Source organism: Tinamus guttatus, unplaced genomic scaffold, assembly GCF_059628265.1.
Source record: "Tinamus guttatus ecotype Peru unplaced genomic scaffold, ASM5962826v1 Tinamus_guttatus_pri_ptg000177l, whole genome shotgun sequence".
NCBI classification, from domain to species: domain Eukaryota; kingdom Metazoa; phylum Chordata; class Aves; order Tinamiformes; family Tinamidae; genus Tinamus; species Tinamus guttatus.
In genome coordinates this window covers 479,740-757,825 of record NW_028288711.1, presented here as the reverse complement: position 1 = coordinate 757,825, position 278,086 = coordinate 479,740, and the positions used below count along the sequence as shown (strand labels likewise).

General features: G+C 54.1%; 8 protein-coding genes across 10 annotated transcripts; 3 read left to right on the top strand and 5 right to left on the bottom strand.

Annotated features, from left to right (window-relative positions):
• Nucleotides 1–2,170: 2,170 nt before the first annotated feature.
• TMEM268 (transmembrane protein 268) lies at nt 2,171–10,010 on the bottom strand. The gene is made up of 8 exons (XM_010215425.2): nt 9,681–10,010; nt 8,524–8,633; nt 7,870–7,977; nt 7,052–7,201; nt 6,421–6,531; nt 4,665–4,745; nt 3,746–3,931; nt 2,171–2,416 (listed from the first exon to the last, which is right to left on the bottom strand). Exons 1-8 carry the CDS (start codon nt 9,784–9,786, stop codon nt 2,237–2,239), a joined length of 1,032 nt encoding a protein of 343 aa, XP_010213727.2. The 5' UTR covers nt 9,787–10,010; the 3' UTR covers nt 2,171–2,236.
• A 10,670-nt stretch (nt 10,011–20,680) lies between these two features.
• On the bottom strand, nt 20,681–23,986 carry ATP6V1G1 (ATPase H+ transporting V1 subunit G1). The gene is made up of 3 exons (XM_088523292.1): nt 23,890–23,986; nt 22,507–22,607; nt 20,681–21,454 (listed from the first exon to the last, which is right to left on the bottom strand). Exons 1-3 carry the CDS (start codon nt 23,969–23,971, stop codon nt 21,281–21,283), a joined length of 357 nt encoding a protein of 118 aa, XP_088379418.1. The 5' UTR covers nt 23,972–23,986; the 3' UTR covers nt 20,681–21,280.
• A 23,533-nt stretch (nt 23,987–47,519) lies between these two features.
• Nucleotides 47,520–92,585, top strand: WHRN (whirlin). Of its 2 annotated transcripts, XM_088523290.1 has the most exons (13): nt 47,520–48,095; nt 62,603–62,818; nt 70,828–70,953; nt 79,168–79,370; nt 79,813–79,849; nt 82,218–82,430; nt 82,820–83,032; nt 85,171–85,203; nt 88,824–88,895; nt 89,275–89,872; nt 91,420–91,598; nt 92,008–92,130; nt 92,389–92,585. In XM_088523290.1, the coding sequence occupies exons 1-13, from the start codon at nt 47,520–47,522 to the stop codon at nt 92,569–92,571; spliced, it is 2,772 nt and encodes a 923-aa protein (XP_088379416.1). In that variant the 3' UTR covers nt 92,572–92,585. The 2 variants fall into 2 exon arrangements, with proteins under 2 accessions (XP_088379416.1, XP_088379417.1); XM_088523291.1 differs by lacking the exon at nt 85,171–85,203.
• Nucleotides 92,586–98,033: 5,448 nt separating this feature from the next.
• AKNA (AT-hook transcription factor) lies at nt 98,034–111,232 on the top strand. The gene is given in 20 exon segments (XM_088523294.1): nt 98,034–98,358; nt 98,745–99,724; nt 99,803–99,877; nt 101,103–101,259; nt 101,452–101,627; nt 101,797–101,856; nt 102,752–102,870; nt 103,486–103,684; nt 103,846–104,000; nt 104,300–104,473; nt 105,170–105,398; nt 105,627–105,733; nt 105,967–106,226; nt 106,585–106,735; nt 107,837–107,996; nt 108,487–108,508; nt 108,827–108,925; nt 109,937–110,062; nt 110,384–110,546; nt 110,766–111,232. Coding segments are annotated over 20 exon segments (4,023 nt in total). The 3' UTR covers nt 111,052–111,232.
• Nucleotides 111,233–114,352: 3,120 nt separating this feature from the next.
• On the bottom strand, nt 114,353–137,046 carry LOC104568539 (syntaxin-binding protein 1). Of its 2 annotated transcripts, XM_088523288.1 has the most exons (20): nt 136,988–137,046; nt 126,913–126,962; nt 126,629–126,710; nt 125,118–125,194; nt 124,692–124,770; nt 124,092–124,195; nt 122,996–123,144; nt 122,403–122,487; nt 121,926–122,056; nt 120,648–120,755; nt 120,221–120,281; nt 119,495–119,560; nt 119,147–119,227; nt 118,876–119,014; nt 118,120–118,229; nt 117,764–117,865; nt 116,543–116,628; nt 116,208–116,362; nt 115,293–115,416; nt 114,562–114,636 (listed from the first exon to the last, which is right to left on the bottom strand). In XM_088523288.1, the coding sequence occupies exons 1-19, from the start codon at nt 137,022–137,024 to the stop codon at nt 115,307–115,309; spliced, it is 1,812 nt and encodes a 603-aa protein (XP_088379414.1). In that variant the 5' UTR covers nt 137,025–137,046; the 3' UTR covers nt 114,562–114,636; nt 115,293–115,306. The 2 variants fall into 2 exon arrangements, with proteins under 2 accessions (XP_088379415.1, XP_088379414.1); XM_088523289.1 differs by lacking the exon at nt 115,293–115,416 and having other exon boundaries at nt 114,353–114,636.
• Nucleotides 137,047–145,441: 8,395 nt separating this feature from the next.
• NIBAN2 (niban apoptosis regulator 2) lies at nt 145,442–180,051 on the top strand. Its single transcript, XM_088523287.1, has 14 exons — nt 145,442–145,519; nt 163,571–163,701; nt 169,714–169,842; nt 170,217–170,322; nt 171,776–171,943; nt 174,475–174,590; nt 174,707–174,811; nt 176,265–176,427; nt 176,938–177,125; nt 177,528–177,683; nt 178,034–178,150; nt 178,607–178,714; nt 179,087–179,198; nt 179,372–180,051. The coding sequence occupies exons 1-14, from the start codon at nt 145,465–145,467 to the stop codon at nt 180,049–180,051; spliced, it is 2,334 nt and encodes a 777-aa protein (XP_088379413.1). The 5' UTR covers nt 145,442–145,464.
• A 3,159-nt stretch (nt 180,052–183,210) lies between these two features.
• SLC31A2 (solute carrier family 31 member 2) lies at nt 183,211–185,059 on the bottom strand. The gene is made up of 3 exons (XM_010215460.2): nt 184,993–185,059; nt 184,047–184,227; nt 183,211–183,427 (listed from the first exon to the last, which is right to left on the bottom strand). The coding sequence occupies exons 1-3, from the start codon at nt 185,057–185,059 to the stop codon at nt 183,259–183,261; spliced, it is 417 nt and encodes a 138-aa protein (XP_010213762.1). The 3' UTR covers nt 183,211–183,258.
• Nucleotides 185,060–194,295: 9,236 nt separating this feature from the next.
• On the bottom strand, nt 194,296–276,180 carry LOC104568718 (uncharacterized). Its single transcript, XM_088523293.1, has 70 exons — nt 276,090–276,180; nt 259,186–259,248; nt 255,835–255,982; nt 254,739–254,897; nt 253,834–254,029; nt 252,595–252,750; nt 250,633–250,674; nt 238,312–238,570; nt 237,746–238,227; nt 232,821–232,865; nt 232,357–232,476; nt 227,324–227,362; nt 227,145–227,198; nt 226,180–226,233; nt 224,833–224,940; nt 223,705–223,758; nt 223,025–223,078; nt 222,838–222,882; nt 222,581–222,634; nt 222,003–222,047; nt 221,816–221,869; nt 221,675–221,719; nt 219,036–219,089; nt 218,466–218,510; nt 217,479–217,532; nt 216,791–216,835; nt 216,594–216,647; nt 216,255–216,362; nt 214,974–215,027; nt 214,617–214,670; nt 214,215–214,259; nt 213,113–213,166; nt 212,653–212,697; nt 211,896–211,949; nt 211,292–211,345; nt 210,908–210,961; nt 210,274–210,327; nt 209,754–209,807; nt 209,433–209,477; nt 209,093–209,137; nt 208,576–208,683; nt 207,928–207,981; nt 207,403–207,456; nt 207,023–207,076; nt 206,447–206,554; nt 205,932–205,985; nt 205,518–205,625; nt 204,705–204,758; nt 204,534–204,587; nt 204,025–204,078; nt 203,298–203,351; nt 202,487–202,594; nt 201,810–201,863; nt 201,593–201,646; nt 201,448–201,501; nt 200,442–200,495; nt 200,261–200,314; nt 199,458–199,511; nt 198,454–198,507; nt 197,206–197,259; nt 197,073–197,126; nt 196,747–196,800; nt 196,529–196,546; nt 196,314–196,367; nt 196,152–196,214; nt 195,919–196,084; nt 195,570–195,676; nt 195,272–195,352; nt 194,839–195,027; nt 194,296–194,445 (listed from the first exon to the last, which is right to left on the bottom strand). The coding sequence occupies exons 1-70, from the start codon at nt 276,178–276,180 to the stop codon at nt 194,296–194,298; spliced, it is 5,571 nt and encodes a 1,856-aa protein (XP_088379419.1).
• Nucleotides 276,181–278,086: the final 1,906 nt, after the last annotated feature.

Below are 278,086 nucleotides of genomic sequence, written 5' to 3'. Positions count from 1 at the left end.
CATCCCCACAGAGCCACATCACCCCAGGGGGACATTTGTCATTCAGTGTCAGCACGCACCCGACTAGGCACCAAAATGAATCAGCACAGCCGGCAGCACTCGCTGCCAAACCTTGCAGCCCCTTTGCTGCCGCGGCAGTGGCCTATTTAAAACACACGGATCGCTCTGACTTTGCAGGTTGCTCCCGCAGCAGCCCTGAGAGCAGCCGCTCCGCCCGGCTGCTGCGATGTGGCAGGGCTGGCGCACCAAGGACTTGTCTGCACTCGCTCCTGGAGAGCTCCCCACGGGAGCCTGGTGCCTCGCATTTACCTACAATTGCTTATAGTTCCTACGAGGGGGTTTTCCTAGTGCCTTGCCAGTCCACATCTTAGCTTTTTCTCTTCAGCAGCAATCGTTTACCTTAGCTAATACTGAATCCTCTTCTGTCTCCAATGCTTGTGCAATTGCAGATGTAAACACAGTGGCATCAGAAGGCTCCCAAGCAAGAGGCACCATTGCCAGGAATGACGACTCCATTCAAGACCAGCCCTGCAGGTCCTGAGGATAAAAGCCCTCGTGGTCATTCCCAGATGCCCACAACACTCCTCCCTCTGGGCCTCCCTGGGAAGGTCTGTTTGCTGGGAATCCTGCACCCCAGGAATTAGAAATATGTTTCACCAGCAAATACCTCCTGTAGCTGCTCTAAACACATGCACAAAATAATAGAGAACACCCTTATCCTCAACACCCAGATTTCCCAGCCAAGGTTGCAGACAGAAAAATAATTGCTAATGTTTTTTAGACCCCCTAGCACTGCTGGGTCATGGGGTGTCAGGGGAAAGGTATAATCCGCAGTAGCCTAGTATCAAATATTTTTTTTTAATGGGGGCAAATTCTGCTCCCAGCAGTATCAGTATACATGAGACTACTCCCAAGGAGGTAGAAACAGGCTTCGGAACAAGCAGTCTTGGAGTTTTGGATTTCCTTCTAGCTCTGGGGAAGCCCACGACAATCTGTGCATGGCCTCTGTGTCCAGCGCCCCAGAGAGGCTGCCCTGACCGCAGCCAGAGCTGAGGTAGGATGTGCAGGGAGCTCCAGGGACCACGGCACTGCCCCACTCCTCTGGCAACCCCCCCTACTCCGTCAGAGAGAGCAATGACAGCAGAATTACAAACTCTGCAAGTGTGGGACGGAACCTGCCTGAAATCATCCTGTGACTCCCCAGAATGGGCCAGCAATAAAGATGTAAATCTGAATGGAGAGGCGTGCAGGAAATGTGATGGCTTTTCTCCAGAAAAAGACTCCGAGGTGGAGATTTAGATGGGCAGAAGAATGGCAAAGGTTGCCAGGGGAGGCTGCATGGCTCTGCATGAGAATGGTTATCCTTTCGTGGGCATCATCTTAGTCCACAACCACCTGTAGCTTTATGGCGCTTTATTGCGCATTCCTGCATCAAACCAAGCAAATGCTGAGGTCTCCTGCTCCCTGCTGGCTCCTTTTCCATCTTGTAAACTAACACAGTGTGGGGAAAGAAGAAAAAAGAAAAAAAAAAGAAATAAATCTGAACCAAAATGGAACAAAAGAGGAATCTAAAAAGAGCCCTGATCCAGGCCTCCCCAAACCACCCACAATGTCTGATATAAGCCCCACTCCCACGGGTCATTAAGATGTTCAACACCCTTGTCAGGCAGCAGAGTTAGCACACAAAGTAGGTGGTGCAGAACCCCTACCCAAGCTGGTTCTTAAGTTGCAAATTCAGTTAAGTCCACTGCTGAGACAGGGACCGCATCTGTCAAAGGACAAAGCTCACTGTTGCTAAAGGTACAAATTCAGAGCAAACATCACAATTAAAAGACCATTAAGCACACATTTTCCCTTCTCCCTTGTACCAAAAACACATAGTTCATTTCAAGGGCATGGGACTGGCAGCTGAAGGCATTCTTCGCTCTCCTGTGTGGCACAGGTAAAAACAGTGGCAAACTACCAAGCCAGAGCTCCAAGCTAGCTCTAGATTGTTTGTGACACCTGAAGTGGTTTCTTTAGAGCTAGGGATTTAACCTGTGACCAAGACAGAAGGTTTCAGAGCTAAGCAGCTTTCTAATGAGTAACGTGCATGTTTTATTAGAGTCATATTGCCACTCATCCATCCACGCAAGTCCAAAGCATCAGCTGTAGCACTCTCCTTCTCTGCCCCATGGCTTCTTCACACCAGTGAATAGGGATAGTTTTCGTTTCAGCTCTCTCCATGCCGCTCCTGTCACCGTGCTGTGAACCAGTGATGTCCAGCAACGAGAACACTTGTCTCTATGAACTGGCACAGGCAGGGCACCTTCCCGTGCTCCACATGCCCCATGACCGTGGTGTGAGGGAGCTGGCCACTCACCAGGAGGCGGACGTAGCAGCTGCTGAAGATCACCAGCAGCTGCTGGGCCATCACCTGAAACGAGCACGGGAGGAAGGTCAGCGCAGAGCGCCCACCTGGGTGCTCACACCCAAGTGCAGCAGCCTCTCCTGCTGCCGCTGCTGAGCACAACCCAGTGACATTGTGTTAAACACCGTGCACCCACTCGTTCAAACACCATCCTCAACCACTGCTGACCCAAAGCAGCTTCAAATGGACAGTGCAAAGTTACTACCCACATCTGTCCTACAGCAAAGAGAGAAGAGCAGAAAAACAGAAAGCATCCAAAAATCCCCAGGAAAACAACAGAAAAGGCCCTACAAAGTTAGGCATCTTTGGGACTCTGACATTTGTATCGAGACTTCTCTGCTCCTTAAGTAATGCAGAAAAGGGTCTATTTATATTTCCTATCCCATCTGTTCTACTGACATAACTGACCATTCTTGCTTTTGGCAATCAGGCTGTCCTCAACTTCAGACATCCCAAGGTTACTACAGGTCTGAAAGGAACAGGACAGAAGCTACAGAACCTCTCCAAATCTGCTCATGGTCAGCAGCTTCTGCACGTTGTCACCATGGGGAGCGACATGAAATGAGGGGGTGTCCAGCAGAGAAAGGAGCCTCGGGACCGGCTCTGCAGAGACGGCCTGGACTGAGCTCGCTGGCTGAGCCAGGCTGCCTTGGGGATCTGCTCTGCCACTGGCTCTTGCTCCTTTCCTTGTCGCCTGCATGCAATCTACTTAACAGCAGTGAGCAGCAAACTGTAAAATCAATCAAAATAATCCCCTTGGGAGCTTCTTGCTGAGCAAGAACGAGGACACATTTTTCACTCAAAGCAATGCAAGTCTTTGAGAACACAATTCACAAAGGACACAAGCTCAGCACTGCAAAGTCTCATCTGTATCCCTGAAGCAAGGGAACAGTTTCCTAGACAGTCTCTAAAGAGGTCCCACAGACACAGGACAGTCAGGAGAGAGCTCCTCAAATTAACCTGAAGGAAATGGCATAAGAGATGGCAGCAGCTAATTCCAGGCCAGGCAGTACCTGCCTCTACTTGGGATGCACAGACATGAATCCTCTCCTAGTCCTGGCTACCTGCACCATGCCAAAAAGAATCAGGTCTTTCCAGTGAGATCAGCAATGGAAGGTCTAATTGTGAATCACTCAAGGCCATCAGCATTAAGCTACTCAGCAGCTTCAGGGCTTGGAGAGGCTGTGTGTGGGCCTTGAGCTTTCCAGGTTTTTCTAACTGTGAAAATGGAGATATTCCTCATGGCTGGCAGATGTTGGGCAGAGTTTTGGAGATGAGAGGCCTCGGGAGGCAATTAGGCACCTCTGTGCATCAGGGGAGGGGATTCCTCATTACCTCTGGGGGGCCCTCTGGAATGAGGCAGAGCAGCTCATTGCATGTCACAGGCTCTTTCGTTAAATTCACTTCAGTGGATAACAGTGGGGTTTCTTCAGATGAGACCTGCTCCACTTTTCCAGGATCAGGCTGCACTGCTGTCTCCATAACAACACAGATCTGGTCCAGGCTGTGCCGCAGGTCCGACTGAAAAAAAGGAGAATTTGGGGGTCTATATCAGTTTTTTATCAATCAGTGTGAAAAGTTTTTTACTGTCCATCCTGTGCTCTGTATTGGTTCATCCAGGGAGAGGAACAGTCCTGAGATTTTCAGAGGCTCTCATCATGCAAGTCTAATCAGCAAGGGCAATTCAGTGCAATATATATTTACACGCTGAGGTAGAAGAAAACAGCTTTTGAAGGCCAAGAAGACAAAATTCATACACAGTTAACAAAGTTATTTACTTATTCCTCAAGCAATCCATTTACTTCAAGATGACAGCTGAAGGTGTCAGCTATTTCAAATTGAGAGACATGCTTTCAAAATTTGCCCTTGATTCTTGATGATTTTCCTTTATTAAAGCTGCATGGTTAATTATCCAGACCTACACATACCAGAGGATCTCAATAAATTGTTACAGACCTTAGCACTCGAAAACACAGTTCTTTTTCCAGCTCCCAGTTTACAGCAGGGAGATTATCCGTGGGAAACTCAGTGTTTATTTTTTTGTTAAATCCATCCACTCCATCGGCTGGTTTCTGGCTCTGCACTCACGAACGCCAGGAAGGTGCCCAGACTCAGAGCATAGCACCAGTCCTCAAGCCCATGACTTGTTCCCCTCCTCCCCAAAATGCAGCTGCCATGGCCAGGAGGAGGGTCGGGGCTGTCCCCACAAAACATCCATCCCGCTGCCTGCTCCCTGCCCACCTCCATCGCTCACCTCTTGCATCCTGCGCAGCTCCGCGAGACGGGCTGATAAGGCCTGGAGGCAGCGCTCTGGACTGAAGTGCACAAACCACAGCTGGGACACACAGGGTTAAGGTTGAACACTCTGCCCTGCAGGTCCTCTGCCTTGGAGACCCCGTGTGTGGGTCTTGCAGACTGCAAGGGTGCACTCAAAATGCATTCAGGAGCTCAACAACGTGTCAAGAGGGCCTGAGCAAAGGCAAAACCTCAAGCACTGAGTGATGAAGAGAAAGGTGGCAGTGAAGGGGGACATTTCCCACAATAGGGGAGGAAGGCACGTTGTGGTAACAGGCCACCCCTGTCCTCTTCACATCTCCTGCACCCCAGGAGCTGAGGTAACCCAGGACCAGTATTTGGAGCTACAGTTGCTCAGTGACTTTACAGTTAAAGAAGTTGAATGCTCACGCTGACTTAACTCTGCTAAATCCCTCCCTGATTTTATTCTTTGTTTCTAGGGACTGAGTACATTCATTTTTACAAGACTGAGGGTTCTTCAGTTAATAATAATGTCCTTGGAGATGGAGGCACTGTTAGCTAAGAGCTTACCAGAGTACCATGCTGGGGATGTGGGTCCTACCCAATTTGGAGACAGGGGCCCCTCAGAACAGAATCAAACGTCTTTGTCCTTGCATATGTACTCAAGTTGGCATAGTCAAGGCTATTCAAGAAGACATAAAAGTTAGGGGGTTAAAAAGGATCTAACATCAGAGCAAACAGGGAAAGTGTAAAACCTTGGGTCTATTTCTGTTCAAGCAGCTCTGGAACATGTAGGTAGATGTGAAGGCTCATTGTATTAGTGCTCGTTTACTCTGGAGTGTGACTACACTCCAACTACACTCCAACTCCACTACAAACACGTAATTCAAGTTCCTGAGTGTTTCCTCTTCATTATAATATAAATACTCCCTGTACCGTACTCCCTGCACATTCCTTCAAACCTGTGCGTTGGCCCATGGTTCGCTCTCCATTTATATTTTCACACTATTGCGTATATTTGGGAGTGTGTGAAGTTTGCCAGTCACTCTGAGACACCATCTCTATCACCTTCCTATAACACTTGTGTGCTACCTTAAAACAATCTTTTCCCTAAATCCTTGTCTAATTTTGAAAAGATACCTCTAGAAGGCAGCAAATGAGACTCCTCTCTACCTGGCTTCAACATGCATTTCATAAAGCTTTCAAGATCAAACTTACTTAGCAGAAAGAGACTTGAGCTACAATTCACTTATCTTCATGAAATCAGATTCTTTAATGTACCTGAAGGAGGGAGCCCAGGGCTCTAAATCATTCCTGAAAATAGAGACACTTGTATGCTGTTGAGTTAGCTTTTCTTTGCAAGACAGAATACAACCTCCTAAGGTTTTTACTATGCTTGTTTTGTCAGTGACACATTACTGTCACTCAACACAATTATTATTACAAATGTAAATATTATATGCTTCCAGACAGTATCACAAGCCCAAAGGGCTATTTCAATAGAATTAGAATTTCAGACTCATTATCGCCAGAGGTGTTTGGGCAATCTCAGTCCTCAAGTATAGGAGGGGAATGTCCTTTATGCAACTCGGTAGTGAGAGGAGAGAAAAAAAATTAAATAATAATAATTTTTAAAAAGCTAGAAATTCCACAGAAATCTCACCTTCTGGAAATCTTCATTGATCATAATAGCAATAACCCCACATTGTTAGCTACCTGGGAGAGATACAAAGGGTTCCCCACAGAAAGGATACTTGTAGGACATTGTGCAGCCCATCCAGGACATCTGTAATCCCTAGAATCAAATTGTGTTTGATAAAGATTTCATTGACAGCTGCCAGCCTCACATCTGTATTCACATTTATCTGTTAAAAAACACAGGAAAAAATAATATGCCAATCTACAGCTATGATTTGATAGATGTGGTGGTATCATGGCCCATGACTCCAGAGCACTATGCCGACACAAGGAAATGATGACACTAAATTGCAATTTCTGACAACACACAGTCCCAACTGCAAGGACCACCCCCAATACAAGACAGGAGTTCAACCTTGCTCCTACTGGCAACCCCACGTGGCTTCCCACCAGTGACAGGAAGTGTGAACTACACTCAGCAAGGTTGCGTTTTCCAGTGCCAGCAGATGCTTTGAGTCAGCCTGGGTGGCTCCGACACCTCCTTTTTAGCCATTACGACACCTAACTTGGTTGTATAACATTCCCTGTCTGAACCCGATTTCTGAGCCTGTTCTAAAAATATTCCTTCTTCCCCTATTAATTATGTTCTTTACATGCAACTAGGAAGTTATCTACATCCCAGCACTTTTCTGAGAGGGAAGTCTACTCCAAGTACTCCAAGCTGGCACCAAAGCAATCTGCTCTTACCTTCCTTTGGCGTCGCCCAATGATCAGTATCACAACTGCAGTGACTGCTACAGCAGCTACGGTCACCAGCACACTGGCAGCCCAGTAGCGCCCAAAGGAGCATAGCTGTACTGTGGAGTAAATATTTGTCCAGAGAGACATGTAGAAAATCTGTAAAGACCCAAAGAGAGTGATGTCCCTCACAAAACTAAGGAAACACAGACAAATCAAGGAAAGAAGAAAACTACTGCTCCTTTCTCTATACCTAACCATACATGAATTAAAACAGCAAAGATTTTCAGAGGATGAGAAAGGACAGAAGTTCTTTCTGATGACAAATAGGGGAGAAAAAGGTCTAGAAGAACTGAGTGAGCCCCAGTTTATTTTAAAGAATTTCCAGTAATCAAAGACAGAGTGAATTATTAATGATAATTCATATTTACAAAGGATTTCAACCGAATTCTTTTTGGATAAGAACTCACTGAGGTGTACTGATAGTATTTCTAATACTCCTTGCATTTAGAAAGTTCCTATGTCAAAGCATGCAAGGCAGTGTGGACACTATTCAACTACAATAAATGCTCAGATGATGCACACTGAGCTGAAGGGCTATGTTAGGGCCCAACAAAGCTGACCTTTGCATAAAGACAAGCAAAACTGAGTTCACTTCCCACCCTCATCTCCCACCCCAAAAATTCCTGACATCATTTAGAGGGGCTTTTCTCACCATCTATTAAAAAAAAAAAAAAAAAAAAAAAAGCAAGACTAGACTCCTAATTCAGCAATGATATTGACAGATGCATTGGTATTTCAGGAACAGGGCGCTCCACCATCCTTACCATGGCAATGGCCATTCGGAATGCCCTAGAGTTGTAGAACATGTACCGCCTCACTTCGGGCTTCAGGACAGCATCCTGGAGCAAACTTCTCCACTGATCCACTGCAACCTGCTCAGGAAAGAAACATCAAACCAGGGCTACTCTCTGCTTTTGGGCTCTCAGCCCAGGTGGTACAGGCCTGGGCAGTGCAAGTCAGAGGACATTCTGGAGTGCCTTTCCACAGAGCACCCTGGCTCAGGCTGCAGCCTCATCTACACAGCTGTCACAGATCAAAAACATGTGCATTTGCCTCTTCTGCAGTAATGTGCCCCTGGAAAGCACTGGAAGAGTTGCACAGGAAAACCTCCTCTTTATGACACAGAAGAAGATAGGACAAACTGTTCCAGCATTGTCCCTTCACATCAGAGTTACTTTCAAGTAATTCACCTGAACCTATGCAGATGGTTACAGTAGCTCTTGCTTGCTATGGAGCACGTGGAAAATCTGAATCCATGGAAAATGAGGTCATGTCCTCAGAGATGTGACTGGCAACAGCAGGGGCCTACTGTGTTTTGGAGATCTCTGCTACCCAGGTGCAAATGCAAATCATGACAACACAGCTAGCATTCACCCCGCATGCCGGGGCTGGAAAGCAATTATCCACAAGGAGCTTACCTGCACCCCAAGGGACTTTAGTTTCTCTGTACAGAGCTCCATGTCAAAGGAGGTGGCCGAGCAGTTATTGTCCATGCTGAGTACCATGAGGACCTGACCATTGCGAGCATCTGCAAGAGTCCAAAGAGTCATGAGCACCATCACTGGTGCTCACCTCAGCAACTTAAGAGCAAATAACAAAGGGAAGGTTGAGGAGCACAGACCATTCTAAAAAGTTTTTAATGGATCCAGAATTCCTCCTCAGACATCTCTATAAACATCATTAGGTCCTGCTATCTCAGGAAGAAAAGAGCCTGCGAGAGTGGAGGAAACCCAACATACGTTCAAGGAGTGAGCAGTCAGTGATACCACGGTTCTCTGACCTTCCGCAGGACAACGTATCGTCTCACCGAACCCTAATGAAAGGGCAACAACCTGAAGCTACTCAGTGTTGCTGTGGACAGCTACAAAAGGCTATCTGCCTCTTAGAGAGGTTCCTTATCTACCTAACTCCAACTTGAAGAAAAATCTTGGCCATTCAAATGAAGGCATTTTACCATGGTCGCATTTTCTAGCAGGCAGGGAGACTCTAGAGCATGAGCATTGAGTCCAAGTTCCCACTTCAGCAATGCTCCTGGAAAGTGTGGCTCTGACCAATGCTTGCAGCTTCCCAGTTCCAAGATGGGAAATGCAGAAATATCATTTAGAGACCCAATTTGTGGTCAGGAGCCCAGAAAGTGCGATGACAGCCTCTCCTAAGTGTGAGAAGCAGGCTCCTTGGAGCAGCAGACAACTGCGATCTTCAAGCATCCCATCTGGCATTTATCTTGAGTTTACATGAGGTGAGCTATGTCTAAAGGAAGAGATGAAGCCTAAAGAAATGGCCAGTTCAGACAAAATTCAGTTTCACTGAAACATTTCAGCCCGTTCTCCCTCAGCTCTGCAGGTGATCCTGCATTCCAGGGTCCTCAATTTCAACAGGTGGATGCCCATCCATTCCTAAATATCAGGCTCTTCAAAACAGTCCAAATCCACCTATCCTCTCCCCTGAAAACAGAGATATCCACAATAGCTAGTTACTTTTTCAAAGGAGGTGCCGAGGGGTTAACGAGCATTCTTTTAGGGGCACTACACTCCGTGCTGCTTTTCTCTTCATCATCAAAGAGTTTTTTGCTTACCTGTTGCCCACTGAAGGGATCCTTCATTTAAATCACTCTTACTAAAGAAGACAGAGGAAAGGGAGCTGTTTTTCTTGATTCCATCAGTTTGGCTTTTATGAGCCATGCGAAAGGGTGCCTCTCCTTAATGGATCCTGCTCTGTATCATCAGAAATTCAGCACTTCATATATCTCCCTTTTCTGTCACTTTAAGAGATACCTATTCACACACAAGATAACAGGCAAGTGGCTTGCTCTCCTCCTTGGGGACAGGATTGTGAAAGCTTCATTCACACGCCCACTGATGGCTTCCTTGAGATTTTACTTTCCATGAGCATGGGAGTTATCTTCTAGACCTGAAAAGAGAAAGAGAAATTGCAGTGCGGCACAGGCTAATTGGCACATTCTGCTCTTTGGACCCTGCTCTCTGTGGCTGTTATCACCAGTTAAATGTTACTTGGACACAAGTACAGCATGCACAAGCTCTTTTGCTGAAAACATTTTTCCCCTCCCTCTCTAAATAGATTTAAAAGTTCATCATTAAGTATTCATATTTTGTAAGCAATTAGCCCAGGAATTGGCCTGATTTCTCCTTGTGAAGTCAACAGGCTTTCTGTCATTCCCTTCAGTGGGAGAAGAAAGCAGGGCCGCTGTAAATACCCCTCCCTTGCAATGATATATCTGGATCACTGAAAACAGTGGAGAATTCCCTACTATGCAGAGCAAATGGAAATGGCACAGATGAGGAAGGAAGAAAAATGCATCCACTTAAGGCAGAAACAGGCAAAACAGGAACTTTTAGCCAGGACATGAGAAATTTTTGAGGAACAACTTTCTTTTCCTACTCACCTCTGCCTCTCCCTTCTCAGGTGGGGATGCCGCCGGAAGCAGAGGTGGCACAACCCCATGGGAGAGGCAGCATCCGTGAGCTCTCCAGGTAAATGCTGCTGACGTAGGTCTCTAACCCTGATCAGCTGCCCACACCTCTGGTGTTTATTCAAGCCAAATGCTTGGCAGCTTGGAAGTTTCCTTACTAATTATTTCGTATTCATGGGGTCCAGCTGCATCCCTGTTGGCTCTCCAAAACCATCCTCTACTTTTTAACCTCAGTTCTGTCTTTCTTTTCTATCAGGAGCCTGTTGCTCACTTTGGGACTCATCAGCTCTGCCTCCTGGGAGGATTGCCTTATTTTTGCCTAATTGTTGTTGCTGCAATTGCCACCTTGCATAAAGGCACGGCACTCATCAGTTGAAGGACCATCAAGCAGGAAATTGAGGCAAGCGAAACTACATGGAAGTGTCTTATGATCACAAAAAGAACCTGAAAAGGTCTGGAAACTCATGGTTACAGGATTCAGGCTGTGACATACTTTAAATTGTGGGTGAGTATTGGGTTTGTGCCTGTGTGTGGGATCGGCACAGCTCCTGCTTTCAGTTCAGACTGTTTCCTTAGAAAGACATACTTACAGTCTTATTATAGGTTGGAATTAATCTGATACAGACAGTTCCTGCACAATAACCCCATGCGTGGGCAGCTACACAGACCCAGCATAGCAAACCGGCTGTGCAAGCCTCCTGGCACCACAGGTGAGGCTTTTCTTTAAAATACATCCTGTTCTCCAGCTCATTTTCCTTGTAGATCATGGGTATGCAGGTGTAACAAGGCAGGCCTGCCAGGAGATAGTGAATTTTTTCACTCCTTTCCCCCTTTTCTTCAAACCCTTCAGTGTTCAGTTTCATGTTAAACAGGGGTGGAGGGGGAACAGCTCACAGGCTCCAGTTCCTTTTGTTGCAGAATGACTGTTTCCACAGACCACTGTCCCTGCAGTCCTTCCCTGCTCTGCCTTGGGCTGACATGAGGGGTATCCTCTATCTCCGGTCTTCCACGGGGCTCTGTGATTTTCTATCCCTCTTCTCATTTTTTATGCAATGCCAATGTCTCTCTGGTGACTGCTCCCTTTGCCTTCTTCAGGTTGTGGAGCTTCTTCAAGACAGCTCCTCAGCTAAACCCCAGAACAACATTCAGCAAGTTCGTTTCTAGAGCGGCTGTCAGAGACTTACCTGGTCCAGATTGTCTCCTGGGCAGTTTGGCCAGCTCATTCTTCCTCCTCCTTCCTCACTGTCCTGTATCTGCTAACATTTGGCGCTGCTCTCCTGCTGCCCCACTACAGAAGGGGAAGGTCTCTTGCTCCAGCAGCTCCAACCTGTGTGAAGTAGCTTGTGTTAGAATACGCTGCTCTCATCCCCTACATTTCCCAGGGCCAAATGACTAATGAGGCACAGCTCACTGAAGGCAAGGAGCCGGCACTCCGACACTACCTCTTGCTTTCATTACCCCAAGCTGCAAGCAGCAACTTGCAAAATTTCCCTTATGCATGTGACTTTGTCCCTGGGCTCATTTCAGAACTGTGCCTTTAACCCTCTAGAGTTTCTCAGAAGTGCTTCCTCATCTGGCACAATAACAGGGAGGAGATCCAGCTGCAAGGTTTAAACACATTTTCTAGGGGGTCCAGAGTTGGAGTCAGACTCTGAAGGTCTTGAAGAGGTAGCACGAGCTGAAGAGCAGCAGTCAGCCGGCCATCCTCCTCCTCAAGCAGCAGAGCAGGATTCACTATATGCAAATCCCAATGTTGCATCAGATCAATTGCCATGAATATATAAGTCAAAGCCAAGCATCAGCCATGGTGCTATAGGAATTAGAGGATATAAACAAAGAACTCAAGGCTGAGAATGAGTCATGTTAAATTTAGTAAATGGTTGTAGAAGTGCACAGCCAGAGATAAGACCTGGGAGGAACCATAGTCCTCCTTCAAAAGAGGAGGCTGTGCTGATGCAAAGGGTAGGTGCAAATTTCCTATCTGCTGTATCCCAAAAAGAAGAGGTGGAACCGCCTAGTCAGATGGGCTGCTCCAGAACTGTCACTCTTGCAATTTCCTTGCTGGGGGAAGAGAGATTCAGATTTCTTTTGGAAATGGGATAACTTGGATAGGGATAATTTGGATGGGATAACACAGAAATAACATAGGAGAAAACACTCATTTTAAGCCATGTGGAGTCATGGTTTCAGGAGCACCAAAAGCTGGAGGATCAAGTGAATCAAATACATCAATAAAGAGTCAAAAGCAGCTTCATTGCACTCCCTGTGTAGACTTCCTGGAGAAAATGCTCTTCTCTCCAAGGCCTGATTTTCTGCAATTCTGTTTGCCCAAAACAGGGCTGAGTAATGTGTTAACTAAATCACATGGCTGCATGGGGAACAGAACTGACTCAAAACCACTTACCCACATAGGATCTTGTTACACTCGAAACTGGCAACTCACACAGTAATATCATAGAAGCATTGAGAGAAATCAGATAATCTGCTTGCTGTTGTCAGTGGCTCATGGCCCAGCCCACTTTCCCACCTAAAAAGGAGCATGCAAAGCTCTAGGTTCCTTTGCAAATGCTCCCCATCAAAAGATTTGGCTTCTTTCCTCTTCTTATGGCCAGCTCAAGGATCCTGATAAAGAACACAGCGACTGAAGTGCTTACAAAGAGCACCCTCAGCTCACTGCAAGAAAACAGCCCAAGGCAAAACTCCGTGTGGCTAATAATCTTGAAAGGGATTCTCTTAACTGCCTGTAATGTATATAACATAGCATATGCATATAACCTAACTATTTCTTAACAAGAAGTACATGTATGGACTGATCTTGGCATCAGCTTCTCATCCCATTAACATGGGCAGAAAAATCCTGCTATTCTGGGATGATCAGCTGGGAAAAAAAAAAGGCAATTTAAATGTTAAAAGGTTCCAAAACATGAAACAAGTCTTACAACATTAAATCTTTAGTATCCTGATGGAGACCATTTGAAGAACAGCAACATAAAGCAGAAAACCTGCAAAATACTCCAGAAGAAGAAAACAACAAGATTCGGAAAATAGCATCCAGCCTGCCCCATTCAGATCCCTATGTTGGTGCTAAGTAGATCTGGCAAGAGACTCTCTTCTACAAAATACATACCTCAGCAGCCTGCAGAAGGAGGTGCAGCACTTTTAAGTTAGCTCCCTTACTGGGCTGATGAGAAAACAATCTAGGTAAACAGGTTTTTCTCTGAAAATTTTCAAGGCACCTATTTCATGCCTATCTAAGAAGCTTAGGATAAAGCTCCACTGAAGCTTAAGCCAATCAATATTGAAAACAAAGATTTGCAGTTGTTTTTCTGAGTTAGTTTTCCACCAAACCAACTCCCTGAGCTTCTAACCTCAGGATCGCACAAGTGCCGATACTAGCCCAAAGGAGATGGCGGATCTGCAAGTAGAGTTGTGGGGAGCCAAGCTCTCATAGACCCAGTTCTTTCTGACTTCAGCTTTCACCAAATCATATGCTTCGAAATCTTAAGAAGGTATTGATTTTCTGGGCATCTTATTTGGGGCATAACTTTGATCCTTCTGTTAGGCAGGAGAGCTCAAGCAGATATCTTCTCAATCCAGACAGACACTCTGTCATACAAAATTCCATTTTGTAGCTAGTTTATAAAACATTCATCGGTGATTAATATATGATGATAAAAAACTACTTCTTTTTGGATTCCAGATGGAAAACAAACTGCATATTATATCCCAGACTTTGCCTTAATGTCTTTATTGATATAAACCCTGATATCAGGGTTTCTGGAGTGCTAAAATGAGTCTGTAACATTCCTACCTCACCTACTAACAACAGTCCCACAGCAACTTTAGCATTAAGGATCCAGAAAAACAAAATTTAATCCTAGTAAAGCCAACAGGGAGAATTGCAACAAACAGAAAATATGGCATAAATCAGTAAAATAGAATAGAATTTGGAGAGACAATAAAGCAAAGGCTCCAAGGAAATAAGGAACCACAGACTGTAGAACAGAAAGAGGAAGCTGGTAGGAGGATCTCAGCACAGACCCCTATCCCAGAACTGCAACTTTTCACTTCCTACCAGAGGTGACTAGTTCACTTCCCTTCTCAAGCAAGACATAATCTTTGCAAAAGTTTACTGGAAAATCCTCTGTTTCAGGGAGCCCTGTTGAAAGGCTCTGAAATGGAACTCATTTAGAAAAGCAAAATTGAACTGAAGAGCGTATGTCCGGCAAGCAAAGTGCCTCTGAAGTGCATCTTGATTGGGCACTCAGAAATTGAAATCAAAATAAATGAAAATACAGTCTTCTCTGCGTGAGGAAGCATCTGTCTGGATGGATAAAAACAGCTCATAAAACAACCCCCAAATCCCTTGCCAGGCTGCACAAGAATCAAAATGAAGGCAGCTTGGGGTTTCTGCCTTCACTCACTGGTACCTACCAAGAAGTCCTGACTTACATATCCCCATGGCAAAGCTGCTTTCAAAGCCCCTGGCTCTCACTTCACTTGCTCTTTGCCTCTTTTCTGTTTCCAGGTCTTAATTCTCTGATAATTAGGTGATGAACTCCCACTGCAGCCTTGTTCACAGACAGATATCTCACTTCCTACTCCTCAGAGGCAGAAAGGAGACTTTACCGTTCTTTCTCATGTGGCTGAAACTGGTTGTCAAGGCCAAAAGTTATTTAGGGGAACAAAGAACAACTGCCCAAGCTGATTGCCTTGGGAAAAGGCAATGGCAGCTCCACAGCAGCAGTGATGCTGAAACCTCCACAGCCATCTTAGTCTGCAGCCTGTGTGCCCTTCCTGGTAAAAAGCGTGTTTAATCTAAAACTTTTTCATTTCAAATAAAGCTGATTACGTCTTCCAGGCTCAGTGAATCTGGTGATGAATTCAAGTCTGTGCTCTTTAAAACATCCTCCCATTTATTTCAAGACTTTTCCCCACCACTTTCTGTAACGGAGTCTTTAGTCGTCCCCCCGGGCCTTTCAATCACTGCTCTAAGGCACATTTGCTAAACTTCTCAGGGCCCTTCATTGCTCTGTTCTGGACTCTTTCCAATTCACTTACATCTCTTCTACAGCTCAGTGTTCAAAACTGCAAGCTGTATCCAAGCAGAGAAATCACCAACATTTAAGAGCACAGTAACTCTCTTTCTCACTTTCATTTTATATATGACACTTCTATTAAGGGGTTGTAGAATGAAGAGCATTTCTTCAACAGCAAAGCATTTGCTGGCTCAAGTTCTGGTGGAGTTAATAATAATTTCTACTATTTCTGCAGTGCTGCGTAGCTGGTTTCTGACTGCTTTGTTTCGGTGTATTTGATTTCACCTTTCATTGTTCAGCTTTGCAGCTCTCTTTAGGGATTTTCATGCTGCTGATTTCCTATCATTTCTTCCACTTATCAAAGTAATTTTGAATTCTAATCCAGCCTTCTAAAGTGTTTGTCTCCATTCTCAGTTTGGTGCCCTGGATACATATTATACCTGCATTCGCCATTCCACAGTGCTGCATTAATGAATATATTACAGAAAAGTTGATACGAGGGAAAAAAAAAAAAAAAAAACCTACTACCATTTGAAATGTTCCCCAGATTGACAGTGACCACTGATACCTCCTCTCCGACAATGAGAATTTCCAAAAAGGGAACCACATACCTTTGGGGTTCAGGAAGACACATGAGCTCTTCTTCTGCCCTCGAGAACGGAGTCGAAGTCTTTACGGAAGTCGATATGTAAATCAAGGTGCAACTACCTACCTGTTCCCTGCCAAGCAGGTTTCTCCGTGGTTCTGCATGCTGTAATCGTGAGCGGCAGCTAACCAGGCAGATCTCATTTTAGATTTGATGAAACTGCATTTTTTGTAGATAGATGTTCTGTCTTTGTTTTTTTTTTCTCTCTCTCTCTCTCCTTCCAGTGAGCCTTAATTAGAACATAAAGTTGTTGAAAGTCTTGTTTTGCCCTTCCACTTTTCCTGCATGCACACTCTGCTCTGATGAACTCTACCTTACTATTTGGACAAACAACTCAGGAAAGCTGATAGATTGACAGTCATTAAATATAAAAGTTTTATTTCATATCTTTAAATTACATGTTTCAAATGAAAAATGACACTTGCTTAAAGGATAAAGCATGATTCTTCTTATTTCATACTTCTACCTTTTTCCTATGGAGACTTAAACTTGTAGGCTTTTTTTTTTTAATTAGGCTAATGCAAAAAACCCTGCTTGTATCTCAAATTAAAAAAAAAGGGAAGCTTGTTATCAGCCCTGGGTAATGATTCTGCTATTGATCCAGCAGATTCTTTATTAGATTATTCTGAGACAGCTGAATGTAATTTAATACCTATTTATTTTCTATTCTTACGCCAGTCTGAGATACAATCTTTTCTGCATGAAATTAGTCCTTTCTCCTTTCAACCTCAAAGAAAGATTAGACTAACCTCCTTTCTTAGATTATTTCAGGAAGCTGTCTTTCTAAACAGAACATTGATCTTGAGGGTACTGGGTAGTCTTACAAAAAGCTTACAAAAACATAGGCATGCAGGAAATTTCCTTCTTTGTTTCCTCTGTTTGGGGCCCGGAAATGGAGCAAGTGAGGAAGGTGAGAGAAAGGATACATTTAAACTAGAAAAATCACTTTCTCCAAAACAAATATATCAAAACATTCTTTTAAAAACAAAAACAAAGACTTTTTTATTTCACAGGAAGCACCATAAGCCAGATGCTAAAAGTAGTAGATTGCCCTACCTATCCACACTAACTAATTAACCCTTTTCAGATGTGGTACTGCTTTGACATTCGCCTGCTTTTGTGGCACCTTATGGGGTAACCCAGGCTGTGGAGGACTGGGCAGGGTCCTCCCTGTCTTCAGTGCACCAGCCACATCTCATCCTTCCTTTCCATTGCTAGATCCTTTTCTCACATTCTTGGATTTAAGTGTGATAACTCTACATAGAATCAAACTCACTGCATTCTTGCTTCAAAACGACCAAAGAATAGCTGGACACAGAAACTCAGCTCATTTCATTCTCTATCTGGGCACCTACTTCACCATCCCACTTCAGTTGCTGGGTAACAAGGCTCCAATTATCCATCTAAACTGGTCTAAAGGAGAAATATCGATGTTGGAACCGCTCTGGCATAGAGAACGAAAGTTGAGCTCAGCATCCCCACAATTGGTGGTCTCTCCTCTGGACCACCTACAGCAAAGACTCGAGCACAGAATTTCTCTGTGCCAGATAAAAGGTTCTAACCAGAGCCCTCCTTGGTTAAACAGACATCTGCCAGAAGGAGAGACCAACCTTCAGACCTCAAAACACAGCCCGAGCAAGCAGCGAGCTCTGTCAACACAGGCCTGCCTTAAAAAAATCGAGCTCTGGCTTCAAGTAGCACAAATGAGTGTTCTTATTGTACCTCTTACTGCATGTTAAGCCTGTGCAGGTGACGGTCATATTTTGGTTTTAATAAGCCATTTCCTCCATCTGGTGCTCCCTCCATACTGCAGATGACAAGTCTTCCTGATAGTACTACAAAAATAAAAGATATTACATTTGTGTAAATGTATGCATAAATTTGTATGCATAACATTTGGAAAGGAATTCTCTTCTCCCCTCCCCACCCCAAAAAAATTCCAAAAACTGTTGACGAACATGTATATTACTGACATCAAATTGTACTGGGTAAATACTACAATGTACTGGTGCTGTTCCCACGAGAGTGCTTATTTACAAACGGTTTTAACTGAGGGAAATCATAGAATCATAGAATGCTTAGGGTTGGAAGGGACCTCTCGAGATCATCTAGTCCAACCCCCCTGCATACGCAGGGTCACCTAGAGCATGTGGCACAGGACTGCATCCAAGCGGGTTTTGAAGATCTCCAGAGAAGGAGACTCCACAACCTCTCTGGGCAGCCTGTTTCAGTGCTCAGTCACCTTCACTGTTAAGAAATTTTTCCTTAAGTTCCTGTGGAACTTTTGGTGCTTCAGTTTCCAGCCATTTCCTCTAGTTCAGTCAGTGGCCACCACTGAAAAGAGACCAGCACCATCCTCTGCACTCCCTCCCTTGAGGTACTTATAGACACTGATTAGATCCCCTCTCAGCCTTCTCTTCTCCAGGCTAATCAGCGGCATCTGCTACTGATGTGACTTTGCACAAACAAGACAAGACGAGACACGCACCCTGAGCGCTTCTTAGCTGCACACAGCACAAGGACTCTGCGGCTGGACTGCCAGACAGTCAATGTTTCTGCAGGCCACAGCTCACGTAAAAGAATCAGGTATCTGTATGCCTGCAAAGCATATTCTGGCCACCTTTAGGGTACCAGAGCAAGCTTTGCATTGCACACACAGAGCCACATCTGCCAGGGCAGTGCAGCACAGAGACTTCAGAGACAGATTTGTTTTAGAAGCTGGAGTGGGTCATGTTCTGATTTAACAAAGTTGAATTCTAGGTAAATCAGAGGATTTAAGTCGAGACACCTCACATCTAGCTCCACACCTCCGTCAGGAGAATTTTTTTCCCCCTGCAGAGTATTTTTCTGGTGCAGTCTGGCTTAGGTACAGACACAGGAGTAGGCCTCCTTCCCCCAGAGCACCCCAGTGCAAGATTAAAGAACTTTCATTTAAAATGAAACATCTACATGGCAAACAAAGTCAGCCTTGCTTCTGTGCAAAGCCGCACAGTCAGGCAATTCTCAACAGCTATGTTTTTCAAGGAAACATTACAGCAGTAAAAGAGAAAACTGATATTTTTGCAATACATTAAAATTTCCTGCAAGTTCTAAAGGGGAAGTCTTCCTACCACTTTTTAACCAGGGAGGAAAACATCACATGAAAGTGATTTTTTTCATAATCTAGACAGCAAGGATACAAAGTCCTTGTTAAAAAAACGAAATTTATGAACCAGCCTGATTAAGTAGAGAGCACACTATTTTTTTTCTGAACAAAGTAGCAGTCCCTCTTTACAGATAAGCAAACTGGATTAAATTAGTAATTACAGCCTGGAGCTAGGGGGACTTTAATGAACAGTATCACACTGGAACCTGAGCACCTGTTCTCAACAGGGAAGCTTTTCATCTCCAAAGATTAAAACTAGCATGGATGCAACCTTTTGAGGCCATCTAGCAACTTCCCCGTCATCTGACTAGACTGACTAAAACTGCTTTGATCCTATTCTCCTTGTACTGACCTGGCTCTTTCCCAGTGTGACATATTTTATTTTGCAGGGTGTTTTTGTTTCAATTTTACAGCATAGTTAATGGTTTTGATTCCTAAAGAGATCCTTTCAGAACCACAGTGTACCACTATAAAATATTACTAAAGGAGACATGAGAACAGTGTCTACTCTTCCTTTGCCCTGCGTGACTGTGGGCATTATGCCTTTCATCCATTCCGTTTTCTTCCCTCTCAACTGCAATCACACCATACAGGTCTGAGGGATTTTTCAATGCTGCTCTAAGTTAAAGTGGTAACAGGGTTTTCTTTCTGCAGAACAGTATCAATAAGGATTCTTGTTACATTCCCAACTGCATGAATCTTGGATCCAATCAGCTATATGCTGATCAAGAAGGTCTCTCCTCTGGGAGAAGACTTATGCTGAACTCAGCAAAAAAAGTAAAGGCACATTTAGTTGTTTAAGGGTGGGAAGGGGAAAGAAAGAACCTGCTGAAACATGAAGCCTCTTGATGTTCTTCTGTGTATTTTTGATTAAGGAGCTAGACAGCAAGGCAAATACAGTCACACACTTCACATTGTTCTCAGGTAAAGCAGGATGCTACAAGGACATTATGACCTTGGCATTAACAGAGCAGTGGCCAGTACCTAACAAGGGGAAGGATAATTACCATACAGCGCTCGACTATCAAGCTATTCTGCTGTGCTGGCAATGTTATTCCCCCTAATGGTCACAGGAACATTTGTTCCTGAAGGTTTTCGGAATGAACTGGCAGGTAAAGCATCAGACTGGAGCCAAGAGGTGTAATGGGTTTTGAACTCACCTGCTGTGACCTTCAGACACTTACTTTATCTCTTACTCTGTCCTTTATCCATACTTGATATTCATTCTTCAGAGTCCAGACTAACTCAATGCAATGAGTCCTGTTAACACTTGCAGGAACAAGGGAGCAGGTAAAATAAGACTGACTAAAGAGACTTCAGAGTTAAATATGTGTTTTTACTTTCAAGTGTCATAGTGCCAGACTTGTAACTCAAGCTAACAGTAGAATATACAGAGGATATCCAATACAGAGAAATTTAAGCACCTGAAGATTACCAGCCAGTACTGCACAGCCAAAGAATTCTTCTTACTAGGTTTAATCCTATGTAAAGGTTAACAGCACACCAAAAGATACATTTTGGTCTACAAGAATACAGTTACACAGAGCTGACAAATATGGACTGAGGCTCGCCATTCAAACCTGGCAAACCTCCAACTCCTCTTTCCACTTCTCCAAGAAAAACTGCTCACTGAATCTTATCCAGAAAAAAGGAGCACTAACAGGCCACCTCGAATATATTTCACAACTTAGCACATATTTGAGACATGACTATTCTGTGCTTGAATAAGTTCTGAAGCTATGTCAAGAGGCAAACTAACAGAACTCCAACAAGATATTGATGACCTGCAACTCATTGAAATAAATTAACATCGTTACAAGAAGAACAGGTAAGGTATGGCTAAGGGCTGTACATTCCACCTGAAACTCAGATGTTACTGCCAGCGTTTCCAGGATGCTCATCCATTCTTCCACAACTACCCATTGATGCGGTAATTCACATGGATTTCAGGTTTGATTTCACACACGAGAGATAGCAGCTGGGAGAGCACTGCCTCACGGTTCTTCTGGAAGTTCTGCTGGATTACGCTCATCTTCCCCTGGGTCTCCTTCTCAACTTCAGTGGTGCAGCTGCCATGAGATCCAAGGGCCTACAAACAACAGAGGAAATTTTTCACAATTTCAAGTAGCTTGATAATGAAAATACTATGACTGATTCCATACTCAGTCATTCTGCAGAGCCTCTCCCATTTATCAGTTATCAGTTTAGAACATGGGCTTCTCTAAGCAGAGCAAGAATGTCTGAAATCACAGTCCTATTGTCCTTGGAACTACAACTAGAAACCTCTGGGCATTACAGCAATAAATAGCTTAAGAAAAATAACATTCATAATTTAGTTTAAGCACATCATCCAATTGTTTCTGTTCTTTGAGATTCCTTATGAAAATTCCTTACTAAAAATACCTTATTAAAAAAGCTCTGGGACACATCATAAGCACCACAAAGACTCCCACCCACCTGCCCCAAAAGCAAGGGAAGAAAGAGAAACCTTCCATTGCGCGTGGGTAACAACAGAGGCACAGAACATAAGCTAAAAGAGGAACTAGCACTTTGGGTGCCTTCCATGAAGAGTTTCTCTCTCCAGAAAACTGTAAATAAAATAGAACCAACAGGCAAATTGGTAAATTCCCCTTATTAGCCTAGAATTGCCTGAACCAAGCTAGAAAGCGCTGCAGCTCTCCAATGGTAAAGGGCTTCAGTTCTGCACCTTTTGGGAACACCTTCTCTTGCTCAGAAGAAAGACACACACAACACCAAGACACAGCAAGCTAGACTGCTGCTCAGATCAGCAAACCACTTCAGCAAGACAGGGTCACCTGTGAGGCAAGGGGTTTCTACAGTTAGCATGGTGAAAAACAAGCTTGTGACAGAAGGAATGAGCTCAGTCTTATCCAATACTGCTCCAGGCAGAAGGTTTGTTGGGCTGAGACCCTCCCTGGGCACCAGTCAGTACACAAGCCTGTTGGATTAATTCTTTGCCAGTTAATACTTCTGGCTTCCAATATTCAACACACCCCATTCGGAATTTTTTTCCACTGCTCCACATGACATGCTGCCCTTTGAGGAAGGCAGTTAAGGGAAGTAACACCAGCTGCAAGGCTAAGGACCCGGGTAGAGAACAGTGAATTATCGAACACAAACCGCTGCTTCCTTGGCTTTGAACTCCTTCTCCCTCTGCAGCCGGTACTGTTCAATCTCTGCCTGGGCTTCTTCTTTTGCCTGCTTCAGCCTCCGATTCTTTCCTGTTTCAAAAGGACGCAGCAGATTAAATGAAGGGAAGGTATCGAGCACAGGTTTCCCCACACTCCTCCAGCCACATGATGCAAAACCAACCCTGCAGCACTCACAGCAGTTCCATCGCCAGCCTCCCCAGGCACTGAGCTTCCACCAGCGACAAGCACCCAGTTCTCTGGGGGACACTCCTCGACAACCTGCAGGCCTGGTGTCATTCAGGAAGTGTGACACATCCCGCAGCACAAGGTGCAACCCTAGTTTTGCACTAAAAGAACTGCCCAGTGCGTGAAATCCTCCTTGCCTCTAGCATCCTCCCTTTGAAGGTTATCATTAGTGAGCTACAATAAAGCTGTAAGAGGTTAGAAGTGCAAGGCAGCAGAGCTGCATTAAATAACAGCACTCGAGGTTAGGTTTGGTTAGCACCCAATTTGCTTAGGTGGGGATCCTGGAGAAAGATTTGGGCTCCATTTAACTGAAAAAGTTGACTTTAACCCCCAAGAAGTAGCACTTTCTGCTGTATAAGGTATCTGGTCATCTATGTCAAAATATAGAGTCACTGAAGCCACCATTGGCAAGAGCATCCCTTTGGCCTTGCTCTCACTAGCGAGGCAGGCAGGGTTGGCAGGCAGGGTTTTGTCTACAGAATCAACATTTCCTGAGCAAAACGCTTCCTGGATGCTCTCCGCCTGTCCCAGGGCCAGCCTGGGAAGCAAAATCTACTGAAATAATGAGCACAAGATAACAGCTCCCACAGAGAGGGAGAGAGAGCCCCTCTGCACACCTCGAGCACAGACAGCTCTGGTGCCTCTGTCCAGCTCCCGAGCGCTGGTTTAGTGCCAAAACACAGATATCACCCTTGCGAGGCCACGCAGGCCGGGAAGGCCCCGCGCAGCAGCAAGGCCTGACCACAGCTTCCCCAACCCTCTGCTGAGGTCCACTCACTGAGCAGCCAGGAGGGGCTGCTCCACCACCAGCAACGTTGTGAAAGGGAAAAAAAGGGCGTCAAAAGCAACCTTGGAGCCTTTCTGTGCCGGCTAGGCAGGGCTTAGCCACGCTGTATCCGCTGGCCAAGACGGACACCGCCACGCCTGGAGGGAGGCGGGCAGGAGGCCGTGCTGCGTGAGGATCGAGGGCCGCTCCAAGCCCTCAGGGGCCCCGCGTTACCCGGACCCGGGCAGCGCCTCAGGCCGCGGGCCGGGCCGAGACCGGCCCGTACCACCTCCCGCAGCTCCCCCCGCGAAGACAGCGGACACCGCGGGGCGCCGAGGGTGCCCGCCGGCCCCTACTCACTCTTGCGGGCCTCAGCCACCTTCTCGGCGGCGCGCTTCTCGGCCTGCAGCAGCTGCTGGATACCCTGCGACTGGCTCGCCATGGCGGCGCCTCCACGAACCGCTCCGCGCCGGGCCGCGCCGCCACGCGCTGCGTCAGCGCCACGGGGCGGGGCCGCCGCCTGCCCCGCCCCGCGCAGGCGCCCGACGGCCCCAACGGCCCCCAACGGCCCCCAACGGCTCTAACCGTTCCTAACGGCCCCAAACATCCCCCAACGGCTCCCAATGGCTGTAACGGTTCCTAAAGGTCCCCAAGGGCCCTAACAGCCCCCAACAGCCCTAATGGCTCCCAATGGTTCCCAATAGCCCCTGAGGGCTCCCCGTGGCTCCCAACTGTTCTAACGGTTCCCCACAGCCCCCAATGGCTCCCAAAAGCCCTCAATGGCTCTCAACAGCCTCTAATGGCTTAATAGCTCTCAACAGCTCCCAAGGCCCTAACTGCTCCCAACAACCCACAAGGCTCCCAACAGTTGCCAAAGGCCCACAATGGTCCCAGTCCCTCACAGGGCCCTGGTGCCCCACAAGAGTTCCCCGCGGGCACTGACGTATCGGTAAGGTCCTCGGCACTGAGCCCAGCCCAGAGCCATAGGGAGTCCAGGCTGGCAGCATGTGTGAGGAGGCTGCTACCTCAGCTCACACTGAATTATATTTTTTTAAATGTTGCCCTAAATTGTTTGTGTAGATGAATAAACCACGGCGTTTTGTTGGGTTTTGTGTTTTTTTCACTAAGTGAAACCCAAGGGGATAGGGAGGTCAACACAGTAAGATGCTCCCTGCTTTGGTTCACACTTAAGTAAGGATTTCCTATGGGACATGGTGGAAGTGGAGCGGGATCCGTTGTTCTTCATTAAAAAAGATGAAGATGAATCAAAAAAAAAAATCCCAGAATTCCTTCAGTCATTGTCATTGTTGAGGCAACATGGAGGCAGCCTCAGCAGCTGGAAACCGAGTTCCTGTGCTGAGCTCAGATCCACAGAGGTGCACGGAGGTTTGTGACCATCCGGGACGTCTCTTGGGGGTACCTGGGAGGAGGATGCCCTGTGCTCCCAATGCTCCTGCTTCCCTGCAGCCCCTTTTCAGCCCAACCCTGGGCTGCTCGAAGTCCTGAATGCCAGTTCCACCTGACACTTTCGGGGTGTAAATCATCATTTTTGCCACCACAGCCGTGTCAGGGCTGTGACAGTGACTCATATCACTGCAGGGAGGAATTAGTGTCTGCTGCTATGCCTCTTCCGTGCCCAGTGATGGAGGGGACATGAGACAATGAATCAAGTGTGTATTTAGAGAGCTAAACAGGAATTATGAGTATTTGGCAGGGTGACCTTCATCTGGTCCCAGAGATTAACTAAATGGGCTTAGTGGGTCTGCCAGTCCAGCATGATATTCACTTCAATAAAAAAAAAAAGCTATAAAGATGGGGTGAGGAGCTCCAGTCACAAATATGTGTTTCAAACCAAGCCTGGAAACTGGCAATCTGGGTAATCACCGGAAGCCTCTGCAAAGCCTATGAAATCATGAGACTTTCCACTGACCCCTGCAACCTTCCAGTGAAGGAATGTTGCTGTTCCCTTCCAGATATTGTTTGAAGATGTTCATGTGCTGCTAATGGGAGTTGAATCCACAGTTTATTCTCATGTTTTGTAGGCAAAGCAACTCATTTAAATTAGTTTGCATTTGAATCAGATGCGTGTCTCCTAAAATCACGATGGTCAGTGAGTGGGGCATTGTTTTCTTCCTGGATGACTGTGATTTTCAGACTCACTGCTTCTGTCTAGTAGTTATGACACCCTTTTCTGCCAGCACAAATATCCTGCTTATAATTGCACCAAATTTCAGTCAAATTCTCTGAAAGTACAGCAGGGATTAACCAAAAAAATTCAATGTGTTTATGGTGGATTATTTTGTTACTAAGCAAATGGGGAAAAAAAACAGTTTCAATTGAAAACAAAATTTCATTTGGTCACATTTCTTTTTATTTTTACTTTTTTACATTTACTTTTTACATGTCTTTTTACTTTACATTTTAACTCAAATGCTAATGCTTCACCTCATGGTGTGAGTCATGTGAGACCTTTGACTCTAAAAGATGTTTCGTCAGCTTTTCAATTCACTTAAACTTCTGACAAAAAAAACTCTTGATTGAGAAAAATGTGTTTCCAATTCTTAGACTTACATTTGCATATTTGCATGAATAAGGGTTGTCTGCACAGTTTTAATTCTATTTACAATGGATTTGAAATGAATTAGCATCATAAATACTTGTAACTTGGCTATTATTCTCCCCAGATTCATGGTACATGTATTTGTCACTGTATATTACGGAGGAAGAGGCTATCCCAAAACTAATCCTAGCACCCCATTACTTGTCCAGTGCAGATTTCTTAATACCGTAGACTTGACTACTCCAGTAGTGTCGTATACTCCACATTCAACAGAAGACTGAGGAAAAATGTCTTTATAAGATTAAGGCTCGTTCCCATCTCATCCATGGGGAAATAAATTGCTGAAATTTTTCTGACACAGAATTACTTCGTCTTCTGCTGTTCTGCCTCAGCTAGACTGGCTGATAAATCAAAGAGCACAAATTGTGCCCACTGTCAGCCCTCACCAATCTATAGCTTTCCCTACTGTCCTCCAGGGTTTTTGGGTACATAAACCCTCATATAACGTATTTAGTCATGAGAAGTTCAGTATTTCACAAATATTATGTCCATATCTGAGGTCTGTCAGCATCTGAAGCTTCAGGAGGACTTAGAAGAAATGAAGATAATGGATGAAACTGGTGACTCACAGTTCAGTCAGGCTTTTTTTTTTTTTTCAGAAAAGAATGACCGTTCTGCAGAGCGTGAAGAAAACAAAAGCACTTTATTTTTCTTTTGCTATTTCTACAGATGACTTTCACTAGAGAAAAATTAGCAACATTTTCTGTTTTTTAAATTCATTGTCTTTCATTTTCCAAAACAAACAAACAAAAAAACCCTGTACCTTTCTTGATAATATTGAAGACTGACTTTTGTTTTAGAATAGTATCTTTCTTCTTTTGTTCTGCACTGGATCATAACTCCAAGCATGTGTCAAACTGGTTTCTGCATCAAGCAATAACTCACAAGATGTTTCTAGAATCAGGAAAAAAATGCAGATTACCTTGTCTCTTTTTGTTTTAGTTTCTAAGCACATACACACACATAAAAATGTATTTTTAATCTTGTAGTCATTAAAGATTCCAAGACACTTTTCATAAGAAATGAGATTTTAAACATTGTGTCTGGCTTCTTTCCAGATCAGGTAATTACACTCTTCTTCTCTAAATTCTTTTAGTACTTTCAGTTGGATGCATTATTATTCTCCAATCCCTGACTTAAACTGTTGTGTTTTGCAATTGTCTGCTCTTTTAAAAAGCCTCAGTGTTGAAGCCCGTAGTACCTGTGATGATTGTCTTTTAATAGGAAGCAAGATGATTTCTCTCTTCTGAGACTTAATTCATTAACACAAATCACTTTGACGCTTTGTGATGATGTGACTGTTGTGTGTTGCTAAATGATTTTCGGTGCGTAGTTATTAATTATTCATTGCTAGTTTTTGTTTTAAACAGAATTCTTTTTGGCGGGGCAGGGGTAATTTAAATTTATGAACTGAGTGTTAGAAATCCAAGGCAATATGGCAGTAGAGTTTACATGAGAAAAAAATCAACCAAACTTTCAGCTGCACAAACCAGTCCTTCTCGAGGGCTTGACAGATCAAGAATTTGCCCCAAATATCATCCCAAATAATCAAGGGCAACTTAAATTCTGGGAAAAAAAGATTGCTGCTGATGGAATTACACCAGAAGGAGGGAACTAGGTTTACAGTGTAAGAATTGATTTTGTGAACAGAATTTTCAAGAAATCATATTTCTGGTGCCAGCTTGTGTTAGCGTTCATTGAGATGAACATGTCGCCTTATGCTGCCACGAGGGCAGCGGTGAGGGAATGTTGCGGCCTTAGCACTTTTGCAAGAATATGAGGAGCTGAAGCGATGGGAATAAGAAAAGCAACTCTATTTATATATATTTTTTTCTATTATGACAAAATATTTCAGTGGAGGATATTAATCACTTCTGCACCAAGACCAGTCTCAATAGTAATTCCTTGACAGTTCTTGCTGTCCGATTCTAATCAGAGGTTGAGCTAAAAAGTGAAGGGAATCTACTGTTCTCTGCAAGGAATGTGATTGGAAACTTTAATGCATTCCTTGTGGAATGCGTGAGTGCTCCCCGCGTAGGTGCTGCCCCTGCCGTTCGAGCTGCTGGAGCATCTGCCGTGTGCGAAGCCACTTGGCCTCCCGGCATTAGGGAGCATCATGGACTCAGCCACGAAGTCTCAAGCCACTAAACTGTGACAACAGTGGACCTGGGGAGCGAACTGCACTTTACACACACATAACGTCTGTTTGCTCCATATCTAAATGATATGATGACAGCAAGACAAAGTAGATCTTTTCATACACTGAAAAATGATTGTTTTTCCTATGAGCAGCACCAAATCTGTGGCTAATATCAGTTCTGTGGTTTCTGCTGGAACAGGAGCATTACTCCCGTTCCACAGTGGGATCACCAGTTCAGTGATGTTTTCCCTGTTGTAAAACTTCTCCCCTGGTTCCTCGTTTCAGCTTTCTCTGTCGCAAAGCACTGAGTAGCCTTGTTGTGCACCCCCATTCAGGCACTGCTTTCAGGTGGCTGAATTTTGGTGATGGATGAAGTAATTCCTGCATATGTAGGTTGTTTGGTGCTTTGAGAGATGTTTGGAAACATGACAGACTGCAGTGAAAATCTCAGTCATTATCAATATTGCTTGGAAATATATATAAAAAAATGTCTGAGGCCTCAATTTAATTTGGATGCTTACTACAGGCTCTGGAGAACAGGAAAATATACTGTGACAATAATGCAATACATTGCAGTACAGTGACGCCAAGTAGCTTCAAGATGTGGTAAAGAGTCGCTAGATATTTCTAGGCCACGAGGGAACATGTGGGTGCTGGAGGGATCCCTCTCAAACAAACTCTTGTTCATCCAAACAAAGATGAGGCTGGAAATCAGCCAGACAATTTTGTTTGGGTTTCTAGCAAGTACCCTGTTTGCCTTGGGGGCTCTGAGGGCGATACATAACGAGAGGGGCTGACATGCACATCCCTGATGGACTGTCACACCAGCCGGCTGCAGGACTCCCACCTGCAGAATAAACCAGCTTTTCCTCCTAGAACGGCTGCGGAGCGAGGCCGTGCCTCCTGCCCCAGAGGAGGGTGCCTGCACCCTCAGCTGAGCTGGGCTGGAAGCCCAGGCTTGGACAGTGAGAGGAACCGCCACACTAAGGATTTCCAAAGGTAACGCTGTAAGCACCTGTGCACTGACAGAGCTACCAGCTGGAGCTGATTTGTTTACAGCATGAATGGAAAAAAATCTAGTAACCAATCCCTATTTTTAGATTTTGAAACAGCTTTGGGAACCTGAGCTTTAGCACCCCTGTACATATGGTCCTATGCACACAGTGAGGAAGGCCACAAAAGGAAGGTGAAACCAGCACAACCCACCCAGGCCAATGCCTCTGCCAAGCAAGAGCCCCAAGGCTGCTGGTCCATTTTGGCAAGATGGTATTCCCGTGTGTGGCCTTACCTAACAAAGGCACAATTCCCTGCTGGATCAGGCTTATCCAAATTACCTACCTGTTCTCTTCCTGCTTTTCCCTCCCCAGATCAAAACTGTACCCCATCCCATTCATCTGCACTGCGGTTTGCCAGACAGCTCAGCTGTAGAAAAATCAATCTGTTTTCCTGCCTCACCGTCCATCAGCTCTGTGACTCTCCCAGCAGCAAGGCTTCTGCTGCCAAGACATGTTCTTCATCAGCTGGTGACTGCGGAGCAAGCCCAAGGCCATTTGGTTCACAGTATTACGGAGTTGCTCGTGCTGGGGCTGCAATCATCTACCTAATTGTGCATTGGGCTGGGGTAAGCAAGTGCTGTTTGGGCTCCATGGAGTGAAAAGGCAGTTCAGGAGGTTTCAGTACATTAATAGTGTGATTAACCTGAAAAAAACACAGTAACAAACTGATAATCAAGAATAATAAATCATCTTCTTACACACATGCGTGGGCAGGCTTTTTTTTCCTTTTTTTTTGTGCATTGGAAAACTAAGTCAGCCCAAAACACCATAATATCCTTCAGCACACAGCAATTACCTAGGAAAAGGTCAGAAGTACGTGATTAAACTCTGTTTGGGAAACATAGAAAACATGAGATGGGGCCTCCTGGCTTTCTGATCTTTAAGGCACAGATAGGAGCAATCAACAGTTTCATTGTAATTTTCCCTCCAGGTCTAGTCCTCTTGCAGAAGGCATGGGTACCGAAGGTAGCAGAAGAGCCTGGAGCTAGAGCAAAATGTGCTTGTCCGGTGCTTGAAGGACACTAGGAGGAAGGGGCTTACTCCACCTTAGCTATCCGGAACAGGTAAAACGTGCTCGGTCTCCTTACCGACAGGCAGGGAGCACCAGCACATCCCAAGGACCTGAGCTCTCCAGACTTACTCCTGCAGCTTGCTGTGCCCAACCACTTGGGTACAGACTCCAGGCTTCTGCTGAAGGCCCAGCTCGATGCTTGGTGACAGTAACAGCTACCTGTCCACCAGCAGTAACAAGAGCTACTCACAGGAGAGGGCCAGCAAGGCTCACTGTACTGGGATTTTCAAAGGACTTTAGGTCATCAAACACCCAAGTGTCACCAAATGTGTACCTCAGTTGGAGGCTGTGCTCATTTCCTTTGAAGTGAATAACTCCTGCACATGGAATAGTGCAGTGAGTCATCTGCTTGGCTCCTCATCTACAAAGGAAACTTTGAGTGAGCTTTGGGAAGGGCCCAGCTCACAGACTAGGGGGAAGAGTTCCTGTCTACTCTTCTCTTTCTGGAGAGGAGAGGCTCCTTCACTGGTGGCTGTTGCATTGCGGTGCACATTCACATGGCAGCGTCTGCACTGACAAGAAACAAGTACCTGCCACTTGGCTGCTGACAGAGGGCTATTTATAACAGCAGGGAACATTTCAGGATCATGTGCAAATATACACGGGAACAGCAGCAGAGAAATCAGTTTGACTTGCCATAGCACCGGGAGTCACCACGGATGCCACAGCAGCCCCCGGTGTGGCCACGGTTATTTTAGCTTCCAGCATTTCCCGGGTGCTCTGGAGTGTGTTTCAGCTGTAGCGCCCCCGAAAGCCGGGGGATGCCGCAGCTGAGAGCGCCCCGTCCACTGCTCAGAGCCCTGCGCCGTCCGCAGCCCTGGCACGCTCTGGAGCACGAGGACGTAGGCAGCTTCGTAGGCAGCTTCGTAGGCACTGTACCGAGGCTAAGCACTGAGCAGGAGGCTTCATATAGACAGATGGGAGACTGAATGCCAACTGCTGCTGTTAATAAATCACACCCAGAGCAACTTCAGACATCCAGTCCAAGTGCCGGGCCGCAGCCCTTCTCTTAATTTGAGATGATTTTAAGGATAGTGAATAAAATTGGATCCAGGGCAAGAAGAATATAGAGACCTTCAGGGACTGAGGCAGGGTAAGTCTGTACCATGAGATCTGTTAACCTGCCTTAGTGCTCTCATCAAGGAAAGACATGGCACTGCGGGCATCCAGGCTCTGTGAAACCTGCTGCGGCCAGGAACCGATTGGCAACTGCTGTAAGACCTCCCTGCATCCCATTCGTTACGTTAATCCTCCCAGGAAGAAGAGTTTTGTATAGACAAGTCCAGGCCAAGAGTCCAGAAACAAGTGGGCAGGGTCTGTATCTCGAAGGTGGTTGCACACGGCGGTGGTGGGGCCAGGACACAGCCACGCTGGAGATGGCAAGGTGGGAACTTGCCCTCCCACAGCCTCAGCAGCACTTGGTGGTGGAGGCGCACCCACGGGAGCAGACCGGATCGTCCCAGCCTGCGGCACCTTCAGCTGGACGGGTTGCAGTATTTCAATAATTCAGCTCTACAGCCATCCCCAGAGCCACCGAGTCCTTTTCACACTGAGGACCTTGCTGATTGAACGCACAAAATGCCTCCCTTCAGCTTAGGCAGCAGCACTCCTCTTTGCCCAGGCTGCCCGTGGCCGCAGGAGCCCTTCCTGCCAGCCAGCCAGGGCTCCAGACTGCCTCCCTTTGCTGCCAGGAGCTGAGCATGGAGGTGGAAGGGAAGAGCAATTCCTCATTTCACTCTGCCAGTGATGAGACATAGGATCCCAGGAGACACATTGCAAATTCATCTTGCTGATAATAACATGATATATGAACACGGGCAATTACTTAGAGAAGTATGCAATCTGTTAGAGCAACACTGGGCCATTAGCATTACTAGCAGTATTCTTGTACCTATGATGTTGCTTTGTATTCATGCCGGGCCTGATCCAAGCCCCAACAGCATGGATCAAGAAAATCCATTGATTTCAGCGAGCTTTGGATGCCTACCTGAATGCCAGAGGCAGAGCAGTGCTCCTATGAGAACATCTTTGCATACAGGAACCTTTAAAAGCCTCACTTCGATTTTGCCAGTGTAAATAGGCTTTCTCTTCTCCCATGTAAGGTTTTCTGTTGGTTTGATCTTTTCGCTCCTTTTTGTCATGGATATGTCTAGGCTTCGAAGGATGGGAATGTTACAGAGCTCAGAGTCTCACTCTGATGGCAATACTGGAGTGTTATTTGGTTGTATCCACCTGTGTGCTTGAACAGAACCAAGAGCTTTGCATGCTCAGGATTTTAAATGACTTGAAGAGGGTTTACCACCCAGGCAAAGGGATTCAGTGTTGTTAAATGCCTGTGGAAGTCCCCTATGACTATCCTTTAGCAGACAGAGACTGAAATGTTCTAGCATGATATAGGGCCAGACTTTTAAAATCATTTTGGCACTTACAGATGAGAATAAAGGCTTGTTTGGGTTGTCAGAATAAGGTTCCTCACCCTAAATGACACAAAAGGAGAAGGTAACCTAAACTCCTTAGGCCTTGCCTGTTCCCCACAGCTGCTTAGACTTCACACTGAATAAATTAACACCCACCCTTACCAGTATGAGTACAAATACACTAGCATGAAAATGATTTATTCTGCTCTACATTTAATACAGAGAAGGGAATAAATACCAGTAGAGACATCTTCATGCAAGTGAAAGTGGGATGAGCCACAGGATCACACCATGTATCAGCATCACTAAACAAACAGGCGAGTCCTAGGGTGATGGACATAGAGGGAAGCGAACGCCGAGGCGCAGAGCTGGAGCACTGTGCACCACAGCAGCTGCCTGCAAATGAGGCAGCTGTGCCTGTGCATCCAGGAGCTCACATTAGAAAGAAGGAAAAAAGTGCAGCTGATTCACCCCAGGATAAGTCTGCCACTCACCATGTACAGATACATCATTTTTTAGACCTGCGCCGCACCTGCTGACTTACCGCAATGTGCCACGTGGCAAAGCCGCGTGCTGAATGAAACCTTTATACCTGAGCAAAGACAGACCCACACAGTGCTCCTTGCCAAAAATACATAAATAAATCAGCCTTTGCAGTTCTTTAGTGTTTTGTAGCCTGTACTGCCCAGACATGATATTGTTGAGACAACAGCAGCAACAACAGAGCAGAAATCTGAGGGGTAAGAATGCACAGGGTCTTATGTTATCAGGCAAGGATGGGTGTTGGAGTTATCTAAGGCTATTTTAGTGGGAGCTTCTGGTTGAATTATGTACAAAAAAATCACATAGAGGTCAAACATTCATAACACGAATGGAGTTTCCTTCTGGGTTCTTTACACTCTCATTGGATGCCTGAAGTATTAAGCAATGAGGAGTGATCCCTGGCTAGGCCTCTTGGACACTGCTGCGGTTGTAACTGGCAAAAGTTACTTATGGTACTTTTATCTGTTAATTCTCCTGATTTTCCGTGGGTCAGGCTTTTTCATGGAAAGAAACTACTCATTAGCAGCTACTCCTGCTAGAAATGACATCCTCCGAGCTCTTGCCATGTGCAAATTGTGGAAGCAGCTTCCCTTCTGATTCCTGCAGCGCACTAAATGCACAAAGCTGCCATCCTTCGGTCCTTGCAACGCTTCTTCTCAGCTTCTTTGTAGCCAAATCACATTGATTTCAGAAACCAGCTCGTTATGTAGCCTAAAAAAGTCCCTTTGGAAAAATGTGTATTGAAGCCTCTCCAGCTGCAGGAGCACAGCCCCTACTCAGCTACTTGCCATGTTGGTTGTTCTACGCAACATAAAATACAATAGACTGAATTTGCAATAAAAAGGAAACAAAACATAGGAGAAATTTCCCTTCACAGTCTCATTCTGCTGCTAGGTAGGACTCTGGCAGAGTCCAAGCTTCAGGCCTTTCAGACAGCCCAGCCAGGGGGATCGGATCAAAGTTCTGCTGCCTGGAGCTCCGCAGATCCAGCATGGCAGGGAATGGGCAGCCAGGCTGCTTGTTCCTCCCCGCCTACACTCTGCTCACGTCTAGGAAACCAAATCCTACTACTGTTACTAGTCTTGGAAAAACACAATTATGATGGGTAAAACTACCTCTTCAGCTCTAGCCTGAGTGTTTTCTGGTATAGAAGATCTAAACCCTGGGATTTTGTTTGGAGAGGAGTGCTCCAGCAGGGAAGATGCAGAGCGGCAGGCCTGCCTCTAAACTATGTGTCATTAGCCGTAATTCCAGGTGTGGATGCAGCAGTCAAGCCTGGGGTGGTCCTCGTTTCAGCCGGAGGCAGCAGGGTGGGACGCAATGGGGATCACCTTCCAGCTGTGTTTGTTTTCTGTGTAACCGCTTTTCCTTTTTCTTTTGTAAAAGTGTATGTTATCGAATCAAGCATGTTTCATATATACAAAAAGTACACATATATATCTGTATAAATATATACAGAGAAAAACTTGCTGAGGCTTGTGGTGCATTTATGCTTTCAGCCCTGCACATCCCCTTCCTCCACTCCCTCTAGTTTAGGTGGCACATGTAGTTTTGGGCTCACACTCAGTGAGGTGCAGCAGAAACACCCTGTGTGATCAGCTACATATTTTATTACAAAGTGCTCAGACATTTTTCTTTTTTAATCCCTACTTTCTTATGAGTGACAACTAGTATTTAAACAAACACCTGGTATTTTCTAAATCATTTTGTCTTTAATTAAAAGCTAATATTTATAGATGAAGGCAGATCTGCTGTATACACCAGAAGAAGGTAACACTCAGTCTCCCTTTCTGTACTGCTAGCATCTTTTTCTGAGAGTCCTTTTGCAGAAACTAGGATATTATAACCATTAAGTGCTATTGATTGCTCTCTCTAATGGAGGATATGATTTTTTTTTTTATTAAGAACTTGCAGTCCTGGACTATTCAAGCTCATTTCATTTATCAATTAAAACTATGAAGACTATAATCACATGTGAAAAGACAGAGCTGTATGTCCGCTGCCCATTGGAAAGGAGCACCCAGCACTGCGAGTGCCTCAGTGAAATAAAGCAAATGCAGCTCTGCTGTGGAGCGACTTTATCGTCACCACTGTGACTGCAGAGCTGGACTGGAAGATGCCCCGTGTGCTGCTCCAGGGGTTGTACAGAGCCAACTTCTCGTCTCTTCTGGAAGTAGAAAAGAAGACAATGAAAACTTATCCCCTACACAAACACCTTCCCACCAGAAAAGAAGAAAAAAAAGAGAGAAATAAGAAAAAAGAGCAGATTAATATGCATTTTTCTAGTATTAGCACAGACAGAAGGCAGTGTTTTCTAGCCGGTCATTCAGCAACTAGCTTTCAAGGAGAAAGTCTACAGGCAAATGCAAGCAAGCTGTTGGTGGGATGACAAGCACCATCCTAGGATGCCAAGTACCATCTCATACAAAGAGTGAAGGTCCAGTGTTTCTTCTTCAAAATTGAATCTAGCCACAGATCTGACTGCAGGCAAATATATATGGACTTTATGTAAGCAGACTATTTGTTGAGTTTTCAGAAGCTTGCCTTGCTTAAGAAGAAAAATGTGGAGCAACATCTTAAATGCAGATCCAAGCCCTGGGGCTGCTTAGATCAATCAGAGCCTGATGGGATCGCAGTGAGGAAAGGTACCAAGTGGCAGTGCCCATGGCAAGGACATGTCATGCGCACAGTCCTCCCCTTGTGCCAGGCTAATTAAGGAGATATTAGGGAAGACTTGTGCCTCGTGATCCTTAAAGGAAATCTACTTTGCTGCCTTGCACTCAGACACTCCCCTTCTTGCCAGTGACCACTGCCACCTCTACTCCACCTGATCTTCTCTTTTATGTGTTTCTCCTTGTCTCTGATTTCTTCACCTTCACTAAAAATTTCCCACTGCAGCCTCATAAGAAATGCTTTACCAAAGAGCAGCTACATGATTTAATGCCTTTCTGTTCCCTATTAAATCAAGCACCTTACTGAAAGAAGTATTAAGTTACTGTTGCATGTTCCTTGTCAGTTTGTTAGCCATGTTGATTTGTATAACATTTTCCACTTACATCTGGGCTTTAATTCTTTCTCTGTCAAGTTTGTTCTAAAGCACTGCATGATACTGCAATCAAACGGTTTGCTGCTCGCAGCCCACCATACCATGGTGCTGGGGACTTCCTCGTGTCCTGTCCTAACATGCCAAGCTGCAGATGAGCGTTTATTTGCTGTTTGTGATGGCAGCGTGTACTCAATGTACTGCAACTTTGGGCTTCCGAGCAGCGGTTTCAGGAGACGGTTTCAGGTTTCAGGAGGTTACAGAGTCTGGAGTTTGGGAGATGACTGGAGATTGCGGTGCAGGAGACTAGCAAAGTGTGCAACCTGCAGCCAATCCATAGTTTTGAGGATGTGTCTTCAAGTTACAAGACCCACATCAAGGAAATTATTTGGTTCCTGAAAGGCCAAAGGAAGCTCAACGATGTTTGCAGTGATATTATTTGCAAGAGCAGTCCTCTACAACTTCTTCTGTGTTGGAAGGGCATAGTCATCTACATTAGAACAAGCATCTACATTAGCTCTAGCATGAAAACATTTCTTTTTGCATTTCTGTTTCTGGCATTTCTTCTGATATTCCTTGCAAAGCATCCTGTCTTTGGTGAAATAAATGACAGTTCAGAGCTTCAAAGGTTAACAGTGCTAGGAGCCTCCTGGCCTGTCTGTCTGCATTTTTATGTGTATCCCAAATAGATCTAATTTACCACTTAAATGCTCTGCTTTGTACTAAAAAAAAAAAGAAAAAAGTGCGGCTTAGCTCATATGGTAGAAAATACCTCCTAGCGCAGTGCTAAGATGTTGTGGAGCAGACCTCACTCTGCAGTGATGATGCCCTACAGAGTTACGGGGTGCTGCGTTTCGTAGCCTGCTGCACAGTGCTCTCAAAGCTGCAGCCTCATGCAAGGCATTGATCATTCTCAGAGACAAATTAATTTGAATGGTACCTAGTTGTGCCAAAGCTCAGTAAACTTGCTGCCATGGAGATTATTGATTGCAGATAGTGTGGGGAAGTACATAGCCCCTTTCCCTGGGGGAGAAAGGGATTGTCCTGAGCCAACAAGACTACAGAGACCGGAAGAAAAATTAGGAAGGGTGGGAAACCAAGGTGGCATTGAGCTATCTATACTTATGTGTCTCTAATGGAACAGCACAGCAAGTCTTGCAAGCTGCTCATGGAGAACCAACCCACATGAGATACCTCTGAAGCTCCGGGGAGGCATTTCTGAATTAAAGCCCTCCAAGGTAGTGGGCAGCATTGCTATGCCGAAGCAGAACATACAGCAATGGAGCTATAGTCACCCAGCTTCTGGACAGCCTTGTAGGCTCTTTCTCCCTTGGAAAACACTGAGGAGACCAGGTGGTAGAGGACTTCAGACTGCGATAAGTGATAATTGGCACAAAGGGAGTCACCTAGTGAAGAGACTGGAGGTTATAAGTGAGGAGGGCCATAGGCAGTCATTTCTAGTGAAATACAGTTAGAAGTGTGATGGCTTCAACTGCTTTGTAATTTAATGGTAGAAGACCAAGTTTTTAATAAGTTCTAATTTAAGCTTGATATTATCTTAAAGAACTGAGAAAATATAGCTGGTGAGTGTGTAATACTTTGCCCTTACTTTTATTGGGGTCTTTTCTGCAGTGGCCTTGCATGCTCTGTGCTACAGCTCCAGGAAAGATGAGCTCCTGAGCTAATGCAGACACTGAGGAGGTGAGTTGGGTTTGGGCACACACATCTTTGGGAAGCTCTAGAGAGCAGAGCTCGTGTTACTGCTGACCCCTGTCAAGCTGAGGGAAGCTTAAGAGAGGGTGATCTCAGTGCCCCGGGGCCGCAGGAGTCCTTGTGCGGCTGCCCCTGAACTGCATAAGGGAAAGGAAGGTGTTAAGTCCTCATTTTTCTCCCAGCCCATCAGTTGGCAACTCTCCTCCTTTATCATCCTCAGGAGCTTTATTGCCAAGTTTTTTTATGCAAAGTGAAAAAAGGCTCATTAAATGATGTCCAAAGTACTCCTCTGTTGATGTTAAAATGCGACAAGCGTGTAAGTGAGCAGAGCGTTCTGGTTGGGTTAGCACTCCGTGCAGGTACAAAGTGACTCCGCAAGGTACAAAACAGTGAGAAATCAAACCTGAGGAGGAAGGTGAACTGACTGAATTTTCAAAGTATGTCAGTCTCAAAGCCTGGAAGTGAGCCCAGACATCCCTGTTTTAAGTCTAATATCCAACCACCCATGCCAAAGGTCTTCTGTTTTCTTTTACAGAGCTTTGGGGAGGGAGTGAATCCAGAGGAGCTGTTACGTCTCATGTGATTTGCTCCGACTAGCCAGTGCTTCCTTCAGATCAAGGAGGTGCAGGGCTCAGCCTCCTGAGGCCACTAAGGTCACAGGGACACAGCCCTCTGGGTCTGACCCTGGCCCAGCTCCTGAGCTGCAGTAAACCAGGCAGCTCTCTTGCAGCCAAAGGTGCTGTTGGGATTCACCATAGATGAGGGCCTCCCATAGCCTCCTTGCTGCTGGAAATCCCTCTGTCCATCATTTCCAAGAGCAAGCATTTGATTGCAGCTTTTGCTTACTCAATTTACAGAACTTATTTTCATCTGCTTGCTGATGGGCTGCTGTGGAAAGCAAAGCACAGGATGTGTAACTACAGAATTTGTCAGGGAAAAAACGGTTTTAAAAAATCTTTAAAATATCCTTTCTCAGTGCATCTCGTTTCTTCATTCACTGTCTCATGCAGGATACTATTAGCTCAATGGCTTTAGTACTGGCTCTGCTTACAGCACTGCATTAAGTCAAAATTGAGCAACAGCTGCCTGGGATGCCAGCAAAATTCATCCTGGCTTTCTGTTAATGGGGGGCCATGGAACCACACCAGGAACTAGGTAACAACTAGTTAACAGAGGAAAGTTAATCTGCTCTACCAAAGAGAGGAAGACTTAGTCTGGAAGAGAAACTGCTTGTCCTGCAAGTGCCTGCAGTCATTCCTGATATTTCCAGAATATCAAGAATAATGATGGTGTGGGGGCGACTGTCTTCATTCAGGTGAGATACAGCCCAGGTGAGTCTCTATTCAAAATTTCCTATGAATTCTGTTGTCTTAATATAGGTTAGGCTGAATGCAGATATTTTTATTTCAGGCTAAATGAGATAACTTAGTAACTGACATTAAAATATCTCAGGAACAGAACAGAAAGGGCAATGCTTGCTAGGTAGTACACAGTTAAATGAATGAGGTTAGGATAGAAGAGGGTAGGACCCACTTGGTTTCCTTCCTTAGTGCAGTTCTGTTCTTCAAGTCAGACCAAGTCTGCTGGGAAAAAAAGGCTGGATGTTTCAGCCTTTGCAAACAGCTGTTCTAAGGTGGTGTGAGCCAAGTGAACCTGGTGTTCCAGCACCTCGAGAGGGTTTCAAGTGCGGGTTATATAAAGCATTTAATGCTCATAGCAGCACGTTGCCTCCCGAGGTTCCTGTGCTCTGTGCTTTGCTGCTGCTGAGGGGGGCAGGAAGAGCTGCAAAGTCAGCTCCTAGTAAAAATAACGGAGCTGGGGGCTTTTCTCCTTCTAAAAGGACAAGATCAGCTGCCATCTAGTGTAAAGCCCTTAATGTGGATGTAACAACAGGAATCTGGACTAACTCTTTTCCTTTCCCTGCTCTGATAGATGTAACAAAGCAAGGCAGTCTTCCCACCAAAGCTGGCCCTTCTCCCTATTTAGTTTCTGTGAAATAGAAAGGGAAACAACTGGCGCCTGGGAAGAGTGAATGGGCTTGATCCAGCCTCCTTTAAGCTCAGTGGGAGATTGTCCCTCAGCTTGGTAGGTGCAGGAGTACTTAATTCTGGGGCACGGCTGCATTGCAGTGAGGATTGCAAAGCACAAAGACTTATTGAAAAGCCCCTTCCCATCCCTACATCCCTCAAGAAGGGCTTGGCTTCTGAGTGTCCATTGAATATCAGCCAGGATCCTGGCAAATTCTAACTCCTGTAACCTTTTTGTCCCTGAGGAAATCAACAGATGACCAGGCGATGCGGAAAAGTAAGACTTGAGAAGGCTAAAACCCCCTCTAGAGACAAGGAGGGTTGGTATAAATACAGCCTGTGGTGTTTAGCAAAGCAGATGTCCATACATATTTATTATTTTCCCTGCTGCTAATTAACTTAAAGGGAGATTTGGCTTCTTGTGCTTGCAGAAGTAGCCTAAGCTGAGTGTTTTCATCAGAATATGATGCTCATGCATGGAGGTGCAAAGGCAGACCTGCATGCACTGCCCAGCTACCTGCCTCCATGTCCATGTGTTTTGACATTCTCCTCCCTCATGCAAAGATGGCCAGGAAATATTTAACTCCAGTCTGAACTGCAAAATCCTGTTGAGGGTTGATGGAGGAGCTGATGCCTCAAAAGCCGGGATCAGAGGGGCTCCGTGGCCCTTAGGGCTCGGCAAAGGGGAGGGCTGGGGAATCTGCATTGCTGCCCTGTGCACGGAGCCTTTTTGGAGCCACTTTGCCAGGCACAGAGGTTCACGGGACAGACACAATCCTGCCACAGGGGAACAGAGAATAAATATTTAAAAATGTAATTGGAGTCACTGGGGAAGTGTGACAGATTTAAACGATGACATAACGCTTGTCTTGTCTCCACTGCCCGCACTAATGAGTGCGAATTGAGAGCATTAGCGATGCATCCACGGGCATTAGCGTGCGCGAGCCAGGGGATCACAGCCTCGATTAGTCTCATCCTCTCCTGGCATCTGAGCAATCCCCTCTGGGTGCTCAGGAGCGTCGTGGGCCTCGGCACAGAGCCCGGCTGCGGGACACCCGTGTCCCTGGGCTGCCCCTGCGGCTCAGGCAGCCCCTGCCCCCGCGGAGAGGGGATCTTTCAGCTTGGTGACCACAAGAAAAATTGGAGCAGATCACTTTTTTTCTTTCTTTTCCAGAAAATTTCAGGAGTATGACAGCTCTGAGACTTTCTTATTTTAAATTAGACATTTCAAGCTTTAGGCGAACTTTCAGGCTTCAGAACAGCTTTTTTAAAAAAATAAATATATAAGGAGCAATATTTGCCACCCCACAAATCCTTTAAATTCTTTTTTTTTTTTTTCCTCCTTCAGAAAATGTTTCCTTCTGAAAAAACTTCTACCATTCCTGACCCTGTGTCAGAGGGAACCTGGCTTGGGAGGGGAGAGTCAGCAGCTTGTTCTCATTAGCCCTTTTTGTAGCAATGATTTTGTAGGTACTCAGGCAGCTGCACTCCTGGGTTAGAGATCATCCCTCAGGCACCCACTGATATCGTCCCCATAGCATGAAATTAATTTTGAATAAGAAAATTAAATGGCCAATGTGACTAAATGCCTTTGCCCTGCTACATATAATCAATGACAGCAGGCATTCTTTGCTTTATATACTCAAATTGATAGTGATTAGAACCTCATTAACCTCTTCTCTTTTAATTATCTTCTTACAGTGTTGTAGTAAAGCATGGAGCATCCCTGTCTGCCTGCCAGAGGTGGCTTTGTGGGCTGGAGAAGGTGAGAAATGCCGATGTTTTTGGTGAAGATTTGACCCTCCCTGCCATCCTCATCCTTGCAAGCCCTGTTACTCACCTTAGTAAGGATGTACCCAGTACTGACTATTGCTACCAGAGAGGGATGCTCAGAGACCTCTGGGTTCATGTGGCTCAACCTGGCAAACATCTGGGCCCTGGAATGGTGACAATGTCTGGGTGGGAAGCAAAAGCCTCAGCACAGCAAGGACCCCAGTGTGGTGAACAGAAAACTGTTCTGCTCAAGAAAACTTGAGCAGAAAACTGCTTGCTGTGACTAAATAAAAATAATGCCAGAGCATCAGGCAGAAGTTAACTGCTCAGCCTGAGTTTTTTGTCTTGCTCCTCAAATGCCTTCCAGACAGTATCTGCTAAGATGGATGTAATCAAAAAGTGTGTTTCTGAGAGCAGCTGTAAAGAGTAACCTCCCTTTTTCCCAGGTTCATGTGTTCCCTGCAGCTGTGCAACCAGCCCACAGAGCCGAGCTGCCTGTTGGCTGGGCCGGGTCGTGTTCCTGATGCAAACCCACAGGGCCGGTTTGCATTTCCACCATCGCGTGAAGTGCTGTTCTTGCCCATGAGGCTGTGTAGTTTGGTGGCAGTGTTGGCCCATGGTGTGTACATCTTGGCAGTCTAACAGTGACAGACTAAAATTTCTTCAAATTAGGCACAAATTAGATTAGCTCTGTCAATTCTCAGTGTGAGCGAAGCCCCTGATTTCCCACCTGGTGGGAAGCTAAACTGGTGCAAATGAGCAAATGCTCTGCAATGCTCAGGCCAGTCTTGGATTTCTCAGGTATATTTAGAGAGCCCTTTGGAAAGGGACTGTGATTCTCCCGAAGTTTACTCGGTGTTCTCCAGCTGCAGCGGGTGCCATAAGCACTGCGGCTCGTGCTGGATGAGGTTCAAGGAATGTTTGTGGTGTCCTGGATGGTGCTTGCAAGGGGTCTCTGCACTGCTTCGGGTGTCTCAGCTGTCACACCTGTAGAAGTCAAGGTGCTTCAGGTGTGCAGATGCTCAGCAGGAGGTGATCCTTGTCCAAAGTGTGTCAACAGGAGGAGAATTCAGGGATAGAAGCATCAATTTTGTACCTTGGCACCATCTTTGTGCAAGTTAGATCATGGATAATGCATTAAAGCAAAACTGAGGATAAAGATTATGTCCTCTCCCCTCAGTTAAACCACCCTGCAAGCTCATGTGCAAATGTCCCATCTAGTCTTCTCTTGGCTCACCTGTGTGATTATATTTGACTTCCTTGATGATTTAATTGACTAATACAAATTGGTGCAACTTCCATAGAGCCAGTTACTTCTACCACTAAATCTGGCTCTAAGTTTACCTAGGCTGCTACTCTGCTCTGGAGACATCACCTCTAACCTACAGACAGTCCACACTTGTGATCAGACTCTGTGTATCTGTCTACACTGAGAAGTTTAATACTGCTAGCAACAAAGCTACCAAGCTGGTCAAATTGGAAATTATGCAAAAATAAAGACCTGTGCTGCTCAGAAAGTCTCTTCCTTGCCTGCCAGCAGCATCCAGGCCCCATCGTGAATTACAGATGATTTGTGCTGGGCTAGAAGGAAGTCCGGTGGCAGTGGCTTTGCCTCACAAGTATTTGCAGAAGGACTGGAAAGAGCATAAGCACAAGAAAGCACCAGGGAAAAGATTTGCAGGTTGCAGTTGGTGGTGCAGGCTCTGTGGGGAGATTGCTGCAGATTGAAACTTCTTTAGACAAAAAGATCTTCCTCCAAAAACAGGCAGCTTCATCTAAAGAAAATGCTTTCTCAATCTATGATTTTAGTTTAATTTGAGCAGCTTGAATGCTCTGCTTTAATATGAGACTCTCAGAGCAGTTCAATAGCATGGAAACAAAACATTCCTGGTGACGCAGGCAAAATGAATGCCCTTTATTTGCTTACTCTGGAGAATTTTTTATTATAGGCAGCCTAGCTGAGGAGCTGTAATACTGTGCTGTCCATCTTTATAGAAACACTGTATCTGGGGCTTCTGGGCTTGTCTTTGTTCTTCTCTTCCAGACTGGGAAGCAGCCGAATTTCCACCCAACTGAACCTCTGTTTCAGGCTGACTTTGCTTAGTAACAGTATCAACGTTGCCTTGAGCAACATGAGCGTGTGGATTACTAGACATGCAAATGGAGGATTTAAGTACCACCTTAGTTCCTATCTGTTCTGCTGCCCTGAACCTCGCTTTGAAGCATCTACCACTGGCTAGAGGCTGGGACAGGTCAGTTTAAACTTGTTTTCACTGAATTTGGCAGTGCCCATAAATGGGAAACATTCCTGCTGCAAATTGGTTAGATATGTGCTTGTAACTCAGCTTGGAAAATCCCCCTTGAATGATTTCCCCCTCCTCTGACTGCTTTTTTCCTACATTTCACTTTTGCCTGTAACCCCCTGGAGCTGAAGTGATGGAGAACATGTGTCTCCACTGGTCGCATGGCACGGGGCATTGGTAGCAAGTTATGAATGTGCTGGGTTTGGTCCCCCCGCAAGATGAACAGCGAGGTGGTTTTGGGTGCCCACGAAGGCTGTGGGAGTACCCTGAGCTCTTCCCGCAGTGCCGGCTATTTCTGTGGGCTGCTCAACTGCAGTGCTTGGCTGGTGCTCATCCATGCTGAGAAAAGCACGTGCTTGAACTGCACAACCTGCTCCAGCTGCCCAGGGACAGAGGATTGGTCACCAATCTGCTAAATAGAGATTTAACCAGGAGGCAGCCCTGAGTGCCAGCCCTCTCCTAATGCTCTCTTAAGGAGCCTAGCAGCATAGGCAGCTGCTGCCTCCTCCCTGGCCTTTCATCAGGATCCTCCTTCTTGCAGCAAGGAATTTCCAACCAGAACTACCTTTCCTTCTCTTCTTGCTACACCGCCTTTTAATTAGGAGCACAGCTGCTCTGGAAACATGGAGCTCACTTTTCAAAGAGTGCTCTGGAAAGTGATTACAGTGGATTAAAGTGGAAAGGTTAGGCAATTTATTTATCTGGCACTTAGCAAATGCATTGGAATATTTTGTGGTGCAGGGATGGTATAAGAAAATAAAAGCAAAACCAACCCCACCATCTCTTCAGCTCTTGCTGGCCCTGGGGCAGTCTGCTGCCCGAGTTATCTGCTGGAGCTGGAATGCTGTTTGGGAGTTGAGCGATGCAGAAGACACCGAAGACATGGGACTGCCCATCTTGGGCACTTGCTGAAACACCTTCAGCTGGCAGAAAAGTGGCAGAGGTCCCTTCTTGAAAGGCTTTTGATCTGCAGCAGCAAGAAGCTGACCTATGGAGCTGGTGCCTGCGAGCCCTGTCAGTAGCTCTTGTGACCTTTGTGTAGCAGCATTACTTGTGCCGAAAAAGCTTTGAGAGATTGAGATGTGGGAGCCCTCCTGGGCCTAAGAGCTTGGTGGACCCTCTCTCTCCCCCTCCTCTTCCTCCCAAGGCCCTGTTGCAATCTCCCAGCTTGCATGGCTTAAACGCTTAAAGCAGTGGGAAGGATGGAGCCCCTAGAAATTGTCAGCTTCACTTCAGCTCTGAGCCTCTGCTCAAAGGTCTCAGCCCCTTTCTCCTCCAAGAGAAAATGGTCCCTGGTGTAAGATGAGCATCCAGCTGGCAGTGTCTAAATCTGTAGAACATCTGGGGAGTAAAACTGCTCTTTCGGTACCCTTGGTGAGAAGGAGCTAGAACAGGCATGAAATGCAGCCCTGCTATAAAGCGGTGCCTTGGACTCGTCCCACAGCTATGTGTGGTTCTGCTGGGTGTCGCTGCACTGAACTTGTCTCGGGCTCTGGGAACCAACCTGGCAATAGCTTCCCTGAGGAACAGTAAAAATATCAGGGAGCCAATTCCATCACAGGCAGCTTTGAGGTCCATCCGGACAGTGATTAAGGTTTGGGAGCTGGTGAGTGACTAGAGATGAGTGCAGGGAGCCGGAACAGGACTTTGGAGGCGAAGCTGGAGCAGCTCGTCGGTGCTCACAGGCCCACTGGAGGCTGTTTCTGCAAACCAGCTCGGTGCTGGGGTGACCCGATGTCGCTCCCTGTCCATGGGGCATTGCAGTGCTCTGCTGAAATGGGAAGAACTGGGAGGGCTGTTCTTATTAATGAAGTTTGCATCTTCTCCTAGGGTAAAAACATTTGAGTCACTCAGACACTGCAATTTCATACTTTAAACAGAGAAGTCCTTGAGGCAACTTCCTAGGCATTAAAATAATGTTTGAGAGCAATTCAAAGACATGCTCTACCTTGTTTTCAATTCTCTTATTTTGTTTGATTGTGGGTGCATTTTTGTTTTTTCACTCACTTTTCTGTAATATATTGTCCCCTTTTTTTTTTTTTCTCCAGTTATGTTGACGGTTCCATCTGCTTATTTATCACCCACGGTTAGAACTCCAATTTCAATTAGCAATCTGCTTTGTTTGGTTTTGTTTTAAATAAGGCTTTGAAAGCTCCAACAAAGCTTAAATGCATAAAGCTACTTGTAATGCAGCTGTTAAGGCTTTTTCATCATATCCATGAATGAAATGAATTCTACTGCTATCAAGTGCATCTGACAAAATAGGTTTAATCCTCTGCTATTGCAGTGGATAGAACACACTCCAGCAAAGACAGGAAGATTTCAAATGGCTGAGATAGCAGCTTGTCTTTGCTCGGTGCTCCAGAGACATTAAAAGAACTTAAAAACTCAAGTAGTAAAAGCTATTTCATGTAGCAACTGGAAAAGATCTCTAGATTTCTGCACCGGCTTCTAATGTTGAAGCATTTTGGGAGGAGAAGGTGCATGACAAGGGTGTTTGGAGTGAGCCTGCTGCTCAGCAGCACGTTACGGCGGTTGGGGTGGGAGAGCTCAGCTCCGGGTGCATGGTGGGATCCCCCTTGCTGCAGATGGGGTAGCAGTGACTGTCTTGGGGACCTTCTCCTTCTAGCTGTGTTGCAGTGGTTAGGTGGTACCAGCTGAGGGGAGGAGACCCTGGCACCCCAAGAGCTCTCAGCCTGCAGTGGAGCTGAAGGGGAGGAAGGAGAAAAGGTGGTGAGGAGCAGGTTGAGACCATGATGAGCTCTGTGAGTTCTGCCGTGATCCCCCCGCTGGTGCCTTCAACACCTGCATGGAGACAGGCCTGTCTCAGCTTGGACCCTGCTATGGGGCACTCTGCGGGCTGCGTGTGAGTTATTGGTGTCACCACAACTCTGTGACAAGCTACACGTGCCATCCGGGGCAGCGGAAAAACACTGACGCGGGTCAAATAACCATGGAGCGGGGCCAGGCCACGCATCCTCGGGAAGCTCTTCCTGAGCATTAATCGAGCGTTTGCATGCGGCCTCCCCGCGGCTGGGAACGGGGAGCGCCCGCGGCTGCACCGAGCACGGCCCGGGGACGGCCGGGGCCGCCGCGCGCCCCGCTGCTGCGCTGAGCTGCGCGCGGCCTCAGCGCGAGGGGGCGGGGCCCGCCGGGGGCGGGGCCCGGGGGCGGGGCCACAGTGTATAACACGTCTCCTGGCAACGGAGGTCGCGTCACTTCCTGGGGAGCGCGCGGTTGAGGCGCGCGGCGCGTGAGGCGCCGTTCGCGGTCCCGGTGGGAGGATGAGCGCGGAGCTGGACGGCGTCTCGCTGCGCTCCTCGTCCTCGTCGTCGGGCTCACTGGGCTCGGCGGCGGGGCCGGCGGCGCGGCCGCTCTCGGCCAACGTCCGGCGGCTGCACCAGGCGCTCACGGCGCTGCTGAGCGAGGCTGAGCGGGAGCGGTTCCTGCTCTGCCTCAACGCCTACCACGGGCGCCGCAACGTGTGCGACCTGGTGCGCTCCCTGCGCGCGCTGCTCGACGGCCCGCGCCGGCGGCAGCTCCTGCCGCTGCTGCGCCTCGTGCTGCCGCGCTCCGACCAGCTCCTCTTCGACCAGTACACGGCCGAGGGGCCCTACGTGGCGCCGCCGCCTCCCGCCGCCGGCCCGGGCGAGCTGCGCCAGGTGACGCTGCGGCGGAACAAGGCGCACGAGGGCCTGGGCTTCAGCATCCGCGGCGGCGCCGAGCACGGCGTGGGCATCTACGTGTCCCTCGTGGAGCCCGGCTCGCTGGCCGAGCGCGAGGGGCTGCGCGTCGGCGACCACATCCTGGGCGTCAACGGCAAGAGCCTCGACAGGGTGACCCACGCCGAGGCCGTCAAGGTGAGCGGCGCCCGCGGCCCGGCTCCTCTCAGCCCTGGGCTTTGCTCGCTGCCCACCCCGTCCCGGGGCTCCGTCCCCCCCAGCCCGGCCGCTGTTCGCCCTGTCTTGTCCCTTTGCCCCTCTTCTGCTCCGTGAACCACCTCTATTTTGCCCCATTGCCTGGTTCCCCTCGAGGGCAGGGGGCTGCGGGAGCCCTGGTGTCCCGCAGCCCTGTGGGTCCTGGGGGGGCTGCCCTTGCGTCGCGCTGGACCCGTCGGGCCCGAGCCGGCAACTTTCAGTGGCCTTAATAAGGGCTCCCGCTACCAGTGCAGGCACAACGTGGGCTGCATCTGGCATTGAGTGGTAGGTTCGTCCCTTCGGAGCCAAATAATATTTCTTTTCCCCTCCTCACTGCAACTCTGAAATGTGGCAGCGTGTTTATTTTCCACTTGCAACATTTCCATAACACGCGGCTGTACTGCTTGTGGTGTCTTTTCGGTCCAGAAGACTTACAGAAGTTGGAAATCTGTCTGATCCTGGCATGTTTTTTCGAGCACGAGACGCTGTCGCTGTCCCCGGTGCTGTGGAGGTGCAGAGCAGCCGTCCCTGCTAGCTGTGCCAGAGTGGGAGTGGATCCTGGGGCCCTTCGGAGAGGGTCAGAGTGAGGAGAACAGAGACGTGCCCCTGGCTCCCTGTTAGTGTTTGCATGCACTGTGTTTCCAAATGCCTCAGAAATACGCTGCGCTAACTAACAGCAGAGCTGTTAGCCACAAAGGCTTTTGTGTAAGGGGGAAGCTCCAAACGGAGCTGTTTTCCACCCAAAGCTTGCTGATCTGTGCCCGGGCCCCTGCTGGAGCCCCCTGGGCGCTTTCCTGCTGGCTCAGAGAAGCGGCTTCTTGCCGAATTGCCGGGCTCAGCTCAGAGTCGTCTCCTGGCACAGCCAGCCCCGCTGCATCGGCAGCATGTGGAGAGCTGCTCTCTGGGGGTGACAGGGCTCTCGTGCAGGTGTTTGTGCTTGAATTCTGTCATGATAAGCAAAACCCCTTCTGTTTGCAGCCCCCTTCCTGCAAAGCCTTCTCCTAGGAGCACATTAATCTTGGTGGCTTTAAACAGTGCCTTACATGTTCCCCACGCAGTCTTTAAATCTGTTCCTCAGGCAATGGCTTATCCTCCAGGCTGCAAATCAGTCCTGAGTAATTTTGAGACCAAAGGAAGGATTTACAGAATTTAATTTCTGCATTTTTGTTCTTATTGATACAACAAACAAGAGTGCAAGTTTTGGAAGCTGGCTTGTGGTTTTTTTGTGCCCTGAAGGTTCCCAAAAGTGCATTTGTTCTGCTGCCTTGGGATAGGTAGAAACCAGGTGTCAAAAATGGTCCGTTCTGCTCATGACTGCCACTGATTCAAAGTGCTCTGCTGGGTAATTCATGTAATAACTGTTTCGGTTTGTTCTCTAATGCAACATATGTGATGTCTTGTAGACTGTTACTGATGCTGTGTAAAGCTAAGTACTTCCTGCAGAAAAATAATTCCTGTATGGTGCAGTTTGCCAAGAGGTTGTTCTGCAACAAGAGCTGTATTTTGCTGATGTGATCTTGACATGAAAGAGAGGCTTGGACACTTTCTGCTTGTGAGCTGAATTTTAAAAAACAGTTTTGTCTTGTGCCTGGCTGTACTGACATCTTCTAGAACTCTTGTGCTCTCCTGGTTCTAGGAAGAGTTGCATGACCCACTTAGTGGTGGTAGGAAGCACCTAAGCAGATCTCACTGAGGTCTGTAAATCTCTTTAGTACATCACTATTTTTCTTAAACTTGCACCAGAGCTGGGGTCATTCACAGGAATTTATGTGTACACAGTAGTCAGGACCAAATACAGAGTAATCTCTTCTTCTTTTCTTCCTAGGAAGGTTAAGATTATTGCTTGCAAAAGGTGAGCGGAGAGGAGCTTTCTCACTACAAACCAGTGGCTCTATAGCCCAGTTTCCCCAAACATTGGCCCCTTCATCAGCAGGTTTGGTGGCCGCTCCGCCAGCAGCTGCGATGACTCTGGCTCCAGTGTGTGCAATGCCACACAGCTCTGAAAGAACCCAATTTCCAGTCCGTGCTTCCGTCTCAAGTGTCCTGCAGCAAAACACGGTCCCTCTGTGACAGCCTCTCTCTGTGACAGAATACACAGAGTGCGTTGCAGTGAGAGAAGTTGTCAGAGCTTGTTCATCAGGGCATAAAATGACTGCGGAGGTCGGGAAGTCTCCTTTAGTCCTCCCAGGGTTGTCCTGCTCCAAAGCACGTTCCTCTCGAAGTGCGACAAAAGTTATTTATTGAGCTAGAAATCAACTTTGTGTTTGTCTGCCCTGAGATGTTGAGCTAGGAATTAGATGATGAGGCCATTCAAACAGAGCAGTAGATAAACATGTTGTCTTAACCCATTTGTGAAATCTCTTAACTCTGAAGCCAGTTGCTGCATCCCTCTTGCACACAAGAAGAAAGCAACCAAGTTATGTTTTGTATCAGGCTGTGCAGGAGCAGCAGATTTTTTCCAGGAATTAATTGGAAGAGGGAAGTGGGGCTCGGTGGGTAAGAGGCAGTTTCTGTCTCCTATTTCCAAGCATCGTTTTGAGCTTTAATACAGCAAGTGCGGAACTGCGGTGCCCAGTGAAACTGCTGCTGTGCCAGGTGACGAAGGCACAAGTCATGAGTTGCACACTGTTCCTCCTGAAAATGTATTGGTGTCCTGTGACCAGTGCAATGGGACCTGAAGATATTTTAGTGTAAATTAGATAAAAGGTGGAATTCTGAATTAACTGATGAGATTACCTAAGCACTGCAAATCAATTCACTTAATGATCAGCTTCTTAACCTTTATGTGAGCAGTGGAGTTTTATGCCTTGTCTGCTTCATGCTCTCTGTGTTTCATCCAAATCAAAATTAAATGACTCCATTACAATTATAGCTCGATCATTCCAGCATTCAGGAGTGCAATTTAGCAAAAGATCATTGTAATTTAAATTATGGTTTAAGTGAAGAAGCTTGTATTGTCTCTTGTATTTTTAGAACTCACTTTACTTTGATCAGCCTCTCTGCAGGTTTGTTAGTATAGCTGTAGTGTTGAATGTATTGATAAGCTATAATATTTTGTGCAGAGCAGTTAAAATGAAAGTATTTGCTGTTCTGGACTATCAGAACATGACACAGGGATGTGCTTTTCTTCTACTCAGATGCTTGCTTTTAATATCCACAGTCTTTTTCCTCTTTGCCCCCTCCCACTTAATTTTGCTGCTTCCTAGTAGGTTTTTGTGCCCTTTAAATGGTTTGGGGAGAGGAAGGAAAGGGAGAGAAGTGAGAGTGTGATAACTGATGGATCTGTCCTGAGCTATAACAAATGAGGATTTGGCTTAATGAGTGACACTCAGCCTTGGAAGAGCTGGGCTGATGAGTGTTGCCAGACCCTTTGGCCTGCCACATCTTTCTATTCAAGCGATTGAATCCCAAATAAATTCATCAAAATCATCAGAACTGCTGACTTATGTGCATCTGTCGTGGTGCGATTATTCTGTCCATCTTAGTGTGGGTCTGGGGTAACCTCGGCAGAGTCGATGGCCTCGCACCGTATCCATTCTGAAGGAACTGGATTAGTTTTATTTGTGGGTGCTGTTTCTGCCCCCTTTGAGGGGCTTTGAAAGGACGTGGCGGGGTTTTGCTGCTGCCACGATGGGGTCAGGAGGAAGCCAGTGAGAAGGCAGATGGGTTCCTGGGAAGGGAAGGAGGCCGGGGTTCAGCACAACACCGTGAGCCCCGAGCTCCCCGCGGGCTGCGCTCTGCCGCCGGCACCGTCTCTGCTCGCGCCGCTTCTCTGCTGGAGCCAGAGGCTTTTCCTTGCTCCAAACCCGCCTCTCCCACTCTGACAGTGTCAACCAGGCATTAAAATAATAATAATGCAATCTGCTTTTAATTATCTTAATGTTCTGTTCATCTGGGGGCTCCTGAGAGCAAACCAAGCGATCTCTTAAGTGACTGCAATATTTCAGATGAGGCAGAAAGGTTTCAAGCTGCTTGTACTCTGGGCTCTTGTGATATTGCTAAGAGACCACTGCGAAATAACAGAAGAGATGTAAGAGACGTGAGAGCTGCTCCGAACCTTGGCAGCATTTTTAGAACAATTCTACCTTGCAGACAGCTTGCAGGAAAGCAAACCTTGTTTCATTGTTTCTTCTCGTTGCCCAATTAATTGATTATCCTTATCTGAGATTGTGGCTTTGCCATGGTTGGTAAGCACCGTCGCGTGCACGCGCTTCTAACAGTAGAAACAAATGCAGCTTGGTGGGTTTTTTATTATTATTATTTTTCAGTTGTTTTTTTTTTAATCCTCCAAGCCCTGGAGGTTGAGGGCTGTCATGCATACTCATGGTTAGGATGAAGGAGAGCGTAATTGAGATACAGGTCTCCTGCTTCCCAAAAGCTACCAGACTTATGCATTTAAATGCCTGTTTGCTTATCTCTGTATTTTAGAAATGACTGACTGATGTAGAGCTTAGAAATGTCTCCCCCTCCCTGAGCCTGCAGGGTGCCAGTGGGAAGTGCGATGGCTCCAGGATCTCCCTCTGGGGGACTCTCGACACTCTCGCACAGGGAGGCATTGACATTTAAAATTAGCTTTAAATGTAAATGGGGAAGGGCTGTCCGGGGCGGCAGGGCATAGATCTGGCTGGTGACGTTCTTGGTTTCAGGGGCGGATCCGATGTCGCGGTCCCTTTGGGCCAGGCACGAGTGCTGATCCTAACCTGATACTGAAGGTCGGGCTGCTGGGCTGCGAGCGACGGTTGGTGGTCACGGGCAGCTAAGCTGAGCCAGCTGGATTAAAGCCATCCGTAACTTGGGCAGTGGGGTGACCTTGCGCGTGCAGAGAGCAGCTCCCGGGCCCTGGGGAGAGGAGGGTCTCGCTGTTGCGTTGGAGCAGGACCGGGCTGTATTTGCTGCTGATTTCCCATACAGCAGCAGGCAAGTTACCTCATCAACCGTTTCCCTTCGTTATGTCTCCAAATCAGAATCGTCTATAATGAAATCAAATGACATTATACTGATGTGAAAGGTTAAAATAAGGTCTTTAATCTCTCCTTGCCTCGCATTGTAATGCAGGAGTGACAATACTCTTATCATTCTTTCTCTGTCATCTCTGTTGAAACTAAATCCTTCAAAGTGGAGGTGGCTGCTTCCTGTTGGTGTTGATAATGGCTTGTTCATCAGTGCCTGCATCCTTACGGCATCTTTGTGCTCTGGAGTAGAAATACGTTATTCACTGAGCTCCTTCTAAAGAAATATTTCTGCCTCAGTAGAGCAATTGATAAGGGAGCCCAAAGGATAAAAGCCTCCTTCCTCCCGGTGTCTGTCAGAAGGAAACAGAAGTGATAGTGCAACATTGCTGGGGGTTAAAATATCTTCACTCACTGCTTCTGTCAGCAGGGAAGATTATGGATTTTTTTGACACCTTCCCTCAATGCCATGTCTCCTTGCAGAATTGCTGTTTTCCAAATCCTCTCACCTGAACTGACAACACATCTGCTAAAATCATTCAGCTTAGTTTCTTAGAAAATTCCCAGTGCCCTGTGAATTTTCCCTGTTACTGACCATCAAGCACAGGGTAGGCAGAGGTGAGACAGGGGCTTGCAGGGCCCATTGGGTCTCTTTTCCTGCCAGGTCCTTGTGGCTGAGGCTCGGGAACGGTGTGTGTGGAACTCCCAGGACGGGGCTTGTGGGCAGAGAAGGCTGGAAGCGCCTCTGGTCATTGCGGGCACCACATGGGTGTTGCTGGGCGTTTCAAGCACCTTGCTCATTTTTTCCCCACTGATTCTTTCCAAGTTTGTTCTTCATCAAGTACCCGGCCATGGGCAGACAATAAGTACAGTCTGCATGTCCTGGTGGGTCTCATTTCTTGCCTTTTTTCAGTCCTGTGATTGATGTGGAGGGATAAGAGGAAAGAAGGGAAAAAACAATTGTGGTTTTGATCTAGGTTGTTTTTTTTTTTTTTTCTTTCTTTTTTTTTTTTTCCAGAAAGCACAGAACAGATTTCCAGGCTTGCATTAAAATAAAACCATCTGGCATATTTTGCTGTTGTAAAACTTGTGTGAGCGATGTGTTGGGCACGTTGCACCGGAGGTGTTGCAGCCATCGCCTCGAGAGGAGGGGAGCTAAGATTTCCCTTGGCATTCCCAGGTGAAAGGGACATGGGCCTCCCAGTGCCTCAGACCTTAATGTGCACCGTCCCTGTGATTATGCAGCCATTTGCATGTATTTGCATAAGTGCTGCTATTTGAAAGCCAAGCTGTTGTCACCTTTGCCTTGGGAGAGGAGGGCCTGGCTCGCCTTCGCCTCCTGTCGCTCCCTCGTGTCTCTGAGGGCAAGAAGGCCCCGTGCTGCCTGTCTCCCACCCCCGAGCTGCCCCACTGCCCTCGCTCCTGTCCTGCTCTCCATCTGCAGCCTCCGCTCCCCCTGGGAATCTCACTTGCGCTCTTTCACTTTTCACATCTCCTCTCTGTCTTGTACTGTTTTTTTCCATTCCTGCACTCCCTGGCCACGTGTGCTCCCGGATGGATCTGTCGGATCTTCTGTGCGGGAGCTGTTCCCTGGTCTCTGTCCAGGACACAAAGGGGATGCTCTTTGTCCAGGACATCTCCTTTACAGCAACAGTCTCAAGGCTGTAAGGCAAAACGCTGCTTTATGTCCTCCTTGGCAGAGCACCCCCTTGCAGGGGGAATACTGCCCCACCAAGAGCAGGCCCATCGGAGCCGCTAGGACGTGGCCCTGCTGCTCTCGGTGAGGTCTGCGGCCTGTAAGGACTGGATGACGCTCTGAGCTGGCTGGCAGCTCCTGCCAGCAGCGCTGTGGCCTGGCCAGCCTGCAAGGACCCGTCTCCAGAGCCATCCCTGCCCGTGACACGCCTGCCTGTGCTGCCCCACAGAGCTTGCCCGGCTGCGATCCGAGCCCGGAGAGCCCTTCCACCCTGTTCCAGCCTTCCCGCCCGCAGAGGGACCCGTTAGCCAGGGAACCTCAAACTCACTGCTGGGAGAGGTCTGGCTGTTCTGCCCTCACCGCCTGCGGAGCAGCAGCTGCCTCTTCCCTGTTGGCACTGGGGCAGTTTTGCTCATCTTGACTGGGTCCGCAGGGCTAAGATCTAATCTGGATCTGATGGGAATGTTGCAAGGCAGCACAGGGAACAGTGATTAGACAAACTCCTGCAAATTGTTCCCCCCGAGGCTCTGAAACATGCTGTGCAAGCTCCCTCTTCCTCCCTGCTGCGGTATCTGTGCCCTTCTCACCTTCACAGCTTTACCAAGTCTGTGTGTTACTTCTAGGGGCAAAAAAGTACTTATTGGTGCAAAATTGTGTGAGAATTGAATGAATGGTCCCCTGCCCACTGACCTTTGCAGCTCACAAACGAGCGAGCGCCCAGTTGCCTCTTAGGTGAGCAGCCTGCGAAGCCAAGCGCTCTGCAGAGCCTCGTGCCGGCGGAGGGAAGCGGCAGCGAGGGGGGACACGGCTCGTGGTTAATGCCCCGTGTGTCAAGCTGCGAGCTGCCCCGACAGAACGACCGGACTGGACTGCTCACCTCATTAGCAGTGAGGGTGAGTGGGCTGCATCCGCGCAGGATGCAGGTTTTCTTCAGGCAGCCCGAAGAGCGCCGATGATTAATTCTCATTGATTTCTAACAACTGCGTTCCTGCGAGGGAATTTTGGAAGGCCTGGGAGATGGTTTTGGGGCAGCCTTCCACCTTTTGGCTCCTTTGAAAAGCAGAAAGAACGAGGGGGAAGATTATAGAAGAGGAAAACTGCTGCTGGTAATGTGGGACGTGATGGGCAAGAGGAGTTTTGGGAAGGTGGCCTCTGTAGAGGCTGTGCTGTGTACAAGCTCCAAAGCACCCCATTCCCTGATGTGTGGGTGAGTTGTGATTCTGGGGGGTAGCAATTGTTGGGCAAAAGTGTGATTCTCACCCCTCTTTTTTTTTAAAGGTATTTCCTTGTGTGGGCACAGAAGAGGGGGGGGGTGTGTGTGCATGCTTTTTTTTTTTTTTTTTTTTGCCTATTTTGAGCAATTGCTTTGCTCTTGAAGGACTTGATGGATAATTAAATAATGTAGTGTCAGAGGAGCAGTGGCCTTATGCAATCAATCTGCCCTTCTTGCTACCGCTTGCTGCTTCTAATAATACTTCTAGGCAATCAGTGGCTGTTTCCCAGCTAAGTGTTTTGGCAGTGCTCCCCACACTCACTTGAATTTGTTCCCTAAGCTTTTCTTCTACTAGGTGTGCCTGTGTGCTCCGGTGCTGGCGTCAAACCTTTGCTGCCGTGATCTCCACGTGCAAACGTTTTGGATGGGGCAAAGCTGAGTGGATCTGAGTGTGGAGTGGAGCCCAGCAGCACGGAGCAGTGCCTCACAGCTCCTGGGAACGGTCTGAGACGTGGTCTGCATCCGGCTTGTGTGCAGGAGATTAAGGAGGCGGAATTATTTTATTTAATGGTCCTGTGCAAATGACTTAGGTTCAGCCTGTCCATTGAGTAACTAACTTCCTTGGAGAGCTCGCTGCCTGGAGAGGACGCGTTAGGTGTTAAAGCGTTAGCTGGGCTGCCAGGCATGCAGCCAGGCGGCCTGGAGGCTTCTGAGAGAGGAGGCTGTTGTGGGGGAAAGCTGCCTTAAACCTCTTTTCACCACGAGCCGATGCACCCGGCCAAAACCCCTCACTCAGGTGAGTTTTGGGCCCTCTGCAAACATATTCCCAGAGGCAGGAGTGGATGTACAGTAGGGGAAAGCCAAGGAGGTAGGGCTGGAAGTTAGTTCCTGCTGCTGGCTGGAGGCTCAAGAGGAAGAGCTGGCACAGGGATCCTGCCCTGTGCCGTGGAGGGGGTCCCTGCGTGCCGCGATGCCTGCGTGCTGGCAGTGGCCACGTGTTGAGGTGGCCGCTTGTGCGGTTCCTGCTTTGTGCTTAGTTAATGCCTCTGAGGCCCACGTAGCCAGCTGGTCCTTTCTCCTGGGCCCTGGGAAGTTAAACTGAAAATGAAACAGCAAGGAGAGAACCCCATGCAGAGGCTGCGTTTGGGCTCTGTGTGCCACCATGAAGATGGGTGGCCCCAGGCTCCGGGGAGGGCAGGACTCGGCCCTGCATCTACAGGGAACACAGCCGGCTGCCCCCACCGAGGAGGGCACCAAGGCCAGCAGAGCTGTCCCCTGTGAGTGACGGTGTCTCTTGCTGTGTCCTCCAGCGCCCTGGCATTGGCCACCTCCTCTTTGGGGGCTGAGCAGCTTAGGCCTGTGCCCTTAGTTTGCAAGCCCCCTGTATGCCCATAACACAGTGGTCCCCATCCCTAGCACGGGCACATCCCTGCGGGTTCAATGTGGCTCCTGGTGCTGCTGCCTGTCCTGCTCAGCCCCTCAGCCCTTCCTCTTGCCCTGCTTTGATGGCTATGAATGATTTTCATTTCTGCAGCACCTCTGCGCTCCAAGCACTTGCTTTGGTTAGAAGCAAGACTTGAACCTTGAGTTTCATTCTGAGCTTGTTTCCTTCGGGCACTCTAGCACCTTGCAGCCACAGGCTGAAGCAGAGCAGGGCACTTTGCAAGCCTCCAGCTTACTCGTAGAGTTTTCCCAGCTCGGAGGCATCCAGGCCTGCCCTTGCTTCATTTGGAATGGGGGAGAGAGGAGGATGAGGAGAGGGCTGAAGGTCCTGGCCCTGGGTTAGGACTGCAGCAGGCAGCACCTCATTGCCTTAGCAGCCAGTTCTAAAGGTCTGATTCAATCTGTGCAGTGTCCCAGTACTAGCACAACAAAATCGACAAGACCAAGCTGCTTTTAAGACATTTATGGCAAAAGCTTCATGATGGTGGTCTCTTGGATTCCTCACAGGAGCCAGAGCTGGGGCTAGAGCATCCTTCATGCTGAAACCTTCTCCCTTAGCACTTCATAACTGCCAGGGAAACAGCTGGCAGGAGAAAGTCATTATGTCTTGTCTTATGCTGTTAACTTCCCAAAGATGCTGGGTAATCATGCTCAGTGGATGAGAAAATTACTTACAAACTTTTTCTTTGGGGTATCAAATCAGTCTAGGTCTCTTCTGACTCCACAAGCTCTCAAGAAGCCTGATTAGAAATGTGAGCGAGCAGAGCTGCCGGGGTGATGTGGGACAGGGCTGCTGAGTGTGCCCTGCCCTTCGTGTCCCAGGGTGCTGGGGGATTTCCCTCCAAAGCCCTGCAGGGGAGGGATGATTCCCTGCTCCCTGGAACCTGGCCAGCGGTTCCCCACTCTGGACGTGGTGCGGAAGCTTCTCGCGTTCGGCTCGCTGGTCCCTCAGAACTGTGCAGCCCTGAGCCAAGAGAAGGCCCCGTGTAGCTAGCGTGGGTGTATGCGGTCGTTTCCCAGACCTGTGCTAGATGTCATTCCCATGCCTGCTGTGCTTCCCTGGAGGATGTGTTCCAAGGGAAAACATTGCTTCCCGTTCGTCTCCGCTCCCAGCCACGTGAGCTTTTGTTTGGATCCCGAGCGCCTGCCAAAAGAACAAAACCTTCCGGGGAGCTGGAATGTTTGAGCAAAGCAGATTCTGATGGTCATGTCAGAGAAACGGTTTGTGCTGCCTTTTTTGTGGCTTTGCCAAGACTCAGGTGGCCAGTGGGAGAATCCAGGCGGTGCTGAGCCAGCCTGGTGCTCCTCAGCCTCCTGCTGGGCTCCTTCAATCAGGATGCTAGTTCGACTCAAATGTGCTTCTTGGAGGGTTTAAAGTGTGATTTAAAGGTGATTTCTACTTGCAGTAAAAGCAGGATTTGTCCCCTGAGCTGGTAAAACCTGGCCTTAACCTCTGCTCAGCTGTGCCGTTGTGGCAGTTCTGGTGCAGAATGCCACTTGTTGGGTTGTTCTCTAATAATCCACATGTTGCCTAGCGTGTGTCTTGTTGTGTCAAGAGTGAAGATGCATTTCCAGCCAAACCACCATCTTTAAAATAAATAAAAACAAACCTATACAAACAAAAACGCCTTTCCAAATTGAAGCATCTCTGGCTGCTGAGGCCGGTGTAACCGGGTTGCCTTTGCGCAGCCGCATGGCTGGTGCCACCGTGCCTCGGGGTAAGGCAAGTGCTTTGTAGGTGCCACCGTTTTCCCTCACCTGTGATCATCCCACAGCTCTCCAAAAGACACGGCCTGCGTCCTGCGGAGTTTCTCCACGTGAAGGTTTTGGTACGTGGCTCCTGCAGGAGGATCCGCTCTCCCTGACCTTGCTCTCGATGCCTGAGCTCTGCTGGGCGCTCCCACAGGTACCAGTGTTAGATTTGGGAAACAGGGATCTCGGAGCAACTCTGTGCCTTAAAAAAGAGGCTGCTTTGCATTTTCCAGGAAAGAACCTGACAGATGGTCCTTGAGGTTGGGGAGAAGGTTTTATCGAGTGTTAGTGTTGTTAGCTGGCAAATGTTACTTTTCTTGCAATAAAGATCCAGTTCAGGCAACAGGGTGTTTTCAAGACACATGGTGGAGGTAAGAGAGGCTGGTTTATCTCTGCCTCTGGTGATCAGCTTGCTCGCCTAGGGCTGCAGCTTGGGCTGAGCAGCCAGTTGTTTGTGAAAGCTGAGACGGGAGGATTTGGTTAGTGGAAGGCAAAGATCCGGGGGCCTCATGTCTGTGCAGCTCCTTCATCAGTGTTCAGGCAGAAAGCACACTGGGATCCCATTAGAAGGGGCTGTTTAGATGGGGAAAAGGCAACAATGAAATTACAAGACCAAGATCTTTTCCTTCTTTTCTCTTAACGAATTGTAGCTATTGCCGGAGCAGGCACAACCCAAGCACTGAAACAGGGCCGCCTGCCAGCGAGGCTTGTGCTGCCTCCTAGCTCGGGACAGCCCAGCGGGGCCCTTGGGAGGGTGGCCTCTGTGCTGGCAGCTCCCAAATTGCAACTTGCACTGCTGAAAGGCTGCTCGAGCCGATGGGGATGCCGAGCACGGGTGGGACTTTGCCCTGGGAGGTGTCTCCACCGGCTCAGGAGAACTTGGCTCCGTTTCTCTGGGCAGTAGCATGGAAAGTCTGCTCTGACGTCTGCTTTGCTCCACAGCTCCTGTCCGCAGAGACAGCAGCCGTTCCTTCTGGCCCGCGGTCTCGTGGATGGAGCAGCAGAGGTTTCGGGTGCACTGGGCCATCAGGCAGATCCTGCCCGCGCAGCGCAGCCATGGGGAGCTCGAGCAGCCGTCCGTGGTGGTGCTGCCCAGCCCGGGGCTCTGTTCCCGTGGGACCCGTGGCTCTGTCACCTGCCCGAGCCGCAGCAGCGCCTGCGAGGCAGTCAGCTGGGGCAGTGCGGCTGTGTTTTGTCACCCTTCTGTTGATGCTCTGGAGGTCGGGCTCCTGATGGTCTGTTTCCCTTCTTGGCAATGCAGGGGTGATGGAGGAGCTGTGTCCTGAGGGAAGGGGCCACACTGGGCCTACGCTATGCCCTCGTTTAGAGGTTGGGGATGATCCTGGAGAAATGCAGTGCGGAGCAGCAGACCGCTTCACTTAGCGAGTCCCTGCGATGCCTCGGGAAAAGAGGCATAAAAGGCTCCACAAAGCAGTGCCCGGCCAGCGCTCCCGGCGAGGGGAGTGAGGAGGCGCGCGCCCCGCTGCACCGCGTCCGGGAGCGCCCTGCAGGGCCGCCCGGCGGGCACGGCGCCCCACTGCCTCGGGGCCGGCAGCGGCTCTGCCACCTGCCCACTGCTGCCACCCTCATGTGTAACACGTCTCCCTGCTGGCTGCCAGCCCAGCTCCCAGCAGCCCAGTCAGGGGAGATGCAGGGGGGGGGCATAAAAAGTCCTCTGTAAAACTCTGGGTTCTTATCGCTGGAAACTTCCCTTTGCCTCTTGAGAGGCCTCGGGCTGTTCCTGCTGGAGCCCTGTGAGGGCTCGCTCGGCATCGGGTCTCCCCGAGGTGATAAGAGCCCCAATGTCTCTCTGCAGCTCTTCCCCTTCGCTGACCAGGATGCTCCGAGGAGGGAGGACCGGGAGTCCCGACGCCGCTCCCAAGGTCCCGAGGAGACCCTCTAGGTGATGGCGGTGGGCGCGGGGAGCAGCTGGGCAGGGCCCTGTGTGCGCTCTCGTCCCAGCCTCCACTCTCAGGGTTTTCCTTGCTCCTTAAATTACACCAATACTCAGCCACTGGCTTGGAGGCTCCGTAGGAGCATGTGAGGAGTGCCCAGGATGGATTTACACATTTTTCAGGGAATCTGCCCCTTCGTTTGGGGTGGAAAAAGGGTGGGAGAGCAAGCGGCAGAGAGGGTGGCCCCACGCGTCCACAGCTGAGGGAGGGCTGGACGCAGCACCCCCAAGGATGTGGCTCGGAAACCCGGTGGGTTTGGTCAGATCACTGGTTCCCTCCTTACTGGCTTGTGCTCTTGGAGCTGCAGCCCTAGCTAGAGATGTGACAGGGCTGTTTGCCTACCCTGGTGCCTGGAGAAGTAAACAGAGGTGTAAAAGAGCATTTCATAGAGATGGCTCCTGTGTGGATGAATGGAGAAAGGAGTTGTTTCTGCGGCATGTTGTGTACCAGCTCGTAGGGTGTGCTCCGCACTGGCACTATAGGATGGGTGAGAAACCTCGTCCGTACGCTGAGGGGCCTGAGGAGCGAAGGTGGAGAGCAGCCCAGGAGATTAAAAGTCTTTCCCCTTCTCCTGATGCGGCTGTTGGTTTCACAGCCTTCACCTAAGCTCTCCAGGCCAAATGACCTTGGTAGGAAGTGACAAATCTGCAGCCACTGCTCAGTGAGGAGAGGAGACCTTGCAGGAGCAGCTCATCAAAAGGACGTGTATAAAAAATCCAAAACTGTCTCTCTTTGAGGGCACATCCAAGAACTGATGTTCCTGAGGCCTGAAACAGGATCAGCATGTGGAGCTGTCCCCAGGGAGAATACTTTAAAGTTAATTTAATTTTACTATGTGTATGACCTATGTCAGCTTCTCTCAGTGCATGCTAGAGAGGCTGAAGAGTAATTGCCAATGCTTCTCCGTCTCAAGGTCATCTTGGTGCATGCATTTTTAAATATATGCATATTTTTGTTAATTACTGTGCTCGTTAACTGACTCCTTGTGCTGGAGAGGCTGCACGTGCAGTGACATGTCAGTGGGAGCTGTATTTCTGCGAGCGTTGTCACCTGCCTTGCCAATGGCCAGGGCTGAGCCATGGGGAGCCCCGGCATCCATCCCCATCCCTGCTCCATCAGGAGAGGCCGTTCACACTGGAGTGTCCCTTGGCCACCTTGTCACCCGCCTAGTCTGGGTTGCTCTTCTCCTTCCCTGGCTGATGGGGAGAGGGTAGGTTTTGTGTTAGTGCCTGCCACTTCCCCTTGTGCTCTTTCTGTTTAGAAGAGAGAGAAATTTCACATCTTTCCCTCGCTTTGTGTAGCCCGCTTGTTCCGGAGGTGTTTGCTGAGCAGCCCGAGATCTTCTAGCCCCAAGGAAGGACATTGCCCTGGAGTCCTAAGGCAGAACTGGCCTCCGTCCTCCTCCAGCGCTAACTCCCTTCTCTCCTTGCCTTGTCCTGCAGGTGCTGAAAGGCTGCAAGAAGCTGAACCTGTCGGTGCATTCGGTGGGCCGCATCCCTGGGGGATATGTCACCAACCACATCTACACATGGGTGGACCCCCAGGGCCGGAGTGTGTCCCCACCACTGGGCCTGCTGCACCACCAGAACAGCTCCCTCCGCAAGGACAGCGAGAAGAGGAGCCACCTCCAGCTCCTGCAAGAGGGAGATGAGAAAAAGGTGAGTGGAGGGCACAACTGTGGGCCTGCGTTGCCTGGTAGCCAGGTAAGGGCCTGTCCTCTTCGCTCCCCGTACCTCTCCCTCAGGAGGCTGCTCCTCCTTCGTGATACGCTGCGCTCTGGGCAGAGCCCAGCACTGCCCAAGCCGTGAGCAACGTTAGCCTTGCTCTGTGTTAGTGCAGTGATTGCTCAAAACACATGACAGTGGAGAGTCTTCCAGCCTCCTTGATTCATCCTGCTTCGTCCTTATGGCTCTCCAACACCTCAGTTTTCTCCCAGGGTCTCTCTCTCTGGCTCCATCTCCATGGAGGATGCCTGAGATGCAGGATGAGTCAGTTCATTCCTGTTTAGTGTAAGTAGAAGATGAGCGTGCAAGAACCTTAGCAGTGACTCCTAGGGAATGGGAGCCCCCAGGACAGGACAGGAGTCCATCGTCCTCCCTGAGCTGGAGACAAGAGATCATCGAGATGGAGGCATGTCTGGCAGTGAAGGTGCTATTGGAAACACCAGTCAAACTCAAAACAGCTCTTAAGACTTTTAACACTTAATTTGCAGTCCTCTTGCTGTAAATCTACCCTCCTCTGAAACAGGCCATGTTATAAGTGAGTCAGCAGAGGACAGGTTCAAGCTACGTTATCTGGTTCTAGGGATTTAGTGTTTCTTCTCCTTCAGGCTTCTTATCCCCAGGAGAAAAAAAAAAAAAAAAAAAAAGATTTGTTGTAGCTGCTGAGGAACAGGATTGCTGTTCTGCCTTGTGGTGAGACATGGGCAGGAGGGGCAGACACTCCTCTATGTCAGCAGTAACAGATAGGGAGGCTGTTTGTCCTGTGGAAGCGGGGTAGGGTGTTGCCTCACCAGTGTTCAGGGGATATTCAAGTACTGACATATGAGAGCTGGGCATGGGCTTCCCATGGTGCTGAGTTGCCTGGAGCTTTGACACCTTTCTGATCTGTTATCCTCAGATCTCTCTGGCTGCCCCCAGCACTTTGGTTTTGTGCCCAAAATGCCCTTGGGCCACCTGCTAAGGCTGTGGAGGGATCTGTAAGCTGGGTTCTCCTACCTCAGCCAGAGAGGGAAAATCCATTGCAACATAAGGCAGTTTGCTGATGAAATATTCATGTTGGCCACAAGGGAGAAGGGCCTGTTATTTCTACTTTAAGAAGAAGAGAAAAGCAGCTGCCGCTGGCTTGCCTGTGTCCCCTGCCCCCGCTGCTCCGTGTCACCTTGATGCAGCCCCTGCAGAGCTGGCGGGGACTCTCTGAAGCTCCAGGTAGGAGGTGTTTCTCTGCACGTCATTTCCCTTGTTCGTTTTGGGAAATGATTAGCAGCTTCCAGTCATGTGCAGCCCCGTGCTGAGTCCCCTCTGGGTGCTATAGCCAGACATGCCCTTCCCCTCGTTCCCTGGGGAGATGTGATTACAGGTGCTGCGGCCATCCCTGGCTAGCTTGGCTACTGTGTGGGCCAGTCATCATCAGCCAGAGCACCTTCCTCTGTGCTGCTCCTGCTCCCTCAGCTCCCCAGGGCTGTCTCCCAGGGGATATGCAGGAAAATGATTCAAGTAAACTTGGCAAGTAAAGCACAATGTGGACGTGGGCATGCTCGTCCAGAATTTAAGCTACCTCAATTAGTGTAGTTTAATTTGCTTGGGAAGGGAATGAATCCAAGCTGAATGAAGGCTGTTGTAGACTTCAAAGAACATCCGTGCAAGGCTTGGCCGCTGCTGCCCCCCTCACTCCGGAGGTGCCGGAGGCCCCAGCTCCAACCCGCTGCGTGCGGCGCTGATGCTCTGCCTGGCTCTAGGAGCGGCTCGCAGCCCCGCGCGGCGCAGGCTGCCGGCACCGAGGGCCCCGGCTGCCCCTCGCCCTGGCAGTGCCAAGCGCGCAGGAGCTGGCGGCAGAGGGGCTGCCCTCGGGCCAGGCTGGGCTGCTCGGGTCCCCCTGCAGTGATGCCTCCCTTTGCAGAGGCGCTGGGGGCATCTGCCAGCTCTGAGTGCGATGCCTGGACTTTGATGCTGCTGCCAGCTCCAGTCCTGCTGGTTTCAGGAGCAATTCTGCTCAGCTGGGCAGTGAGGGGCTTCACTCCCCACCTGGCACTTCCCAAAGTTCGTTCTTCCATTCCCAGTGCCCCCTTCCCATGGCTGGGCAAAGAAGCAACCCTTGGACTTACAACAGAGGATTATGCTTTGATCCCAGAGCTGAGGGTTAAGGGCCTGTTAATCTGGGAAAAGTCCCTTATGCCTGCAGGAAATGTTTGAAGCGTAAAGAAATGCACGTGCCAAGATCTGCTGTGGAGGGCAGCGTTGGCATCATGTGAGTATTCAACCTTTCCCTGGCACGACTTCTGCGTGGCAAGTGAGCGCCGTCGTTGCCTGCTGTCCCCTCCCGCCCTGTGGCCATGGTGGCTGTGTACCATGCTCTTAATGGAAGCTGTTAGCCGTGTGCCGCTCCATTCCCGGGATGCCCGCGCAGCTCTGCTGGTGGCTCCTGCCTTCCCTCTGCTCTTCCAGACTTACTCTCTCCTACCAGATGAGCTGCGTGTCCCCCACTGCGCTGCAGAGCGGCTCTTGGCACTGCCCAGAGACCCTCTCCTTGCCCTCGGAGAGGGCCCCCGTCCTTGCTAATGTGGACACGCTGCCTCTTCTCCCCAGCCTGCGTGCTCAGAGGCTCCCAAGTGCTTCGAGCGATGGTTCTTAGTGCTGCTGGCACCTAAGCTTGCTCTGCTCTGTGACCCCTCCAAAAGCAGCTCCTCCGCACACGCCAGCCCGCTTGAGCCAGCGGGCAAGCTTTGGCACACGCACTGCAAGCACTTGAGCTGCCGAGTCCCTGTGCACCCAGCAGCAGCAACCTGCTGCAAGCCCCAGCTTTTAGCTGATCAAGGCCACGCAGACACACTTTATCCAAAAGTGCCTTGCTTGGCCATCTGGTCCCGAAAGCAAGCCCCACAGGGATCAACAAACCTATCGGGGAGTTAGGGAGAGCTTGCCATGTCCTAGGGATTTTGTAGGGGTGACTGTGAAATTTTAGTGTGACTGCAAGTGTTGTTTGTCTTGCCACGCGCTTCGGAGGGTGACGTAGCCGAGTCGCTTTGCCCTGGTTTGTTGTGCACATGGAGAGGTGAGAACAGGCCCCAAAACACTGCGAGCATTGCCTTTAGATTTACATGTGTGTGTGTATATATGTATATACACATATATACATCTGTTATACATTTTTTTTCTGTTCACAAATACCATGCAAATAAATGCAACATATCGATGGTTAACTAAGCCCAAGTAACCAGAACTGACAGATGCTGCCTCAGGGAGATGGCTTTGCATTCCAAGAGAAGGGCTGGGGATTAGGCTCTTTCCTCTCTCCTTCCTATTTCTAATCAATCTGAATGTCCTGGAATACAGATGCAAAAAGCTTTCGAACAGACGCTGTGTATGAAAGCACCATTTGCAAAAGCGCCGTGGTGAGAGCTCAGACTTTAGCCCTAGCCAGAAGCAATGTAAACTAGCAGGTTTATCAATGCTTTCTTACAGGTCAGTAAATCTGTGATGCCGCTGTAGTTCAGGTGGTGTTTCCAGCTTTGCAAGGTCAAATGCAAGGTTGCTGGAGGCATCCTACATCATCAGGGAATAGAGAATATCCCCATCTAGCTCCCTTTCCCTGCGGCACAACTGTTCTGCACAGGATGTTCCCTGTGCTGTTGTGCAGCAGTTTAACGAGTTTGCTCACCTGGAGGCAGAAGCGTTCGTTACCAAAACAGCCTGACGTGGAGCCCAGTGCCGCGGGCCTGTCCGAGGAGGGCCCTGCGCGGGGCTGTGCGTGGGTGCCCCGAGGCGTGGGCTGTGTGCAGGCGGCCGCGCAGGCAGCCTCCCTCTGGAAGGGCTCCGGCCTCCTCGTGTGGCTCTGCTCCAGCCTGGACTCCCAGCGCAGAGCCCCAGCCTTGGCCCTGGAGCTGTAGCACATTCCTGTGTGAATGGACACAGGCATTTCTTTGCAGTCCTCTATGGGAGAAGTCCTTCGGGGGTTTTGGGAAGTTGCTTGTGGACTGTCAGTTCTCCACAGGCTTTATCTTCCCTTTTATTTACTTATTTATTTTTTTTCTTGACAAAAACTAGATTGCACCAAGCTTGTGTCAGACTACACAGACAAGCCGACAGTCAAGGCTGAGATTTGGGTCAGCTACTCAGTGTAGATGTTACCTAGTAAGAAGGGCATCTAATGCAAGGGTACAAGAAGATCTGTGAGAATTAAAAGGCACAGAGGGAAGAGGGACCTGCTGGGGCCTGTGCACTCATGGGTGGACAGGGTGTGCTGCAGGTCCTGATGCTCTCCCCAGCCAAATGAGAACCAGGCTTGCTTGAGCTGAGTTTTGCCATGCTGCTCTATCAGCTTCCCCTTGTAGAGCTGTGGGGTTTTGGTGCTTTTATTTGTTTGTTTTGTTGGTTTTTTCCTGTGGGTAATGCTGCATCTTAGGCTCTGTATTACCAGTGTTTAGAGGGAGGTTCTCCATTTCCAGGTTCTGGGGCACATTGAGAGGTGGCCGCATCCACCAGCGCTGTCCCACCAGACTTGCCCTTGGCCACAAGTGCAGCAGGGCCCGGGGGCTGCTGTAGGTGGGCAGAGCTGGCGCCCAGCGCCCCGCAGGCGGCCAGCAATGAGGCCAGTTGTGTGGAACGAGGGGCTTGCACTGGTGCAGACTGCGGGGAAATGTTCTTGGGTCAGGGTGGGCAGAGCAGCAGCAAGTCCCAATCCCCAGCACAACCCTCCCAAGGGCCTCTGCCTTCATTCTGGAAAGATCCGGGCTGTTTGTGGTGCTCCCCTCATGCTTTAGAGCACTTTAATTTCTGTGATCTCTCCAGGCTTAAGTCCTCCCCACTTCCACAAGAGCCAGGGGCATTAGTGCTGTAAATTGTCACTGATGTCCTTCTGGGATCAACAGCTCGTTCTGTTAGAAGCTCTTTGGAAACCAGCAGCCAGCAACAACTCTGAGGTGCTGCTGAGCTGAGAGGAGGATGAAGGGCAGCTGCTAATTCTTTGAGAAGCACCATTTCAGCAGCTGAATAGTTGCTCTGATGTGCTGATTGCCAGGGGGGCTGGTTATTCCTCAAGGCTTTCGTGCCAGAAGAAAGAAAATGCAGGCAAAGAAGAGGAGTTAGTGTAAATGTCTCTCTGCCTCCAGGCAATTCTCTATTCCCAAGCAGATATATTTATTGCAAAAAAAATAAAAGGGAAAAACTTGTTGTCTCTGATAGCAATTGTGTGACTTTGGTGTTTTTCAGAAGCTAATGGTGACTACTTGAGCATGAAGGATAAGAGATGCAGGAGACAAAAGGAAGCATTTCTTTCCTTTAAATTGTACTGGCCTTTGCAGCGTGAAGAGGCACAACCCCCATGGCCCTTGCCGGGTAGCCTGCTCTGACAGTGCCGTGTTGGGGCTGTTCATCATGTGCAGGAATGTGTCGTGGGAGCCCCCGCTCCCTGGGGCCCTGCAAGGTGGTTGACGTTGAGGCAGCTCCGATGGATCCAGCTGCCCTCGAGCTGTGACCGCGGGAGCGGGTTGGCGGTTGGCTGTGAGTCCTGGGGGCTTTTGCTCAAGCCTTTGCGTGATGTCCAGGCAGGAGCCAGCGGGGCTTCCCTGCTGCGCAGGAGGACACGGCTCCTGGGCGCCTCCTTAAGTGACGGGTTTTTGTGTGTTAGCTGTAATGTCATGGAAATAGCTGTTGGCACGGATGAAACATTTCCAGCACTCATACAGCTGTGTGCTGAATCCTTCCGAGGCAGAGCAATTTGGGTCTGAAAGTGCTTTTTCGAACAGTAAAATTGAATCTGTCAACAGGTAATTTTATAAATCCAGAGAAAAGAAATTCTGTGCGAGAATCAACTCAGAGCAAATGCTTTATTGATTATGGCTTTTTTTCCCCTTCATTTATTGCTATTGGAGGAGGCAGATGTTTCAGTGTTAAAGCTGAAATTAAACTTGTGGCCCTGGTCTTCCAAATGCTCCTGTGCCCTAGATGAGGGAGCAGCCTGGGGCTGGGAGAAGGTTATGGGAGAGGGGAGCAGGCGGCGGCTGCACAGCATCTTCGCCACTGCTAACCGGGAGGACGTGGCCCTCGGGGCACTGCCCTGTCTGGCCGTTGCTCCTGGCTGGTGGCTGTTCCTGACACCTTCCCTTGCTCCGTGCCTGTTCGGGTGCTGGATTTGGGAGCTCCCTCTAATGCAAGTCCCTGTGACGTGTCAGGTTCTAGCTCAGATCTTGGGTTGCCAGCAGAACAGGTCGTGAATTGAGGAAGGAGAAAACATATAGTAAAGCTGCCACCAAAATGCCCTCTTTTGGGACAAGGTTCACCCCAAAGCTCCAGTCCTCTGTTTGCAAACCTGCTCTGGTCAGCTGAAGCATTTGGCCTGGGAAAGCAGCTGTGCTTGGAGCTGTGCCTAGTGGGCCCTGGGACAGCACTTCTGCTGTGGGGGACAAAATAAAACCATGGTGATGGGAACCCATAGGAGCAGCAGGCTGGTCCCGTCGCACGTGCCCAGCTCCTGGCCGGTGCCTGCACAGCTTGGCCTGGGCGTCAGGGCCGGGAGCCTCCATCCCGCCCAGGCGCGGGGCCGGGCACTCCGGAGCGGCCTGTGGAGCGACAGGGCTGCGAGCGATGGGGCAGCCCCATGCCGAGGGCGGTCAGGCAGCTGCGACACCGGTACAGAAGAGCAGGTGTTGCTTTGGCACCCGTTTCTCAAAGCACAAAATTTTGCAGTAAACAGTCCCTAGGTAGATTTCCAGTCTGCTGCAGCACCAAATCCCTTGGAGCTGGGCTGGGTTCCCAGCGGGATGCAGTGTTCTCCAAGGCAGCAGGGGACAATTAACCGCTAGTCAAGGTTAGTGGCCTGGAGCTGGGAATGATTTCCCATCCCAGGAAGTGCACAAGCATTTGATTTGATTGGGGTGAAGAATTTAACTCTAAAAGCCATTTAGAAACAGCCTGGTCCTAGTTGTTTCTGTCAGTGGGAAATGCATTCTGATTTGTGAGGTTCTTTCTCATTCATTTTTATTCCTGCTGTCTACTTTCTTCCAAATTACTTAAAACTTGGGAGCAAAATCAAAAAAAAACCCACAGAGCTTTTCATTTAGAAAACGTCATGCAGAGACTGAACAAAGGCCGTTTTAACCTGAGTCCTCCGGGGAGCTCTGTGCCGGCCGGCTCATCCGCTCGGAATTCTCGCCCGAGCTTTGCGAGGCCGCCAGCCCCCGGCGTGGAGGGAGGCCCACGAGGAGCTGGCCAAGAGCTCAGCAAACCCGCAGCCGGCGCGCGGGGAAGCGGCCGGCGCGTTCACCTGCCCAAGGGCTGTGGCAAATCCTGCACATCTGTTGCGGTATGTGCTGGCCCTTGGGGGCAGGCCCGCTGGAAAACTTGTCTTAGCCTTGTTAATTAGAGCTAATGAGGCACGGGGTGCGCAGAGGGTGCCTCTCGGTCACAGGCAGCTCTGAGGAGCACTGGAGTGGCTGAGTGGTGAGTCCTGGTTTGGTGTGAGCTAGTGCCGAGGTGTGGGGAGGACAGGGCATCCTCTGCCCTGGGTGCAGGGGGGTTCCTGAGTCTCTTCCAGCAGCAGCCGGGAGCTGTTTGTGAGAGCAGCAACGTGGTGCTCGGTGGCCCTGGCAAGGGTACGAGGACCGTCCTTCAGTCCTTGTGTGCATGAGATCGTTCCTGGACAAGGACTGAAGCGTGGGCTGGGATCCGGGCATCACCTCCTTATCCTTCTGCCTCTACTGACATCCCTTCCAGCCAGTGCTTTGCTCCTGGATTTGCCGCCAGGGCCTGATGTCATTCTGCCTCCTTTCTCTCCTTTTCCGCGTTCTCCACTCAGTGAGACTGTCTTCCATGTCTTACCAACATGACCAGGTTTTCCACCTTGCTTGGCCCTCTGAATCGTGGCTGTTGTCAGAAGCCTTGAAGATGAGGCTGCTGCCGTGCAGCTCTCAGGTGCCACCTAAATCACTCTTCCTCCTCCTCCTCCTCTGCAGGTGAATCTGGTCCTGAATGAAGGGAAGTCCCTGGGCCTCATGATCAGAGGAGGGGCAGAGTATTCCCTGGGCATCTACATCACTGGCGTGGACAAAGGCTCGGAAGCGGAGAGCACCGGCCTAAAGGTAAGAGTGGCCCCGGAGTGGCCTGGGGTGGCATCGCGCACGGCGGGTGCAGGGCAAGGCCGTGTTGCTACACAGGGGCTGCGGTTCTGCCCCTCGACGCAGGGCTCTCAGCAGAGGGGTAAACGTTCGGTTTCTGAGCAAGCTTTTCAGCTGTTTTGGAGACCAAGCAAGGGAGCAGGGCTGCTGTGTAGGAGGAAGTGCAGCCTTATAAACTGTGGAGTAAGTTGTACCTGCTTTAGCCGCTCCTACACCTCATTTCTCAGCCTTGCAGAGAGCCTGGGATTGTGCTCAGTGTAGATGTGTGAGGCTGCAGCCCAAGCAAGGCAGGTGAAGAGAAAAAGTCACTGTCACCTCCCTGCACTGGCAGGGCAGAGTTTTCTATTAGAGCTCCTGTCCTGGGCCCTCCTGCTGCGTCTCAAATCCGTGACCATTGCGGACAGAGTTGGCAGCAGCCGAGTTTTGCACGGGGAGCTCCTGCCTGCAGGGAGGCATTGGGCGGCCACACGGACTTTCTCCGGCAGTGCAGGCGTTCGAGGAGCTGTCCCTGAACAGGCAGAAGATGCAGGGGCACCCTGCGGGCTAGAGCAGAGCTTGTCCCCCTGCAGCCTCACCTAGTGTGGCTGGGAGCCACAGCAAGCTCCGTGCTCAGGGCTTTCGGGAAGGCTGCTCTGGGGCCCACCGTGGAAGCAGGAATTCCGCTCCGCAGGAATTCCCCTCCTGGTCCTAGGCTGGCTGCGCTTTTGCTGGGCGCCTCTTGTAAAGCGGGACCTGCTTCTCCTTCCCGTGCTGAAGGCCCCATCATGTGGACATGCACACACGTGGCTCTGCGCTCCCCTGCCCCTAGTGCCAGGTCTCAAACAGCATGAAAAGTCCTAGGATCTTGGCCTTGTCAGAAGGAACCTTGGGGGAATTAAGGTTTTGTATGTCCTCAAGCACTCGCTACCAAAAGAAGTTGAAAGGGGAGCCACTGGACTCTGCGGAGTGTCTCGATGCTGCTGGTAGATGAGGCACGTTAGAGATGCAGGGCCAGGCTGTAGTGTTTGACTTCACAGCTCAGAGACTCTCTTTGAAGGTTTCCCTCCTCTCCAAGTGACCCAGCTCCTTGCAAACACCCTGTGCACCTTGTGCTTCTGTGGCAGTGCAGTCCTGCGGGCTCGGAGGAGGTTTCCTCGGCGTTGCCTTCCTCTGCTCCTCATGTCGGTGAAGCCTTGGTGACTGTTACTCTCCTTGGGTTCTCTCGATTCATCGCAGTAGCGCGGGGCTGCTCGTCGCTGAGGGCCGGCGGCTCTGTTGGCCTCGCCATGCTGTGATGTGACACGTCTCTTCCCGGACCAACCCTAGAGCGTTTAGGGCTAAGCCTTTGCCCTGTGGCCACGCAAAATCAGTGTGCTAACCTGTCAGGACTGGTAGGCTGGAGAGGGCTGCTCTCGTGGAGAGCTTGGACTGGGACAGACACAATCCTATTCCCCAAGTTGCTTTGGAACAAATAAATTGTAACATGGGCACTGAGACCCCCAGGACTCCTGTTACAGGCAAAGGAGAAAGAGGGAGGTATTTGTTGGGCGTCTCCTTGGGACACTTGGTCATTAGCAGAAGAGCGTGGTGAGGGGCAGCAAGAACAGCGTCTGGGACACAAGGATCTAAGGACCGAGATGGTAAAAGGCACAGGACAATTTGCTTTTCCTAAAAGAGCAGGAAGGAGGTTGGAGCCGCCCTGGGCGTCATGCTGGTCACTTTGGGTCCTGCAGCAAGCTAGTTGTCCCCAGGGTCTGCTGTCCCAGGCCCAGAGTGCCAGCCCCACCTCATAGACACCTGAGAGGTTAAAGGTAGGAAATGGAAAAGAAGTTGCTTTTTTTCCCTAAAATTATTTCTGCTAGTTTTCTTGTTTAGTTCTTCCATACTGTTTCCAAATGCCCCTCAGCTGCACAGGGAAAGTTGCTGCTTCGCTTGTTTGGGTCCACCTGCAGGTGAGCTGAGCACAGCTCGCGGCTTCCGCGTGCGGGGAGGATCGTAGCAGGCTGCTGAGGAGTGCAGCCTTCTTCTACGGCGTTTCCCTGATTGTTTTTACGAGCAACACACAGCAGTGCCTCCGCACCGCTCGCTTTGCCCGCGCCACCAAGGCGGGAGGAGGATCCCGCGCGCGGCCGCCTGCGGTGTCCTCGTGTGCCGCTCCACTGCGGCGCGGCACCCCGCGGCCTCCCTGCGAGGCTCTGCGCCGCGGGCGAGGTCCCACGCCAGGTCCTCTGCTTAGTGATTCTTTATGTGTCTCCCCTTGCTGTGCTGGTTTCTAGCAACTGATCTGTGTGCGCCAGCAGCCCAGCGCTTCCCTCAGTGTCAGGCACCGTGCAATTTCAGATACACACACACTTCCCTCCTTGATTTGTGTGCACTGCAAGCCATAAATTTAGCACTAGTTTGTGCTTCGGAGGTAAAGAAAGGCCGTTGATGTTCTGCCATTAGACATGGTCTGCTACAGACTGCATCCGCTCGCACCCGGAGCCGCTCCACCTGGCGGCAGAGGTGATGCAGCCACGAACAGGGAAGAAGCGGTGAGTGAGTGCAATTTCCAGGTGATCTGATGCATTCTGAAATGGAAAGATGGAGTTTTTGCTCAGTGTGGGCATCATCCAGCCCTGCTGGAAGTGATGGGCAAGCTCCTGCCGGTTACACTGGCGATTGGTACTACTGTGGGTTGTGCTGCTCCACCTGATTTTTTTTTCTTGCTCACCGGGTACATAAGAAATATTTTGTCAGCAGGTAAGTAACTACAGCCCTTCAAAGCATTATCTCAGGGATAAGGAATAAAACCTCGTTTATGATGAGCTTTTGAATCTGCTTTCTAAGCCCTGGGTTTTGTGCTCTGCTCTAGCACAGGTTCACTGTAACCACAGGTCACTCGCTTTGCCCTGGCTCCAGTTTGGCATCCCGAGAGTTGTAGGTGCCTTTAAACGCCTGTTAGTTTGGTGCCTAAGTGGGACTGGGCTTTTAGGAGATCAATCTCTGACATAAAGCACTGAAGAGATGTGCTATGACAAGGGCACAGCGAAGACAGGAACTGCTAGGAAGCAAAGACCGGGCAACATGTTTTTGCATAAAGCATTATTTGCTTAAAAACAAACAAAAAACCAGATTTGACAGCACTGAATTTGTTATCAGATTTTTTTTTTTGAGTTAATGTTGCCAAACTCTTTGCTCTTGGTAAAGAGGTACCCCAGAAATCCTTCTGGCATCCATGATTCCAAATCAGAAATTTTGAATGCTCTAATGACATTTTTGAAGTTTCCTTAGATGTTTAGAGGACAAATGACCAGTGATGCTGAAAACTAGTCAAATTCGAGAAACGTTCTGTAAGGTCTTATAAGTTAGATTCCTAGATTTGCTTTTTCCTGCTACGGAACCAGAGGCTGCAGCCCCGGGAAGGGGTCCCAGAAGGAGCCCCCCGTTCTGGGTGGTGCCGGCCGATGCAGATCGCGCCAGGTCGGGTGGCTCTGCTCCAGCTGCCGCCTTCCTGGCTGGAAGCAGAGCGCGCCGCAGGTAGCAGCAGGAAACACGCTGCATCACTGCAGCCCTCAATATTTAAATATTCATGTTCTTGGCCTTGGCTGCCTTTACGTTTATTCATTCACAAAGCTTGTGACAACGCGTTCTTTGGGCATATTTTAAAATATGCTGCCTAGGTATAAGTGCTCACGCTGAAGAAGTGCAGGTTAGCAGAGGCCTGAAGAGCGATGTGCGTTAGTCTTGTTTGCTTCCAGCCTGTCCTTTCTGCCTGCTCCGTGACGTACGCGGTGATGCTGCACAGGAGCTGAATCTGTTCTGCTGGAGTTTGTGGCTCTCTGCAGCCTGATTTTTTCCCCTCATTCATTTTCTCCAAGCCTTGTATTGTACCTATTTTTTTTTCAAGCATTTTTTTCCCACTTGACCTTTACATGAGGAACAGCAGGTTTCATGTAGCTTTCTTTAGACAAACAGCTCAATATGAGTTTCCAGCACAAAGATTGGCGTAAAAAGGGTCTAGCACAATCTATATATATCTGCATACCAGGGAAAGAAAAAGAAAGGCTGTAAATAGGAAAAAGTAAATGATTTTATATCATCTGGGGTATTCATGAAGCTGCTTCTGGAATACTGGCTTGTATTTTGGGGTCTACACATTGAAAAAAGATACTGAAAAAGCAACCCAGGAGCCTCGTGGCTGATTCAGAGGTTGAGGAATAAGCGATGTAGTGAGGAATGCAGCAAGACAAGAGGTTGTGGTGGGCAGGTTGAGGCCTTTCCGCCAGAGGCAGCACCGGAGGGGACTAGAGCGGTGCTCGGCACCGTGTCCTCAGTCACCAGGATGGGCCTCTCCCAGCATCTCTGCTCTTCGGGGAGGCACAGGAGTGGTGAAACCACTGGTTACTCCAAGAGTCCATCTGCTTCTGTCGTGTCCTTCTCTTCCCTTGTCCCCCCTTATTTTATATTTTATCATGAGATGCTTGGGGAAAGGCTATGTGTGCAGCAGCACGTGGCACCTCCTGCTCCCTTTCCTTGTTCCCATTATTCCTGATCCTTCTGATAGGGTGTTTCAGCCTTCTCTGACCTGCATCATCTGCCCTGGACTGTTCAATCCATTTTTTCCCATATATCTATATTTTCCACAAATTTTAGTACAACTGTTTCCAAATTGGTTCATATTTTTCTCCACCCATATTTTTAATTTCTTGAGGTGTGTTTTTTTTAATTATTTGTGCTAGATAGCCTCCTCCATTAGTGGTGTCTGTGAGTACAATTTAGCCTCTCTTCAGGCACGTTAGTGTCATTAAAGACTAGTGCTAATGCCAAACTACTTGGCATGCTATTAGCCCTGCTATTCCCAGCTCAATTTGGTGTCTTTTAACTTGAACTCATGTTGAAAATACCTTATCACGTTTTCTGTCCACGTGACTGATACTTTCCGTGAACCAATTCCATTTCTTATGAGGTTTTGGATATCTGGACCCTTGGCTAAAGTCCGGAAAGGTTCAGCCACATCCCCCTTTGCTGGGTTATCCTGCCTGCCTTCAGCAGGAGAAGCAGCCAAGCAAGCCCAGCATCAAGATCTGCTATTCCTCGGTTCTGCTCCTCATCTGCGGTTTGGTGTGTCATGTTCAACCCTCGTTATTTCAGAGTAAATTTTCCCTTGGCAATTAAAATAATTCCATTTTTAGAAGAGTTCAGGCGCTCCAGATGTTCTCTTATTATTTTCTGAGTCCAGTTGAAAATTTGCTTCGGAAATATCCAGGTCAGTAAGGTTTTTTTGCATGTTTTATTATTTCTTTCTTTATTTGGTTGCTAGTTAGAATCTGTGCATATAGCAAACACCTTGCCAGGGTCAACCTTTGTTTTAACAGATGCTGCATTTGTATCTCTGCAGTTTTTTCTTTTTTTAAAAAAAACCTTCCAAGTTGTCCTTGACTTGGGGGGAGAAATAGTTATCTGTGTTTGAGCAAAAATCCTCTCCTGCCCTAATACGATTGTATCATCCAGATAGACTGATTTGTAGGCACTTGAGCTGTTCAGTGATCCCTTTATCTGCCCTTCACCAGCAATTATTCTTGCAAGGTCTTTTTTTTTTTTTTTTTTTTTTTTTTTCCTGCACACTGGTGCATAAATCTAAGCATTTGTGGCAAGTGGTTCTCACCCGTTGTCAATATTGTGGCATCACTAGATGGGGGTTTTCCTGGGGTAGGTGCTGTCGTAACCTTGATGCTTGGGTGTACCAGGCCACCCACCCCGGCTGTACTCACCACCGTGTTGCACTTTGTGCTGCTCCAGCACCTGCAGGGGTGAATTTGCTCGTGAACGTGGGGCTCGTGAAGCTCTTTTCTCCTCTTTGTCACCTCCTGCCCCAGAGTCCTGCTTAGGGGAAGGGCATTCCAGGCTGCTTTTGTCCCATTCTGGAGGAGAGAAACTAAAGAATGGCTCATGAAATCTGTTTAACTGTCTTGAACAGAAATCATAAAGGTTTAATCTTTGATAGGAAAAGCTATTAAAGATTGAGAATTGCAACAAAGCTATCTAATAGAGTTTGAATTTCCGTCGTTTCAGTGCTGCAGTGAACCCAGCACTCCTCATTCTGGCAGCAGAATCGGCTCCGGTGTGCATCGTCTGGTGCATTAACGCAGCCTGAGAGATGATGCTCGTTACAGCGAGCGTGCGTTTCTGCAGGCAGTTTAGTCACCACCATAATTTACCCTCGTTGTTCGTTGGTGCTTAGCAGTTTTCCGACAGTTGGTTAAAGCTGACAGAGCTTGAAGGCAGCCTGAGGTCTCTGCAGTGTCTGATGTGGGGAACGTGGTCGTTGGTATTTGGATTCTATTTTCTGGTTCTTGGAGGCAGGGCTGGCCCAGGGCTGCCGCTCTCAGCCCAGTGGAGCTTCGCATTCCCGGCACATGATTCCAGCAGCTGCTCCCTGCTCCGCAGTCCATAGGGATCAGGGATCTGCCCTGGTCCTCGTTGGAGCTGCGGAGCCTGAGCCAAGGCCCTCGTCCCTCCTGCCCAGGGAAACTCGAGGAGGGGAAGGTGAGTTGAGAGCAGGCGGCTGCTCTTGCAGGACCAGCTGCTTTGAGCCTTCTCCTGGAACCGATGGAGCAAGTCGGTGCAGCCAGACCCCAGCTTGGCCACCCCCAGGACGCTGCAGAGGCTACTGCAACGCGTCTCTCGTCTCTTCCCTTTGCATGGTAGCCTCAGTTCCTTTGTCAGCTCAGGGACACGGGGGCCTCAGCTTCTTCCTTGTCTGGCTCCGGGGCCTCGGGCTCGTCTGTGCTCTGCGCGAGCTCCGTCCGCGTCCGCAGCGGCGCTGCCTCCCGCCTCCCCACGCACCCGCTGCCCTTTCGTGAGCGGGAAGGTTACGCAGGAGCTCTTGACTCCTCATTATTGCCACAGTATTTTTCTGTCTCTCCATGATGTCCATCCCCACACATTTATCTCCTCTCTAATTTTAACAGACATAATCTTTCCAATCTCTCTTTCACAGACACCTTCACATGTCCCTAATCACGGCTGTCCCCCTCCTCAGGAGCTTTCCTTGCTGCCTCTCCTCACTAGCCAGCAGGGCTCACCCTGAGGTCACGCAGTCCCTTGGACTATTGCTGTGCCTTTGCATTGGTGTTGGAATCCCCACTTTCCTATCATGTGTTTTTATTGTGGGCTCTTTTGATCTTTCTGGACTCACAGCTGCACAAGCGGCCCGTCGCCTGCCACTTCACGTGTCTGCTGTGTTCACTGAAGAGGCCTCAGTCACGTCTCATGCCTTGCGAAGGCACTTTGGAATTTCCGCTCTTTGTCAGCTTCCAGATAATCCTCAGGATCCTTCATTCTTTTGTGTCTTTTCCTTCGCTGTCACTTCTCATGGGGATTTTGTGCCATCTCTCTTTCACCTGTGACTTGGGTGGCAGCCGAATGACAGCCCACCAGTGACCAGTCACTGCTCCTCACTGGAGAGCACAAATGTAAGTGTCCACAAAATTATCCCCTGTGCTCTGACTGAGCTGAAAGAATTGGAATTGATTTTAGCTTCAGAAATTGTCTCCCATCTTTCTTGTACCCTTTTCTTCCCCAAGAAGTGGTTGAGTTATTTAAGGAATGTCTCGTTCTGCTTGCACTGCAGCATAAAGAAAATAGGGCTGTGTTTTGACAGGGCTCAAGCGAAGCCTATGGTTAAGCAAAGATACGAAGGAGCAGTATAAAAGAGGTGGTTTATCAGAAATGGAGCAAATTGTGATACTTGAGTGTGGAGGAGCTGCATTTAAAGCCCTAGAAGCAAAGAGGAAGAGGAGCTGGGATGAAGAAAAGCCAGGAGAATGCTGTGCCTTGAATAGGGCCAGGCTACCAGGGAGGCCCCTAGTTACAGTGAAGCCTTGAGCACGAATGAAAACTACCGGGAGCAGCAGGGGAAGGCTAGGGAGGAAAGAGGAGGGGAGGGATGAAATCCCAGCTGCTACAGACCCCAAATTTCACACAGAATTGGAAGCCAGGGTGGGACACTCAGGTTGGCCTCTCCTGCGTCACAGGTTGCTGAGGCTCAGAGCAGCATGGCTTTTGGCCTCCAACAGGAGGGAGCAGCAGGGAGGGCTTGGATCATGCATTCTTTAGGAGTTGTTTCTAACCAAGAACACCCTGAAACTTACAGAAGGGGACAGGCAGCCTGGTCTGGCTTGGGATCCAGCTCTAATGCTTGGTCCGACTCCGCAGGTAGGAGACCAGATCCTGGAGGTGAATGGCCGGAGCTTCCTCAGCATCCCCCACGACGAGGCCGTGAAGCTGCTCAAATCTTCCCGCCACCTCATCATGACGGTGAAGGACATTGGGAGGCTGCCCCATGCCCGCACCACCGTGGATGAGACCCGGTGGATAGCAAGCTCCCAGATCGGAGAGACCCTCGTCAGCTCGGCAGGGTACGTGCTTGGTGCCAGCCCCTTCCAAGTTTGCCAGACAAGACTTCCAACGCGGAACTCTCCGTAGGGTACATACAGTCACCAAGGAAGGGTGTAGACCAGCAGCACATCCTGTGCCACTGAAAGGCTGGCAGCTCGATGCCCTTTGATGTGCATCTGTGAGCTGTCCATGGGAGCGCCCCTAGTGCCCCTTATCTGGTGCTCGGAAGTTGGCATCTGTGACCTGTGATGTTGATCAGGCCCAGAGAATACGTTTCTGCATCGTTCAGAGCCCCTTCCTTGAGCCTTCAGGTCAGGAACTTGTCCCAGGTTTAACTTACAGCAAAGGCACTGAAAGAAGTGAGTGCGCCAGGCCCTGTGCAGGCCCTGGGTGATGGCGGCTCTGGGGTGCCTTGGTGGGCACACGACGCCTGGTGCTAACTGATCTTCTCCCTCCTCACAGGGCAGTGGGCGCTCACGCTGCGGAGGCACCAGCCAGGGTAAGAGATGTTGGACCTTCCAAGCGCCTCTTGAGACGAGTGTCATTGTCCCCTGTTTTCCATGGCTGGGAGGGCTGGCTTTGTGCTCATGGTTATACAAGGGATGCAGGATGTGCTGCCTGCAAAAGAGCTCAGGCAGCTCCACGGGATATCTGGTATCTTTGGAAGGTGACCAGTTTGCACACAGTGGTGAGTGGTAACTGGCTCTGGCCGTTCTCCTGCCCATCTCACTTTGCCAGCTGTGTTTCTGCAGAGGGTGACAGAATGCCACTGCTACTCCCAGACTGCTGCTGAGGCTATTCTGCAGCACACTGGGTGCTTCCCAGCCTGGGAATGATGCCATTGATGATACAGTGTCCCCATGAGCCAGCCCAGCCTGCCCTGGAGAGATGTGCCTCTGCCTGGGGCCCAGCTTGCTTGCCATGAGCCTGGGTGTCTGCTGCAGTCTGAGCCCAGGCCTGTGATGCCGAATGGGGAGGCGAGATCCCTCCAGGGACGGTGTGCGCTGGAGGCAAAGCAGGTGGTGCTGGGAAGAAGACAGAGGTGCTGCTGGAGCAGATCCTATGGGAGGTGAATGCAGGCAGAACTGCAGGACAGAGTCAGATCCCCCTTTTCTCCCCATACTGGCAAGGACAGAGAGGGGGATCCCTTCCGCCCTGCAGAGATGGTCCTGACGCCTTCAGGCTGGCGGCCGTGGCAGGGCCCTGGGAGATGTTGCAGCCCTCAACACCCGCAGCGGAGCAGGAATCTGGAGTGGCACCGATGCGCCTGCAACAGTGCCTGCAGGGAGCAGGAATCCGGAGCGGCGCCATGTTCGGGTGCGGCGCCTGCGGGGAGCAGGGATCTGGAGTGGCACCGCATTCCCAGTGCAGGGCCTGCAGGGAGCAGGGATCCGGAGCAGCGCCCTGTGTCCACGCGGTGCCGGCAGCTCTGCAGCAGCAGGGCCTCTCCGAACGGCTCTCGGCAGAGCGCGTTCCTTCTAGATGAGGCAGGGAGACGCCGCAGGTGGCTCTGCTGATAACGGCGCAAAGCTGATTCCCGGTGCCAGCTCTTCAGTGTCACTGCCTTGTCTGGCTCTGTATCCCCACACTGCCAGAGAGAGGAACCACAAAGGGCTTCTCTGTTAGAAATCATTTGAGATCGCTCTCAAAGGGGGAAAAAAGAAAAACCCTCCTGCCTGCAGTCAGAATTGTGTCTCCCTGGGACTCCTCTGGGTGCTGTTTCTCCACCGGGCTCTCCTTGGAGCTTGCTCTCTCTCTAGTGGCACCACGTTCCCAGGCGGAGGGGTACATGCTGCTAGCGCTTCACCGGCTGCTCCAGGGACAGTGTCCTCACTCGCTGGACAGAGCTGTGCTGCTGTTTGGTGTATTTAGGGGCTGCAGTGCCTGGTGCCTGCCCTTGGCCCTGGAGTTGCTCAGAGCAGCAGTGACGCTGGGGCTGGCTGGCGAGTGCCCGAGGGGACCTGCCTCCAGCCGTGCTGCGTGTCCCTGCCCTGGGGCTGCCTTCCAACACGACCACCGCAGGGGCAGAGCAGGGACAGAGGTGTGGGCAGCCGGGGGTTGTGGACAGAGCACAGAGCAAGGGCTGAGCCCTGCTCCTGCTGCCAGGCTCTCAACACTCACTGAGTTTCAGTGGCATCTGGCTCACAGCCTGTGACTCGCACGTCCCCACGTCCCCACAGTGACATGCCTGAGCTCTGCCTGGCCTTCAGCTGCTGCTGGGCCTGTCCTCTGCTGCGTGCTGCGCTCCCTCCCCTCCTACCCCACCTCCAGGCTTCTTGGGGAAGGGCATCAGAGCAGAGTGCTTCCCAATGGGGCAAGTAAGGCAGAGATCCCAGGATGTGTTGCCTGCAAAAGAGCTCAGGCAGCTCCACAGGATATCTGGCATCTTTGGAAGGTGACCAAGCAAAGTCTAACGAGACAGTTAGCAGCACACGGCGCTGAGAAGCAGCGTTCATTCTGCCGTGCCACAGCTGAGCACAGTGGCCTCGTTCGCCCTGGAGGCCAGGAATACAGAGCCACCATCACAGGGCTGAGCAACTGGTCCTTGCCAACAGGAGCCTGTCTTGAGGCCTGGCAAAATGGCCAAGGTCAGGGCAGAACCGCTCCTCTGTCCAGCCCAGAGCTGCTCTGTTCAGGCTGGTGCTGGGCTGGCTGCTGGCGGAGCAGCCGTGGCGGGAGAGGCTCTGGGATGTGTCTGTCCTGCCCTGGGCAGAGACCCCCTTTCTAGGCTGGCTGCTCGTTCAGTTTGTTCCTCCTGGAGAGGGGGCAGAGCTAGTTGTTCACATGCCGCCCCTCTTCCTGTTGGTGGGTTTCAGCAGCTGCTTTCTTAGCATCCCATGCCAAAGCCTATTTCGTGTCTTCTGCAGCCTGTGTTTTACCGAGGCCTGGCGGGCTCCCAGGTGACGCTGAGCAGCGTGGTGAACCAGAGCCGGGTCATGCTGGAAGAACAAGCGCGGCACCTGCTCAACGAGCAGGAGCGGGCAACCATGGGCTACTACCTTGATGAATATAAGGAAGGCAATATCTCCGTGGACGCTTTGGTCATGGCACTCTTCGAGCTACTCAACACGCATGCAAAGGTGAGGGCCATGCTGAGGTCAGGGATAGCTTCCTCCACCCCATGAAGTGGTCAGAGCTGCTGCCACAGGGTGGTCAGTGCTGCCTGCCAGCCTTTCCTGACAGTTCAGGAGACATGAGCCCCTTTGCAAATGAGCTCTCAAATAAAACCAAAGTTCAAGGTTATCTGCAGAGGATCAAGAGTGAGGATACAAAACCAAAACCTAGAAATAGGGCAGAAGGAGGTTTAGTGTTCAGTGACAAAGGGGCTTCTGGACGAGTTCAGGACCTCCTTATCGCTGCCAGTACATATCGTCACCGCAGCTGCACAGGACAGCAGAGTGGGCATTCACCTGGCTGGGCATGTGGTCGTGCTCCAATCTCTCTTTGGTTGTCCCTGTGCCTGGCCCAGTTCTCGCTGCTCTCGGAGGTGCGGGGCATGATCTCCCCACAAGACCTCGACCGCTTTGACAACCTGGTGCTGAAGCGAGAGATCGAGTCCATGAAGGCCCGGCAGCCCTCAGGGCCCAGCATTGGCACCGACTCCTACTCCATGATGTCCTACAGCGACACGGTCTCCTCCTCCAGCAGCCACTTCACCTCGACAACCGTCAGCTCAGCCAGGGTAAGTCCCTCCTGGCTGCTCCCTTTTCTCTGAACACCTTCTGCTCCTGGCAGCCCTGCAGCAAACTTGCTTCCCTGGAGGTCCCTCAGGGACCCTGCCTTGCTCTGAGAATCATAAAATTGTTAATGTTGGAAGAGACCTCTAGACGTCATCTAGTCCAACCCCCTGCACACGCAGGGTCACCTAGAGCACGTGGCACAGGACTGCGTCCAAGCGGGTCTTGAAGATCTCCAGAGAAGGAGACTCCATGACCTCTCTGGGCAGCCTGTCCCAGCGCTCTGTCACCCTCACTGTTAAGAAAATTTTCCTTAAGTTCCTGTGGAACTTTTGGTGTTTCAGTTTGTGGCCATTACCTTTGCCACTTGTAGGTGACTTGCAGCGGAGACTGGGGTGCCTGCAGCAGAGCCGGACAAGCTGGCAGGAGTCAGACCCGGCTGTGGGACCTGGTGGAGAGCAGAGAGTGCACGTGCAGGGCCCCGGTGTGCCGGCCTGCTGGTGGGATCCCATGTGTCTTCTGTGCCCTGTGTCAGCGCTGTGGGTGCTCCCAGAGGCTCCAAGATCCTTGCAGGCAGGGTGGTTTGTAGGTGCAGCAAGGAGATGCTGGGAGACTTGGCTGGTATCCCGGTGTCCTTCAGACTGAGATGCCACTGTCCTCTGCACGAGGGCTGCGCCTGGTGCCAAGCATCGCTCTGTCCCCCGCGAGGGGAGAGTTCCGCTTCCCTTGTGCGGCCTTGCTGCACGCCGACAGCTCTGTCCGCACAGAACTTGCTAGTCACGGCCTGCTGCTACTGAGCATCCCTGGCTGTCCCTCCGCCAAGGCGCTGCTGCCTGCTGGCCTGTCCCGACGGAGCCCACGCAGCCGCACGCTCCGTGCCGCGTCCCAGCTCCCCGCAGCCCCGGCGCTCGGCCAGCAGCGCTCCCGCCGCTCAGCTCCAGGCATTCACGCGCCGCCTAATTAAGTTATCATAATCACCTCTGAGAGTGCAGGCACACACGCAGCCCCAAAATTAATTTCCTAGCCATAAAATGCCTTTCATCATAAATGCATTAGCAACCCTGGAAATTAAAACCTTCACAAAAAGAGCAGATGACAAGGGGCTTCTGCTAGTTCACCAGCGAGCAAAGCTGCACCATGCTGCACAGGCCCCACTCCGCGGCCGGTGGGGAGGAGGTCGGGGCCTTGCTAGGGCTGTGGCTGCCGCCGTGTTCAGTGCAGCCGCACAGGTGGGCTCAGTGCGTTGCAGAGTGTTAGAGCTGCTCTTTTGTGTCTGCTGGACTCCACAAATCTGTGCAGGAAAGCCGTGTGCTCCATGCAGGGTGAATTACAGGGTGGTCCTTTCTGGATGAGGGTGAGCAGAGTTTCATACCCCTCTAGGAAGGCTTCCTAGGAATCAAGGACCTAACAGAGACCTAACAGAGAGCTCGGCCAGGATTTCTCACCAAGTGTGACACTCGCTTCCCTGGTTATCCCAATGCCAAGTCTTCCCACGTGCTCTGGGTTTGCCGCACTCTCCCTCATGCTCCATGATGCCAGTGTGGCTGACGGGTGAGCAAGGACCCAGCCTCCCCTGGCACGAGGGCCCAGAGATGAGTGAGGGAGCTAGGGAACCCTCCTGGCCACAGAGCAGTGAGCACACACCATCTACCAGGCCTTGTATTTACAAGCTCCCTATAAGAGCGCGTGGCCCTCAGTGGAGAGAGCCTCCTCCTTGGAAGAGTCACTGCTCTATCCTTACCCTGCGAGCGTGGATGTGAGAGCAGAACACCCATCTGCAGCCCTTCCTCGCAGCTGCCAAGTCAAGGGCATGGGCTTTCCTAAATAAGCACCTACCTCAGCAGGAGAGAGCAGGGCAGGACTCCCAGACTGGCTGCTCTGCCCTTTCCTGTCCCAATTCCCCATTGCTATTGCCCTTGCCAGCACCTCTCAAAGGAGAGGGCTACTTGCAGCCTTCCCGTTCAACCTGGGATGCAGCTGGATGTGGGTTCTGCTGGATGGGCTCCAGCGGGGAGGGCTGCATTGTGCTAGGCTTTGCTCTGGGGGGCTCGCTCGTCTCGCTCGGGTGTTCTGCATCCTCCATGATGTTTTATTTTCCCTTTCACGCTTGTTTTAATCTGCTTTTCCCCTCGCGCACCCCCAGGAGCGGCTCCTGTGGCTAATAGACCTGATGGAGGTAGGGGCTATCAGCCAGCCGGGGAGCTCAAGTGCTGTGGTTGCCATAGCAGACGTGCTGAGAGTGTGTGCAGGCGCGTGTTGAGCGGGAGACGAGGACAGGCCCTGCAGAGGCCAGCACGCATCTCGGCCGCGTGATCAGCTGCTCGTTTCCCCCTACTCTCTGCTCCTCTGCAGAGCTGTTTCCGAGCCCCTGCGGGCCTGGACACTGCGGTGGTGACAAGACTCCGGTGCCTTTTCCAACACGTCATTAATCCTGAACCAGAACCGCTGGCACCAGTGTCCTGCCTGCAGTAATGCTGCGTGCGCCGCCGGCAGCTCGGCAGCTCGGTGCTGGAAGGACAAGCAGCCCTGATGCCCGATGGAGCCCAAACGGCCCTGCCCGCCTCACCATCCCCGTGTGCCGGCTCCTCCTGCTCTTGTGCTGCCTCCCTGTCCAGGCAGCCTGGCTAAGTACCATGGTCACATCGTGTCACACATCCTCAGAGAGCGGGGAATGATTTTCCTGCTAAGCCTTGGGTCTGCGGAAATCCGTGTCCCAGTGCAGGAGGGATCGATGTACTTGCACTGTGGGTGTTCCGCCCCTGGATGAATCTGCACGTGTCTAAAAATGAATGTGGGGAGAACCTCAAATGTGGAGGCCCACACTCAAAAATTTCTGTCATAACAGAGCTTTTGGCTGGAAGGAGGCTAAGAGCTGCCTGCTCGTGCCCTGCCACAGAGCTCTGCTGTGCCTAGTGCTTTACCTGGGGTAGATCATGGGTACCTGGGGTTAAATCACCCCAAACTTTGGGACCTGGCTTGCTTTGGCTTTATCACCAGGCACTGATATTAGAGCATACTGCCATCCCCGCTGCTCTCAGTGGCTCCGGGGGTAAACTCAGGCCAAAAATAACTCACGTGAAGCTGAGCAGGACTTGCCAAGCAAAAAGTGATTGCAGCATGGGATGCTTGAAGGTTACCCAGAGATGAAGCGAGGCCTCATCTAATTGTGCCACCCACTGGATGTCAGTCTGCTTGGCTAAGCCTCACCTTCGCCTCTTTTTAATGGAAGATTTGGATCCAAGATGAGTCCTGCAAAGCAGAGGTTTTTTGTTAACTGGAATAATCAGATGCAGCTGGTTTGATCCAAGCAGTTTGAATTTGCTTACAGCCATGACAGTCCTCTAGGGATTTTGCATTTTCTTTGTCCCTGCCTCCTGCCCCAGCTTAGGGAATTGAAATCCCTGTTTATCTTATTTTTCTTCTCTGATGCCTGCCATAAAGATCCATTCTCCCAGGGCCTGATTCCACAGGTGCTGGATTGCTCCCAGCACTCCGAAGCTGCTGCGCTTGCAGGTACAGGAGCAGAGCCAACGTGGTGACCCAGCCACTAACATCTGTGCGTGTTCTGGGGCTCTGTTTGCCAAGAAGCAGGAGTAAGGAAGGAGCAGCAAAGTGGGGCATGAGCCATTGCCCTTTTTGGAAAGGGAACATCAAACACACGAGCCCACAGCATCCTGGCAGCTCGAGAGCGGGTAGGATGAGAGCAGAGAAAAGGAGGACCTCATCCAGCCGCCTCCATCCCAGCAGCAGGACAAGCAGCCCCTGGGAGAAGTCACCACCGATCCCCATGCTGGGAGAGACCTTCGCCTTGTGTTCAAGAGGAGTATTGCTCCGTGGGCAGGGAAGCTGAGGCAGGGAGAGGGCAGGGAGGCGAGAGGGAAGGCTAAGCTTATTCGGAGATGCGGTGGTTATTCAAAACCTGAACTCTGCGGGAGAGAGCGTTTCCAGAGTTTTCAGCTGGAAAATAAGGGCCTCGTTTGGAGCTGCGAGGTCCCCTGCGGCACCCAGGGGCTCGCTGGGATGGGGAAGGGTGCGGGCCTCCCAGCCGGCCCTGCAGGGGATTGCAAGAGCCTTGCCTGGCCTCCAAAACGGGAGAGGAGCAGAGAATCAGTAGGAAGAAGCAGCCACCCGGGTAAACCCTCATTTTTGAGTGGATTCAGTGGGCCATTCGAGGGAGATCCGGCAAGCACAGTCTTAAAATAGCAGATTTTCGAAAGCATATGTGCTTAGTTTAGGAGGTTTTAGATTGCATAGCCAGGTCCCAAAGTAGCAAGGGGAAAGCAAACCTGCAGCTCATGCATGAGCACAAACAGGAGCAGTGTTAGTGTCACTGCGATCGGGAAGAGCAGATCTCGGGAGCGGGACTGGGGCCATCCTGCGGGGCTGCCGGGAAGGGCTCCAGGAGCCTCCCGGCTTCCCGGGAGGATCCCAGCCGTGGGAATGTTAGTCCCGGCTGTAGGCTGGGACTGCAGCACCTTCCTCTGGCTGATGAGAGCAACACGGAAGGGCCCGGTGTCAGGGAGATGGGCTTAGGGCTCGGCGGCAGCGCAGGACCAGGCGGCACTGGCAGGTGTCAGCGGGACATGGGGCAGATCCTCTTCTTCCAATAACAGGGGGATTTGCAGGCAGGCTGCCCCCAGCCTTACGGGCAGAGGCATTTGGCAAAAGCTCAGTGAACGCTGGGGGCAGAGCTGGAGAGGGCAGCTGAGATTCCCCTCTGCAGAGGAAGAAGTGGTCTCCCAAGCTAGTTCTTTCCCTGCCAGAGTCTGCAGAAGCTACTTCATTTTACTTTCTCATTTGCCAGGAGTCCCTCTGAAGCCACAGAGATAAAACCCTTCCCAGCAGTATTTTTGCTGCTTTTCTAATGCATTTAATTGTCTGTTTTGGGACACTGACAACTTACAGGCATGGCAGGAGCCTGCAGCAGATGGGAAAATGTGAATGCACAAGCGTTTCAACTAATTGGTTGTTTACCCTGCAATAAATAACACCCCGTTGAACAGAAACGGTCCCTGCCCGTTCCAGCGCAAATGAAGGAGCCTCCTCGTTCAGTCCCGCTCGGTGCCCGGAGCAGAGCCCGTGGCAGGTCCCCATGTCCTGCAGGCTGGACACGGCTCCTGGCAGAGCTGTGCCCACCTCCGTGCCTGGCAATATTCTGCCTTCGTCTGTCCTTACTTAGCCAGGCTGCCTGTTTGCTCTGTGTGTCCATACGTGTGTTCTGTGCTTCGCGCCGTCCCGAGGGGCAGTCACCCCTGAACGGACAGACTGACTGCCTTAGTCCTTCCCCGTTTCTGGACTGTGGTACCTGCAAGGCTCTGTTGTGATATTCCCTAATGACATTTTGCCTTGATATGAACAGAGGAAGTGGCTTCTCTCTATTTCTATGCAAATATTCTGTTTTTTGGGGCGGAGGAAAGGTTTTGACTTTTCATTACCTTTCCTCCTGGAAAGATCCATCCCTGGGCATTGAACTCACACCCTCAAAATTGCTTCCTCCCTTCCTTATCTTCTAAATTAAATATAAAGAGCTGATATATGGGCCAAGAGAAGCATGTTCCTCTACTGTAGAGGAAATCACTCCTTTAAATGAGGCTCACAGCTTGCTTTAAGCTCTTTTCTTAGCTTTGGAGACTCAGTTTACCTGTGTGGTATGTGAGTCTCCAGGGGAGCGTTGCAGGCAATGCAAACCTTTTTCCTCGTGTGCAAGACCCTGCTTCCCTCTGCATGCTCCCTGTCACTTTGCTACTGCTTCCTGCTGTGTTAACTGGGTTTTCCCTTCCTTTCTTGGCCTCTCAGAACACGTCGGAATTGGAGGGAGGTGGAGACAACCAGCAAAGCAGCATCAACACCCTGCCAGACATCTCTCTGGTAAGAAACGGCACCACGTTGCAGCACCTCGTGCAGGAGCTGGTGCCGATTGATGATGCTGAGTTTTGCCTCAGCTTCTGTAGCTCTTTGTAACGTCAGGCACTGCAGCAAGGTATTACTGAAGCAAATTGATTAGACCAGTTTGAGTTGTCTGAATAAAAGTAACATCTGCACTTACAAGAGCTAAAGCAAAACTTGGGTGATTTGTCCTCTAACCGTCTTCATTTATGAGTCATATTCATAAGCTCAGGGAGACTCTTCTATCAAAATCAGTGAGTTTTCCCGTGGTCACCATGGGAGGGCAGATACCAGGTGACTGTGGGGTTAGGGACTGTGCCTGAGCCTGGTATCCTGAATGTTGCTGGTTTGGGTTTGGCAGGATGATCTCTCGTCCTTCCCAGAAGAACCACCCAACTTCAAGCCTCCACCGCCTCCTTCAGCTGCCCAGAGGCTGGAGCCTGCGGTTGGCCAGCACAGGACCCCTGGCAAGGAGAAGCCGACGCGTCCTTCCTCTGAGTCCTCTCAGTCAGGCCTCTTCTTTGTGGCCCCCCGAAACCCCACGCCCCCTCTGAGCCATCCTGAGAAGGACACAGTCAGCCTGATCTCCTCCACTAACTCATGCCCCGAGGAGTCCGCTCCGAACGCCATCTACGCCACCGTTTCCCCAGCCCTGCGCAGCTCCAGGAGGCACGTGGATGCGCAGCTCTCCTTGGTCAGCCAGCTCCCCATTGGCCCTTTCCCCAGGGTCCAGTCCCCGACAAGGCTGAAGAGCCCGTCCCCGGAAAGCCCTGCAGCCCGGGGGCTGCCGAGCGCCTCCTCGCCGTCCCCTCCGCCTCCCCCGTGCCACCCCGCACCGCTGCCACCGGACAAGGGCAGCCCGCGGGCAGCGGCCAACCAGCACTTCATCATGGTGGAGGTTCATCAACCCAACAGCGAGCCTGATGTCAACGAAGTGAGGCCCTTGCCCCAGGCCAGAGGTGCGTGTCCCAGTGGGAGCAGCTGCTCCGGGATGGAAGATCCCCATTGCCATCAAGCTCTCTGCTTTCCGGGGATGGTGGCTCTTGAGCTGGGTTGGCTGGAGCTCAGAACTCTGCTCTGGCAATTGCAGGAGCAGTCTGGGCTGTGGGCTGGAAGCAGCCCCCGATGGTGCAGGCTGCCCTGCAGAGCGCGGCGGGGCGAGGAGAACGGCCGCGCGCAGCGGCACCGGCCCCGTAAGAAACTCCCGAAGAGAGAACCCGGGCGAGTGGAGAGGGACCTGCCTGGGCACAAGGCTCTGCAGCAGAGCTTTCCCCTGTGCCAGCGAGGGGCCGTGGCACCAACCTGGGCAGTTTAGCTCCAAGCTCCAAGTTAATGGAGTTTGGAGAAGCCAAAGTGTCTGCATCGCTGTGGCCGTGTGCTGCTGCGTGGTTCCTTAATTAGCTGTGGTTCTGTTTTGACTTGCGATTTTGTTTTTCTGAGACATGGTTTTTGGAGACATGAGCAGCAGTGGCAGCACTGATCTTTCCAAGACGGAAGGCCCGGCCAGGGCTTCAGGCCGTGGCAAAACCCAAGCCCAGTGGCTGCTCCACGTCGGCACTCGGCGTGTTCGGCAAAGCCTCCCCAGGTGCTCTCCAGCATGGTTTAATCTGACCTTCACCTAAAGACCAGATTGGGGCAGGTAGTTGATTGCAGCGTGACTCTTGTGGAGGCTTCAGTTAATAAAAGCTGCTTGCAGTGGAATTTTCAAAGCAATTACAGGATTTTCCCATTAATAGCTGCTTTTGGAGAAACCTGGTTGTAGGGCAGGTTCATCCCGGGGATCTGCCAGGGAGCAGGGCAGGGAGCAGCAGGAGGAGCCGGGAGGCCCTGGAGGTGCCCAAGGAGGTCACAGTGATTTGGGCGAAGGCACTAGGGGTCCCGCATGGTCCCCATCCTGCGCTCCCCCCGGTGGCCTCGCCTCGTCGCCGTGCGTGTGGCACTGTCGCCCTCTCGAGGCACTGCAGCCGGTCCCTTAGTTGCTGCTAGGGGCAGAAACGAGCCCGAGCTGGCACTGCGTCCCTAGGGGTGACCGGCCGCAGGGTGACACCAGCTCCTCCAGGTCAGAGATGCGACTTCCGGGGCCTCGGTCCCCTCTGCAAACGCTGCGCTGCTGCCGTGCGTCGGCTCGGAGACCCGTGCCCAGTGCCTCGCTTGGAGCGGGACGGGGCTCTTGACCAGCAGCTCCTCGCTCCGGTCGGTGCCCACCTCCTCCCGGGCGCTACAGGTGAAGCTGGTGCTGTGCGTGGGGTCCTGGGAGGCCACCCTGTCCCTGTCATCCCAGTGCAGTATCTGGGTTGCATCCTGGAGTCTGCGTGTTCCTCGGTGCCCGGTTCTGCTCTGAAGGATGGGGAGATGTGGGCACGCTCGCTTGGCTCCGTCTCTGTGCCCAGATGCCAGAGGAGCCGCCCGGTCCTGGGAGCAAGGACCATGCTCTGTCCCTGCGGTGGCTGGCGCCCCAGGCGCGGGCCGTGTGCCAGCCTCCCTAACGGGCTGTGTCTCTCCACAGCCTCCACGCTGTCGCAGCTCTCAGACAGCGGGCAGACCCTCAGTGAGGACAGTGGTGTGGATATCGGCGAGGCCGAGGCCAGCAGCAAGGACAGGAGCCAGCAGCCACTTCCCGGGAAAGGCCGAAGCCTCAAGGAGGCTGCGAGGAGCGAGGGGGCAGCGGAGGGGGCCTCCAAGCCGGTGAGGCCGGGAGCCCGGAGACCCTGCAGAGGAGCCGTGCACAGACCATGTCCACATGTGCTGGGCGGGGGGTAGCCGCTGCTGCCAGGGGAGTCACCCCAGTATGGGGCTGAGCTGGCAGGAAGGGGGTTGGGGGGCTCATTTGTGCCATCCTGGCTCAAACCGCAGCCTGGCAGCTCCAGCAAACAACCACTGGGGCCATGATGGAGCTTGTGGCTCTGAGGGGACGTGTCCAGGGCACCGCATCCCCTGGCTGAAATCACCGGTCGCCCTTGGAGGAGCAGGCAATACCAGGTGTCAAACTGGAGGGTTTCTGCTCTTGGTGGCCTGGGGGGTCTGGGCAGGCAGCCAGGGAGCTGCTGTGCTGCTCGCAGAGCCCATCCAGCCTTGTAATCCTCTCTTCCCACAGCCCGGGCTCCTGGAGCCCACGTCGTGTCTGATCCGAGTGTCCAAGAGTGCACCGACCTTGGGAATCGCCATCGAGGGCGGAGCGAACACTCGGCAACCGCTGCCCCGCATCGTCACCATCCAGGTAGGGCAGGCTGAGCCTGGGACAACTCGGTGCATGTGGCTTCACTCTCCTCCCTGCCAGCTCTGCACAGAGTGTGGCCCCAGTGTGAGTTTTGGGGTGCCAGGGGCATCGTTTTGCCCCAGGGGTGGTTGCTGATCAGAAGCAGCTCTTGTCCCACCTTGTGGCAGCTCCAGCAGTCAGTTCCTGGGCACTGGCTGCATTTCCACGCAGGGCCGGGGGCTGCCCCGCTGCTCACTCCCCTCTTCCCTCTTCCCATAGCGCGGGGGCTCTGCGCACAACTGCGGGAAGCTCAAGGTGGGACACGTCATCCTGGAGGTGAACGGCACGGGGCTGCGTGGCAAGGAGCACCGGGAGGCGGCGCGCATCATTGCCGAGGCCTTCAAGCTCAAGGAGAAGGACTACATCGATTTCCTGGTCACGGAGTTCAACGTGGCCCTTTAGGAGCCGCGCGAAGCTCGGGAGCAGCGGGGCAGGTGAGAGAAGCCAGGCGGGCACAGAGCAGCGCCAGCACTGGCACCCTGCACACGCCGACCCCTGGGGACCCCTGACATCTCCCGTCACTGTGGGCAGGCTGAGGCCGGGTAGAAATCGGTGCACGTCTCAGCTGAAGGCGTCCAGCCCTGGGGCTGGGGGCTGCCCCTTGGAGCGGTGCCTGCCTTGGCACTGAAGTCCAGGCTGGGGAGCAGAGAGGGGACGGCTGGAGCCCGGGTGCCCCTGTTCCCTTGGTGCCACACGCGGCGCGGGGCGCCCTGCGGCCCTTGGGCTGGCGGAAGAGGAGGCTGGCGGTTCTCGTGGCTGCTCATGGCGGCCTCGGGGACCCCCTGGGGGGCACGGGCCACGGCAAGGACGCAGGGGGCACCCGGAGGCCGTGTATATTGCTGGCAATGTCATTGTATTTATATATACAGAGCTTGTGCTTTTAATTTTTCAATAAATTTAACGGGTTAGAAAAAAAAGGCTGCGTCTGTGGGAGTTGCTTTGGGCCAGGCGGGGCCAGACAGGCGCGTGCTCACAGGGACAGGGACAGCGGGAGGGCATGGGCCACACGCGGGGCTGGCTGCAGGGGAGCCCCAGTGCGACCGGGGGCCGCGGGGCAGGGGGGCAGCCCCCCAGCACCCTGGCACTGGCAGGACGGGTCCAGGTTGGCGCTGGTGGGACGGTCCCGGTGGGAGCGCGGGTGTTTCCCGCCCGTCCCGGCGCTTTCCCGCGTGGGCGGGGACGTCTCCACGGAGCCACTGGAGCCTCCACGAGGGGGCGCCGGCGCTGCTTAAATTATGGTAATGCCCAACCCCTGCGGGCCGCTCTGATTGGTCGGGCCGCCCGCGCTATGCAAATAGAGAAAAAGGGCAGGCTTTATGCTAACGACCTTGTGTTTCCTCCGGGGCCGCGCGCTCCCATTGGCGGAGACGCGCCCGGATGCTAATGAGGGCTCGGGCTCCGCCCCCGCGCTGCCGGAGGGGCGCGCGCTATTGTCCGGCGGGGCCGGGCCCGGGCGGCGCCGGCGGCAGGAGGAGAAGGAAGAGGAGGAAGAGGAGGAAGAGCAGCCACCGCCGGGCCGGGCTGGGCCGGAACAGCCGAGCAGAGCCACCCGCGCATAGCGAAGGTGCGCGCGGCCGCGGGGCGGACGGCGGGGCAGATGTTGAATGCGGGGCGGGAGGAGGGTGTCCATCCAGCTGTGCACCTGAACCAGATGTGCCCCTTCCTCCCCCGGGGGGCCCAAACCCTCCTCCTCGGCGCGCTCCGGGGGAAGCCTGGGTCTCTCGGTCCGTCCTTCCTGTGCCTTATTGCACAGGACAGCTGGGGAGGAGAAAGAGGGCTTGGGGGGGGGCACAGCTGCATGCAGGGCTGGGATGGGGGCACAGCTGGATGCCCGGCTGGGCACCCAGGGCCGGTCCCAACCTGGCGCCAGGGCACTGGCCCCCCGGGCTTGGGGTTCGGGCTGCTCTGAGGCCGGGACAAGCCATGGGGCCGGGGGACAGCGCCCCGCGGAGCATCGTTGCTGAAGGCATCACTTGTGCCGCCGTACGCAGCTGCAGGACACGCGGCTTCCCTGCCAGCCCTAGCAGCCCGGAGAGGCCTTGCAGCCCCCGGAAAATTTGTGGTGAGTTTCTTTCTGGTGTGGCCTCGCTTGTCCCCGGAGGCCAGGGAGGCCGACGGGTTTCTGAGGGTTTCATCAGCCGGGGCTGGGCCCTTTCGGGGGCCGCACGCTGCCCGTGGAGGAAGCTGCAGGGGCCGTGCTTGGGCTCCCCACGCGCTACGCAAAAGGCCCCGCATCGGGCCAGCTCCAACCGCCTCTCACCTCCATGACCCCTCTCCGCTTGGAAGCAGGGGGAGCTGCCCCACACCGCGCATGTGTTTGTGGAGGATGCGAAGGAAAATTTGCCAGGTTTTTCTGTGCTAGGATGAGGTTTTCTTCCCTTACTGTTTTGGTACAAAATGAGGAGAAGCAATAAAATGGCATTTTCACTTCTCTGCTCTCTTTTGCACTCAGAGCTTGACGCTGTGGCTCTAAAAGAGGAAAGTTAAGAAGTGAAGCCACTCCGGGAGCCCCTGCTGCCCGTGGGAGCCCGGCAGGTTGCAGGGGCAGCTCTCAAGGGCTGCTCGGGATTCTGTGTAATGAGATATTTGACTAACGAACGGAAAGATGTAGATGGTGCCGCCTGCTCTGGGCCCGGCTCTAGTGGCTCCTCAGCGCCCTGGGGCTGCGCTCGCTGTCCCCATGGTCAGGCCGCGGGGCCCCGTTGCTGCCAAGGCCCCGTATTCTCCTCTCAGCAGCTGGCAACGGTCCTTGGGGCTGGAGGTGCTGGGTCCCCCTGGGAAATCGGGTGGTTTCTGCAGCTGAGCCGCTAATTTGGAGTGATTTTTGGAGCCATTAATTTCACTCTCCCCTAAGCGGTGCCTTAAGAGCAGGAGCCATCCAAGCTACCGCGAGGCTGGTGCTCATCGTGCCGGGATGTCCGCTGTGTCCTTTGCCCAGACTGTGCCTCGCCCCTCAGGGACGCAGGTCCCCGGGAGCCACCACGTTTGGAGGCTGCCGACGTGGTGGTGTTCGGATGCGATGTCCGCCAGCCCCATTCTGGCAGCGGGATTTGCTGTGGGGTTGGAAACCACCCTGCACATGGATGTGGCCTGGAGCGTCCCCAGGGTGCAGCATCTCTGTCACTGCGCTGGGAATAACCAGGGTCATGCGCCCTGGGCTCAGTCACCAGTGCAATGAGTTTGGCAGGCTTGGCCCATTCCTTCATCCTTCCCGGAGGGCTTTTGCAGATGCTACAGGGAAGGGTTCGGATGTCCCTGATGTTTCAGGGACCAAGAACCCCAGTGACGCTCATGGCTCTCCTGGGCACCCTGCTGCCATGGGGCTTCCGCGAGAAGGAGGATGTTGGGCAGTGAGTGGCGACCGTGGCAGATGCAGCAGGACACACTCAGCCAGTGACCCGGGGCCTTCGCGCGCGCCCACGGGGTAATCGCAGGGCACAGCGGGACAGAGGCTTTGCGGCTTTGGTCAGAGGCTGAGAGATGCTTCCTGGTGGAGGCTTCTTAACTGCTTTCAGCTTTTCGTTGGCTTTTGTTATTGTGAAATGTGAATTTTGACCAAAATATAAAACCCACACGCACCAGCGCACCCTCCCTCCCGGGGCTGCTTTCATTTGCTTTGTGCCTTGGGTTATAGAGCCAAGGCGTTTTTCACGTGGTTTGCTGTGCTAGCACACTTTCATTTTTTAAAGACTTTCATGCCAGTTGGGGTTTATGATCTTTGCCAGGTAGGACTTTTTGGGAAAGCGATAAATTCGTCCAAACCAGCAGGAAATTTCTGCGGGTGCCCAGGCAGCCCCCGGGCCGCGCGCCAGCCGTGCTAAGGTGGTAATAGCCGGAGGGAGCTGCTGCAGCTGTCCTCCGCGTGCCGCTCATTAACGCCGTGCTAATGACCCCGCCACCGCATTTGTCGCGGTGCATCTCCCTGGCGCCGATCCTGCGCTGGCTCTTTCCCCTTTTCACTGGGGAAAAGCCTCGTGGTTCCATTTGACTCCTGCCTGCGGCGGGTGGGAAGCGCTGCCGGCAGCAGAGGGGGGAGGCAGACGCTGTCGCGCTGGCAGCAGCGCTTCCCCCGCGCTGGGGAGCGCGGGAGCCTCTGCTGCCTTCACAGGCTGCCGGCGAGGGGCCCGCGCGGGGCTGCGGCTCGCAGGACGCGCTGCACTGGGGCCCGTCGCGCTGCGCAGGGCGCGAGGGGGTTAAGGAGCGCACGGGGCTCCCCGGGGACGTGCTCGGGCGCTTCCTGCTCCTGTGGAGCCGGGGGCGGCGGGACGGGCGGCCCGCGGGACGCGCTGCAGGCGAGCGCTGGGCGCGGGTGTCCTGGCCTCGGCGCTCGGGGCCCTCGGCCCGCTCCGGGGCTTGTCCCCGTTGTCCCCCACCATGGCCAGGGCAGGGGGACGGTCGCACTGCAAACCCAGCCGGTGCTGAGTGCCAGCAGCACATGGGCCTGCCGGGCCGCCTTGGCCCTGCCCAACTCAGCGGCGGCCGGCCCGGCCCGCAGCGCCCTCGGCCTGGAGGCGGCTCCGCTCCGCTCAGCAAAGCCGCTGGCTGCTATGGAAACCCCAGCGCAACAGGGGAGGCAGCCGGCGCGAGGGGAAGCTCCTGCTTCTGGGTCACGGGTGCCACGAGTCTGCCAGGTCTCTGCCGTAATCCGTCTCAGGCCCCGGCTGAGCCGCCTTGCGTGCACTGTGTCTGTGTGCCGGTGACTCGCCCTCTTTCTCGCTGAGGTTTCCATCCTCCCTTCCCACTTTCCAGGGTGCTCGAAGCTCCGCCAGCACCGTGCTGAGCACCGCTGCTGCAGGGGCCGTCCCTGTGGGGTACAAGGGACCGTTCTGGATCCTCCGGCTGGCAGTCACTGCTCTGCTCACGTCTCCCTGCTGATCCCCCGTGCCGGGTGTACGGGGCACGCGGAGCTGCTGTGCTCTGCCTGGAGCAGCCCTTGGTGCGGGCTGAAGCGTCACGAGTTGCGAGTGCTCAGCTGCCGCGTGGGACACCTGGGCAGGTGAGGGGGTCGGGCGCGCTGCGCGACCCCGGTGTTGGCACCAGGGAGGGCAGAGCGCTTGGGAGAGCCCTGCGAGAGGAGAGCGCCAGACACGGTGGCCCAAAGGCCGCCCTGACGTTTCCCGCGCACGAGGGCCGGCATGAAGAAGCCGGCTGCTCCTGGGAGCCGCGCGGCACAGGGAGACTCCCCCAGCTCCCCACGGGGCGGCCGATCGTCACCCATCTCCTTGTGCCATGCGGGGCGGCCGGGACGTGTTTCCTTGTCCTCTGGCAGGGGGGAGGGTGCTGAGCCAGGGCTTCTCCATCACAGAGACATCCGAGTGGGAGATACCCTGCTCCATGGGAGACATCAGGCTGGGGCAAATGCCCCGATTGGCTCCTTCTGCAGCCAGAGGGGCCGCGGCTTCTGCCTGGGTTTGGGGTTGCGCTGGAGGGCTCCGTGGTCCCAAGGGCAACTCTAGGGGCCACCAGCGCTTTGTGGTGCCACCCTGCACAGGAGTGGCTGTTGGTCTTTGGGGACCCCTGGCTGCTGGTGCCGGCTGACGCAGTTCTTGTCACCCCACGTCCTGGGCTGGTGCCAGGCGGACGGGGAAAGGCCCGGCAGCAGCCGACATCTCCGTGCGGAGGGCAGGGGGAGGGTTGAACAGAGCCTGCTGTGTCCTTGCTGCCTCGCCGAGCATCTTCGCCTGTCTCTTGCCTGCCGCCAGGATGCTACAGCGTTGAGCGCGGTGACGACCTGACCTACATTTCCGCAAGGAAGGTGTCCCGGCCGGGCGCGCACCGCCCTTTCGCTGCAGCCACACCATGGAGCGGCACAAGTGACACGAGGGCTGGGGCCGCCACGTGGGCCACGCACCAGGCAGTGGGACATGGCCAGGTCAGCACCCTGGCTGCACTGGATGGGACGGGACCCGGGCAGCGGCTCCCGGGAGCTGAAGCGCTGGGCGGAAGAGGAGAAGGAGGAGGAGGAGAAAGATTTTGCAGAGCACATAGACGCGGGTGGAGTCATTGGCCTGGAGGAGGGGCTTGTGGCCGTCTCTGGCCGGCCCCGGGAGTCCCGTTTCGTGGAGGCGCTCGGCCGGCAGGTCCTGGATGCCCCCGCTCGTGTCAGGAGGTTCAGCTGTCGGGAGCAGCAGGAGTTTGGTCAGGAGGAACCGGGCGCAGAATGGGAGAACGCCGGGAGTGCCGCACCGGGTGAGTCTCTGCTGCCCTCCCTCACGCCTTGCTCCCGTCTGTGCTGCTGCGCCCACAAGGTGCCACCAGCCCCGTGTCCACCTCGAGAGCCTCAAGGGACCCCAGGGGCTCTCATGTATGGGCTGGGTGATGTGGAACTTGCCACTCTAGCATGGGGCTGCACGTGCTCCCCGGGGACACTTTGGGCTGGCTGTGAGTGTGCTCGAGGTCGCAGCTGAGACTCTGGCAGCTTCTGGGGGGGCTGCTGCAGGGCTGCCCCAGCCATGGCATCCATCCCATGGCAGTTTGGGGCTCCTGGACGTCCCTGTTTCTCGCCCAGCCTGCATGGACGCTCCAGAGCCGGGCGGGGAGGTCGTTCACTTGGTGACCGCAGGTTTGTTTTCCAGGGGACGTTGAGGATCCCGGTGACAGGACACCAGCAGAGCTGGCTTACTGGCAGCCACAGCAGGACGTGACTGAAGAGGAGGAAGAGGAGCAGGGCAGCTCAGGGGACGAGGAGAGGCTGGAGGGGACCTCGGGGGCCGAGAGCGACGGCGAGCTGTACCCAGAGCTCTCCTACGAGGGCCAGTGTGGCTCCGAGCGCAGCAGCAGCCCTGAGGCTCCGCACTACAGCCCGGCCCTGTGCAGCCCCTACGAGAAATCGCAGAGCTTCAGCACGGATGGTGGGGAGACCTCGGATGTCAGCCGCGGCCCATCCCCTCCCAGCCGGCGTGCACCTGGCCGTGCCTGTGAGCGCGGCCGCCGGCTGAGCCCGCGGGCTGCCCCCGGCCACTGCAGCCTCGGCCGGAGCCTCCTGCTCCACCTCTCCGCTGACGACCTCTGCGGCGTCCCCGAGCCCTGCGCCGAGGCCAGCACTGAAGGTGGCAGGGAGCTGCCCACCGGGGCGCTGCGGCCCGCCACGTCGCGGCTCGATGGGGAGGAGCGACGCGGTGGCGGCAGCCGGTCTCTGGCGGCCGGGAAAGCAGCGCTGCCGCCGCAACTGGGCCGGCAGTGCCGGTCGCTGAGTCCCCGGCGCCCCCGCAGCCGAGCGGTGACAACAACCCTGGCGCGGCCCAAGGCTGCCAGCCCTGCAGCAGCCGAGAGCCCCCGCTACGGCCAGGGACTGCTCAACCACCCACTCCCCGACCTCTCCAAGGTGGAGGCGCGGGTGAAGGTTGCGCAGAGCTACCGGCCGCCGCGCGGCCGCGCACTGCCCACCGCGGGTCCCAGTGGCCCCGTGCTGCTCAAGTCGCCGGCGGAGATTGTGCGCGAGGCGCTGCTGAGCGGCGGCGAGGGCTCTCCTCACAGGCGCCCTGCACCCGCTGCCGGCCGCCCCCACACGTTCCGCTGCCCCAGGGAGGCCACCGAGCTGGTGCAGCAGCTGCAGGTGGGCACCCCAGCGGGTGGCGCAGGGACGGTCCGGGCAGTGGTGGTGTCTGATGCCCCCTCTCCTTGCCCCTTGCAGGATGACTACCACAAGCTGCTGACCAAGTACGCCGAGGCCGAGAACACCATTGACCAGCTGCGGCTGGGTGCCAAGGTGGGCGGCGCGGCACTGGAGGCGGGCGGCGGGGCCAGGGCCACGCGAGGGTGCGAGGGCAGGCGTTGGCCCCTCTAAGCTACCCCTGCAGCCTCGGGGCTGCCCTGCGGGCCCGACCTGGCTTCCTCTTTTCAGTGCTGCGGCGGGGAGGTGGTTTGGGAGGCCCTGTGGCTGCCGCCAGCACCTCCTGGGGATGTGGCAGCGAGGTGCCCGGCACGGAAGTGCGACGGTGGCAGCGTGTCCCCAAAATGGCGGGACAGCTGTTTCCCGCAGGACACAAAATGGCGGGCGGGCCTGCCCCGGTAGACGGGACCCCACAGGGCTCCGCGGGGCCTCTGTGCTCCCTTGGGGACCTTGGGGAGGATGTGGAGGTGTTGTCGATGGGGAAACCCCTGTGGACGCTGGGGATCCCCTGCTTCAGGCAGCCTGCAGCAACCCCTGCCCGTACGGGCAGGCTGAGTGAGGACTGGGGCAAGAAATGGCTCTTTCGGCGGCAACATGAGCCTCGTCTTTAGAAGAGGTCTCCAAGGCTGTTGGAAAGCTGGGGAGGCCGGTGGGCTTGCAAGCAAGGAGCAGCTTTGCTCTCCCCGTGGGCAGGAGCAGAGTGTCTGGGGACCCTTTCTGGCACTGTCCTTGTTGCCATCCCTTGTCCATCTGTGACTGTGGGTCCAGCCACCAGCGTGGCACTGAGCGCGCTGGGCTCTCCTGCAAGTGCAAGGACAGCCAGGAAGTGGGTGCTGAGGTGGGTGGCCATGGGCAGATGCTGGCACTGCTGCAATTCACCCTCTACTCGTAGAGGGCTGGAGGGGCAAGCCCGGGCATGGAGCAGGGTCAGGCTGAAGGACTAACCTGAGCATCTGGTTAGGGTGGATCTCCTGGTACTGAAAGAGGAGTTGGCAAAAGAGCTTTTTCCAACAAAAAATAGCTTAACATGAGGGTTTGGCTCTTGGTGCTGGCGGTGGAGGGTGCCTGTGCCTGCCCTTTGCAGCCCTCGTGCCAGCCCTGCAGGTTGCTTAGCTGCTTGTTGGCAAACTCATGAGCATGGCGCTGCAGGTGCCTTCGTGCCCTCAGGCACGTGTGGCAGGAGCTGCACCACAGAGCCGCTGGCCCCATAACTCCTCCTGCAGCGCTGCATGGCAGGAGGGCCGGGGGGACAGTGGACACCTGCTCCACGGTGCAGTTCTTCCCCCTTAGATGCTCCAAGTCCTTTTTCCCCACCTCTCAGGTGAGCTTGTACGCTGACCCGCCAAAGCCCAGCCACAGTGTCCACATGGGGACCCTTGGGACCGGCTCCAAGGTCATGGCCTTCAGCATCCCACAGGCAAGAACAGCGGCCATCAGCACTGCCCCTGCCCCAGCCCTGCAGCCCTTGCTGGATGGAGGTAGGCGGAACTGCTTTTCCCCAATCTGTCTGCTCAGATTTGGGGAATTTCAGCTCACTGCACTCCCCCCATGGCACTGGGGGAGTTTCAGCCAAGACCCTGTACCCAGGGCTGGATCACGTCTTGCTTAAAGGCTGAGAAAGCAGGTACTCCTGGGGGTGACCTACACCTTGTCTTTGCCTTTTGTTGCAGAGCCAGCACAAGGACCAGTCAACCCGGGGACATCACCTCGGCCCTGTTCTCCCCCTGTCCCTGGGATGGGCTGCTCTGCATGCTCAGGAGAGTGTGGGTGTCGGGGGCAGCACCCGTGCCCAGGCACCCAGCTCACACAGACGTTGGCAGGACAGACCCACAAGTTTCAAGCTCAGGCAAGTTGGGTCACAGCAACCACCAGAGAGGGCAATGGGGCTGGATGTAGAGCTTGGGGCTGGATGTTGGGGGTGGCAAAGAGGCCCCGTGCAGGAGGAGAAAATGGATTTCTGCCCCTGTGGTCCCTCCCAGGGCAGGGCTTAGTTCAACTGTTTCTCTCTCAACCAGGTCGAGTCTTTCGAAGCCTGGGTCCAGGCAGGAAAGTCCACGCCGCAGGAGCAGCTCCAGGTATAGAAGCCCTTCCTGGGAGCTCCGTAATGCCCGAGCACCCTGCGGCTCTTGTGCTCTGCTGAGCCTGCTGCGTTTCTTGATCTCCTTCTCTTGGCACCTGGGTTTACCACACACCCTGCCTGTTCCTCGGCAGGGGTGGAGGCGTGGCGGGGACCAGCAATGGAGAGGGGACAGGCTGCACCCCACGGGTGGGTTTGCATGGGATTGCTCCCAGTTCAGCTGCAGGCGAGAGCATCTGGAGCTAAAGTTTTGCTGTGTCTCTGTGGCCGGGCAGCCTGTAGCTCTGTCTGGGACTCCAGGTTTTTCTCTTTTGGGTGTAATGAGCTTTGCTTGTTGCAGGCTGCAGCACTGTAGCCAGCGGCAGCCTTGTGCTGTGCTTGTGTCTGCCCTTGTGAACAATCCTCCCATAGCGGAGCAGTGTCCCTCGCCTGCCCTTTCTCACGGGTGCTGTGTGCCAGGGTGGTGGCCATGACTCGCTGTCCCAGCTCTCGAGGTCTCTGGGGCTGGGGCCTGGCTGGACCCGCGGATGGTGTCGCTGAACAGACAGGCTCGCAGAAGCTGCTGTCAGACCCATGTTCCGGGCAGCCTGTCTGACCACACAGCCACATCCCTGACAATGCAGAGGTGCATTTGAGCATGGGATTAAGCAGCTTAGCTGGAAAATCCCGTCTGGGGACTAATTTGAGACTCCTGGTGTGGAGGGTCCATGCGGCAGCCCGGCTGTGGGCACCCCAGGGGCACAGAGTGGGTAGCTGTGAGTGCGGACGAGGTGACACAGGATCTGTCACCCCAGCACAGAAAGATGGGGTTGGAACCGCAGCCGAGCAGAGGGATGGGTCTGGGCATGTGGTACTGAGATTTCTGTCTTGGATGTGCCGCCCTTCTGCTGCAGAGGTTTAGGAAGCTGAAGGACACACAAGACGCACTGGAGCGAACATATCTGCAAGCCCGGGAGGAGAACCGCAGGCTCCAGCAGCACCCAGGTGCCGCGGGGGAGTTTGATCCAGACCGGTAGGTGTTTTTACCCAGGACGGGAGGGACAAGGGATCAGTTCCCCACTGTGTCACGCTCTTGGCTTCTACCAGCAAATTGCACGGTCCTGTCCTGCCTCATTTCCCTGCATGAGTGAAGGTTGCAGCCTTGCCTGGCTTCACCAGGCAGGGAGCTGGGCCCTGGCCGTGTAGGGTACCCACGCAAGGAGGCTGGATGCCACATCTGCACCCTGGAGCGATGCAAAGGAGGAAAATGCTGCTTGGACAGGGACAGGAGCATGGCAGCCCTGCTGTCTGGATGTGTTCCTGCAGGGAGGTGCACACATGGATGTTTCATTGGGTCGGACTGAGCCAGTGCTGATTAATTCACCCTGGTTCGTGGGATAGAGGTGCTTTGCTGGACGTGTGCTTATTTATTCTACCTATTTGCATTTCATGGGGATGCTAGGGGCTACTGAAGGGTTGTGTGAGGCCCGTGGATCTTGCACAGTTGCTTACTGCTCTCTCCAAACCAGTGAAGTCCAGCAGCTGGTTGCTCCTGGCCCTTCCCAGCTCTCCTGGACCCCAGCCCAGGCTCTGTTTGCTGGCTCCTGGCAGTTACTTCAGCTTGTGCTGGTGGGCGTCTGTCTTTCAGCACAGTGGAAGGGGAGATATTCTGCCTGGGGATGCGCCTGGAGGAGCTGAAGGATCGGCTTGAGCGAGCGGCTTGTAGCCAGCGCTCCCCACGCAGCAGTTCAGAGGCAGGTTCTCCTCCCGGCCGCTCACCAGTGCCGCTGTCCCCGATGCCCTCGCGGCAGGTCCCACTGCCAGCTCTGCGCACCCCCTGCCCCGAGGTAAGCTTGGGGCTGCTAACCCCCATGGCTGCTGCTGGTTTGGAGCGGGAAGGGCCGCCGGGGTTGGTTGGGGTGTCCCAGCTGGGCGGGGGTAGGACCCTGCTGCCAGCAGCAGCCGTGAGGACGCAGCTCCTCCAAGCCCCCTTCCTTGTGCCCTGCAGAGCCCTGCACTGCAGGAGATGCTCCTGCACACCCGGCCAAGCACAGGCGGGAGCTCTGCGAGCGGCGAGAGCGAGGTGGGAGGCGGGCAGCTCCCCCAGCCCCTCTGGCACAAGCGGCTCCAGGTGGAAGAAGACTTTGGTGACCTGCTGGAGCAGTAAGTATCTGTTGCATGGGGGCCAGATGTGTGAGTAGACCTGTGATGGGGAAGGCAACAGGTGTGGGGGAACAACTTAGATTTGGTGATCTGAGCATCCTTCCAGCCTGATAGCATCGTGGCAGGCTCTGTCTTGCAGTCCTGCTCCTCCAGCACAGCGATGTTTGCTGCCTCCCCAAAACTGAACTTCTAAAACCAACCAAGCAGGAGCCAGCACATCCCTTGACAGTGAAATCCTGCATGGGCATCTGCTGTCCCAGATAGTTTAGATCAAGTGAGGCTCTCCCTTTGGCCACCAGGTACAAGCACTTCAAGTCCTTGCCAGAGTTGCTGAGCCTGGAGCGCCTGAGCCTGGGAGGGAGCCAGTCCCCGGAGGAGGTGGATGGACTCGTGGCAGGGGAGCGAGGCCTGGGCAAGGTCTCCTGCAGGACACAGTCACCAGAGGAGAGGAGTGACCTCCCGACCTCTCCCAGGTAAGCATTATCAGAGCCCAGCCCCCCGCTTGGGGGAGGCAGTAGGGTCTGAAAAGGGGTTGGAGCATGAAGGAAACGTACTGCAGGCCCAGCCTCTCGGGAGAAATTACTTTTACTGCTTTTTCATTGTAAATGTGTGTTAAAAAGTACTTTACATCACTTCTCTAGTGCTCTTTTTCAAGAGAGAGATAAAATCACTTGGGAGCAGCTCATCAAATTTTATGTCATTGGCATTGATATGGTTCAGAGTGAACAGCCTCCATTGGACACAAGGCTGCATGCGCCTTCTACACTGGGCAGTATCTGAAAGGTTTTCCTCACTGCTGTCAGAGCCTAGGTTAGAGCTGGGGAGCAGCAGCTGCTCAGGGTTTCCCGTGTGCGGGGCTTTGCAGCGTTCTCAGTGCTTGCTCTGTGCCACCGTGCACACAGGAGGGCGAGTGTCCTCACAGGAGCACGTTGTGCTGGCTGCTGCCAGCACGAACCCAGCTCGTGCCTGCAGCACTTGCAGGAACACCCCAGATTAGGCTCCCCAGTTCTCTCAGAATGCAGAAGATGCTGCATTTTGCAGAGCCCAGCAGTAACAGGGAGTGACTGCCTGTCACTCCCAATGAGAGGCAGTCATGAACAGAGCTCTGTACCGGGGGATGCTTTCCGCAGGGCTGTGAGTGCTCAACACTGTTTCGTCTCCTACCCCAGGCAGCCTCCGGAGAGGAGAGCGGGGCGGCTGCCCCCCGCGGAGCCGGCGTGGGAGAAGGGCTGCCTGCCCTGTGCCGGGGAGCCGCTCAGCACGGCCAGGGCGGCCCACACCGCGGCGGGGCTCCCCGAGCCGCCCAGGCTGCGGGCGTCCCCCTCCCCACGGAGCAGCGGTGCCGGCAGCGCTGCCTCCCAGCACCAGCTCCGGCCGGCGAAGGCCGCACGGGCCCAGGTGAGTTCGCAGGGCCACGCGTTGGCCTGGGGTCCCCTGTCAGCGGGAGGTGACGTGGGGCTGCAGGCTGGCCCTGAGCGCCCAGGGGACAGCGGTGCCCTGGACACCCGCTACGTCCATCCCTGTCCCTGGGCAGGCAGAGAGGCAACCATCGGTCCTGCGGCTTCCTCCGAGGTCTCTCGGGCCTGTGTGTCGCAGCTGCTGAGCCAGCTCCTCCTCTCACTGCAGGAGCAGCGAATGGTGTCACCGGAGACGGACAGTGGCTTTGTGGGCTCGGAGGCCAGCAGGGTGTCCCCGCTGATGCACGCCCTGGAACACCGGCCCCTGCATGCTGGGTATGGCTCCGGGTGCAACGGTATTTGCTCTATGGGAAACAAAAGTCATGGATGTGGGGAAGCAGAGTGGGGCAGTGACTGGGAAGGAAACGCTCGAGAAGGGAGTGGGGCTGGGGAGCCCTGAAACACCCCTGGAGGGTTGCAGGGTGACCCATACAGGGGACGAGCCCAGTGCCGGAGGGGGCTGGCCAGGCATGGACAGGCCCATGGTAGCTGACCCGTTTTGTCCCTAGGACACCTGGCTCACTGGGAAGGTCAGGTCCCATCTCCACGGCCACGACCCTCCATCCTCTGAAGAAGGGAGAGGCAGCTCCGTTCCGCTCGGAAAAGGCACCGATGGGCATCTACACAACCCGTGGGCATGGGGCGCCCCGGGACAGCACACGGGGGCCCGACCTGCTCCCCAGCACCCCCTCCCAGACCAGCTCCCCTCCCCAGTGGGCAGACAGTGTCACCAGCAAGATGGCACCCATGGCACCCGATGCTGATGGCAGTGAGTAGGCAGATTGGGGCCAGCGTTGCGGGGAGTGATGGGTCCCTGGGGTAGTGACTTCCCCCACCACATGCCTGGGTGAAGAATTATTTTCCACCCTAGATAGTTTCATAGCTGCAATGGATGAGATTTATTCAATGATTTATTTTCTGAGTCTCATCTCTAAGGAGGGAAGAGGCTCCAGCTTATGGACTTGCAGCTGTCAGCAAATCTGTCTGTGCTTCTTCAGGGGCTGCTGCTGGAGGTGCTGCCACACAGGGGCTGCCCTCTCGCCTGCTGGCTCTGCTCTCCCAAGCATCTCCTAGGGGAACAAGCGCAGTTCCCACACAGCCGTTCACGGTGAATTTCCTCCTCGCAGCTCACATGGACTCCACGGTGGAAGAGAGGAGCAGTGCGAGCTCATGCAGTCCCCCGCCTGGCAAATCCAGGGCTCCAGCCGGCCCGGCCCGCGCCACGCTGTGCCCTGACCAGGCACACCACGACCTGCTGGGTTCCCGCGTGGAGCGCGAGTGAGTGCCCGTCCCCTGCTCCCAGCGGGACAGGCCTGGCCACTGGCTGGCACAGGGACCCCAGGGGGCGGGAGCCCAGGCGCAGAGCAAGTCCCAGCAGCCCCAGTGCCTTCTCCTGTGATGGCAGCTTCCCCCTCTGGGAAAACTGCTTTAGTGGGGGATCAGCTCATAGCTAGAGGCCAAGGCATGTCGCCTGCTTGAGCTGAGGCCACAAAACTCACGACGTGTGGCAAGTTTTGAGGCAGCTGTGGACAATACAGCAGAAAGGTCCTGGCCTTGTCTGGAAGGGCCATCGTGCCCCTGATCCACCGCATCCCAGGCAACAGGATCATTTCGTTCTTGTCGCTGACTGTGCTCTCCCCGCACGGCGCAGGCTCGCGGGGCACCAGCAGCCCTTCCGCGGGCGGGAGGCCGAGGCTGCACCGTGACTGAGCAAGGCCTTGCCCAACGTTAGCAAATGCTCCGGGCACGTTACCCAGTGGCCCCCTCGGCTGCTGCTGCGAGGGTGGCTGCGGAGCCCAGGTGCGACTGCGCCACTCGACAGCTCCCCCAGCACCCACGCGTCGCTGCCGGCTGTGCTCGGGGCCTGCAACGGAGCAGGGAAGGGAGCCCTCCGCCCTGTGCCCTGGCAGCCCTGGCTACAGGGAGACCCTGAAACTTCTCAAATCCCTGCTGCTCTCAGGTGCTTGGGTAGGAAGTCCATCATGTTCGTCGCTGCTGCCCGGCACTCCTGCAGGGAGACAGAGAGGAGGGTGGCCTGAACACAGGACCCGGCTGTGCGGGCAGCGTCTCCTGGCGCTCTCCACAGCAGGGGGGTGATGCTGAAGTGCACGGCCAGAGGACAGGGCCAACTCGTGGCAGGGATGGGCTGGTGCTCCTCACTGTGCTGGGCAGCTCCCTGTGCTCAGCCGTGTGACGAATGTTGTGGGTTCTCCATAGAAACCACCTGTGTGTGCCAACCAGCCAAGGCTCAGCCCTGACCGGGAGGGGAGGGCTGGCACTTGCCCCCCGCTCTGCTGCACGCTGTGTCGGTCACCCTGGCCCAGGGTGCAAAGCTCCGCACACTGCGAGGCCACCCCTCACATATCTCTCTCCCTGCAGCCGGGCCATCTGCGCGCTGCGGGACGAGGTGTCGCGGCTGCAGCAGAGGCTAGAGGAGAGTTTGCACCGCTCGCGCAGCTACCCTGAAGGCAAAGCCCCTCCGCGGAGGCAGACGGTGCGCAGCGGACTGTCCCCCGAGGAACCAGCACCCTCCGAGTAGGTGGCGGAGCACACCGGGCCCTTCCTCCCAGTAGTGCTGAGTGGGCCAGGCAGCAGGCGCCGCTGGTGGGGACAGCACCGGTTTGCACGGTCAGCCCCGAAGGCGCAAGGAGATTCCCTCTGTGCCCAGCTGGTCCAGTTTCTGTTAGGGCCTGGAAGAGGGTCAGGGCAGGGGGGAGAGCCGGGCTCTGTTGGGATGATCCCAAGGTGTCATGATCACAGGTGTCATGAGGGCAGAATCGGGCCGTGACCGTGTAGCATACAGGGATGCAGCTGCAGAGGGGATGCTGAGCAGCGTCCTGGGTTAACCCGTAGCCACAGACCCCTCCAGCTCATTCTACTCACCTTGCTCTCGCTGTGAGTCCCAGAAAGGTCCCCACACTGGCCCCGCATCTCTGCGGCTCTGCATTGGTGGCCCCCTGCTTCCTGTGTGGTTGCAGTCCCCAACCCCGTGAGCTGTCCCACTGACAGCAACTCTGTGTCATCTGCAGGGAGCCGAGCACCACGACCCCGGTGAGCAAGGCAGCCCGGAGAGGGAGATCCGCGTCACTGCCGCGGGACGGGACGGAGCTGCTCCACCGTAAGTGAGACCGCACCGAGGGCCAGGGTAGCTGGGCTGTCCCCTCGGAGAGGGCAGCGGGACACCCTCCTCCCTGCCTTGCCCCTGCCCCGAATGGGGAACGGGTCCTGCAAGGGCAGTGGGGGGCAAGGTGCCCTGGCGGGTCCCCAAGGAGGGCTGGATGCCCCCACACTGCTCAGCCCAGGGCAGACCCTGCAGCGTGGGCGCAGCGGTGCAGGATGCTCCCCCACTAACCCCATCCTGCTCTGCAGAGTCAAACCACTCGCTGGCCAGGCCCCGGGATGGGCGGCCCACTCGGAAAAGCCCTCAGAGCCCGCGAGCCACAGTGACGATCAGGGGCCAACACACAGGTAGGTGCGAGTCAGGCAGCCCCCAGCGCCTGGTGGTGGTTGCTGCTGGGGGGGCGGTCAGTGCCAGCCACCCCCCAGGCTTCTTCATGGGCTAGCAGGCGAGTCGGGCTGTGCTTTTTGCGGGGCTGCAGTACCCTGCGACGCCGCTCACCTCCCCGCACCGAGAGCAGCGCTGGGCGCCCCATGGTGCCACCAGCCGTGCTGCAAGCAGCCCCACACAGGCAGGACGCCTGCCCCGGGCATCGCTGCCCCGGGTATCGCTGCCGGCACTTGTCAGATGCCAGGCAGGAAAATCGCCTTTTTGTCTGCGATCTCAGAGGGCTTCCCAACTGCCTGTTAGTGGAGCTGTTAATGACTTTAGACATTAATTCATTAAGTAACTACAGACTTACAAGACTCGGGGGAGTGAGATATGAGACCACTGGGCGCTAGCCTTTTTGGGTGGGATGGGGAAGGGCGAAGGCAGGCAGTGGCTGTGATGGGCACAGAGCAGAGCAGGGCTCTCCTCGGGTTTGGGAGAAGAGACGAGGGCTGCCTTGCTTCAGGGAGAGGGCAAGCCCGTGCATGGGCCTCTGTCCTTGCTGGGGAGCCCGCCCTTAGTAACCCAGTGCATTCTTTGTTTCCTGATGCAGCCCTTCACAATGACCTGGGCACAAGCGGGAACGTGTGCCCAACCCTTTCATTCAGCTAAAGATTAACCCCCCGGCTTTGCTGCGCAGCGCCCTGTTTGTGGGCACCCGCTTCACCTCCTGCCTGGGGCCTTGTGCTTGCCGGGCGGTTTCCAGGTAGCAGCAGAGAGGAGAGCTCTGTTGTGTCTGGTTGCTGTGAGTAACTGAACCAAACATGCGCTGGGCACTTTCCGGATCCCTTGGCAGAGCATTTTGCACATGAAAGGGCTTTGTATCCGTTCCCCGCCATGCTGCTGCACGTGCCAGCCTGCTCTTTCCAGATCGCTCTCACATTCTCTGCAGAGGAGGGTTTTTTATGCACTTGCTTTTTCCTCTCTCTTAGTCACCTCCTCGGTGGGAGACGTGATGCAGCAGCCCCAGCAGAGCACTCCCAGGAAGACCCACTGTCCTGTGTGCCACTGCCCCCAGGACACCCCTGCACCCAGTGCCAGCAGCAGAACAGCGCACGGTGGGTGCCCAGAGCCATCCCGTGTTCCCCGGAGAGCCACGGCAATCACGCTGCCCCACTGATTGGGGCTGGCAGTGGGGGACAGGACATGACTTAAGAAGGGTCTTACCCTTCTTGTAAGCGCTGCCATGCTGCTCAGGGTCATAAATGAGAGTCCCTGAGTGCCATGGCCTGTCCTGCAGGGCCCTCGTGTTCCCAGGGGCGGGTGCAGGCAGTGTCCACTGCTCAGATTAACCCCTGTTTTGGCAGCCAGCAGAGCAGCTAAGCAGGTTCCTCTCCTCGTGCAGCCCATGGTGACGTCTCCTGCTTTTCTCTCTGCAGCGGAGCGCAGCTCAGACAGCACGTCGTCCCCAGCCTCCCGCGTCGGTCCCAGAGCTGAGACGCTGGAGCAGCCTGGACTGTGGTACTTGGCAGCCGGCCCCCCTGCAGCTGCTCTCGGCTATCTCGCCCCAGTCCCCGTCGTGCCTTATGCACCCTCCATGCTGTAAGGATGCCCTGCGCTGCCTTGGGGCAGGGGGAGGAACATCCATGAGGGATGGGGCTCCATGAAACCTGCCTGGATGTATGGGTGCAGGAGAAGGTCCCTGCACCATGCACCCACCCAGGATCTCTTCTGGCTCGCAGCTGGGCAGGCACACGTGGAGCCCCAGGCACGAGCAGCCTGTGGTGCAGAGCCATGACCATGTCCTCTCTTTCTTTCCAGCTACTGCTCCCCAGTAGTGTCTACCTCACCGCCTGTCCTGACTGGTCTCCCCCTCCATCCCGCTGCCGGGTCCTGGCTGGCAGAGTGGACACCACGGGCCACGCGCCAGCAAGCTGCCAGCCGCCGTCTCACCCTGGACCTCGACGACCTGGAGGAACTTAACTGGTCCCTGTCCCATGCCGTGGAGGCCGCCAAGAGCGTGAAGTTCACCACAAAACAGATGAGCCGTTCGCTGACCTCCGAACTGAGCAAAGTCCGGGACCTGCGGGGATCCTGCCTCTTCTGACAGGAGCTGGGCATGGCTGGCATGAAGCTAGGAAGCTGGCGGGAGGCCAGGAGAAGGCCTCGGCCGTGATGTGCCAAAGTAGCTTGTCTGTCCCTGCCTTCTCAGCAGGCAGCAGGAAGATCCTGCCCTGCTGGATCCCTACCACACCTGGAGGCACGTTGTCCAAGACTGGAAGCATCTCTGCCAGGTCCTAAACCTGCTCCCAACCTGCATCACAGTTGCCTTAACCCTCCCCTCCACACTGAGCCAGGAACATTCTCTTTTGTCTGTTTTTAGAGAGCAATCCCTATTCCTGGTGCCCGTAACAGTCCCCTTGGGCTCTGTCCCCTCTGTGTGCCTCTCCGTCTGGCCCCACGCTGCCTGGGGCAGGTGCTGCTGGTGAGCCAAGAGCTTCCTCAGGATGCTCTGGTTTGTGTAGGTCCTATTGCATTTACCTCATGTCCACTCCCGGGAGGTGTGTGCAGATATACCTGAGCTTCTGTTTTATTTCCAAAGGCAAATGCAGAAGCAACTGCGTGAGAAACATCTGGATAGTTTAATTTGTTACTGGCTTTTGAGCCTGACACTTACTCCGTGCTGCTGGTGCTGCCTTTGCGCCGGGTGAGACACGGCCCCAGGAGGGCTTTTGCAGTCTCTGAGATGAAGGATGTTTCCCCTCCCCAGCCTCACCCCCGCCTCAGCCCTCCTGCTCCACTGCCATTTACGGCTTCTGCAGTGAATTGAGGCTGTTTCTGCAAGCCCAGTTTGCGGCTGTTTGCGGGTGTTGTGATCCACCGCATGCCCTGGGAAGGGGCCAAGTGCTGCCCTTGTGTTTTAATACCGAGGCCTTGTTTCTGGTGCAAAGAGTTGCCCGTGAAGGGAGCGGGGTGGTTTGGCTGATGCGACTCCAACTGGCATGAACTTGGCCCTGGGAAGCTCATTCATGTGGTCATTTTTTTTTTCTTCTTTTTTTTTTTTCCTCTTTGCCTTCAAGGTAGATAGTAAGGAGCTAAACCACTCTTTTGGGATTGAGTGTCAGGTGTGTGTGTGTGTGTGTGCGTAAATACACATGCTTATATATATGTGTATATTTGTTTTGTTTTGTTTTGTTTTTTACTTTCCAGCATAATCCTAAGGGCATTTGAGCCTCCTGTAATTTATTGCTGCAGTTTTTAACTGGCCCTTAAGCCTGTGTTTACGTGCATGCATTTTACAGTTGTGCCTGGGGGTATTTAAGCCATTACCCGCCCCTTTGTCAAGCTCATCCCGGCACTTGGATCTACTGAAAGGATCTACCGAAAGTGTCCAAACTCATCCGTTGTCAGATGGGATGCAGGACGAGCAGCGGGTCTGCCCTGGAAGGCGCCTTTCTCTGGAAGCCTGAGGGGTTCACGGCAATTTTTAAAGAGCATCTCTGCGTATGTGTGTTTGTGTTTTGCAGATATGTGTCCGAAAAGCAGTGGAAACCACTGATGAGGAATAAAAATAACCTGCTTTTGCGGGGCTCGGGCACATGGTGCAGCCCTGGGGCAGGCGCTTGGCGCAGCCGGCGGTATCCGCATGTCTGAACTGCAACAGCGTGAAATGAAGATGACGGTTTTTTTTTTCCCGCATCTCTTATTTTGTAATGAACAGCAGAGCCGTTGGTGCGGTATTTTGTAATAAGATAATTGCCTATTTTTTAACATAATAAATGTGCTCGATTTGCTCGTTTTTTATTCCTTCTGTTTTAAGGATGTCTCTTGTTATCCACCGGTTGCAGCAGCCTCCCACAGATGCCCAGGAACAGGAATGGGGAGAGGAGCGAAACCAGCTGCAAGTAGCTGCTATGGAGACTCCTTGGTGGCCCTTGTGTCAGTGCCTGGTGACAAAAGATTCCCGCTGTTCCATCCTCCTCCCTGCTTCCCCAGGAGCCCTGAAACAAGCAGCACGGCACGGCCTCCTTTGCTCTATGTATGGAGATCGCATTTATTTAGTCACTCTAGTGCTTTAGTACAGAAGAACAGATATACAGAGATGATACATGTTTGTGCTTCAACACTTTCAAACATTTAGATTCCAGTAATTTCAAGGTAAACAAGTTCCAAGACAGACTAGATTTTTTTTTAATTTTCCTTTTTGATAAATTATTTTTTATATAAATAACTGTAACAGAAAAAAAAAACACATGTCCAACATACAAGATCCTGAAGCATTTGCATTGCTAAACTGAGAAGGAACTCAAAAAAGGGGAAGGAGAAGACCAAGGCGGGACCAACAAATATCAGTGCAATGATACAGCCTTTGCCCTAAAAATATATATTTAACTTTATGGGCAAGGAGCAAACGGGGAGAGGAAGGAAGAGGAGGCGGGGGAGGAATTTAACCACCACTGAGGGAAGATAGATCTGAGGGAGGAGCCACTGCCTTCAGACCGGAGGGGAACAGAAGAGAACGAAGCGAATGACCCCAAAATATTGCAGTGTATCTAGAGGCGGGGAAAGGATGGGGAAATCCTCGAATGTTTAAAAAAAATACCCCAAAATGAAACAAAATGAAAGGAGGTTCGGTTAAATCACTATACACCAAGCTTGTAAGAACGTCACGAGACACATTAATTAATATACACACAGTCCGCTGGGAGAGAGGGGGCCGGGCTGGGGTGAGGGGGGCGTTCGGCCACTTCCACGTTCAGAAACGTTTCACCACAGGACGACGAGAGCGGGGCCGGCGGGGGCTGCGGGACGGGGGCCGCCAGCGCTGCTGCGGGCGGGCGCGTTGCAAGCGGGGGGAGCTCCTTGGACCCCGCGCCAGGAAAAAGAATTGCATCTTGCTCCTGTACATACATATATGCACATATATACACACATATATGCATGTGTATATATGTACACATAGATAGTTCTTGTAAGGGACAGAGCAAACTGAAGAGGAAAGGCGGCCAAGGCAGAGGAGCAGCCAATGGTGCAGGGAACCGGGGCCCTTCTTCAGGTTCGGACCATTCTGGTCCCTTTTTGCCCCGGACAGCGGCAACGTGGGGGCCTCCCGCCAACACATGCAAAGCGAGAGGCCGCTGTCGAGGGCCAGATGTTCGCCCGGCATCTGGCCAGGGGCCGGCGGGAAGAAGAGAGAGCCTCAAGCGAGCAGGCTCCGGCCTGAAACGGAAAACCCAAACGAGGAACAAAAACTTCTGAGAGTTTTTTTTTTCTTGTTGTTTCTTTCTTTTTTTGCCGGCGACATCTCGAGCGATGAGCACGCAGGTTACTCAGTGATGGGATCCTGCTTTCGGGCAGCTATGCATAGAGAGCTGGATTTTTTTCTTTTTCCTCTTTTAGCCACAATGCGGCGTTGCGATTAATGTTGTTTTCTCCGGTGTTGTCCCCTCCCTTGGGTGGAAAGGAGAGATGGGGAGGGCGCGGGGGGGGACACAAGGGTTCCCAACAGGAGACCGGGAGAGGAAGCGGGGCCGGGATGGGCCACAGCACGGAGCTCGGGCGAAGGAGTGGCGCCGGGCCAGGCCGCCAGCATGCACAGGTGCCTCCTCTTAACTGCTGCTCTCCTCCTCTGTCTTGTTGAGCTTCTTCAGCGTGTCCAGCAGCTTCTGTGGCGTGAGGATGTGTGTGGAGCCTGCGGGGGACAGAGGAAGGGGAGGGGGGGACACACAGCGCCAGGGCCGCGCGTCAGCAGCGAGCGCTCGCCTAAGGGCAGAGCTCCCGGGGCCCCACGCAAGGCAACGCGGCAGGATCGGGGACGCTGCCTGCGGGCAGGGGACAGTGCCCGGCCCTTCTCCCGCCTGCGAGCGGCCTTGGTGGCGGCGGGGTGGAAGGAGCCTCTCCTGCAGCCCCCCCGCCCCTGCGCTCAGCAGGAGCTCATCCAACGCGCCCTGGGGTCGCAGGCCTCTGAGCTCAGTGCAACACTCCCACCTTGGCCCCACTCCTCCAGGAGCAGCGGCCGCCCAGCGTCACCCTGGCCATGATGCAGGCAGCCAGCAGCAATACCAGGGGCTTGGACCTGCCCTTCTCCCCCTGCAACACCGCTCCGGGGCCTCCAGCCGACGGGAAGGGCTCCGGCCATGAGAAACACAGAGCAGGAGCGGGTGGAGCTGGCACCAGGTGCGTTTCAGGCTGGGGGCACGGAGGGACTGCAAGCATTTTCCCACCCCGGAGAACGGAGATGCGAACTGAGAGGCAAGAGGGGGACAGCAGTGATCAACGGGAGGAGGAGAAGCAAAGAAAGCCCTTCGGGGAGGAAGAGTTTCTTTTCCTTTAGGAGGCTGCCTTTACTTGGTTGCTTTGGCTCACTCCATTGCTGGAGCCTGCTCCTCAAATGAGACCCTAGTGGAGTCCCTGAAGTCGGGGTGCCTCAGGTCCATGAGAAATTTGGTGGGAGTGAGAATGTGGGTAGCACCTGCAGGAGAACAGAGGCTGCTGACCGCGGGGCGCCGGCCGCAGCGCGCCGGCAATGGCGATGGCGGGCGAGCAGAGGTGGCGGCGCAGCATGCACCCCCACGGTGGCCCCAGCGCCACCGAGGGGACCCGGCACGGTGGGAGCCTCCATGGGGAGGGTTGGAGGAGAGACATGGTGGGGAGGGATCCTGCAAAGGGCTGAGGCACAGCGCCATATTTGGGCACACGCACGCCACGTACGTGAGGCCAGCACACACACGATGCCAGTGCACGGGGCACAGCTCAGCGCCGCACATGCGCTGCAGGGCAGCCTGCACGCGGGATGCACCTCAGTGCCGCGTGCGCGAGGCAGGACTGGCTGCACGTATGATGTGCACCTGAGCGCTGCCAGCCCTGCGGCAGCGTGCGTCCTGGCCTGCAGCACAGGCTCTCCTGGCTGCTGGCCCTGCTCACATGCCGGCCCTTCTCCCTCCCGTTCCTCAAAAACCTCTAAAGAGACTGTGCAACCGCAGGAAATGACTGGATCACTTTGGGAAAGCAAAATCCCTTCCCTCTCGCCCAGCTCGGTCTGAACAGCAGAAGCAAAATCAGCTGGGGAGAGAGGAGCTAGGAGGCACTGGGGACAGGCAGGGAGGCAGCAGGGCACAGGGTGACACCGGGCAGCAGGAGCCGACCTTCCACGGAGGCCCTGCTCATGCAGTCACCCGGGGGCTGCGTTTGGCGGGGCTGCCGCCGGGAGCGGAGCATGGGATGAGGCGGCGAGCGTGGCGGCCCCCCAAGTCCCCCACTCACCTATTAGCACCTCCCACTTGCCGCTGGCTTGTGTCACCTCGTAGGCACAGCGCATCTCGTTCATGCTCACACCGCCCAGGATGAAGATGATGAGGCGGGGGCCACTCCGGTACTCGCCCGGCGCCTTGTTCTTGTGCCAGTGACCATAGCGGGCGCTGGGGAGGGCAGAGAGCAGAGGGGTGAGGAGGAGGCGCCCGACCAGGCTCTAGATGAGCCGTTGGGGCAGAGCGGGACGGGGATGGGAGAGGAGGGCAGGAGGTGAGGCCCATGCTTGCTCAGAGGCTCGTCAGCCCCGCGGAAGCCGGCAGAAGGGAGGCCGAGTGGCGGGCACCCACCTGACGGCAGTGGTGCTGAAGGAGGCGGAGGAGCGGGTGGAGATATAAGGGTAGTGCTTGGTGTCCAGCTTGTCATCGATGGCGTCCTGGCGGGAGAAAAGGCCCAGGCAAGGGCTGAGAGAGGAGCCGGGCACCGTGCACTGTGCCCAGTCCCCAGTCCCGCAGCCTCCGACTGCCTGTCCCACCTCCACAGCACAGCCCCACAGGACGCAGCACCCGCTTCGGAGGGCCTTGCTTTACCGACATTTGCATACACGTGCATGGTCCTAGTTTTTGCAGCACTTTGGCTGAATTCCTGTAATACTGTGCACCTGGGGGAGGAGGGAGGGTGCTGGTTTCCCTGCAGGGCAGAGGCAGCACCAGGGACCTTCACCGTGAGCACCAGCTGGGTCTTGCCCTGCCTCCCCTAAGGAGGGTTTCAGTAGCCTGAGCAGCACTTCAGTGGCCCAAGCAGTGTTGGAGACACACAGCCCAGGCCAAGTGTTTGGTGAATGGGTAAGGAAATTGGTATTTCTTTTTCATGGTGGAGGCTTCAGGCCAACTGCAAGAGGTGTCTGAGACTGGGTTGCCCTAGGCAGTCCCCTCCGATCTTGGTGCACTAGTTTTTAAGAGATGCTTTGGAGTAGCAAAGGTGGTGGGAGCCAGGCCAGCGTTGTGTGTAACTAAGGGAGTTTGGGCTGAGCTTGCAATGGGTGCCTTCAGGCCAGTGCCGAGCTGCAGAACTCCTCTCAAAACATGGCTCTGGGGTGCGTTTGCCCTCAGTACAGGTAGAAAATGCCCATGGCTGCGGCATTGCCTGTGATCCACCTGGCTCCCATGAGGCTGCTCTGCTCTTCAAGGGGTCACCAGAAGAAGAGACGGGTATGGAAGAAGGTGATGGCTGGTGTTGCTTTCTCGGCTCTGCCTGGTACAACCAGAGCACAGCGCTCAGCCGAATGGCACACACCAATATTGGTGCTGCACGTGTCTGCTCGCTCAGGGGTGAGGGGCATGTGGGTGAGCACACAGCCTGGCTGTGCCCCATGCTGGCACTTGAAGCACCTGGTCTAGTGGCCTGTACTGTGGGGATGCTGAGGAGCTACCAGAGAGGAGGCTGGGCGACTTCTGTCCCAAGCTCCCATTCTGGGAGCGATGCCAGGAGCTGGAAGCACCCTGCTCTCTGCAGGTCTCTTGTTGGGAGTGCTGAGGTCCCCACTCTGTTCCCTGTCCTTGCTGACTCACCTCCATGATGTCCTTAATAACAGGGGTCCATCGGGAGAGCTGGTAGGTCTGCTCGCTGATGCGCTCCTTCCGCTCCGGCTTGCTTCGGCGGCGCAGGGTGGACTGGGCACAAACAGCAAGAGACACCCTGAGCTCCTGAGCGCCTTGCAATGGGGCAGGGTCCTTGTGCCTTGAGGACTGGGCCCACACCACAGGGACACAGTCACCTCACAGGAGATGCTCAGGGGAATTTGGCGGTTTTCTGGGGGAGAAGTGGTTCCCGTAGCAAATGTCACACCTTGACTCAGTGCTACAGGGTCCTGGTGGCTCTCCCTAGACCCAAGGAGGACTGTGGGGAAAGGGAGCTGCACACTCACATCTGTGATGATGGGCACCCCAAGGTGGGCCATGTTGGTGATGATCTCACTGTCCTCTGCAGGGATCTGAGCGTGTTGGATCAGCTTGTTCAAGTTCTCCTCTGTGATACCTGGAAATGCAGACACGGAAACGGCTTTGTCTAAATGCATCCGAGCAGGGACACGATCCCTCCATTTGCAGCTCAGGACATTCATCCTGTTGTCGTCCAGGGAATGCTCAGTGGACATTGCGCAATTTTGTGCTGCTTTGATCCTGCCTTACTCTATGTTTTCCACCCCATGAGAGTCTCCCATCCTTTGCAGAATAGGCTTATTAATCTTATCTACAATTTCCCCATTTTCTGCCACCCTTTGACTGTGTGGGGTGCAATGCGACCTCAACCAGGTCTGACCCAGTTCTGCTCTTGTGCTGCAGAGTGAGCAGCGGCTCCATCTCTGTGACCCTCCTGCCCAGGGCAGCATTTGGAGACCTCAGAGCGGACGGGCCGCGCTGCTGGGGATAGGGAGCTGTTAGGAGGCAGCCTGAGCGATCACCTGCGCGTGCTTGGGTGCAAAGGGTGCTCCATTTTTGGTGCTCTTTGCTGGGGCATTTGGGGCCTGGGAAACCACCTCAAGGAGTCTGGCGATAAACTGGGGCTGTGCCTTTCTGTTCGGCTCCTCTTGGGTGGGCACAGCTCTGTGCTGAAGGAGCTGACTGTGTTGCTGCTCTCGCCTCCATCCCTGGCCCCCTCCCCCTCAGCCCGGCGCCCTCCTCACCGTTCTTCAGGAAGATGTAGAGCAAGATGATGCGGATCTTGTCGTAGGTACTGACATTCCCATCCAGCAGGATGGGGACAATGGCCCTCATGGGGTCCTTGATCTTCTCGCCCTCAGCATCAGTGCCCATAGCCAGGTCCTGCAGAGGACGTGCGCGCTGGTCACTGCCCGGCCCTGGGCTCCGTGCCAGCGCGGGGAGGTCGGGCACAAGCAGTTACCCCGTCCTCCCTCCTTGGAGGCGGGGGCACTTGAACTCCAGGGCAGATGGTACCTGTTCAACTCTGCAGAGCTTATCCACCGTGCCTTGGTAGTGCTTCATGCAGTCTTCAGCCAGGTGCAGGTGAGTAGAGTACTGGGGAGACACAAGCAGTGCAGACACCCTAGAGGCACTGGGAGCCACAAGATATCCCCTTACCACCACCTCAGCTATCCATCCCGGCCCAGGCCTGAGTGTTAAGCCCATGCTGGCTGCAGGGATGCCCTCTTGGAGCCCTGGACAGCTCCTGCCCATGGCTGCAGAGCCGCTGGAGAGCCTGGAGAAAGCTGCCTCTGGACATCTCCTTTGTAGGCTGCACAGGCAACCTGCACTCTCCGTGGATCCATTTGCTCATTGTTTTACCTTGCTGAGCTCTTTCTGGTACTGCGGCATCTTCTTCAGCATCTGGGACAGGTCCCTCATGGTGGTCTGCAAGGGGACAATACCCAGTCACTTACCCGCCATGGACTTTGGGCTCTCAGTGGGACCATTATCAGAGAGGGGCAAAGCAGGGGACAACTCTGCCATGGACTTCTGTCAAAATGTGATTCTCTTTCTCTTGGGGGTTTTAGTGATGTCTAAACATCCCCCACAGGACCATTCTGGGGACTTAGTCTGTGCACTTGACTGAGGCCAAGATGATGTTTTCAGTTTCTGGCTGTTTTTACATTCTGATCTTGACACAACTTCCCTGCCTACAACTTGGTCCCTCCAGAAGGGAACTGACCAGAAGGAGAAAGAGCATCACGGAGGCAAGCATGGATGGACCTCCTTTCCTGTGTGCAAACCAATGCCCAGCAACACAGTGCTCCCCCAGAGCAGCACAGCTCAGTCCCCAGACTGCCACCATTCTGCTTGCTACGGTCTCTGCGGTCCCCGTTTCCTCAGCCTTATGCAGCAAAGCAGCATCTGAACCTGCTTGAACACTCCAGGTTGCTCGATGGCTGTGGAGCTGCTCCCACTCCACAGGATGCATCAGGCATCCCCATGAGGCCTCAGCTTGTCCTGACATGTGGCTGAGTCCCTGGAACTGCCTGTACCCTGCTGGGGAGGTCCTGACGACCAGCTCCATGCAAGCAGTGAGGTCACCTTGTCACCCGTGTTCATCCTCTTGCTTGAAGAAAATTCCTTCAGGGATCGGGTCACCTCCCTGGGGAGAAGAGGAGGGCAGAGCGGTCAGCGCGGTGCCCGCTGCTGCATGGCCGACCCTGCTCACACTGCAGGGGTGGATCCGCCTGGCCCAACGGTCCAGATGCTCTGGGCCCGTGGCATCAGGGCACAGCCCAGGGCATTGGCCCTCCCGTGCCCTGCTTTCCCCCGCGGGCTGTGCTCAGCCTTGCCGTGCAGCGAGGGCCGCTCTCCCGGGCGGCAGACACATGCGGAGCCACATGGAGAGCACCCTGCTCTGCCGTGAGCTGTGCCGCGGCATCGGAAACCCTCTCCCGCCCTTTCCATCTGCCTTTTCTCCTCAGCACAGGGTTTGGACAGGCACCAATCTGCCTGCAAGGGCACTTACTGGGACACCTCTGCGATGTGTTTGTGGCGTAAGGTGACCCAGAGGTCATCGTCCTCATCCAGGAGAACCTCCTTCACGCGGGCCTCCCCAATGCCGCTGGTTTCGTACCTGCGGAAGAGAGCAGGAGGCATCAAGGAGCGGAGGAGGGTTTGCAGGACACGCGCTCCCCATTCAGCTCCTCCAGCGTTGTCCCCTAAGCCATGCTAGCAAGAAAAGAGGCAGGGTGACATTATAGGGTCCTTGAGGTCTCTGCCCGGTGTCACCCGGAGGGAGAATTTTCCCAGTCCTGCACTGGATGTGCTGCCTTCTTCAGCAGGGTCTCTGTGTGGTGTTGTCTGCAGGACCTGGGCAGCTTCTGTCCTAGTTAGTGCTGTACAGCCCAACACAGTCCCCACTGGGACATACCTCTGGCAAGGACATCCGAGGTGATCCTCACTCTTTCCTGGCTTCTCCCTTTGCCCTGCCCTCCAAAACTCAGACTGGAATCCCAAAAGGACCCCCCAGAGGAAACCTCCTACTAATCATCATCATCCTCATGTCGCTGAGATCAGAGTGTGCCTGGTGGGTAGAGCCAGGGTCTCACCCAATCCTTCCCAGGTCCAGGCTCCGGGGATAGCCTCTAATTCCTGTCAATCTCCCATCTGATGAACAAGGCATCGTTCCCTTCCAGCAGGCACGCAGGGAGGGGACAGGCCTCTTTCTAAGCACCTGCTCCTCTCCCGGCCTTGTTTGGGTGAATAACAGCACGTGACGGGTCAGAGGGGGTCAGGATCCCCAGCTGCTCCCTTGGGCAGGCGCTGCCGCATGGGCAGCCCTGGCCGCCGGGCTGGGCCGCACTCGTGGACTACGCTCTCCTCAGGGCAGCGGAAGCACGGGCATGCTCCCGCAGGCCAGGCGCCCGAGGACGCGCGGGCACACTGGTTCTTAACTCTACCAGTAAGACAGGTCAAGTTCTTTCAGCTTGGGTTCGTGTCGCACCTTCTTGCACCTGTTTAGACTATAACTGGGAAAGGGCAAAGGCTTAAGGGTTATAAATGCTACTTTGGCACTAAATCCTGCCTTGCTCTCGGCCCATATAACATCTGCCGGATTGTGTGGGTTGTAGGGAGTCCTTGGAGTTGAGGACCTGTGTGGTAGAGCTGAGCCGGATGCTCAGACTTTGTGTCTCAGCTTCTAATGTCTGCTCAAGTGCTTGAGTGCCTGGGGCTCTCCCAGCAACAGCCCATTGCTTGTTGCTCCCCCAGCTCCAGGGCCCGGCGGTGGCACCACCACACTCACTTGTAGACGTCGTTCTCGATGGGCAGCAGGTCGTAGCTCATCGCCTGGAAGGTCAACTCGTGCAGCACTGGGGAAACTGGGTCGAAGCCCCGGTCCAAGATAAGGAGCTGGGAACGAGCTTTGTCCGGACCCTGCAGACCCAGAGGGGAAGCTGTCAGCAGGGGAGCTGGGGGCCCTCCAGCACCCACAGCAGAGTGAAATCAGAGCTGTTTTCTAGCCCCTATCAGGATTATAGCCCTTGGGTGACAGCTACACCTATTCTGCCTCTGCACGCGCACCACGGGGGAACCCGCAGGCACTTCAGCACGTGCCAGGTCAGCGCTTCTTGCTAAGCATCAGGGGAGCTGCCAGACCAGGAGAGGCAGGGCAGGCCCCACTTGCAACGTGGCTGAGAGGCAGGGCTTGAACTGGAGCTTGCGGACAAAACATGGCCAAGCCTGGGAGCCCCGAAGGGCCTGCTGGTGCCATCCCACTCACCTCGCCCATGGTGGGGTCATCAGCCTTGTAGGCATCCAGCTTGTCCTGGATGAGCTGTGCCAGCATGGCGTTGTCTTTGTAGTCTCTGGAGCAGACAATAAGATATTTCAGCTCCCTGCACCTTCCCCTGCCACAGCCCAGGAGCCCCAGGGCAGACACCGAGCACTGGGCAAGGCTGCACAAGGTGGGCAAGGGACTGCTTGTTTGCCCTGGGCGACGGCCTTGGCTTGAGGGAGAAAGGGGACCTGGGAACATCTTGTTACCCCTTTCCAGTTCCTGGGGAACTTGGTGCCCTGCTTTGTTTTGGTCTGCTACCGGCAGGGAGGGTTCCAGATGTCCCCTGACTAGCTTGGATCACGGCATCATCTGAATCAAAGCTGTTTTTAAATCTAGCATGAGTCAATCTGCCCATCCTACCATGTGCCTTCCTCCAAACTGGCACAAGCTACTGCCAGTGCCCTAGCAAGAGGGCAGGGCCTGTGAGAGGGAGGATTTGTTGTGGTCTGGCAAAAGGGGAGCTAAAATAGCTCTAAGGGGGAGATGGAGACGAGGCTCCTGCCTGTGGGAGGTGCGCGGGGCAGCGCTGCGCTCACCCTCTGTACCGCACCGCTGGGTACTCCTTCAGCGTGGCGCACAGCGTGGCGATCTGCTCTGCCAGGCGCTCCAGGATCGGGTTCTTCATCTGGGCCTTGTGTGGGCTGTAAAAGCTTTGGAAGGAGTCGGCAGAATCCAGGGAGTAAACCTGGGAAGGCGCAAATAAAGCGGGAAGGAGGTTAAAGGAGAGGGGCTGCTGAGGACAAGCAGAGGACCAAGGAAAGCGGCTGAGGTTCAGGCAGAGCAGTCCTGTCCACTAGCTCAGCCCTGCGCCAGGCAGCGGTGTGCCAAGGAAAGCGCTGTGTCCCGTGCCCTGGCGCCAGGACCAGACGTGGTGGGGGTGAGGGCAAGGACGTAGTGGGTATCACAGGACATCCTGGGGTGTCTGAAAACAGATCCCAACCCAGATACGTGTCCGCAAACCAGATCCCAACCCAGATACATGTCCCTGCAATTGGTCCCATTGAACCCTGGCTCCAGATGCCTGCTGAGTCCAGCAATGCTCCTGAAGCGGGTAGCTCTGGGTGGCTGCTCTCTGCTCGGGACCCTCTGGTTCTCCCTGCACCGAGGAGCAGGGCTCGTGGCTCCCTGGCCATCCCACCAGCACAGACCAGGTGCCAATTCTGCTGTGCATGGGGCTGCCAAGAGTCGTCTTCCACCCGCATTTCCAGGGAGGCACTAGCTGTGCAAGGACTTAATGGCACCAAACACCAAGTGCCATCTGCTCCTCACCAGTGCCTGTGCACTGCATCCCTCCCTGCTCTGGCCAGCGAGGAAGGCCCTCAGGGCAGCAGATGGCCCGAGGGCCAGCTTGCCAGCACCTTTGGGCGGCCATGCCAGGGAAGGGGGCCCCAGAGCCAGCCAGCACCAGCTGCTAGTGCAGGGTCACCGCTAAATCCGCAGTAGCGGATGAGCCCCAGGAAATAATTGAAGGAGACAGGAAGGAGGAAGCAGAGTGCGAGGTGACATGCAGGACCAGGCCTCTTGCAATGAGTCTCTTTGCAGGTTCTTTGCAGCCTTGATGCACCAGGTAGCACCCCGTGGTGTCCCGTTCCCGGGGCCATGCAGGAGGGACGGGTTCCTGCAGGAACTCACCTGTGACTCAGATGGGAGGAAGGCGATGTTGATCTCGGTCAGGGTTTTGACGACCTTTGCAGCACGGGATTTCACCAGCTCGTTGAAGAGGGCATCCGGGCAGGCTGGAAGGAGAGGATGAGAGTGGCGCTCAGGGCAGCGGGGAACTGCCGGGGGCCTGGGGCTTTGCCAGGTGTCCAGGAGCAAGATGGACAGTGGCAGCAGAAGCCATAGGTGCCACAGAGGATGGGCACCCCAGGGCATCCGTGGGCTGATGAGCTCCCCTTTGGAGCTGCAGCCTCACGTGGCCCCTGGCACTTGGAGCCCTTCATGCCCCAAAGTCTCCGCTTTCTGGCACAAGTTTTAGTGATACAGCCTCTTCTGTCTCCTGGTTTCCATATGGATGTGGCAGCCCCTCCAAGAGGCTGCCACTCCAGGTGTGCACCTGGACATGGCAAAGGAGCTTGAGTGCCTGTTTTGGGCCCTGTCCTGCTGCTGCTCTCCTGCTGGCCCTGCTTGGTCCCCGTCCTTCCCCTTTTCTCTCACTCGGGAAGCGGCAGTGAGGAGACGGAGTGTGTTGGTGCTGAGGCAACAGCAGGCAGTGGCCCCGTGGATACTCACAGTCAGTGAAGAAGACGTGGGCTGCTCGGTACTTGGAGGTGGGGGGGTCCTTGAAGTCGCTGATGAGGGAGTGGATGGACTGCAAGAAAGAAGGACCTGCTGAGTTCGACTTGCTGTGCTAGCGGCGGCCACGCAGCGGACGTGGGAGTCGCTCTCAACTCCAGCCACACCGGGCTGCCTGCCCGCACCCTCCCCGGCCCTGCCGGGGCCTTGGCAGGGTCTCCTGGGCAGGAGCCCAGATGGGTCTGCACAACTCACAGTCTTTCACTAAGAGGGCTTGGGCTGAGGGCACTGCCCTGTTACCCTTGCTATCTGAAGCAGAAATGTTTCCCAGGGCATCATTGCCACTTTCTGGCTTGGCATCACTGTCTCCCCTCTGCCCTGAGCCCAACGCGTGTGCCCAGCACCCTCGTGCGGGATATTCACCTTTTCCGAGGGGGTGATGAGATAGACAGCCTCCAGGCTGGGCAGCGGCTCCCGGCGCTTGTTGATGTCTTCCACGACTAGGGAGGAAAAGCAAGGGCCGTGCCAGGGGCCAGGGCACAGGCAGGGCCCACGGGGCCGCACCACGTTATTGCAGGTCCCACAGTGGGAAGTACCTGCCCTCCCAAGCCCTTGGATCCCAAGACATCCCTGGGCTCCCCTGTGGAACTGAGTGGGAGATCTCCATCCCATGCTGGCACTGCAGGGCCCTCTAGGAGCAGGAACTTCCCGAGTTGGGGCTGTTGGTGGGGTGCCTGGAAGGGCTCCGCTTGGCTAGGGCGGCGGGTTTGTTCACATGCCCCTGTGCTGCAACTGCTTTGACTCCTCTTAAGTCCCCTGCACTGCCGCTCTGCACCCTCCAAGGCCTGGTTTGTACGTGTGGGAAACGGGGAGCCATCCCAGCTAAAACAGTGGGATAAGGCAAACTGAGCCCTGGGCCAGGGCAGGTCTGAGACACGCAGGCTGGGGCTGGGCAGACCCCCCACGGCACCAAACACGCGGATCTGCCGGCTGCGCTTTCCTTCTCCTTCCCAAGTGCTGCAGGGAGCTATTTATAGGGCTGACATAAAACGCCACCTGGTCTGCGCCTTGTGTACCCAGGCTCCGTGCACTGAAACGCTGCCAGGAGACAAGATGTTCGGGCTCCGCTGGCCCAGCAGGCAAGAGGGAAGCCTATAGGGCAGCTCAGTGCAAGACCCTGACAGTTGGCCGACCCTGAGAGAAGGCAGCGTCTTCCCCTCGAAACAGGGAGGATCACAGAATCCCAGAAGAGTTGAGGTTGGAAGGGACCTCCAGAGAACACCTAGTCCAGCCCCCTGCTCCAGCGGGGACACTCAGAGCACGGGGCACAGGGTCGCACCCAGGTGGGTTTGGAAGATCTCCAGAGAAGGAGCCTCCACAGCCTCTCTGGGCAGCCTGTGCCAGGGCTCTGACATCCTCACAGGAAAGAAGTTCTTCCTCACATGGAGATGGAACTGCCTGGGTTTCAGTTTGCACCCATTACCCCTTGTCCTGTCACTGGTCAACACCGAGAAGAGTTTGGCCTCATCTTCTTTACATTCTTTCCTCAGGTACTAGTACATGTTGATCAGATCCTCCCTCAATCTTCTCTTCTCCAGGCTAAACAGGCCCAGCTCACTCAGTCTTTCCTCATGTGACAGATGCTCCTGTCCCTTAACCATCTCCATCGCTCTACACCGGACCCTCTCTAGAAGCTCCACATCCTTCTTGTCATGGGGAGCCCAGAACTGCCCCTAGTACTCCAGGCGCTGGGGTTGGTGCCGTGCTTGTGCCCCGAACCGTGGTAGCTCCCTCAGCGCCCTGGCTATGCTATTGCACAGCTGTGAATGGAGCAGTCTTCACGGTTCCTCTGCTTCAGAGGGATAATTTGTCCCTCGTGCTACCAGGTGTGCATGGGACAACTCAGGGCCAGGCCCGGTGCCGCCGGTACTCACTTGTAATGCCCTCCGTCATGATGTCGGTCATCTTGCAGCAGGAGGACAGCATGCGCATGCTGAGCTGGTCCACCACGAGCACCTGGGGAGAGCAGGTGAGCAGGGAGCTGGGGTGGCGCAGAGCCGCGGGACGGGGCAGCGCACGGGGAAGGGCCCCTCCGCAGTGGCCTTTGGCCACAGGCTCCCAGCTGCGAAGCGGATAGACCCAACCAGCCGGCCCACGTGGCCTCTCCTCCCTCCTGGGCCCTGCTGGGGTCCCACCTGGCTCTGTTGCACCCACTCACCTTCCACTCGCCCTTCTTCTTCACTTTCCGGATCACATCGTGCATAATCTCTGCAAGAGAGGGAAGACGGGGCTGTCATTTTGTGCCAGCTCCCCACATGCTCCCAGGCACTCTGCAGCCCCCAACCCCAGGCTCCCCCGGCTGCGGTGCTGGGAATGGAGCCGGCAAGTTGGCAATGGGACGCCCTCATCACCAGTGCCTTTTCCAGGACACAACACGGGCTGATGGCTAAGGACATTTGGGGACCTGGGGAGGGGCTGTCCTCTGCTGCCACCCATTTTTATCTCATATTCTGTGCTTATGGACTGAGCTGGTGGGAGTTGCACTCCCATCATGTGGGACTGGAGACGGGGAGGAGAGGAAGGGGCCTCGAGCCACCCCGCACCCGGGCACTAATCCGAGGCAGCAGGAAAACAACAGCAGCTTAAGAGCTCCTTTTAGAAACAAGAATCAGGCAGCCTGAGCCTTTTCCTTGTAATCCCGGGCAATCTCATTTCGCCTCCCGGCTCTGCCTGCCTTACACAACCAGAGGGATGGCAGCGCCGGGGACATCTCAGGATTGTGCCACCCCAGGCCATAGACTCCCCTGCTTCTGCCTGGCTTGGGGGACATGGGGCCAGGGGGCCCCAGCAGCTCTTGGGGACCAGAGTGCATGGGGAAGCTGCGCCTTGGTGCATGGAGGGGTGGCCCAGGATGGAGGATGTCACCTTTGAGGGATGGAGGGGACCTGTTTCCCACCTGTAAATTATCTGGCACGGTTTGGGAGCTAAATTTCTCTCTTTTGGGATAAGGTTGGAGGCTGGAGGAAGCCAGAGCTCAGCACATGTGCCATGGCCCGAGGAGAGGTCATCTCTAAGGGCCAGGGCTTCCTTGAAGTGATTTTAAAACTGGGCCTTTTGGGACAGTCACCACTGCTTGGGGTGGCGGGGGCACCCGTTACCACTCTTTATACATCCCCCCTGTGCCCAGTGACACCCCCCTGCTCAGAGGCACCGCTGCCCTACAGGTTCCAGCCAAACAGGCCCTCATTTTGGGGAAGGAAGGTCCCAAAAGAAGCCAGTCTTCGAGGGCAGGTCCGAGGGCTTTTTGCTTCTGCTCGGCCAGCTCCTGTGGGACCACAGGGAGCAGAACAGCAGTGCCTGGGCGCGATGCCCACGTGAATCCAGGTCACCAAAAAGCAGAAAAAAAAAAAGAAAAAAAAAAAAAAAAAGAAAAAAGGGGCAAGCGCCCCGGCTCCTGCGCCTTCGTTCTTGCTCATGCCAGCAGGGAAAGTGTCCAGGACCCTCCTCCTCCCCCGCATGCCGAGGCGCTGCCGCTTGCCCCTTCCCGGGCCTGGAATGCTGCTGTGGGCATATGCCAGGCTCAGGAGAGCCAGCACCAGCCCGGGGCAAGGCTTGCTTGAGAAAGCCACCCTGGAGCAACCAATGCTTCCACACCATGCCAACATCTCTCTCTCTATTTTTTGCATTTCATTACTCATGTTTGGCTCTTTCCCTTGAGCAATGATCCAGGAATAGCACCACTGTTTGCAAAGCCTCATCCCCACGTCCTCCGAGCCCTCGCCATGACACTGAGAGCTTTGCGGGCAACTGACACAACCTCTACCGAGTAGCAGCGCCCAATCCAAGGAGCTGGTGAGCAGGGAGCCTAGCAGGGGGAGACAGCACCAGTACCAGCTAGGGGAGGCAAAGGCCTCCTCCAAGGCCCCAAACAGTCAGACAGATGTCCTGCTGCTGCAAATAAAATAACATTTAGCTCCTGAGCAGGGAGAGGAAGGAAGGAAGGAAGGAAGGAAGGAAGGAGACGAGGGACAACAACCCTGGAGCCAAGGGCCGCACGGAGAGATGCTTTAGGTGCACATATTCCCACTGGCTAAATCCCACATGTCCTTCCTGGACACGGAGCAGGGGTCAGCAGGGACAGTCCCCGCTAGCAGCAGGTCTTCTGGCTACCCGTGCCCACGCAGGAGGGGCCCTCAGTGCCCACGGAGCTGTGCTGTGCTCAGGGCCTGGAGGAAGGCACATTCCCGAAACGAATGGGCCTTGCTTTCACTGTGATCGGGTTGTGAACTCCACCAGACTCCAGGTGTGACCTTCCAATGACTGCAATAGCCAGCTCAGAGCCTAAGCACAGTCGGGAAGGAGGCAGGTCCACAGAGCACCCTAGAAAGAGGCTCCGGGACCTTGCCAAAGCCTGTAAAGGAATCAGAGAGAAGCCCTAGAAAAGCCTGAAGTTCCCGCAACGTTTCTGGAGGAGACCTGTCCATAGCCCACACCTTGCAGGTCTTGTTTCAGTGGTCATTAAACCCCTGGTTAGGGAAGCGTGGTCTGCTAGTGGTCTAGCTTCTTGTCTTGGAGATGAAACTGGTTTCAGGGAAAAAGTACCTAAGCCAGTGCCTTCAACACTCCACTTGTCCGGACCTACCATGCGGCACCTGTTTCCTTCAGGTGGGAATAATCTTCATTATAGTTTCTACCAAGAAAAGACCATTCAGGCAGCTCTGGACTTCCTTCTCTTACGCAAAGGAGTTTCCAGCGCCTGGAGACAATGAAGTACATCTCACCCAGGACCGGGATCTCCAGTGGTCATGAGGAACATGGTCCTGACAGGAACCCAGGGAAGGCTCATACAGTCAACTCATCCAAGAGCAACCACCTCCTGCAACATGCCATCGCTCTCAGTAAGTTTGGTTCTGGATGATGTGTGGCATGAAAATGATCTGTGTGATCATTTCTCACATAGGGCCAGAAGCTGGTGACACAGTGGCCTAGTAGGATGAGAGCCCATAGGTCAGCCCAAGAGGCTTAGCCCACGTTATTTATAACAGGCTGCCTGAGCAGCCTTTCTCCAGGCCAGCCTGGCACAGGGTCCAAGCCTTTGCTTGCTCAACAGGCAAAAGCAACTGGCCCGTTGTCTCTGTCTGCACCTGGAGGAATAGCGACGAACCCTACCATTGTTTGTGCCTGGCATTGACAAAGCTGTGACCAAGAGTAGACTGCCGTGAGATGGAGTCACTCGAGGATGCCCTAGGCTTGCTACCTTGCTTCGGAAAGAGCCCAAAACCTAGTGAGCAGCTTCAAAGGTGGGTGAACAGGCAGTGGAAGCAGTAAAGCTCCATCATTGCTGCTACCTGATCCTAGAGCACCAGGATGGGTGAGGAATGCTGTAGCTGGTAAATATCTTGGTTTTAATGCTGACCAAAGCCTGGCTGGTGCCAGGGATTCACACTTCAGGGCTCAGAGCAGTGATGGCCAAGCAGTTCCCTCAATAAGTAAAGCACACAACCAAACTCCTGCTAGCCAGAAACGGTTAAGACCCACTTGGACCTGCTTTTCTGCCGCATCCCAGGGCCTCGCAGATTGCCAACAAAGAAAAAGCAGCTTTATAGATGCACAAAGACTATACAAATTCCCTGAGGTCCTACAGGAGAGGGATGGCCCCAGCTGTGGGCTCTTCTTGCTGTCTCAAGCAGGGCTTTGGCCATTCAGCCTCCTCATGTGTCCTCCATTTTGGGATCCAGGAAAGCTGAATCACAGAAATTCACAGTAAGGTTAACTCTAGATCCACTTCTTTTAACAAACTGTCACGATGAATCTCCAAGACAAACAAGTTCAGGTTTTGAGTTGGCTTGGCAACTGCTTTTTGCTGGTTCATCAACTAATTGCTCAAGACAGTGTAGATGTTACACGGATGCAACTGAATCTGAATACAGTGGACCACCCATCTCCCTTAGGAATGTCCTCAGTCCAGGTTCTCTGAGTACCAGCGTACCATTCCCCAAACAGGCCCTGGCTAAAACAGGCTCTACAGCCAAGGACTGCTGGGTGGCAGTAACCCCAGTCAGGGCAGAGATCTCACCTCCAGGAGGCAAAGACCAGCTGGTGTCCCCCACTACAGCTAAGAGCCATCTCAACTTTAATGGGACAATTTGAAGCTAGAGACCACTGTGCAACTCTCCAACATCATCCCAGCAGCTAGAGTCCTGAGCACCTATATTTTCAAAATGGATTTTTTCCCGGTGCTCATGTGGAAGACCTCACCCTTTCTGGAGGATTCCTTCACCGTGTCATCATCAGATCTGCCCTCCAACGCACCCTCAGGACCAGCAGGCTGCAGCAAGTCCCTCATGGGCAGGATATCCAAGCCCAGCTGAGGTACATTTTGATATTTCACATCTAAACTGTCAGCATTATGACCATATATGTCCCCCACAGCTCATGGTGAAGCACAACACGCTGAACCAATGCCAAGCAACACTTCATGCTACTCCAGGGTGTGCCCTGTTAGCAAAATAGCTCAGCATCGCATCACCGTGAGGGATCTAGCTTCCAGGATTAGTCACGGTAATTGCAGTAACCTGTGATTAACTGTTTTGCTCCTATTTGCACAGATCTCATAAAGGTTGAACGTATTTACACCTGTGTGCCAAAACTGCAGGAAGCCTTCACAGCACTCGTAATGCCTAGAGGGAGGTGGGACAGAGACCTGAGATCTTGAACGCTTTAAAAACTTAATAACAGAACTAAAAGGAAAGGAGGAAGATGAAATGCATGATCACACTCATGAATCCCTCTTGTTGCTTGCAGTGAAGAAATGGGGTAAAAAAATTGAAAGAAATTCAGTGTGGGCATCATTCTTGCCACCCATTCCTCTGGCTTGCAAAAGCACCTGGCAGGTGAACAGGCCTTTCCTTATGGTTGTAATCAGCTGGGCTGCAGACTGGAGTCACCTCTTTTGGAGGCAATGCCTACAACTAATGCTTGTTATCTTCCACCAGGTATTTCCACCCTCCAACGGAGATGTTGTACGTGGCTGTGCCAGCGGTGCTGTTGGCATAGCCAATGTCAACAGTGCTCTGAGCTCCCTGGAGCACGGGGAGGAACAGGATTGTTTTGCTGCGCTAGGACCATGCAGGCAGAGCCTCGCGTCTCAGAGGGGACGTAACTCCTTCCTGAGGGTGAGGGCTACCCAGGCTCCTCCTCCAGCACGGCCAGGACTTTCTAAGCAGGTTCTCCAACAAAGTGCCAACAAATCAGGCTGGGCGCAGTGAGACTGGGCTGGGCTGGCGCTCTGGGCCTGTCAGTTTACCAGGGACAGGGTGGATGCAGCTGCCGTGCAGCTGACGGGTCGAAATCGGAGCGGTCTTTGCTGCTGTCTTGGTAGCACAGCTGGTGGCCCCAGGGAGGACCTTGTGGCACATGCGTCCATGCGCGCAGGTGAGCAGTTGTGTCTGCACAGAGGCTGGGGTGGAGGCCAACAAGTTAAGCAGCCTCCAGAGCCTGGGCTATTTGTTCACTCTCTGAAACTCAGGAGTTTGGTCCATGTAGAACCATCCGTTAGTGGATGAAGCATTTGCATCTTGGCACACAACCAAAAGCCATGCGACTCCATGGATCGCTTTTTAAATGCATGGATTTTCTTAGAAGAGAGGGGGAATTTCTCCTGGGACATTTTTCCTCTTAGGTGTGAGGCAACTGGATCCAGCTCTTTTTAGAATTTTTTTCTTAAGGAGGGAATGAGTCTGAGCTCTCTAGGTCAGTAGCTTCAACGAGGTTTGCTCGTCTCAGTTACCTTTACAGTAAAGGTAATCACTGACAAGTGATTCTGGTAATCACTGACAAATCACTGACAAGGATTTCTTGGGCCGCAGAGCAATTCTTGGGTCTGTGCTCTGCAGTGAGTGAATGCAAGCCCTGAACCTTGCACGTATATTTTTTTCAAGCCAAGTGCAAGTCTGCTCCCTGGAAGGAGCGGACTCATGGCTAGAGCCTCCTGAGGGCAGGTACCAAAGGCCGTGCACAGCAGAGCCTTTGCCATGTGCCGGCTCCTGCGCCGAGCCCCATGGAGCAGGTCGGGCACGCGGTGGCTCCGGCACCAGCAGAAGGCTTTGAGATCTGCTGTCACCCCTAGGGAACGGGGCAAACAGTCTCTCCCGGCCACTGCTCCACTGGCACCTCGGCTCTGCCCCACATGCGTCTGTGCTGCACCTGGCCTCACCAATGCCGTGGTGCCACCCAACCTGCGCCCTCCGCTGTAGCCTCATCCCCATTCTCCTCCGCCCAGCAGAGCCCACGCCGGCTCAGGGGCAGCCTCGACCATTGCGAGCTGGGCACTGCAGCGGACCCAGAGGACCCCAGGGCACTCCAAGCACCCCAGGACGGGCGCATGGGGCGACGGGAGCCCTCGGTGCCCCTGGCAGCCCAGGTGAGTCACGCTGGCACCCGGGTGCTGCACGGCGAGGCTGGCAGCGAGCCTGGCAGCCTCCTCCCCGGCCTGGGCAGCGCAGCGCCGCACGTGTCCCTCGGCACGCGCCCCGAGCGCCCGGCCCTCACTTTGCCGCATGGGGACACAGCGGCCTGACCACAAGAGCCCAGTGTTGGGTGCGTGGATGATCCCAGCCGGGGCTCCTTGGCAGTGCTCGGAGCGGGATCACAGGACAGGCAGTTCGGGACGCTCGGCCTGTTGCACCCTGTCTCTGTGTCCATCCTTGGGCTGAGCATGACGCTACCCAGCGCTCGGTGGAAGCGACAGCACCGACAGGAGGCAGAAGGGGCCCTTCAAAGCCCAGCCTGGATCCTGCTTGGCAGGAAGGTGCCTGGGTGCAGGTCAGCCCTGCAGGAGGCTGCAGAGAGCTGGTGCAAAGACACTGTGTGGGAGGCATCAGCTGGTGTCCTGGGGGAAAGGAGTTTTTTCGTTGTCCCTGGGGAGGAGCAGGCAGCCGCACCGCTCCCAGCAGCACTATCCTGGGTCTGGTTTGCATCTCCTACCGGCAGGGAATGGCAGTGTTGGGAAAAAGAAGCCCTCGGGGAGGTTTCTCTGCTCTTGTGGGCGAGCCCGTCCAGGGGCTCTGCACACCAGGACACCTCCACACGCTCTGGTTATCAGTGCAGCCGGGAGTGTGTCCTGCACCAGCCTGCTGTGGCGCTGGGCTCTGCACCACGGCCGGCCTTGGCTCACCGCGAGGCTTCAGCGAAGGGAAGCAAACCCACCCTCCTCCTCCTCACTGCAGGGCAAGGGCTCTGAGCTGCGCAGGGGAGCCTGGCAGGGCACCAGGGAGGCCCTGGGCTTGCAAGGGGCTGCTGGGGTGCATGGTTCCCGAGCAAGAGAGGATGGGAACATCCACGCGAACAGTTGGATGAAAATCTGGGGATGGGAGTCTCAGAGGTGGAACCAGCTCCCACGCTCGGGTGAGATTTTTCCACCTCAGCACCGGTATAAAGGATCCAGCTTTCCAGCAACAATCCCTGGGACGTGGCTGCAGAGCGGGAGCAGAGGACACCAAAAGGAGCTCGACCCCAGGCAGCTCCTTTGAGAGGCAAATGCTTCGGAAAGGCCCATGCACAGCCCTAAGGAAAGAGATCCCCAGGGAGAGCCACAGCCACTCAGATAGCAGGGGAGGCACGGGGATGGCTCTGCCTGGCACGTGCCCTGTGGCCCTCGGGGGTGACATTCTGCTCTGGGGATGCTCTCTCACCTCACCCAGCTCTTCAAGGGCCTCTGAACCACGTCCTGTTATGACACCAGCTGGTCAGCAGACTAATCCCAGCCTGGAGGGAAGCCAGGGCCAAACGCAGCACTGGAGGTGGGGCCTGGCAGAGGCAGCCGTGGCGACACGGAGCATCCTTCCCATCCAGCAGAGATGTCCTGCCTGGGGTCAGCGACGGGGCTGCAGCCTCAGGCCGGGGCTGGGACATCCTGCTCCTTAAGAAACATCTCCTTCCCCTCCAAAGAAACCAGGATGCATTGAATGAGACCTGGGCAAGCTCTTGCAGTGGCTGGGCCGGAACCCCAGTGTAGGAGGTCCAGGGAACCTGCAGAGCCATCCTAACCCTTGGGGAACAGCTCAGACCAGGATCCAACCTGCAGGGACCAGTCGCTTCCCGTGCGAGGCTCTGCGGAGCATCCCAAGCCGCAGGCAGAGTGGTGGGAAAGCGGGGCAAACTGCGCGAGATCCTCCATGGAGGGCCCAGCTCCCTCCATCCTCTGCAGCATTTTGCCTGCGCGAGCTGAAAATCCTGCCCTCTCATTCCAGAGAGTCCTGCTATTCCCGGATAGCCCTGTTATTAGATGGATGCCCTGCCGCTGGTTATCATCTTCAATCTGAAACGGCATTTTTAGGGAATAACCGAGCAGTTCGTTATCAGACCCCAAAGGGAAGGATTGAGCCAGATTTCCATAATGCCAGACTGAATCTGTGTGTGTGTGTATGCGTGTGTGAGCACACACACACACACGAGTGACTGTTCTCTGCACATCCCAGTGCGGAAAGACAAGGAAGGAAAATAAGGGACATGCAGCAGTGCTGGTCTCCCTGAAGAGCAGCCCCGTGGGAGCAGGACGGGGACTCTGCCCAGGGCAGCACAGCTGGCTGGTCCCTGTACAGCTGGGCTAGGGGCAGCCGCTCTCCCCATGCCCCTTCTTCCCTGCATCCTGCGCTGGGGAGGGCACAAACCGCTCAAGAAGCCACCCAGCAAAACCCGCACACCAGCCCCCCCCAAAGGCAATCCTGCAGCAGAGAAGCGACAGGACATTTTTCCTGTTTTTTCCCTTTTCTTTAGCAGCTGGCTCGGCTCTGATCCCCAATGCAGCATCCGCGGTGCCGAGCAGGGGGCACGCGGGGATGGCGCAGTGCTCCCCGGGCAGGTGACGGCTGGCAACAAGGCAGGACATAAATCCAGTGGGATCCCCCTCCCCCGCGCGCCATCACCACCCACCCGATCACACCACCAGCCCCGGCCGCACCATTTGCAGCCTCTGCGGGAGGGTTCAGCGCCCCTTCTCGCCGCACAAGGCGGCAGCTCTGCAGCCGGAGCCGTCGCAGCCTCCGCGATTCCTCCCGCCTGCCCCCCCCGCCACCGCCCCCAAGGGAGACCCTGGCCCGGCTGGCCAGGACACCACGGAAATAATTCATGCAAGAGGAGGGGGGAGCCTTTCCATGGCTGCAGGAGCCTGGGGGAAGTTTCGGCCGATTCCTGCCATTTCTGCTCTTTATTTAGTTATTTTTATGCCGAGTCGCTTGCTATAATTTTGCTCTAGGCAACGGAGCCATTTCCCTCCAACCTCGGGCTTTTGGAAAGACCCCCCGCCGCTCCCCCCGCCCCCCACCGCACACACAGACCCTGCAAATATCATCTCGCAGCCGAAAGGGGGAAGGAGGAAGCAAACCCGAAGCTTCTCCCTTCTCGTCTCCCCTTCCCCTGTCGAGCCCGGAGCTCATGGCCGAGTCGCTGCCCAAAGCAGCGCGGCGGATCGCGACCCCAAAGGACACCGAAATCCCCGCGAGCTGCGTCCAGGGGCGCCCCGGCTGCTTCGCCACCCCCCGCCCCTCCGGGCTGGGGCCGCGCTTTGCGGTGCAGAGACACGTCCGGGAAGAAAAAAATAAAAAATACAAAAAAAATCACCATGAGAGCGGGCTTTGCTGCAGACAAAGCCGCCCGGCCCTGTCTCGTAAGGGCACTAGCGATGGGTATCTGCCCAGGCGGACACCCCGGCTCCCCCACACTCATAGCCCGGGGGGGTCAGGATTTCCTCACCAGGCTCCGACGGGGGGACTGCGGCTCCACAGCCGCCCATTCGGGAGCCCGATGCGGAGGCGGGGCGGGGGGGGGGGGAATCGAGCGCCTTCTCGCTATCCCTCTTCTCACCCCCGCCACCTTTTCCACCGCCCTCCTCTCCCTTCCCCTCCCTTCAGCACTGCAGAAAAACCCCTACAGCCTCAACACACACAAGAAGGGGGAGAAAAATACAGAGAAAAGAGCCCCCCCCACCGCACGCTGGCGGCGCCCCCGCCGCCCGACACGTCCTCCCCGTGTCCTGCCGCTCGCTGCCCGCCCTCCCCCGCCGCCGGGGGTTTGGATTGCGCATCCGCAATATCCCCCCTCCTCGCCCGCTTCCCCGCGGGCAAAAAAATAAATAAAAATAATAAAAAGATATGGAGCCAGGGCCCGGTCAGGATCACGGCGGGACCTCCCCAGCCCGGGCAGTTTCGGTTTTTCCTTTCCCCCCCCCCGCCCCGCCGCGCTCCTTCCTGCTCCATCCGCCCGCAGCCCCGCGGCGCTCGCAGCACGGGTCTTACTTTCTCCGACCACAGCCTTGAGTCCGATGGGGGCCATGTCGCCTTGCCGGGGGGAGCGGGTCCGCAGGCCGCTTTGGGGAGGGGGGGAGACTTCGGCGGGGGTGGGAAGGGAGGAAACGCTCGGGCGCGGTGGCGGGAGCGACGCTCGCCGCTGCTCCCCGCGGCGGCGCAGCAAGAAGCGGGGGGAGGAAGAGGAGGGGAAGGACGGAGCGGGGGGGGGGACACCGGGATCCGGTGGCCGCGGCTCTCAGCTGACTGCGCCGAGGGGAGGGGACGTGGCGGGGGCGGGACGGGCACGTCAGCTCCGCGCCCGCCCCCGACCGCGGCGGGGCCGCCCCGCGCCGCGACGGGACCCTCGAGCAGCCCGGCCCGCGGGGCCCTTCTGTCAGCGCCGGGCAAAGAGCCGCCCCCGGCCCCGCTGCCCACCGAGAGGCTCTGGAAACAGCCCTCTCACCCCCGGAGCTCGGAACTTGGCCCTTTCCGCAGTCACTGCCAACGCAGGGGGACGTGTGAGGGGGTGGGAGCGCGGCCCCCGCGGTGGGAAGCGTTTCCCGAGGTGTCTCCAGAACCCCCGTCTCTCCAAAACCCCGTCTTCGCAGCCGCGGGTCCTCGCTTCTGCGCCGCGGGCGATGGAGGCGCCCAGGTTTTCCCTGTGGCCGCCCACACGCGGCTGGCGTGGGCGAAACTGCCTTTGCTGGCGCTGTTTGCGCTGTAAATCCCTGGGCAAAGGCTGCGTGCTCGGAGGGCACCTGGCATGCCGGGCTCGCCGCACACGAGCGCTGCAGGATGGAGCCGCTGCCATTGCCCGAGGTGCCGTGGGCGCTGCCAGCCGCCACGGTGGCCGCACGCTGGCTCCCCAGGGCACTGTGGTTGGGACTTTATGCAGGCCTGGGCACAGTGGAACAGGGTGAAGACAGAAAAATGGGAAACAAGGTAGGAAAAAGAAGCAACACCAGTGCAGAGCCTGTTTTAAGAGTGGAATGTATCAAATGGAGGCCACCCCCACAGGTACATATATATCTGTACACGTAAATATCTGCTCAGCATATGGTCCCAGGGCTTTATTGCTACCTGCCAATGGGCTGGGATGATGCTTTGATGGTTGAACAGCAGCGCCTGCTTTTCATCAAGCTTTCCACATAGCCGATGTTTTAGAGGACAAGGGAAACCTTGTGTTTCCATGCCACAAAATGGCCTGGAGAACAGGCCTGTGACCATCATGGGGGGCTTGTTCACCCCATCATACAGAGATGAGGCTGGGAAACGGGGAGGGAGACACTTGGGGACATAGGACAGCCAGGGAGAGTTGAAAGGGGAAGCAGGGGGGTTTGCTCTGGGTCCTGCTGGGGCTCCCAGCAGCCTGAGGTCGCACTGACACACGTATGGATTCGTTGCTTCAAAACCTGGTCTCTTAAATGCTTTGTTAAAAATAAACTGGAGTTTAGTTTAGCGGAGCCGCTAGACTCACTGCCAACTGCAGGCTATAAATACCGGCGTACTGTTTAATAGCGAGGTGTTTGTATTACTTTCCTGTCTCTCGGTCAACCTGCCTGGTCAAGCCAAGCATCATTAGTGGATAGGCAAAAGCAGAGCCCATGTAAGGACCTGCAGGTGGTCTGGGTCCCCCTCTGCCTGCTTGCAGCGCCCTGGCACGCAGGCCCTTCTATTGCCTCCTTTGCAGCTGCACAGAGCTGCATGACTAAATAAATACGCAGGCAAGTGACGCTTGCCCTGGGCTACAAAATCCATGAGAAAACCTTGGCAGCTCCAAGCCGTGGGCCGCCTGTGCACCTTAATCCTGAAAATCAGCAGGAACCTTTCCCTCTTTTGCAATGGGCTCCATGGAGAAGTCATTGGAACATGGCGCGGCAACCCTCAGGACGTCTAAGCCTGAGCAAACGCATTTTCGTTGCATGCACCGAGGTGTGTAAGGTAAAGGATAACTGAATTTTGTGATTGCTTGTTTCTCCATGAGACTAATAGGGAACAGCAATGCCGGTGACTGTTACTAGCGCTGTTCTGATTCAAGTGACATAAATTTGGGGTGGTCAGTGGCATGCGGATCTGGCAGCTGAACTTTTAGCCGTGACTAGTGACTGTCAGTGTGTGCTGAGCATCTGCCCCGGGGAATCAGCCTGTTCCCTGTGAGAAGCCCCAGCCCCGTGTGCTCAGTGAGAGCTGGTTTAGCTGTGACTGAGGAACAACAGAGGCTCAGAGACAAGATGAGGAATCATCTTCAGGGTCAAGAAATGGAACCGAGCTGCTAACGCTCGCATTTTTCTGAAAGGCGAGATTGAGGCTGCCTATGGAGCAGAAGTGGGAGATGCTTTCCTGATCACCCCCACAGTCTGACTCGCTTCAAATCTCTTCTTGTTGATCTTCTCCTACAGCTCCTGGGCTGGAATCTCTCTGCCTGGGATTTTCAATCCCCACAACTTGGAGTCTAGCTGAAAATGGTGGAGATGCTAGGAATATGTTTAACTAGAAGAAATGGAGATGCTCGTAATCCGCCAAGCCCTGGAGCTGTGGCCATGAAATCCATGACTGCTGCAAGCACCGTCACCTCTTCTCGTGGCCAGGTGGGCGCTGCCCTGGGGATAACTGGGCTCCTGAAGTGAAGTGCTTTGGGGGACATGAGGAGACAATCTCCCTGGAGTTATTTCCCCAGGAATTTTGTGGAGGTCCTTAGGGCAGTGCTTAAACTCAGCCTCTGCTGCCATAGCTCAAGCACACGCAGCACCAACCCCTAGTTGACTCTAGCAAGAATTTTGCCAGCACAAGACCAGCAAGATCTGGTCTCTGTCCCCTCCTCCAGAATCCCATGGCCAAAAGCCGTAAAGGCTTCCTCTGCAAGCTGATGTTCGCCGTTGGGTTCTGCTCTCATATGAAACATCCTTAGGCAGTTTGAAGCTGTGGTGTGATTTTCATCCCATTTTCATCACTGGCAAAGGCAAATTGGTGAAGTGGAACCAAAATGCTTGCTAACTTCTCACTGGATGCCAAGGAGGCCAACAGCTCCCTGCCAAATGCCTTGGCTTGCCCAGGGGCCAGGCACGTGTCACTGCGGAGGGCAGTGGTGAGTGGTAGGGTGAGATGACGTGTGGAGCTGGGAGGCTAGACCTGGATTTTGCAGGGGATCAGGGACTTCTGAGCCTGAGGGGTCTGCTGGGCTTGTGACCCCAGGCCCTGTGCCTCTGTTTGCCCTCTGGGCAGGGAAGAGCTGTTTGACTTTGCTGGTGGGTGGCAGGACTGTGGCTGAGGAGCTGAAAGCATCTGCGGAAAGGAAAAGTGTCAGTGAAAATAACAAAGATCACAAGGTTTGCTGCAATTCTCTTAGGAGGGCGGTTGCCCGGCCGCTGGGGCTGGTGCGTTTCCCTGCTTTGGGTGCGAGTCTGGGTAAGTGCCCCTGCAATGCTGGAGCGGGCACCAGCAGCAGAGGTGCATCCCTGTCTGGGGAGCCTCTTGGTCCAGCACGAGTGGGTGGCGGCAGCTCCAGCAGCCCGGGTGTGCTCAACAGGCGAACTTTGCTGCCCACACTGCTCGCTCGTCCCAGGGAGCAGCTGAGAGATGGGGCAAGGGGGGAGAAGATGGCAGGGGGTTTTGGGGTGCCAGCGGAGCTGCAAATGTCCCAGCAGTGGCAGCTCCCTCGGCCTCGGGAGCTCGGCCTCATCCCCACCTGGAAAACGCCCTGCGACCGAAGTTGACCATGAGGCAGCAGTATGCCCTCGTGGCCAAGAAGGCCAATGAGATCCTGGGGTGCATTAAGAGCGTCACCGGCAGGTCAAGGGAGGGGATCCTGCCCCTCTGCTCAGCCCTGCTGAGGCCACATCTGGGGAACTGTGTCCAGTTCTGGGCCCCACAGTACAAGAGGGATGTGGAGCTGCTGGAGACAGTCCAGCGCAGGGCTACAAGGATGATCAGGGGTCTGGAACATCTGCCCTATGAGGAGAGACTGAGGGAGCTGGGCCTGTTCAGCCTGGAGAAGAGAAGGCTGAGAGGGGACCTGAGCAGTGTCTGTAAGAACCTCAAGGAAGGCAGTGAGGAGGATGGTGCTGACTGCTTTTCAGTGGTGGCCACCAACAGAACTAGAGAAAACGGCCAGAAACTGAAGCATCAGAAGTTCCATGGGAACTTAAGGAAAAAATTCTTGACAGTGAGGGTGACAGAGCACTGGAACAGGCTGCCCAGAGAGGTTGTGGAGTCTCCTTCTCTGGAGATCTTCAGACCGGCTTGGACGCAGTCCTGTGCCACGTGCTCTAGGTGACCCTGCGTGTGCAGGAGGGTTGGACTGGATGACCTCTAGAGGCCCCTTCCAACCTTAACCATTCTATGATTCTATGATCCGGGATGTTGCAGCAGCCCCCGGTGCTTCCAGGTGTCGGGTGCTCGGGCCGGGCTCCAGTTATCCCAGTGCCGACCAGCAGAGGGGCCTGGCGCTCCGCGGGAGCCGCCGCGGCTGCAGCCGAGCCCTGCGCGGGCGGCGGGTCCCCGCTGTCCCCGGGGCAGCCGCGGGGGCTCCGGGCCGCCCCGGCCTGGCCTCCTTTAGCCGTGGAAGCTGGGCGAGCTCCTGTTCCTTTGGGAGCCTCCCTGAGGGATCGGTAGCCCCCTCGTGCGCCCCCTGCACGGACAGGTGCCCGGGGACTGTCCCACCTGCCCGGGACACACGCGACACGTGGGAACCCTGAGGCATGCACGCACCCCGAGCGCTGGCGTTAGGTTTTTGGGGGTGCAGCCTTCCTTGCAGCAGAGGCCAGCCTGGGAGCTGCCTCTCCACGAGGTGGCCCCTCTGAGGGCTCCCGGCCGAGGTTATTGACCCCGCTCAGGCTCACTGCCTGATTCAGCAGAAGCCCGAGCCCTGATTCAGCACTGCTTAATCACCATGTTATCTCCCAGCTCAGTAAATCCCACTGGAATGATCCCGATGCAACCATTTAGGGCACAGCGGGGTGCAGAACTGCACGGGGCTGGCTCTGCCATCTGCAGAGCCATCCGCAAGGACAGAGCTTGTCCAGAGCGCTGGGGCATCTCCTGCTGCTTCTTTTCTTCCCTCCTGGCAGGGTCTGCACGCGGGGAATGGGGACCACGATCCGCAAGGCACCCTGAAGTGCCCCAAGAGCTGCCCACACTCGTCTCCCCAAGCGGTCGTGTTTCCTCACCGCGCTGGGCAGGTGGAGCAGCGACATGGGATGGCCGTGGGCCTGGGCCAGCGGTGGCCGCCGCATGGATAGACAGCTGGTGAGAGCGTGAGAGCACCTCTCCTCCCAGCACTGTTCAATGGAAAATGCCTTCATTTAGCAGCTAGTTGGTCCAACAGATAATTCAGCCCCGCTCCAGACAGATAAGAACTGTTTACATCTGTTTAGCGATATGTAATTAGCTGTGATGATTAGCTGCTTTATCACAGTGTATTTTTTTTTTTTTTTTTAGAAAAAAATCTGTATCTGCGTTGTGCGCAAGCAGAGGGGAAGGGGAGGGAGGCTGCAGAGGGTGGAGGCCGGGCTCTGGGTGCAGGCCAAGGCCAGGGCTCACTGAGGCTGGTGACACGGAGCGGCCTTGGGGAGCAGTCCCCTGCCCGTGTCCTCAGTGCAGGGGACATTACCGATGCCATTTGAGCACTGGCGCTGCTGGACCTGGAGCCTCCGCAACCCTTCCCATCACCAAAAATACTTTTGGATAAAATGTCTTGTTTTCAACCTGCTGGGGCTAAAGCGATGGAGCCAGAGCCAGGTGCTGCAGGGATGCAGCCTTCATCCCAGGGCTTTCCTAGACACCCGCGTTAGGGCGCCCGGTCTCTATTTACCCACTATTTCTGCTTGCTACAAACATAACCTTCCTGTTTACACATTAACAGCATTGGCGCCTTCTGGTTTCCACCTCTTAATTAGTTTTCTTTTCCTATTTATGAAACACGTTAGCAGCCAGAGGGACAGGGACGCAGCTCAACACATAGCGCGCGACGCGTCGAGGATCCAGTTTGCAGAAAAGGATTGGTTTTTAGGACTTTCTTCACCTCCTTAGCAGGACTTGTGTGCCCTATCTGGGTTATACACTACCTCATTCTTTTTTATCAATGGATTTTGCTAATAATTAAGTTATTATTGTACATGCATACGTTTCATTTTAGTGAGGGGGAAGGAACGACAGTATTTTTCCCCTTTTTAAATACCCAGGCATTGGGGAACTCCAGTAGACCAGTTATGAATGAATTCAGTGCTCGGCTCCTCGGGGATTGGCACTAGAGAAAGGGTTTAAAAGCCTCCTGTGGAACAGCTTTCTGTTGGAAATGAGATTTTGCTGAAACCAATTTTCCCTCGAGAACCTGTGGATTTCAACAACATTTCAGTCAGGGAAACAAGCTGAAAACAAGCACATGGGGAAGGGTGGGAAGGCATTCTTGCGGGACATTTCAGAGGGAAAAAGGTAAATCTTCTGGTTTCAAGAGACTCTCCACCCGAAGTGACCTTGAGTGGTGAGAAATGTGGGAAAACAAACCCAGTCGATGTTGACAAGTTTGCTTGTTATCAAGGTGAAGGGCTTCAATTGCCTCAAATCACACACAGAAATTAAGGTCCTGCGTCCTCCCCTGCAGCGCAGGGGCCAGGTGCTCCGGGCGGTGTCCGCGTGCCCATGTGCTGGGGGTGCCGGATCCCTGCGTGGTGGTGGATGCTCCAGGGCTGGTTTTGCTGGCAGGGAGCAGGAGGAGCAGCCGGCCCGGAGGAGCTATTTCGGGCTGCGTAAACAGGATGCTCCATGTGGCTGGCGAGCTCCTGGGCCGGCCGCCTCCGCTGCTCCCCATGGGACGCGGAGTGGCCTTGGAGCCGCTTCCAGGCGGCCACGACTGCGACAACCTGGCTGTGGTTGAGCAGAGCTGGGCCCAGCGCAGCCCAGTGTCTCTGTGGTGCGGAAAGTGCCGGGAAGCGGTGCAATCCCAAGGGATGTCCCACCTTGGAGTGCGGTGGTGCTTCCTACGAGCTGCCCCCGCAGCCAGGGAGAGCCTCGTCCTGCTCTGCCTCCTGCTCTGCCTTCCTGGGGTCTGCTCTTCCTCCTGGGGTCACACTCCACGCTGCTCCCTATGCCTACGGGAATGAGGACGGAGGAGCTCGCGGCCCTCCCATGGCTCCAGGATCCTGCAGGATCCTGCTACGGCCGTTTCCGCCTGTTGCTCTCGGGAAGGAGCTGCAGAGGAAGGAGGAGCTTTTCCACGGCTTCCTGCAGCTCCCAAGTCCTGGCGGCTTCGCTCCTAGCCCTGGTCACCAGAGCCCTGTGGAGCAGCTGGAGGTCGCGGAGGGCCTGGGAAATGACCCTCTGGCCGAGCAGTGTCACCGGCGGGTGGGATGGGGGGGTGCGCACGGGAGGACGCTGCTGGACTGACCAGTGTTGTTAGAGGGTTCAGGGATGCCAGGCAGAGTGTGCCCTGAGCATCCCTTGCCCTCCAGGCCCCAGGTGATGCTGACCCACGGGATCCATGGCATCCATCCTCCTGGCTTTACCATCCCCTGGGAAGAGGCAGAGTGGGGTCGAGCAGTCCCCATTCCCACATCTGCGGCCAGGGAACTTTTGGATGCAGCTTGTGTTTTTCCATCATGAAGTCGCGTATGAGCAAAGTTGCCTGGAGGCCTCAGGCGGGAGAGGCTCCCGGCCTCCCCAGGCCTCCCTGCCTCGCTTGGCACGGCTCGGCGCTGGCGGGGGCTCCAGGGTGAGGTGTGCGAGGGCGTAGGTAGGAAGGGAGGTGCCGGTGTCGCAACCGCCGTGCGCAGCGGTGCCGGAGCGGGGAGCGGGTGCCAAGACAGAGCCCGTTTGCCCAGCGGCGCAGCGGTGGTGCTCACGGTGGGTGGCGATGGCACGAGGGGCACTGCTGCGCCAGGGAGCGTGGGGATGGCAGGAAGGATCCATGAGGGGAGTCTCCCCAGCACTGAGTGCTTGACGGTGCCAACGCGCCCCTCTCCCGGGGATGTGCTGTACAGGACCCCCAACCACTGAAAGTAGCAAGGGGGCAAGAGGGGGGCATGGGGGAGGGCAGCATAGGGGGCAGGAGGGGGAGCAAGATGGGGGAATGGAGGGGGCAGGATGGGGGGATGGAAGGGGCCAGGATGGAGCCCAACATTAGGGGATAGGATGGAGGGGCAGGATGGAAGAGTGGGATAGGAGAGCAGGATGAGGGAATGGAAGGGCCCAGGTTGGGGAGGAGGATGGGGGGATGGAGGGGGCAGGCTGGGGGGCAGGCTGGGGGGCAGGACGGCGCCCAGGGGCTCGGGGCCGGCCGCGCTGCCCGGCCCTGCCCTGCTCGGGGCGGCGCTGCCGCTGCCGCGGGCGCGGCGGGAGGGAGGGAGGGAGGAAGGGCAGGAGGGAGGGTCCGGGGGAGGCTCCGCTCCGCGCCGCGCCGCAGAGCTGGGGCTGCCCATGGGGCGCCGCGTTGCCTGACCCGGCCCGGCCCGGCCCGCTCGCGCCCCGCTCCGCGCCCGCACGCGCCGCTCGCCATGGGCGATGTGGTCTCCACTCACCTGGACGAGGGTCGCCGCCAGCACGTGGCAGGTGAGCGCCCCCCCGCCGCCGCCCCCCCTCCCTCCCTCCCTGCCGGCTCGGAGCTGGGGGGGCGGGATTTGGGAATGTGTGGGGGGTTACTTTTTCCTATAGCCGAGCCCATCCCCTGTATTAAGCTTTGGAGGCGAGGGGTGCATGGAGCCTTTCCCCCCGCTCGGCCTGCATGGGCATCCAGGGACTCCCTCCCCAGCTGCTTTCCCCACATTCCCGGACTCGGAGCAGCCTCCAAACTTTGTGTGCTGCCGCCCCACGTCGGAGCTCGCCCGTGTTCGGCCTCCGTTCTGGGATCCGCCTGCGTGCGCGAGATGGGGACACACACGCGGGCCTGTCTGCCGCCCCCGTGAAAGGCCCGGTTGTGCCGCGGTGTTTGTGTTGGCGCCGGGCACGGAGGGCGAGCGCTGAGCTGCTCCGCGGGCAGGGAAGGGGAGGGAGATGCTGGCAAGCAGGGGAGCCACAGGCAAGCCGGCCTCCGAGGAGGGTGCTGGGCCTTCTCCTCCCTCCCTGCACCAGAGTAGCCGCGGGGAAGCCCCCCGGGGCTGGGGGCAAAGGGCCATGTCTGACTGTGCCCCAGCGAGAGCACGACACGGCGGTGCCGCAGGGCGGAGCGGGACCCGGCCAGGGCGACAATGTGGGCTTTGAGAGCGCTGCCTCTTCTCCCGCCATCCTGAAAGTGCTGCCCTAAAGCGTCTGCGGGGTCCTGCCTGCGATTTGCTGGGCATTGGGGTTCCTGCACAGTCAGGGCTTTGTGCGAAGCACCAGCTTTTGTCGCGGGCGATGTGGCACGTTCACCCTCCCTGGGGCTCCTGAGCCTTGACCTCCAAGCCTTTTCCTTCTCAGGGCATGCAGAAAAGCCCTCTTCTTGGCTTAATTAAGCAAATCTCCCCCAAAAACCACCCACCCTTGGTTGGGCAGCTGAGCGTGGGACCTGCCGTGCGTCATAGCGAGCTCCGGCGCTCGGGACGTTTCAGGGTTTTCGAGGCGGTGCCGCTGTATCTTTCGCCATCATAAAGCAGCCCAAATGACTCTGAAGTCCTTCTGATCAAGGACTTTCTAACTGGGGCCGGTGAACCCTGAGCAACACCCTGCGCGCCCAGGTGCAGCCTAATGCGTCGCGCAGGACTGACGGCTCCTGCTCCAGCCTGCGCCGGGGGTTCCCGTGTGCCGAGGCCTTGTGGGCTCGCAGCTTGTGGCCCAGCTGAGCCCGTGGCTCACAGGATCCACTGGCATCTCCGTGAGCTTCCAGGGAGAGCTTTGAATGAGCCGTCGGCTTTCGTATTGCAGCGCTAAAGACTGCTCTGATCGCCCGGTCTGCAAGAGGACACGGCAGAGACGGTTGCGTCCTCGCTAAACGCTGTGGTGAAATGTTGTCTGTCTCTCTGTGGTGTGTTCGGGTCCAAAGCACAGCCCCTATCTCCCTCGGACTTGCTGATTCTCTGTAAGGAGACCGCTCTACATTCAAGCCTGGGATCCAAGTCCTAGGGAGTCCTTGAAACACGGCAAGGGAAAGCAAACCCAGGAGGCATTGGCCGCTCTGCCTGGCCAGAAATGGGTGTTTCAGCAGGCAGGAGGGAAGGCGTTTGCCCTGTGAGGGACCACGCGGTGCCACCCCCAGCTCCCAGCCCAGGCTCGGGAGCCCTGCAAGCTGCAGAGCCCACTGGGTTGAGCAAACACCTCTCCAAGACGTCCTGAGTGGAGATGGGCTCCTGGCTGGGTGGAAAAAAAACCTGAAGAGATGGGAGGGGCCGTAACCAAACAGGCAAGGCACAACTTGCTGTCAGGCATGCAGAGCAACCGGGCAGGAAAAACGCAGGGCTTTCCTTCCAGCCCGGCCTGTTCTTGGCTGCCGCAGCCGCTGCCAGCACCCAGAGCGGCCGCTGCAGCGGGGAGGGGGCTCTGCCGGCCCAGCAGCTCCGGTGCGGGGGCTGCTCTGCTCTTTGCACCCCAAGGAGTGCGGGAGGGTGGGTTAAAGGCACAGTCTCTGTGACCGTGTGCAGGTCTGGGGAGCTAAGGGGATGGAGGAGCTGGTAGGTGCTTCCTTCTGCTGCCTCCTTCAGCACAGCAGCCTCCAGCACAGGGAAGATGCCGTCGGACATCATCTTGGCCTGAGTCACCAAAGCCTGTTTGCCAACACCCTTTGGCCGCCCTCCTCCTCTTCTTCTCCTCAGTGGGTTGGTGATTGCTCCTGACCTGTTCCACTGGCTGCAGCAGAGACAGTCTCCACTGCCTTGCGAAAGTGTCCCCAGCTGCAGTGTGGGCTGCTGTGCGGCCACCACGCCGAGCGCTGGGGCGGCCAGAGCAGAGCGTTGCCCAGCTCTTCGGGGTTTACGCAGTTGTCTTCCCTGCCTGGGACGCAGGGGCTGGAGGATGTCACGGATGTGGACGCTTGGTGTCCTGCAGACAGGTTGCTGGGCTCCGTGCCTGCCAGGAGCCTGGGGCTGCGAGGGGCCAGGGTGAGCGCTGCAGGGAGGCCGGACGTCCCTGCGAACAGAGGAATGGAGAAGTGGGAGGCAGCCTGGGGAGGGCCCTGAGGATCTTACACGTCACCCCTGCGAGTCACTGGCCCTGGTTTGCTAAATAAACCAGCTCTTGGTTCAGCAAGGGCCAGGGCTGGGCTTCCACAGGCACCAGCGTGCCCGGCAGTGGCGAAGGTGGCGCCAGGCCTCCCATCCACGCTGAACTTGCAGCTTTAGGCTCAAGTTCTGCTTGTCCCAGCCCTCCTTGGGGATGGCAGGGTGGGATTTCTGCAGCGGCTGGGGAGGAACCAGAGTCAAACCTGATGGTGATGGTGTCTGTGCCTTGGAGGACGTTGCTGTCCCAAGGACGTTGCTTGGAGCACGTTGCTGTCCCAAGGGGTGATGGCTCTCTCTGGCATGATCGCTGCCTCTTTGACCACCCCATTGCCAGGCTGCAGCCTCCAAGGGCTCCGGGGTCCATCCTCGCTGTCACCTGGCCAGGCCAGGCGGTGCCACTGGCCTGGCTGCCGCGACGGCAGCTCCGTCCCCCTCCCGGCAGCTCCGTCTCCCTCCGTGTTCCTCTCCGTTGCGGGACCAAAGGATCAGCCGGCTGTGACTCAGGCAGGGCTTGTGGTGGGAGCAGGAAGGGGCTCTCATTGCGACTTCCTTGAGCGTGACACCCGCTTCCTCGGCTGCTCACAGATTAGCCCCTGCTGGCGGGGGAGGCCATGGGTGGTGCTCATGGAGCCCCAGCTTGGTCTTGAGGCCCTTGCGTGGGCTCAAGCCCTTGGCCACGCTCAGGGCTGTGGGTGGATGCAGCGAGTTGGTGCGAGCGAAGCCGGTGCCATGACCTCCCCAGGTCCGACTGACCTCAGCTGGGCCACGATGAGGAGCTTCGAGCTGGAACGGGCAACTCTGGGGCCCACCGGGACCTGCTGTTGAGGGGAAGGGCCGGTTCCGGCACGCCGGCGCATACGCAGCAGCGTCGTGTTGGGGCAGGGGCCGCGCGGAGGCGGCAGCGGCACAGGGGAGGCTGGCGGCTCTGCTCCGGCGCTGCGGGCCTCCCTTCCCCGCAGGAGCTCCGTGCAGAGCCCTGGGGGGAGGCTTGCGCTGCCGTCCCTCCCTGATTGCCGTGTCCCACCGGGCGCCTGGTGCCGCTCGCCTGCACCCAGGTTGGTGCTGGAGCCCTGCCAGTGCCAGGCTGGAGCGTGGCTCCGTCCTGCCTCCCTGTTCCCAGCCTCTCCCTTGGCGCGAGCTCCCTCTAGCCTCGCCTGCACCGGGCCCAGCACTGCCTGCCGGGGACCTCCAGCCCTGTCCTGGCTGTCCCTGGGAGCCCTGGTGCTGGTGGAGGCAGCTCCCGGCCGCAGGGGCTCCGGAGGGCACCGCGGTGCAGGGCCTCGCGCTGGGCGCTGCTGCCCTTTCCCTTGAAAAAAGGGGAAAAGGAGGAGTTTTGTTCCTTCCTCCCCTCTCTGCACTAACAAAGGCTTAGGAGGATGGAGCCTCCTTGCAGTGAAAGGCTTGGGAGGGGACAGGGCTGCCGTGCAGTGTCCCCAGCCCCATCCACGTGGCGAGCTGCAGCACAGGGCCCGCTCTCGCTGTGGCTTGGTGCTCTCGGTGTTTTTAGTGTCATGCTGCAGATCCCGTCGTCTTCCCACAGCAGCTTGTGCTCACGGGGAGCAGGGTGAGGACAGGGCCTGGCTCGTTGTGAAACAGGGGCTCGTTATGGGATGCTGCAATAGGTTGGGAATGGGAGGGTGCTCCAGCGCCCGCTCCTTCCCCGCTGCCTCGGAGTGGGCCCGGCCGCACTCTGCCAGGAGCCCGGCCAGGGCGTCTCTGCGGGACGCAGCGCGGAGCCCTGCGCGCGGGCGGCTGCTGGGAAGCATGAGGCGCCCCGGCCCGTCCCCGTGCACTGCGGTGCTGGATGTCTTAGTGGTGGCAGGTGCGAGGGCATCGTTTCATGGGATGGGGGTGTTTGTCCAGGCGCGACGAAGCATCCAGAGCCCCCTCTCCGTCCCCAGCTAATGCTGATGCCACTCCACACGAGCAGGAAGCGCGGAACTGATGCCGGCGGGCCCGGAGCCACGCTTGCCCTCGCTGTCCCCAGCAGCTCGGGGCTCGCGTCGCTTTGCGAGGAGGATGTCACCCTCCTGGATGTGCTGGCCGAGCCTGGGAGCATGTCCTGAGCCAGCAGCCCGTGGTGGCAGCATGGGGGCCTCTCCCCGCCCTGGCTGTGGGACAGGTGAGCGGCTCGCAGGGCTCTCCAGGGCCGCTCAGCATCCAGGTGCTGAAGGGCCTGAAGGTGTGAGGAGCATCGGGGGCAGCTCCTGCCCATGGCTTGTGCATGGAGTTCGGTTGGGACACAGGGCAGGGGGCTCTGGTTGTGCCCTGGAGCTGCGTAGGCAGCACTGGGAAGTGAAATCTGAGTGGGCTCTGTCTTTCCTGGGCATCAGATGAGCAGCAGGTAGGACATGGAATGGGAAAATCTCCATCAGCGAGGCTTGTGACAGAGTAGAAAACAGGCCCGGGGTTGTTTTTGTTCAAATACCTCTTTTCTGATGTACATAAAAGTCTTTGTTTGGTCTCCTCCCCCCCAGCGCCGGATTGGGTTTCCTGCTGGCACCGGCCGGCTCAGCAGATGGAGGAGCGGGCCAGGTTGAGATCTTCTCTGCAGGATTAAGCGCTCGAGGGAGGAAGGGGGGCAGCCGTGCGGAGGCTGTGTGGCAGCTCGGGCACTGGCAGCAGTGATGGCCACGATGTCTCAGAGGAAGGCACTTAACGTCCTCCTCACTGTCGCCGGCCCCTGTCGTGGGTAAGGCCTGGAGAGGGAGCAATGCTGGAGGGCGCTTTGGAGATGCAGGGACCCGTGTGGAGAGCTTGGCTGGGTGCTCCCCAAAGCGTCTCAGGCAAATATTCTGCTGGATGGGGACGTGGAGGGTTCTGTGGCCCCTCTAGCATTTGGTGATGGTGCCAAAGCACAAAAGAGCCTGGGCTGTGGGTGATCGAAGGAAGCCACTAACAGCAACATTGCCTGCCTGGCAGCAGTGACGCAGCCACGCTCGGAGCAACAGTCTCCAAAGTGTGGTGCTGGCGGCAGAGCTGGGCCGTGTCTGGGGAGGGTCACACTGGTCCCCTCCTACACAAGCCACGCGATGAGAGCCCCTGAGGGCTGGCTGCTGGTGCCACCTGGGCCTTGGGGACCCTGCAGGGAGAAGGAATGTGCCAGGTCGTCGTAGGGGACCTGGTGGCAGGGTGGTCCTCTGTCCCCAGCTGGGTGCTGTTGCTGTTCCAGCACTTGGCTTGAGGTGGTGCCTCCCTTCTGGGGCTTGGAGTTGGCCAACACGGGAAGGAAGGACCGTGCCACTCTGGCTCTGGGACACCTGTGACTGACCCTGCTGTGACATTCGCCCACCATCAGGTTGGGGGTCCCTGCACTGCTCCGCGGAGATGCCTGGAGTGCTCTTATGGGTTCATGTAGACAAGGTGCCATGGTGGGAGATGCCAGGGAGATGCCTGGTCATGCCGGTGCCTCCTCCGCTCTCATATGCTCAGACGCCTCCAGGGAGCAGCTCTGGTTGGAGCAGGTCTTGCCCATGGGGGCAGATCGGGATATTTCTCCTTGCCCCCACCATGCTGCTGGGCTTATTTGGTGCAGAAGAGCCCCTGGTTAAGGGCAGGTGGGAGAGGTCTGCCCTTCCAAGGAGCCCCGAGTGTGTTGTTCCAGCTCCCCCACACCTGGGCTCAGTTTGGCTTTTTGGGGGAGAGCTGAAGGCTGCGAGTGCTCTTTGTTATTCCAATGCACATTCCTTCGGTGCAGCTCCAGAGCGGCCGTGTTCCTGGGGAGCAGCGGGAGACAGGCATCCTCGTGGTGGAAAAGCACCGGCGGTCACGTAGCAGGGCCATAATCCCTCCTGCCTGGGCTGGATGCCACCTCGAGCCAGCGGAGCGGAGCTGGTCCCTGCGGTTTGGCTTCCTGGACAGCCCTTCGTCCGGGATAATCCCCATGTCCAACACCACTGGCCTCCCGCTGACCTGCTTGCAGATGTGCTCGCTGGGTCCTCTAGGCCTGTGAGCCACCGTGGATGGGACAGGGACTCCTGGGGACAGCAGGGAACCAGCAGGTGGAGGCTCCGCAATTCCCCTCTGAAGCTGCTCCTTGTTGTGCCATGGGAGGGGGTTCGACTGCTCCCAAGAGAAGCTGCTTGGTTTTTGCTTTATTTGCTTGCCTCTGTGGTCTGCTTCAGATCTTTCTGCGCACGTGTTGGGCAGACCTCGGTGCTGGGAGGTTTATTTGCTTTTGCCTGGGAGGGGAGCGGTGTTGTGAAACTGCGGCCGCTGGGTGCGGCGGCGCCGGGGTGGGTGCTCTGGGATGGGGTAGGTGCAGCTCTACGGGTAGCACCATGCCCGGTGCGGGAATGCCCATTCCCGTGGTAGGACAGACTGGGGTGGGGTCTGCGGGGTCTCATCCCCCGACATGCTGAGGGATGGAGGCAAGTGCTCCAGCTGCGGGGTGCTGGCGCATCCCTGGGGAAGGGAGCCCTTGGGTGCAGGCAAGTGGTGAGCAGTGCCCCAGGTGGTGTGACCTGGCACCAGGATGGCCCGTTGCCCAAACCAACCTTGTGTGTGAAGCTGTTACTGCTCAGCACGTGTCACCCCAGGTCTCAGCACCATCAGGATCTCCCCTTTCTCCCCAGGACAAGCTCTGCACCCAGTTACAGGGTTTTGGCGCCCCGGCCAAGGCTTTTCTCCACCATCCAGCCGTGATGCCATCTGTGTCCGGGCTGGCTTGGCACAAGGGGCCCCCGTGACTCATGCTGGGGCAGAGCCATGCACAGCAAAGACACTGCAGAGGATCAACCAGTTCAGGCCTGGACCCATCTGGTTTCTCCTCTGAGGCTCCGCTGTCTCATCCCTTCCTCCCGCTCAGCCCCCCCTGCTCCTCCTCCTCCTCACCCTTCCTGAGAAGAGCATTAGTCAGAGGGCAAACAGTTGCTTAGATCATCTCAAGCTCTGCCAGCTACAGAGTGGTGCATTTGGAGCACCCGCTGGGGCCAAAACCTCCACAAGAGGCACCGGAGACAGCCCCTTGCAAAGCACAGCCCTCCCCTCCTGCCCTGTGCCAGGACTCTGAGCTGAGCTTTGTTATTATTTTTGAAGACGTTAACGAGCCTGCACATGAGGTGGACAGTTTTAGCCACAGAAGAAGCCAGGGATGTCCGTCCTGCCCGCAGTGATTCGTGTCCAAGGGCCGAGCTGCTTGGACCTGGGTGCAGCACCTTGATAAAGGGGAGCAAAGAGGCCGGGCAGGCGCCTGGGGTGGCCTCCGCTTGCTGTTTGCTCCCCAGCTGCCTCGAGATAAACTTAATCGGAATCGTGATAAGGCCTCTGAGCAGAAACGGGGCCTTTGCAGCGCCGGCCCCCTCTGAATACTACTCCGTCTAGGCTGCTTGGATGCACCAGGTTCCAGGAGCTTTTCCGTGGATGGGAATGCAAGTGGGGAAAAATTCTCTTCATCCTTATCCTCTCCTGGCCCCCTGCTTGGACACATCAGGTTTTCTTTGGTTTCACCCCTGAAAGCGCCGCGTGGACAAGCCCGGCAGGCACGGGGAAGCAGGGGGGATGCTCGAGCTGAGTCAGACGCCCGGGAAGGAGTTTGTGTTTTCTGGAGGGAAATGAACTGAGCAGGGATTCAAATTCCTCAAAGCCTGAACTGCCGGCAGGAGCTTAACCCTTTCGGCGGCCACCGGGAGAGCTGCTGGAGTGGGACAACGCTGGGCTGTGGGCTGGTGACTTGGGCATCCCGCGCCCCCCTGCTGCTTGTCCACTCGGATATTCCTCAGGCTTCGCAGGATGCCCTGTCCCGGCCTTGGGATGCTCCCGTCCACACGGCAGTGTCCCCACTCCAGGCTGTGCAAGGTCGGCATTCAGGAGAAGGGAGCTCATCAGCCCTCCAGGAGAACTGGGCGGCCGAGGGACAGTGTGCAACCCACTGTGGAATGTGACCAGGTTCCGCTGCAGCAGCCCTGGCACAGGGGCCTGAGCTGGGTGCCCCTTGGCCACCAACCGGTGGTGGCACCAACCTCCTCCTCGGTGGCCCTTTCCCGACTTGCCCCTGAGCCCCTGCATCCCAGCTGGTGTCCCGGTGCTGGGGATGGCGTGGGCAGCATGGAGCAATGCAAGGCCACGGAGCAGGGAGGGCACTGGTGTGGGGCAGCAGTCTGTGGTCACGGGGGTCCGGTGTCACAAGGCTGCGCAGGGTCATCTGAGAGGACTGCTCATCCCGGGAACCATGGGGAGGCCGCAGCGGCGCCGTCCAAACCCTGGCCCCAGCGGGTGACACCGGCTGCTCTTGAAGCCGCGGGCAGGAGGAGCCGCCGGGCGAGGGGGCCCCTTTGTTCTGGCTTATCCGGCGGCGCGTCGCCTTCCGCCTATTCTTCGCCTCTCTGAGGGCCCAGGGCTGGAGCAGAGAAGTGCCAGGCCAGGAGGACGTGTCCGTCACTGCCGTCGGTTTGGGAGCTGCCGGGAGGCCTGGTGCTTCTCCCCCCACTTCCTCGGCAGCCGTTCCCAGCTGGCTAATCATTGACCGGCTCCATTAGCCATTAACTCCTGCCTGCAGCCTCGGCGAGTGGCTGGGGCTGCCAGAGCCATTACTGGCTTCTAAAGTAGCTTTTCCCACCCCAGTAGGATGCCCAGTGCATCCCTTCCTGCCCTGTGCAGCTCCTCAGCCATCATCCTCCCTCCTCCTCCTCTTCAGCAAATGCTCCTCTGGGTTTCCACTCTCCTCCTTCCCGCTCAAATGTGGTCCTTGCTGGAGGCCACTGGGTCTCCCGGCCGCCAGCTGGGGAAAGAGAAAGGACGTTTTCCCTCCTCCGCCTGCTTGGAAAGGCCACTCGCGGTTGTCCCCTGGCCGCCGGTGACTCAGGCGTCCCTTTGCAGAGCGGCCGGAGGAAATGAGCCAGGTTTCGTCATGGGCGCGGGGGACACGGCTCAGCCAGGCCAAAGGGCTCTGATTCAATGAGGGTTTTGTCTTGTTCAGCCAGGGGGGAAATTCCTTCCCCTCCATGAGGGTTTTCACTCTGGTGGTTCATGCGCCTCATTCCCAGTTGCTGCTCTTAGCTCCTCCACGTGGTACCTGTGTCCGCAGGGGCTTCCTGTGGGGACACTTGGGTTTCCAAGACACCTTCCCCTCTCCCTGATATATTTAAATAACAGCAGGCTTGGAATAACAGTTCCCTGAGAAACGCGTCTGGTGAAAGGGGCTTTGGGCTTGCAAAATGGGACGTGTCTGAGGAGATGTGCTGGCCACGTGCCCCCACTGCCCTGTGCCCTCCCCGGGTGCGAGGGTGACCCATGGGATCTGCTTGGGCTGAACGGCCCGGCCCTCATTGCTGCTTGCCCTGCGGGTGCTTCCAGCCCTGGGGAGTGCTCAGAGGCAGGTGGGAGGCAGTGGCGGAGGCCCATGGAGAGGGACCCCGCGTCGCGTTGCCCTGGGGATGCAGGAGGGGACAGCAGGTCCTGGTGACCAGGTGTCCCTCGCTGCACCATAGAATCATAGAATCATAGAATGCTTAGGGTTGGAAGGGACCTCTAGAGATCATCTAGTCCAACCCCCCTGCATACGCAGGGACACCTAGAGCACGTGGCACAGGACTGCATCCAAGCGGGTTTTGAAGATCTCCAGAGAAGGAGACTCCACAACCTCTCTGGGCAGCCTGTTCCAGTGCTCTGTCACCCTCACTGTTAAGAAATTTTTCCTTAAGTTCCTATGGAATTTTTGATGTTTCAGTTTCCGGCCATTTCCTCTAGTCCTATCAGTGGCCACCACTGAAAAGAGACCATCCCCGTCCTCTGCACTCCCTCCCTTGAGGTATTTATATTCACTGATTAGATCCCCTCTCAGCCTTCTCTCCTCCAGGCTGAACAGGCCCAGCTCCCTCAGCCTCTCCTCATAGGGCAGATGTTCCAGGCCCCTGATCATCCTTGTGGCCCTGCACTGGACTCTCTCCAGCAAGCATGGACTCAAGCATGGACTCTCTCCATGCTTGAACACACTCTATACAGAGGAGCACTAAAGCCCAGCGCCCCTTAAACTTTAACCCTTTCCTGCCTTCCCTCAGATCCTGCTGAGTCAGGAATGGGGAAAGGGCATCTCCAATCTCTGTTTGCTGGGGTCTTGGAGGAGATACGAGGGACCTGGACAGACTGGCCAGCTGGGTGGTGAAAAAAACCTCATGAAATTCAACAAGGCCCAGTGCAAGGTCCTGCACCTGAGGAGGAATAACCCCAGACACCAGTACAGGCTGGGGACAGACCTTCTGGAGAGCAGCTCTGCAGAGAAGGACCTGGACGTCATGGTGGACGACGAGTTGACCATGAGGCAGCAGTGTGCCCTCGTGGCCAAGAAGGCCAATAGGATCCTGGAGTGCATTAAGAAGAGTGTGTCCAGCAAGTCGAGGCAGGTGATCCTGTCCCTTGCTTAGCCCTGGTGAGGCCACATCTGGAGAACCGTGTCAAGTTCTGGGCCCCACAGTACAAGAGGGATGTGGAGCTGCTGGAGAGAGTCCAGCGCAGGGCTACAAGGCTGATCAGGGGCCTGGAACATCTGCCCTATGAGGAGAGACTGAGGGAGCTGGGCCTGTTCAGCCTGGAGAAGAGAAGGCTGAGAGGGGACCTGAGCAGTGTCTGTAAGTACCTCAAGGGGGGCAGTGAGGAGGATGGTGCTGGCCTCTTTTCACTGGTGGCCACTGATAGAACTAGAGGAAATGGCCAGAAACTAAAGCGTCAAAAGTTCCACGGGAACTTAAAGAAAAAATTCTTGACAGTGAAGGTGCCAGAGCACTGGAACAGGCTGCCCAGAGAGACTGTCGAGTCTCCATCTCTGGAGATCTTCAAAACTCGCTTGGACGCAGTCCTGTGCCACGTGCTCTAGGTGACCCTGCATGTGCAGGGGGGTTTGACTAGGTGACCTCTAGTGGCCCCTTCCAACCATTCCATGATTCTATGATTCTATGCCCACATGTTGATCGTGGAATTGGTGTCCGTGTTGCAGATGTCCCTCAGCTGCTGGTGGGACCCAGAGCCATCTGCACGGGCCGATCCATGGGCCTAGCAACAGCAGGCGTAGCGGTTTGGGTGTTGGTGGCTCTTGCTGCAGCCGCCTGGGCTGCGGGGCCTCGCTCCCTGGTTGTGAGGGTTATAATTCCCAACGCGGGATCCGTCCCACGGGCGCTGGCAGTTTGCAGGGCCCGAGGAGGCTGAGCTGCGCAGGCGCTACGCTCTGCTCCCTGCCCAGGCTGCTCTTCATCCTCCTGCACGAGCGATGCCGCTTCCAGGCGCTGCCAGGTGCTGCTGGCCAGGGATACTCAGAGGAGCATGGATGCGGCTCCTCACCAGCCCACGGGAGCCTGTTGGCACTGCAAATACCGTGTGCAAAAGCCTCTCTGCTGCTCCCCCTGCAGAGAGACCACCCAGGGCCTGGAGATGCTCTGGGTCCATGGCTGGGATACTCAGGATACACAGCAGGGCCGTGCAGCCATGGGGATGCTGGGGCCATTCCTTGCACAGTCACAAAGGGTGGCAGCACTGGGGCATCCGGAGGCTTCTCTCAGCGTATGTCATGGATTGGGAGGCAGTGGGTGCGCAGGATGGGGAGCAATGCTCCTCCTGGGGCTGGGGCTGCACAAGGAGAGGTGACGGGACCCGCCTGTCCTGTCCTGCTGGCAGCTTCCCCGGAGCGAGAGCAGAGCCTGGAAACCTTCCTGCCACTGCGGACTGGGCACACCTCGTGTTGAGGACAGCTCGGTGGCCGTCCCTGCCATATGCAAACCAGGCTGCTTGCAGTTTCCCAGCCAGCCCTGGTCCTTGTTGAGGGAGCAAAGAAGTCCCGCCTCGCCAAGGCTGGATGAAGCAGCCCACACACGCGTCTGTTTTAACGCTCCTGCAGGCACCAGGGTGCTCCCTGGCATCTGCCAGCCTGCTGTGCTTTCCTAGGTGTCTGTGTGGCAGTGCCCTGGCACAGGGTTGTCATCCCAGGAACCATCCCGCATGCTGAGTGCAGCCCCTGGTGCGCTGGTGGTTGTTCAGGATCCAAGCTTCCCAGGACAGCTGGCACCACCAGAGCCACCTCTCGAGGTGCCAGGCTGGACCTGGAGCAGGCAGAGCTACTCTGCGGCGTTTGGCTTTTTCTCTTGGCTCTGCCCTGGGGTAGTGGAGCCGGGGGCGGCTCTGGTGGCGAGCGCAGCAAGGCCCCGGGCTGCCTCCTGCTCCATGGGCATAGGGGTGCTCACAGCATGGGAGATGCTCTAGGGGGCAAAATGCACCCATGCTTGGCAAAACCCCTGCTTGGCTCATGCTTTCTCCCTTCAGCAGCTTGCTGTGATGCTTTGGGCGCAGGGAGAGCTACGTCCTGCCGTGCTGCTGCTCTGCACACACCTTGAGCTGTCTCCAGCGAGCGCGGTAAGAGCTGCCCGGGCCTTTGGTACCTGTGTCACCAGTGCCCAGGCGCCTGCAGGGGTTATTCCCTTCCCAGATAACTAGAAACCGGTGCCTGTTCTGCTGCTGCTGTCTGGGGCTTGGCCATGGTTTCTGGAGGTTGTGTAACCGGTACAAGGGGTGGGCAGAAACTGCCTCCTGTACCTCCAAGAGGCCTCTCACCCAGCAGGCTTGGCAGCCCTGTGTTGTCTGCTTGTTCTTCACCACCCTCCTAGGGCCTCCTCATGGGAGCAGGCCCTAGAGAAAGCAAATTGTGGCCGTTATTTTCCCTCATGAGCTGCCGACCTTCACATTCCTGCAAGTTTGTGGCAGCGTTGACTCGGGGGGTGACACTGTCCTCCTGGCCCTGGTGGCCTTTCAGTGGTGCCTGGAGCATCACTGGGGGCCCAGGACATGCGGGGCGAGGTAGGAAGCAGCCGGGTGCCTTAGGAAACCTCTCCTTCCGAAGGCAGGACGGAGCCTGGAAGACACAGCCTGGCCGGGTCTCTCCTCGCTCTCTGTTGTCGTGTCCAGCCTGCTCCTGGCGTGTGTGTCCCTGCCCCGTGGGTCGCAGAGCCCCATCCCTGCCCTCTGCGGGACAGCTGCCCTGCGGAGCCCTGTTATCGCCACCTGCCAAGCGCCACAGGAACCTTAGTCACCAGGATGGTGAAGGAGGGAGAGCCCGTGGGCAGGGAGCTGATGTCGTCCCTGATAGAGAGGCTGGTGGGAGGCTCTGCAGGAATCCCAGCCCTGGCAGGGATGGGGGCGTTTGCGTCGGGGGCTGCTGCTTGACACCTGGCTCCAACCACAGCTTGCCCCGGCCCAGCCTTGCTCTGGAGGAACAGGAGCGACGTGCCAAGCAACGCGGAGAGGAGGCCCCGGCTTTTCTGCGTGTCCGGGGCTCTGGTCTGCTCCAGGGAAGCTCCTGCACTGTGTACTCCAGCCCCGGCTCCTGGCGTGATGATGGTGCTCGGGAGCCGTGGGAAAGTGGAGTTTAGAGCAGGCTGGGGACCTGCCACCACCCAGTGAAGGGAGGTCCCTCTGTGGCCGTGTGCACCCGACATGCCGAAACTCTTCCCCGTGGGTGTCCACACCCGCAGCCCAATAGGGGCGTTTGCTGCATGGGGGCGGCAGCCAGCTGGGCCGCATGCCTTGGTGGCTTTGTCACCGCGCGCCGCGCCAGGCCACCATGCGGGCACTGGGCAAGACACGGCGCCTCGTGGCGGAGCAGGACGGAGGCCATGCGCCCGGTCCCATTCCCAGAGGATGGTGGCTGCTGCGGGGCTCCTCTCTGCTGGGGAGGGTAGGGCAGAGCTGGGAGCTTTCTGGAGCTGGGGAGCCTGCATGGGCTCCAGTGTAACCTTCCTGCACTGCCACGCACTCTCTGGCTTTCCAAAAATTCCTTTAGCTCTTGGCCAGATCACAGCCAAAGCTGCTGGATCAAGGAAACGTAGCTTGTGGGTGGCTTTGGTTGCCCAGCCAAGGAGTGGGGGCAGCTCTCTGACCTGTCTGGCAATGCCCTGCACTGCAAGGGGAGTGTTGGGAGTTTATGTGGAGCCTCTTAAAGGAGATGGGATGGCTCCTTCTGAGTGTTTGGGAGCCCCATACGTGTCCCAGCCTCTGCACAGAATTCACTCGTGACGTCCCACTGTTGCAGCCATCGGCAGGGTGCTGGGAAAGGGCCTCAGAGGTGCCCGCTGGGGATGCTGGCCCAGAGGAGGTCTCCTAGCCAGGTCCATTAAGCCCCATGTTTAAGCCCCCTGCTCTTGGTCTGAGTTCACACATGTGTCTGAGAGGCAAAGTCCAGCTGCCTGGAGCAGCCCATAGGACAGCAGAGGCTTCCAAACCCTGCAGTGATCTAGAGCACACATTTCCCAACCTCTGTTCTTGAGTCGAACTCAGCTATCGCATCGTTAGCTGTCTAGCTCCAGTTCCTCCTTACGCCACCTCTCTGTGTCCCTGCTGAGCCAGCAGCATCCTGGGCTCCAGACTTCTTGCATGTGGCCACGCACCTCTTCTTGCTTCTCCTTGGAACGTGATCACAGAGAAGCCCAAGCAAATTCTGCAAGGGGCCAGCAAGGCCCCAGCGCTGCAGCTGCACATCCCAGCCTGCTCCAAGCCTTGCGATGAGCTGCTGGAGGTGGTCGCAGGCAAGTGCCTGGATCCTCAAGAGCTTCTGGCCCCTCTTGTCGGCGGGGACTTGGGCGCTGAGCCAAAGCCCTACCGGAGGCTCCGCTCTGCTCGCGGGAAGAGGCGCCTCTTCCTGGCAGCCCTGCAAGCGCTTCCCAAGAGCAAAGCCTGGGATATCTGTAGAGTTCGGAAAGCAGGCACAGCTGGTGGCCATGACACGGGACAGCATCTGCGCTGGAGCTGGAGGAACAAATCCCGGGCAGGAATTGTCACCCCTCCTGGGTTCTCACACCAGGGATGGGGCTTATAGCTGGTGATGTAAAGACCACGAATGTCTTGGAGTTTACGTTGCACTGACGAACGCTTTCCTTCTCCTCAGCAGCAAGAGGGGGTGGGGAGTGAGAAGAGGGAAGGCGAAGGACTGCTCCTTAGCGTGCGATCCACAGGGCGCTATTCATGAGCGCAGGGTCATGATTCACACCCTTTCCTGCGCAGACATTCTGTAATGAAAGCCCAGGCTCCGGAGCATCGTTCACCCCTGGAGCTGGAAGCTTTGAGCTTTGACGGAGCAGGGCTGCAGGGTGCTGCTTGCACCATGCTAGCAGGGATGGGGAATTGAAGCACAGACCTTGCAGCGCATCCCTTGCCTGCACGCATATCCAGGGGGGCAACATGGCTTTCCGGGCTGCTAAACTGCTGGGGCTGGCTGAGATCTCCTTGTCTTGGATGCCTGACTGTGAATCTTTTGTTTTAGTATCTGCAAGTAATTGACTTTTGCTTTTCCATTTGCTTAAGAGCTCCTAATTGGCCTGGTCGTTAATCAGGGGAGAATGAGTGACTAAGCTGTTCTGACTGCTGGAGAACTAGAGCTCCTTTTTCCCATGAACTGAAAGGAAATTAAACTTCAAAACGTCCTCCTAAATCTTAGCTGTCAGCATTGCTGCCCAAAGCTCCAGCCAAAATACGCGATTTGTGCAGCCTGTGAACTGCAGCAGAAGCACCCAGTGGACACCAGAAAATGGGGTAACAACAGGCTATTCTTTTTCCACTAGAAAACGCCAAAATAAGAGTGAGGAATTTCGCTGCTCATATGCGCAGGCTCCTCGTTCTTTGGCACGCAAAGTGTTTCTGAAACCCGGGCGGTCCCGTGGCTCTGGCGCCGCCTCCTCCGCAGCCTGGGGCTTTTGGCAGCGGAGCTGGGGCTGTTGCATGGTCCGGGAGGGGGCAGTTTGGGTGGCAGCTGAACCCCAAAACGTCCTCTCCGACCTGCCTGCTCTCCAACCTGACCCATTCCCTTCTCGGGAGGGAAGCGCTGGATGCAGAGCGAGCTGCTGCTGAGCCCCGGGAGCAGCAGGATGCAGCAAACCGGGGTGTCCTGGAGGGCTGCTGGAGCCGTGGGCCATCCTGCTATGGTCCCCTGGGGTAATCCCTGGATTTGCACCACAGGGGAACCACAGGCCAGTGCAGCTTGGCCCCTCAGCGAGGTGGGCGGCTGCTGCTGCCAGAGCAGCTCCGGGGCGGCTGCAGGATGTTCTTGGCTCGCGCCGTGGCCACGCACGTGGATGTTGTGTCTGGCTTCGTGCACCCGGCACAGCGACGAGGACGCCAGCACAGCATTCTCGCCGCCTCCTAGCGCCCCAGCTCTGGGAAAGACTTGTGCATAGTTGCAGGCGACTTGGATTCTTTCCCCCTTGCAGTCGCTGGGGTGAAGTTGAGCGAGAAATTCAAACTGAAGGGCCTCGATGCCAACACAAAGCTGGGGACACCTTCCTGCCAGCAGCCTCCCCACTGGGCCTTTGCCACCTGGGGAGGCTTTGAGGGAGGGGTTTCGCTGTGGGACACCTGGGTGGCCACGGGGGGCAGAGTGCCACACTTGCCATGGGACCTTGCTTGATACTTTCTGTGCATGCATGGATCTATTTTTCCTTTTTTGTCCCGTTTTTTACCCCTCTTTACACTTTTTTTCCCTTTTTTCTTTTTTTTTCCCCTTCTTTTTACTTTCTTTTTCTTTCTTTTTTTTTTTTTTTAATTGGCAAGCTTGGGTGACAGTGATTTATCCTGCAACTGCCGCTGTGGCCAAGGCTCCTTTCTGGGGCTGGTCAGTGCTGTCCTCAGCTGGGGCGACTCTAAAAGCCACCAAGGGACATAGTCAGCTCAGAGGGCCTGGACATGATGCCCAACCGTCTTGTGGCTCTGCCCCTGCCATCCTGACCCTGCCGCCCATGGCCCCCACTGCAAAGCTCAGGGCTGCTCTGGGGGACATCACTCACAGGGGACGTTGCTCACAGGACATCTAGGACAGGGGTGCCCTGCTCATGGAGGCGACACCGCAGGGAGCGCGGAGCTGCACAATGTGCCGGAAGCACCGGTCTCCGAATACTGCCGGAATAAGCTTAATGTCAGGAATTTCCTGCCTCGCGGAGGAATCCGAGGCATTAGTGCTGCACGCCAGAAAGAGGCTCTGCTTTGGGCAGCCCGGCCCCAGGCCGCCCCGGCTGCGTCCCGGCGCTGCTCCTGTGGGCCCAGGGTGGCGCGAAGGTGTCGGGGCCATTAGGAGAACGGCAGGAGGTTTACGAGGGGGATGAGGGTCCCTGGGGCGGCCACTGCCTCCCCTGCTGCTCCCCACAGTGCCAGAGACTCCAAAAGGTGCCATGGAGGCGGCTCTTGTGAAGGAGCAGGAGGGCAGGGAAGGGGAGTGCCGGGGGCAGGACCCTTCTCACCAGTGCCAAGCTCCAGAGTATCCCCACATGAAGACTTCCCCGTGTCGCTGGGGCACGTCCCCATCCACTGTTGAGCCCCCAGCCTTTCTGCCTCACGAGCTGCTCTTGCTGCCTCGATGCGATGGGAGCAAGAGCAGCGGGTTGCAGCGGACCCCGCTGCGGAGCAGGGGGTTGCTGGCCCTGCGCGTGAAGCCAGACGGGCTGCCGGTGCCTGGGACGGGGCATGCGGGGTGCCAGCCCTGTCTCAACGCCGCTCTGCTCTCCTCTTGCAGAGAAGACGGGCCAGGTGCTGGAGGAGTTCTGCCGGTGCTACAGGGAGCAGTACGGAGTAGCGCTCTTCAACAGCGTCCGCTATGAAATCGAAGGCAGCGGCGGGCCGCAGGCGCAGCTGCTGCACCGCAAGGTAAGGGCGCTCGGCCCGGCCTCCCACCGCTGCGGCGGGGAGATGGAGCCTGCGGCTGTGGCCACATCATGGCCTCCTCTCTGTGGAGCGGGAGGGACCACGAGCCTTGGCCCGGCCATGGGGTCTCAGGCTGTGCGGCTTGGGAAGCTGCTGGTTAAAGAGGAAAGGGAGGTCACTTGTCCTGGGTCTATAATTAGAAGCGGTAGGATTTGCTCCGGTTTCTCACCGGTGCCTGGAAAACAGCATCCACAATAGCCCTGTGTTGCCTGCCTGGCTCTTTACCAGCAGGAAATAAAACGCACTCTGGAATTAAAGGCGAGCTCCGCATCCGTGCACAGGACAAGCAGCTGGGTTTCGTGCTCAGTGCCTCCTGGGCTGGCACCTTTCTCTCACTCCGTTTGCCGTTGTTCCCCTGGGAGCACTGCAATGACATGAAGGTTGGGAAGGGATTGCACAAAAGCAAGGAAGGACATGATGGAGGCCACGTATGGAGGCAGTGCCCAAGCACATAGTGGCAAGAGGAACAGCAAGAATCGAAACTCGTAACGGAGGCCCGAAGGGAAATAAGGAGTTCATAAACACTCTGAAAGAGCTGACATGTCAGGAGCTTTTCCAGTGGCAAAGGAACACAGACAGAAGCTGCAGGATGCTGATGCTTTCAAGGCTGTCCTTAGCCATCCCAGTGTCTGGTCCCAGGTGGTTGCTGGCCCCTTGTTCATTTTTTTACAAGGCAGCCTGCCCTAGTGACTGGTGGCTGCAAATTCCTCCTTATTAGCTCCTTGGGGATCTTGGATGCCCCCCTGTTTTCCATGGCTCGCTAGCAGGTACTTCTGGAGATCAGGACTGCAAACCTGTCACACTGTGTCCTCCACTCTGCCCAGCACGGAGCCCTGCTGCCTCCCCAAGTCCGCAGTGCAGAGGCAGGATCCTTCTTCTCTGCCGTTCTTGGCCGGCCTGCAGCAGCCTCCTTGCATTTGCTGTTTTTTTTTTTTTTTTTAATTCTCTGAAGTCAATTTCTGATCTCAGCTGGAAACTTCTTGCCACTTCTCTCTGTCCCTAGCACTTTGCTCTGGAATGGGCCTGGTGGGAGTGTTTTGGAGCTGGTGAACAGCTTGTACAAATGGAGCTATTGGAAATCAGGATAAGCGCTGCTGAGGCTTTCGTGGCGGCATGAGCTGAATTCTAAAGCAGCAAAGTGCCAGAGGAGAAGGGGCAGGGATGTAGCCAGAGGCTGCGTGTCCCTTGGGAAAGCTTCCCGCACCCCTGCTGCTGTCCCTTCCCTTTGTTACAGCTGCAGGCGGGAATACCGGCAGTGCCAGGGAGGTTTTTGCCATTACCTAGGCCATCGTGTGTCTGTGTGTCCTGAAGCCCAGTGTGTGGCAGGTGCAGAGAACCAACACACTTCCTGGCTGGAAATAAGGATCCCAAGTTCTCGGACTCACCTTGAAGCAGGGTCCACGAGCCCTGGAAGGGGCCAAGAGCCGACACCTTGCAGGCGTGAGCACATGGGAGGGCTGCCCTTGTGCTGGGAATGCCCTTGCTGAGAGGTGGCACCATGGGGAAATGGCTGGCACCACTCCGAGCCTCACTCGTGCGCTCGTTCCCACTGAGTCACCGTGCACACTGGCTTCCGCTGGCTTCTGCATGCCTAAGGGAAAGAGGGATGCAGCTGAATTCCCTGGAACCCTCTCCCAGGTATGGGACGCACCCAGGCTCTGAGAGAGCAGGGGCGCCCATCTGGGTGTTCGTCGTGTACGCCAGGATTTGTTATGGCCAGTGCCCCCTCTGCCCGCTTGTGCCGTCCTTTTCACAACAGCTGCGGCCCATCTCCAGAGCCAGATGTGCTGCCCGGCCAACTGGCTGCCCCACGTGTGTTCGGCAGCCCTGTTGTGGGCCTTGCATCTCTAGGCAGAGCAGAGGTATTTGTAGAGCACGTTCAGACGAGGCCTGGAGGAGATGTGCTTACCAGCTTGGGGTGTTTTCTGCTTTTGTTCAGGGTATACAGTATTTTTGAAAAAATTGGAGATTTGATCAATATGTTCAAGTACCTGAGGAGTGATTGTAGGGAGGATGGGGCCAGGCTCTTCTTAGTGGTGGCCGGTGACAGGACAAGGGGTAATGGGTGTAAGTTGAAACATAGGAAATTTAATCTCCGTATGAGGAAGAACTTCTTTCCTGTGAGGCTGCCAGAGCCCTGGCACAGGCTGCCCAGAGAGGCTGTGGATGCTCCTTCTCTGGAGATCTTCCAAACCCACCTGGGTGCCACCCTGTGCCCCGTGCTCTGGGTGTTCCTGCTGGAGCAGGGGGTTGAACTAGATGGTCTTTGGAGGCCCCTTCCAACCTCAACCGTTCTGGGATTCTGTGTCAGTGGGATCAAACTTGAGCCTTGGCCAGCATGTGCAAATGCACAGCCACCATGCTTGGTAGCAGGAGGACCACGCGCTGTGTGCCCCTGTCTTCCGAAAGGTGCCCAGGGAGCTCCAGCCTCAGCAATGCAACCAGCCAGAGCAGCCTGTGCCGGCGGGTACTGCCTGTCCTGACCCAGCGCGGATGTTGCAAGAGCGGCCAGTGTGTCTGTGCCTGCCCGGGCCCCGGGTGTGTCAAGCAAAATAAAGGTGTGGAGGTAAAAGTTCCTGAGCAGGAACAGGGGGTCCAGTGTCCACAACAAGACGTTTATTGGGTTCATCACCATTTGGCAGATGAATTTAACCTTCTCTGGGGAGGTTCTCCTCCTAAAGGTTGTTTCGTGAAAAAATTCCTTCCAGCAGTTCAGGAATGTATGAGAAATGGGAGCGAGTCAGCAAGGTCAGGGACGCGGTGCAACTCTAAAACAAGAATATATAAATAGGACATTCCACGGCCGAGCTGTCACAAGAAGTCTTGTCTGCTTCCCCCTCCTCTGCTTCAGAGCCTTCAGCTGGGCCTGGCACTGCAGAAGAGATTTGCCAGGTAGCGATGACAAAGACGGAGCTGTGTTCCTAGGAGCGCAAGTAACGCCAAGGCCCTAATGTGGGGCAACTGAGCATCCTCCTCCCTGCCCTGCACCCGAAGGAGCAACGTGAGCCCATTCAGCTCGGAGCTGGCTGCATGCACAGCTGGACAGCCCAGGAGTGCCCCTGGGGTGTCCCTGGGGAACGGGGCATGGTGGGGCAGGAGGTGAACACGGGGAGGAAAGGGGTGGGCGGAGGAGAGGGAATGAGCCTGTAAGTTCATAGGAAGGTTGATGGCACCCCGCAGGCTCTTGCCTCTGTAAACTGGCGCAAAGCAGCTTTCAGAGCAGAGCAGTACATCATACTTCAAAGTGTCCTGAGATCCTCATGGGCCTCCAAAAAATAACCACAGAGCATCTTTTTTTTTTCATAACAAACTCCTCTGCTTCTCCTGGCCACCTACCAAAACAGATCTATCTAGACCCAGATCTCGCTGCTGACTTAATGATATCAAACAGGAACTGGAGATGCCGGCTCTTCCCCATGCCAGGTCCTCAGATGTGGCATGGTTGATCCAGGCAGTCCCAGGCCCTCCATCCGCTCTCTCACCTGGTTGCCTCCCTTCGCTTCCTAGCAATTTGGTGTGTACCTTCATGCCCCAAATATTTTCTCAGGGTGGGTAGTTCCACCTATCTGCCCCCTCCTTACAAACAGGCTGTGCGAGAGAGGATACATGGAGGGAGTTGGTGCACGGCCACCTCCACATCCCCTGGGCAAGACGCTGCCGCACCGGGCGCACTCCGAGCCTACTGGCCTGTGTTGCTGAGCCTGCTAGCCAGCTGCTTTGCAAGCTCCAAAGCCAAATATCTGCTCTTTTTAAAGGCGTTTTACAGCTGATGCTCAGCTCTGCAGAATGTGAAGTCTCTTACTTGAAATGCGGTTCCTGCTGAGGGCAACTGCCCTGCCAGCCCTCAGTGAAATAACTTTATCTCGAATCCCTGGTCCCTGCTTGGCCTCCTGGAGGACTTTGCAAGCTGTTTGCTCTGGATGAGTGCCGCCGTTGCAGGCGATGAGCGCTGCTGTGTCCTGCCAGTTTCTACCTGTGGTCAGGCTGGCGCCTGTGGTTTGAGGACACCTCCTGCTCCATCCTGCTCTTTAGCCCCCAGGCTGGCTGGCAGGGCTGTCACAAGGGTGCTGCTCTCGCTGTAATTTGGGGACTCTGGTGAGTGAGAGCATGGGTTCCTGAGCCAAGGGAATGCCAAGCCCCCATCAAACCTCAGCCTGGACTTTGTGCCACTTCATTCAACCAAGCCAGGCTTTATGGCACTATCTGCCTTGGGGTGAAGGCTGGCCTCAGAGGGTAGTTTTGCAGCTCAGTTATAGGGACCGGTTCTCCGTATTTGGCTGCTAGATGTGCTGCCCTGTGAGATGCCAATGGAGGACTCTTGACACTGGCACCGGAGGGAGCACTGCCTGTGATGGCTGCCCTTGCCCATGCAGCACAGGGCATTGACAGCCACCTCCAGGGCCTCGCCAACCTTGTCTTCCATGGTCTCTAACAGCCTTCTCTGTCCCTATGCTTCTTGGTGGCCTTTGGATTAGGTCTCTTGGCATTAACTCGTTGCTCACTGTCTCCCATGGGATCTGCCTCACGCTTTCTTCTTTCTGCTGCCTTTATTCTTTGCAAGGGCTTTGGAAGAAGAGAAAGAATGGAGTCTGTTTTACTAAAACTGGTTTCTATCAGCTGTCTCCTAAGCAGAAGGATATGTTGGTTAGTGAACTGGTCTGGGTTCTGGAGAAGCAAATGATATGCCTGGATTGTCTGTATGTGCCAGCCCTGCCCTTGAGATGGCTGTGGGGCTTGAAGCTGACAGCAGCTACAGCATTTGGGCTGGTCTGAAAAAGAAAGAAGAGAGAAAATCTCTCCTGCAGGAGGATCCCCATTTGTCTCAGGTAGCCCCATTTGTAGCTATGATGATCCCCATTTGTGCTAGGTCCCTTGGGTTAGTGTTGTGGCACGGTGAAGAGCCCAGTGCTGTTCAGACCCTCCCAGATGCTTGTCCTTGCGGTGGATGGGCACTGCGGGAGAGCTGGCCATCAATTGCTCAGACCCTCACGAGAGCTCTTCGGCTCTGTTTATATTCCTGGGATCATAAAAATTCTTGGGACAAATTCTTGGCTCGTTCAGCGAGCCTGTGTTTGAGACAGCATAAGCGCTGCCTGCATGCAGGCCAAAAAAATGCTGGAAAGCTGACGAGAAGCTGTTTGGCCCAGGGTGGTCTCTGCATGTTCAAGGATGCGGGATATCCTCAGCCTGTTTGTCACTTGCCTGCCATGAAATCTTGAGCCTTTAAGCATTAGCTGTTGTAAGCTGCCTTTTTTGTTTTTCTGCTTGCCAGGTAAAATTTGATTCTTGTCTTGTATATCTTGCTACTGATGCATGCCCCAGCAGTACCTTCAGGCTGGTGGTCATTATGGAGCAGTAATGTGCAAGCCACCTCCCTCTCCAAGGATAATTCACAGCATAGTTTAGGTTGGAAAGGACTTTTGGAGGTCTCTGGTACAAGATCCGACTCAAAGTGGGGCTAATCTGCAAGTTAAATCAGGTTGCTTGCAACTCATCCAGTTGAGCTTTGGATTTGTCCAAGGAAGGAGGTTTGACCATATTCACAGTGGAAAATGCTGCTTGTGACTTGACTCCTGATCTGAGAGCAGCCACTCGGGTTTTTGGGGGGCTGTACTTGTTGTAGTCACCCAGTCCTCCTGTGTAGCCACAGACGCACCCCTTTAGGCACCTAAATTTGAGATGCAAGAGGTGTTAATCCAACCAGGAGCTCAGTGTCCCTCAGCATACACCTAGTGCAGATCAGTCCTCCCTGAGACAACGACCTCCTTGGGAGGAGCCAAACCACCACAAACATAGCCAGGCCTTCCTGCAGCCAAGGTGTCCCTAATCCTTGCTTCATGCCCTCCCGAGGTAGGTGCTGCTGACCTTCCCACGCAGAGCGACAGCACCCAGTGGGGCAGTGGATCCTCCTTGTCCTCCGGCAGCCGTTCTCACTCTGTTGTCCCTTCCCCGCAGGTCCCGCTGGAGGACCACGTCATCTACTCGGGCAACCTCTTCCAGTACATTGAGGAGAACAAGAAGTGGAGGAACCGCTTTTGTGTGGTCCCGCACAACTACGGCTTGGTGCTCTACGAGAACAAGCTGGTGAGCTCTGCCCCGGCCTGCTGGGTGGCCCTCTGTCTTGCTCCCTCTGTGAAGGGCTGGCAGGTGGCCTGAGGACACAGAGTCTGCTCAGCAAGGCCATGTCCTTGAACCAGGCCCTGCAGATGGCCTGGTTTTGATGTGGGATCTCACGTGCCCTGTGAAGGTCTCTTTCTGTCAAGGAGCACTTGGCAAAGGTTGGTCAAGCAGCTCTTGCACTCCTGCCCTTCCCATGCTGCAGCCCAAGTGGGCTGACGTGGCACAGCTTGGGATTCAGGTGCTTTCTCCAGATGTCCGAACAAGACTCTGCCCCCTGAAGCCATGGGACCACCCCTGGTGTTGTGTCCTCCTACCACTGACCATTTCTCTCCCACTAGGCCTACGAGCGAGTGCTGCAGCCCCGTGTGCTGGTGAACAGTGCCGGCTACAAGATCCTCACCTCCCTTGACCAGTACCTGGAGCTGGTTAATGGCAGCCTGCCGGGTAGGTGGCCTTCACCTTCTGCCGGTTGAGGAGGGATGCTGGAGCTCCAGGACCTGCCATGCTGGCCCACTGTCTACTCAGCCCGTGCCTGGGTGCTGCACGTCCCTAGGGACGTGAGCAGGGAGCTCTTTGCTCTTGAGCTCTCTCTGCCCCAGGGTTGCAAGGAAACTCTGAGGTTTCCCTGCAAAGAGGAGTGAAAGGGTTGGGGAAAACAGAGCAGGGGAAGTGGCCGGTCCTGTGGAAATGCCCACCCTTGCTTTGGAAGTCAGGGCAGGGAAACGTGGCTCCCCTGGCACTGTGACAGCCTGGGCAGTGCTGGCAGAGGCATCACCGCCGCGTCGGAAGGACAGGGCAGCCCCGAGGGAGCCGGGCAGGAATGTGCTGAAACAGCCGGTGGCAGCAGGGCGCCCTTTGTGCGCACGGTGAGACGCTTCTGCAAATGCCACCGGCCCGGCGAGTGCCCGGCGCCACTGCCACATGCGCGTGGGCCCAGCTGGGCCTGCGCCCTGCGCAGGACCCTGTCGGGAGCCGGGTCAGGAGCCCGTGTGCGAGGCCAGGCGGAGCTGTGGGGCCAGCCAGGGCTGCTGAGACAGTGCTGTGGCTACGTGGTAGGCTTTGCTGGTTCCCTCCGTGTTTGCTTTTCGGAGAAGTGAGGCCCTTTGCTCTTCTCCTGCCCCATGGGATGACACATGGGGAAGAGACAAGGGTCTCCAGCGAATCCCTCCTACGGGATTTCCTGCCCCTCCGGTAGCCCTTGGGTACTGTGCATCCCTCTCCGTCATGGCAAAAGGACTCTTGTCCTACGAGTGCTGAGGCACAGATCCTCCCTCTGCCCCCAGCCTGCTCTTGACCTTGACAATTTGAGGAAGACTCTTGTTAGCTCCCAGCAGGAAATCTGCTCCGGCTCTGCCAGCTTTTCCTTGAATGAGAACGCTAAGCCTTCCAGATGTCTGCACGTCCTTCCCCTGCAGCTGTCGGGACACTCTAATAAAATCCAGGGATGCCAGATGGGCTGGGAGGAGAATTGTTCTGCTCCTCCATCATCGACCATGTGGCATCCAAGGGAAGCCCTTGGGCATCTTAGCCAGGGCCAGCACACGCCAGGGACCTCTCAGCCCATCTCCCGGTGGTCGGTGGCTGCATGTTCAAGCGCCGGATGAAGCCATCGTTTGGTTTTGGGCTGTCAGCACTGCTCTTTTTGCGGGATAGGCTCCCACCATGGTCCCCAACCAAAAGAAGGTGGTGAGTCCCATCAGGCCAAGTGGGGAGAGATCTGCAAGACGTGTGTAGGTCTTCTCTTGAGGGGGTTGCCTTCTAAAATGAGTGCCAAAGCCAAGTGAAAGATGTTGGCCAAAGGTTGGGAAGGCAACAGCTCCAGGAGGACAGGGCATGGGCAGGCAGGAGGGTGCAGGGGCTCACGTGGGTGTTCTAAAAAGGCTGCTACCCCCTGCAGGAACCACCCCCAAGTCTGGGAACACCCCAATCCTGAAGTGTCCCACCCAGTTCCCCCTCATCCTCTGGCACCCCTATGCCCGGCACTACTACTTCTGTGTGATGACGGGCAAGGAGCAGGACAAGTGGCGAGCCGTCTTCCAGGACTGCGTGCGGCACTGCAACAACGGTGAGGCAGCTCCGGGGACGCGCTGGGCGGGCTTGCGGGACAAGGGATGCGACCGTGAGATGGTGCCTGGGTGGGAGAGGACGTTTCTCTCTTGTTTGTGGCCTTTGGGGTGAAGGAGACCCAGCTTCACGTACGGGCTGTGCCTGGCGGCTGCTGGCCCAGCTGCAGACAGCTCAGAGGCGCCTGTGCGGCGCCGGCTAAGGACTGTTTTCCATGCAGGCCCAAAAATATTTGGTCACAAACTGCTCAAAACACCTCCAAACTCCTCAGTAGCCATCCTGACCCGCTTCCAGTTGCCGTGAGCCCCCTGTGCTCCCCATGGCAGCCGGGGCTGCCGGTGCCGCCGCCTGGGAGCCCGGCAGCAGCGTGGGCAGCGGGAGGCAGCTCCAAGTGGCCCCCGGAGACGCAGCGCCAGCCTCTTGCGTCATTGTTGCTCTGGCCAGAAAAACGTGATTTTCCTGCTTGGCTGCAGCTGTGCTTCCCAGTCGAGGCCTCAGTGAAGCCGGGGGCAGGACCTGGACAGGAGCTGCTCTTTGGGGAGCGAGGTGACACAGCCACCACAGTCCTCGTGTGCGGACCCCCAGGCCCCCCGCTTGGGAACTCTGGTAATAGAGGGAGGATAAGCAAATAAAGGAGGAATCAGTTTCTCATCCTGATAAAGAGACAATTCACTGATTTCTTATTCTTTTCCCTCTTTTCCTCCCTGGCTGCCCAGGCTCTGCTGTGGGCAAACCGAGAGCTGCGCTGCTGGGCAGCCCCTCACCGCGGTTCCTGGGCTTGGGGCTCCCAGGTGCCAGTTGCAGCCTCCAGCAGAAGCTGTGCTGTTAGATTTTTTTTTTTTTTTAATCTCTCTTCCTGCTCAGTTTGAACAGAAAATGTTACAGAAATGGCCTGTTTCCCAGGAAAGGAGCAGGTCTGGTGTTTTTTTTGTGTGTTTTTGTGGATTTTTTTTTTGACTTTTACAAAATCAGACTTTGTCTGTTTTTCTTTGTAAGGTCTTTCTTCCCTTTTAAAATGCAGGTTAATGTGGCTCATTGTTTTTGCAAGGTTGAAGATAGCATTTCAACTCCATTGAAAGATTTTGTTTTGTTTTGTTTCCTCTGTTTTTTTTTCCCAAATTAAACTTTTTTTTGTTTTTGTTTTTGTTTTTTGTCTGTGCTTGTGATGACTGTGGAAATTTTCACTGGCCCTTTATGTGTTTCTCTAATGGAGCATCCTTAGGGACCCAGCACGTGCATCTTGACCTAAACAGCACCGTGGTACTGGCACATGGGATTGGAGCAGCATTTCCATAGGATTGGACCTCCACTTTCTCATCTGCCTTTTTTTTTTTTTTTTTCTTTTTTCTCCATATATTAAGATGCCCCTTAGGAAAATCTTCTTAGGCTTAGAGTTAAATATAATCATCTTAGAGAAATCCATGGGTGTTGGAAAAGATCTGCTAAATGACCCAGGGGCTCCTGCCTTTCTTGGGAAAGGGGGAAGCTGCCTCTGGCTGCATCTCCCTGGGGCGCCGTTGGCTCCAGCTTGGTGGGTGTCCCCGCTCCTTGGGGACGCACCATCGCTGTCCTCGCTGTCCTCGCTCTTTGTCACCAGCACCGTGACAGAGGTGGTGGGCATGGAAGGGTGTGCGTGGGACATTTAATAATAGGCTCAGCTGAGCCAGGCTGTTCTGTCTGTCTGCCACCCTGTTGTCATTGAGCTTGAGCTGGCATGTGGTGAAGTTGCTCAGTCTCCCTATCTCTTCCTCCTCCTCCTTCTCCACTCTTTGGTCCCTAGATATCACAGCCGATCCCTGGCTGCCCCTTCCAGCTTGCCCTTGGGCTATATCCTGCTGATGGGGCTGGGACCCTTCAGGGAAGGCAGGGGGATGCCTGGCCCCGCAGGGGACCAAGTCATGCGGGTGAATCATGGCAATGCCATATGGGTGAGAGCGAAGCGGCCGGAGCACAACTCGCTTCCCCGGAGCACAACCCACCTCCCCATGGGGCTGCCCGTGACTCATCCCTGCCTCCTTTCAACCCCTTTTTAATTCCTCCCAAACTGTGTGGCTTCCCGGAGCTCTCCCTTCCCCAGCCTGCTCTGAGCAGCCCCACACCACCGTGCCAGCCACCATGTCCCCAGTCTTCGGCGGAGCTCACGGAGCCCCACGTCCTTGTGCAGCGCTGGGGCTCTCTGAGGCCTGGTCGCGTCACCGGGGCTCACCGATCCCTGCTGCGGCTGAGCCTGCTCTCCCGGCTACTTCCCTGCATCCATGCACAGACTGGGAGTCCCCGTGGCTGCTGGTGGGACCCAGGTAGGGGAAAGTGAGGCTCTGCTGCTCATGCTGCCTGCACAGAGCCAGGGTCTGGGCCACGGGTCCCCCCAGCCCTGGTGACAACCTAGGACCCCTGATGGGGAAGCAGGGAATGCGCTGCCATCATGGGCTGGAGATGCCACGGGTGGCTCTCGCAGGTGCCATGCAGTGGGGCACAGAGTTATGTCCACTCTCCTTGCCATGCTGGCTCACTCAATGCCATCCCGTCCCCCAGGGATCCCTGAGGACTCCAAAGTGGAGGCCCCAGCCTTTACGGACGCTGTCCGCATGTACCGCCAGTCAAAGGAGCAGTACGGCACTTGGGACATGCTGTGCGGCAACGAAACCCAGGTGAGGACCCATCTCCTGCCCCATGCCAGCCCCAAGATGGGACGTGCCTTTGGAAACAGGAGACAGGGTGGGGACAGGTCTGCGTCGCTGACGGCTCCTTGCCTTGGGCCTTGCAGATCCTGAGCAACCTGGTGATGGAGGAGCTGGTCCCGGAGCTAAAGAGCACCATCGGTCCGAGGCTGAAGGGCAAGACGCAGGAGCGGCAGAGGACCTGGATCCAGGTGCGGGGGCTGCTCGGAGGACCTGGGCTATGTGGGGATGTCCTGCCAGGCTGCAGGGATGGTGGGGGCTGTCCTTGCCCGGCTGGCAGTTCTTGGGGATGTTCCGCGGCCGGGTCCCTTCCCCTCTCCACGCCGGCGCTGGTGCCCGGAGCCTGCTGGGTTTCCTGCCGGCGGCTGACTCAGCGTCACACCCTGCTTCGCCCCCTTCCCGCAAGAGCAGCCAGCCTCAGTCCTCGCTGCGAGCTCCTCAAAGCCGCCCGTTGTGGCCGTGCAAGCAGCCGCTTCCAGCAGCGCCTCCTCCCCTCGGCGGCTCCGCGGCCGCGGTACCAGCAGGTCCCCTGGGCCAGGGACTCCGCACTAGGAAACACACGCCCCGGGCAGAGCCAGCAACACCGCCCGTCCCGGCTATATTTAGCAAGCCATTTTTAGAGCTGCGCAGGCTAAATCCAGCCTCAAAACATTGCGAAAGAGCAAAGCGCTGTTCTAAATTGCCTATTAAAAGCTTAAAACCAATAGAACATTTCTGCACGGCTGCTAACAGAGTTCCATTGAGGCAGCCTAAAAATACCCAAGCGCTGCCCTTTTCACAGCTCTGGCCTGAGCAGCGCAGCTGTGCAGTAATGCTGGAAAAGCCGAGAGCTGAGAGACAAGGGAGGAACAGCTCTGCCTCCTGCCGGCCCTGAAAGCGCTGGATTTGGCTGCAAACCCACATGAAGCCTCGTGAAGCAGCTGCAGTCAGTGACAAGCACGAGGAGGCTCTGGGCTCCCTGGAGACCAGCTTCATGTTGGGGGCTGGCTGGCATCCAGGCTTGCTTGGCTGATGCCCGCATGGAGACGGCTACTGCAACGGCAGCAGTGTGGAGCCTGGGACGCATGATCCCGAGAAGGGCAATTCCCCTAGTATCCATGGATATGTCCTGTGGGGACTGTGGAGACTTCTGAGCTTGCTTTTCTGGGCCCCTAACTGGACCAGAACCTCTGTTTGCATCAATAACAGCCCCAGGCCCCTGGCAGGGGTCAGGCCAAGGTTTGGACAAGAGCACGCAGAATTACTGAATGCCTGTGCTCTGCTGGGTTGGATTTGATCCACAGCTTTCAAATGGAGCCAGGTTCTCCCCTTCGCAGACCTGGACCATCGCAGGAGCTTTCTCTGCCAGAGGCAGGGCAGGGTCATGGCCCTTCCTGCTGATGGTGACAGTGACCATCTCTGTGCTGGTCAGGTCCGGCTTTGAAGTGGTTTATGCATCCTCAGGGCTTCATCTTGCCCAGTTTGGGGATCTGTGGCCTGGAAGCCATATGGCCAGGCTGCAGGCTTGGGTCTGGCCAGGAGCCTGGGGAAGGCGCTGTGCGTTCCCTTGCTGTATCTCACTACCTATAGGGAAGCTAATGGTGGTGGTCACCAGGCTGCAGCAGAATGCCAGAGGCAGTGTCCTGGCAGTGTCTGTCTCCCTAGATCTCGGATGCCGTCTACAGGATGGTTTATGACCAGACGAAGACCCAGTACGATGCAGTTCTCACCAAATGTGAACTGGAACGTCCCCAGATGGAGAGCACCATCCGTACAGATATGGACCAGATCATCACTTCGAAGGAGCACTTGGCAAGCAAAATCCGAGGTACAGCCCTAGAGGGAGAAAACCCTCCAAGCCCTTGCAGGCTGCACAGATGGCCTGAATATATGTGAGCAGTTGCCAGTATGATGTGAGAAGTATTTTACCAATCTGGAGCAGTTTCTGGGGTGGAGCTTGTTCTGTTGGCACAGCAAGTGGGATCAGGGAGTACAGAAGAGTACAGAGCCTCGGGAGAAGGGCCCAGGAGCTGCAGTGGGCAAGGTGCAAGCACAAGGTTTGCATTTCTGTGCCACAGAAAGAGCCTAGAGCTGAGAGACAAAGTGGGCAATATCCCAAAAACAGAGCAGCTGAGGGGAGGAACAGAAGACTGTAAAGTCATCTGCAAGAACACCTTGAGTTTCCAAGTAAATCTGAGATTGACCTTCTCCTAGAAGGGTTTGGGGAGAGGGGGCACATCCTGTGCTCCAGCTTGATTAGGGCCTGGATTGTCAGTGGGCTCCAAGCTGACACGGCAGAGGAGCAAACTTGCCATTCTTACCTCTGTTTTCTCCCTAGCATTCGTCCTGCCCAAAGCGGAGATCTGTGTCCGTAACCATGTCCAGCCCTACATCTCCTCCATCCTGGAGGCTCTGATGACCCCCACAAGCCAGGGCTTTGCCGAGGTGCGTGAGGTGTTCTTCAAGGAGGTCACAGACATGAACATGAATATCGTCAATGAGGGCGGCCTGGAGAAGCTGGTCGAGGTGAGGCTGGGGACGCTTCTTGCTGCTGGCAGGACAGGGCTCAGGAGTGGAGGGGCAGTCCTGCTGCCCATGCCCATTGAGGACTGTACTGTGGAATGTGTTGGGACCCAAGACAGAGAAAATAGTGTTGCCCATGGGGATGAAGCCCACAGCTCCCCTGATGCTCCTTCCCTCCGCTTTATTCTCGGTTTTAGAAGACTGCCTTGCTCCACCAAGGCCCACCTACAGCTTTGATGAAGGAGCCCAGAGTCACTGTACTGTCTGTACTGACAGCAAATAGGTCCAGGTCCCCAGCTTGCTGGAGACATGGGCTTGACCATGGCGGTCCAGACTGCCATGCCTGGTGTTGGGGATGCATGCAAAGAGGCTATCCTCGTTGCTGAGCTATGCCTCTGTCCCCAGTACATGGAGAAGCTTTCGCAGTTGGCCTTCCACCCCGTCAAGATGCAGTCATGCTATGAAAAGATGGACCAGCTGAAACTAGAGGGTCTTCAGCAACGGTTTGATGTCTCCAGCACATCTGTCTTCAAGCAGAGGGCCCAGATTCTCATGAGACAGGTAGGATGGGGACAGCTGTGGTCGTCCCTTACAATGTCCTCTCGAACCTTCCTAGGCTTGAGAGCAGGGAGGTTGGGAAGTCGCAAGGAGAGGCACTGTGGTGAGCAGTGGAGGTGGAGGCCAGGCTGGTCACACTCCAGTTGCCTTGGCCAAGATTTGGGCCCCCAAGCCATTGCCTGGCACTGTTGGTTCCCCACAAGGTTCTCAAAGTGGTGGGTCCAGATGCTACACCAGGATGCTGTGAGCCTTGCCAGTGTCTTGGCCTCATGGTGCCCCAAAGGAGCCCCTGTTCCCATGGTTGGCCACTTTGGGGTCCCTCCTCAGTGCTCATGATGTGTCCCTTGTCACAGCAAATGGACGACGCTGTGCACACGTTCGAGACCCTCCTCCACCAGGAGCTGGGAAAGCTTCAGGGCAAAGACGACTTGTGCAAGTCAATCCAGCGCATCCTTGAGCGGGTGCTCAAGGTGAGCGGGGCAGGAAAACAGGAGGGTGGTGTGACATGAGTTGTGTCTGTAGAGTACTGGTGTCTTCTCAAGAGGTAGCCTTTGTCAGAGGGCTGGGAGCTTGGGAAAGAGGTCACAAATCACATTTCTGACGATAATACATCTTGGGAGAAAACAGAAATATTGAGACTGTTATGTATTTTGCTGAGGTTTGGGTCAGATGTGCAAGAAAGGCTCGAGCAGGAACCAGATTCCTTCGATCCCCTCTGAGCACATGCATATGTTAATGTAAAAGCCACTCCAGTTTCACACTGGCCCAAAGGCTTCTGGAGAGAAGAGATGGAGGAGTCAGTTGGTGCCCGTCTCAGGTGCCCCTGAAAACTAGACAGAAAAGGGATGTTGGGGAGAGAGGCTGAGGAACCCACACACCGTTCCCTGCGGCATCAACCTGACCCTGCCCTCTTGCTCGCCCTGCAGAAATACGACTATGACAGCAGCACTGTGCGGAAGAAGTTCTTCAGGGAAGCCTTGCTCCAGATCACCATCCCCTTCCTGCTGAAAAAGCTGGCACCCACCTGCAAGGGGGTAAGAGCCAAAGGGAGCCCCACTATGGAGGGCCACCAGACTGGGCATCCCTCTGTCTCCAAGAATGGGCCTGGTCCCTTCCTCCTCCTTCATCTCCCTGGGCTTGAGTTACTCAGAGATGGGAAAGCAGCTTTGGTTTTCTGTATAATTGGGTAATAGGAATGCTTGATTTTGCATTTCAGAGGCCCCCCACCTTGCACCCAGCTAACCTAGACTTGCTGCTCGTTGCTCCTTGGGGTAGCTGCAAGGCCATGGTCATGCCCATCGGGAGGGTGGCATGCCCCAGGCCTGATGGGCTAGGGCAGGCTCCGAGGTGGCTGTCACTGGGTCTGACCTGCAGGCAAAATCTGATCTGCCTCTCCTCCACGGCAGGAGTTAGCCAAGTTCCAAGAGCTTATCTTTGAGGACTTTGCCAGCTTTATCCTTGTGGAGAACACTTACGAGGAGGTCGTGCTGCAGTCGGTCATGAAAGACATCATGCAAGGTAGAGTGCTGCGGCTCCGCACTGGTGGGCAGGCCCGCACCTGGGCTTCATGGGTGATGGAGAAGCTGCTCCGTGTTTTGGAGCCCAGGTAGCTCTGCATTTAGCAGCACCTGGAGCTTCTGGAGGGCCCCGTGGGTTCCTCCAGACTGACACGTCTCTGCGTTCTGTTCCAGCTGTGAAGGAGGCAGCAGTGCAGAGAAAGCACAACCTCTACCGCGACAGCATGGTGATGCACAACAGCGACCCCAACCTGCACCTGCTCGGCGAGGGCATCCCCATCGACTGGGGAGAGGAGCTCGGCGGCCAGCCCGACGCCGAGCCCGCGCCCGACAAGCGCCGCCGGGCCAAGCAGGTGGTGTCGGTCATCCAAGACGACGAGGGGGCCCTGCCTTACGAGGCAGGCGCCGAGGCGCTGACGCAGCACGAGGAGCGTGAGCCACAGGAGCTGGTGCCTCCGGTGGTGCCGGGCTCGCCTGGGAGCGTGCAGGAGATCCGGGAAATGCTGCAAAAGGAGGTTCTTGAGGAACCTGCAGGCCTTGCGGAGGCAGAGGCGGAGGAGCGGCTGGCAAACGGTACCGTCATCACCCAGGAGAGCGGTGCCACTGAGGGAGGGCCGCAAGAAGCCACCTGTGCAGCAGGCTCTGCCCCGTGCGACACCGTCCCCCAGGGCCCGGCCAGCACAGGGACCCTTGCGCGGTCCCCACCAGTGGAGCAGCAGGTCGACCCGGAGTGCCCCAAGCCCAGCGACAAGGAGACAGGGGAGGAGGTGTCGGCGGCGTGCAGCGAGGGCAGCGCGGCGCCGCCCGCGGTGGGCACGACGGAGCGCGGCGAGGCGGTGCAGACTGAGTTCTAGCCCCGCCGCCCCCGTGCGGGCACATCCCGGGGCACACGGGCGGACTGGCCTCGGGGACGCCGGGGGCTTGGGGGGTGAGTGGGGGGGATGCTTGTAGGTTGCTCCAGCCGCAGCACTGGGACCTGCTGCGGTCACTGGCTTGGAGCCCGGCGCTGGGGAGAGGGAGGGGTGACAAACAGCGGGTCAGCGCTGCCGAACCGGGGAGGGAGTCTCCGCTGCTGCGTGTGGCTGGCCAGAACCAAGTGGTCTCATGGGGTTAGGCTGGAGGGTCACCCCCGGAGGCCCCCAGCTCAGTATAGGGCACCCTTTGCTCTCTGCTGTATCCTGCTTCTGTGTTATTTCCTTCTTTTCCACTGCAGAGATGCTTCAGCCGCGTTCCTTGGCGGAGCCCCACTGCCAGGCGCTGGGCTGGCTTTGCATGGTGCTGCCTGGGCTCTCCCCCTGGCTGGCCGCACAGTCTGCCCTGGCCCAGCCAGGCCTGTTCCTCACCTCTGGGCGGGCAGGAGCCTCCTCCCCTGCCCAAATCCATGAGGCTTTTCCTGGGAGCCTCCCCGTCCTGCAGCCTGGGCCCAGCTAGCCAGGGAGCACAGAGGCACCCACAGTCAAAGCAGGACAGTTCATGGCCACCTTCCTGCTCCCATAGAGAGCGCGGATGGCGAGAGGGCTGCAGGAGGTAGGTGGGGAGGTGTGGGAGACGCAGGAGACAGAGGCCTGGTGAAGGTGCTGGCGGGGTAGCGAGTGGCTTTGCAAAGAGCGCTCTGAGGAGATGGACAGTCTGGCGGGAGCACGGAGGAGACCTGGAGGCGGTGGGAGTGCGGACCAGGGGGAACAGTGTGGCCGGTGGGGGAACAGCAGCACTCTCCAGCTCTACGTGTCACTTGGGGGGGTGTCATGGGAGGTGGCTGGGCTCTGTGTTCAGCAGCCAGTGAGCACTGAAGCCACCAACCCAAGACTGCCCATTCCTGGAGCGGGGCTGGTGCCCCCAGCGCGTTTCTAGGGCAGCAGCTGGCGCCTAGTGTAAAAGCCTTCCCGAGGGATCAGCTGTCCCTAATGCCACTTCTCCAGCCGCGTCTGGGCTGCCGTGGTTGGGTCTCTCCACGCATTTCTGGGCTGGAGGTAGCAGCCTTTCCCAGGACGGTGTTGTGGCTCAGCCCTGCAGAGCTCCTTGTCACCTTGCAAAGATGAACTTGTCCTGGGCCCTCCGTGTCCTGCAGGTTGTGGTGGCTGCGGGGGTGTTTGGGCACAGACCCGGTGGTCAGCGGTTGGCGTGGGGGGAGCGTTTGGGGCAGCCAGCGCTGGTGCCCGGCGGGTCTAGGGGAGCTGGATGGAGCCAGGCAGCAGTTTTTATAGGAACCCCTCCATGCTCGCAAAGCCACTTGTACTGCATCTGCCCTTGGGCACCTCGCACAGGGGAAATGCCCTCCGCCCAAAAAACGGGATTTGCTCCTGCAAAGGGCTGCTGGGGCTGTCTCCGCTGCAGGCGCGATGTGGCAAGCGGCTGGTCTGCCCCCGCAGCAGCTCGCCTCGGGGCCGCTGCCAAGGGCAGGACCCGCAAGAGCAGAAGGAGGAGGACACTGGGACACAGGCTCCAAGCAGGTCTGCTCGAAGCACGCGGGGGCAGCTGCAAGACTTGTGAGCGGGCAGAGGAGCCACGGGTGTGCGCGGGGACAGGGAGCCCGGCTCGTGCCCCGCAGCGGATACCCTCGACCTCTGTGTGTGTTTTAATGCCGTTGTTTCTGTCTTTGAACGGGGGATGCCCATTCTAAACCACTTGAGGAGACCCCCTAAAGTGCCTTGCTTTGGGAACTTTGAAAAAAAAACAAAAAAAACAACAACAAAAAAAACCCCTGTCTCTTCCAAGATATTTTATTAAGGATGTTATACAAATGTTTAAAAATATGCTTATAATAATTAATAAAAAGGAAAAAAAAAGCTTTATTTAAAGTCAGAGGAGACTGTGGTTGTTCCTGGACGGCTCACCCTGTCTGCAGGACTGAGGCAGGGGTGCCAGGTTGGGGATGGCATTGGGGCAGTTTCTGCAACACCGGGGCTCACGTGAGAACCCATCCAAGAGAAAACGGGGCTGCTAGGTGCAGAGTCCTGAAACCTGCAAGGAGCACAGGGGCTGAGACTGTGAGCGCCCATACACAAGGCAGCATTGGGGACAGGGGACGGGGAGGGGACGATCCATTGAACCCTGCCCAGGTGCAAGGTGAGTTAATGCAGTGGAGGACCCTGGCGACAGCAGGACCTGGGTGCTGTGTCATGTCCTGCATCCCTGCAGCATCCCTGGTGAGGTGACACCCATGCAACACAAACACAAACCAGGAGCCAAAGTGTTGAGGTGCTTTTACTAAACCAGGCATCTCTAGGAAGAAGCACGATGTGCCCAGCAGCAGCCACTGGCATCATTGTGCTGGACACATTGGTGTGGCTGCCCGCGCCAGCGACGGCAGCTCATCTCTGGCTACATGGACCTGATCCCTGAAGTGCTAAAAACGAAGGGCAGAGGTGGGTTGGGGTCCACCCAGGGCTCTGCCCACAGCGTGAGGTACATCTGGGCATGGCTTGTTCTCCAGGACCCCAAAGGCACAGTGTGAAGGGGGTGGGTGGCAGGACCACGCTGCACAGGGGATGCCGAGGCTGTCACCCCCTCTTACCTCTCCCCAAAGCTTCTTATTCCCTGAGCATAAGGATAAATTGAGCATCCAGGAGCCAGCCAGAACACATCTCCCTCAGAGGAGGCGGGGCAAGGTGATGCCCAGCTCTCCCAGCCGGACTCAGTGCCTGCTCCACCGGCACCCTGAGCTGCTGCTCCCTCTGTCCCGCAGCTGCAGGTCCCCAAGGTGGGGATGGCCACGTGGCCAAGGACAGCACGGGAGGTGGGAAAGGAGCGGGGCTGTGCGGCAGCGCAGCGGCAGGCAGCGTGGCTGGGAATTTTTTCATCTGGAGTCTCCATGCCCACCTCAATCCTGCCAGCAGCACAGGAGGCCCTTGGGCTGCTGCTCACACAGCAAGGGGGCAGGGACAGACCCAGCAGAAGTGACAGCAGCTATTCAAGAAAAGCAGAAGACCAGACGGTGCATTCCCTCTTGTTCTCAGCTCACACGTTGCGGTGGAAGCCTTGGGCACGTCCTCCACATGAGCCACGTGCCCAGCACAAGGGCTGTGACCCCAGAGGGGCCATGGAGACGGCCTCCGGCCTGTCTAGCCCACGTTGAGCAGCGGGAACACCACAAAATAGCCAAGCGCAGAGCCCACGATCACACCGAGGAAGATCCAGGCATTGTAGGACATGACAGCCAGCATCACCATGTAACCCACCACCACCTGTATGACATGGAGCAGGGTCTGGCTGACGTGGAACAGGAACCACCTGGTTGGGGAGAAAGCCAAGCCCCGTTAGCAAGCCGGGGAAACGCAGTAGCAAGTGCCTGCAAGGTTGTGGGCAGCCAACTGTGAGGGAGCCAAACTGTGAGGCTGTTCGCAAACGGTGGTGCAAATAGAAACTCATTTCTAAGGGCCAAATTAATGAGCAGCCCATTATTAATGAGCTGGCATGAGGAGGAGCCTCAGATGGCATGTGGGGTTAAATATAAAATGAAAAAGCTGGGTCCTGAAACAAGCAACTTGTGCTGGACTGGAGTCTCCTGGGCAAGGTGTGCTGGAGCGAACGCAGCGCCTGTCCCTGTTCCATGTGGACTTCATCCATGCCCTCCCCACTGCGCTCATGGCAGCTCACGGGGGCCCATAAGCATTGTATACAGCAGAAACACTCCTGGGGAGCCTGAGGAGACGGCAGACTCCTCCAGGACAAGGCTATGAAGATGCTTCCTTCCCATGGATATTATCCCTCAGGCGCAAGGGTTCTTGGCTCTTAGGGGCTGACCAGCCCATCTCCAACTCAATGCAGTGGCTCCTTTCCCTCCAGAGCCCTTGGCCCCTGCCCATGAGAACCCAAGCAGGGGGAAAGGCGGCTCGCGGGCGCGCGGTACCTGCCCTGCGCGGCATCGTGCTGCCTGCCGCCGCCGTCCTCATCCTGCTCCACCAAGGCCTCCTGGCTGAGACTGCGCGGGAGGGCCAGCATCGCCCGGCGCAGCACCTTGGCCTTGCCAATCTTCACCGTTTCATAGAGCACGGAGAGCAGCAGGATGACAAGCACTGAGAGCACCATCCCTACAAGAGAAAATCCCCCTTGGCTGCCCATGGCCTGCCAGCCAGAGGCAGGATAGCGAGTTTGAGGGGATACAGCAGGTGCTGGTATCCAGCTGGTGCTGGCAGCCTGGTCCTTCAAAACACAGCAGGGAAAAGGGGCCGGGGCTCTGAGGTCTGGCAGATTTGGGCACGTCCTTGGGCAGGATACAGGCAATGGTGGCAGCCAAAATGCTTTTGAGATTGGGGCTCGGGCTGAAGCAATGGGCAGCAAATTTGTAGTACTGGGACCCAAGGCACTCTGCCAAATCTGAGCCAGCACCTTCTCTGTTTCCAAGATGCAGAGATGGTAGTTCTGGAAAACATAAAATAAACTCAGCGCAAATATGGGAGTTAAAATATGGTGTGGTGTGGGGAGAAGAAAAAACTGAAATGGGAAGCTGAGACTTTCTTATGCCATGAGTGAATGGGAGACTTGATTTCAAAAGCTTAATTTGGGTCCTGGAGTGGACAGGCTAATCAACATCACTATTTTCTCCCCAAAGCGTAGTTTGGCCTCAGCTGAAATTCCATTTTTTCCATTAACAAGAGGATGGCCATACATTCTGCACACTTCCAGCTCATTTGGGGTTTTGCAGGAGCTCGGGGTGACGTTTGGCGCCACCCTGATGCAGCAGCGAGCGCCTGCCAGGACCCCAGTGGAGGGTGAGGAGAGAGTCGCTGGGTGCCCCGTGCTGTGGTGGCCGGGGACAGTCCTTCCGCGGCGGCGCGCTGGGACTCGCAGCCTACCTGCAGGGCTGTGGACACTCCAGAAGTCAAAGAGCAGCACCACCTGGTCCGAGAAGGTAAAGGTCATCTGGAAGAGACGTGGAAAAAGGGGGATGCTAGAACCAAGGCTCCGGGTGATGGAAGAGCTCTCGGCGTGCACTGCGAGCATGCGAAGCAGCACAGCAGCTCTTCTGAGTAGAGGTGGCCACCGCTCATCCCCTGCTGGGCCGCCCACCCCGTGGACAGGGCGTCTGCGGGCCAAGCAGGGGCTAGCTGCCCTCTGAATGTCCTCACCAGCCGCTGCTTCCACCCTGCTCACTGTGTCACTGCCCCAGGCTCTGCACCAGGAGAGCAGAGACACTAAGGGAGCTCCTCACTATCATCCATGCCCATATCTCTGAGGTTTCCAGCTGGGCAATGCAATTGTCACCCTCCTCTTCTCCAAGGGTTGTTGTCCCGGCCGCTGCGGCTGCCCGGCCCCTACACATTGGGCTGAGACCAGCACCTCTTGCAGCATGTAACCGACTCATGATGAAAGACGGAGACGCTTGGAGCAAAACGTTCCTTATCCATAGCACAAATCTGGGCGTTTGGGAGCCTCTCGTCATCTTCAGCCCTAACCATGGTTAGCTCTACCAGGAGAGGCCGTGGCACAAAGCTGCTTCCGAAGCCCAGCACACAGCTACCTCATGTGGGGAGGACCCATAACTAGGTGGCTAAAAATGTAAACCAAAAACTGCCCATGTGTGAGCCAGGAGATGGGGGTGGTGCCCCAGGCCAGAAGCAAGCCCACTAGGCTGCACCACCTCTGTCTGCCCTCTTTCTGCACCTTGGGCCCTTGGTGCTCCCTTGGTGCTCCCCAACATCGAAGCGTTTACAAGTGCCAATCCAGCCCAAGAAAGCCTCAGGGCAGGAGGAGGCTGTAGGAGCTTTGTGAGCAAACTCGTGCAGACATGAAACCTGGATGCAGCTTATTTGTGGCCCCCATCTTGTGCATTTGAAGGCTACATGGGCCTTTCCTGAGAGGATCAGTCTTGCTCAGAGAAGGAATGGTGGCTGGAGGCTTTTAGGTGGCAGCTCTGCTCGGAGCATATGGATAGCATGTCCTGAACCTTCAACCTGGCTGCCCTTTGGGACACCCGGGGTGAGAAAGGTCTCCACAGCGGTGCTCTTCTATGTGAGAACAGGCAGAGCACTGAGTCCACCACTGAGCTTGGGAAAAACCCAAGGCCCTGCTGCAATTCTGGTGCGATACACATGACTGCCAGCCAGGACAAGGCATGCGAATGTGACAGGGCCGAAAGAGGTAGTGATGGTGAGCTGGGGTTTTGTCAAATTGTGCAACTTCTGTTCAGTTCTTGAAATCAGATGAGGAATTTTGGTGGCTTTGAGATGCTGCTATGTGCACACTTCTTCCTCAACAGAGTGGGGTCAGATGGCTCATAATGCAAGCTGGTAATGCTTTGACTTCTAGCAGGACCATCTGTACCTGCAGCAGCTCTTCCAGCATATGTCTGGGCTGGCAAGAGAAAGCTCAAGTTCTCCTTGGTGACATGAACCCAAGACCTCACCAACCAGAATGAGGTTAGGACTTCAGAAGGTCTGACATGGCACATGGAGAGACACGGAGGCTGGTGGATGCCCTCTGAAGCCTACAGCACAACTGGCTTGTGGTCAAAGTGGCACCACAGGAACCCTGTACTTTTCTCTGGTTTCACAAGTGTTTCTTACATTGCCTTGAAGAGCTACTTCATCTGAAGGCAAATACACAACTGCCTGACTTTAGCAGAACAGGGTTGGCTCTTCAGGGAGAGCTCCATGGCAGAGTCAACCCCAACAGTGTTTCTCACCCACCTAGAAATAAGGCTGCTCTTGTTCCATTTTACGTGGGCTCTTCCCTGGGCCTACAAAGATATCAAACCCTCTTTGGCCAATGACACTACTGGATTCTCTTTGGGACTGGTCTAATGAGGTATCTAAATGACCCAGAGCAGGCATTTAAGGGAAGTTTAAAAACATGCATGCAATATGTGTTTTTAATCTGTGACTAAACCCTATTTTGCACCATTTTATGGAGTGTCCGAAGGCGAAAAGAGATTAACCATGCTGAAATAGGAGGTGAAATTATTAGCCCATGGCTCTTCTCTAGCTGAGCCACCTACAGAGTTGAGGTCACAACTGCCCTTTCTTGTTTTCTTTGCCACAAAAACGTGCTCTACACTTTTTAGCCTGCCTTGGGCAAATCTATCCATGTAAAGATCCTAGTGAGGGCTCTGTGCTTATTGCTGGCTAAAACACAGGGGTGGTAGCAGCAGAGTATCTCTAATGCAGACCTAGTCCAAGCTAGTCATCGTGGTGCAAGCACTACCTCTCCTTTGCAATAGAGACTGAGCTCTTCCTGCACGTAACTGCAGACTTACTGACATGAGCAGATGAGCCAGACACGCACAGCAGACTACGGGACCTGCCCGGGCAGAAATACCATGCAATAATCCGAGGTACCCAGGCTGCGAGCGGGCTCTAATTACACACTTTGGCCATTAGCACAGGCAATTAGCTCATATTTTTAAGCTTCCTTTGGCGACAGATTTAAGATAATTAGCCTTTAAATGAGATTTGCCTTCTCCTTTTTGTGCTTCAGCGACTGATCGCCAAGGCCATGCGCGAGGAGGCCGCACTGTTCTGGGGAAGCGGGCGCAGAAGTGATTGCTGAAGATCTTGCTGCAGCCTAAAGCCAGTTCCTGGAGCGCCGGGGCAAGGCCCGGCAGTTTGGCCTTGAAGCTTTGGGCACCCAGCACGCCTGCAAGGCCAAAACTGATGCTCCTTGGGCCAGCATCGCTTGTTCCTCTCCTCTGCTACGTGGACAGGGAGCCAGGCCGGCCTCGCACAGGTTGGAGCTGCTTGGAGGGGATGATGCTGACTGGGGCAACCGCCCTCAAAGTCGCTTTGGTGAATGTTAGGGATTAATAGGGGCAGCAAGGCCTCCCTGGCTGTCCAGCAACCCCGCAGCACCGACTCGGCAGGCTGCTGCTTGGCCTGGGTGTCTCCTCGGCACATGGCCTGCATTTATGCATGTCAACAAGGTGGCGTCCCACGCGGCACCTGCCAACCAAAGGGCTTCCTCCACCATGGGCCAGGATGGCTCTTTGCTGCCAAGCGAAGAGCACTTCATGTGCAGCCCCGGCACAGACACATCCCATGGCGAGGCCAGGTGGCTGCTCCAGCACCTCTGGGCCCTATGCCTTGAGATCAGCCTGATTTGTGCAAAAAACACACTTGACGTTTGAGAAAAAAAAATAGAAGGCACTATTAGCCTGATCTCATCCTGAGCAAAGGCTGCGGCCTGGGAAGGTGTCCCCATGCACCGAAGGTGCAGGGACAGGGCAGCCAGCAGATGCCAGCAGCAGGGCTGAGCTCAGCAGCTGAACTCGGTCGTGCTCCCCCCCACGGGGACAGACAAACAACCAGCACGTGGCCGTCCCGCCGCCGCTGCTGGCAGCCCGGCCGCGCCACGGAGCAAAACAGGAACAGGCGCCAGACCCCGACGACGAGTGGCCTGGAGAGCTACGCGAGCCGGGGGGCACGAGCCTGGGGCGCCCCTCGCTTGCTCGCTGGATTCTGGTTCTGGAAACAGCAGCCGGAGCAGCACCAGAACCGCCCCCTGCCCGTGTCACCACCCCCGACACTGCCCTCCTCGGCCCGTGCCGCGTTACAGCCCCCCCTGCTCGAAGTCACAACGCGACTAACTGGGACCCCCGTGGGCAGCAGAGGGACGTGGGGGCGCGGGGGGCCCCAGCCCTCCCGCGCTGCAGGGACCGCCGGCCCTCGGCGTTTTGGCATGCCCCGAGGGGCCGAGGACCCCCGAGGGACCGGGGCGGGACACGGACGCTGTGCGGACGAGCCCGGCGCCGCGGCCTCACCTGCATGGCGGCGGAGCGGAGCGGCGCGGGCTTCAGCCCAGCCCGCTGCTCCCGTCCGGTCCCGGGGCTGCGGGCGCGGCCCGGCTCGGCCGGCTCGAGCGGGCGGCGACAGCGACGGTGACGCGCGGCGCGGGGCGCCCCGGGAGTTGTAGTGCGGCGGGGCGGGCGGCGGCGGGCGGAGGGGGTGTCACCCCCGTCTCGGAGGCACAGACACAGGTACTGCCACGCACGCGTCATGCACACACATGCACTGCTGTGCACACACACGTGTACCACCGTGCACACACATGCACACGCATACCCTGCCATGCACATGCCAGGCACACACATACACTGCCGTGCACATGTATGCACTGCCGTGCACACACAGGCACTGCCGTGCACACACATGTGCACTGCTGTGCACACACGTGTACCGCCATGCACACATATGCACATGCATGCCCTGCCATGCACACACGTGGACTGCTGTGCTCACGCATGCAGTGCCATGCACACTTGTGTGCATGCATGCACTGCCACACACACCCATGCGCTGCCATGCACACACCCTGCACTACTGTTCCCACCCTGCCGTGTGTCTTGCTGGGCAGAGCAAGACACCTCTGTTGCCCCACACAACAGGCTCACACTGGCCTGTGTGGTGCCTGCGCCCACGGTGCTGTGCACAGACATGTGTCATCATGTCCACATGTCCCTGCCCGAGTACTGCTCTGCACGCTGCTCCTGCCTCCCAGACAGACGTGCCACCTCCCACGCCTGTGGCTGCCCCAGGCTTTATGGGAAGGTCCCTGCTCATGCCCCAAAGCTGCCAGACACGTTCCTGGCCCTGCTTTTCCCGTCCCCTGCTCCAGCGCTTCAGACAGAGCAGCACCGACCTATGCAAATAAACAGAGAAAAGCAGAGGGGCTCCAGGCCTGGGAGCTGTGTCCTTCCCCTCCCAAGCCCAATCTCCCATCTCTGTCACGCCTGCAACAGCCAGAGCGGCCACAGAGCCCCGGCCTCTGCTTGTGCCGGCACCGAAGTAAGAGGCAAGGGGCATGGCCAAGCAGGGGCTGCCACGAAGGGGACAGGGACAGAAGTGATGGGGGGCTGGCCAGGGGCTCTGGCGCTGCATTGCTGGGGGACTTGGAACATGCCAAACATGCAGGCAAGTTTGGAAGCTGAAGAAAAGCCCCTTAGAATCATAGAATCATAGAATGCTTAGGGTTGGAAGGGACCTCTAGAGATCATCTAGTCCAACCCCCCTGCATACGCAGGGACACCTAAAGCACGTGGCACAGGACTGCATCCAAGCGGGTTTTGAAGATCTCCAGAGAAGGAGACTCCACAACCTCTCTGGGCAGCCTGTTCCAGTGCTCTGTCACCCTCATTGTTAAGAAATTTTTCCTTAAGTTCCTATGGAATTTTTGGTGTTTCAGTTTCCGGCCATTTCCTCTAGTCCTATCAGTGGCCACCACTGAAAAGAGACCATCCCCGTCCTCTGCACTCCCTCCCTTGAGGTACTTATAGACACTGATTAGATCCCCTCTCAGCCTTCTCTTCTCCAGGCTGAACAGGCCCAGCTCCCTCAGCCTCTCCTCATAGGGCAGATGTTCCAGGCCCCTGATCAGCCTTGTGGCCCTGCGCTGGACTCTCTCCAGAAGCTCCACATCCCTCTTGTACTGTGGAGCCCAGAACTGGACACAATACTCCAGATGCGGCCTCACCAGGGCTGAGTAGAGGGGCAGGATCACCTCCCTTGACCTGCTGGAGACGCTCTTCTTAATGCACCCCAGGATTCCATTGGCCTTCTTGGCCACGAGGGCACACTGCTGCCTCATGGTCAACTTGTCATCCACCATGACACCCAGGTCTTTCTCTGCAGAGCTGCTCTCCACAAGGTCGGTCCCCAGCCTGTACTGGTGTCTAGGGTTATCCCTCCCCAGGTGCAGGACCTTGCACTTGGCCTTGTTGAATTGCATGAGGTTTTTCACCGCCCAGTTGTCCAGTCTGTCCAGGTCCCTCTGGATGGCAGCGCAGCCCTCTGGGGTATCGGCTACTCCTCCCAGTTTCGTGTCATCAGCAAACTTGCTGAGGGAGCACTCTGTGCCTTCATCCAGGTCATTGATGAATAAATTGAACAGGACTGGACCAAGGACTGACCCCTGGGGGACCCCGCTAGCTACAGGCCTCCAACTAGACTCTGCACCGCTGATCACCACTCTCTGGGCCCTGCCATCCAGCCAGTTCGTAATCCACCTCACTGTCCACTCATCTATCCCACACTGCCGGAGCTTGCCCAGGAGGATGTTGTGAGGGACGGTGTCAAAAGCCTTGGTGAAGTCGAGATAGACGACATCCACCGCTCTCCCCTCGTCTATCCAGCCGGTCATTTCATCATAGAAGGCTATCAGGTTAGTCAGGCAAGATTTCCCCTTGGTGAATCCATGCTGACTACTCTTGAGTACCTTCTTGTCCTCCATGTGCCTGGAGACAACAGCCAGTATGAACCGTTCCATCACTTTTCCGGGGACGGAGGTGAGGCTGACTGGCCTGTAGTTGCCTGGGTCCTCCTTCTTGCCTTTTTTGAAGACTGGCGTGACATTGGCCTTCTTCCAGTCTTCCGGCACCTCCCCCGTTCTCCAGGATCTTTCAAAGATGATGGAGAGTGGCTTAGCTATGACCTCTGCCAGCTCCTGCAGCACTCTGGGGTGCATCCCATCAGGGCCCATGGATGTTTGGGTATCGAGTTTCCTTAGGTGCTCTCTGACCCAATCTTCCTCTACCCAGGGCAAGTCTTCCTCTCCACCCGCTTCTTCTCTTGTCTCTAGGGCCTGGGGCTCTAAAGGGCTGCCCTTGGTAAACACTGAAGCAAAGAAGGCATTGAGCAACTCTGCTTTTTCTGTGTTATTTGTAACCAGGGCGCCCATCCCGTTCGCCAGCGGACCCACGTTTTCCCTGATCTTCCTTTTGCTGTTAATGTATTTGAAGAATTTTTTTTTGTTATTTTTAACGTCCCTTGCCAGCTTGCCTTCCAGACGTGCCTTAGCTTTCCTTGTCGCATCTCTGCACTCCCTGACTACGTTCCTGTGTTTCTCCCAGGGGACCTGTCCTTTTTTCCACATTCTGTATACCGCTGCCTTCTGCTTGAGCATTGCCACAAGCTCCCGGCTCATCCACGCAGGTCGCCTGCCCCCTCTGCCTGCCTTCCTACACACAGGGATGCACTGCTGCTGGGCGTGGAGGAAGTGCTGCTTGAAAACTAACCAGCTCTCTTGGGCCCCCCTGCCTTCTAGAGCACTAGCCCATGGGATTCTACCGAGGAGGTCTCTGAAGAGGCTAAAGTTGGCCCTCCTGAAGTCCATCGTTGCAAGGCTACTTACAGCCCTGCCTCCTCCTCGTTGAATCCTGAACTCCACCAACTCATGGTCACTGCAGCCGAGGCTACCCCCCACCTTCACATCTCCTACTAGGCCCTCCCTATTTGATAGCACGAGGTCCAGTAGCCCACCTCTCCTCGTCGGCTTCTCCACAACCTGCGTCAAAAAGTTATCGTCGACGCTCTGCAGGAACCTCCAGGACTGCTTATGCCTGGCTGTGTTGTCCTCCCAGTTGATGTCGGGGTAGTTGAAGTCCCCCATGAGAACCAGGGCCTGTGACCGTGAGGCAACATCCAGCTGCCTATAGAAGGCCTCATCAACCTCCTCGTCTTGGTCAGGTGGCCTGTAGCAGACACCCACCACAGTGTCTCCCACATTAGCCTGCCCTCTAATCCTTACCCACAAGCTCTCAACTCGCTCATCCTCCACTGCCAGATTGAGCTCCATGCATTCCAGTTGCTCTCTCACATAAAGAGCAACTCCACCACCTCGCCTTCCCAGCCTGTCCTTCCTAAAGAGCACATAGCCTTCCATGGCAGCGCTCCAGTCGTGCGAGCTATCCCACCACGTCTCTGTGATTCCAATGAGATCATGATGCTGAGACCGCACACAGATCTCCAGTTCATCCTGCTTATTCCCCATGCTTCGCGCATTGGTATACAGGCATTTCAGGGAAGCAACAGAGGCCACAGGTTTCCCAGGAGGGGTGAAAGAGGACCCTCCGTGATCATTTCCTATCCTCACTTCCCCACTAGCATACTCCCGCTGGATGCCATCTGACCTGGGCTGTGCGGTACTGCTTGCCGTATCAGTGTGCCACTCCCCTTCCCCCTTCTTGCCTAGTTTAAAGCCCTCCTAACCAGGTTGGCCAGCCTTTTGGCAAAGAGACGTGTGCCCCTCTTGCTAAGATGAGTCCCATCATTCCCCACTAGCTGGTGGTCATCAAACAGAGTCCCATGGTCATAGCAGCCAAAACCCTGTTGCCAAGCCCAGCGGCGCAGCCAGTTGTTAAGCTGCCATATTCGCCTTCTCCTCCTTGAGTCCATTCCCCTCATTGGCAGAATAGAGGAGAATACTACCTGGGCACCCGTACCTTTGATGGCCATCCCTAGGGCTCTGAAGTCTTGCTTGGCGTCCCTCATTTTCCCCATGGCATCATTAGCACCCACATGAAACAATACTAGAGGATAATAGTCCGACTCCTGAACAATTCTTGGGAGCCTTTCTGTGACATCCTTTATTTTGGCCCCTGGCAAGCAGCAGACCTCTCTGGATGAGGGGTCCGGTCTACATATCGGAGCCTCCGTGCCCTGCAGCGTGGAGTCACCTACGACGATCACCCGCCGCTTCTTCTGGGTGCTCCTTTTCACTTTAGGGGGAGCAGCCTTGCAGCATGGACCAGACTGCCTCTCAGGAGAGAGCCCCCTAGACGGGCCTTGGTTCAAGGCCTCCTCTATCTGATCCACATGTTCCAGGGCCTTGTACCTGTTGAACGTGGTCACCGGTGGAGGTGAGGTGGGCCGTGGAGGGGATCTTCTGCCACCTCGAGTGGGGACCCGTTTCCATTGTTGGTCATTCCTGGACTGTTAATTCCACCCCCTCTACCCTAGGGCAAGAGAGCACTGGATTTCCTGACTGAACTGGGGGGTTCTCAGGGTGGCTTTCCTGGGAAGACTGCAGGATGCAGCTCCACCAGTCTATTTCTCATTTCCCTTTCATCCCCCTTGCCCAAGCTGGCAGTGCCCTCCCTCCCTTTTTCGTTTTTCCAAGAAGCTCGTGGTGGGTGTAGTGATGTGACTGTTCCCCATCCAACGATAAAGCAGCAGCTTTTCATATACGTACATAATATATATTTATATAACTTATAGAGACAAGCTTTTGTAAACGGTATTCTTCTAGAGGAGTCCGTTGCATACTGCAGCTACAAACACATCTCCCACGCACAAAAACAGCAGCTCCAAAATGTAGGCTGGGAGCATCCCTGCTCCTTCCCTGCGGGGAAGCATTTGGGCCAGGGGACTATGGGGCTGGGGCCCCTGGTTTCAGCTGAAGCAAACAGGGCCCACGGTGAAGCCAAACTGGTGCGAAGCGTCGCCATCGTGAAACACGGCCAGGTCACGCAGGGGCAGCAGGGCCAGCTCCTCGGTAGCGAAGTGGAAGATGGTGTCGGTGAGGGATGAGTCATTATCGGGCTGAAATGGAGGAACGCAGGCGCTGAGGAGCACCCAAACTCTGGGCCTACCTAGGCCATAGCTGGACCTTGCCTCAGGTTGGCCATGAAGACAAACCTTGGCATGGGATGCTGACGGTTGACCCCAAAGACCCACTTGTGAGCATGAAGTAGCCCCTTGGCTGCCCACATTACTCCCTATAAGCCACGGTGGCAGGGCCAGGTCTCCATCACCCACCTCTTGCAGCCTCCCCCACTCCTCTCACACGCGCTCGCCTGGCTGGGCATCCCACCCGTCCTCCACCGCATCCCACCATGTCAGCAGCAGCCCTGGTTGCCCAGGAGAGATGCTCTCCCTTCTCCTGGGGGAAGCCGCATCTGTGGGTGCAGAGTGGTGCACAGGGGCCCCACTCACCAAGCAGCCCGGGAGCGTGGCTGCGTAGCTCCGCTCCCGCGAGTCGGCCAGGAACCGGATCGCCTTCATGGGCTGGGGCTGGCCGTGTGCGGCGCGGGGCCGGCACGCGTAGGAGACCTGCTGGGCGGCGCGGCCGCTGAGCAGCCGCAGGAAGCGCAGCTGCACCACGCTGGCCCCCTCGTACTCCAGCTGCAAGGACAGGAGCGCCCGCTGGCCGCCGTGGGGCTGCCTGGGCACGCCGAGCCCCAGGCCAGCCCCCTGCACGGGGCGCACACTGCAAAGCCCCGCATTGTCCCCGCGCAGGGACGTCGTGGGGCTTGGGGATCCCTCCCCTTCCAGGTACCCTCCCTGTCCTGCACTGGCAGGCGCAGGAGAGCCCCAGTGCCAGCAGCTCTGTGTGCCCTTGGCCACCCCGTGACAGCTGGGGACTCACCGGGAAGCCCCCGGGCAGGGTGCTGAACCACTCGAAGGTGCCCGCGGTGGCGTAGGAGTGCAGCCAGGCCTGGATGGGGACCTGGGGACACGGGGACAGTGTCGGGCCCGTGGCGGCTGTGCCAAGCCCTGCGGCGCTGCTGCAGCCAGCGCTGCTGAAGCTGCTCCCAGCCGCAGCACGGGGTGCAGCCCCTGGGCACCCTCTCTGCTGAACTTATGGGCCGCCTCAAGCTGCCAGCCAAGCTGCTGTGTGTGCCCAGCCCTGGGCACCCTCCAGGGCCCAAGGCCACCGTCCCCACCTGGTTTTGGACAGGGGCGATGCAGGTCTCGCCCCCCGACGTGAAGTTGCAGAAGGCCAGCAGGGCGTCGCGGGGGCTGCCCTGGTTGGGGTCGATGTAATAGCGACCTGCAGGGAGGCAGGGTGCATCCCTGGCACCGGCCATGCCAGCATGGGGTGCCGGGCCCAGACCCACATCCAGCCTCCCCTCCTGGCCAAGAGGTGCTCCCAACAGACCCCCATGGACAGGCAGAGCCAACGCTGCCTTCTGCTCTCTCCACCACCAGGGAGCATCCCCCCGTGTCCCCGCAGGTCCTCCCAAGCCCTTGTGCAGCTCAGCAGCCCCAGGACCCCCGCATGCCCTCTGATACCATCCGGCAGCTGCGGCTGGGCCAGCAGCAGCTCCTTGCAGGTGGCCGCGGGGTGTTCCTGGGTGCCATCGGGGTGTGCAACCAGCGCTCCCAGCTCCCGTGTCAGAGCAGCCAGGAGAGTCCGCAGCACCGTGCGGTTCAGGTGGGTGGAGGGATAAATCAGGCGCTGAAACAGGGGGGACAGAGCTGAGCTCCTGCCTGGCTCCAGCCGTGCCCAGCCCCCGGCCGCTCACCTGCAGCTGCTCCACAGACAGGTTCAGTGCTGGCCCGTGGGGACCAGGAGGGCCAGCAGGACCCTGGGGAACAAGGACAACACAGGCAACACCAGCTGCTGCCCCAGGGCCTCCCCTGGCACCTGCAGCCAGCAGGTCCCACACGCTGGCAGCTCTGCTCACCGGAGAGCCCTGCTTGCCCCTGGGTCCCGGCTGGCCCACGACACCTTTCGGTCCCTGTGGCAAATGGGAGGGGGGAGGTAAAGACAGAAACAGAGGAGATGCCACATTGCAAAACACAGCCAGGGACAGTGGAGGGACCACAAGGATCCCTGCAGCCCAGCGGCAGCACCAGTCCCTGCATGCTGCACCAGCTTAAGATGCTCTGTCCTACTTACTTTCGGTCCTGATAAGCCCTGGTGAGACAAAGAAGGGACACTGCCATCAGATCCGATTAGAGACTAATCCTCTCTCGCCCTCTGAACGCCAGGACGTGGCCGCGGGCGCAAGGAACGCGCCGTGCACGGGCACCTCGCCCCGTGCAAGCCCAGTACGGCCGCTCTCCATCCCGGCCGCTCTCCCTGCCCGAGCGCTGTGGGGCCAGCAAAGGACTTACCGGCTTCCCGGGGAGCCCAGGGAGCCCCCAGGGACCCGGAGGACCGTTGTCACCCTGCAAGGACACGAGCAGAAGTCACAGCAGAGTCAAATCACTGCTAGGAGCAGTGGCATCTCCCAGCATTTTGCCCAATACTAAGCAGGCTGCTCCTCAGCTTCCTCTTTGCTAACCCATTTTGCAAGAACAGACAAAGAAAATTGCCCCATCTGCGCCCTAAATGCCCTGCAGCGTGTGCAAGACTTCCCAGCAAAGCTGCAGGAAAGCAGCTGGGTCCCCTGGCACATCCGTCCCCGCCAGCCTCCCATCGCCCTCCGGACCTCGGTTACCTGCTCGCCCCTGGGTCCCGGCCTCCCGAGGATGCCAGGGGTTCCTGGCTTGCCCTAGGAGAGCGGAAGGGGCATCACGCAGGATGCCAGATGGAACAAGGTGCAGCAGGAAAAGCCAAAGCCCTAGACGTACCTTGAAGCCCTCGTCACCTTGCTGGCCACGGTCTCCTGCGTCACCTCTCTCGCCCTACGAAAGTCAATCGGGGGGACACTCAGCAAACGGTTTGGTGGCAAGGATGGGTCAAAATGCTCCATAACATCAACTCACAGGAACCTGATGTGGGAGCTCTGCCCTGCTCAATTTTAATCCTTCAGCAGTGTTTTCTTAGGTTGGAAAGGGAGATTTTCCCTGCTACCCGGACCCATGCAGAACACCACTAATTCAGACACAAGTGGGACCTCCTAAATGCAGCCATCCCCCAGCAGAAAGCCCAAGGGGAGGAAGGACCTAGATGGCCCCCAGGAGACCCTCTCTGATCTCCTACTGCCCAGACAACCAGCCCAGCTGGCAGGAGACATTTGTCTGGAAAGGGCAACCTTGGCCAAATATTTCCTGGATGTTTGGACTGGGAATGGGAAGAAATGACTGGGAAGGGGACACATGACAGGGCACCTTCAGTCCCTGCTGAGCCCCAAAGGCAAAACAGCCAGTGTTTTACTCCGGGTTAAATAATTCAATAGCAACTTGAATCATTTGGGAGGAACTTGGAGGAAAAGAAAAGCAAAACAAAGCAAAGCAAAATAAAACACCTTGGGTTCTGAAATTTCAGGGAGCAGGGGAAGAAACCCAACCGCAGCCAATGTGGGCAATTCCACAGGCAGCTCTACCAGCGCCATAGGGAGCAAACAGCCTCTTCCTCCAGCAGCTCTTCCACAGATTTGGCCTTGCTGACAACTCTGGACTTTAACTTCTGCCATTGATTATTTGGCTTGCAGTAGAATCAAAGTTTATTTATTACCAAGCTTCATTCTCCCTGAAGTCTGTGAGCAACCACCTGCCATCCGGGACTGCTTGTCACTTATTTACAGCCTTGCAGCTGATGGATGGGACCACGAGGATGCGCTTGGCTTCCCACGCCAAGGCTGAGCCCATCACCTCAGCAGGAAGTAGCACAAGAAGGTGTCTGCATTTGCAGGGTCAATAGCGATGCTGAGAGTAGGGATTAAACCACCGCTTGTGACACCGAGAGGCTGGAAAAAGACCTGGCAGAGGGAAAAGCTCCAGAGTATAAAGTGTCCATCTCTCGATGTCTGGGAAAACTGGGGCAATTTGGAGAAACTAGCTGCGGTGGTTGGGTTTCAAGAGGAGGGGGGATTGTATCCAGCAAATTTAACGCCAGCCTCTACTCAAAGTCCCCAGTGTCCGCAGCGCATCTCCTACCTTCTGCCCTTTGGGGCCGGCATTTCCTTTCAAGCCTTTCAGCCCAGGAACACCCTAGGGGAGAAAAATCTGCATCACCCACATCACCCCATGGCTGCAGGGAGCTTCTCACACCCCACGGGACTGCTGAAAAGGAGTCACTGTGTGGGGGACAGGGCCTCCAGGGATATATCTTTGCTTGGCCAGGAAAGAGGCTTCACCACAAACTGTCCCTGAGAGCTGCCCAAGGATTCAGAGAATTTCAGGCAGATTTAGAGATCTCAAAGCATTTGTCATCAAATATTTGATTTTTCCCTCGGGAAGATCCTTTCTTTCCCCCACACTCCCCTATTAAAAATTCTGTTCAGGCCCTTTAGCAGGTTCTAGAACATCGTGGCTTCTCATTTGGATTTTGGTCAAGTTTCCAAATTTGAAATTTTCAAATGTCAGATTTAAAATACACAGTAATTAGATGAATATATCTATCTATAGATATAGTTAACTATTTAACCAGTGTCAGGTGCTGCAGTACAATCTTTCAGCCATGGCCATTCTCTGGGAACATGAGCATGGCCACACTTGAGGCGTCTCCTGCAAGCACTCGATTTGTGGATACACCTAGTCCGTAACTAGGAAGGGAAGCATTCAGCTTTTGTAAAAATGATGGAGAAATTATCTGCTCTGTCTCCTTGCATATGCACTGCCGGGAAGCTAATTTGGGAAGAGAAGGCAATACACCATGTTCAAAGGGATGTTGGATGGATAAAACATCTAGAAATGTCACACTTCTTAAACAGTTCTCCTCTTTGGTCATTTGGCAGAGCTGGGTTGTGCTGAATGCACCTGATATCAGGAGCTAAGAGGTCCTGGAGGGACGCAGGGGCCAAAGAGCTTTGTCCATGGCCACCAAGAGGCAGGAGCCCACCGTGGTGCTCCTCAAGCCTTTGCTCCAGCCACTGGCATTCCCGCAGACCTGAGACCCAAACCTCCTTGCAAGAGGGTTCCTCCCCAAAGCCAATACTCACATAAGGTCCTTGGGGTCCCTGGGGCCCTTCCAGCCCCGCTTCACCTGGGAAGCCCTGAAAGACACAAGCGAGAGACCCTTACTGGGTTTGCACAGTGGTTCAATGCAAAAGCAAGGCAGAAGCACGTCTCGCCCCGGCGCAGTGGTGGCGAGGAGCAAGAAGATGCATGACAGGAGAGGGCCTAGTTCAGGAGACAGGGTGGCACGTTCAGAGCACCTGGAACAACCCTGAGGGCGATCACACAAAATTGCCCCTTCCCTTTTAGGCACATGAATGAACAGTGGTAACGGGCCTTCTCAGCGTGATACTTTTTAACCACAACAAAATAAAATACACCTACATCTCTGATACTTCAGAGATAGAAAAGCCCCACTCAATGCAAGAATTACAAAAATGCTGAATGCCCAAAGGGGCCATTGTAGGTGCTGTCGTGGCCCCAGGCTGATCACAGCCAGGATGCTGGGGAGAGCCGAGGCAGCAGCCGAACACAAGGAACGAGTTACCTGTGAAGACTCCAGTGACCCCCTACAGAGCCCCTGACCCGCAGGCAGCCGGAGGAGCTGGGGAGCAGCGGCCTTCCCACAGCTGGGAGCACCTCGAGCTGCCTGTGGGCATCCCAGGGCCAGCAGGGCCCTTGCCCCAGTGCGTACCGGGGTGTCTGGGGGGTCCCTTGCTCAGCCTCCTAGGGGCACTCGCTGAACCACCTTGCCACACGGCCACAGCAGAAACCTGGGGAGAGAGGGGCTTCCCCCAGGCAACACAGACCCCAGGTGATGCTGAAACGCAGCGCGGAGTCGACCTACCTTGGGTCCCCAGGGGCCTCTTGGTGGCCGGTGGCCAGCCTTGCCTCGCTTGCCCTGAGCAGCGACAGAGGGAGGGATCTTAAGTGTGTTGAGTGGCTGCCCTCACCACCCCGGCCATGCTGCCACCCTGAGGACGCCGGCGCCTCCTGCCACCCCTCCAGAGACCACAGTGCCACTTTACCCTTCTGCCAGGTTCTCCAGGGAGCCCCTCTGCCCCTTCGCGCCCGGTGTCGCCCTGCAGAGATGGGAGACAGCACAGATGCTGGCTGTTCAGCACCAGCCACAGTGCCCGGTGAGGGCAAAGCAGCTGCTGGCTGCACAGAAATGCTGGAGCCTGGAGCGTGGCCCTGAGACATGAGGGCAGATGACAGGGTGGCATCCAAGGGAAACATCCCTTGCCAAGGCTGTTAGAGCCCACAAGGGCAGTGAGGGGATGGAGCTGGGGAATACCTGCTGGGCCCTCACCAAGGAGGCTCCCCATGGCCCCAGGTAGACTTCATTCCCAGACCAGCTCCAGGGGGTTATTTCTCCATGTGCAGGTAAGCAAGCCAGCCAGGGCAACTGTGGTTTTCAGGGACCTTTATTATTATTATTATTATTATTATTATTATTATTATTATTATTATTTCCAATCCATACAATAGTCGAGATTGGACCGTTCCATGGGAGGCTATGACCAGAGCCATGAACCCCTGCCAGGCCCAAGAGCAGCCCATATTTCTATGCCCTGGGGGTGAAAAAGCATCCCTCCTCGTGCTGTTTGCAGGCATCCAAGTCATAACCACGACTCTTGAGACCAGCAAACTGCACCCTCACCACTCCTGCCTCCCTGCATGCAAATCCTCCCATCCTGCACTCAGAGCTCCCACATGGATTTCCTTCAAAATCCCACGGGAGGCAGGACCAGGATGGCTCACAAGGGCAGGAGGTAGCTTGGGGACAGGAGGTGTGCAGGCCCTGGGGACAGGTGCTGCTCCCCCGTGGCTGCTCTGCTGCAATGAGACGCTGGATATGTGTGAATTAAAGGCATGAAGACCGTGCCCTGCAGCCCCACGTGCTAACGGCCACCTAAACACTTTCCAGAGGACTGGGCACTGGTGGGATGAATTCAGGCACTTTGGTGATGGGCTGCTGCTTCTTGGTTACTTTGCAGAAGGAAATAACAAGAGGAGGATTTTCAGGGGTACCTTCTCTCCTTTATGACCTTTCTGCCCTCCAGGACCAGCTCGTCCTTGAGACCCCTAAAATCCAAAAGGGGAAGGAAAGCTGTCCGTAAGGGCATCCCTCTGAGCTCCCCAAACTAAATGCCATGGCAGGCCTCCAGGTCCTCACCTTTTGCCCTGGTTTCCCTGGTTTGCCTGGCTTCCCTTTCACACCCATCGGGCCCTAGGGAGAAAAGAAACTAGCAGAGCTCCAAGAACAGGCTGTCACAGGGGTATTCCCCCATATCCCAAATCCTTGGCCAGCCCAGTTGGGAGCTGCTTAGAACAGGGCTTTGCAGAAAGCTGGAGGCTGGGCCCAAGAGAAGCAGCAGCAGAGGCCCACTCACCTTGGTGCCACTTAACCCTGGTGCTCCAGCCTCGCCTGGTGACCCAAGAGGACCCTGAATCCATGTGAAGACAAAAAATTGACTTGACATCAGTTCCAGGTTATTTGGGGGAAGGCAGGAAAAGAGCTGGTTGCCTTTTGAAGGGTATGGGCTCTGCCCCATGTTTCTCCCCTGCACTGAGGCACTTCCACATGGAAGGTCCACACAGACCAGCTCGGCACCTCGACCCCATAGCCCCTTCTATGATGTTGATGCCTCAGTTTCTCTCTCTCTAAAATACCAGTCACTTTGGAGTCAGGAAGCTTGATCCACCTACCAATTCCCCTGTGCCCCAAGAGGTTCAGATCCATAGAGCAGCAAGGTTATTAAAAACAGTTTTTATGGATTTCTGCCAGACTAAATGACATGGTAAGTCATTTTTCCATTGGTGAGCAACACAAAGAACTGGGGTTTGCATGCAGAGCTCAGTACAGTGCTCAAGGCTTCGCAGACCCAACCGGGGATGCTGTGGATGGAGTGACCATCCACTCCATCCTACTATGCTGCAAGAGGGGAAATTTGGGAGCTGGAGGAAGGAGGCTGAGCGAAACCCCAGGCACTGGAGCTGCAGAGCGAGCCACCCTGCTGGGAGGTCCCCTTGTCACCTCCGTGGAGAGCAGGAAGGTGAGACACGTTACCTGCTGGCCCAGCTCTCCTTTCGCTCCCGCAGCTCCTTTGCCACCTTCAGGCCCTGAGTAGCCCTTGAAGCCGGGGAGGCCCTTTCCTCCCCGGGCACCCGCTGTGCCCTGGTGTACACAGAAAAGAGAGGCAGCAGTTACAGACCTGACCCAGACGGGGGGCTGGCTCCCATTCCCTCGTTTGCCTCCCAAATATCCATCCATTTCTGCAGGAGACTTAGGGGCACAGGGCATTGCAGCGTAGGAAAACTGGGACCCAGACAAGATTTATCCCTCCAGTTGAGGTGGAGAACGTCTATAACCAAGAAACCTGGTGCAGTAGAGCTCAGCCTGTGCTGGGAAGGGGCTGATCAGCCACCACCACGAGCAGACACCTAACCAGCAGCGACAAATACACGTGAGAGGGTGTCCTGGGCTAGCAGAGCATCCCTGGCTGGCCTGCAGATCTGAGCACCAGCAGATTTGTTGTGCAGACAGGAGAGCCGCATGCACTGGACCCACTCCAGGCAGCCCTGATAAATGAGCCTTAACTGTACAACTGCACCCACTCTTTTCCACATCTTTTTAATAGCTATATCAAAACACCTTTAAGGAACTATAGTTCTAAAGAAACCAAGAAAATGTTGACTTGGTTACAAAAGTATTTATCTAAAGCAAGTCCTTACAGATATCCTTATATAGGTCTCTTGTGCCATGCAGCACAAAATGTTTAAATACTTTAATATTTTAAAGTATTTTAAGCACTTTAAATATTTTAAAGTATTTTTTAAACATGTTTAAAAATTAAATACTTTTACACCGAAGTACTCACCACAGGACCAGGTTTGCCTCGATCTCCCTTTACTCCGGTATCGCCTGTGACTCCCTGCAGTGACATGGAGGATTTAGGAGAAATCCATCCCCCTCACGGCTTTCACACCCAGGCCCTCTCCCTGTATTTTAAGCATCCTCCCCTACACACAAAATCCAGCTGGCTAAGGGGGCATCACTTACGACGGGTGCCTTGGGAGGCAGCTCCCTCACCAGGCTCTAGCAGAACTGCCTTGTCCCAAAAGCACTAGCAGCCATCGTCCCCAGAGAGGAGGGCTCCACTCAGTCAGTGCCAAAAGCAGTATTTTTACTGGGGGTGGCAACTGGAGGTGGGTAATAAACTCTAGCCATCCCAAAATGACATAATTCACAGATTTTCAGGAAATGAGAACTTGTTCCAGACTGGCAAGAACAAAATATTTGACTGGAATTTACTATTTCATTGAAATCTATGGATTTTTCTTTTGATTTTGCCTTTTTTTTTCTGTAAATGAGTTTTAGTTGAAAAAAGTGCTGTGATAGCAAGAGTTGATTTTTCAAAGGGATCCTGATCACTGAATTAAACGGGTCATAGTATGTCTGAAAAGTCAGTGCCAAGATTGGAGACATTATAAATCTCTCCTCCCTCCTGAAACCCTTGGAACCGGCAGTTAATGGGCAATTCATCCTTTGAATTCATTTTGTGCTGGAAATGGTGAAGTCTGGGAGAGCCCCCAGGACATCAGTACCTCCCATCCGGCAGCACCAGCGGGTCCGTCCATGCCCCGTGGTCCTGGATCTCCCTGGGGAACAAATGGACACGAGTTCAGCTCTGTCCTCCCAGCTCCACGCCATCGCCACAGGGAAACGCCTCCCTGGTCTTGCTGAACCAGCTCCCAGGAGGAAGGGACCGTCCCTTGCCCTGTCCCCCTGAGTCAGGTCCTTGCAGGATCGGGAACACCTTGCCCTGTTAGAGAGCTCTCCTTCCAACTAAGACCAGAAACCAGATCTTGGAGAAAAGCTGGGAAAGAGGGGAGCACCTGCAAACCCAGGGGACTTCACTGACTCTCCACCAGAAGCGGAGCCCACTTATTGCAAGGGGAGCTGCAGGTCCAAACACCCTGGCAGGAGGTGCTTTAGGTGCCCAAACCACAGGACACTCTTCATGGTCTTCTGAAAAGTCCTTGCTAAATTCATTCTCCCATTGGAAGGGTGTTTCAGCAAGAGATAAGGGACGCGAACCATCACTCCTCAGTACCTTCGCTCCCTCGGGACCGTCGAGCCCAGGAAGACCTCGGAGGCCCGTTGCACCCTGTGCAGGGTACAAGAAGAGGAGTCTCACTGCCTTAACCAAACCAGGCTTCAGCCACAACTGGAAACCCAGTAACACACGTGCCCTCAGCTCCCACCTGAGGGAGCTGTGACTTACAAACTGTCCTCTGGCTCCAGCAGGTCCTGCGCCTCCAGCAACACCAACCTGGCCCTGGGGCAGAGAGGGGGTAACGCTCACAGGAGTCTGGCAGAGCAAGCCCAAAGGAGGCTGCAGTTTGGCTGAAGGAAATGCTAGCCCAGGCTGACCAGCAAAAGGGGCTGGCGGCTGTTTTCTTCTGGCCAGTAGCCCCAAGGAGACAAAAATCAGCAGATTCACAGGAAAGCTGCCCATGGAGCAACCCAACGGGCAATGACAGTTCTTTCCACCCCAAGACCACAGACACATACAGAAAAGAAAACCCCAACAGTTGAGCCTCATGGACACTCCTGCTTGGAGAGAAGGGGATTTCAAGGTCAGACAAGTTCACCCAACATGCAGGAAACGTGGAGTTGTGGGTGGATCAGGCTCCTGGCAAGACACACCGAGATCTCATAGATACTGAAATCTAGCTTTGAGACAAATGCAAAAGCCCATAAAAAGAAAGATTTTTCTTACCAGGTCAGATAACTATCTCCACACGCAAAATTTGATTCTTTCTGTAAATGGGCTGTTTTTCTGCCCAAATACTCACACAGGGATAGATGCACCAAAGCATGCCCTTTGTTGTCGACTACAGCCAAATTTGGTGGCATGCCCCTGAGATGTAAAACTTCTCAATTATGGAGATTTCCCAATTTCTAGTACTTTCTATAGCTCCTACGTTTCCTGCTGGGGTGAGTCCCACTCCTAATGACCCTGCAGCAGAACTGTCAGCCTGAGGGAGATGCTGAAAGCCCTGTGGGTTTTCAATGATTCCATCTCTGTACTTGCCAGCAAACCTTCTTGGCCCTTTTCTCCTTTATGTCCTTTTCCTCCAATGTCCCCCATAGGAGCTCCTTGTCCAGGCACTCCAGGAAGACCCCTAAGGCCAACATCTCCCTAGCCAGGAATGAAGACAAAGATGTCAGCACAAGAGGAAAAAGGAAGAACTTCTGCATTATGACAACATATTTCAGATTCTCACTGGGTGCCACGGACATGAGACACGCACCCGTTAGCACTTACAGGAGAGGCTTTAATGTCATGTCTAAAGAGGCTGCAGTCCCCAGTATCTCCAGGGGCTTTTAGCCACTTAACAGGTCTTGGGGATATCCATGCCCTGCTTCTACCTCCTCTATGGCAAACTAAGGAGGATAAGCAGACTATAAGATGCTAGAAAAAACACGGGCAAGAGGCATTGCTCACCTTTTGTCCCTGGAGTCCTGGCTCACCCGGGTCTCCAGTATTACCAACATCACCCTGTCAGGAGAGGGAACGTAAGTGTCAGATGCAACGAATGTTCCCCCGGTCTTGTCCCAGTCAGATGTACTTGAAGCTTTCTTGGTTATTTAGAAGCCAGGTTTTGACCTGCATGAACTTTAATATCCTCCTCTGGCTGGGATTCTTTTTTTCTGGGAAAAATGCTGCAGATTCTGCAAAGCCATCAGGTCTACCAGGTGCACAACTGAACCACAAAATTACTTGTAGCTATGACCCATGCCAATCCAAAAGCAAGCAGGAATCAAGTAACTAGCACATTGAAGAAGCATCTTCCCCTATAGCAAGGGGAGCCCAAACCTTGTCCACAGCAGGATGTACAGGCTGTTCAGGGCTAACACCTTCTTCCCCAGAGCAATCCCAGGGGCTGGCAGAGCACAACGCAGACACTGAGAAAGCCAGCAGGCAGCAGCAGCTGCTGCAGCATCAGCCAGGACACGTACCTCTCTCCCTTGCTCTCCGGGTCTCCCGGATGGCCCCTTCGGCCCATCGTCCCCTTGCTCCCCAGGACCACCTTTGATGCCTGGAGCTCCAGGGATTCCTGCCTCTCCCTGGAAAGGAAGACGATCACCAGTATTATTTCTGGCTGACTTTCCTAGCTGATCCTGGGTCTGCCTTACTGTACATGTATTATTTCTCACCATACAGTCCCTCCTATTTTACCTTGTTCCAGGTACCAAAGTTTTGAGGGAACCCTGCCCTTCCCCACCATAACGAGCAACATAAATCCCCAAGCACAGGCATGTGAAAAAGCCCTGCATGGTTTTAGGTGCGTGTCTGCACTTGATGGGAGATCAGCACCAAAATCTCTGGTGCATGCAAGTCTCCCAGAAGGATTGTGTGGCAGTGACAGATGGGAGCAGCACAGAGGGATCCAGCAGCAGAGAGGCCACCTTGAGTGCCACCTCATGCATCTGCAGCAGAGCCGAGAGAGGTGGTGGGGCCAGGGGAAACCCTCTGCCACCAACAAGGTTGGCGCACGTGGCACCTGCCACCCTCAGCACCCCGCAGGAACTGACCTGCTCGCCTCTGCGTCCTGGCTGACCTTCCACTCCCAGCAGGCCTGGTGCTCCCTGCAGGAAAACACAACCATCCCATTACTGCCATGGGTTTTCCCCACCACCAGCACATATGGGGCTCCATGACACCACCTCAGCACAGTCAGCCCGGGAAGTCCCCATGCTCTAATGTTTCATCTCATCAGACTTTCCAATGGTGTCTTTTCCTGAGCAGATTATTAGTTCCCATCTTGCTTGTGCTTTGATTTGTCCCTGTTGCACAAAGTCCTTAAATCAGGTAACATGGACCTGACCTTCTACGTTCTGTCTCCTTCCCTGGAGACAGAGCTCTGGGAGAGCAGTACCAGGAGGAGGGGAGACAGGTTTGTGAGCTGACCTACCTGTTCTCCATCCAGCCCACTGATGCCGGCTTCCCCGGGATCACCTGCATCGCCCTGGGAGAGGAAATGGGCAGAAACAAGCAGCTGTGGTTGTCCTCAGCAAGGGTCCCTGCAGACAGCCCCCTGCCCCGACCCACGCGATGCCACAGATCACTGTCACCAGGCAGGCTTGCCAGGCTCTTCTCTCACATTGCATCAAGCTTATAAATCTCCATCCCTCCAAATTATCCAGTGGCAAGGCCTGGACTACTTCACATTCAACCCCCCCTGTTTCTCATAGATGCTCATGCACCTCTGTCCATCTCAAAGACAGCAGTTTGGGAAAGCCTGTGTTCAGGATGGCTCCTGGAGACCCTGAGCAGGGTCACTGCTCCAGAGGAGGAAATGTAGGAGGAAAATAACCTTTAGCATCAGCAGAGCATCACATGAATCTTTGCCCTGCCTGACTAGCTCCTGACAAGCACAGATGTGAACTGCATACATGGACGGGAATGATGAGGGCTACCAAAAGGCCTCTTTTCTTACCTTCTCTCCTTTCCTCCCCACAGGCCCTTCAGGTCCACCTACACCTTCCCGGCCCTGAGAACAAACAGCCTGTATTAACAACAAGGCATTCAGCAGGTGGTTGCAGCTCCAGGCTTGGATGAGAGACCAGCACACCACATCCCTGCTGGCAGACGAGCCAGTCCCCAGCTTGTCAAGACTCATGCACTAGTTTCCCTCTTCCTGCCCTTTGTGCAGGCACTTTGGGGAGCTCCCGCTGCCTGATCCATGCCAACAAACACCCTTGCAACCAGAGCAAAGAAACAAGGCAACTTTATGGCAAAGGTGCTGAACAATCAGATTTGAAAGCAGATTTGAAAAGCCCAACCTAAGGCATCGATGAACAGATGGAGGAAAGAGTAGTGAAGGCACTGCAGAGACTGGGAGCTAAGAGGAACCATAGGAACCTCACCACAAGGTTTGTGGAGAATGCACTGGCCAACAAAGCAGTGTGCGAGGACGAGCAGAGTGGACATATTCTGGGCACCCTGTGCAGGGTAAGGGTGGACAGAGCCCTTGGGTTGTGCCAAGCCACCCTGCTTCCCCAGTAGCCTCCAAGCAACAACCTTCCTTGCTCCAATATTAAATGTTTTGTCAAATATCAACCAAAAGAACCACAGTTGAACTTACTGGGTACCCAGGCAGGCCAGCAGCCCCACTCCTTCCAGAAACCCCTGTTTCTCCTGCCAAACCAGGTTTCCCGGGAATGCCATCCAGTCCTTGCATGCCGGGAACACCCTGCAAGAGCAAAAGGGCAGTCAGGCATCCCAAAACACAGGGAATTCTGCAGCCTCTCTCTTTGGGCACTGGTGTAGGCAGGGGGGGAAGAGTGAAATCCCACGTCTGAAGCAACCTGGCTACCATGCAGTTTATAAGAGCACCACCTGAGCCTGGCAGGGTGCTGGTAATCTTGTCATGCAGAGATAGATCACTGCAGGTGCAGGAAAGCACTGTGGTCTACATATGCACCTTGTCATCACCTGGCTACCTCTATGGGGCTTGGATCTTATTCTGCTCCTTTATTGAGCCTCACGGCCAGCCCAGCTGCGCAGCTGTTGCCAGAATGGGCACCTATGTGATACCACATTGGACGTTGCTTATGTTCAGCCTACAGAACATCTCCACAAGTTACAGCTCTTCCACTTACAGGCAGCCCTGGAAGCCCTCGAGGACCTGGATCACCTGGTCTTCCCTGAAACGAGATGGGTTTTCCATAGTGTGGTCATGGCAGGGAGGGGAGATGGTGTTGGGGATGCTGTGCAGGGTGCAGAGAACCAGGCTTTGCTCGGACAAGTCCCATGTGCTCTGGCCACCCGCAAGAGATCCATGCACCAAGTCCAGCGGGACAACAGCAAGGGGGACTAGGGACCTGCCCGTCCCTGCTGTTCTCTGCACCATTAATGTCATGGGTAACACAAGCTTATGTGGGGGACACACAAGCTTATGTGGGCTAGTCACACAAAACTCGTTACAGTGTTGGGACCCACCTGGAAGCCGGGAGGACCTCTCGGGCCAGGGTGGCCTGGCAGGGCCTGGGGGAGGGAGAGACTCGTCAGCCCCACGTACTGCAGCCCCCCTGCACTAACCAAGACAGCAGGGCTCTGCCTTGAACCGCAGGAGACCCTGGATGAGCCCCGTGCCCACGCGCCACCCCCAGAGCCGCCGGGCACCACGAGACCCCGGCCCACGCTGCAGAGTATCTCCCCGGGCAGCAGCTCCCCTCCCTGCCCCATGCAGTGCCGGCCAAGCTCCTTGGTGCAGGCAGAGTGGCCTGCAGGGCTTGCTGCAGGGCAGCAAGCAGCACTCACCTTGGGACCAGTTTTTCCTGGGAATCCTGGCAGGCCTTGGGCTCCAGTTTCTCCCTGATAGGAGGCAAGACCGGTTTCCTTTCTGCTGCACTTTCTATAAGCTCTTAAGGGCAAGAAGGGGAGCCCTGTGTCTTATGAAGAGGCAGGTTTTGGGGAATTAAACAGCTGAGAGCAGCCTGTTTGCCCCATAGCGGAGCCAGCTGAGTAGCTGCGTTGCCAGCCATGTTTCTCCTAGAAATTGTTCTCATTTAAAAAAACAAAAAATCTGAAAACTTATTCAGTAACATCCCCTGAAATCCCCCCTCACTGAGCCAGAAGACAAATGCAAAGCAGCAGGAATAAAAGCCCCAGACCGAGAGCACATGGTTGCAAAAGCTGCAGAGCCGGGCTGGCTGCACAGTCCCCCCTGCCCGGCCGGCACAGCTCAGCACTCCGTGGCACGTCCAGCACCCGGCTGGGAGCACGAGCTGCCTGGCCGGCTGCCCTGGGCTGCTTCTCTTGCTGGGTTTCCCCATCCTACCTTTTCTCCCCTGGGTCCTGGTTTCCCTCTGTCACCAACAGGTCCTGGGTAGCCCTGGGGAGAGCACCATGTTGTTGGGTCAGCAGAGATGCATCCAGGTTACAGGATACAGGTTATGGTACATCCAGGTTATGGGATAAGGAGATTGCTGAGGTTCAGTCCTCTCTAGGGATCGGGGCTTCATAAACTCAGTTGCTTTGGCTCTGTCATCATTCTTACCCAAAGTTAATCTTACTTCATTTTACACAGAAAGGTCTTGTGCTCATGGCAGTTTCCCTCCTTCACCAGTAATACAAAGCATAGCTCGTGTCCCCGCTCCCTGGCTCCACACCTTCTCCACTGAGGCAGGAGGACTTGGAAAATGCGCCCCACAATCCCAGCAGGATACATCAGGATGAGACTGGAAATGCCGGCCCCAAAGTTGTGCTCATCCAGGCTGGAGCTGGGACATACCTCGGAGAGCCCCAGCTGCCAGGCCAGGGCAGCACTGGGGTGCTGCAGAAGGGCTTACAGCACCACAAGGGCCCTGGCTGACACCTCCACGTCCCCTCTCCGCCTCTCCCCAGCGCTCGGGCCTTGCTAAGCAGGTATGGCCATCACTTACATACTGCCTTACATACTGCCTGTCACTTACATACATGCCGACAGGTCCTTGCGGTCCTTCCAAGCCAGGCTTTCCCGGTAGACCCTGCCAGGAGAGATGTGCACTAATGTATCCCTTCTCCAGGGACATGGATGTGCTGCTCAGTCCCCGCTCTACAGGAAACCACAGGTGGCCCTAGGGCTTAGCAGAGCAGTCTCTGGGGGTTTGGGTGCTGCCCATGGCATGAACAGCTCAGAGATCTCCACCCCATGGTGCACAAGGACCTTTTCCTGCCCTGTATCCACCTCCAAATCCACGAGATGATCCCAGGCTTCCATGAAAAGCCTTGCGGTGTCCACCACGCTCAGGGGTGGCTGCAACCTGCTGTGGAGTTGTGCTCTAGCCAGCCCAGCCAGCCTCGCTCCCCGCTCTCACCTTTGCACCCAGTGAGCCCGGGTCTCCATCAGCTCCTGGTCTTCCTGGAGGGCCCTTCAGAAATGTTTTGGGAGGAGGCTTTAGTCAAAAGGCTGCAAGGAGAAAAGACCTACCGAGCCACCGCTGAGACCTCCCTGCCCAAGCAGAGGCATCACCTGGTCCAAACTGAGTTGCTGGGGACAAATTCTGCTGCTGTGGCCTGTCCTGGCAGTGTCTGCACATGGTTGGCTCTCAAGCAGTGCTGTCACCAAGCAGGGTGACAATGTGCCAGACAAAACAGCTAATAGGGTATTCAGGGACTTGTGAGATGGGATGGGACAGCCTTGGGCCAGCTCATTCAGCCCATATGTCTTGAGGTGGCCTGAAATCTGGGGAGTGCAGACCCAGGACCAGCAACTATTCGCTGTGTCCCACAGGAGCCCAGCTCTTGGGCAGGGGACCTTCAGGCAGCTCCTATCCATTGCTCTGGTGCCCTGCAAGTCCTTATCCCTGCTGGGACATCAGCACCAGTCCAGCACAATAGTCAGCACCTGCCTGGACACCCACTGACTCTCCCCAACTTTACAGTAAAGGGAGAGTTAACACAAAAGACAATTTTCCTTACCATGTGGCCAGGCAGCCCACTGTGGCCTCTGTCGCCTTGCGCGCCAGCAAAACCCTGCAGGAGAGGGCAGCAGATCAAGGGGAAGAGCAGGACAGGAGCAGGCCCAGGGGATACCATCAGGACAAGAGAAAAGGCAGAGCTGTGGGAGAGGCAAGACACTCACTGCTGTCGGCACCTGGTCAGAGGCCAACCCAAAACGGAGCAGAGCGTCATGGCTGAGTCCAAAGCAAACAGCACATTTGCTTTGGAAAATGCAACCAGCATTTTCCACTTCAAACCCTCTCTCTTTGATTTCTTGTTGTTGAAGCACATCAGCAGCATGTAAACATTTATACAACGCCCACATGCGCATCTAGAGAGTTGGGCACCATGCACCTCCAACAGCAAAGTCAGAGACCCGGAGCAGAAACACTTCTCATTTTGGCTGGTTCGAGGCAGAGGAGCAGCAACGAAGAGGAAGGGGTGATCTCTGCAGCCCGCTGGTCAGACCTGCTGCCACCCCCTGAGGCATTACCTGCTAATAATCCAGCCTCCAAGATCAAACTGGGGCACCAAGAAGACCCAAAGGCAGCAGGAGCTCAGCACAACTGGGGGAGAAGTTGCCCAAAGAGCTCCCTTGAATCCTGTCCTGGCAATGCAAAGCGGAGCTCCCCAAAAGGCTACGGGGGTCTGGCTCTGAGGGGCTTTCTGTGGCCCCACCACCACTGCCCTGTGGCCGGGGAGGGTTTCTGAGGGACACGCGTGCGGCTCTACTCACGGGCGGTCCCCTTCTGCCTGGGCTGCCCCCAGCTCCTGGGAGACCCTGCAGGATAAGGCAGGCAGCAAGTAAGACCAGGAGGAAGATCCAGCCTTTTCCAGTCCCAAATCCAGGGCTACAGCTACAGATGTGCAGGCAAGGCACAGGAACGAGCACAGAGCAAGCTCTGGCAAAGCTGGACCCCCCCCAAAAGTCAGGGGAGATAAATGGTTCATCTCATCCTGGATGGATTGTGCTCTTAATGTCACACAGAGCTGGCCATGGTTGACCAGCCATGGCCCAGGTTGGGTCATCCCCAAAGTATGAAGGAGCGTCCGAGCCTGGCTTGGCTCCACCTCTCCAAGGGCAGCCCCATGGCCGTGCCGCGTTGCGGGGCAGCCCGCGTCATGAGCGGTGTTCGCCCACAGCCCCAACCCTCGCGCAGCGGCCTGACGTTGAAGTACAGAGTAGGAATGGGAACCTGTGTACCAAGCTTTCCTTCGGGGCCTTCTGCTCCCGGAGCACCTTGCGAGCCCTGCGAAGCAGATCGTCACGTCAGGTGAGAGGAGCGTGACGGACAACAGCCACCCGCTCACTCACCACGGACTCGGCCAGCCCAGGAGCCCTCTCTGCCAGCAGCCACGAGCAAGCCCTGCCATGAGCATTAACACGTGGCCAGCACAAAGCACTGGCATCTCTAGCATGCTCCTCTAGTCTATAGGAGCCTCTGGGGCTTTCTAAGCCAGTGGCTGTTCCTTGGTATTGAACAGCCCTTGGCAGGCTTCTCCGCAGCCCTTGGCCTGGGAGTGCATGTAAACCTCAGCCCGATCCTTCCTGCAGCGAGGAGAGCCACAGCGTAGCTAAACACTGCCCCGGCCGGGCTGGAGCCGGCACTTCAGCCTCCCAGGAGGAATTTAGAGCACGCAGGAGGGGTCTTGGCATAGGAGGATGCCCAAGCTTTGTTCCACAACCAGTTTAAGTGTAGCAGAGCAGAAGGTTTTGCACAAAGCGTGCTTTTTTGCGGCGTGAAAAGCAAAGGAGGATGGATGCAATCGGAGCTGCTCTCACCTCAGGAGCCTATTCCTCCTCCTTTCCCGTCGCACGTGGCTGAGGTCTCCACACTGGTGGGCCGTGCGGCTCCTCACACCCAACCCGGGCTTGCAAAAGCCACCAATGACGCTCACAAACTGACAGTCCCCAGACGGCGACGGGAAGGGCTGCACGAGGCCGGGCGGCCGGTGCGGCCGCACACGCCTCATCTCCGAGCCGTGCCCCTCTAGGCACCTGTCCCAAGCAGCCTCTCCCCACTCCTTCCCTCTGTCACTGGGAAAGAAAATGAGGGTGGATGGAAACCCTTGGCATGGCTCTGCAGGACTGAGCGTCTCAACAGCGTTTCCTTCTGGGATCTCTGCTCACCCCCACTATTAATTGCATCTCCCTTGCCAGGAAATTCTGCATAATGGAAGTTTCTAGAGGAAGCTGATCATAAGACACCCGATTTCCCAAACTCGAGAGTTTGCTCCCTTGTCTGCTAAACGCGACACACAAGCGTGGCGGTCTGGACGGGACCGTCTCTTACTTACTGGCAGGCCTGGAACTCCAGCCAGTCCCCGCTGCCCTGTGCGGCCCTGGAAGAAAGCAAGTATCATGGAAAGCATCCTTCCGTCAGCAGCAAAGCCGTGCATTCAGAGGCTTTCCCATGGTCCGAGCTAGTTTTGGGAAAGATTGCTGCAAGTTCTAAGTGCTGAAGGCCTTTAGATACATGGGCTCGTGATCCCCCTGGGCATGGTGACACCAGCAGGGCAGAGGAAGTTCTCCCGGTCTTTGGAGTCACCGATCAACCCGCAGGCAGGCCTGGCCACGGCCACTCGCGTGCCCCCTCCTTGCCCATGTGCCCACAGGGCTCCTCTAAGGCCTGCTTTCATCTCCAAGGCCTAAGGAGCTCCAAGATGCAGCTAAGAGTAACCAACAGCTCCATGAGTTACCCTGGTTCCTCGCAGTCCCGGGCTTCCCTTGAGGCCATCTGGTCCTCGGCTTCCCTAATAAACGTCACACAGAGGAAAATCCAGTCATTTTAGACATCCCTGGCGGTCTTGCCAGCCCCTGCACTCAGGTGAGCTGTCACGACCTCCAAAGGGGACTCGTGCAGAAGATGGGGCCAGTTCAGCCTGAACACGGGGCTGCTGCTCTCTGGGCCGCAGCATGACCCCCACCTGGGTGGGATGGAGGCCACCAGAGCTGGGGTCAACATGGCCACCTTCCCACACCAAAGGGCACCCTCAAGGGCTCTGCGGTGGTGCCAGGAGGTCCCCGGGGGACACGCAGCAAACGCCTGCACTGACCTTGGGCCCTTCACTGCTGTTGAGACCAGCTGGGCCGATCTGGCCTTCTTCGCCCTGGGAGGAGAGAGGAGAGGAGAGTAGGCCAGAGGAACGTGTCACCCCTCTGGAGTTCGCGTGTGCTAGGCACAGTCACCCAGTGTCCCCAGCGCGTCGGGCAGCAGCCCCACGCTCGTCCCCAGCAAGGGCTGCTCATTCAGATCATGGGTGGTGGGGGAGTGCAAAGCTCTCATAGAAGTAGGAGCAATCCAAGGTGTCAGTGCTGCTTGGCAAGGTGTGAGAGGCACCAGGAGGAGTCGTGCTGCAATCCTGGTGCGTAGATCTGCTCATCAGCCTGAAGAGTGAACGCAGTAACAGCTCCGAGTGGGCATCCTCAAACCCTGCAAAGGGGGGGGATCCTATACCCTGAGAAAGCAGGAAGATGTCATCCCTTTTCCTTGGAGGCCAGAAACCTCTCGAGATGAGCAGTGAGAGAGGACTCACTCCTCAGGCAGAAACACTGATCTGTGGCTGTGTTTGTCCAACCTGACAGCTCGCTCTGCACGAGGGAAAAGGGGTGCCAGGTTCCACTGCAGGGAAGAGGTGGCAGGTTGGAGCTGCCAGAGCAATTGCAACTCTCTGTACTGGCTAGCAAGAGTTGCAGGAGGCAGAGCTCACCCGGAGCCTGAGATGCTCAGGTCAAAAAAGCATTTTTTTTAATGCTTTGCAGTCTCAAAACACCTGCAAAACAGAGACCAGCGCTGATCCAAAGTGGAGACTCCACACAGGCCCTGCAAGAACATTAGGGAAGTGACACCCACGGCAAGCTGCCCTTGCCCAGGGAAATCCAACCCCACATCTGCCCTTTGGGCATCTGCCAAGGTTCCCCTCTCACTGCACAGTTGGGAGCACTGGCTGATTTCAGGTCACCGATGGGGACACTGGCCGAGGTTACAGGGTTACAGAGAGTGGCTTGGGCAGAGGAGGGAAGTCGCCGCGCTGCCCGGCACAGAGACAGGCACCGTTAGAGGGCTCTCTTAGTCCGCAGGATCCAGCACGGGGCTTTGGGCTGGGATTCGCCCAGCACGTGGAGCAGAGCGGGAGGCCTTGTGGGGAACAGTGAAACGAACAGGGATGGAGCAGCATGGGGGGAAGAGCAGGGGTTTAGGGGACACCCCCACAGCTCAGCACGCAGACCCACGCTGGGGCACAGCGACGTACCCTGAGCCCCCCAGGTGACACAGAGCCCTCGTGTGTCCCCGCGCAGGACCCCCTCCCGCGACCCTGGGCACGGCGCTGCCTCACCTCTGCTCCCCGCGGCCCAGCTGCCCCGCGGGGGCCTGCAAAGCCTTGCGCACCGAGCTGCCCGCGGGCTCCTGGGAGCCCTTGGGCTCCTTGCGGGCCATGGGTGCCCTAGGAAGAACAGAACGTGGCACGTCACTGCAGGGCTGGCAGCACATCCTCATGCAGCAGCCAGGCACAAGGGACAAGTGGTGCTGGGGACACCAGCCCCGCTCCCGGCCCCCTGGGCAGCAGCTCCCTTCTGCAGAGCCCATTGCTCGCTGCCATGGGTCTCGGCACAGGGTCACTCTTGTCACCTCTGAGCAACCCCCTTGGAGAACATCCCTTATCTTAACCTCATACCTTTTCTCCTTTGGCTCCCAGGTCACCTTTTGCTCCACTTGGACCTTCAAAACCCTGTAGGAGTAAAAATCACCTATTTGACTGTCAATGAGTCCAAAGGCATGAGGCTCACGGTCTTTCCTTGGCTACTCCAACACAGCTTTCCTGCACCGCTGAGCCCTAGCAACAGCTTGTGTGCCATGGGCACCGTGACTCACCCGCTCTCCTCGGATGCCTTTTGAACCTGGCAGGCCAATAAACCCCTTCAAAGAGAGACACAAAACAAAAGGTTTTTAAAGGTTAAAAAAAAGGGGGAGCAAAACAACACGTGCACTCACAGAGGCCTACAAGAGTCTGGTGCTAAAAGGGCAGGAATGACATAAATAAATCTGGGACACCCGTTCAATTCCAGAGAGTCGTTGCTGTAATCCCTCACAGCCAGAGGGATCAGGTGCTTTAGCTCCATCTCTGCACCCCGAGGCGTGAATACACAAGAAGCAGATGCCCCAAGGGACCAGCTAACACCAGGACATCATCAGAGTGTGGCCCAGGAGCACGACCTGAGCAGGCACAAGACAGGATGCTCCCAGGTGTTCCTCCAGCAGGAGGAAGGGATGCGGCTCTGGTTGCCCTGCAGGGCACACGACCCTTTGGAAGAAGGCAGCTTGGCACAAAGTGCTTGGGAAAACGGCACCTAATTGTGCACTAAGGATGCGAGGTGATGACTGAACTGGGGCATGGACATCTCTGCTGGAAAATTAGTATGAAAAATAAAGCTAGCTTCAGCAATCAGGATGGGATGGCTCTTCTTGGGATGCCCTGGGCAGCAGCAGGAGGACAGGGGTCCCTGCAGTGACAGACTTTGGGTCCTGGAGGAGATGGCGCGTGGGGCTCCCTGCCACTTACCCCGGGGCCTTCCTGTCCCGGCTGGCCTCGCAGTCCAGGGGCACCGTCCACTCCCTGCAACACAAGCAGAGCTCGGTTCGCTTCCTGCACAGCTATTCCTGCGCTGACGTCCCCAACCAGCAGACCCTGTGCTGGCGGGACCGGCTCTGCAACACCCTGGCAGCAGCAGAGCCTTCGAGCAGGATGAGGGCAACAGGCTGATGCGGGGCAAGACCAGCAGCCCTGGAGGAGGTTCTGGCCACAGCCATGAGGCTGGGCTGCAAACATGGCCCCTGCAGGGCATTGCTGCCCTCTTGTATAAACTTGACCGGCCCTCGGCTGAGGAGCATCACCCACACTGCTGGGCTTCCCGCTTTGTAGGCTCAAAACTGTTCCTTGTTTTAATAACATATATTAGCTTCTTTTCCTCCCTTTGACTTGCAGAGGATTATGAAGTGGAGGAGGGGAGCAATGAGAATTGCCATTTCCAGAGCACAGTTTCCATCAGACAGGATGCTCCGCAGCAACCCAGGGACATCCACTGTCTCTTCCTGCCACAGGCCACACAGCTCAGCCACCTCCTGCCCCTGGGGCTGCCAAAGCCCTCCAGGCCTCTTTTGCAAGGCCTTCTACAAACAGAGCCCATCTCTTCCCCTAAAACCAGCAGCAAGCAGTTTTCCCCATCCCCTCTGGATAGACACCCAAGGGACAGAGGTCTCCTGGCAGGACAGCCCTTGAGTTTGCATTTCATCCCCAACAGAGACCAAAGAAAACCCTGCTCCCAGCATAGCCTAAGGGAGCCAGGCTGTCCCCTGCTGGAGTTCACCCAGTCTAAGCAGCAGACTGCTCCTTTAAGGGATGAAGTTACAAAATTCAGGGGTAAAGATATGAGATACTAGAGCAAGGGGCTTAGCCTGGGGCATGCATGCGACTGCATTAATGGCAGAGGAAGGATGAGGAGGAGGGTTTAGCAGTGCTTAGAAAAGTACATTGGTAAGAAGCTCTTACAATGCCTCCTTTTGGACCAGAGGATCCTTCTATCCCAGTTGCACCCTGGAGTGGATAAGAAAAGCAAAGGAGTTAATAATTTGGAAGAGGGGAGAGTGGCACATCGCCCAGTCTAGGAGGCGGGCTCTGCAGGCTGGGACACGCATCTAGCGATGCTCAGCTTGAAATGGGCACTTTTCGTGTACAGTTTTCCAAGACGCAGACTCAAAGAGGGGACGGCCATGCCCCAAGACCCCATGGGCTACAGGGGTTGTATCTCCATCGACAACTCTCAAAGCCAAGTGTGCTGGGGCAGCGCAATTGCAGATTGCGATTGTGATTTTGTCAGCTGAAATCCCACTCAGAGCATTCGACTCCCCTCAACATCCTGCTCACGAGGACAGGGGCCTTCACACGTATTCCCAACACTCATCAAAAGTGTTGTAAAGACTTGTGGAGTCAAGGCCTTCATGCACATTTGGAAGGTGCAACAGGACAAGGGGCAGCAGCTCCAGCAGGTGCCAGAGCTGCACCCAGGACCTTGGAAATTCCATGGTCTCTAAGCCACGACAGGACCCGAGTACCCCTTACCTGTATGCCCCTCTGGCCAGGGAGTCCTCGTTGTCCCTGCAAGCCCTGAGGTCCCTGCAAAAACAGGGAAGGATGAAGACCCATAATTACAATTAAATCAAGGCAAACATCCTGCAAACCCCACAGTTTGCACTAGGGATTTCCTGGAGGAATGTTCTCTCCTTTGGAAATGCCACTTTTCAGAAACAGAGGAAGGGGAGAGATCCCAGCCCTGACTAATTTGGAGCTGGCACCTGGAGGTCGAGTTCCCATGGGCTGAGCTGAGAGGGGACCTCCTTGTCCCCACACACAGAGGTCCATCTCCTGGTACAGAAGGGCTTTGCACCCCTGTCTCAGCATTTCGGGGCACAGGGTTAGATGTTCCATCTCCTCCCTCTTCTCCCAGTGATGCCGTGGTGCTAATATCCTCCATGCTGGCACCAGGCCCTCTAAATCTCAACCCTCGCTGCAAGGTTTGCTCGAGGCCAGCATGGTCTCGCCTCTTCAGAGACCTCCTCGGTAGAATCCCATGGGCTAGTGCTCTAGAAGGCAGGGGGGCCCAAGAGAGCTGGTTAGTTTTCAAGCGGCACTTCCTCCACGTCCAGCAACAGTGCATCCCTGTGTGTAGGAAGGGAGGCAGAGGCGGCAGGCGACCTGCGTGGATGAGCCGGGAGCTTGTGGCAATGCTCAAGCAGAAGGCAGCGGTATACAGAATGTGGAAAAAAGGACAGGCCCCCTGGGAGAAATACAGGAACGTAGTCAGGGAGTGCAGAGATGCGACAAGGAAAGCTAAGGCACGTCTGGAAGGCAAGCTGGCAAGGGACGTTAAAAATAACAAAAAAAAATTCTTCAAATACATTAACAGCAAAAGGAAGATCAGGGAAAACGTGGGTCCGCTGGAGGACGGGATGGGCACCTTGGTTACAAATAACACAGAAAAAGCAGAGTTGCTCAATGCCTTCTTTGCTTCGGTGTTTACCAAGGGCAGCCCTTTAGAGCCCCAGGCCCTAGAGGCAAGAGAAGAAGCTGGTGGAGAGGAAGACTTGCCCTGGGTAGAGGAAGATTGGGTCAGAGAGCACCTAAGGAACCTCAATACCCACAAATCCATGGGCCCTGATGGGATGCACCCCAGAGTGCTGCAGGAGCTGGCAGATGCCATAGCTAAGCCACTCTCGATCATCTTTGAAAGATCCTGGAGAACGGGGAAGGTGCCAGAGGACTGGAAGAAGGCCAATGTCACGCCAGTCTTCAAAAAAGGCAAGAAGGAGGACCCAGGCAACTACAGGCCAGTCAGCCTCACCTCCGTCCCCAGAAAAGTGATGGAACGGCTCATACTGGCCGTTGTCTCCAGGCACATGGAGGACAAGAAGGTGCTCAAGAGTAGTCAGCATGGATTCACCAAGGGGAAATCTTGCCTGACTAACCTGATAGCCTTCTATGATGAAATGACCGGCTGGATAGACGAGGGGAGAGCGGTGGATGTCGTCTATCTCGACTTCACCAAGGCTTTTGACACCGTCCCTCACAACATCCTCCTGGGCAAGCTCCGGAAGTGTGGGATAGATGAGTGGACAGTGAGATGGATTAGGAACTGGATGGATGGCAGGGCCCAGAGAGTGGTGATCAGCGGTGCAGAGTCTAGTTGGAGGCCTGTGGCTAGTGGGGTCCCCCAGGGGTCAGTCCTTGGTCCAGTCCTGTTCAATATATTCATCAATGACCTGGATGAAGGCACAGAGTGCTCCCTCAGCAAGTTTGCTGATGACACGAAACTGGGAGGAGTAGCCGATACCCCAGAGGGCTGTGCTGCCATCCAGAGGGACCTGGACAGACTGGACAAGTGGGCGGTGAAAAACCTCATGCAATTCAGCAAGGCCAAGTGCAAGGTTCTGCACCTGGGGAGGGATAACCCCAGACACCAGTACAGGCTGGGGACCGACCTTCTGGAGAGCAGCTCTGCAGAGAAAGACCTGGGTGTCATGGTGGATGATAAGTTGACCATGAGGCAGCAGTGCGCCCTCGTGGCCAAGAAGGCCAATGGAATCCTGGGGTGCATTAAGAAGAGCATCTCTAGCAGGTCGAGGGAGGTGATCCTGCCCCTCTACTCAGCCCTGGTGAGGCCGCATCTGGAGTATTGTGTCCAGTTCTGGGCTCCACAGTACAAGAGGGATGTGGAGCTGCTGGAGAGAGTCCAGCGCAGGGCCACAAGGATGATCAGGGGCCTGGAACATCTGCCCTATGAGGAGAGGCTGAGGGAGCTGGGCCTGTTCAGCCTGGAGAAGAGAAGGCTGAGAGGGGATCTAATCAGTGTATATAAATACCTCAAGGGAGGGAGTGCAGAGGACGGGGATGGTTTCTTTTCAGTGGTGGCCACTGATAGGACTAGAGGAAATGGCCGGAAACTGAAACATCAAAAATTCCATAGGAACTTAAGGAAAAATTTCTTAACAGTGAGGGTGATAGAGCAGAGCACTGGAACAGGCTGCCCAGAGAGGTTGTGGAGTCTCCTTCTCTGGAGATCTTCAAAACCCGCTTGGATGCAGTCCTGTGCCACGTGCTCTAGGTGTCCCTGCGTATGCAGGGGGGTTGGACTAGATGATCTCTAGAGGTCCCTTCCAACCCTAAGCATTCTATGATTCTATGATTCTATGGTGACAACATACCTTGGGACCTCGAGGCCCCGGCAAGCCAGGAGGACCCATTTCTCCCTATGGAGAGAGCAGAGGACAGACAGGGTGAGCGCAGCAGCCGGGCGACATCCCCAGCATGTACAGCGCGAGCGGATGCTGCCAGCACAGACCCACCTGTGAGCCGTTCACTCCTGGGCAGCCCACGGCTCCCGGCTGGCCGGGCTCCCCCTGCAAGGCAAGGGTGATGCTCGGCTCTGCAGCCTTGCGCCTGCCTGGCCTGCAGCAGGGCAGCGAGGGCTTCTAAGGGGCAAGCAACCCCCTCACAGGGGCCGGCAGGTTGCATGGAGAAGCCAGGACTTACCATGGGGCCAGGAGGGCCTGGGGGACCCGCTGAGCCGCCTTCACCCTGGAGAAGCAGAGAGCAACTTGAGAGAAATGTTGCTGATTTTGCTTCAGTTCTCTCCTCCTTGTCTTCACATCCCAGTTTTGGTTCATATCAGACATCAGCACTTGAGGCCCTCCTAAGGGCCCATTGTCCCCCAGCAGAGCCATGGCTCCCACAGTGGCTGGTAGAGCCCCAGGCAAGCCCCTTCCTCTTGCCGCCCCACTTTGTGCTGGGATGTGCTCCCATTAGCCACGATGGAAGCCCTTCCATTTTCCTTTGAACCCCTCTGCAGAGCCAGGTCTTTACCAGGATGTCTCCTAACGCCTTGGCAGCGGGCAAGCTCCTGGCATGCCTAGAGCTGCGTGGAACCAACGTGGTGCTGCTAGCCTGGGCCTCATCCCCTTCGGAGGGATATACATCATGAGGCAAGGTGTGCTAGAGGGCTCGGGGGGTCTTTGGCATCACATCGCATGGGTGGGAGGCACCAGGGGACCAACGGGTGATTCCAACTGTGCCTCTTTGGGGAGGACACAGGACACCGCAGAGCCACTCACCTCGGGGCCGGCGGGGCCCTGGAAGCCGGCGGCGCCCTTCAGACCCACCATCCCCTAGGAGAGAAGTGCGGAGCGAGGTGCCAGAGGCAGGAACTGAACGTGGTCCACGGCCGCTTCTGCCGCTGCCCCAGCATGGGGTGCTCCTGGCTCCTCCATGGCCAGAAAGCAGCCGGGAGCAGGGACAAGGGGCACGGGGAAAGGGAAGGGGCAGTCCCAGCACATCAAGGCTGACACACAGTGCTATTCTGTGAACTCACCTGCCCCCCGGCAGGACCTGGAGGACCGTTATCTCCTTTCACCCCCTGCGAAGGCAAAGAGCAGACTGAGTGGCCAGAGAAGAGAGCACAGTGCAGGCAGCAGGAGCCGGCCGGGGGACACAGCAGGGGACAACGTTCCCTGGTCACTCCGGACAAGGCTGCCGAGCGGGAGGATGGACACACTCACCTTTGATCCCTTCTCTCCTTTCTCCCCGGCGGGTCCAGGGTCACCCAAAAACCCCTGAAACAGGAGTAGCATAGACCCGTGAGCCACAACTAGAGCATCAAGTGGCTTGAACAGATCCGAGGGCACGCAAAGGTCTACTGGTGGCATGGGACAGGGCTCGAGTGTGTTCTGAGTGAGGCAGCACCCAAGGAAAAGCCTCACCCTGAGAAGTTCTGCTTCTAAAACTATGTTGAAATGGCTCAGGAGTTTAGATATCCCTGTTTGATAATTCCTCCTCCCAAAATCTCTTGGGCACCTCTAAAAATTGGAGGCAACACTTCGGGGATTAAAAGGGCTGGAAGCGGGACAGAGCAGGGAGGAGAATTAGTCACAGAAACCATTGGCACTTGCTTTTTTATGGACATTTTAGATGCTAAATCAGCTGTAAGAGCAGCCAGGTGAGGAACTGCAGATGTGTTATGCTAACAGCCCTTCAAATCCCGCACTGAAAGTAAGACCAGTTAATCTATCAGTCAAAATCTCCTAATGCTTGAAAAGCGAGACAGAGCAAAATGAAAAAAGAAATAATAACAATAATAAAAAGCATAAAAATGAACTGCTCTGTTGAAACTGCTGGGTGCCAGTGGACTCCCCCCACTCCTGTCCTGTTGTCTGCAGCAGAGACCCCACGGCCAACTTACCTCTTCGCCCTTCTCTCCAGCCAGTCCTCGGTCACCTTTAAATCCCTGCAGACCCTGGAGGGAGGAGGAGGAGGAGGGAGTGGATGAGATGCTCAGGGCTGGTGCCTTCAGCCCCACTTCCCACCCCCTGGCGCTCGGGAACCTCTCCCCAGGGCCACCCTGCTTCAGATTCCCGAAGTTGCTCCCAAAAGCCACCAGCACCTCAGCTTCACTCAGCTCCCCAGCACCGAGCTGGGAAACTGTCCCGAGAATGCTTTCAGCCCAGGGATCGCTGCACGCAATACGGACCAAGGGCACTCCTGGCCTCCTGGGCCTATAAGGGTGAGTACGCTTACCTAGATCTTTTCTCAGCCTCTTTCCATGAAACCCTCTACTGCAAAACATCTCTGGCAGCTCCCCAAGGCCACTCAAAGTGCTGTCCCAGGTGCTTTTTGCTTCACACATCCCCTACTTGCAATCTTCCCCTCCCTCAGCTTTCACCAAGCGATCTTCAATTCGCCCACGTGAAAGCCAGCCTTATGCCTTCCAGCATCAGACTGCTCCCAAAGCCAGAGAGCACCGAGCCCATCCCTGCTTCCTTGCCAAGGACATGGAGTTGGTGTCAGCTTTCTGTATAGACCTGCGCTTTGGTCCCTTTCCCTTCCGCCTCTCTCCAAATTCCCAGGTTCCCAGCCCGCTTCAGGCATAGCCATGGATAAGGGAAGGGATAGCCACACCAACTGTTGGGTTTTACAGCCCTTTCTCTAGGGGAACATGAATCCAGGAATAGCTGTGGCTCAACCTGACAGCACTCACAGTTTGGAGGCATTTAGTTAAAGGAGACTCTGCAAAGGAGGCTCCTTTTCAGCTCTTCATTGGCAGACCGAGCAAAAGGCCTCCAGACCAGGAGCGTCTTTAAACACACAGCCAGAGCAGTACATTAGCAAGGGCTGGGGCAAGGGTCAAGGGAGGAGAAGGTGTGAGGAGAAGGATGGGCTGGGAGAGGCCTGGAATAGTGAATCAGGACCCTGCAGCAGCTCCAATACCCTCTCCTGGGTACAGGTAAAGCTCTGGGGCCGGGATTCCAGCTTCCCATTGCTCTAACCTAGGGGCTGCGGTCCTCGCTCCTGCCTGACAGTCCTGTCTCACCTGCTCTCCTGGGAGCCCCGAGGGCCCGGGCTTGCCGTCCAGGCCAGGAAACCCATCCGAGCCGGGATAACCTGCACGTCCTGGCATGCCCTGAAGTCCAGGTTCCCCCTGCAGGGAGCAAAACCAAGAGCAAATACGAATCAGAGCAGCATCCTGCAAAGCAGGAGTGGAGACAAAGGGAAGCAACAGAGAAAACAATCATTTTATTAAACCCGTAAGATAGGGAGAAGAGGGATGCCTGCAGGAGCAGGCTGCAAAACCTCTGGGGCCAAGCTCAAGTGGAGACGTGAATCTTAACCAAACAGGTCATGAAAACCCTTTGCATGGTTTGCGGCAGACTTTTTGCGGTGTATTCACATTGCTGGGGCTGTTTTCCTTGGAACTGGAGTGATGCAGCAGGAGGCTCCTGGCCTTCTCCTAAGCCCTGTTTGATGCCCAGATGCTCTGAGCAGGGTTGGTTGTCAGATATCAGAGGTGCTGAGCCCAAAAGGAAGTACAAGCCCTGGTGCCAAAGCATGAATGCCATCGAGTCCGACCGCCAGCAACACCTCGGTGATCAGAGCAGGCTCAGGAGGGGGGCAGCAGGAGCTGGAAAGGGGATGGGAGCCTCAAACCGCAGCCAAGAGCCCAGCTTGTGGCTGACGTCGCACGGGAGTCAGGCACCCGGCGCTGGTGGCTGCCATGAAACGCAACCCCCAGCACGAGCACATCAGGCTCGCAGATGTACGAGGAAAAGAGGAAAAAATGCTCCTTCCCATTTCTGCGCTAATCCCCCACGAGCCACTGACTCCTCACACAGATCCTGTTTATGTAGAGATGAAGAATCATTTTAGTGACTGAGCTAAACTGACAGACCCCTGTGTTTACACTCCCTTGGCTTAACAGAGCTGTTGATGGCTGCCAGATGTTGGCATCTGGTAAACTACATGCACAGTGTCTCCCTGCTGCAGCTCAGCAGCCCTGGAGGGTATTGGATCACCTTGCTGCCCTGTCCATCATCCTTCAGAGTCTCACAGCTGTCATATGTTCCCTGATGGATACTGGGGCTATGATTTTTTGCAGGCATTCCTGGGTGAAGGGCCAAGCACCAGCCCAATCCCTGCTCGCCATCCCTGCCACTGGGCTCGCAGACATGCTGCCCCCAAGCTGCACCATTGACCTGGTCAGCACTAGCCCACAGAAGAACCAGCCATGGAGAGAAGCTTGGGACAACCTTCCTCTGCCCCTACTCATGAACCCTCAAACCAGGGATATGTTTCCCACTGCAGAGGTCCCAAACCAGAAACAAACCTTGTTTTTACCATTCTCCTTCACCCAGGATCTAAGGGAGGGTTAGGGTCCACTTACCACATATCCCTGTGACCCTTTTTCACCTGGCTCCCCAGGATATCCGGAAGGCCCCTGCGTACACACAAACAGGCAGCAAGTCAACAAGTGGTCGCCGTCCCCCTGTGCTGGCCCGAGTTCTGTTGCAGCGTTTGCTGCATTGGAAGAAGTTTGGGCCTCGCAGCCTCACACACAGACACTGTTACAGAAGGAACAGGGCTGGCTGAGGCTGCAGAGCAGTGTGGTTTGCACCAGAACATCCTGCAGCTTCACCAGAGATGCCCTTGCCAGGTTTACGGCAAGGACAGATTTAAGTATCTCCAAGTAGGCAGAAGAAAATCTGTTTCTCCATGGCTTTAATGCCTTATAGGGAACTGCAATGTAAAGGGTCTTTCCTGTCTTCATTTCTTTTGCCACCCGCCACTGCCTTTCTCTCAGCCCTGCTCCTTGCTCTACTTCTACCACAGTTCAAAGGGCACAAACCCAATGGGGATGTCAGCATCAAACTGAAACCCTGACTGTCAACTGAGGAGGCATCACAGACTCACCAAGCTGGGGTTGGGTCCTAAATAAATATATTAGCTATTCGTTGGTTTGCTTTTGCACACTCACGAGTGGATTTATATTGCACTTTGACAAGCAACTGGCCATCTACAAGACCAATATTAGGAACCTGATCCTTCCTGAACATAAACCAGCACTGTTCTACTGAAAGAGCCTGGTGGAGAGGGGACAGGGGCCAAGTTTGCCAAAGGGAGTTAGATATCAAACATCACTCCATGTTTGGTGGAATGCAGAAAAGGAAACCATTAGGCTCCTTTGAAACCCAATCCCAAGGCCCTTAATTACAGCAAATGAGAAACAACCGGGCTTGCTCAAGCAGCTGGAGATGTCACCTCAGCTTCCCAAGGAAAGCAGGAACCACAAAGGGACCAAGCCAGGACTGGGCCAGAGAGGGCAAACCAGAGCACTCGCTTCTTACTTACAGGTACTCCTGGCTTTCCTGGATGTCCTGGGGGCCCAGCAGGTCCAGGTTGTCTCTGGATCAAAGCAGGAAACATTGAGAAAACAGATCTCTGTCACGAAGCTTGGAAAGAGGAGAATCCAGCTGACCACACAGAGGAAAAAGAAAACTACAGAAACTTGCCCAATGGCCAATACTCACCGGCCAGCCTGCATGCAGAAGCTGGTAAAATGATGATTGCTGAAAGAATGGGAGAAAAAAAAAGGGGGGGGGGGAAACGTCAAAAAAGATCCCCTTTTTTTCCTTCTTTAGAGTCTTTTTTCCTGTTACTTGGGAAGACACAGCTATGAAGCATTCCTCAGTTACTCATTTCCTTTTATACCAGCTGTATACAAGTCACAGAAGAAGGTTTAACATGAGGACACATCACAGCTAGGTATGGAGAGATCCAAGGGACACACTGGTTCTGTCAGCAGAGACACGTAACGTGGCTGCCATTTAGAGGACCACAAAATTCACAGGATGGGCTCCTTTGGCACTGTGATGAAACAGGGCTTGCAGCAAAACAAGGTACCTGCTGCACACGTGTCTCCCTAGGGAACACGGGGAACAAGATTCAAAGCACACACAGAGATTTGCGCTGGGAAACCCGCTTGGATGCCACCCTGTGCCCTGTGCTCTGGGTGTCCCTGCTGGAGCAGGGGAGGTTGGACTAGATGATCCCTAGAGGTCCCTTCCAATCTCAGCCATTCTCCGAGTCTGAGTCTCTCTGAGTCTGAGCAGCAGCAGGTCCCACTTAGCCCCGAACCCTCCATTTGGGAGCTTGCTGCTATGAGATGATGCTGATAGCCAAGCCAAGGATGCTGGTGAGTCCTCAGCTAGATGTGCTGATACTGGAGCTGTTCTCTTCGCATGAGAGCTAGACATTAGTGCAAGGGGAATAAAATGAGTATTCGAACGGATAAACAACACTATATAACTTAGGGTGGGTCATGGCTCCTAGACAATGTGCAGATGTCAAGGCCAAAAGTCAAGGTTGTCTCTCCCCTCCCATCCCGCACTGGGCTGCCTGGGAATGCTGCTTTTAAAAACTATGTGTAGCCAAAGCATATTTGGATACTCTGCTCCCTCTCTCCAGACCTCCCACGTGTCCCAGCCAGCACGGCACTCTCCCTGCTTTCTGTTCATCCAGTCCTTCCCAAGGGCTCACTTTTCCTCCCTTGCCACGGGGGAGGAAACCAAACCAGCCAAAAACAAATCTGTCTTTGCTGTCTCCCTCTATTACCCTAAGCACATTGCCAGTGGTTAAATATACACGCTAAAGGAAATAGTTATACTGGGTTCTCTCTCTTCAAAGAGCCATGTCCACCGTTAGCACGGCCAGTTGGAGAAACCAATGGGGAGCACCAGGACCAAGCAGCCACGTTGCCTCGCTATCCTGCGGCAGGACGGTACCTCTCGGCCCAAAGAGATTTCCTCTACCAGAAAGTACTCCAAGCGTTTTGCAGAAGTGTGACAATTTTGACAGAGGATTCAGCGGATGAAAGCAGAATGTTTTCCTTATGCTGCCCACTCCAGTCCCAACAGAGCACTACTTAGCTTTGAAGGCTGTGATCTGACACTTGATAAACTCCCACCTGAGAGAATGCAGCTTCTCAATAATGTAATTTATAAGTTTCTAGATTGAGAGCTTGCATAATTTGTTTGGAAAAACATCAGATTTATCCCACAGTGAACTGAACCCAGATGTTTTGACACAGCGGTTTGCCACAGGTCAGAAGACAGCCCCACTAGCTTCTTTTGAACCCCCAAATGAGGGCAAGTTCTTGGCAGCTGTGTCCAGCCAGGGTTTCCCCCAGCTCCCAGCAGCCAGATCTTTTAGGTACCCCCACTTTTAAGACCCGATGACCACCAAGGAAAAATACACTCACATGGCACAGGAGCAGCCAAGCCCATAGTATTCTTAAATCAGCATAAAAGTCTTAAAGCTCAATAGCACAGCCATTCCCAAGCCAGCTTTCTCCAAGTTTTGCACAGTGAGGAGTGACCAGACCTGCTAGTGCATCTCCAAGCTCCCAGCCAGCCTCGTGTTCCTCCAGCAGTACGAACCCCAGGTGCTCAGGAGCCAAAACGTATGTCCCCTTCTCCTTCGCCTCCTTCCTCCTTTTTGCTCTACAGTGCAGCCAGACAAATGGTGCAGGCAGCTCCAAACTCCAGCTCACCTCAAAGGCTAAAAACCTACCTTATTCCCTACCCCCAAAGATGCAAGTAGAGGACCATGTCCTTAGTAAGATCTTTACCAGCTGCAGGATTGCGGCTTTGGGAACTCCCTCCTGTCTCTCTCCACAGATCAATCCTCTGATACCAGAGGAGAAAGCAGGGAAAAAGCCAAGGAACTCATTAACCAAAATAAATACAGACCTTTCAACATATGGAAATATTTCTAATAATAAGCAGAGCTCTCTGGACAGATGGTGAATGGATACGTTTAACTAGCTCTAACGCTGCACTAGGCAGTTCGGTTCCTTTCAAGTTTATCCCAAACTGATCAACACGAGCAAGCGTGCACGGTCCTTGCCAGTCAGATGGGGCCAGGCCACAACCCCCTCATACAGTCAGTTCTCATTTCCCTCAAAAAAAAGTTCATAAAAAAGCACTTTTGAGGCACTGGAGTGCAGCCAATGCTCTTGCCCTGTCTCGTGAATCAATGAACTTGCGCTCACTTGTGACTGGATATTATTTCACTAGGCTTGAAAAAAAGAAAGTTAAAAAAAGTTAACATTTTAAAAGCACAAAATAGCCAACAGGAGACATGAACTCTCACCTTGGAGCCTCAGAAGCCAAGAGAGGGGGACAGAAATTAATAGCTTTCTGCAACTTAAAGGGGAAATAGTCCACACTCTGTTTACAGCAGCCTTAGGCAGCAGAGCGACACGTAGAGGGATCATAAGGAAACAGAGAGGACAGAGGATGGGGCCTCTGATTCCTGTACAGGACCCATCCTGTGAACGTCTAGCACAGCCTGGGACAGAGAAAACCCTTCTAAGGTCTCTGCAGGGAGCAGGTTTGCTCCAGGGCATGAGCCTTGCTCACCTCTGCACCACGGCACTGCTGGCCCACATGGTTATGGTCAGAAACCAGCGCAGTCAGGGCTGCCACAGGTACAGACCTCGCAGCAGCGGCAGGTCCTTGTGTGGAGAAATGTTTTCTTTTGTTCTACAGTTACCAACTTTCATTTCCCAGTTTGACCTCTTGCCTTTATTTAGGAGGAGAGACAAAAGAAGGAGGGAAGGAAGGAAGGAGGGAAGGAAGGAAGGAAGGAAGGAGGGAAGGAAGGAAGGAAGGAGGGAAGGAAGGAGGGAAGGAGGGAGGGAAGGAAGGAGGGAAGGAGGGAAGGAAGGAAGGAAGGGAGGGAGGGAGGGAGGGAGGGAGGGAGGGAGGGAGGGAGGGAGGGAGGGAGGGAGGGAGGGAGGGAGGGAGGAAGGAAGGAAGGAAGGAAGGAAGGAAGGAAGGAAGGAAGGAAGGAAGGAAGGAAGGAAGGAAGGAAGGAAGGAAGGAAGGAAGGAAGGAAGGAAGGAAGGAAGGAAGGAAGGAAGGAAGGAAGGAAGGAAGGAAGGAAGGAAGGAAGGAAGGAAGGAAGGAAGGAAGGAAGGAAGGAAGGAAGGAAGGAAGGAAGGAAGGAAGGAAGGAAGGAAGGAAGGAAGGAAGGAAGGAAGGAAGGAAGGAAGGAAGGAAGGAAGGAAGGAAGGAAGGAAGGAAGGAAGGAAGGAAGGAAGGAAGGAAGGAAGGAAGGAAGGAAGGAAGGAAGGAAGGAAGGAAGGAAGGAAGACTCTAACACTGGAGGTTTTAAGCTCCCTAACTAATCCAGGAGTTGCAATTCTTCTCCCTTCCAAGGCTTCTGGGTCTCCAATGGTTACTTAAGTAAATACTGCCCCAATTTAAGACAGCAATTCCCAAGGCAGTTCCTGCTCTCTGATGCTCCCAGCTCCTGCAGAGTTGCCCTGAGGCCGCTTCTTGGCAAGCCCCATGTCTGGCAGCCTTCCGCGGACGAAACCCCGGGACAGGGGCTGGGTGTTTGCTCCATTCCCTGGAGCAGCAAGGCTCATTGCACTGGAAAGGAGGCAGCATTCAGCATCCCAGCAGCAGAACCTCTTTGAAGCAGTTCCTGGACATCCCCTACTTCCCACACTGGCCTGAAAGGCTGCTCCTCCAACTTGCATTCCAAGGCACTGAGCTCCCTACACAACTCTGCAGCACAAGGACGTCCCCAAGATCACTAGGGTTTGTCTGTAAGAGCAGCACGCCAGAAGTCCAGAACTTCTCCAAGGCCTCTCCAAGTGCTCCAGTCTCTTGCAGATGGCTCCTCAAGCAGGCAGCCCTGCTGGCACTCTGTTCTCATTCCTACCCTATCCTGACTAAAGTTAGGAAAACATGGGGTCTGGAGCTGGATGTGGCACTGCTTAGCGCTGCCCACGGCCTGCTCTCATTTCTTTTAACGCCACCTGGGTGACATGGCCCAGCCCCACCAACTGGAAAAGCCCTTTGAGCACCCCATGTCCAAACTACTGGGCCAAGCACTGGCACACAAAGCCCAAGGGAGGGGAACTTCCACGGGATGCATTCAGTGGAAACGTCGCTGCCCCTGCCCAGCAAGGTGCATGGGAATAAACCTTTTGATAGACTGCTGGGTGTTGAACAACATTGCATACCGAGCCTGTGACCCCCAGGCATCCCTCTCATCTCCAGCCAAGCACCTGCAGCTGCCCGGGCCGGTCTCTTCCCTCTCCCACCCTGTTGCTGCAGCTGAAAGGCCACATAGGAGCAGAGGGTCCCTGTCACGTCCTCACGTCACCTCCCCTCTGTCCTCCTGCTTCTCAAGCAGGTTATGTGACTTGTGTCTTCTGGCTTTGTCACTAATCTGTTACCAAGATCCTGACCTATACACTTCAATAAACGCCTTATTCTAGGACTCTAATGTGAGAGGTTATATTTGCTATTGAGAACAGTAAGGGTAGTCTGCAAGTCAGGCTGCAGTTCGGACTGAGAGGTGAGCCCTGCGCCAGGGGGTTGTGCTAGACCCTCTGTCACCAACACGTATTTCTGGCCAAGACCTGGCCCACTGTGGCCAGCAGGCAATGAGATATGGCTTCAAAAAGCATTAAGCCATCAAAAACCTTTATTGCACCTTTCTGAGCTGAGCTCTCCCACCTGGTTCGCCCACGGCCGTCACTCACCGTGAACAACTGCCAGTCCTCCCTGGAGTTTCTCCAGAGCATGATGGTAGGGACACCAGGGATGCCTGGAGGGCCCGGCTCTCCCGGGAGGCCTGTTTGCCCCATGGCTCCAGGGTACCCCTAGAAAGACACAAGTGGGTCCTCAGAAGCAGCTTAGGTTTTGGAGTCAACCTAAACATTCAAATTCCCCGCTTCGCTGCCCCCAAAGAGAGTGAGCATTGGTGGCTCCCTCTGCAAAGCCATTAAGTGGCTCAGAGAAGAAAGGTCTGTTCAGAGAGCCATTTCAGCCATGAGCCTGGGCTTTAACTAGTCAATAAAAATAGTTCTTGCCTCTTCTAAATGCATATAAGGAACCCTCAGATGGAAAAACAAAAAAGAAAAAGAAAAAAAAATCAGAATATCAGTCGTATTTGCCCCAGATCCTAAGGCACATCTCAACGCCACACATTTTCCAGGATACTCACTTTGTCTCCTTTGGGTCCCATCAGTCCACGTCTCCCTGGACAACCCTGAAAGGCCAAGAGCGAGAGGTGTATCACCCATCCCTGCTTGCACCCCCATTCCCTGGGCACCAGGAAAGCAGTGAAGGAGCATTGGGGCTGGTGACAAGCCCGGGGCTGCCTGGTGACAAGCTCTGGGAGGAGAGCTCTAACCAGCCCAGGGAAACAAGGACTGAAATGATCAATTGGGCTTCCAGCTGCCAGAAAACCAACAGCAGAAACATCTCAAACATCCTGCGACTCAGGGGGGCACAAGATGCACCCCTTTTTGTGCTGCTCCATTCCCCCTCTCCTGCCCTATTTTCGAACATCTCTGCCCCACAGCAGAGGCCACCAGAGAAATTCTGCTGCAGCCCTTGCAAAAATGACCAAGACTGCACAGCTGCAGGAGCAGAAACATTTCTTGAGACCAGGTGGGGAAGTACAGAGCTGTTAGGAAAAAAGAAAAAAAGAAAAAAAGAAAAAAAAAAAACATAAAACTGGACTGTGGCCACCCGCTCAAACAGTAGTTTGGATGAGGACACAGACATCTGTAGCTTTTAATTTATATGAGATTTGATCTGGCTGATCTCTAGTCAAAAATGCACATTTTAGCCAAGCAACGACCCTACTTCAGGGCTTAGTGAAGCATCTGTCCGGACGGGAACAAAGTCAGATGGGAGACTGCAGCTTTTCCCCATGAACGGAATCTAGCAGGGGCTGATGCAGCATCTGCTCACGTCTCTGCTGCCGGACTAGCATGTCTGGCGGCTTCAGCACGTTCTTCTTTTGTTCCCCCCTCGCAAACTGGTTGGATCGCTGCAGTAAGCCCAGGAATTCCAGCAGAGGTACTGAAGGACAGGGCCCCAGTGCAGGTGACGTGCAGCCTGGGGCCCACCTGGCTGGGAACGCAGTGGCCCTAAGGCCACACCAGGGCCTACTGCTCCGGTCTTGGCTTCAAGGGGACATGTGCGAAGCCCAGGCTGCACGGTCAGAAGGAACACCAGCACTCAGGACGTTTCACGAAAGGGATCTTCACCATGCAAAGTGCCTCATAGAATTGAGCTTCAGCTCCCGAGACACCTGGGGACCCCAGAGAGTGATCACAAATCTCTCTCAGCAGGCACCAATGCCTGGCATGCTGTGCCACCAGCCAAAGGACACACAAAGTGCAAACGAGAAGCAGCAGCAGTGGGAACATGGTTACATTTTCTATTCAGAAATCATCCAAAGGGCCTCTTAACCAACAAAAGGACCTCCAAGCCACCCCTCCAGCTGGTGCACGTCAAGACCTGCGAGTCCTTCCTCTTGGCATGGCCACAGCAGGTCTCAGCAGACCCAGCTCCGCCCACCCTTGTTTGCCATGCTGCCCTGCACTCCCAGCTCTCCAGGGGGGCCCACAGCGTGGTTAAAAATCAAACCTCCCCCAGCTGCCATCCCTCAGCTTCCTCCGTAAGCACTACCCACATCCACTACAGAGCAGAGCAGAGCAGCTCTGCAGACAGTGCAGAAGACAGCAACAGACCCAACAGCACTCCTGAAAATTTGTCAGCATGTATTTCTCTCCCTTAAGCAGCTGAAAGCTGATGCCATTTCATGCAAATCAAAGAGAAAGGTGCAGAGCTCCAAGAATAATGAATCAAAGGGCTGCGACATTTCAGGACAGAACATGAAAATTAACTCATACGGTCTCTTAAAGAGGGGAGCCCATGGTTTGCTCTGCAAACCACACACAGTGCCACTCCACGACATAATCAGTCTTCCCCCAACAGGAGCCGACACGTAACCGCATGAGTCATGACACGATGGTGGCTACATCGAGAAGAGCAGACTTGTTTCTACACCTGCCCGTTACGTGAGTTCACGCTGTCCCTGACACCACCTGCCTCCAGTAGAATTCCATGTGAACCTAGGAATAGAAACCATGTCTCTGAATAACCGGTTAAGGTTGAGTAACTAGAACAAAGAGGAAAAATAAAGCCAAGAAGCTTTGGAGTATAGCAGTACAATTAAGTCAATTAAGCAAGGAGAATCATCAAGATCACAAAAATCAGCAGCTTTTGGAGAAACAAGCACTTTCCACCTCTCACAATGTTTTTTCTCCAAAGATCTCAAGTGCCTTTAGAGAAGATGGATGGTTATGACAGGAGGGCCTGTGCCAGGCTGCTGGCCGCTGTCCTGCAGGATGAGGAGAGGTGGTCCTGGCTCACAGAGGTGTCTCTTGCCTTTTCTAAGCCCAGAGCATTTTGGAGAGCTGAGAGGAGCCGCAGAGCTCCACGGATGGGCAAACCATGGAAAGGAGACGTTGCCGAAAGCCCTTCCAGGGCTGCAGCTCAAATGTCTCCCCGTCCCCAAGCCCACCGGCATCTCAACCTGCTTGGTCAGAACCATGGCTGCGAGGAGGCCCGAGCCCCAGGAGCACGGGCGGCATCGCTAACCGATTGTTACAAACCATCCAGGTCTGAATGTCACCCTTGGGGTACTAAATTCAGAAGCAGCTGCGTAGTTTCTCTCCGATTCCCTTTCTGAGCACTGCTGGGTACAGCTGCACCTTCCTTGAGCTGCGGATCGGAGGACCAGACACCATGTGCTCCCCCACTCTCAGGGCTTGCTATCAGAGGGAGGCAAAGATTTTTTGGCTTGGGAGTTTCTTTTTAAGCCAGATCCAGAAAATGGCATTTCAGCAACACAATTTTTTCCCCTAAAACATGCCGATTCCCCTGATTGACATTGCTAGTGAAGGAGGAAGAGGAGGAGGGAGAAAAAAAATAACACCCCAAAATGTTGACACTAAAAATACCTTGTTCCCAAAGCTTTCCTCTAAGAATAACCTGAGATTTTATGTTCAGACACCTCCTCATCCTGACTCCCATCTCCTGGCGCCTCCGTAAGGATGCTCAAGGTGACCCGGCAGCAGCGTGTGACGTGCTACAAGCCCTGCGCAGAACATCAACACCCAAACCAGGCGTGAGGTTGGGTTGGGTTTCCAAAGGAAAGCTTTCACATCCTTTTTAAATGAGGGCAGGAAGATTATTATTTTTGCTGGCTCTTTTTCCCACCCTGGCTTCCACCAGTCCTGATCCGAACATACATACTGCAAAGCACCCACAGTTGTCCCATGGTGGAAGATCCCAGCGTGGCCCTGGCAAGCAGCACTCGGCCCCCAGATAGCAGATTATCAAGACGGATGCAGCAGAAAGTCTAGCTGTGACTTTCATCCGAGCACGTGACAATTCCAGGATTTTCTACAGGAAGGGAAGGCAATTCCCTCCCAGCTCTCATTCCCCCTTGCTGCATTTCCTCCTCCCTCCCCCGGCGGGATGACAGCAGGGCTGTCAGGTGGCACGACGCTTCAGCAGCTCCTGCAATATTTTCACCACCCTTTAGCATCTGTTCCTTTTGCGATTTTCTCTTATTTTTTGCAAGCAAGAGCTGCAGTAAGAAGATGGATTGAAGGGGAAGCTGGCGGTCCTAAATTTAACCAGTGTCCTCCAGGGCCTGACATGCTGATGACGAACATCCATGAGCATTCACAAAAATGGATTTTGTCTGGGAGAGGGGGCCAAGGAGGGTTCATCTCCTTTGGCTCCAGGGAGAGATGCTCCAGGTCTGATTGCTCTGAGGTACCAGTGTTGAGTTTGCTCTCATTACAGACCCTGCCAGAGCTGTTGGAGCAGAAACCACCACAGCATCATCACAAAGGATGACTCTTAGTGACAATCCATCAGTCCAAACAGCCCCTTGCACAGACCTGATCCACAATATGAAAAGGAGGAATGAGCCCAAAAGTCAGTCCTGAATGTGGAGACATCTCAGGCAGCTCCCACTCGGCTGGGCACCGCAAGGAGATCGCGGTCACTCGTAGCAATCCAGCTGGGTCACTGACAACCACACATGCAGTTCTGTTCTACCCAATCCCACTGAATTTTAAGGAAAAGGCATCAAAATTAGCATACCATTTTGGCTGAAGAAACAAACTGGACAAAATACATAACAAAAGAATTCAGATATTTCCCAATGAAGACTGACTTCTTTGCTAAATCTGCATCTATCCTAGATTCACCAAGACTGAAAATTAAAGACATTTTAGTGGATAAATAATCTGAAGAAAATATACATATTGTATTCCAAGAGAAGTAGAATGTTTTGCTCTGGTCCAGCATGATTTTCCAGGTCTCCCATTGCTGAGGAAGCAAAGGACAGCAATGAGAGCAGTGACCACAGACCGCTCCGAGGCTGAAGGCAGAGGCTTGCTATGGCGAGACGGGGCTGGAGGCAGCCTTGGGCATTGCCTGTGCCCCACGTGGAGCATTAGCCAGCCCCCGACCAACAGGACCCACACAAGATGAAAACTGAGAACATGATTAAATGGCTTGGGACCATCTCTAGGATAGCAGAGAGAAGAAAACCATGCTCTTTTCTCTCCGATTGCTATTAAGGCTCTTCAGGGGACATCAGGAAACTGCTGCTTATCAAGCGCAGGGGCTGATGCATGGACATCCACTGCACACGAGGGAGGTTTATCTGCCTGGTTCATCGCTAGCACCAGGACCATCCATCACTGTGAGCAGGGGAAGAGCTGCACCCACTAACCCTGTCACGTGCCCTGGGTGAGGATGGTGGTTACCTGGTACCACAGGTGGGACCCAAGCTTGGGTAAAGCCCCACCCTCAGACCAGCCCAGACACCAGCGCGGGGAACAACCCAATAACTGGGATCCAACATGTCTGGCATTAGAAAGCTTTCCTATTTCAGCCTGCCTGCCTACGCCTCCCTGCCTTCCCCAAATCCATGTGTTTTAGTCCTAAGGGATGCTTTGAACATTGCTCCATTGCCTGATGATGGCCCACTGTACACAGTGTCACCCCATCCACCCTTTCGCACCCACAGCCATTTCCTCCTCTGCTTACAGGCCGCCCTGGTGGTCCTGGCAGCCCTGGTGGTCCCAGCTTCATGCAGACCTGCTGTCCATCTGCCCTTGGCAGGACCTCCTGCTCCTGGTGGTCCACAAGGCTCTTTTCTTTGCTCCCAGACACACTGCGGTGCACAACACCTTTCCCGAGCCCTGTCTGCGGGGCAGTTGTGGCAGTCTCGGGCCTTACAGGAGCTTCTAAAGGATGCTCCAGAGAACTTCTGATGTCCCCCTTGCCTGGGGCCTCGGGAAGGACCTTGTGTACATTTCCATCAGAGCTGGCTGTCTGAGTGAATGACGGAGAGACTTTTGAGAAGGAGGAAGGGGCGTCCAGACCAACAAAGGCATCAACAGGTTTCCTGGGAGAGAGCCGTGTGCAAGAGCCCACGTCTCCTTTCAGCTTTTCCGTTGTGACGTTCTCCTGGCGATCTGCGGGATGTTCCTTCTTGGCAGCTGCTCTGTTTACTTTGGCCAGTACTCCTAGGAGGATAAAAGCACCATGAACCACTCGAGCATTATGAGAATGGTCAAGAGAAAAGGAGGTAACAGCAGCTATGGACTTACTTGAATTGCCAGCCACTGGTGGGCTACTCCTGCCAAGCCCTGGCCTGTGAGGGCCAGTGATTTTATTATAGGTGGAGTTCAACAGCTGAAAGCCTTCCTCCTCAATAGAGAGGCTTTCCTCCTGCTCAGCAGATGGCATGTCACCAGTAGAGACTGAAGTTGAGGCACTTCCATCAGGCTGGAGGCTAAGAGTCTCCTGTGAATCCTCCCACATTCGAGGTGGCCCCAACACCAAGTCAGAATCAGTGAATGTGGAATCCTGAAAAGGGAAGGGGGGAAAATATATATGTTTATTTTTAATACAGATCCCACGGTTAAGCAACAGAAAGCTGAGCTTGGAAGCAATCACCAAAACAACCAAAGTAAAGACCATAAAGCCACACCAGGGATCAGTCCATCGCCATGGCCTCAGTTAGCTGCTGCCACATATTTTGAGGTTCCTAGTAGCCACGAGGAAATATTGCATGTCTGCTTTTATGCTCAGCCCTAGTGCAGCACCCTCAGATGGAGTTTGCATCTGGAGACACAAGCATGTTGGTGGGTGCTTGGATTTTGCTCCGCACTGAGCTCCATGGAGGATGGACACTTTCTGCAGCTCTTGCCACCAAGAGGCAAGTGCTGGCTCCTCCACCCTCGCTGGTGGTCCTCGGGGCTAGTGCGGCAGCACAGATGAGCAGGGATGATCTTAGAGAAGTCACTAGAGGGAGATGCAGGCCCACGCTTGCCTTGCGCGGTGCCGGGGAGCGGGGAGGTGCAGGGAGACATGGCTCACCCTTCCCACCAGAGCTCTTGGATCCAACCCGCTGATGCTCAGCTCTGGGCTTGCCCTGTGCCTTGTACCTGAGAGATGCTCACATGGGAAAACCATTAGAACACACTGGTGCTTCCCATGCTGGCAGAGTGCCCCAAGGGCCATGCCAACACTCCGCTCCCTCCAGCAGATGTGACCTCCCTTGCTCCCATCCCAGCAGCTACAATCAGGAGGGGCCCTCAACCACCAACACCGCTTCTTTAGCCACCCAACGAAGCCACAAAGTCTGGCCCTGTCCCCCTCTGCCACGGCTGTGACTGAGCTCCAAGTGCACTGCAGACTGCTGGTCTTTTGGCTTGGCTTTTTTAAAGCCATTGCTGCTTTGGAGTTAAATACATAGAAGAACAGTTGGGGAAGGGAACTGTATTCTATTCCCACACTCTAGTTGTCCCCCAGCTCCATGAATTCTTTAAAGGCAAAGATAATTTAAACCACACCAGACAACAATTTTGTTTAACAGTGTGCAGGGTAATGATGCCCAGTGATCCACAAGCAGCACCCCTGCAGTCCAGATAGCATTCCTGGATCACAAAGTCCTGGAATTCAGGATGGGGACAGGTCTGTGCTTGCAGGCATCTATGGGACAAGCCATTTTCCTTGATCTTTCTCTTCCCATTTCCTCTTGTTCTGCATCATCCTCTTCCTCCAGCCAGTGCTACCAACCTTACCAAGTGTGCAGCCTTCCTGGGGCATCAGGGGTTTTGTCACACACGTCACGGGTGGATCTTATTTTTGGAAAGGCGGCTAGAGCAGGTCTTAAATAGGCAAGTGGCAACTCAACACCAAGGTACGAAAGCTGAGATAGGGCTAAAGGGACACCACTAACAAGGCCTGATGATCCTGCACAAGAGGTGACTAAAAGCTAAAACAAACAAAACGAGAGGAGCAGGGAAAAGAGAAAGCGTGTTAGAAAATGAAATGCAGGCCCAGAGTCAAGATAAGCAGCAGAGAGCTGGGAAGATTCTAATTCCAAAAGGGAACTTCCTTGGCTTTGGGAACCGCTCCAGGATGGAGCCGCCATGACTCGCCTACCTCGTTCGCCTGCCAACGAACCTGCCCATGGAGCGGAGCAGTCCTTGGCATCCCCTGGGAGCACGAGCTTGCTGACCCGCGACTGTGCGCCAAGCAGAAAACGAGCCCCCACAGAGGAAGAGGGCAGAAACAGGGTGACAGAGAGATCAAAACCTTTCCAGTAAGAGCCTCCTACAAACACTGCTATCCAACGCAGCCTCCTGCTGGCACCGCATAGAATCATAGAATGGTTAAGGTTGGAAGGGACCTCTAGAGGTCATCCAGTCCAACGCCCCTGCACACGCAGGGTCACCTAGAGCACGTGGCACAGGACAGTGTCCAAGTGGGTTTTGAAGATCTCCAGAGAAGGAAACTCCACAACCTCTCTGGGCAGCCTGTTCCAGTGCTCTGGCACCCTCGCTGTTAAAAAGATTTTCCTTAAGGCCACGCAGAGCTTTTGGTGCTTCAGTTTGTGGCTATTTCCTCTAGTTCTGTCAGTGGCCACCACTGAAAAGAGGCCAGCACCATCCTCCTCACTGCCTCCCTTGAGGTACTTATATACACTGATCAGGTCCCCTCTCAGCCTTCTCTTCTCCAGGCTGAACAAGCCCAGCTCCCTCAGCCTCTCCTCATAGGGCAGATGTTCCAGACCCCGATCATCCTTGTGGCCCGGCGCTGGACTCTCTCCAGCAGTTCCACATCCCTCTTGTACTGTGGGGCCCAGAACTGGACACAATACTCCAAATGTGGCCTCACCAGGGCTGAGTAGAGGGGCAGGATCCCCTCCCTTGACCTGCTGGACACACTCTTCTTAGCGCACTCCAGGATCCCATTGGCCTTCTTGGCCACGAGGGCACACTGCTGCCTCATGGTCAACTTGTCATCCACCATGACACCCAGGTCCCTCTCTGCAGAGCTGCTCTCCAGAAGATCAGTCCCCAGCCTGTACTGGTGTCTGGGGTTATTCCTCCCCAGGTGCAGAACCTTGCACTTGGCCTTGTTGAATTGCATGAGGTTTTTCACCGCCCAGTTGTCCACTGTGTCCAGGTCCCTCTGGATGGCAGCGCAGCCCTCTGGGGTATCGGCTACTCCTCCCAGTTTGGTATCATCAGCAAACTTGCTGAGGGAGCACTCTGTGCCTTCATCCAGGTCATTGATGAATAAATTGAACAGGACTGGACCGAGGACTGACCCCTGGGGGACACCGCTAGCTACAGGCCTCCAACTAGACTCGGCACCGCTGATCACCACGGTCTGAGCTCTGCCATCCAGCCAGTTCCTAATCCACCTCACTGTCTGCTCATCTATCCCACACTGCCGGAGCTTGCCCAGGAGCATGTTGTGAGGGACGGTGTCAGAAGCCTTGGTGAAGTCGAGATAGACGACATCCACCGCTCTCCCCTCATCTATCCATCCGGTCATTCCATCATAGAAGGCTATCAGGTTAGTCAAGCAAGACTTCCCCTTGGTGAATCCATGCTGACTACTCTTGGGCACCTTCTTGTCCTCCATGTGCCTGGAGACAACAGCCAGTATGAGCCGTTCCATCACTTTTCCGGGGACGGAGGTGAGGCTGACTGGCCTGTAGTTGCCTGGGTCCTCCTTCTTGCCTTTTTTGAAGACTGGCGTGACATTGGCCTTCTTCCAGTCCTCTGGCACCTCCCCCGTTCTCCAGGATCTTTCAAAGATGATGGAGAGCGGCTTAGCTATGACCTCTGCCAGCTCCTGCAGCACTCTGGGGTGCATCCCATCAGGGCCCATGGATCTGTGGGTATTGAGTTTCCTTAGGTGCTCTCTGACCCAATCTTCCTCTAGCCAGGGTAAGTCTTCCTCTCTCCAGGCTTCCCCTCTTCTCCCTACGGCCTGGGGCTCTAAAGGGCTGCCCTTGGTAAACACACCAAAGCGAAGAGGGCATCCAGCAACTCTGCTTTTTCTGTGTTATTCATAACCAGGGTGCCCATCCCGTTCACCAGCATGCCCCTTGGCCCCCACCACAGCTGATGCCTTGCACAGAAATCCTCTTGCTTAACCCCCAGCCCCTTTAACTGGCTTTGGCAATTAGATGCTCTCAGATTTCCCCTTGGGTACTGCTAAACCAATGGCTCAACTGCCACACAAGTTCATTGCCATCATAGTCCCAAAGAACAACGAAAGCTGAAGGATGCATTTCCTGAACAGGGCTCAGCGTCCAGGTAATATGCAAGGAGATCCAGGCACATAATTGGCAAAAACCCTGCACAAAGTCATGGGAGCAAAGTTCCTGACAGGGTCAGGCTGTAATGAAGCTGTTTCCACTGCTGTATGTTGGTGTTTTGCTCAAACTAGCCTGCAGAGCTTGGAACAAATTAAAATATGTTGCCTATTAAACCACAGTGTTTTTGCTGCTTTTAAGGTGCAGAGGAAAGTCAAACTAGGAAACATGGGAGCAGGAAAGCGGCTAGCCCATCTGCAGCGTGGCAGGACAGGGCAGCACATGGTGGCCCAGGGCCTGGAAGAGCACGGCAAGCTGTGGTGCACACACAAGAGGGAGAAGGAGGATCCTTACCTTGGACAGGGTGCCCAGCAGCTGCAAACAACAGGAACGGGCCCCACGCCTGGTGCACTCTACATTGGGCAACGGGGAAGGGGAAGGACAGGAGGAGCCCTCTCACTGCAGCACCGTCTTGGATCAGCACAAGCTAATCAAACTCTGTGCAGAATGCAGCACTTCTCCAGCAGAAGTTTATGGGGGCTTAGCTAAAGCCATTTACAAAGTTAGAAAATGAGCAAGGAAAGAGCCTTCCTACCCTGCAATGCAGATATTCAGCCTAGAGATCAAGCCAGTATAGTCTCCACCAGTCATGTTCTCTTCTAACTTTGCACCAAAAACACAAGGCCTGTACTGTTCCTCAGAAGTAAGACCTAATTCTCATGGAAAACAGAAGAAAGAGCACCTAAACCACTTGTGTGTATGTTTTTTAAAGCTGAAAGCTATTGGACCAACAGTTGACACCACGCACTGCACAGAGTGGGCAAGGATGGGCTGCCTGACATCAGCTTTATCCACCACAAGGTTGGATGTTCACAACCTGGTGGCGACACAAGCTCCCAGGAGGACCAGGCAGATCCTTCAAGGCTTTACCAGTGTGCACACCATCAGGCATATGACTTCTGTCTCTTGGCACTTAGACTCCAGTTGAGAAAGAGCCGCAAAGATGCATCTCCTGGCGTCTCCACTCTGCAGCTTGCCATTTCTTTGCTTTTTCTGTACCAACAGGCACTACTGACCTTTAGGGTAAGGAAAGCCCAAGGCATTAATGGCCACTTACATTAATAGCAGAGACTATTTAGCAAGACTCAGCCATGGAGAACCTTGCATCCAGCTGATGCAGGGACCACCTGAAAGCAATCAGCAGTTGCTGTGTGCATTCACATGGCTAAACCTCACATGAAATAAACATGCAGCATCCCTGAAAGACCCCCTGTCTTCTGGATGTTTCCCCTAGAGCATTAGGAGCACAGGAACAGCATCTGGGCATGCTGTGCTGAGCACTATGGCTGGGCTCTCATGCTGGATGCAAGGGGACAAGCCCAGAGGACCAAGGCAGATTCAAACCACTGGTCTCCAGGCGTCCTTCACAAAAATCGGGGTGTAGGACACCTGGTGGCATCTCCAGGACAAGTTCACACACCTGGAAGTAAATACTCGGGCCTTTCTCTTCCAGACCTTCTCACAACTGAAAAGTGGTCTGAGCTTTCGTGGCTACAGTTGCTCCTGCTGCTTCCAGGACCTGCAACAGCAGCAGAAGGGCCTCGATGTCCTGGGAAAGAGCTGGGCTGCCTTTGACACCTTCCTCCTTGGCCACATTCATGAACACTCTGACTTGAATTAGCCTTTTCAAAGATATTTGAGTTAATGGATTCAATTATACTAGCATAAGATCCTTCAGAGGCCTCTTCAAAGTTACACATAGGCCAGATTTCAAATCAAGTTAAGAGTCCTTGCAGTGCTAGGCTTAACCATTTCCAGGTGAGCAGCTTGCAGACAGGCCTAAGAATCAACATCCTTCAAAAAAGATCCATTTTACAGAGTCCTTGCAAGCAAAACAAACAAACAAACAAAAATCAAACTACAAACTGGCAAAAGTTCAACTCCAAAAGAATCATTTGTACAATTTAAACAACTGTTTGGCTATTAATTATAAGGAACTAAATCCCATATGACATATCTGCCCTGGCAGGTTAAGGGATGGCAGCTCAGCCCTGGAATCAATGGCTCTGCTCCTGGGCTGCACTCCCCAGAGGCACAACTTCATTTGCTGGGACTGATCCAAGTATGTCACTCACGGATGACTTCCATATTACTCTTACTATAGCCCATGCTCTGTGTAATTTCTTAGCAAGCTACAACAAAATCGAGGGCAGCTTCAAAGGACATGCTCCATCATCCATACCAGCCACCCTCTGCACCGAGACACTTCAGCCTACCCTGAAGAAACCTATCTGCTGTTTTATTTTGCAATTCCATTTTTTTATTCAGCAGGCCTGCACTAACCTCAGGTGTTAGAAAGTGTTTTAGAATCAGAAAATGAAAATATTTTAAAAATATTTCTTTTATATACATTTAGATAGATATTTTGCAATGAAGTATAGTACAGAAAAGTTTGACTCAGGCCCATTTTTAAGAGAACTTTTTGCACCTCATTCTGCACATCTTCCAAAGAGGAAAATTAATGCAAGATAGCAAGCCCCTGCTTCTCCTGGGGGCATCATGAAGACTAGATGATGACAACCCTACCAAGCACAGACATCGTTAGCCAGGAACTGTTCAATACACAGAAGGAGTGAAGACCAGCTTGAAGAGATCCTCGAGACCAGGATCGCGAGAACACGAACCACACGAGAATAATTCCACAAAGCCGTGGATTTAAAAGCTGATTCTTCAAAGGAAAAGAATCACCTGTTTTTAAGTGCTGGAACAGGACAAAATGGGAAAGCTATTTTGGGCTCTGCACTGGAGATCTGGGCAAGGGCTCCGAGCTAAAGGACCCCCTCAGGGCTCAGAGCAGAACAGAGGAATCAAAACGCTGGCAAACAGCTCATTACGGGTCTGGTCTCTGCTTTGCAAGGAAAGGATTGGAGGATGCTTTAAAGCCTTGCAAAGGCACTGAAATAAAAATCCAACCTCATTTTAGACTGCAGAGGCAAAGCTAGGGAATGACACCAGGTGCAGAAAAATATCATGGGAAAGCAGGATGTAAAGTCAGCCTCTACTTGCCCAAGCAAGGGTTTAAATGTTCTTTATACCAGCTGTACATATGGCATTAATCTAATTATAGAGGGCTGTGCACTGCTGTATTGACAGAAGCTAAAGCAGCTGGTTTTTAATAGGTGAAACCAATGCACAATAAATAAATTAGTACAAACCCCACCAAACTAGGGGATGCAGACTCCAAGAAGGAAAGTGCGAGTTTATCCCTGCAGCCTGATCTAAAGCATCCTTGGAATTTCTAAAACTTACAGATGAGCACTTTCACATTCAGCTCCAGCATGGGAAAGCTCTCTGCTACAGGCTTAACTGGAGCACTCAAGAGCAATTGGTCCAAGCTAAAAGTTGCTGGTCCCTTGAGTGCATTATATTGGCTACACATAAACAGAAGAAAAAGCACCCAAGATTACAAATGTACATACTTGCACCTTTAAAATGTCCAAATTTAGAGTTAAAAGCTTATTATGAGAAGGATTATCTGAGAAAGAGAAACTAGGAAATGCTTTAAATGGTTTAGAAGTTGCCCAGAAGAAACAGCGTTGACTGAAATGGCACGCGGGTTTAAAAAAGCTATACATGGGAAAGAGCATATATTTAAAGTATCCATTAAAATGGCATATTGGTAAAAAAAGCATGTGATAAGCAATTCAGAACCTGGAATTTGTGGAAAACCGATTTGAACAAAGGAAATACAGAAGGACATAGGAAGACAACTGTAAAAGCCACGTTTCTGCTCCATGTTTGGGAAAAAACATGACATAACCAGATGATAATGAAATACTTTCCATTCCAAAAGTGACAAGGAAGAGGGTTAAATAAAGACCATTTTTCAATCCAGGCGCAATAATTCAAACTGTGAAGCTTTAAAAGAGCAGACTCTCTACAACATGAACACTGATTTTCAATTTGGCTCAGAAACCTGGGGAAGTTCCAGGGGGCTGGGGGGGGGGGAAAAAAAACCCTTTATGTTGTGCCAATATGTGAAAAAGTAACCAGGAGGCCTTGAGTAATTACAGACCTCTTCCCTGAAACTGCTCCAAAGCCAAAGAATAGGCAACTGATATGGGGCTCGTTAATAAAGAAACCGCAGATAATGTAATTAATGCCACAGCTTTGAAAAGGGACCCTGCACAATGGGCTTGGTATCTTTTCCGCGAGATTAGAGTGTTGCTGATACAGATAACAGCACTGATGCAGTGATCTTTGACTTCAGTAGGGCGTGTGAGTTAAGATGGCTTGATACTACAATCCAGAAGCTAAACTCGTATGGAAGCAAACTTGGTCAATGGGGGACAGGGTGGAATCCAACCATGAGCAGATATCTCTGCCTCCATTGGCAATGGGAACCTAGACAACTAGCTTAATGCGCTTCCCTTGTTGTCAATCCTGAAAGGCTGAACAAAGACTTGGAGAGGCTTAGCACCTTTTCAGGAAACATTTCTGTTAATAGACTGCTTTTTCAATCTATCAAAGGTACAACATGTTTAGAAGCTCATAGTCAGGGCAAAACAACTTTAAACAATATTTCTTTTCAACAACACATTCTAACTACTCCCTGAAAGAGCTGTCTGGGATATGCTTCATATTGGGAAAGCTGAAATCAAGGATGGACCATTTCCAAAGGAGTCTGCACTCATTTAAGAAGAATAGCTTCCAAGAAATCTTACAGGACGGATTAGCAAAAGATAAGGTCAAAGAAAATATAACTTTGATCTATAGTGTTTATAGCAGGAGTTTTAGGGGAAGAAATGCTTCCTGGTGGTAGCACCAGCTCCAACCTCTTCTCCCTGGCCCTTCCCTCCTCGGAGGGTGCAAGGAGATTTGGCCTCCCTGCCTAGACAACACCGTGCCCTGTCCATCCCCAGCTGCTTGGGGCCCAGGAGAGCAGGAACTTGTGCAGAAGCCACTTGCTAAACCAAGAATGGAATGACTCAGCCCATGAATGCCTCCATCACCACTTTTTGCAAGGAAGGACAACGGATTTTGCTCAGCTGGTTTGTGTATATGACAATGAGGTGCTAGATTTGGGAAATTACTTGGTGCCACTTGTACCAGCTCAAGAAAACTGCCAGGTCCTGGAGGTGCTTCTGTGCTCAGACCACCAGGGTTCCCCGCTTGTCCACGGCTACAAACACCTGGCAGCATCTGGATATTAGAGCAGGGTATCCAGAGAGCCAACAACCAGCAGGGACCAGTGGGGCACTAGATCAGATTTACTCCTCAAGGGTTCATCTTCATTAGGCAGGATGGGCTGAGCACTAGCAGTTCGTGATAATTACTCAAAAAAAACAAGATCCAAGAGTACATATGTCTCCTGATTTAAGAAGGCTTCAGATTGCTTTGATTTGAAGGCAAGGGATGAGAGCAGATGCTCTGATAGCACCTTGGCATTAAGCAATCAAAAAGGTGCTAACAAGAAATTAGCAACTACACCTCCACTAATTGCTTTGAAGTTATCTTTTCAAATACAGTAGGAAGTTCCATTGTAGTTTTTTTGTCATAAAACAAGCTTCCCCCCTTCTCAATATATGAATTGCATCTAATCAAGAGCACCACATATTTTATTGCTTTATTCTGCAGGAACGTTTCTTGGTGCGTTCAAAAACAGAAAAGAAAATAGTGTTAAAGTCTTCTATGTTGAATATCAGATATTTAAAACCTCAGAATAAGAATTTTTAGTTAAACTGAGACACAATAGAAAAAAATCTCACAGAAGGTTCTCACAGAAGGTTCTTTATTTTGCCATCCAGGTCATAACAAAGCACTAGCTCATTCACTGACGCTTAAATATTTGCCTGGCCCAGCAGGAGGGACATGTTCATGCACTGTGCCACACACAGGCATCTCTGCCACTAGCACAAACATCTGCAAAGTGAGGAGTGGAGACAAGCATTTGCAAACCAGTGCACTGTTCTGGTTTACTTAGCCTTCTGCTTCCTGCAATTGTTTCTGAAAAATTACTTATTTTTGGCAAAAAGCTGCCTGCCTGCTGGCTTGCACATGCTATCAATCAGGAAAGTGTTACCAGCATCGCTCTACATTTTCCCTTTCAGGCTGCAGGAGGGTTCAGGGGGGAGAGCAGCCAATGATGCCTCGATCTAGGCATCCTCCCAGCCTGTCCCCTTGCAACAGTCCCCCCATAAACCAGAAAGATGCAATATTGCAAAATAAATTTCTCACACTATAGAACCAGACTGGAAATTCAAAAACCTTGCAGAGATGTCAGACGCTGTGAGATTTGCCTTGTTGATATTTACAATGACCATGCCTACCGACTATTATTGAGCAACTCATGCTTAAGAAAACATCAGCAGTTTCAAGACTGATCCTGACTCCAACATCATAAATTCAGTAGCAAAATGACATTTTAAAATCAGGAAAAAAAATCTAGGAACCAGCCTGAACTCTCCAAGTACATCAACAGGTACAGTTTCAACTGAAATCTGTGAGATTTGGCCTGTGTTTAACTTTCAACTTTAGGACCCCAAATTTCATTGCTTTGGAAAAAGCCATTTAGTCTAGTAATCTACCGCACCATCCCACACATATCCAGCTACTGTGGGATGCAGGAGACAGAAAATGAAAAGAAATGGGTCAGAACTATCCATCTTTTCAAGACTGATCAGTTATAATCTACCCCCATAAAAAAGATACAAGACAATGTAATTTAAGCCTAAATTAGGTTGCCAGCAAAAGCTAATCTATTGCCTTCACTTTCTTATATCTTTCTCAATCATCACATCACCTCTTTACAATTATTTAACCACTACTAGCAATTGGAGGATGCACTAACAAGCCCATCTGCTTCTAAACGAATGAACAAAAACAGAAAGCTCAACTACAAGCTATAACAGTTTTGGACAGTTCCTGCAGCAGAGCTGATCTGCTGTCCGTTATTTTTAAGCTGTAACATGTTAGTAGCTTTTTTTTTTTAATAAATCCAAATGAGCCTTTAACAGCAAAAAATCCTGAGGCATCTCTGATCCTGATTAAGTGCTGTAAAAAAAATCGTCCCAAAATCAGAATATCACTAGCCTTTCCTCTGTGGGCCCATGAATTTTACCTACTTGCTTTCTGTGGCAGTACCTCATCAGTTTACAGTGATCCAGACTCAAGAATTAATTTTTGTGAGTTAGGGACAAGATTTTCAGATATGTGGGGAAAAAAACCAACTTTGCCATTTCCTCACTAGTCCAAGTTCATTATCATCAGCAGATAACCTATTTCTAAGTACCACTATCAGCAGAACAGCAGCAGAGGGCAAGTACATGCTCATCTCCATGCCCTGCCTGCTGCTATGACACTTGTGTCCTGAGTAAATCCCTCACATGCAGAGCACAAACGCAGCCGTAGAACAAAAACAACAACAACAACAAAAAAAAAAAACCCAAAACAACAACAACAAGAAAGGCCATTTGGTCAAATAGGCAGCTTAGTTTGTGTTAAGAAGCCAGTGTGGCACAGCTAGACTGTTTAAACGAGGCGTGATAACAAAGACCATGCATAAGCGGTTAACACCAAAGCCTAAGAAGATGAGCAGAAGACAGAAGGTCTCCTTATTGCTCAGTCATGCAAGAAAGGCTCTATTTACATTTGCTGACAAGTTTTACATTTGCTGGCAAGTTTCCACATTGGAATATCTGTTTGCATGAATTCAAACCCTGAACCTTGGCTAGAAATCACACATGAACTAGAAACATAAAGGCCTTGCAGCCTGTTTGGCTCATGGCATCTTCTGATAGGCCCTGATGCAGGAAGCAGCAGCAACTTCAGCTTCTCCCAGGGACCACCACAGTCATTGACCCCCAGAATCTCTTTTCACCACTGCACAACCTCAGCTCTTGCAGGTCAAGGGCACCAAGCAGCAAGTCTTCCCTGCACAGATGCTAACACCCCAAATGGAGGTCGAAGCAGCAGTTATAATTCTAGACATAAAACACTATTTTCTCACCACTGCCTTCATTGAGCCACCCTCTTGGGCTCAAAGCAAGTGTCCAGGGAGCTCACCTTAAATTCCACCACTTCTGAGAGAACAGGTTACATTCCAGCCAATTAAAAGAGGGATCAAAGAAAACCAACTTGCAGCCTTGCCTGGATTTTGTGTTTTTTTTTTTTTTTTTTCCTTCTATGATTACTATTATGCTGACTGGTTTCCCCAGGGGATATTACATTGGCCAGGCACACCAGAAGGAAATGTGGCGAAGGCATCCCCTGTACACACCTCCCCACAGGCCATGCAGGAGAGCCATACCTGAGCCGACGGGTCCCGGATTTCATTGGTTTCTTTTGGCACCTACACAGATAGAGAGAAAGAGGAAGAATATCACTGCCAGGGAACAGAACTCACGCAAGCGCGTGTGTTTTGTTGGCTCTGGCATTTAACCCACTGCCTCCAACTGCCCTGGAAGAATCCGGGGAATGCACACTGGGAACCAGCCATTCATAACTACATTGGGGAATATCTTTTGTTTAGACCTCTTTAAGTTCTTGGGTGGGTTTTGTGTTTTTTTTGAAGCTCCTCAGATCTATGGAGGGCCAGCAATGGACGGGAGCTGGTGTGATGTCAGGCAGAGTTATCCCATGGAATTCCCACTTGCAATCAACATATTGAAGCTTAAAATAAAACCATTTCTGGGTTGGCTAAACCACTGCAGCCTCTCCAGCGAGCATTCTAGGCCCACAGAGCCCAAGATAACAGATAGTAAGAGCGCATTAAGGGGAATCCATTGCCTTGCAGGCTCAGAGCACACCTCCTGTAGCTTGTTTAATCATAGAGATTTGCTCTGTTTTAGCCTTAAGAAGTGAGTTCGACTTTCCTTATGGAGCTATCACCAGCAACTAAGGGCTGTCAGCATGAGAAATGCCAGGTATCATTTTGGGGTTGACTGTAGCATTTACTGTGAACATAAACACACTGATCAGACTTAAACCAGGCAAATAACCCACAAGGCCTCTTCATCTCTGCTCCCTATGACGTATTTGGCCTTCTCGGCACTTAGTCTCTGTCAAAGCCAACTCCTGGTTAATCCGTTATGATCAGGGCTTTTCCGAAAACCTTCCTCTTAAATAATAAATATGGAAACTGATGCAGCACAGCACAGGATATTAAGTAACTGCAAGTCCATTCCAGGATCAGAGGCAAGGGAAGAGATGCAGTGGGAAAGTAACATGAGCAGAGCATTGCTGCTGCATCTTGGCTGCTTTGACTTATTTTGCACCAAGAAACCCAGGGCAAGAAGCCAGCAAGGGAGATGGAGAGGGGGCAGACGATCCATCCGACACCCAGGTCCCTTCCTGGCACTGCCCCTTGCCACCAGCCTATCCAGCTCCTCACTGGACCACTCCAAGGGCTTTACACACAAGAGGCTAGTGGCAAAGATGATGCTAGAAACTTCCTTTCTCCCAGAAGCAAGCCTTCTCCGAGCAGCTAAACAGTCTTTCCAGCTGGCAATGAGACAACCAATTTGAGCATTCCCATCTTCCCGTTAAAGGCTACTGCACTTGTCACTGAAAACCCATCATGGCTGACTTCCGTGGTTGGCCTAGAGAGACAACAGGTCTCTCGGGTCCAACTCCTGGCTCCTGAGGAAAGGCAGGGTGGTTCAGGCTCTCAGGGGTTTACTGCAGTTGATCAGGGCTTCTTTCCATGGGAGCAATTCTTTAAGAATGACTGAATACTGTAAATGAAAAATCCACAAAACTACCATTTTTCAGCTATGCTGACAACTTCAAGGAGACAACATCTGAAAGGAGCATGCACCAAGCAATGCAATACTAAGATCTTGCTGGGGGGAAGCACACATTTCAAAGGGAAACACACTGCCTGAGTACAGCTTTCATTCCCCTCACAAAAAGGGAATCTCCAGCTGCAGCATTACTCAATAGCTAGTCAGAACTTCCCTGTTTTAAACACATGCACATGGGCAGTCATTTAACACACCCAGGCTTTGACTCAGAAACTTTTCCTCTAACTCATTTGCTGTGTGCATCAAATCTCTCTATGACTTTAAGGGAGGGCTTGAATGACAAGAGGGAACCACCCTGTGTGCTGGCCACCATCCCCATTAGAACCTCACTGCATCTCAACATAAGCCAGATCTTTCCAGAATGCATCAACCCACTGGCTGGTTCCTTCCATTTGATTCAGGCTGGCTGCACCAGATGAGAGCTTGGTCCAACACCCCCCTTGTGTGTCAGTCACCCTGGGCCACACCTCTGGCCAAGCTGGTGCATGCTCCCATGGGGAATGTGAAGGGTTGAGGAAGGTCTCGGGGCGGAGGGAGCTGGTGCACATTGTGTTGTAGCTGCGGCAGTGCTCGCCAGCGGCTGTGGAGTCTCCCATCACGAAGGTCAGCTGCTGCAGAGCACCCTGGGGAGGAAAAGACACAGAAACCAGTTTTCCCGTGTGCCTTGCTAGGTTGCCTTCTCTTTTCCTTAGATAAGCTCAGGGCAGGTGAACTAATCTGTCACCAATGCAGCACCACTAGTGCGTGAGTAGCTTTTCTGCATGATATGAGTGCACAGCGGAAATGTCTGAGCCTGCTCCTTCTACCTGATGCTCCTCTGCTTGCCAGCAGCACCCAGTGCCAAGAGCAACATGTCAGAGCTACCAGCTGATCTCTTCATTGCAGGATCCAAATGGAAATCTGAAATCTTCCTCCGCAGGTCTGGCTGGGCAGCCTGCTACAGAAGAGGGAGATTAGAGCTGCCCTGCAGAAACGGAGAAGGGCTTCACGCTGGTGGTACATAATAAGGATCTCAAAGGCACCCTGGAGACACTATGGGATCAGAGACACCGCAGAGATGAGTTCCTTGATCAAATCCCTTGCCTGCTGACTGTACAGATGACTTCGCTGCATGGCACAACTCTCAGTCACAGGAAGGTGCATGAGGGGCTATGTTCGGTTAGGCTCAGGGCTACAGCGCCTTCAGCTAGCTCAGAGCTGGTGTCTGCCCAAACGGCAGCACAGCCTGAGCATCCCAGCATGATAAACAAGTGATGGCAACTCTCTCCTCTGATGTCTCCAGGCCACTGAGCACATCCTCCTGGTGGAAATGAGGCTGCTCCATCACAGCATCCCCCATGGATCTTGCCTCAGACATCCACAGAGCTGTTATTTTGTGCTTCCAAATGCTCAGAATGCCCTCATGAGAAATCAGTAGGTAACTAATGCAAACATCAACCAAATCTCTCCTTACATCTCCTCTGAGAAGCCCCCTGCCCTCATGGCAGGAAGCAGTGTCAGAGAAGCATCTCTCAGGGGTTCTCTGCCACTGACGCTTGTGTCTCCCCAGATCAGAAGCAAATGTTTTGCATACTTCAAAGTCTTTACCCACCGTGTCATGAAAATGCAAGGTGTGTTTTAGCAAGAGAGGAAAACAGATTTCTGAAGAGTTGCAACCTCACGCTACCCAACTAAAGCAGACATGCCAGGTCTGCCCAGGCTCTCACCTCAAAAGGAATCTCAAAGGATTCAATTAGGCCTCCAATGATGATTAGCCCCTGGGTGGTGACCCTCATCCCGAAATAATTGGACCAGCTCACTCTCTCCACCAGCCGACAGTCCACGTGTAACTCCAGTCTCTCCAAGGAGATGCCAAGAGCAACTTGGTGCCAGGCTCCATCACCAAGAAGGGAAACTGGGAACCTGTGTTTCCCAGGGGGAAAGGAAAGAGGCAAAATGAGATCCTCAAGGTAGATGCTAAGGACAGTACAATAGAAAATAAATCTACCATATTGTCACAAGTAGGTGCCATCACTCCTCTTGCAGCTTGAGGATACTATTTCTATCCAATGAATTTGGGCACCTCTACAACCAGACAAGATGTCAGAAATAACTGCTATCTGTGGCTCTCCCCATCTGATTCATTCCCAGATTTTGCAGGGCAACCTGTAGGCTACCAAAGCAGCAAATACAGAACCTCGTCTCTCCACACAACCCCAGCACTTTCCCCATGGCTTGTGGTTGCGACTTCCTGCACACCCAGGAGCGTGTGCTGGCCGGTGAGGGACGACAGGGTTTGAGGCAAGGCAGCGATGCTGGCCTGGAGCTTTCACCACTGTGCCCGTCAGTGCTACCAGATAGCCAGAAATGCCACCCCAGTCTGCAGGGCTCCAGCAGCTTCCATGCATGTTCTCTGGGAACAAGCACATGTGCAGCCATGCCACCAGTTCTGAGACTGTCACCCAGATGGGGAGACATGACTGATTCAGCTCAGCTTGGATCAGAGCAGCTCTCCTCACCAAAGCTCCAAGTGCCTGCTTTGGGAAACCTTGTTGTCAGGCTTGAGAGGAGAAAAGGAAGAGGAGAAGCATGAAAAGGAAAAAGAAAAATCAGCACCTGAGCTAGAACTTACTCATAGTGTCTCCTCCTTGTGGTGACAAAGATCAAGGCATGTGGGTTAATCCTTATCTGGAAGAGCACATGGCTCCGATGGCTAAGGATGGTCACCAGGCTGGTGTCCTCCTTCAGCGAGTACCTGAGCTTCATCAGCACACTCAGCTCGTCTGCAAACCTAGCAGAAAGAAGCAACATTTAGCATCCTGCAGCACTTGGTGAGACACCCCAAACTCATCTTATGCACAGAAAACCAAGTCAAGGTGCAAATGAATTCAGAGAAGCAAGAAGAAAAATATATATATATATATAAAATATATACATATATATCAGATATATATATCAGATATATATATCAGAATATATATATATATATATATATATCAGAACAATCCATTACTGAGATTTTAAGGTCAGATACTCAAAAAAAAAGGAATAGCAACAACAGAATTAGCCTTGCTTTAACTTCTATGCTTCCCCCCTATCCCACGATTTTTTTAAATGTGAAATACAATAGCAATCCAAAAATATACATACTTCATTCCCTTCTATCCCAGGGAAGGACATGGCACTGTTATCTTTGCTTTGTAGGTGAGGAATTGTATCAGAGAGCCACTTGGGTTTGGATTTTAATATGCTAAATTGAAACTGCCTTGGAGCTGTTTTCAGAGAGATGATTTATAGCCTAGAATATTTTCAAGAGAAGAGGCTTAGATACACCCCAGAACAGGGGTCAGGATGCTATCCTGACAAACAAGACACTTTCTTTGAATAAGGAGACCCAAATTCAAATCTCTTTGATATCAAGCACAGCAGAGGTTTGACCTAGCCTGTTCTTCTGTGGATTAGTGTCTTGACATTAAGCAATGCTGGTGGGTAAACTTGTACACCTTATTGCTCTCTCCCACTCTGTGCTGGGCTAGAAACGATGTGTGTCCCCTGCACATGACCAACAGAGATGGAAGAAATTGTAGAAGTAGTGAGCTATGAAGAGAGAAGAGTGGATACATTATATTTATGCTATTTTGGAATGGGACCATAAAATAAAGCCTCAAACTAACAAGCATGTTGCATATGACTTCAAACCCTTCCCTCCCACCTCGAAGTCATCTCACCTGTCCCCAAAGGCCTCCCTCGTAGGCATGTTGAGGGTAGAGTACTGCCCAACCTCCAAGACACTGCAGTTGGCTTCACTGTAGCCAAAGGAAACATTGCTGAGGTCCTGTGCATGCAAAGCCATTTTGTGCAGCAAGTTCACTTCATCTGCATTGGGGAAGAAGACAGACACTTAATATCCAAGCTTCCTTCCTTACAGAGATTTCTTCTCTTCATTCTTCTGACTAACAGCTAAAGTCCAACAGAAAGAAGCCAACAAAAAGAGAATGCAAGCTGGAAGAGCTAAAACAATTCATAAATATAGCAAACAGCTCAGGCCAAAACAAATATTTAGATAGCCTCAGGCATAGCCAAGCCATTTTTCTGAACTCAGATCATCATTTGGAGGCTGGTCTCCTAAACAAAGTGCCATTCCCATCCAAGGAGTGGTGGTACCTTTATGACCTTATAGTTGGGATGCTCACGAACATAAAGTAGAGCCTGGGACACAGGTATCACACAAGTCCTAGCTCAGCTGGGTACAGAAAATCCAACTCGAGCTTTGTCAATTTTTTCGCTGAAATTTGTTCACTTTCAGTGAAAAAATGCACCAAGGAGAGGAAGGAAATTCATGTGTCCCTCACTAACATGGGCGACCTATCCAAATTCCAGGCACTCTTCTCTGCCTGAAGAAGGGTTTATTGCTGTTATGCCTCACAAGGAGGCACACATCATGAAATCCACCTGCAGGGAAAGAGGTAAGGCCCATTTTCAGCACTATGCTGTGAAGATGCAGGATGGTTCTAATTGGCCAAAATCCGTAGTCTTGGCCAGGGGACAGCGCCATAACTTCAAACTCTTGAGTAGCTTTTAACTCCCTTAGTGAGCTGAGACATTCCCCTTCCAAGTTCCTTCTTTGAAGAATCATTTAACTAAATAAATACCTGAATGAAAGCTTTTGTTTAAAACCAGGAGGTTTCTTGTTCACTTCCATTAGTTTAAAGCAAACAAATGCAGATGTCTGGCTCTGCCCAGACACACAACCTGAGCCATGTCTAGAACCGTGTGCCTCAATTCCTGCCATCCCTTTCTGTTGCAGTCACCACAGCAACAACTCCACTACTTGCAAGCGGGGGGAAGAGGGAGCACCCGAGACAGCACCCGGCATGTCCAGCCTGGTGGCAACTGCCTCCTGGATCACTGCAGACCCAGACACCGCTAACAGGAGGGCTGGACAGTCCCACTTGATGACTTGTCAAAAGGAATCAGGCCAGTGCCATCTGCATTAGCATCTGCCATCACTTGGGAGACATCCAGCCTCTGCAAGTCACTCTTAATTCCCCCTGTAGATAAGGTGTGAGATTTATCCCAGGGCAGAGAGCCTCAGGCAAGCTACAGCCTCCCAGGATATACGCATATGGCACAGATCCACTGCTTTGCTAAACAACAAGTCAATTGAGCAGAAAGCTGCTTTGACCCACCTCACACACTAACATAGCAGCCCTGTTGCAGTCTGCCTGGAAGATTTTTGCAAGGGAAAACAGCTGCACACAGGGATTTGTAGGGGAGTCTGCCATTTGTGGTGGCTTGGGCTTTAATCTGATATTTTCTCAGCTCCCTGAGTGGTTACAACCTTGATACATTCCCAGGCAACTCCCAGTTCAGCAACACGAGTGCACAGCAGCTTTCTGAACCAGGAACATCTTAGAAAGATGGTAACAAGCCAGAGAGGACTAGGGGTCGAGTCCTCAGTGACTCGGACAGGCAAATTCTGCAAGCTCGGTGCTGTGCCAGGGCTTATCAGCGCTGAAAGCGGGCTGTGTACACAGAACAGGGAATTAAGCTGGGATCAAACACAGCTAATGGAGGAAAGGGATTGTGGATGTTCACCCCTTCCCAGTCCCCAGCCTTGGGGGGTCACTCCCCAGCTGTTGACACAAGCAAAGGTGCCAAGTGCTGTGTCCAAGGGCTGTGGTGCACATCACTACTCAGCTTTGCTTGCAAGTGCAGGAAGACAACCATGAAATAGATGGGTCCTACATCACCTTCCTACACAAGCTGCAGCTGAGGATTTGCTACCAAAGGGACATGGTTAAAGGGAAGTTCCTTCCTGAACATGGTACAGCTTGAACGGATGGCTTAAGCATGCGCCAAAGGTTAAAGACACATCCCTGCTGCCAAAAAATGCAGTTTAAGTTAAATGTACACTTGTCATTTTCCTAAATAAAGTAGTGTTAAAGCCTTCCCTCACAGCCTAGTAACAAGAGGTGGCTGGAGAACCATTACAACATCAGGTCTGGAGCAGCAGGTTTCAATGCAGAGTGGACATTTACATCTGGAACATCTCACCTGCAACGTGAGAAGCATTTGGCATGAAAAGCAAAACCGCTAGGACTGAATTTCATGGGCTCTGTTACGGGCCCGGAGGGCAGGCAGCCCACACACCACAGACGCTGGCCAGCAAGGGCAACCTGCTGAGCTGCCCAGGCCACGAGCTGCCCCAGCACAGCAGAGGAGCTCCCTGTCCCCAGCATAGGGTCAGGGACTGTGTTGCACTGCACAGGGCTAGCACAAGGGAAGGATTTAAGCTTCTTCCCCTATCCTGTCCTCCCAGACACCACACAGATGCCAGAGCGCCCACTGAAAAACTGGACAAAACTGCTCCCGATGCACTTTTAGAACACATTGAGCACAACAAATCAACACCTTTGCTCTTCACCCTTGAACCAAAAGCCCATTTGGGCCTTTCCTATGCTGCAAAGGAAAATTTTAGAGTTCGTTAGCTGCTGCCAAATGCAGTTTGCCTGAGGGCTCCTAAAGCAAGACGGGCAGCCCAGTGCCAGGCAGACTTGCACACGGGCCAGCTTCAGCAAGGAAAAGAACTGGCCAGGGGAGACCGAGCCAAGAACATGTTATCCCAAGCTGAAGTTTAACAATGGTCACCCCATGACTTGTCTTTGTTGGCCTTTGGCCACCATGCAGAGTTAAAACTCTCAAGGAACAACGAGAGAAACTCTTCCAGCTGACACAAGCTTAAAAACAGGTCAGGAACCATAGCAGATATTCCATGTGGACTGAGCAGCCTAGCACAAAAAGGATATAACCCTAGTGGCAAATCCACCCTTCCAGGGGAAGGTGGCCAGGCTGGTGCGGTGAGGACCTGACTTGGAGCACAGGTACCTGCCAGCCAGCTAAACCCCAGGGAAGGAGCCAGGGAGCAGCCAGGCACAGCTGCTTCCTCGGCCAAGGTGACGCCAGCACAGCAGTGCCCTCACCAGCAGCCACAGTCCCACCAGGCAGGAATGCAGCAGGTGGAAGCTGGTGCTGAGACCAGACTATAGCAGCAGCCCCAGGGAAGGGGAGCCACAAACCACATCCAGGATCTATCCCCAGAGCGCAGCCAGGAGGCAGAGCAAGCAAGGACAGAGATAAGACTGAAGAAAAGGCTACAACACAGCTCCTGATTCCACCCAAGAAACAAGACCAGAAACATAACTGGAGAAAAGCTACAGACATACACACAGAGGATCCCTCCAGAAAGAAGCAATCTGCAACACAGGTCCAAGGTCCAGCCAGGAGACATGGCTGGAAGCAAGTGCAGCAGCAACACAGCTCAGGAAAGAGCTGAGAGGCCAGGCCTGGCCTTAAATAGGGCCCCAGGCTGGGAGACACAAGTGAGGATGGTTAAGAGAAATAAGTTCTCCCACCTCACACCAAGGTGGCCAGGCGCAAGCTGTCATGGTCATGCATCTGGCCAAACATTTGCCTCCCATTGCTGCTTGCTGGTGTGCAATGACACCCACCAGACCTCAGCTTGGTTTATCTGTGTGCATGAAACCTGTACAGAAGTTTAAGTTCTTGCCCAAGGAGGGAAACTAGAGAAAAGGGGATTATATTAAATATGAGAACTTAACTGAAGCACTTGCAGAACTCACAACACGATCTGTTCTGAACCACTCCCTGTCACCACGTGTTGAGACCTGAAATAACTGGGCTGGACACACCCTGGACACCACCCCTGTGAAAAGAGCCCAGTGCTGGCTGCCTGGGGCCAGCACACATGACCTAATAGGTCTCCCCTCCCTCTAATTTCTGTGATTGCCCTTATGAAAATATCCTGCTAGGAGTCTGGTTAGGATCAGAAGCCACTTACTTCAGTGGTGTTTTCAAACTCTGAATTAGAGATGCTTGTACATCACAGCTTAAGTGTAATAGAGCGCTCTGCATTAAGTGATGGAAAAAAAGAGGCCTTTATAGCAGGGCAAGGGGTTCCTGGCATCTCACACCACATTAGCACATGCACAGGCCATAACTAAGCATTTCAGAATGAGACAGTCCTCCCAAAACATTGATGTTTTCCCACTCCTGTCATGGCTCTCCACCCTTTGCCTCGTGAAAGACATTCTTGGGTTTGCAGGTTCTGCCTTTTTCTCTTCTGGAGGAGGCATGTTTGGAGTGTTGCCCATTGTGATTGTTGGGGACAACACTTCCAAGAGGGTGACCTGGAGCAGCATCAACAAGATAAAGGTGATAGCTTCCTTAGCTTCAGAAAAAGGTGCAAATATGCCTTTCCTAAATATTTAACACCAGAGGAAAGAGCATGGCAAAAACAACGTTGTAGCTTTGCATTTGTTTGGATTTACCTGATGACTTCGCATGCTGTGGGTGGATAGGGCCAAGAACACACAATAATACTGGGCATCGACCCTTCAGCAGCTCTTTCCACTTCACGTGCTCCTCTAGCGGTGCTTGTACCACAAATAATGTCCACAGCACTCAGCCGTGTCACCTCCTGCACGTCCCGCAGCTTCTGCTCCCTCTGTCATTTCATTATTTCTTTTAAAAGGCAACACAAACCACATGGGACAAGGGTTAAGCCGAAACGCACACAGCTCACGGTGACGTTCGCACATTCAGGGGGTTATGCAATAGGATTTAAACCTTCACCTCCGTGCTCTGGAGAGCAGAGAGAATTTGGTTTTGACACAGTGGCTGTAAGTTGAAAGGGACAGAGCCAAGGCAGGAAGAACAAGTTCCCCACTCTCCTGGAGAACATCCTACTGATTATCGGATGTGGGAATGCAACTAACCACCCACCAGGAGGACAGAAAATTTCAGAGAAGCTCAACCTTTTTAGAAGAAAAACCTATCCAGACATGTTGTTTGGCCAGAAAGAACAAGCTCGGTTTGTTTCAGGGTCATTACACAGAAGGGCCAGGGCTCCTGCTCCTCTGCACTGGCATTGAGTGGGTTGGCCTGGACCAGGTTAGCCTGAGGGAGACATCCCGTGGAGACAGCGCCAGGCAGGCAAGCTCTCAACAGGGACATGACGGCTTTTGGGGACAAAGCCTTAAGAGGGAGAAGGCTACTAGAAGTACAGGATGACCCCAAATAGGCAATATCTCTGTAATATTGGCTCTGTGCTTGCAGGTCCTGTCCTCTCCTGGAGCACCGAGAGGAGATCCTATTGGGCTGACCGCAAGACACTGTTTTACTCAGGTTAAACACTGCAGAATTGATATTTTATCTACATTCAGGGTCTAAAAGTTTAAACTAGAGAGGTGTTTTTAAATAGATTTCATTTAAACCTGTTCAAATCCCTGCACAGACACTCTGCAAGCAGTTCAAGGCTGCCTTACAGCAATAAGAGTGAATCAGCGTAAGGTTGGATTGATCTACAAATTGGAGATCTAAATCAGATCTGAACTGGTCTGCATATGTCTCTGCAGAAGATTCCCTGAGATTCATTTAAAATCAACCAAAAAACATACTAATAAATCATGAGTGATACTGAGTGGGGACAAGTTCCAGTAACACTGGCCCTCACTGTTGCTTGTAAATAAGTGTCCCCTTGCTCCATCCTCAAAGTAAGTAATAATAAATTCAGTAAACTACCACACTCCAGGGGCTCGTTTCCAGCAGGAGCTTTCCAAGCGCCACTCTCTGTTGCTTTGCTTTGTAGCGCTAGAAGATGCATATGCCAAAACGCGCAGAGCCCCCATCGAAAACCTTGATGGGATGTCTGTGAACCCCCAACTGGTGGCACCGAGCTGGGTGGCTGCAGCACAAGCTCCCCTCCTCTGGATGGGGCGAGCATGCAGGCCACACAACATTCACGCTCTCCCTTGCGTTTTCACAATGCGTTCACAGAATCACAGAATGGTTGAGGTTGGAAGGGACCTTTAGAGATCATCTAGTCCAACCCGCCTGCTCAAGCAGGGACACCTGGAGCTCAGTGCACAGGATCACATCCAGGTGGGTTTGGAGTGTCTCCAAAGGAGACTCCACAAGACCTTTCTGAGGTCTTCAACTCCTATTGCAGAACAGGATCCCTTGCTCCAGATCTCAGCAATGTTTGGTGGGGGTGACGGGCTTGCACTTCCCAAGCAGAGCAAGAAGTAGAATTTTGTGGCTATGATGTACCTTGCAACCCGACTTTACTCTTTGCATGGGGAAACTGGACATGAGGCAGCCAAACTCACATCAGCAGCTACAGAAGTGAAAGGGAAAGAGACAGAAAAGCAAGATAGAAAGGCAGATTTCTTGCAAGAGGAAATGCACTTCCAAAGTTTTGGAAATGAAACAGCAATTTGATGGGAAATCTCTGCTTTTGAAATATTTCACGCCTCCTTTTCTCTTTTGGACATTGATCTTCACAAGCCTTTCTACAGCTCAGCCTCCCCTTGTCTTGGATGAGCTATTTTAATGCCTGGCATGGACTCAGCCCATGCTGTTATTTCTCGAGTAACAAGGGAAACGGTCCGGTTAGCATCATCTTCTGCTGCAGGCGTACACATCTGGGACAGATTACAACCCTGGGAAATAAAAATAAATAAGCCCAGGGAGTCTGTCTGGGGAATTGGACTCGTCCTAGCAAATGCAGAAGAGCTCAGCTCACCTCAAAGCCTCCAAACCACCCTGCCCCAGCTCCTTATGCCGAGGATTAATCAGTTCATTGGGTTTAGTCTAACGCTGTAAAACTGCACGTGTAAGGTCATCTGCGGCAGAAAGATGAAGCTTAAACCTGACATGGGAGACATGGCAGGAAAGCCCGATTGGAGCAGAAACAGCGTAGCAGGTGTCCCCACGTGGAAAAGCTCCTCATCTCTGCAACTGCTGTTTTCCAAGTTACAACCAAGGCATCCAGAACATGCAGTAAAGCAGCAGATGTAGAGCAGCAAAAAGTCCTTGGGCTTTTCAGACGCGGGGACCTTGTGTTTGAGCTGGGGAGCTGCTGAGCAGGTCAGACACCTGAGCCACAGGGCGCTGCTCTGTACCCCATGATGGAGGAAGCGATAACAAATTGCTGGCAGAAAATAAGTCTTAGCTAAACATCTCCTTGTGCAGATCACAGTGATGACGATTCCCACCTTGACACAGGAGCAGGGGTTGTGCTGGCCCCATTGCATGTGTGTGTCCTTGCAGGTGAAATCCCATGTGAAGATCCTCTGTCCGCCGGCATGGGACAAGCCCAGGGATCCAGCGCAAAGAGGAAGGACAGAGCACCAGCATCCCAACCACTAATCCTCCCAGGCTCATTCCAGCAGGGAAAGCAAGGAATTAGCTTGCCCAAGAAGTGTTTTCCTGACTTCTTGCCCACGTTAGCAGCTCCTCCTCCTCCTCAAGACTCTGGGTGACCAGATGGGATCTGTTACAGTCTGGCTAAAGGGCAAATACTGCAGTTTTTCACGCCAGTGGCCCCACAATTCAGCCCTTGGGTTGATCCTTTTTAGACAGCTGAAGTCCCTTTAAACCCACAGAAGTGTCAGGGCAGGAGCACCCAGGCTGTCCTCAGGGTAAGGCCACTCTCCTACAGCCTTTGGTCCCCAAGGGCCAGAACCTGTAGACCTTGTGTAGCCCATCCTGCTCCTCACATCCCTCCCTCCAAGTGTGCCCACAGGCACAATAAGGAGGTGCTAACTCCCATTATTCATGTCTTTGAATTAACCAAAAAACTCCAGTTATCCATGTCATGTTATCACTCCATTAGCAAAAGGCAGCAGCAATATTGCTGCCCTGGTTAGGAGGAGCAAAAGGAGAAAAACTTTTCACCAAATAACAGCCAATAAATTGCCCTAAGACAGAAGCATCCCAGGGAGCGGGGGAGGAAGGGGCAGCTGGACTTCCCTGAAAGCAGAAACATTCCTTGATACCCAGGAGAGGAAGAAAAAGCAGTGAAAATTAAAATCATTGTGGAGCTCATTTTATGGGAAAGTTGAAACATAAGCATTATAAGCCCATTCTGTAACAGCCTACTGCAGTGTCCAGTTACCCAAATAAATAACCAGGCAGGTATTTTATGAGAGCACCTGAGCATTCCCAGGAAAGAGGGGCACTCAGCAAGGCACAGAGCTCCCCACCGACAGAGCAGCGCGGATGCTCCTGGACAGCATCAGCCCTCTCTCCTGGAAGGGGCTGAAGAAACCACCTGCAGGCTAACACACCATTTACTTTAGCTAAAATAAGGCCATTTTAGTTAATTACTTGGAAGTTGCTGCACCTTCCGGCAAGGTTCTCCTGCCAAAGGAGAGGGGACAACCAATCTCGGTGTCCAGAAAGGTCACCTCCACATGCGTCCAGCAGCAATCCTGACCGAGCCCCTTGTGCATGCTGCTCCCCTCGACACAGCTGCTTCTCTGCTTGCAAGAATAAAGAAGAAAATTTAAAGAGAGGGTTTCCCAGACTAACAAGCTGACATTTCACAGCCAAAAAACACTCCAAGTTTCACCTCAGGCAAAACATGTGCGCACTTGTGATTCATTCCCCAGCAAGCAGCTGCCAATTTTCCTCCACAAACTGTTGAATGGTTGAGGTTTCAACCTTTCCCAAACTCACAAATGCTACTCCAAGTCCTGGATGCTCCCCGAGCAGCTCCTGTCTCACCTCCTCCCTCCACTATTATATTTATGGCCAAATCATCTCCCCGGCTGGACCCCTATGAGCCCCTGTGTTTCTTTGCAAGCTGTGCAGGGCAACGAGCCCTGCTGGCCCAGACATCGGTGCCACCTGAAATGCCACTGGCTGCCCAAGACACCCAAACAAGACCATCTCCTCCTTAGGCTTGCTAAATCGAGATGCAAAACAGGCATTGCTGCATGCAGTGAGAAGCTGTTGAATTCCTCAACACCGAGAGGAATATTTGCCATTTCCCTGGAGTTTCACTGCCACTCCAAGCCATCCACAGATGCCTAACAGGCATGACAAGACACAGCGCCAGGGCATGAACTCTGCAACCTTCACCTGGGCTCTTTGCAAAAACCTATTGCTAGAATAGACAATTTCTACCCCCCTTTTTTTTTTTTTTAATACCCCAAAGCGCTCTTGCCACCTGTGCAAACCATCCTGCCCAAGGCTAGTTCATGCCTGCTCCGGGATCTTCTTCCTCCTGGGCTGCACTGGACCATCCTACCCACTATTAATAATCCCATCTCTTCTCAAATTAAATTCTACACACTCATTATTTCTTTATTATCTTAGAACTTCCTAGGGAGAAAAAGAGTTTCTTATGTAGAGGAAGCCAAGGGAAAAAAACCTCTTTTCTCCCATCAGAAAATAGTTTCTAAGCCTTTGTTATCATCACAAGGCACAAATCACATACACGGACACATGCACATGGCCTCTACACAGTAGATGTCTGTACATTAATTCTTAGGTAATGGTACAAATATGGGAGAGCTCCAGGCACAAAATTGAGAGGTCTTTTTTTAATGGAAAGGATGCAGCTACATTGCAAAACCAACCAAAAGTGACCTTCCTTGAGCTTGCTTGCTTTGTTTCGAGCTACGAAATACGCAGCAATTCAAGGCAAACATCTTCTCTGAGCAACCCAAGAGATGTTGGGCTTGGGGAGGGAGGTCTCAGGACTAGATGAATTTGTTGGAACAGAATGAAAATGAAATGAAATGTGTCAAACAGAAAACTTTCCAATATTTCAATAACAAAGAAGGAAGAAAAATGAGTCATCTTGAGGCAATCTAAAAATGAAGGACTTCATGTTGATGGATTATTAAACTCTTTTTTATTTTTATTTCTGTGCAAATTAACTGCTAAGTAGAGACAGCTGTTTTGAAACTGAAATTAAAGTTTCATGTTTGAAACCCTAGGATGTCAAGGCTTTTCCAAAGCGACCACTTTCTTTGCAAACCACAGGAAAACCCACTGTTTTAATGGTTTTGAATTTCACTCCCACTTCCTGATTTGAAAAGATTTGCCAAATTAGACCCACTTTCCCTGGTACTGCTCCATCCCTTTGTCACCACAGGATACTCCCATCTATCAGCACCTCAACCTCCAGCTCTGCTGAAATCTGTTGAAGTCCATCAAAGCAGATCCCTAACCCAAAGCAAAGCCCGCAATCCCTCAACTTCAGGCTTATTTGCCTAGAAATAGACAACCTGCCCAGGTCATTTTTTCCCCTTGTGCAGATATATCTTATCTTTTAGTGCCTCAGCATCCTGTTCAACAACTGCAGCTCTATGACTCCCTTGTCTGTAAGTCATCTCTGCACAACTCACTCCAGAGGAGCCCTCTCCAAAGGAGAGGTTGGAAGATGCCAAATCCTGTATGTTAAACCCCCTCACCCATAACCCAACCTGCTATCTATCCAGCTTCACCAAAGTGAGCAATGCATTAAAAACCCTCCTGGCTAGCTCAGTGCAGTCATTAAAAAAAAAGAAGGGGAAAAAGGAGTTAAAAAAAAAAAGAGAAGTTAGACTTACTAGACTTATTCCCTTTGCACAAGTTCCCAGACAGAGAAGGAAGGTTTTGCTAAAATAAAACTCCATATCACATAATACTCCAAAATTGCCAGGAATTTAAGTCACGGACTGTATCCAATATCACAGAGGGAGAAATCCTTTTGCTGAAAGTTTCCCTTTCCCAAGCCTTTAAAACACTGCAAGCTTGTGAAAGGCTGCCCTTGCCACCTGGCCTTGTGCTCAAAGGCAAAGAGGATGCTGCAAAAAATTACAGACCTGGGAGATTTCACATGGTTCCTGGTAGTGACTCTGAAAAGCTGCCTGGCTCTGGGAGCTTCCAAAGGGACGCCCATCCTGGGCAACCTGTGGGCAGCAGCACAGGAGCGAGGCCAGGGTCTCAGCCAACATGGACTCATCTCTCTGAGCAAACTGGGAGTGGGGAGAGGAAGGTAGATGTGGATGGAAAAGAGGGATGTGTGTAGATGCTGGGGTGGTGGGGTAGATGCTGGGCTTTGGGCACTGGCACAGCATCCCTGGATACCAGGCAAAGCCCACAGTGCGGCTACTGAACAAAAGCATGGGGCAGAGCCAACAAACACCTTTCCAGAGCAGTAAAGCCCCAAGGAAGAAGAAGAAACTAAGGAAGAAGGATCCTCCTGGAAACTGTTGCTGTATCTCCCACACTTCTGAAACACCTCTCCACATCTCTGTTATGTGTCCTCGTGCCACTGGCACAGTCTCCACCTCAGCAAGGCTCTGCTCCCCTCAACCCTTCCCAAAAGACCTAAGGAGGAGCAAGGTGCAAAGGAAGGTACAAAGTCACAGAACAAAAATCACAGAACAACAAAGCTAAGGCAGCCTGCCACCATCTGGAGATTAGGATCCTGCCCTCAGATGACCCCAGAAAATGAGGGTCAAATGCATTTTCTTCCTAAAGTATTTGCCCTTACATTTTAGGGCTCTACCTTCTTCTTGACAATGCCCTAACATATGGTGCGATGGACTGTATGACTGCCATGACTACATCAGGCAGTTCAGGCAGGATGTGGAAGAGAAAGGCAATTATTGGAAAAAAATATATGTATACATGCCCCAGTGCCGGGCAGCTCTTTGGGAGCTCTCTTTCATGGTCAAAGAGCAACAGGGCAGTTACTTTTCTGCAGAAAACCTAGGATGGAAGGGCATGGGGAGGAAGCACCACTGTAGGGTCCAACACCAAGGTTGAGGGAGACTCATTTCACGGTGTTCAGCAAGATGTGGCTGAATTGTCACTCAAGCTAAAGAGAAATCTTGGTTTGGGTATCTGGCTCCTTGAGGACTAATCTCTGTTAAAGATGAATCTTTGCTCTTGTCTACTGCAGCAGCAGCTACAGAAGTGACAGATCGAGGACATTGTTTCAAATACAAAAGCAACCATCACTCTTCAATGTCAGTAATCTCCTGATAATTTTACCATGCTTTGAGCAAGCTGTTCTTGTGCTGGCTTTGATATGGCAACTGTTGATGTTACAGACTTCAGACAAGACAACTCTTCTCCTAGATGCTTAGCCTGCTTTCAGATTTGAGATAAGAGGAAAAATCTACTCATTTATCCAAGCAGAGCAACATGCATCTGCTTAAGCTGCAGAAAGCTCTGGTGACCTGTCCCTTTTTTCTTCACATTCTTCTTCTCCTGTGCAGGCAGGGAAGCAAAATACCAGTGATGACCTAAGACCTCGCTGCATTGGTGTGCACAACCACAACAACATAGGTGCCATCTTCTCCAGGGTACTTCCAGCCCAGGGCTTGAGCTGTATTAACCCTGGTTCTGGGAAGTTCACGAGTTGATACCGAGAAACAGGAGAGCAAAAAAAGGAGGAGTAAGCAGCCTGCAGCAGGTCAGGCAGCTCCGAGCCCTCGGCATGCAGGCGGCAGGGCAAGGACAGCCCCACCTCCACGAGCACGGCAGCCAGAGCCAGACTCTGGCGTTTTTATCAGACTATTTATCTCAGCTGCTCCCGATCCTGCTCTGTTTCCCATCACGACACACTACCCGCTTTGCCTGGGCCTGGTGGGAATGTCTGTAAAAGCCTGGAAGGAATATAAAAATGAAACAAAAACACATTTGGGGAGATTAAAGGAGGGAAAAGGCGACATTGCTCTGTGAAAATGAGCAGGACTCACTTTCTCACTGCTCGTGAGGCAGAGAGCAGGGTGGGAATCTCCTGACCATTGGGCCTGGGATCTTGGGGCTTCTCCACCCAAGCATCTTCACCCCAGGGAGGCCACGAGGACGTGGAGATCTGAGCAGATCTCTTTGCACAGGTCTTCATGCACGTGCAGCACGTTCTCTCGGTGTGCAGGACATACCTACAAGCCCAACCACGTCTACCACGCAAACACCACCGTGAGGCACAGTCACACACTGGCAGCCAAGGGGCCTCTCTGTCATGCAGACGTCACCAGTCTGGAGCACAGTTTGATGCAGATTAAGACAAGTTACTTGAAAATCACGTCTACACAAAGACTTTCTTGTGAAACTAAGCCAAACGCTTACACCTAACGCTCTCCAACATGGAGGGTATCTCTGAATCAGCCACAGAAACAACCTTTCCCCTTCCCCTCATGCTGTCAGCAGAGCAATACACCATGGCCAAGGGACAAGACACCCAGGAATCTTTGCATTCTTCGTCTGAGGCTCAGACCACACAACCGCATGGTTGCTGGAGGCATCAGGAATGGATTAACAAAAACTAGCAGATTCCACCTTCAAAACAGCCCTTTAAAAAGAGTCCCCATTGAGCTCCCTGCTGAGAGCCAGGACTACACAGGAACCAAAAGCAGATCTGCCTCTCTCTCTTTTAGCAGGGCTGGAGTTATACTGGATCATTCCTTGCTCTATGACGGTCAAATCCTTGATTGCTTCTAGTGCAGCCAATGGAGACTTTCACTGGAGGAAATTTTCCCTGAGCAACATGAAAGGAGGCACCAGCCCTCTGTCTTCTCGGGGGGCCACTTCTAAGGGCAGGATCTCCCCACCAAGAGCCACCAGGCCAGGAGCAGGCACTCCTCTGTGGTAGCAAACAGCTCCCAAGAGGGCAAAGCAAGACGATGGAGGCCAGCAGCAAGCCACAGCATCAGTACAGCTCCACCGAACACACCAGGCAGCCAGGGCGCACATGTGTGCCAGATGTTCCGTATTTTGGGAGGCGGGGGAGGAGAGGTGCAATGGTCAAGGTCACAAGCGATGGCTGGCTCCGTACTTTATGAAGGGGCCTTGCAGGGGGAGAGGGAGATGGGCGGAAATACCAGCCCATGTGTATAAAAACCACGCGTGGTGGGATTCCCCGTCATGTTTGCACGTTTGGCTCAGAAGCAGGAAGCTGCATGGCACGGAGGTCTGTCACGTCTGAAACAAGACTCAAATCAATACCATGTGCTTTGAAAAACCATGGGATGCTTCTTAATGCTGCAATGCCCCAGAGAGGGCCGCCACCACGGAGGCTTAGGGTGAGCCTCCACTGCCTCCACTGTATTGGGAATGGCAGTTCCCAGGAGGCCACGTAGAGATGGCTTGGGGCACCTCCTGGGAGCGCACCATCCCATGTCCCCTGCCCTCACCTCTCCCTCTCCTGAGCATCAGCTGGCCCTACACAGTGGCAAGGAGGTGGCTGCAGGCTCAGACATCTCTCTCAGGCACTTCTTTCCCAAACTTAAGAGCAAGTTAAACTAAATCAGGTGATCAAACATAAAAGCACAGTTCTGGAAAAACTACTGATGCTTCCACAGGAAGACGGTCATCTCCAGATCTAGTTGGACCTGCCTCAAACTGTGATTGCGCTACCTGACCTCCACACCTGGGATCAGCAATGAGGCACCACAGTTTCCACAGTTTTGCTGCTTCAGCTTCATTTTGGGTCACTTCAGCTCCATTGTCTCAAAAAGCCATAGAAGAGGTGCCTTTGAGCATGCGATCTCCTCCTATGCAAACATCTTAAAGGCAGGAGGGACATAGGCCATCTCCTGCCTCCAAAACCAATAGCTGCCTGTGAAAGACGAAAAAAGCATCTTTTTCTTTAGGAAAACTACCTCATCTGGATTCAAACTTCTCCAGTGACTCTACCACCAGTCCAACCTCAAGACACACCAGCGGCAAATCAAATAACACATATGACCGTAACTCCAGGTTGTTACAGTTAATGTGAGAGGTTATAATTAAAACTTAACACTAGGTAGTGAAGCTATAGAAGAAAATTAACAGCAGTTTTACTGCATATGGTATAGGGTTCCCAAACGTCCACTCATTTGGAGCGGGAACCCACGAACAAGGCATTATAAGAAACTCATTAATAAGGATTCTGAAAATTGCTCACTGTGGGCAGGCGCCTAATCTCATTAGAAAGACCCACCAACATTTTTTTTTGGTCTGAGTGTTTAGCAGCTTAAAGACTTATCCTGCGAGGGGGGAAGCTTGTAGGCTGCAACCCTGAGTGTGCGGTGTGCTGTTCTGACAGATCTGGCTAATCTGTCTGGAATAACCATCACTGTGGATGGAGCAAGGAGCATCCAGAGCTGTGCAGCACTTGGGGGGATGCTCAGCAAGGTGGGATGAAGGTGCTTGCTGCAGAGAGTGTTGTCCTGTCACATCTGTGGGAAGGCGCTGAGATTTAAGACTTGCTTAAAAACAGACTTGGGTAGAGAAGGGCTGATCAGTTTGGGGAGGTTTCTCCATCCATGATTGAAAAGAGGGCAGCCCTGCCACAAGGACCTTATTAATTAATCAATCAATCTTTATTAATGAGTTCTGGAGCACAGACCTTATGAGGAGTGGCTGAGGGAGCTGGGGTTTTTTAGTCTGGAGAAGAACTACCTGAAAAGAGGTTGTAGTGAGGCAGGAGTCAATCTCTTCTCCGGGGTAACTACTGATAGGACAAGACGAAATGACCTCAAGTTGCACCAGGAGGAGATACGAGGAAAAATTTCTACACGGAAAGAGTGCTGAAGCATTGAAACAGGCTGCCCAGAGAAGTGGTGGAGTCATCATCCCTAGCAGTGTTCAAGAAACATGTAGATGAAGTGCTTAGGGACATGGTTTAACAGGTATAGTGTTGAGGGGCTTACAGCTGGACTTGAATATTTCAAAGGTCTTTTCCAACCATAATGATTCTATGACAAGGGTCAGTGCTGAGCATGGGCAGTCTGATGAGGACCTGTAATCTGCCCTAGGCTGATGTCTTGCTCGGACACCCCTGATTAAGACACTCAGAACTTTTCTCTTCCCTCAAAAAAGATTAAAATGTGCATTTAGCAAAAAGAAACAGGAATAAATTGTAGACCTTTTCACTTAGGTTTGGGTTTGGCCCTTGGTGCTTTGGTTGCCCAGCTTTGCTCCGAGACCACAAAGCAGAAACAAAATCTTTCCAAAATGAGCATTAAAACATCACGAATGAAGAGATCTGCAGGAAAACCCTGGCCAACAAAAATGCAAGCGCCTGTAATCATCTAATCGTGGCCACCAAGATCCTCCAAAACCCATCCAGCAGCAACACCGGATATGTTGCTTTGGCAGGAGAAAGGGCTTTAAAATAAAATACCTCCTTCCAAGCGCGTAATTCACTGCTGCTTCCCAGCGCTCCGTTAAACTGGCTTTGCTTCCTAATGGGTTTTAACACCGGACAGAGGATTTGAGCAGCTGCAAGAACAGGCAACTCAACTCCCAAAACAGGGATTAACCCCTGTTATTCCCAGGTGCTTATTGTGGCACACAGATGAATTGTGGGCAGTTGCTTCAAACCTGCTCCTGCAAATCTTGCTCCAACTTGAGATGCTCCATGTTTCCAAGCCCCTCTGCATTGCTACTGACCTCCTAAGAGCTCTCTGAAGAGTCAACACAAACAGATTCCAGCATTTCCACCACAAAACCCAGCCATTTGACTGCCTCGCTCCAGGGCTCGAGGGGCGATAGTAACACAGATCTGCCAAGCTTGAGGTTGACCTGATGGCCAATTTAAGCTGCCGTTTTAATTGCACTAACATTTCCTGCACCCAGGGGAAGCAGCTGTTTCAAATGGGGGCCACTTTGGCTCAGTGGCAGGAAAGCAAAAAAACACAAGTCTTAATAAAATGAACCTCTTTCATACTAAAAAGCTACACTTAAAACACCGCCCAGTCTTTAGCAGAAGCATGCAAATGTCCCAAAACATGTCAAAACTGGGTCACACATAGTGCTTTACAAGCAGAGCTTTCCCATGTGTGGTGTGTGCATGAGGAAAAAACAGGAAGTTTGTGCAGAACCTGCCTGCAAACGGGTGGGATGAGGAGGGCGTCGTGGCCTGCGCTTAGGCAAGAGCAAGAGCCCAGCTGAGCCCTGCATGCCCCATGTGAGCAACAGACTTGGCTTTAATGGTTGAACAGCAGCGGGGTAAAAAGCACTTTTGGGCTGGCTGAAAAATGATCATGTCCAGCATGAGTTTTCTGCTTGAACTCTTCCTTCTCCCCTTTCTTCTTCCCATCTTCTTCTGGGGAGGGCAAATCATGCACAGCCTGGGAAGAGGACCCAAATTCCCTTTGGCAAAAGCGATGCAGAGCTTAGCAAGCTTGTGGCGAGACAAGTCCTGCCCGGGAGGGACCGACCTTCCTGTTCCTCACCACGGATGCTGCCAGGGAGCGGCAGAAGCTTCCGATATCCAGTGACAAAGTCGCTCTGGGAAAGGTGGTGCCATGTTATTAGAGGGATATTCTTGCTAAGCCCAGTGTTAAGCTTCTGAGAAGCTCCTGGTTGAATTCACTGTTTGGAGAAGCCTTTGGGGGGTTGTTTATCAAGGAACACTACACCCGCTCAGCTCAGCAAGCACGAGGGCTGGCTCCTTTTAGCTCCTGGGGGCCTTCCTGAAGCCCCAGCACTGGAAGTCACTGGAACCAACCAGAAACTACTCTTTCACACTAAAAAAAAAAGAGTGGAAAAAAAAATGGTTTCCATGGAAATCATCCTGGCATTGCATGTGCCTGTTGTGATAATCAGCAAATAAATATGGGGTCCCTTGACTACATCGCTGAATATCTGGTATCTTCATCTCCGACAGAAAGACTTTGAGCCACAAGCCACATCAAGGCCACGGGTGTGAGCGGCAGTTTTGGCTCAGCTGTCACCAGTCCTGACCAAGCTCCCGGTGGCGCGTGGACAGCTGGAAGCGCCATTTTCCTGCAGTGCTTTGCACATCTGTGCGAAACGGCCCTGCACACCCCATATAGGAGGTGAAGGACAACATGAGCCACACCTGGAGCTCATGCCCAGCTCGGAGGAGGAGCTGGGCACGGAGCACCAAGCTCAGAGCACTCTGGGGACCCTTGTGTCGCCTACCAGCCATGCAATTCCAGCTGCACTAGTCACCTAGAGACTTCTTCATTGCACCTCAAAGACACTTATTTACCCATGAAACCCCATCTGAGCAAAGCAGAATTGCACCACAGTGACTGAGACCTATTTCACACCTTACAATAAACCCTAGCGTAGTGCCCATGAGCTGGGGACCACCATAAAGCCAGAGCAGGGGCAGGCCTTAAAAACTCAGCGAGCCCACAGTGATAGGGAACGAGGCTCTCCATGGGGCACTGCTCATGGAAATGCTTGGTTTTTCTAGAGGTTTTGTAGGCTGGCCTAACCCAAAAGGATTTTTGTTCCTGCGGGGCTGCTGCCCAAGCTCCCACTCGCACTGCAGCCGTGGCAGCACCGGCCACGCGGCAGCACCAGTTCCTGGAAGCCGCTGGGCAGCCGGGGCTGAAACCTGCAAAGTCACTGAGCCAAAATCTCTGCAGTTTCCCCCGCTTTCAATGCAGGGGAATAAAATCTAGAGCCTTGTGAGGGAAAAAAGATAATCCAGATAACTGTGCAACCAAGGACTCGGCGGTGACTTGCAATGAGCAAAGGATCAAATGCCGATGACACGGAGAGCCCAAATCTCGTATATCTGGATTTTTAAGTGATTAGCTTTGCAATTTTTTTTTGTACTTAGCAGCATTTTGCTGGCTTTATACACATACACATAGCAAGATCCACAGCATATAAACTGTAACCTGCTCTACATACACACATCGTGCTAATGCACAGCAATTTATGTGTGTATTTACATTAAGATAAATGTTGGTGTGCTTGTAAAGTAAATGTGAGATGCTGGATCCGACTGCTGCATTTTGCTGCCCAGAGCTGTATCTGACATTCCAGAGCTTCAGCCCTTCAAGAGAAGAATTTAAGACTATTTTCAGCCACCTTTGAGCAAGATATCCCATCTGTAGAAGCCAAGCGGGACATTGTCCAGCATCATTCCTCCTCTAATTGAGCACATCTCTATGTAGTATCTCTAACCTTTAATTAAGGTCGGTCCCGTTAATTTTCGGTTCACTTTCCCAGATAGGATTTTTGTGTGTGTGGTCTGGGGGGGGGGTTGTGCTTTGCAAGGTTAGACGGGAGGAGCCCTAGAGCCCTGTGAATAACCCACATCGGAGTGGAATGGATCCACTCCATCGGAGTGGAAGGGGCAGCATCAGTTGGTACCAGACAAGCCCAAACCCCTCAAACTGCCTGCTTCCACGTCAAAGCCTGAGGAACTCACATTCCCCATGTGAGGTCCTTCCCTCCCCAGATGTGCTTTGCACCTTACTCACACCAAGAGTTCACTTCAGTTCCACTGCATTGAATTTCCCAGTGCAATTTTTCAGGCCATGAATGGTGTTGCTCCAGCCAAGGTCCTCCAAGCCAAGATCCAAGGGCCACTAAGGGCCCCTGAGATCAATCAGAAATTTTCTCTCTCAGGACCCAGCTCCCACCTGCCCAACCATGTTGCAGGCTTTGGTTGCAGCATCTCTGACTTATTCCAGCCTCGTGCGCTCTGGGCAAGGGGTTGCACAGTGCATAGGAGCAGGGGTACCCTGCGCTGACCAGGACTCTTTGCTATTATCCTAACGCAAATGAAGACCAACAACTCCCAGCTCTGACTGAGCCAGAACTCCTTTCAAAATAAAGATCCTCTTGTCCTACCCAGTTATTTGCCATCCCACAGCAATTCCGATCACTTCCAAGCAAAAAGTCACAGCTCAGACTTTGGAAACTGAGTCCTTCGGGAGGTGAAGCAGCCCTGTGTGCCCCACGGTGACACTAGGGGACCCGGCTGCTGCACTGCGCAGAGCCGGTGAGAACCGCCACCTCCTCCTGCTGGGAGATACCCAGGCTTCACTGTCCCCCAAAGCTTCATGACACCAGGGGACGGCCGGGACCACAGAGGCAAAAGCCTGGAGGCAGGGACGGGTCCAAAAGGGAGGCTGCAGCTGCCCCAAACACCAGCAGCGCTCCAGTAGTGCTGCATTAGGGTCGGGAGAGCCCAGGGGCGCCGCCGGCTGCAACACCCTGCCCCTGCACCGCACCGAGACCCCGCAAACTCGCGCCACGTGTGCCCCGACCCCCGGCAGACGGCGGGCTCCGCGCTGCGCGTCGCGGCGGGTTGAACAGCTCATCCTTAGCCGGGAGCTCCGCTCCGCTCCGCTCTCCCTGCTCCTCCTCCCCAGCAGCCGCCCCGCCGAGGGCCCCCTCCCCGCCGCGCTCCTACCTGCGGGCAGCCCCGAGCCCGGCTCGGGGGGCTCCGGCGCCGCCAGGCAGAGGCGCAGGGCGCAGAGCAGCGGCAACGCCGCGCAGCGCATCGTGCGGCCCGCGCTGCCCTGCCCGGCCCGGCCCGGCCCGGCCCGGCCCGGCCCCGCGCCGCCCCGCCCCGGCCCGGCCCGGCCTGGCCCGCGCCTGGGGAGGGGGCTGCCCCCATCCCCGCCTCTCCCGCAAGGGTTAACACCGCCCCTGCGCTGGCTCCTCCTCGGCCGGGCGCCGCAGGGGTTAATGCTGCCCGCCCGCCTTGGGCTACGTGGAGGAAAGGCTCAAAGGGACCCCTGTCCCTTTGGGAGAGGGTCTGCGTTAGTCCCCGGGGTCACCCCCTCTGAATGAGCCCTTGTTCTTTTTGGCACTGCAGGGGTTAATCCCTCCCTCCCCAGTCTCTTTTTCTTCCCACCCTCCCAGTGGGCCTGAGAAAAGAGCAGGGATTTGCCAGGAGGTGAAGGGGACCCCCTTGGCCCTGCCAGACACCCGGAGCAATGTGGTAGGGGGTGGCCTGTGCACCCCTGTGGTCCTGTGCACCGCTGCAGGCCTTGTCCCGAGGCACCGGTACCTGTGCATGGCAGAGCCCCCCGATCGCGCCCTGCTGCTGCACCTCATCTGCAGAGCATGGGGGAAGCTGTTGCAGGCAGACCCCTCCAAGCCGGCTGTGTCTACCTAGGTACAGAGCACAGGCCCTGCTCCTGTGGCCACACTGCTGTCCCTGACTGCTCTGCCCCAAGAGACAGGCCCAAAGACGGGCACAAAAAGCCCCTCAGGACTTGGGCTCCAGCTCGTTTCCAGGCTGCACTAGCGCTTTTGTGCAGCAATCACCCAATCGAGCACTGGAGACGCTGGAAATGTCAGCAAAGGGTTGCCAGCCCTGGGTGCCTCCGGCAGCTGCTCGAACTGGGGTGGGTGCCGGGGGGACACATGCACAGTGGCATCGCTGCTGGCACTGGCACAGGCAGGTGCAGCGCTGGGGCTGTGGAAAACAGGGTTTCTCTGAGCTCCTCTCTATAACTTGAGCATTGTTTGATCTGGAGAAACGTGGCCCCAGCCTCACTGGCTGGTCAGGGAACCTGGTGCCAAAGGTGCTGGAATCATCCCATGCCCCTCTCCTTCCAGGCTGCGACAAGGAAAGACACTCAAGGATTCATTTGCTTTGCAGCACAGAGGATTTTATTTGCCAAGAATGCGTGCCAGGGTTCCCCCCTTCCTGAGGCAGTGCTGAAGGCCACTGCTTTCCAAGGCCACATCCTTCTGTCCTGCAACCCTGCAGAAAATCTCCTGCCGCATTGCTTGTCCCTGCCCCATTGCAGATCTCTGCTGTGGTGCATCCACCTGCCTTGCAAGGCAGAGGCTTCGCTCCATGCTCCTTCTGCACACCAAAATCCCACCTTTCAACATCCGCCTCTCACCCTCCATGCATTTATTCTGCATCAGTCCTCGCCACTTGGGTCACAGGCATCCTTGTAAGGAGGCAAACAGTCACCTTGCTGCATCCAATAACACAACCACATCCACTCCCTTCTCCAGCCTCCCATGCCAAAAAAAGGGTTTATTGCCCCTTGGGTATGTCAGGCTTTTTGTGCAGGAGTACCCGGGCCAGGACGCCCTGCGCCATCCCAGCTGCGCTGGGCACAGGACAGGCTGCCACACATGGAGTAATAATAAAAGCAGCCTCAGACAAAGCCAGTGCCGGGATATTCTGCTTCACAGCAAGCACAGAAAGCACAGATGAGGATAAAAAAAGAGTAAATTATGGTTATTGATGCTATTTGCTTTGACTTCACACAGCTCTGCTCCATCAGCATTTCCTAGGTGTTCGTCTGCTGGTAAAGGTGCTGAACTCTGACGTTGCCATCAGTTTGTTAGCTCCATCCTCCCTTTTAAATCAGCCTCGGCAGCTCTGTTCCCTTTCGCCCTTCTCAGGACTTCACCCCTGCAAATATTTGCCTGGCCCTA

Excerpts from the sequence above, each read along its gene's own strand:
- TMEM268 (XM_010215425.2), bottom strand. The coding sequence starts at position 9,786 with ATGGCTCATAAAAGCCAAACTGATGGAATCAAGAAAAACAGCTCCCTT. Across the intron at positions 8,634-9,680 it reads ATCCCTTCAGTGGGCAACAG|ATGCTCGCAATGGTCAGGTC; the intron begins GTAAGCAAAAAA and ends GGACTCTTGCAG. Across the intron at positions 6,532-7,051 it reads TTGGGCGACGCCAAAGGAAG|ATAAATGTGAATACAGATGT; the intron begins GTAAGAGCAGAT and ends GTTTTTTAACAG.
- ATP6V1G1 (XM_088523292.1), bottom strand. The coding sequence starts at position 23,971 with ATGGCGAGCCAGTCGCAGGGTATCCAGCAGCTGCTGCAGGCCGAGAAG. Across the intron at positions 22,608-23,889 it reads GGTGGCTGAGGCCCGCAAGA|GAAAGAATCGGAGGCTGAAG; the intron begins GTGAGTAGGGGC and ends CTTTTGAAACAG. Across the intron at positions 21,455-22,506 it reads TCAAAGCCAAGGAAGCAGCG|GCCCTTGGATCTCATGGCAG; the intron begins GTTTGTGTTCGA and ends TGTTGTTTGTAG.
- WHRN (XM_088523290.1), top strand. The coding sequence starts at position 47,520 with ATGAGCGCGGAGCTGGACGGCGTCTCGCTGCGCTCCTCGTCCTCGTCG. Across the intron at positions 70,954-79,167 it reads CGGAGAGCACCGGCCTAAAG|GTAGGAGACCAGATCCTGGA; the intron begins GTAAGAGTGGCC and ends CCGACTCCGCAG. Across the intron at positions 89,873-91,419 it reads GCCCTTGCCCCAGGCCAGAG|CCTCCACGCTGTCGCAGCTC; the intron begins GTGCGTGTCCCA and ends GTCTCTCCACAG.
- LOC104568539 (XM_088523288.1), bottom strand. The coding sequence starts at position 137,024 with ATGGCCCCCATCGGACTCAAGGCTGTGGTCGGAGAAA. Across the intron at positions 120,282-120,647 it reads CACATCGCAGAGGTGTCCCA|GGAGGTGACCCGATCCCTGA; the intron begins GTAAGTGCCCTT and ends TCTTCTCCCCAG. Across the intron at positions 116,629-117,763 it reads TTATTAAGGACATCATGGAG|GACGCCATCGATGACAAGCT; the intron begins GTGAGTCAGCAA and ends TTCTCCCGCCAG.
- NIBAN2 (XM_088523287.1), top strand. The coding sequence starts at position 145,465 with ATGGGCGATGTGGTCTCCACTCACCTGGACGAGGGTCGCCGCCAGCAC. Across the intron at positions 178,151-178,606 it reads TCCTTGAGCGGGTGCTCAAG|AAATACGACTATGACAGCAG; the intron begins GTGAGCGGGGCA and ends CTCGCCCTGCAG. Across the intron at positions 178,715-179,086 it reads TGGCACCCACCTGCAAGGGG|GAGTTAGCCAAGTTCCAAGA; the intron begins GTAAGAGCCAAA and ends CCTCCACGGCAG.
- SLC31A2 (XM_010215460.2), bottom strand. The coding sequence starts at position 185,059 with ATGACCTTTACCTTCTCGGACCAGGTGGTGCTGCTCTTTGACTTCTGG. Across the intron at positions 184,228-184,992 it reads GAGTGTCCACAGCCCTGCAG|GGATGGTGCTCTCAGTGCTT; the intron begins GTAGGCTGCGAG and ends TTTCTCTTGTAG. Across the intron at positions 183,428-184,046 it reads CACGATGCCGCGCAGGGCAG|GTGGTTCCTGTTCCACGTCA; the intron begins GTACCGCGCGCC and ends CTCCCCAACCAG.
- LOC104568718 (XM_088523293.1), bottom strand. The coding sequence starts at position 276,180 with ATGCGCTGCGCGGCGTTGCCGCTGCTCTGCGCCCTGCGCCTCTGCCTG. Across the intron at positions 255,983-259,185 it reads GGGGATAGATCCTGGATGTG|ATGAAGTGAACTTGCTGCAC; the intron begins GTTTGTGGCTCC and ends TCCCCAATGCAG. Across the intron at positions 201,864-202,486 it reads AAGGAGAGCTGGGCCAGCAG|GGTCCTCTTGGGTCACCAGG; the intron begins GTAACGTGTCTC and ends ACATGGATTCAG.